Genomic DNA, 205,764 nt, shown 5'->3' with positions numbered 1-205,764 from the left:
CAAATAGCTTTCCCAAGTTAACAAAGCGAAAAATCCCAATACCTGAGCCGTGGGGTACCCCTATAATAATGGCGCCCAAACACTGGTTTCAGGACAAATTAAGCATAGAATGCTGCTGTCTGTTGCCAATATAGCTACCAAACACCTTCAACATATCAGGTATCAATTCAAGGTCACCCGCCTCACCAGACCCACTAGACTAGCACCCGAATTCCCAGACTGAAAACTGATAAAAAATGTGAAATTTATCATCAGTGAAGCAACTCTCTAACTGATTATGTAAGACTTTCTTTAAATCTTTCTAACTGAGATCCTATACAAGATACTATCTGGTCTGTGATTTCCTTTGTTAACGTCATTTTCAGTAAGAAAGGTACAACCTGTGCCATCTGAATTTTCTTTTTTCGTTGTAAGAACCGTGAGCACAATGAACAATCTCCCTGAGAAGAAGGTATCAGTGAAAATTATGAACAGTTTCGAACAAACTAGACATGAAACAGTGAGAAAACCTAGAAATATTGTACAACTATAGAACGACTATTCATCTGTGACTTGTAACTATGTAACATACATTGTGTAATTTTGGTGAGAATTTCCATCCTGCACCAGAAAGCAAATCTTATCACTGATTAGATGTTAGTCTTATCTAAATGTCCGCGGCTATTTCAAGACATATGGCAGTGATTGACTGAGGACATCAAGGTGCGAATACAATAAACCTTCAAACCAAGATGATATCTCCAACACATTTTTGTATGAGACTGTTTTACTAGCTAGCATAATGACAATCAGCAACTCCACGTAATAAACAGACGGGATAATTATTATGTAACTTTGGTAAAATACTAACCGCAATATACCGGTCGACTAGAGAAAATTTCTCTTTAGCTCGATAGGTTGAGCGTCAAATTAGCAGAGGTCTTGGGATCGAATCCTAGCGGTAGCAATGAAATAAATAATGACCACTTTTACAGAATGGTAGTATGCAACCTACAAGTGCGCGACGGGTTGTCTTTCCTGATCGCCACTGAAAGGCGCTACGTCATTGGTTCATTATGTTGTGCCAGACCAATAGCTAACAACGTTATAACACGTGTTGGTAGTTTTCGCTCGCAGGATGTTGCCTCATATGTGTCAAACGTGAAACTTTCAACATGTTTGGTGTATGTGTGAGCTTCGAATATGACATCACATAGTTAGTGCGATACAGAACGCAAAATGAAGCTTGTCAGCAGAGATATCGACAAAAATAATTCCGGGTAAATATCTATTCTCATGGTTTCTTGTGTACCGGGTTGGCTTATGAAACCCGTTAAGGTATTATTAGTGTTGTGTTTTCTTGGAAATTACGTTCTTCAAGTAATTTGTATAATTAAAGGTGGTCGATTAGACAAAGTTCATACATATATACGTTATTTTTCGTGACACAAAATTTTCTCTCGTGTATTTTTTTTTTTTTTTGTATTCTAGTTTACTTTCAGATAAAGTCTATATTATTTCCATTAGACGCAGATTTAGTCCGAAGGGTTCTGACTAAATATCCGCGATCTTATGTAGTTGTATGGTGGCCAGGGATAAATTGTGAGGTAATGGATCTTGTCCGGAATTGTGTGATGTGTGTAAGACAGAGAGCAAACCATACAATCAAGACAAACACTTTCCAGAGCGATTTCGGCAAAAAATTGACATGATCTATTGTAGGTAAAGAGTGCTGCCTACTGGTCATAGTCGAATACTTTTCAAAATATGTCCAAATTGCATGATTGAGTTGTAACTCATCTGAAGAAATAGTGAACCTTTTGTCAATTCATTATGCCATTGCAGTGTTTGTGAAATTTGCTGCAGAATGTTGGTACTAGTAGCCAATATTTTTCCTCATGGCAGTGGAGAAGCAGAGCATGCAGCGCAAGCTGTTAAAAGCCTTGTGAAGAAGGTAACAGACCCACATCAGACCCTTCTAGCATACTGTGCAATAGTGCTGAAAAATTGGTTCAGTCTGGTTGAACTGTTAATGGATTGAAAGATTAGAACATCTCTACCAAAGAATCTCAAGAACCTTTATCTACAATGGCCAGACATAGCCAAAGATTGCAAAAGGGAAAGTAAGGATTGGTTTGTACGGAAGGAAAACTAGGTTTTCATTTGTCAAGCAAGATCTTTACCCAAACTGACTCAAGCAAAAACAACGTAGTTTAGAGGTCCAGGTGGAGGATTCAGTGCTGGAGATGTCAGGAGGAACCAAAGTTATCTAACCTCAGCTCCCATGTTGTTACCAGAAATATCCCAGACAAGGATTGTTGAATGACTTTGATCAATTCTTGTGAGTTTGTTGCTTGTCAGAATGTCCAGTGTGATAGATCACAAGATACAGGTCTGGACAGTTCTCAGAGGACTACTACTCCAGACATCCGCTATTCAAACTAGTTCTACTCTAGAAAGAATAGTTACTTGATAGGTCTCTCTCGTGACCAGTTCAGCTGTTGAACTTTGCAATCATTTTTTGTGTTCATGTTAGATTTACAATACAAATACATAATAACAGTAGTTTTGGTCTGATGAACAGATCTTTACTTTTATAGAACTATGTCAGTTTCGTAACATTAAGGTAGTCAGCATGAGGTAGTATACATGTATTTTCCTGTAGAAGTTTAATTACTTGTAGAGGAAGGGAAATGTAGTGTTAACAATGTATGGTTTTATCAAATAGTCTGTATCATGTTATGTCTGCTAGTGTATTATGACTGCTTATTTGAGTTATTTCATAATACATGGCAGAAACTGGCTGCTTGCATTTTGTATTGGGATCACTAAGGTATTGGGGAATGGTTACTTGGGGAGAATAGGTTAACAAGGTGTTCCAGAAGGGTAAGTGTCATCTACTTCATTGATGACATCAAGCAAAAAATAATACATTCTAGTGCTGGAACAGGTATCTGGATATCCGGTTCCTGGTTCGGTTGGAGCCTTCTGATTATGCTAACCAGTTAGCATTTTAACTATCAGATAAATGTCGCCATAGTTTTGTCATATGGCAGGCCCCTTTATCAAAATCTGTGTCTAGTGCCATACTTCATGCATACCACTTCATTACAATAAGATTATCCGGAAATCATAGGTGCGTGACGGAATTCTTAAGTAGATATGTGTCTTCTTGATTTTTTTATTGCATGGTATGGAGCAGGTATATTACCTTTAGAATCATAATCTCAATAGTCAAGCACTATGATCTAAACAGACCAATTTACGTAAATGTCAAAGTTCAACATGAAATGTTGGTTATTAGGTTACAGTTTGATTTGTCCGAGATGGTTAACCGGTCAGTATTTTTGCTAACCGTTCCAGCACTGATGCATTCTGAAATGAAAACAGTGTTATTAAAATTTAAACCACTTGGCATACTAAGTATCTAAAACATCTACCTTGTGGAAGGAAACAGAATATTTCCCAATGAGATTATGGTCACGATCATAGAACTTTTCCATAGTCTTCACCCACCTATAATCCCTGTGGTTTATCTGTCAATCCTAAATATCAATTAAAAATTTCCATTTAAAACATCATATGTTGGAGAAGGGGAAATAATGCTGTCTAGAAATGGAAAATTCACACTAGGGAAATCTGAATCATAGCATACAGCTTGGTGGAAAACTATCCCTTTTGGTTTCGTTTCATGTGAAGATCAAGATACAGAGATTATAGAATAGTCATTTAAGAGTCATTGCTGTATTTCTGTTTATGCTTTCAGGAGTGTGACCCTGATTCCTGAGGAAAATGAGGACATGTGGCACACCTATAACCTGGTTACCATTGGTGACTCACTAAGGTCAACCACCATCAGGTATGATTGTCCTAAAACAAATGCAAGGGAGTTAACTCTTCTAGTGCTGTGCTTAGATATAAGATTCCATTGGGGAATGCAATTAAAGAAAGGTTTATGTTATAGTTAATAAAATAAAGGAATTATTTTTGAAATTTCATTAAAAACTGTCTTACTTACTGAATCTGATAATTTTCGTAGAGTTTTAGTAATATATATCTTGTAGAGCAGTTTTTTCCTTAGAAATAATAACATGCATATTATTAATTTTCCTGAAATTCTGCTTCTGTTTCTAGGAAAGTTCAGAATGAGTCAGCAACTGGAAGTGTGAGTGTAAACAAAGTGAGAACCACTCTCACCATCCATGTAGAAGCCATTGAATTTGATATACAAGGATGTATGCTGCGGGTCAGAGGTCGCAACATACAAGAAAACCAATATGTCAAGGTAACCAACGACATCATTTTGAAATATTAAAAGTTTAAAAAAAATGGTCAATGACGACAGCAAAAAAATTAAATAAAAACCAGATGGAAATCCAAAATAATTGTATGATGAGTAGTAAATATGTTGAAATGTAGTCTTTTCCTTTAGGGAATATTGATATTATTTCTTATACATGATATGTGATGACAAATACACCTTCCAGGCCCTTTGGAGCTTCTGTGGACGGGATTGTAACACTAAAAACCTAAGTAGAATAAGCATTTCTGTCATTAAACTTGTTAAATTGATCAGTACTTTCGGGGTAAATTGGATTCTTGAAATTAGGTATAAAGTATGTAAGGTTCATTGGTAATATTTGTCTAAATTTGGAGTCAACGATCAGAAGTTTCCTTTTCTAATTAGGCAGGGTTGGCAATTTTGCAATTAAGCCCTTAGCATATGGGAGAAGGCACAATTGCATGTATTCTCAAACTTGTACATCTCTAATAATTCACAAGAAAAAAATAAGCTGTTAACACATGTTAAGTGTATCTTGTTTCTGTTCTATGTTAAGTTTTAACAAGCTGAATTATATAAATAACATTAATATATTTGTAAGCAAAAAATGAAACAAGAAAAATTACAAGGATGTAATGGACAAACATTCAACGATATAACAGGCAAACCATGAATCGAAAGGGAAAGAAATTATGACTATCTCATTGTGAATGAGGAATTATTCATCTGTTTCATGTTCTTTAGATGGGTGCATATCACACACTTGACTTGGAGCTGAACAGGAAGTTTACCTTGGGGAAACAAGAATGGGACAGTATAGTACTGGAAAGGATTGGTAAGTATTCATGATCTGTTATATGCTGTCAGAAAGAAATAATTTACCTGTAAAATTCGGTCTTGCTACTAATCAGCACCAATATTCTCTAAGAGAACCTACCCTATCATTGCTATATATACTATAAAATAAATGATGTCAGCTGCATGGAACAACAAGGAAATATTTCACACAAAATTAACCATGGTAGAGGATGTCAGGACATAATTAACAGGTAACAGACATACCCTGGGAAAACAGAAATGATCTGTTTTTATAGTTTATCTCTCTGATCCTAATTGTTTTGCTTAACCATATTTTTTATGACAACATTAAAAAAATGCATTACAACATCATAAACCTTTTATATAACCCACAGAAATGTAAGTTGTATGTTCAAATTTAGAATAAGTTTTTGGCAAAATAATTCTTTCGTACGATATCTAGGTGCCTACCAAGTTTGTAATTGTTCAGATGTCCATTATAGGCTTGAGATATCAGAATTTAAACATTTTGAATATTGGTTAGTACTTTGGAATAGTTTACTTGACTTAAAAAGTGATTAGTTTGTTAATTTCTAAGTTTTCAAAATTAAGATTTCTTTCTGTTTACAGACCTCACTGACAAAAGGGAAAAACTACTGTGTAACAGATTGCTACAGAAGTAAAATTTTATTCTGAAGAATTTTCTTTTATTGAAAAACAAAAGGTTAAATTTCAATGGCTGTAGGTTATGAATTAGATTTTTTGTTTATTTTGTGATCGTTGAAGAGCTTTTCATTGTGAAGTGGTTCACGCATGATTTTGTTATTTATAGAGACAGCCTGTGATCCGACCACACATGATTTTGTTATTTATAGAGACAGCCTGTGATCCGACCACACATGATTTTGTTATTTATAGAGACAGCCTGTGATCCGACCACACATGATTTTGTTATTTATAGAGACAGCCTGTGATCCGACCACACATGATTTTGTTATTTATAGAGACAGCCTGTGATCTGACCACACATGATTTTGTTATTTATAGAGACAGCCTGTGATCCGACCACACATGATTTTGTTATTTATAGAGACAGCCTGTGATCCGACCACACATGATTTTGTTATTTATAGAGACAGCCTGTGATCCGTGATTTTGTTATTTACACACCACACATGATTTTGTTATTTATAGAGACAGCCTGTGATCCGACCACACATGATTTTGTTATTTATAGAGACAGCCTGTGATCCGACCACACATGATTTTGTTATTTATAGAGACAGCCTGTGATCCGACCACACATGATTTTGTTATTTATAGAGACAGCCTGTGATCCCTGTGACCACACATGATTTTGTTATTTATAGAGACAGTCTGTGATCCGACCACACATGATTTTGTTATTTATAGAGACAGCCTGTGATCCGACCACGCATGATTTTGTTATTTATAGAGACAGCCTGTGATCCGACCACACATGATTTTGTTATTTATAGAGACAGCCTGTGATCCGACCACACATGATTTTGTTATTTATAGAGACAGCCTGTGATCCGACCACACATGCCGATCTTGCCGCTGTTGTTATGCAGGAAGGGCTTGCTCACGTCTGTTTAATCACCTCTAATATGACCCTTGTCCGTGCCAAAATAGAGACTAGTATTCCTCGCAAACGCAAGGGCATGTGTTCACAGCACGATAAGGTATGAAGTTTTGTAATATTTACATGATAATTTCTTATATGGATGGATTATCTAACGACCTTTTCACCTTGGTAGATTATCTGTTCACCATGCTTTGTAAATAATTAGGTCATCTTATTTTCCTTAGAAGATATAATTCACCTACTTCTAAGATAATGTACCAATCTTAGCTCTTATCTGTGTACAATTGTTTTTGCTCTTGGTAATTGATAGTACATAATCAAGTCACCTCATTTCATTTTCCACAAAAACATCTTTGTTTTGGTATAAATCATCCATCTAAATGTCTCCACTAAATAATCCTTCCTTCTTCGTCTTCGGTAGATATCCCATCTTTTTACATTTCCAGTAGATGATCCATCTTTCTTTGTCTTCGGTAGATAATCCATCCACGAAGTAGGACTATGATAGCATGCAAACAGTTTAGTTTAATATGATATTCAAATGGAAGTAAATAAACAAATGAATTTCTTCCAAATAGCAAAACATGTCATAACAACTCCAAATGTACTTGTGTCGTTCATTCTAGCACACACGTACAATACCCTTACAATAAAACGAAATTAAAATTTTATTTTGATATCCTACAAGAAACGATGTATGAAGCCATAGATCAATAATACTTGTCATGAATAAATAAACGTATGAAAAATGCAGCACTAGAAAAGATTTAACTTTTTCAGAAAAATTGTACAGGCACTAGAGTTAACAAATCACGCTTATATACAGACTCTAGGCGTATCAATGAAAAATACTTTCAGCACTTCATTGTCCAAACACTAAATCTGACAAAGTGCCCAATCACAGTCCTTTAGGTAACAAGCTCAAATTTAGTTTCTTTTGGAATTATTGGGGATGAGATTTCGTCAAAAAGTTTGCACTGGTTTGATGGTTTCGTTGTTATTGTTCCTGAAGGTGCACTCAACCAAGCTAAATGTTTTCATGCTTTGTGTAAACGTGCTACTTTTTAACATACTGGTAAGTCACTGCTTCAGGATGGTTACACTAATTAAGAAGCCAAGCTTTAATTGGTGAAAAAAGTGGTGATTAATTGTCAGTGACAAAGTGTTGTGTGTACGATGGACTGATACGCCATAATTAGCCATGTGTTACACACAGGTGACTTTCTAATATGTGTATAAATTGACCTATTTCATCAGAAGACACGCTGATGTTTTGACAAAAATTAATTTCGAGACAACAAATGACTTTTCTCTTGCTTTAAAATTGAAGGGACTGAAAAATCACTTTGACTCAACTGAAATTTCGACTCGGTGAAATTTGAATCATCCGAACGAAAGTTATAGAAGGGAAAAAAATTGGGAGTTGAAAATTATTTTGACTCAAACTGAATTTCGATTTGAGACAAGTGTCAGCTTATTTTGAATTTTTAAAAATATGTAAGCTTTTATTTCCACAGGGTCTAACAAGATTCTATGATCAGATTCTACAAGCCATACTACGTCATGTCAATTTTGATAGTAAGTAATGTGTTTTGGCTCATCCAAGATGAATTACTACTGTATTCATGCAATGCTGTCATGTGGATCATTTGTTCATAGAAAGTTTTCCTACAGATTTATGATACATCTTTTTTAATTTCCTTTAAGATACCTTGACCAGCTTGCAAGGTCAAGGGTTAAATGATTCATGGTGTTGTGTCATTTAGATATATTCTTATTTTAAAATATTTTTTAATGTTGTAGTATACCACAAATCACTTTGTATTCCCTTCTGTGTTTCAGTTGTGAAATGTTTTCTAGTGGCAAGTCCTGGGTTCGTTAAGGTAAGAAATGATTGTTTAAGCCAGACATTTTTCACAGTATTGGTAAATGAGGTTAAAAAAAATTTAAAAACTTTCATAGGTTACTGTAAACAAGGAAATTTATATTGAATATGTAAAAGTCAATTGGCTCTGTAAATTTTACCCAGGTAGATGAATTTGTAACATATTACATACATATCAAAATATACATTAGATAAATATAAAGGTACTGAACCATCAAAAAATAAAAAAGTGAATAAATTGAAAGTTGTGTGTTTTTATCCTTCTTTTTCAAATTTTCTTTATCTTTGTTCTATTGCAGGACCAGTTTACAGAGTATTTGTTTACACAAGCTGTGAAAATGGATAACAAAGTGCTGCTAGACAACAAATCAAAGTTTGTACTCGTCCATGCATCTTCAGGGTTCAAACATTCTCTCAAAGGTATGTTTACATACAGATCTACATCCTATGTTGTTAGGTCCTCCTGGGGAGTTGTTTATGATTTTTCTTCTTTGCATCATAGAAAATTGGTTAGTTATGTGGTGTAGCGAAATTGTGAATTTTTCTGATAGCAGATGGTTATTTTTAATTTCAAAATGTCATCGACATTAATCAGAATAACCCCAGCTTTTGAATTAATATATTTTTTCCTTTGAGAGATAAAAAGTGTTTTAAATATTAAGTCTTCTTGCTTATGTTTCTATATGTAAAATGGAACAGTTGCTGAAATGGAGTCGGATTAAGTGAAATTCTTTTCTTAAGATGCTCTCATTTTTCAAAGTTAATTAAATTTTTCATGTGTTCCTACTTTGTGGTTGCATGTATAAAGCTGTTGTTGGAATTCGTTTTCATTTTACCTTACATACAGGCATAACCTGTACCAATACTATTACTTTTCATTCTTCAGAGGTTTTACAAGATCCGTCTGTGACTGCCAGATTAGCTGACACAAAGGCGTCCTTAGAGATCAAAGCTTTAGACGATTTTTACCAAATGCTTCAGAATGATTCAAACCGAGCTTTCTATGGGTAAGCAACCAAATCCCATCTCACTGCTGTGTACAAGAAATCTTCCATCTCAATTTAAAATTTTGATCATTTTGCTGTCTTGCTGATAAGATGAAATAAAAGATGGGCGTGTATTTGTTGTTAAAGCTGTTTAACACTAGGCAAAATTAAGTTTTATGCAAGGGCAAAAAATCAAAAGTTTATCTGTTCCTCGTTAAATCTTGAGATTTCATTAAGTTACGATGTCATGATTGAAACAATGGAAACTTAACATTCACAGCATCATGATATATGTTCAAAACATAAGGATATGGCACAAATTCCCAACCCAGGTTCTATATATATATGTATCATAATGACAAGGGCTGTAACTCTCGAAAAAGGAAAGACTTAAATATTTTTTTTCAATTAAGATTTTTGATATTCTAGGGGCTGCAGATCTTAGAACACATACATTACCTTGAAGATGAATGTTTTATCTTCTTAATGAGTGTTTGACAAATCCTTATCCTTATTCAAAACACAAAATTTGTAATCAGTGAGAATTACACTGATACAAATGATATAATCAGTACTGATTGTGAGAAATGAATTTCATTTGAAAAGTGTCCATGTTTAAAATTACTGCATGTTCATAATTCAGAGTAAAACAAGTGGAGAAAGCTGCAGAACACCAAGCTGTAGAAGTCTTGCTAATATCTGATGAGCTCTTCCGATCGCAAGACATCAAACAACGTAAACGATATGTGAAAATTGTGGACACAGTAAGAGAGACAGCTGGTGAAGTGAGAATGTTCTCTAGCTTGCATGTATCAGGAGAACAACTAGGTCAGTTATCAGGGATTGCAGCTATACTCAGATTTCCAATGGCCGAAGACGATGATGATTCAGAGGAGGATTGAGGATTATGTTTCGGAAAGATCTGTGCACTCAGTTTATATGCTGGCATTAAATAATTTTTAGCTGGCACGCTTTCATTATTGCAATTCTAGTGCATTTTTTATGTGTAGCAAATTATTTATTAAATCATTTCAATTCTTAAAAATTGTTTTCTTCACTACTAAAACATAAAACTTGAGTGTGCATCAATCCCTGCATTCACTACTTTTCATGAATACACTATCATTTCAAATCATTGACATTCATCACAAGAACCTACCAGCAAAATCTAAATCTAAAGGCTTTTCAGTCAATCAGAAGTTGAAGGTTTTATCAAACTGAACTCTTGTGACCTTGAAGATGGATCAAGATCACTTTTAATGCTAACTTTGATGGGCTTCATCAAAGGAACCTACCAGTCAACTACCAAGATTCTTAGCATTTTGATTACTTGGAAGGTCGTTTTTAAAGGTTCTACAAATTTTGTGAGGCATACCTTAAGAACCCACAGCCAAATATCATTGTCCTAGGCCCTGTGGTTAATTAGAAATAAGTCATTTTTTAGGTTTTGACAAGACAAATTTGACTCCTGTGACGTTAAATATTGGCCAATGTCATTTTTAGGTCATCTGACCATGATGACCTATAGCCATTGTGCTTCATCTGTCATTATGCGCTGTCTGCCGTGTATTGTGTATAAAATTTTCTTTTTTCTTTAACACCCTACTCCACTTTCATACCTTGGTGTTTTCAACTAAATTTGATCTGGTGCATCATTTGGTGATGGTAATCATTTGTGAAATTCAGAATTTTGATTGGACCCCTAAGGGTTGAGGGATGGGGCGCCAAAAAGGGGAGGTGCTGGAACTAGCTTTAAAACCTTTCTCCTCCTTTCAGGATGGATTTCAACAAGCTTTGGCCCGTTTCATCAGTGTGGGTGTGCAATTTTTTTTCCTATATTCAGAGATTGGGTCCAACCCCTAGGTACTGGGTAATCAGGCAATATTATGCTTCAAAACACTACTCCTTACTCCTGGGTAGATTTCATCCAAATTTGGTCTGAAACATTATTGTAGGTGGGTTATCATTTCTTAGATTTAGAAAGTTGATATGACCCTTAGGGACCTGGGTGCAGTGGGGCCTAAAATAGGGAAATTAGTTGATAATTTTGCTTCAAAATGTACTCTTCCTTATTAATTGAATGGATTAAAACTAAATGTCTGAAATATCATTGTGGTTAAGAAATCATTTCTTAAATTCAGAAATTTGATTTGTCTCCTAGGGACATGGGGACAGGCCTCAAATGGAGATGTTAGTCAATATTTTGCTTCAAAATGCTGCTCTTCCTTGATGCTTAAATGGATTTCATTCAAATTTTGTCTGAAACGTCAGTATCAATATAGGCCGGCAATTAATTCTTAAATTCATAAAGTTGATATGCCCCCTAGGGACTTAGGGGCGGGGCTACAATTGGGGAAGTTAATCAATATCGTGTTCCAAAATGCTACTCTTCCTTAATGCTTGAATGAATTTCAAGCAAATTTTGTCTGAAACATCTTTCAGGTTGAAGAATCATTTCTTATATTCAGAAAATTGATATGACACTTGAGGACAGGGCCCAAATGGGGAAGTTAATCAATATTTTGCTTTAAAATGCTACTCTTCCATAATGCTTTAATGGATTTAATTTAAATTTTGTCTGAAACAGCAGTAGAGGAGGGCGAATAATTCTTAAATTCAGGAAGTTGATTTGACCTCATGGGACATAAGAACAAGGTTCCTAAACGGGAAGCTATACAATACTTCTTAATGTTTGGGTAGATCTAAACCAAATTTGGTCTGAAACATCATTATTGAGTAGCAGTGATATCAAAAGTGCATGAAGTGAACCTGAGATGGTACTGAACAAATCTTTTTTTTTATTGCTTTGGTCCAAAATCCAACATAATTCATCTTGAACAAATAGTTAAGACTATTTCTCAAGTTTCATTCACACCATTGACATAAAAAATTTGGGGTTTGATTGGTTAAGGGAAAGAAAGAGATGATATGTTGTTATTTTCTAGCCTGATCAAAACTTCAACCACAGTAGCCATTTCGTAACATGATTGTACATAACTTACCATTTATGAATTTCTGATATTTTTAAGGAATGTTCAAAATTTGAATTCATCAAATTTGTCAAACCATCTGCAATCTGCAAATTCTGTGGTATGGCCATCCATTCATCGATTGTCAGATGACTGTTCAGGGCAATGGCCCTCTTGTTTGTCTCAAGCTTTGTCATGCTTCGCCTACTAACCAGCTATCCCGATTCTAGATCTTTTGGTTATTGAGAAAAGTTATTAAAATGGAAAAGTTGATGTAAGACAGATAATGGATGGATGCTGCACAACGGCTTAAGCTTACTTGACCTTTCTGACCAGGTTAACTAAAAACAACTTGACACATCAGATACATTAGGAAATGTATCAATTTATTTGTAATAATATAAAATTGTACATAATTTGACATATATGGTTTTTAAAGTGATTTCGAAATTGACCAATTTGACATAATATAAAAAGGAAAATTAAAATCAATAAATCTTTATATACAGCAGAGTTTATGTTGTTTATATATACAATATTACTGGAAACGTGTTGATCTTGAGCCCAATTGTTCATGCATCATTCTAACATTAATGATGAGAGGGTTTCACCACCACCGCCAACGTGCTAGATGAACACATTGACTAGAATAGGTGCTTATTTCAACACAAGAATGTTGAATTAAACAATCAACAGCTAAGCATAGTAAATTGTGTGTTTACATATAAAATATGGTACATACTTCTAAGACCAAATTGGTCACCCCTGTCTCAAAACCTGATGAACTTTGCCGTTCTACAATATATCAACTATGCCTGGCAAGATCAAGGTCACTCCAAGGCCAAATTTGAGTTGGGCATCCCAGTTTTAATCTCGTAAGTATATTATACCCCAATAGGTGGATACTGACCTAACACAAGAAGGGAGAGCACTCTGATCTACACTAGCAGTTTTATGATTTCCCTTAGTCAAGGTCAATAATTACATAGCTGGCTTACAAAGGAGAAAATTACAGAACTATATGCTGCCAGCAATGAATACAATAACGCTGGGGGTAAAATTCCTTCACCAGACCAGTTCAATTGAAGTTTGCTACATCATGGTATCTACATCATATGGCTTGACAAATTTCCCATGTTATGGAAATCCATTGCTGAAGCTTTTGGCAAAAATGAAAATAACAGCAGAAATAATGATAGTTTAGTTTAAATACATATCTGGGTATATATTGACCGAAGCTCTTAAGCTGTTTAAGTTGTACATTTTTGAAAGTTAACACTATCATCATGCACCAATTCACATAAATACTTCCATAATACTGTAAACCATATTTCGTTCCCAGTACTTGATAATCGCAAAAGTTAGGGTAACACTTTGGTATAAAAGAGCACCATGCACTTAACAGTTTATAAAGACTTTAACAAATCTCCTGTATTAAGCTAATATTTCACAGAAGTTTCTTTTCTACGCCATATTTATGGTTTGAAAAATAAAAGTCACATTCATATGTATAAGTTAAAACCCAAGGTTCCAGTGGTCTTTTAACAGAGGTGGTCTCTTGTCAAAGGTTGACCTACATTATACCATCGACTCTAACAACCTTGTGTAAATTGATACAATCATGTGCTATGTAACATTCTTCCAAAGGCATCGGACTATAAACATAAATAAGAGAACTTTGTTCTAGATAACAAGCTTTGTTTGTATAAATACACACTTTTACATATTAAATGGGCATAATTACATGTAGACCATACAATTATTCACTTCAGCAAAAATCAATAATTGTAGAATTGAATCAGCGGTATGTTGACTTCATGGTAAAATCAAGATCAGACTAAATGTGACAGGCGTTTGAACACAAGCAAAAGGGCAACTTTAATAAATGTATATTAAATCATGCCATACATGAAATTATTCTTATGCATTTTCATTAGGTGAATTTCTATATATATCATGTACTTGATTATTGTGGGGAAATGTAGGCATGCATTTTCCCCTCATCTTTTTCTTATCCTTCATTTACCTGCCTTGATTTTAAACAGCTTTGTTTAAGGATGGTGAGTAAGTGGTGGTTTTTCGGACAAAAGTTTACCTTAATTTGTGAGGTTCTCAAAGTCTACTGCAAACATACAGCTTAATCATTGATTCTCCTGATGGTTTGTCATTGTATCCCTGGGTACTCTTATTAAATGAATTCATTTATCTATGAATCAACAGTCAGGGTAAAAAAATGAGCTGAGTGTTTGGTATTTCAGGACTTCATCAACTCTAATAATCTGTGGCATGAAAAATACACGAAATTTGAGCCCCTCTATGGTAACATATCCTCTGCAACGAAACTGCTCTTCTGATGGAGACGGACATATGAACATATCTAGGTAAGGATTTTATCATACTTAGTACAAGCACTATATATAAATTTACTTTTTTAGGAACAATCCCTTAGCTGTTAATGAAAGGAATTACCCAACTACATGTAGCAGTATCTGTTCTACTATGTTAATCAAGGAGACATTTCTAAAAGCATTTAATAATCAGTGTTTCTCTTTACTCAACTGTGACATTTCCAGTCAGATCTGACACACTTGCACAGATTTAAAATGGTAGTTGAGCTAATACTGTATTCCCTAAAATCCTATACTTAAAATGTGTGTTGACTTGACACATGTCAAAGTTATGTACCACACATACGCAGCAGGTGTAAAGATTTATAAAAAAAGTTTTGAAATCTAGCAATGTCTCTTGACAATAGACTATTTAGAATACAATGATTACGGAAATCTGCTTTGTAAAAAAATGTTATGAATGGAATCAGTTTCATAATAAATATAAATAGTACAGATGCATCGAATGACCCAGAGAAGTTTTCATATGTCTTTCAGTACAAGTGAAAGGCTTTTGTATGAAAGAATTTTTTCCACGATTATGGACTAAGAAACTATATACGAGGAGCCTACATTCATTACTTTGATAGTCAATCAAAACCTACAAGCGTCTTTCACAATTGTCCAGGAGTCTTAATTACACTAATTGCAGATGTCAATTTCATTACAAAGATCACATGTACCTTCATTTTTGCAAATTTGATAACTGTAAAATTTAAGTGGTAATTTCACTTTTGTAGACAAACATGTGAACTATATCACATCAGTCACAAAATGATATTGTGTCATATTCCAGACCTCAATCATTCTAATGACATCAAACAGTTTACAATATTTCCACACATTCATGATAACTGTACAGGTATTTGTCAAGTGACGGATTTACACTTCAGTTTTACCATACAATTTGGTGATTATCGTTAATACACATAAGGAGAAATGTAATTGAAATAGATGAGAATTTAATACTTTTCCACAAAATATATACAGGTTCATTGTATTAAAACACGCACCGAGTACATTAACTGTTACAGCTATATAAATGTCTTATAAAATATGCATATTATGCTTCTTAGGCCTTTTGACAGGAGACTGAAATGATAAATATAGCAACAAAGCCCTGATACTATATAATGTCTTATGCGAACTGGACAATTCAATTTCTTAATGAATATATGGTTTAATGATGCAATGCTATACTACTGAAATTACAGTTTAAATGAACTAAATAGGCTTTTCCCCTGTCTTTGATTTCGGACAAGTATTGTAATACTTAGGCTATTTACAAAATTATAGCACTTTTTGAGAAAAATTAATCAGGATTATCAGCTTCACTTGTTGATACTAGCTGCTATATCTACCAACATTTGCCGTTTTCATCGGAGATAGCCAAATTCATCATGTGACCATTTGGAACCTTGTTTTAATCCATCGCTTTGTGATGATTTCTAAATTTGCATGCACAAAGACATGTTTACACTCTCCGAACGATATTGAAACGAATTAGTGTTGGGTTTCTCCTATTTCATTTCAATTTCTTAACATTTTTAATATAATAGTTATACAAACTTTTATATATTATAATGAACAGAAAGTGCACAACTTTTAACAGATAATCAAATGTAATGTTTTTCTTTATCAGTTATGAAATGACAGTCCAACCATTTATTCCCTTTAACACTGAACCCAAGACAAATAATCTAAAATGTCTCCTGTAGACACAAAACCTGACTGAAGGATGACTAGAACAAAGTTATAGCAGTATAAAAAAAGAACCTGTTAATAACAACAGAAAGAAAATATCAGCCGAATTATCAACATTTGTCAAATTCCACAAAATCATAACATGTAGGAATTTGTAGATAAAAATGATTTTACAACAGATACACGATAAATCATATCCAGACTTCACTGTATTGATTATTCAACAAGTCCATGTACAGTGATAACACCACCCATATATATTTCTCTTTTACATAAATCCCAACAACGATCTGCTACTTCATTGTTCTGTTTATTCACTGACCCACACCCACACTCTGAGTGACATGTTGGTACCTATTTCTCTTTTACATAAATCCCAACAACGATTTGCTACTTCACTGTTCTGTTTATTCACTGACCCACACCCACACTCTGAGTGACATGATGGTACCTATTTCTCTTTTACATAAATCCCAACAACGATTTGCTACTTCACTGTTCTGTTTATTCACTGACCCACACCCACACTCTGAGTGACATGTTGGTACCTATTTCTCTTTTACATAAATCCCAACAACGATTTGCTACTTCACTGTTCTGTTTATTCACTGACCCACACCCACACTCTGAGTGACATGATGGTACCTATTTCTCGTTTACATAAATCCCAACAATGATCTGCTATGTCATTGGTTTTTTTTCCCCCTGACCCACACCTACACTTTCAGTGACACGTTGGTTGGGTTTGGTGACATGGTTTCTGTCCACACGACTGCCTAATTCAATGCCAGACTGAGTCACAGATTATGTGTTCTGCCGCGGGCTTATTGCAGAATAAATACAATACATGACAACTGTTTTAAAATTTAAAAAAAAAAAAAAAAAAATCTGCAATGTAAAATTTAAGAAAGTACAAAATAGGCCAGACTATGAGACTAATTTGGTACAATATTACTCAACCCTTTCCATAGTCTCCATTTCAAATATTGTGTAGAAGTAAACCTGATGTGTAGGCTATTGTTTCTAACTCACTGATTTATTTATAATACTATAGAAGCAATGATAACATCTATGCTCCACTACTCAGGGCCCGTATTCATGAAACCGTTGTCATGCTCAAGCATGAATTTTGTGCTCAGGCCTTATGTCTTGTTTAAGTTGAAAATCAATATATAAGGCTGATTTTGCCGAAGTTTTATAAACAATTTTGAAAGGACTTCAAGTCAAAGCTATATTCAAGGTTTAAATTTAAAATTTGTATTATTTTATATTATTTAGGTAAATTATAAAAAGGTTTGCTTGAGCACAAAATCTATGATTGAGCATGAGAATGGTTTCATGAATACGGGCCCTGATGTTTGTTGACTCCAGACCAAAATACGTAAAAAATGTCAATACAATGACGGAATAATTAAAATTTCATTTGTTTATACTTATATATATACAATAATATCTTACAATGTATCTCATTATGATTGGGTCATAATAGAGCACTCCTGAATTAACAAGAATGAATTAAGCTTTATGCCTTAAATGCATATAGGTTGAAGAATAGTGTGGGGGATTCCAAAATAATAAGGTGGTCAAAATTAAACTTTGTTGCACTGATAGTGCTTGTAACAAAAACATCCCAAGAAGACATTGGAATCGAATTAATATGTCTGGTTTGTAAAATTATTTCATTGAAATAAATTTATTACTAAAACTATTTTCACATGAATATAAATATATCAGACTTAAAAAAATAATCTCTTAAAAAACACACATATACAAAATATTTTTGAAAAAAAAAAACAACTGTTAAACCACAAATGTTTCCTTTAACAACATACATAGTCTAGAATTGGATAGTATCAGAAATTTTTTTTTCTAAAATTATAAAAACAGAATTTCATTTCAACACCCTCTGTAGTGAACAACTTGTATTTTCTGAGATTTAGGACTTACTGTACCAGGTAATACAATAACTGGACAGCTGTTTCTTTTAACAAAAGTTTAAGAAAAAAGAAATGAAAATTTCACTTCAGAAGTATCTGTAACAAAGCACAATCACATCTAGTAAAATTATAATCCCGTAACATTACCCACTTTATACTGTAGTACCAAAAACAAGATAACACATCAATAATTCATCAAAAATATATCAAACTAGCCCATAACCATATAACAGCAAGGCAAGCAGCATAAAGCTAGTAGCAGTTTATCAATAAAAATCAGGTACTTTCATAATGGTTTCTGATCAATACAAATATTTCATATTGGTTTCTCATCAATACAAATATTTCATAATGGTTTCTGATCAATACAAATATTTCATATTGGTTTCTCATCAATACAAATATTTCATGTTGGTTTCTCATCAATACAAATATTTCATGTTGGTTTCTCATCAATTCATATTTTAACCACCAAAAAAAGGTTTTATTTACACCAATTCTGTGACACCATCCTGTCACAATTGGTTTTTTTTTTCTGGTTGACTGAAATAGATAGTGATTAAAATCTGTAAAAATTAATTAAGACTAGTGTCTGGGATAGGTATAAGTGCCTGGTATAGGTATGGCAAAGATATAGGCTGACTTTATATCAAAATGTAAAGATATATCAAATTACATTGGGGCTATTAAGGAATCTTAGATAAATATGTTTGTGACCAGATGTATGACAGGAAGACAGGAAGGTGAATATATGTGCCCAGAAAAACAACAAGCAAAGGTTTTAGAGGGAGGGGGGTTGTTACAATTATAAGACAACGACTGCTTCCAAGTGGCCAGTCTTCTGCCTATTTTTATAGCCCTTAGTAACAGATCAAAATCTGGTTTACAACAGCAAACTATTATTTGATATAACCCATTCTTTTAATGATCAAGTTATCAATAACATCAGACATTTTTTAATTGCTAGATTGATAATCAATTTTTACATACATGTATACATATTTTTTGTTGTGCTACTACTGAATCAATGTAAAAGTGAAAACTTAAGACTTAAACATCAAGAAATATCAATGACTAACAAATTTAACAAACAATAAAAAAGTCCCATAACACAACAAATCTCATTACACAACAACAAACAATTAGTACACAATTAGAAACCTTCATAACCTGGACATTTTGGTTTCCAAAAAAAAAAAAAAAAATGGCTGGATCATAATTTAAAAAAAACATGAATTGAAAGAGCATTATATATAATTTTAAATATTTGAGAATAAAACATCAATCATGATTGGTTGAAAGCATTTGTGATCCGTGGCATAGTGAATCGTGCTCTTATCTTTCATCAAAAGCGTTGGGACTGGATTGTTTTAGATGTAAGAAGGTACAGTATTAACCTGTTTCACCTTGTCCATGTAGGTGTTCTCCAAGGTCTGACTTCCTCCTTACTGGAACCCAAGTAAATAACTTTCTTTATTCCTCCTAAAATACTGTGGCCACAATAGCTAAGCTCAACGTGGAGTTCTGAGGTATGTTGTTCACACTCCCTGCATGTCAAAGTTTTCGTTTCTAAGTAAGCTGAAAAAGACCAGTCATAGTTATGTCCTTGGGCAAGACACTTTACCCTTATATGTTGTTCAGTGAGGCAGTCACCAGGTTCTACAAAGAGACCATCTAAAAATGACGCTGGCTATTCATGGTATGATGAAGCCAGCCAACAAACAAAATTTTAACCAACCAATCTGCCCACACTAGTGATGTTTAACATGTATTCTACTCTTGCAAATTATCAAACAGTTTGTAACTTAACAAAGTTAGTATATATAGCAGAGCGTTTATCAGCCTGATACCTACATTTACAAATATTTAAAAGGAAATTTCAATCAATTGAGAACAACTGAACAAAGTCAACATAATCTGTTCCCTGATACAGTGGCTGGACAGTGGGTCAATATTAAAGACCCGTGTATAACGGGTATAAAAAAATCTACCTAATTTTTATCACATGTAAAATTATAAACTCAGCGACATTTTAAACAAGCGTCTGCTGCATCAAGATAGGTTACAAATACCTTTTCAGGTATATTAAAATCTGATTAAAAAGTGAATTTAATCAAAATTTTGATAAAAGAGCATCATGACACAAATAATTTTTTTTTGAAATTATGATGGAAATAATTTTACCAACAATTCAGATTGTTCTTAATGCCTTAGAAATACTGATGATACATGAAATCAGGAAGATTATCCCAGCACGATTGTAAAAGTGATTAGTAATAGTGATTGTTTGTAGTAGTTATGATTTGTAATAGTGATGTTATGACTTGATCCCATAGTATCTGGTGTAATTCCTCCACATACAGATCTGTACAACCTCACCACACTGAGCAGCAGTGTCTCTTGTCCATTGGCAGTGGGGTTTGGATGAGGTTGAAGGTATGGAGAGGGGGAGTGTCTGCATGTATTCACTCAAAAGATATCAAGTGTCTGATTTAGCTTAACCCAATAAATCTGTATTTGGCATCAAACATTTCCCCCACGAGTGTCAGTCCTTACTGTTACAGATGGGTATCAAAATTTAGACAGCTGTTGGGGTCAAGTGAGTACGGCTTCAGGTGCCATCTTTGTAACCCTTGCTTCAACCTTCAACCAAAACAAAGACCTTTGTATATAATGTCTATAGGCTGTTACTTGTAACATAAAATTCAATCTAGATATAATTTTCTTTGAAATTCTGCTGTGTAAATGATACATCCAGGACAGGGCTACATGTTACTACAACCCTGCAGTGATGGGCCTTCATATGTTGTTCAGTGAGGCAGTCACCATGTTTTAGGAACTAAATATGAAGAGAGTATCTTCATCAGCTCTAAATTGCTTTTCCTTGCTTTGTCAAATCTCTCTATTTGGCTACAACACACATCTGTAAAGACCAACAGCAATTTCCTTTACCTTTCTATCATTAAATTCAATTTGGATAAAATTGTCGTCGAAATGATGCAGTTCCACTCTCGAAATAAGTCTTCTTTACACCATAGGAATAAAAAATATGGCATTTCTGTACAAACTGCAGCATAATTTTTTGTATATCTGTGATGTCTCTGATGCAACATAAAACTATCCAGCTTGGGTTAACTTAAAGGTAGCTCTTAATTCTTCTTCAAACAACAAATATTGGCCTAAGGATATGCCAGATTTTTTGTTTACAGCAATAAAATATCTAACAGACAGCCTATGATTTAGGTATATCATTTTCACTGTCTGTTGACAGGAGGTGAGGTTGTACAGGATCTGAAGGTATATATCACAACCATACAACTGGAATATTAAGGTGTTTTAACGTTAACTTCAGCACAACCCTCAGTGAAGTGGTTTCTCTTGTCCAAAATGAAGATGAGACGGTGACATCAACACAACCCTGTGGAGATGTGTAGGCTTCTACAGAATGTTTCCAGTAATAACCTAGCACCGATGTTTCTTGAACACAGAGAACATGTCACAGTCTTGTAGAGATAAGTCTTTTCAGGAGCTGAAGATGATTTTTCACTACATCTCTGCAATGATGTGTCTCGGAAATGACAGTAAAAAAATTATTTCATCACAACTCATCAGTAGAGTGTTTGGAAAGCAAAACATGAGAAATGTTTTCATTCATCCTAATTCTATAACATGAAAGATGTGTCGAGAAAGTAAGATAAAGAATACTTTCATCAAAATCCTGCTGTGTAAATGATGCATCCAGGATTGGGCAGTATGGTACCATAACCCTGCAGGGATGTGGTGTGTTTTAGGAACTGAATATGAAGAGAGTATCTTCATCAGTTCCATTGCTTTTCCTTGCTTTGTCAAATCTCTCCATTCGGCTACAACAAACATCTGTAAAGAACAAGAACAGTTTCCTCTACAGATTTACCATCTTCAATACTCCTGGTGTTATGATCACTTTTGCTCTCTGTACCCCTGGAACATGTCATGACAGAATGGAAGATTCTGTGTGTGACACCTTGTGAACAAGACACAAAGACTAATTGATCCTTTGATGTACATAAAACAAATCTTGAGGTCACACAACAGTATGTTGAACTGGCTTTTAAGTTGGATGTTGCTCTTTGTAATCTTTAAAAGTGTATCAGTGATTGGTCAGTTCCAATCCCTGGAACCAATCAAATTACTATTGTGTGTCTTCAATTTTGATATGACATGTTCCAGGCTTGAAGAAAGCAGAAGTGATTATAACCCCTGGAGTATCGGGGATGCAGATTTACAAGATAGTACCATCATTCTGTTAAGAAGGTCATGGTGACATCACTCTTTTACAACAAGTAAGTCAAAGTGACATCATTGTATCATAACAAAATAGGTCACAATGACTCCATTCTTTTATAACAAAGTTGGTCACAGGGACATCATTATTTAATAAGAAAGTAGGTCGCATGCCATCATTCTGTTATCAAAAGTAGTGACATCAGAAAGCTCATATCAATATGTATAGGCAAATCATTTGTTTGTCATTTATCTTGTTCTGTCCTGGATTATTGGACCACCATAAACTACTTATTGTTTAACTGTAGTCTCAACATTGAAAAACAAAAGAATAAAATAAAATATGAGATAATTTGTGTACTTATCTATCCTATTTTAGTAACTGAAAGACTTTCATTATGCCTAAGTAATAAAGTAATATACAGACAGACATAGCAACCACTTTTGTGTTACAAAAAAAGACTAAGGGGACAAATGGACTTCTTTTATCAACACATTTGGCCCTTGACATTGAAACATTAAACAGGATAATCATCCACCTAAGTATTATACTGGCTTAATATCTCAAATCTCAACTCATTGTAAAACAAAATCTATTTCCTTTTTTTATTTAAGAATCACCCCTGTGACCATTTAATCAGGTCAAGGTCATTCATATAAACAGAGCTGATAGCAATATACCCGGGAACATAGTCAACATACAACTTCATCCTCTGACTTTGTGCCAAGGTCATTAAAGTGAACAGATCTGACATCAAACTACTTGATATTATTTTATTTTGAAGCCTTCAAAATTTTTTATGTCTGCTAGTAATTTTTTGTATCAATCACTGACAATATGAAATTAATTATCTAGGTATATCATGCAGTACTTATATGCTTCTTTAAGTTTGTGGTATAACTATGGTTAAATGACATACTTCAGTTTTGTTCCTAATAAACATGACTTTAGCTCCTGTGAACATGAACTAAAAATAAATTTTATCAAGAATTTTGTGATTAAAACCAGAATTCATGTACAAGATGACAGAAAAGAGTGATTTGTTGTGAAAGCATGAAAGATATAAATATTCTGCCAAATGATACAGAATTTTTGGCTCTGACAATATTCTACACCCTCAGGTATCTCACAAACCATAAGATAACAGACTAGCAGGGTTTCCTAATACATAGTACCACTATTGATTATGGAGTCTAAATGTACGACAAAATTAGTATTGTACTCACCCTCATCATAGGAAGGATTTTTATAGAACACACGTTTTTTTCTTTTATCAAAACCGCACACAACCACAAAATGTCCTGCAATATATCAAGCTATTATTATTAACAAATTCACACAATTGTTTCCATTTGTTCAATATTTGCCAATATGATATGATTTTAAGATGAATCAGTATTGAATACAAAAAGGGAGATAACGACAGCCAGCATCATTTCATAAGAAGTCTTTATTTATTCTATTAAACAAGGGTTTTGTCTCTTCTTTTAACTCACTTGATGAACAAAATCATAATTACTTAATTTTACAGTTGTATTCAAAAGCTCTCCAAAAGGTACATGACAATTACTGATAACCTACTTCAACTCTCAAAACTCAAGAGAGCCTTATATTCCTTAAATATTTAGTCCCAAAATAAAGACAATACATGATGAAGAGGAATCAACATCTCAAATATTTAGGAATCCTTAAGCATTTTCTGACAAAATGTGCCAACAAATTTTTGAAAATCTAGGTCACAAGTTGTCAATAATTTGGTTCTGTCCTGCTTAAGAAAGTGAAAGGCATAACCAAGCAATTTTCATAGGGAGCTTGATAGAAAAAAATAATATAGGAGATTCTTACTCATAAAAAATTAAATAAAAAATTCTTTTACTCTCAAAGTCTGATGGCCACCATGAATTTAGATAAGTTTCAAAATGCAGCATATACAAATGTATTGACCATTAGGGATGTCCATTTGAATGAAATAGTAATGAAGTAACTGATTAATGACAAATCATGGCCTTCAAACCAAGGATGACTGATCAAATAATCTGGGTAACAAACAACAAGGATTCTTGACACAAAAACACAAAATTAGAGAAATATAAAATAATACATTTAATAATCCTCTTAGCAATTTTTGTGAATATTTTACATGATCAATTTCAATGACAACAAAAGTATCACTTAACCAAAGGGCATCACATACCTGGTACATTCATGACAACATCCTGATGTAGCAGTAAAGGTCATAATGACCTAATTAATGGGCCCTTGCACACTTTCTCTCTATGGAAGTGAAAGTCACAATTACTTAATTAATGGGCCCTTACGCACTTTCTCTCTGTGGAAGTGAAAGTCAGTGACCTAATTAATGGGCCATTGCACACTTTTTTCTATATGGAAGTGAAAGTCACAGTGACCTAACTTAAGGGCCACTGCACACTTTCCTTATGAGGAAGCCAAAGTTACTGAGACCTAATCACTGGGCCACAGTTTACTTCCCTGATGTAGATGTGAAGGTCACAGTGACCTAATTACCTGGTCACTGTACACTTCCCTGATATATATGTGAAGGTCACAATAACCTAATTACCTGGTCTCTTTTCAATTTCCTGATGTAGATGTGAAGGTCACAGTGACCTAATTACCTGGTCTCTGTACACTTCCCTGATGTAGATGTGAAGGTCACAGTGACCTAATTACCTGGTCACTGTACACTTCCCTGATGTAGATGTGAAGACCACTATCACCTTATCACACTACATTTTATTTTCTTCCCTTTTGTGACACAGCTCTACTTTCATTTAAATCTTTAACATGCCTAAAGCTTACCTTGGTAAGTACCACAGCACCGTTTGAAGCAGGAAAAACAATGTCGTGTCTAAAATTGAAAAGTGTAATTTAACTACCTGGCAAATGTTACATGAGATTTTCCGAAACAATAAAAACAAACTGTAAAATCATCATTTTTTCACTGTAACTGCAACTTTATGAAAAAAATTAAACCTTGAAGTTTCAGAAAGGTTTTACAGAAAAAATGTATAGATATATAAAATATGTACAATTTACACTAAAACTAACAAGTGCTATGCTGCCTGACTTTTGAAATATAAAAGTTTTCTCTACTGTCACATCAGAAATGTGTGTTTACCTTGTCACATCAGAAATGTGTGTTTACCTTGTCACATCAGAAATGTGTGTTTACCTTGTCACACCAGATACACTCGAGATAGGTCCAGTCCACAAGACATACAACAAGATTCTCCTTGGCAATGTGATTTACAATTTCGGACATAGGCACTGAACTGTAAACAAACATCACACATGATAAAGCATTAGTTTTATGATATATGTTAGTAACATTTAGCCTTACTGTATACATTAGTAAATATTAGTCTTGGTATTCATCAGAAATTTTTATTTATAACAGTATCATTTTCTCCTCAACATGTTTTATCAATTTTCTTTTGGTCCATCAATCAGTGATTGTAGGAGTCACGCTAAACTTTTATAAGTATCAGCAATCTAACAGTCAATCAACTTCTATACATATTAACAGTGTCACCAAGTTCTGACAGTCAATCAACAGACTTAATTCTGTACATATTAACAGTGTCACCAAGTTCTGACAGTCGATCAACAGGCTTACTTCTGTATATATTAACAGTGTCACCAAGTTCTGACAGTCGATCAACAGGCTTACTTCTGTACATATTAACAGTGTCACCAAGTTCTGACAGTCGATCAACAGACTTAATTCTGTACATATTAACAGTGTCACCAAGTTCTGACAGTCGATCAACAGGCTTACTTCTGTATATATTAACAGTGTCACCAAGTTCTAACAGTCGATCAACAGACTTAATTCTGTACATATTAACAGTGTCACCAAGTTCTGACAGTCGATCAACTTCTGTACATATTAACAGTGTTACCAAGTTCTGACAGTCGATCAACAGACTCACCTCTGTACATATCAACAGTGTTACCAAGTTCTGACAGTCGATCAACAGACTTACTTCTGTACATATTAACAGTGTCACCAAGTTCTGACAGTCGATCAACAGGCTTACTTCTGTATATATTAACAGTGTCACCAAGTTCTAACAGTCGATCAACAGACTTAATTCTGTACATATTAACAGTGTCACCAGGTTCTGACAGTCGATCAACTTCTGTACATATTAACAGTGTTACCAAGATCTGACAGTCGATCAACAGACTCACCTCTGTACATATTAACAGTGTTACCAAGTTCTGACAGTCGATCAACAGACTTACTTCTGTACATATTAACAGTGTCACCAAGTTCTGACAGTCAAACAATACTCACCTCTGTATATATTAACAGTGTCACCAAGTTCTAATCATCTAATATTAGGTCATAGCTCTTCATAATCAAATTATATCCCATCACTGATTTTCAATTTTTCAAATACTGATCAAAAGTAAAGAAATATCACGTGATTTGAGCATTTCTCAGAATTTTAGGAGGGCAATCATTTGCCAATATCACACTGATCCAACAAAATAATTTGAGTTGGCAACACTGTGTTAATATTTTCAAGAATTCATTTTCCAAGATCAATTAAATGAACATTTCTATCTATTTTTAAATCAAGTTATCAAATAAGGTGCCTGTGTCGACTGTCGTTCAATGATTTGGATATCTTTGTAACACTCACCATTTTTCCACTTCAATGTTCTTGGAGGCAGCTTCAGAAAACATCTTTGTGACTCTGTTCTCATCTTGATTGAAGTGATCCCTGTAAAATGGCTGAAAGGCACAGAAGTAATCAGTTCTCCATCAAGGTTTTGTTTGGTACTTGGCCAATATACTATTAAACATCTATTGAAATTTTGACCTCTGACCTCTACAATCTAGCTTAAAAAGAATCTATGTATCTATACATTGATAAATTCTTGAGCTACCAACAATAAAAAAGTTCCAGAAACACAAAAGAAAACATTTTCCCAACTGCAGCCCATTGGAGCAAAAGTCTTTGTATGTGTGAAAAAAACTCAGCTCTTCAGAAGATATTGAGAAAGTTTAAGTACCTTTTTGGCATACTCCTGGTCTACTCCAAGGGTCACTGTGGTCAGCTTGGTTCTGATATCATGCTTTTGTAAGAGGTACGCCAAATCAATTGTCCAGATACTGTGTGACAAGAACAAGAATATTACAATATCTGAATGACAATATTAGTGTATAAATGTAAATATACTGACCTTTCCCCACATTTCAGACTGACAGTACTATTATATCAGTATACTGACCCTTCACAACATTTCAGACTAACAGTACTATTATATCAGTATACTGACCCTTCACAACATTTCAGACTGTCAGTACTATTATATCAGTATACTGACCCTTCACAACATTTCAGACTGTCAGTACTATCATATCAGTATACTGACCCTTCACAACATTTCAGACTGTCAGTACTATCATATCAGTATACTGACCATTCACAACATTTCAGACTGTCAGTACTATCATATCAGTATACTGACCCTTCACAACATTTCAGACTGTCAGTACTATCATATCAGTATACTGACCATTCACAACATTTCAGACTGTCAGGACTGTCAGTACTATCATATCAGTATACTGACCCTTCACAACATTTCAGACTGTCAGTACTATTATATCAGTATACTGACCCTTCACAACATTTCAGACTGTCAGTACTATTATATCAGTATACTGACCCTTCACAACATTTCAGACTGTCAGTACTATCATATCAGTATACTGACCCTTCACAACATTTCAGACTGTCAGTACTATCATATCAGTATACTGACCATTCAGAACATTTCAGACTGTAAGGACTGTCAGTACTATCATATCAGTATACTGACCCTTCACAACATTTCAGACTGTCAGTACTATTATATCAGTATACTGACCATTCACAACATTTCAGACTGTCAGTACTATCATATCAGTATACTGACCCTTCACAACATTTCAGACTGTCAGTACTATCATATCAGTATACTGACCCTTCACAACATTTCAGACTGTCAGTACTATTATATCAGTATACTGACCATTCACAACATTTCAGACTGTCAGTACTATTATATCAGTATACTGACCATTCACAACATTTCAGACTAACAGTACTATCATATCAGTATACTGACCATTCACAACATTTCAGACTAACAGTACTATCATATCAGTATACTGACCCTTCACAACATTTCAGACTAACAGTACTATCATATCAGTATACTGACCCTTCACAACATTTCAGACTCGTGGTACTATTATATCAGTCTACATTCAGACCTTTTACCACCTTTCAGGCTCACAGTAGTACTATGTAAGTTTATATACTGACCTTTCCGCACATTTCAGACTGACAGTACTATATTGTATTATATCAGCCTACATTCTGACCATTCACAACATTTCAGACTAATAGTACTATTGCATCTGTCCACATTTTGATCTTTCCCCAGCTTTCAGACTCACAGTAGTACTATGTATGTCTATATACTGCCCTTTCCCCACATTTCAGACTGACAGTACTATATTGTATTATATCAGTCTACATTCTGACCTTTCTCAACTATTCAGACTGACAGTACTATTATATCAGTCTATATTTTGACCTTTGCCCAGCTTTCAGACTCACAGTAGTATTATATAAGTCTATATACTGACCTTTCCCCACATTTCAGCTCCTCAAAATCAGTAGTATATACATTGTGATCGTCCTTCTTAAAATATCTAAAACAGAATCATAATAATCACATTATTGATCGTTAAGCCTTTATGAAAATGAAGACCAATAATTAGTACAGTAATAAAAATTGTAATCTGTACTATGTGGCTGTGTCTAAAAATTATAAGAATTTCTATAAACATCAAAAGCTGAAAAAAATATAGCCCAAAAACCAATATCCTTTGATATTTTCAATGCTTTTTGAAAAATAACTTTACCTTAGTTTTCATGTCCATGTAACACACCTTCATCAGCAGGTATACATGTATATCATAGCAACCAGAAGTTAGTCAATCCAAATGAGAAGATATCATATAAGGACATGAACAATTAAAACAAATAAAACTGACCTGAGCACCATGCAGCAACAAGCTAATCCACAGTCCCAAGAATATGACTGTATATGTGTTGGCACTTTTAACTGAACCTGTCTTTGGCTGTCTACGTCTCTCTCCTTAGGCTTGCTCCCTACATCTGAAACAAAATATAAAATTGTTGTCAGGCGGCTCCAGGCTAAATTCATCATATATAACTGAATGAGGATCATAAACGTGGCAATGCTTCTTTTTGTATCCAGGGATCATGACCTTGGTAGCTATCCTTTAGGAATCAAAGTTCATGACATTGGCATCAATCTTTTTCGGGGCTTAAACTTCATGACATTGACGTTGATTTAATACTTTTGTACTTTGGTATGATAATGAGCATGGCATTTTGCTATAATGAATATTCCATCAGTGTTTTTGGACTCTACAGCTCATGATTAAGCATGACCCCAAAGGGATTTAGTATCATGAGATTGTCATCAAATCTAAAAATCCATGAATTTAGCATGAATCCTTTTACGTTTGGAAGTAATGACCATATCATCAATCAGTTGCCAGTCAAAAGTTCATGACCTTAGAATTAATCCTAAGTGACATTTGAAATTATGAGCTAAGCATTATTTGACATTTTGGAATAATAAGCATGGCAATTACAAAAAATACATTTTTGGGATTTCTGTGAAAATTGCACCATACAAAAATATCCTGATATATGGTATTGATATAATCCCAAGTTTATAATGACCAGGTTCTGCCAATCCTATATTAAGATGCTTGCATTTGCCTGGGTTGATTTACTTTATTAATTTTACAACGATTGCGAAACAACATATATTTTTACTCTTATACTTGGTGGCTGGATGGATGCACACAAGGAGAGTTTACTTTGGGAGGAAACCAGAGTACACATATGGACAGACAGGTGACCTTGTACCTTTACAAACCAATTCAGGAAATCAAATCCTGTACAAGTGGAAAGTCAGTGTAACCACTGCACAACACAACAAACACAGGTATATACTGGAACACTTTCTTTGGGTTGGTAATGTCTATAGAAAAGAAATTCTTATAGCACAAGTAGTAAAAGATTAGGGTGTGACATTTTGATGACTACATAGTCACCTTCATCAGACAAATGACCAGTGTAGAGCGTACTAACACTGACATAGGTAGTGTACGAGATGGTACAGAATTGACCACCTTTTTCGGCTGCACTATAATCCTATATGTGCATTAAGATTGAAAATAATTTTGTGACAATATGGTAAACAGATTATAGACCAAAAAAATACATCAGATGGTAACAATGTACTGTAGTCAATTCTGCCACACTTTGTTTAACACTTAGTCATTGATGTGTAAGAGTCTGTGGGCCCCCTTGTCCCTATCAAGTACTGGCCCACTGCTGTGTATCAAGATGGCTTTCTTAACCAACCCTCTGAAATGACTTTTCTGTATCAACTATTTTGGAATTTTCTAGGCAATGATATAATTTTGCTGTGTGGAATGATCTATAAATGCAGATTTATTGATCTGAGACTGTAAGTGGTTTTGCTTCAATCTAGTGAATTTTCTGCTTTTTGGGGATTTCCCATCTTTTCTAGGTTTGTTGAGTCAGACCCTGAATCTCCTGTCTGTTTCCCCAATATATGATGAGTCACAGTTCTTGCATCCATGACATTTTCAATCAAGTTTTTTATCTGGCCCCCGATGCTATACTCATAGAGTTGAGAGAAACAGGATTTTTTTTTCACCAACCATGTCATTTATCAATGGAATTCCTTACCAGAAAATATTTTATTGACCCCAGACATTAACTCATTCAAAGACAGACTGAACAAATCCTGGACAAATTCTTCTAAAAAAAATCAATGATTTTTGATCCAGCACTAATAAGTATTTAAACTCTCTACAGAGAGATGCTGAGGGAGTTAGTGAATACCCCTCTTATAATTGTTTATAGAGTTAACAGATCTGTACATAATACTGATAATGATCTAATGTGCATTACCTTCTAACATAAAATATACACCTTGAAGGTAAAAAGGATAATTATTGAAAAGAAAAAAATCACATAAATTTATGCGAAATGGTAAAAGAAATGACAATGATGTGTTGTTAAAACCCTGAATTTAGCTTTCATTGACTCGAAATTGTAATTCATTGATACAGTATCTGTCCTGAAATCATGTTGCAGGTCACATGAAATATTTTGTTAGAAATGAATTGTAATATTTACATTTTACTAGATTCAATATACAACTCTGACAAACATCATTTGATAACATTATGGCATAAACGACTGCATGTCATGCCTAGGTCTACCGTATCTGACATGTTAGCAAATTACGTAATTTCGAGCGAGAATTGGAAAATATTGACACGTCGTAGAAAACTCCATTCTGACAATCACAACTTGCTGTACTTATAAGCAGACAATGTAAATTTCAAGATAAAAGAAAACCGAATTCGTACTAATTCTGTTGAAGGGTTGGACTCAAGATAAAAAGAAAATATCACAAACCCACGTAATTAATGTGTCGACAAAAAGAAAGCCCGTGGTTTCAGCAGCTACTACCTGACTACAGTACCCAACACTCCGATTTTTTTTCATTGCAAGCTGAATTTTTTTATTACGCGATTGTCTTACCGCTTCTGTCCGCTTCCTCCATCGTTTAAAACTGTTTGCTGAGTTTGTGTTGATCTACGTACCACCATACCCCGAATAACAAACATGGGAACACTAAATTTATCGCCTAACTTCGCAGTGAAATGTAAGTGACACTCGAGTTTGTAAACAGGAACGAGCACAAGGGCGGTAACTCTAATGACATACTTCCATATGGTAGGTAGCACACCACTGACAGGCTTATACATTACGTTTTCAGTCAACAATTTACTATTATACTTTAAAGCCATTAACAATTGAAGCGTTTCGTGTGTTATTTTCTAGTACAATTTAATCCATTATTTATTGGATATAAATAATGGAAATGTTTTCAGAAACAAATATAATCTTTTATATTCTACCTGCAGTCTTCTTGATGTATAAAATGATAAAGTATCTTTGGTTAACAAAATTTTTCACTTTTAATTGTTCACCATCATCAAACGGTAGGCTATTCAAATCGTCCTATGTCTGTCTCTGTTCCATCCGAAAACAGTTCTTTTCATCACGATTTCTTGAGAAGTTAACTGGATGGATCTTTCTCAAATTTTATCTGAAGTTTCTACTTTTTATTTTTTAAACTAATCAGAAAACAAAATGGATTTTCACAATGAAAGCTTGTCATTCCTGGACTAAAGAAGGACTGGATCGTCTCTCTCAGATTTAATATGTAGCTTCCCCTTGGTTCCTAGTTGTGCCCTCTTTTAGATAGATCAGAAAAGCAAAATGGTTGACCTCCAGCTATCCTAGATTTTCACTTTGAAAGTTTGTTATCGCTGTTTTTTTAATAAGTACTGGACACAAATTTTACACAAAGGTTCTCCCCCGCCCTGTAGTTGTGCCCTTTTGATTTTTGGACCAACCAGAAAAACAAAATGGCAAACCGGCAGCCATCTTGGATTTTACAGTCAAATATTTTTGTTGCCACTCCCTAAGAGGAATTTTTAAAATTCACATAAATGAAGAAAGATAAGAAAAGAAGTGAAATGAGAAAATAAAGATCAAACAATGGTTAGTGCTACAATTCCTCCAAGATCTCTTATAATACATAAATATAGGCACATTTTTTCCCTCTGGTGGTGAAGTAATCGAGACTAAGACTTCTTTCACAGTTTATTGACACATGAATGCAATTGGGTGAAAATTCCTTGTGAAGAGTACTGTTTAAAGCCCTGCTAATCCATTTACTATCTTTGAATATCTTATTCTTTTGTTGAAATACATGTATGATGGTACTATCTGTGAATTACAGCTACCCCTATCAACAGACCTCCCTATCACTTGCTTCCAGTTTTTCCATGCCAGTGACAGGGTTTCGCTACGCTGGCAGGACAGCTCCTTATCATCTTCATACTGAGGATTCACCTTTGTCAGAGGATGTCTACTATATAAGAAGTATACAATTTCTTTTTCAACATGTAAAAACAAACAAGGACTTCAGATTTTCATTTTTTGTTAAATTTTATTTAACATCATCATTTCTCAATCAAATATTAAGAATACTCACTCAGACATACTACATCTATCATTTCACACAATCAGCATACATGAATCCCTATACATGACTACAATAACTGTATGTTCTGTAATCGATTTCCTCATACTCTAGGGTGAAATTGATCATTGATTTCTATTTTAAGAAGAGGAAGTAATATCACTGCACTAACTGTCAATCTTCATATCACAAACATTGCATTCAGAGAGGCATGTAATTTTGTTACATCCATCAAATATTCAGATGCTCCATAGTTCGTTTGTTGCCTTCATCTTCATAAACATCGATGAATTGCACAATATTTGTCAGTAGTTAATATTGATACTGAATCAAGATGATGACACTTTCAGTTAACAACACAATCACCTATAACATTGGCTGAGCAGTGTTTTCTAGTAAATGTTTAGAGTATATGTTAACATCATTCCCACTTTTTTGAAATATTTAATTGTTCGAGGTGACTTTCTATTGAATAGTGTGGTCGTTTCTCAAGCCATTTTTCGTCCCTTTCCTTTTTCATCTTTGTTACAAAGTCTTCCCTTAATCCTGCGTTCCTCAATAGCTTTGCAGATCCCCGTTCCTCTTTCTGAAATGTTGTAAATATATAAATATTAAATGCCTCAAATAATAATCAGTATTTTTTCAGTAGTTGTATCTTAAAACAGTCTCAATGGGAGCCAGCAGCTGGGTTGTACAATTTCAAATGCATTTTCTAAAATAAGAAAAGGCTCTACATATGTACTTGAGAACACAATCTTTTGAGAGAAAACCATTCAAATTTTTCTATAAAATTATTGAGAATTTAATAAATGGCACTATAAGATATAGTGGTATGCAATGTCCACGTTCATGACATCACAATTTACTCTATACAAGAGGTCCACAGGTCTTAATGGTAACCCCAGTTGAATTTTTGTTGCAAGGACAAATCGAACAAAACTGTCTTATCCAATATCTACAGATTAAAGCCTGTAGAGTATTGTTTGTAACAAGTGTAGATTTAAAGGATGTTGCAGAAACTTGAACAAATCAAACTCTTAGGGCACTGCACTGTTTTCAAAATACTGAACCTCCTTCAGGATGAAATTCCGACCTGTTTTATAATTCCAACTGAAAATGAATACTAAATCTCAAACATTTGACCTCTGTGACCTTGAAAGTGGGTCAAGATCATTTACTTTTACAAACTTGGTAGTCCTTTATCCTGGCATGCTACAGTCCCGTAATCAAATTTCTGGGCCTTCCCGGGATTGTGACGATGCCAAAAATGTAAATTACAATGCACAATGACGAACAAAAGGCATTTGCAATAGGTCACTCGAGACTTTGTCTCAGGTAACCTAAATATTTAGGTGATGCTGTCACAACTCAAATTTAGCCTTACTTTTGTCAGTACAATGAATCATAAAGCAGTATACATTTTGATTCCTATGTGTGTATTGAGATTTTCTTATATATATTTTAAGCTGAAAAAATTCTGGGTGTTTTATCTGAACAAGGTTAACCATGATGTGATGAACTATTGAAGATATTAGTGAAAATAAAACAAGTTTTCAATTTAACTGAAAAAACCATCAATTAGCCTTGTTTTGTTTACATGTATGTCTTACCTCTGATATGTAGGGCCTTTTGATTATTTCCATATTTCTAGCATTCTGTAGAATATTCTTCACAGCAGTTGCCTTGTGTGTGTTTTCAACTCTTTTTATCACTTTATTTTTCCTGTAATAGAACAAAATGATAATTATACTATTCATCAAACTGCTCTTCACCCTTCTTTACATGAAGAATAGAATGACCCAATCCCATTTAACCTTTCATACCCCACTCCTCTCTCATTGCATCTACCAAGGTACCCAATAATTGCAAGAAAAAAAGAGATGTTCTGCAGTTACACAGCTGATTTACCTAGTAGTCAGTTTAAATAAATATGCATGCTACTACATAAATACCATGTTTGTTGACCAAACACATCTGACTGCTGTAACATTGTTTGTTCTTAGAAAAGACGTTTTTTCCATGTCAATCAACTGAATAACACATTTGACTGCTGTTTTGGTTATTGACTTTTGAAGGGAAATGTTGATGCTTGAAAGTGAATTAAAATTATTCATTGTGTTATTGTCCTATTAAACCCTGTTAAGGAAACAGACTGCATGTTACACTTCTGTCCAGGATGTCTGAAACGGTGAACTACTTTAATGTTGATTATACAGGTGACTTGGATTTGATTCCTGACTGAGATGAAAAGGACTCCATTTTTAGATTAGGATTAGTGACTGGAATAGGAGTGTAATTTATTATGTATTCATACTGTATTGTAATGAGTCTGGTATAGTCCTGAACCAGAAATAAACTTATTGTACTTATCTTACGCTTATCTTAATTTGTGAAAAATAATTTATACAAACTTGACATTATACATTAAAATGTTTTAGTTCCTTTTTTATTCACAACTGAAAACACATATGTAAATTAATTCAAAAAATAACTTTGTAATTTTCCATTTGACAAATATAATTTTCATGATCAAACATTTCACTTTTTTCATTCATTAACAAAGTGGCTCTGGTCATGCAAATTAGTGCTAAATCTACCTAACTAACTAACCTGTTAACTACAGCCTTAAGATTTGAAGGCCATGGGGCACAGGAAGATAAAGATCAAGGAGTGTGGGCTTTGACAACCTCTCAGCTCAGTGAACATTAACAAAAACTAACACTACCCAGCCACTGGGCCTTATTTGCAGGCCATGCATTTGTATACCTCTAGCTAAAGGAATATTCTGGATTTTGGGGGTTTTGTCTTTAAAAATCCAAACTTGTCATTATGGAGAAAAGTCATAATTCTTCTAATCAAGTGAAGAGTTCACTTCCAAAACAATATCAAAAGCCTAGTTCAGTGGTCCAGACTGCCAAATCAGATTCAATTCATCCAAGTGCAAATAACTACATCTAGGAAAAGGACCAGTGAAAGAATACACAATGACTTCCAACAACATATGGATATATGTACATATAACTTGTGTTGGTGAAGAAATCTAGGTATAATTCGAAGAAGATTCAGACACATAGATAAAAATCCCTTTCTTAACTTATACAAGGCTTTAGTCCGGCCATATTTAGAATATATCTATAAAAAGGACATTGTTTTGGAAAATGTTTGAAGATGAGCAACGAAACTAGTCAAATATATTTACAAGAAGTCCTACAAAGAAATACTCCTAGAATCAGGACACTCTTCTCTTCAACATAGGAGATTTTGAAACAGATATGATAGAAGTGTGGTTCATAGAAGATAAATGCAACATACATCAATTGCCCAAAGAAACCAAACTAAGATCGAGGCACCATTAAAAAAATACGAAAGAACGAATGTAGACTAGATATTTAAATATTTAAATGTGCCAAACTGACTCGCTTTGTTAATCGTCCACTGAAAGCCGAAAGGCTGTGATTGTGGACGTAAAATCCTGTTGAATAAAATCGTTTTGTGCAGAAACGTCTTCAGTGCTCATGAAACGACTTATCGACTGATGCTATGACTATGTTGTCATTAAGCGTTCGTCATTATACTATGCAATCAAGACGAAGATTGAGACAATTATTTGAGAAATTCTGAAGATTCATTATTTTACCCTGAAAACGGCTGTCCACCCAAGCTTTTGTATCTCTTGAAATAACCTAGCACACACGTGAGTCGCATCTTGTCAGATTTGTGTCCTCGACCTTGGAGGTGTTCTTATACTCGGGAAACCCAGTGTGTCTGGATAGTTCATGTAAATAGATCGGACACAAATTGTGATGTATTTGCATAAGATAATACAAACAACTCAAAGACCAAAGTAAAATCTTTCTTTTATCTCATCGGATAGTAAAAGAATAAGTGTTAGGTCCGGTCTTAATTCTGAAGTGGACAACTTTGGCTGGATCATTCAAATCGTGTGGATTGCATTAAATGTAAGCATTCACACTCAGAAATCCTACTAGTTTCGAAGTACAATTTATATGTCTAAATAATGTATTACTACAGACGAAGAGAATGTTAAATGCAACGAAATTTTAAGATTAAGATATCTGTCTAGTTTCTCAATTCCAAATTAATTATGTTCCTTGCATAATATTCCGTTGTACGAAACTAAGTCATTGCCAAAAAACAAATATGGCGGCTCGCATGTGCTTGCGGTTAAATCTCATGCGAAAATCGAAGTTTATAACTGAGACATTTTTCCATAAAGGTAATTTATGCGCCGTTCCTTTCGATAATGAACTCCACCTTGATTCGTTGATATTTATGTTTCAAATTTGGTGAAAATGAAGGACAGCATGCACAGCAGACCGAGCAGCTTAACCTGTTGACAGTTGATTCTGACCTTAAAGATTTAAGAGTGCTATTTTAAAAAAACGCAATGTTATTGTTTTGGGCGTTTCACGATATTTTTTCTTTCCAGTTGATAGAAATATGCTCTGGTATTTAGCGTGCTTTTAACTCCATGTTTTATTGGATGTTGATTTAAGGGAGACAACTGACGGAACGGTGAACGAGGACTGAGGCTGGACTGCTTATATATTCAACACATGCATTTTTAAAAGAATGCTGTATCTGGCAGAATATCCTTAGTTTTTGTATTTTCTGCATATATCAGTACCATTGCATGTACAAATTTTTTTATGGAAATGTTATACAGTTAAAGGTTAAAATAGAAGATATTTCATTAGTGCTTTATGTTTAACCAGAACTTCTTATACTGATACACCTGATACAGATGCTCTCTTTTTACGAAGAAGCATTTGGATGACCAAAAGCCATAGTGTTTCTTCTCATTTTTTTTGTGCCCTAAGTCCACCATCTGTCATGTGGTGAGGCCTAAACTTTCCCTTAAAATGACATTTTTCAATAAATAGATAACCCCTGATATTTGATATAGGTTCTGCTGCATGATTGGATGAAGGGCTACCAATTTTATTCAAATGATTGACATTAAGCCACTTTCAATGTCATTGGGTACATGCAAAAGGCCTGGAGTACTGAAATTGGGCCTGTAGGATGTTGCGATGCAAAGCATTCAAATTTGTTAAAATGAATGACATTAACATGGTTGCAACATAAGTCCTGGAAAAACTACTTTCCAATAACTGAAAACCAAAGATGCTGATTTTGAACCTGTAGAATGCTGGAATCCAGGGCTACTGAATTGTTTCAAATGAATGACATTGACCCACTTTCAAGGTCGCAATGGTCAAATATTTTGATATTTTTATATATTTATATTCAAATTGCTGTATGTCCATTGTCCATCGTCCACTGGTAAGCAATTTTTGTTATTCGAGAGGATGGACCTTTCTTAAATTACATAGTTAGCTTCCCCTTTGTCCCTAGCTATGTCCGTTTAATTTTGGGACTGATCAGACAAACAATATGGCAGAAGGCAGCCATTTTGGATTTTTTTTAATGAAGTTTGCTTTTGCTATTTCTTGAAAAGTGCATGATGGATTTCTCTTAAATTTACTATGTAGGTTCCCCTTTTTCCCATGTTATGCCCATTTAACTTTTTTTGACTTATCAGAAGAGAAAATGGCCGACAGACGGTCATGTTGGATTTTGGACTTTGCAAGCTTTCAGGAATCAAACCACAGATGCCTTAATGAATGTGGAGTGCATTACCACTGGGTCACCTGACCATAGGTTCTTGTATTAGTAGCATGCTTGGATGAAGGGATACCAAGGTTGATCAAATAAATAACCTTTGTCCACTTTCATGGTCACAGGAGTCAGCTGTGTTAAATTCTACCAACAACTTCTTAATAACCAAAAAGTTCATGCTTTTGATATTGGTTTTGTAACATAATTGGATTAAGGGCTAGCAAGATTGTTCAAATGATTGACGGTTATCCACTTTTAAGGTCACAGAGGTCAAATGTGTTATGAAGTTGCAATTTCTTCTTTCAACAAGCAGTAGGTCCATGATCATGGTATTTGTGTTTGTGCATCTTTGATGAATAGGATTTCAAGTTGGCAGAAATTGACTTTATGATCTAACAAAATCTGTGTAAGTCGTAAGACAGGTGAGCAATTCAGGTTGATTGCATTTTAATCATTAAATATTTGTTTCATCTGCTACTACTCTGGTCTTTATAGTCAGATGACCACTAAGGTCCATAGACCTTGACCACTAAGTCACTTGGACCTCTTGTTAAAGATCCAACTGTGTAAACAGGCATTACTTGACACTATATGTTTATTGACTATGAATCTTATTCTGTTAATGGCAAACAGTTTTGAAAATTATGTCATGAACCACTGATTGTATTTTGCAGATACATGTACTAGAACATTGAAAAATTATAGATCAAGGCGTCCTGTCCTTAGGGAATTATTTCATAAACGACAAGCCCTTGGGCCAGATATAGAAAGACATCCATCTGCATATGGAATATGGTATGTGCATGTTTTTGTAAATTTTGATATACTGGCTATATACATCTTAAAGTACATCATGTGATAAATTTTATATAATAACCATTACAGACATTTATGAAGTTACAGGATAGAAATTTCTGTTATGTTTAATTTTTGCTTAATTCCTAGATTTATAACTGTATTGCTATAAATATGCCAAAAGAAAAATATTTATTTTCTTCATGTCATTTCATTTCTTATCTTGCAGGAACTACGATTCTGAGGTGTTTGCATTTGGTAAAAGATTAGGTGAAGACTTCAAAGATGAAATACTTAAAAGGGCTTTAGTACTAAGGTAAAGAATACAAGATGTACAATTATATGTTGTATGTGCAGACTATTCAAATGAAACACGACTACAATCCTATCTAATAAGTATGTCTAAGGAAAGAAAATGCAAGTTCTAGTATCATACCCCTTTCTAACACCTCTCCTCCATCCTCCAACAAAAGGCAAACATAACTAGTTATAGTTAATTGATAAATACAACATGACTGTTCAATAGATGTAAAGTACTTTATCTTCTCATATCTAATAAGTATGTCCACTATATTTAAAAAAGGAAAGAGAATGCAAGTATCATACCCCATTCTGACACCCCTCCCTCCTCCAACAAAAGGAAAACATAACCAGTTATAGATAATTAATATACAACATGACTGTTCAATAGATGTGAAGTACTTGTTTTAAAATTCAGATCATATCAAGAAGAGGAAGATAAAGCCAACCAAATCCTGTTAGAAGATGATGAAAGTATAACAGGATCTATAGAACACAATGAACAGCTGGCAGAACAAGGTCAGTATTTCAGTTCACTGTTGTAAGTAGTACTATGTACAGGTACATGTATCCTTGTTTCCTTTCCCACAGTTTTATCCCACCTTCATAAGAGGATGGTCTGTTCTAATTGACCTATGTGCATATTCCGTTCATAAACAATTCATGTTCAGGCCTCGAATTTAAGGCTTTTTACTGACTATTTGCAAGTAGAAATCCAAGAATTGCAAGTAGAAAAATAATGACTTGCTTTTTTGCCTGTCTATTCCTAACATTTCACAGAATTAAATTGTTTTGAGTTTTGATTTCTAAAGTGAAAATATTGGGACAAAGCAGTTCTTCTATAATGTTGATATATATTGGATGAAGCAAGGTAATACATTATAAATCACAAAACAAAACACATTATTTGAACATGGAGATTTGCGATAATAGCAAGTAAAAAGTCATTTTAGCAAGTACAAATTTAAGGCACTTGCTGTTTTCAGCAAGTGACAAAAAATGTTAAATTCGAGGCCTAATGTTGTTACCATGTCTTGAAGTATCCAAAGACTCTTTCACAAATTTTCAAGTGTAGGTGTTTCTTGTTCACTAATTGTACCTGTTTGATTTTGAGACTAATCATAGAAACAAAATGGCTGAGAGGCAACTATCTTGCATTTAACCATGAAAATCTATTATCGTCATTTCTTTAAAAAGTACCAAATGGATCTATCTCAAATTTCAGATAAATAAAGGTCAAATGATTCAGGATAGCAAGATTCCTCTGGATATTTTAGTCCTAGTCCGAAGGGTCAATTACCTTATGTCATGGCACAGCGTTCATTTTATTCCGTCTATCACCTATTTGAAAATTTACAACATTAATGAAAAGTCTATACGTAGAGGTATAAAAGACATGTAATAGGTTTCATTTTACAGTTAATATACACATATATCAAACAGATCAAAATAGAACCCCTTCCTCAACTCCCCCACTTTCCAACATCCTTCCACACACAGCTTTTCAAAAATTTTTAGTTTTAACACTGTAGTAGTAAATTTCACATGTGCCTATGCATCTGTGTTACGAGTATCATTACATGTATATGCAGGCCCTGACATAAGATATTTGCGTCAAGTCTCTGTGACAAATTTGATGTTTTGATGTTTCCCATAGGTGTGATAATATCCTACATCTAAAAGCAACAGACATGTAGGCTTGTGTACAGTCTTATATTTTTATCAGTACAGATCTAACATAAAGGGCCACAGTGGTCCAGTGGTCAAGGCATTTGGCCGTCCTCTGGTTCACAGGTTCCAGACCTATGTGGGGCAGTTTCTAAGTAATGGTTGCAGATCAGTGGTTTTTCAGCCAGAGCTTTTCTCCACCATCCAAACCTGGCACATCCTTAAATGACCCAGGCCCTAAATAGGATTTAAAGTAATGATAAACCAAACCATCTAACATATCAAATATACTGATAATTTTATTATGTTACCAGGGTTACAGTTGACATCCCGCTATGTGAAGGCTTATCTACGAGCGATGTACCCACAGATGTTTGAAGAGGGAATCAGGTGAGCATTTACATTACTGCCCACTTTTATTTTTTCACTTTTGATTGAGTTTTATCATCAGTTTATTATAGTTACTGGTTATTTTTCAACATTTATGAAATATTTAAGGTTTATTTATTTTTGAAGAAGGACTTCTTTACTTTTTCTTCTCACTGTATCCTACCGTTAAACTCAGGGATAAAAACACACATTACCTCTCACTATTGAAATAGTATTGATCGGTATTTTGACTGAACAACAATATGTAGGGTTGGTATATTGCTAGATATGTATGTAATTCAAATGTTTAGTGTATCATAACACAAGTGTTCTGATTTTCAGAGCTATCCATGACTACCTTGTGTCTGACGAAATGTTTTCCTATGTTGGGAGCCAGCTGGGCCTGAAAGACATCATTATGAAAACGGTAATAAAACTGCAATAAATGTGATATATTTGTTCTGAAATGAATTGAAAAAGTATATTCAGATATATTTAATTTGAGTTGTGACTCATTATTCCTGGACCAATCCGCATGTTTACCAGTAGATATAAATCATAAAAGACATTCAGTCTCCATGCTTGGCATATGGAGCAGTAGTAACACATACTTCCTATTTACCAAGACAGTCCAGTCAGAGTGTGAAAGGTGTAGGGTCATTAACCTGACTAGATGGGTGTACTGTGGGTACTCCAGTTTTCCTCCCTCATTAAGAGTACTTGTGTGCTTCCATTCTGGCCAAGAAGAGTATTTCATACAAAAAGATACATCATGTTGCTCATTTGTTGTGCCACAAGTGAAGTCTTGAGTTTTACTCATTAGCCTAATTCAGTCCAAAATATGGTCTAACTTTGTAAAAGCCACTCGAGGTCTGGATCACAGATAACATAAACAAAGACTCAAAGTACTGGGTCCATTGCCTGCCATCCTTTACTTATAAACTATAAATATATGCAGGTTCATTCATAGGTAGTGGATATTTATCAGTTTTTAAAGAAAAAAAGTACAAATGAAAGAACATAGAAACCTTGTGCAGTTTACAGTAACAAGCTTTTGCTATTATAATTAGAGGAAATTGAAATGACCCATATATTCTTTTCAAAGTTCCTGGAAATATGAAAAAGCTATATTACAGAGACAGAATAGTGCTGGAATATATTCAAAACTTCTACCAGCGTAATGAATGCATAAAGGTATGGCAAAGTTTCAGAGGCTGAAAAATAAATGATTGTTTGTTTTAGAGTAAAACAATGTGGAACCTTCTTGTGTTTCTTATGAAGATTCAATTGTTTCTACAATTTGTTGACTTTGTTTCAGGATTATCCACCTACAGATGAAGACTACTGTGTAACAATGAAGGCAGTTGTTGGAGCTCTAGCAGAGAGCCAGGTAAGGGCCAAGGGAGACAAATGGTGCATTACTTGGGCCAAGGGAGATTATAGTTATATTGGGAGGCAATAGTAGGTTACCAGTATATCAGTAGTGTAGGGTGCTAATGGTTAATTGGGATGGTAAAGGGAGACAAGACTACAGGTACACTGATAGGGCCAAGGGAAGCCGCTGGTATATTTGTAGGGCCAAGAGATGCTGCTGGTAAGTTGGTAGGGCCAAGGGAAGCTGCTGGTATATTGGTAGGGTCAAGGGAAGCTGCTGGTCTATTGATAGGGCTAAGGGAAGCTACTGGTATAGTTTTAGGGCTAAGGGATGCTACTGGTATATTGGTAGAGCCAAGGGAAGCTGCTGGTGTATTGGAATGGCCAAGGGAAGCCACTGGTGTATTTGAAGGGCCAGAGGAAGCTACTGGTTTACTGGGAGGGTCAAGGAAAGCTACTAGTTTATTGGAAGGACTAAGGGAAGCTACTGGTATATTGGTAGGGCTATGTGAGAACACTTGATACATTATCTAGAAAGATGATTAACAAAGAATTTCTTTTTGACTTGATAGCAAGGGCTTCATAGTATTGCATGTGTGAATTCAAAGTTGTTGAATACAGAACATGTGGATTGTTTCTTGCATTTAATGAGGCATCCAATTGACAAATGTTGACATATCAATGGATAGCTTTACCTTGAAAAAAATGCAAAATTATCACAATACGGTTATCTTAGGACTCAAGACCTAAAACAATTAAATGAAATTTGCATATCACAGAATTCATCATATTGTTCTAAGCAATGCTTGTGTAATATTATATATACTATATTCTTTAGTATAAAGATATGAGAAGCACAGGAAAAGGAAACATTTCTCACCATTAACTTTTGATTGCAGTTGGATTGTACTTTGAAACTTCAGAGATTTTTCACAAATGTTGTTTGTAAATATCCACAAAAACCATTATCACTGCTCAGTGTCTTTATTAAGGTATGAGGTGGAGATAAAACTTACTGTAAAAATTGAATATCTAATTAGTGTACATGGTAATGTTAACTGCTTAGTATCTTATGAAATATATACCTCTTACCAGGATGTTGCTCGAGCTGAAGCTTTCGTAAGAGACTTCATCATTGTCCAGCTAGTGGCAGAGGACATTAATGAGATCTGGGATGTTGTAAACCCTATGGGACTTCTCACTGACGTACTCAACAAGATGGGCATGTCACCTCCAGAACCAAGGTATGCAGTCACTCAGGTTTCTGTCTGCCTGTCTGCTTAACAATGCTTCTTTGTAAATACTTTCTGTCTGAAACATTATCACCTTCTTAAACATCTGGAGTGATGGTTCTCCCGCTACATTGTACCTTGGAATAAAGAATCTCATATGACATGGATATTTTATTTTACATGGTTTAGAATTAGCTGGTAGTATACAACACATCAGTATAGATTAGACTTAGGACTTCAGTACACTGAAAACCGTAACACAGGTATATTACTTCCTTTCAGTACATTTTTTTAGACAATCTGTTGGAAAATGAAATAAGTACTGTAGCCGCACAAAATTGTGTTCATTTTTCACAAAGGGGCATTAGACCCTTAAAAAATGGTTGAAATGCAAAATAATTTAAGGAGACACAACTCCATACTATGATTCTGGCACTTTGCATGAAATTTGAAAAAATCCTTGGAAAACTAAGGGAACACATAGGCAAACAGATTCATATTCAACTTTGTTGTGGGAAGTATAAGAAATATTTAATTGAATCACAATATTTGATTGTATTTGTTCATTTTGTTGCAGATTAATATGGAAGTCGGGTGCATCTACAGCTCTCTCTTTGTACCATGTAGGAGTTTATAGCGACAGGAAACTCATAGGACGAGGTAAACTTAGTGCCGACATGTAAACATGCCACTAGGCTCAGATGCAGGGCCTCTAGATTCTATCTACAAGATAATCAAAACAAATTCAGAACCTGCTAATACTCTACTCAAATATAGCCCTTCCAATCCTTGACAGTATACATTATATTCCTTGTACTGACATTACCAACCAAATATTCAACTGGATAATTTTCACATATATGTATATTGGAATCACCCTGTCTGGAATTTCTCAAACTTGGAATACAACATCCTTATTGGTTTCATTTCGTTGCCATGGTGACTGAATGAAGATCTCTTGTTGGGACAACCCCTCCAAAACTATTTTTGAGGAGTGATGGGGGGGTTTATTAGTCAGCCATCCTTGTGACAGTTCTGGTTTAATCAAGGTTTTGCTATCTTACCCATTTCTGCTGTATTTATTGTTTGATCAAATTGAAAGTAAGCATGCAGTATAACCTAACTCATTGTGTGTTGTAGCACCCGGAGAGACAGTGTCTATAGCAGAGGAGATGGCAGCACGAGATGCATTGAAAAGATTTATGAACACACAAGACAATAGATCACCATTAAAATTTCGTGAAGCAGTGGAAAAGCTAACAATAAACTATGAAAGAGAAAATGCCAGTATCAGTGAACTTTCCTCGGGATCTTGAAGTTATATATATGATTGAAATATAAGAAAATGACAGATTGCTGAAGCCAATACTGTACCTCAAGTAATGGGATATTATGATTGATTAAATATCAGTTTTATGTGATTTAACACAATTCAATACAAGGCCTGTTATTAATTTGTAAGGAATATATTGACAAGAGATTCAATTCTGATTTGGAAGACAATAAAAACGTCACACACATATTTATAGCCAAGAATGACTGGCACTACAAGTGGTCTTGTTTAGTGGTACACAGAGTAATGTCCCTTTGATGACAGAAACATGATGTACCAATTTGCATTTATCATTGCTTGAGGATTCCACTAAAAGACTGCTTAAATTATTGTTGAGATAGTTGAGTGATCATTAAAGATATTCTAAAAACATTGTTCTATTTCTCTTTCATTTCATATCCTTTTCACATTCGTATCACTTTAAAAAATTTCTTATACTGAATTCCAAATGGCTGCTGGTTGCCATATTGAATTCCATATCAGGCTCAAAATGGGTCCTGTGATCTACATATCTCTAGAGTTTGTGAAGATTTTTTCAATAGTTCTAGATCTTCAGAGAAAAAGGCTATTATAATTTGAATATTCAAAATGGCCACTATCTTTTCACATGAAGGTCTGATAATTTCCAAACATTACAAGCACAGTTCAAGATAAAAAAATTGATCACAGCAAACTTTCAGAAAACAATTCCTCAGTGGGTTTGAGAAATAGTTGCAACAGTAAGTGCCTTTTGAGTGATCTTCAAAAAGCAATTTAAAAACTCGGTTTTCATAAAGAAAACTTGTTTATAAAAAAGAAATTGGAAAACAAGAACACGTGTTCAACAAATGATTTATTTCATTTACTTTATTTCAATACATCAATTTATAAATAAGAAGCAGCTGGAAATGGATTTCTAAGTGGAAATGACAAAGAGCAGCTGTTTCCTCTTTCGACAGAATTATATAGTTGAAATTCTGAAAACTTTAGTTTGCTGCTGCCGTACACTATCCAATATTCATCTTAGTTTATATCAAAATGTAAATGGTATATTTTTAACAAACCTAACAGCAACCAGAAGTCTAAAAATATATTGGTATCCTGGAGTTACTATAATAGTGATCAGTTGTTTGATTGGTGTAGTATGTACTACACATCTGAATCAGGATTACTATTGATACTGCCTATATATTGGTATCCTGGAGTTACTATAACAGTGATCAGTTGTTTGATTTGTGTAGTATGTCCTACACATCTGAATCAGGATTACTATTGATACTGCCTATGTATTGGTATCCTGGAGTTACTATAATAGTGATCAGTTGTTTGATTTGTGTAGTATGTCCTACACATCTGAATCAGGATTACTATTGATACTGCCTATATATTTGTTCAACATTGCTCTGCCTTAACATTCTACTTCAGTCATCCCAGTCTATTTGAACTTATTTAATAAATCATATACTCTTTTATGATTCTTTGACATTTCCTGGTATGCATTTCAAAGGAAGAAACAAATTGAATTTTGATTGAGCTCATTTCGATTGAAAATGGAAAATAACTCATGTTAGATGTACACCTGTCAACATGTTGTTTCAATGTTTCCAGGTATATACATTTTATGTTGAAGAAAGTCCAGATTTTAACCGCACACAACAAATAATTGCAGTATCTTTTGAGGAAAGTTCACTTAGCCAAACAATGTTAATTCAAAAGCTGCTAGGGCTGAAACATGAATTCATATCTCAAAGACAAGTTAAGTACCTGGTCACAAATTACTGCAAAGACCGATCTTTTTATGACAGAAAATCTAATCAATATTGAAACATGTCTGTTGGTTTAAAAATTCAATGAAATATTCAAAATGTGATCAAAATTAAACTAGTTGTAGGTATATAGGCAATATCCTTTGGTATTATTAAGATGACAAATACTGCTTGATTTTGTTTATGTAATCCAATTTGTTTGTTAACATTTGAAATGAAACATTACACGCATAAATTGACTGACCTTTACATCCTAAAAACATTTTCATAAACAAACCATCTTGGTCTAACTGATTAAAGAAAATGGCCCTGACAGTGCTGTATATGACATTTCAATGTTGGTTTGGAGTAAACTTAAATTCACTCTTCAAAAAACAAAACGTTTATGATTAGAGAAACTTGCAGAAACATTGGACAACATTTTGATCTGTTGGACCCCGACACAGTGATGTTTGTATAAACCAAAGGTCACAGAAAAAACTGACCACATGTACACCACAAGCTTTTCTTCACAACCCACACCAAACTGCAAGCAGGACAATTTCACAAATGTATTATAATAATTGGAAGGCAAATAATTATACTGTAAAATAACATATTTTTGGGGGTTTTTATTTTCATTCATTATATTGAGGCACAAATTCAAATAGCAAAGAATTAGTAAACTGTTATGTCTCTGACATGAATTTCAAGTGTAATTTCATGGGGAGTTAGAAATATTTAAAATCACATGCAGATGAGTCCTTTCGAGAAAAACCCATGAACATTAACCGCAACAAAAATATACAACTTTACAGTATGAAATATTTGTTGTCCAATACAAGTTCATGGTAACAAAGTAATCATATAAAACCTTTTTAAAAAACAAATTCATGTAAATTATCATGTTGATATTAAATATGCAACATTACAGATAACTACGAAAGTGTACACTTATCATACACACAATGAAACCATCTTGTAACTACTTGTTTTGAAATTTAAACATGAATGTGCATTATCAAAAGAAAAGAAAGGGAATTGTATACCAAGAAACTAACTTGTACAGTATACTAAACTAAAATAAAAGATCACAGGTCAGCCTGACCCTAACTCCGTACATCACAGTATAATTATAATAAATTATTTCCTTCATGAGACTGTAAATCTCCATACTTCTTGGAGAATTGACCTTCAACTAAGGAACATATTGCACGTATAACAGTGTATGACCCTGACATATTTCAGAAAATTTTGATTTCTGGAATCTGAGATAATTTTCCAGAACTAGTGTATAAATGGAACGACAAACCCATAAGTACTGTGATTACTCTAGGACAATCACATATATGGACCAAATAAGGATCTTTTCTTATAATATTAAATGATGTGGCATTTTTCTGTATAAAAATTCACCCAGGAAATATGACCAGTGTTGTCATCCGATTAGATATGACACTGAAAAAATGTGAATAGTACATACAGTAAAACAATTTTTTGTTCAGTGCAAGGTTTATCTACTATCACAGGAGGTCAGAGAGACTAATTATTGTTGTCAAATATCTATTAAAGAGCATGTACAATTAATTCAAAACCACAAGTTCATGAATTATGATGATGATATCGTACAGAATTCATAGAACTTGGATTTTTATATGTTATTTTGACAGCTTAATCAGTGGTGTATAGCTGTTCAGTTTCATTCCTAAAACTAGGGTTATATGTGCACAACATACATGTCCTGTTATGTGACAGTATATGTGCTGCATTGCATCGACTGAAAGCAGAGAATGTCACCGTAACTAAACATTCTGTGATTTATTATTCTCAATGTTCTCCACTATCAGTATATCTGGCCTCTGTGATTATTATGGCTGTTTTCATTTCATTGTTTTTATTTTTGTATTTAGGGTGCTAGGTATAATTTAATTATACCCCAGATTATCTTTGATATCAGAACAATTTTACAGCACTTGTACAGATAGACACTTGAAATTTACAAAATCTAAATTTCAAAATTAATAAATAATTGATTCACAATATAAAAAAATGGTACTTTCAAAATTTGATATAAGTATCAAAACATCAAATGTAATGAACAAAATAAAATTATGATACATGTTTAAGTTAACAATTGTCACATGTGAACTTAGCAATACATGTAAAAAAGATCAAATCATAAATTTCCTAAAATTTCGATATTTCAAACAGATTATCTTCTTCATAATCCTTAATTAAACCTGATCATACTAACAAAATCTGATAATTAATTGCACAGATTTAGGAAAATAAAAAGGGGACACAAATAAAAAAAATGAAAGAAGATATAATAGAGTATTAAGTTAAGAATTTAAAGAAATTTGCATACTTATGACCAAATATTGTTTTGCATTATGAATATCAAATACCCCACCACTTTGTTTCCATATTAAGTTAGATAACAAGTAACTGAAATATCACAACAAAATCAGCTTGTTAGTGTAGAATGTGTTTGTAACATGTCTGCAGCTTGAGTATTATTATCAGCAGGTTTGTCTGGTCCCGAGTCAAAACCTTGATTGTCTGTATGACTATGTGTGGTCTCCATTGGTTCTGTGGTGCTTGAGTCAGAGTCAGAGCCCTCCTTTACAGTGTTGGTACACTCCAATGTGGAAACAGATGACACTGAGATTCGTTCAGGTAATAAAGGAGAGGGTAACTCAACACAGATTTCAGCGTCCATGTCCACTTTGGTTTTGGCTGGTCGTATAATAAGAGGGGTTCGTTCCAATACATTCTTTATCTCCTGTTTGAAACTCTCCTTGAACTCACGCATATCTTGCTGGAGTTGTAGTGTGTCAGCCATGACCTTCTCCTGTCGCTGTTTTAACTCTGCCAGAGTTTTCAAGTTCTCATACATTAAACGTAGTCCCTCACACATGTATTCATTGCCAACCTGTGGTGGTATAGCTTCTCCTGACATATAACGGTCAAACTGCTCCTGTGTCAAGGCAAGCTGTTCTGCACCCAGACTCTCAATAAACGCTACAGCACAACACTGGTAAAAGATATAAAGAAAATGCTACATTAACATGTATACAATACATTCAATGCTTCCAAAATTGCACTAAATTCATACAATGCCAAATATGGAAATCATATGAAAAATATGTGTTCTTGATCTCAAGTCCTACATGCATTACACAAATGTTTAAAAAACTTGATGCAGGAAACCAGTAGGTGTTATTCCAGATTATTTGACATCTGAAAATAGCAATTTCACCTTTGAAAGGCATGGACACATTCAAAATTTCAATTTCCATACTGTCTATATATTACTGATTACCTGCAACTGACCAAGATATGATATGAGACATTTTCAAATTCCCAGTTTACAATAAAAAAAGCACAATCCTAATCCAACAATTTTCTAATCTTTGAAATTATTCTCAGTAAACATTTCGGAAAAGATGAACATATCAATCTGGCTGCTTTCTGTGTAAAGATACAAGTGTTTTACTGCTGCATGCTGTTCACAATACATACCAAGTTAGTGAAGTAGTAGCCAGCCTCGCCACTCATAAGTCGGCTGGGGTTGGCAAATCTGGTTATGTACTGTATGTTAGAATGAAGAAGAGGAGGGTTTGCCTTCAAGACAACATAGATTAAAGCAGGTAGGAAGTCGTCTGCATTAGCCGGTCCTGATTTGGACTGTTTGATCACTTCAAATATACTCTTGCAGCAGTTCACCACACACATCAGCTTGTCTGGGGGAGACTTCTTAGCATTCATGTCTATGATCTCTGTAAAATGATTTGTAAACTTTGTAATAATTGTTTATTTTGTCAACTCTTGTCAATACTCACAATAAAACATCACAATAAAGACTGTTTTGGGGATGGGACAAAATTTGTCTTAATGGTGGGATGGTTGTCATTGTCAGGTGATCTTAATGCACAATTTTACTGTAGATCAGTTAATTAACATTAATATCAATGTAAACAATATAACCTTGTCAAAAACATCAATCATCCGTCTAAAAATACAAATACTTGATAAATCTTGTAGATATTACTAAAAAAAACAAGGATAGACAAAGAATCACTTTTTTGATACCATTATGGGTCGTTCGAAAGGTTTCTTCTATTGCTTTATGTACATGTATCCAGTGGAATTACACCCAATATTCCCCATAACCTGATCAGAAGCTAGCAAGTGTCGGTTCAAGAGGAAATAACCCAATGTTGCCCCTATTTGGCGATCTGTTCCAGCAGAAATACATCCAATAGCAAGTGTCGGTTCAAGAGGAAATAACCCAATGTTGCCCCTAATTGGCGATCTGTTCCAGCAGAAATACATCCAATATTTCTCCTAACCTATGATTGCTCATCATCTATACAGTGTCCATTTTAGGAGATAAACCAAATACAATGTATTCCCTGGTAATACCTGTGATTGCCTTGTCCACCAGCTGGCGGACAGTGGTGTCATGGTCATTGATCATGGTGTCTAGTTGTTGGGCAGTGATCCAATGCAGACTACGAATCCTATCCTGTATCTCTAGATCCTTCTGTTCATCCTGTGTGTCTGGTGTGGAGAACACACAGGCATATAGTCGCACCATTACATACCTCTCAGTAAAGTCCATAAGCTTCTCCATAGTCTCACTACTGTGGCCTGTTAAGGATAATTTCAAATTATGTTGCATTGAAATATTCTTGAATATTAGTTAAATGAAGATTATTTTCCCATTCTATCTTAGGTCAAAAAATAACAAAAGTATACAATGGTAAGTTTTCCAAATATTTGGTAAACATAGAAAATAAAGGTAAAACTGATTTTCTTTTCAATTTGAATTTCTAATTCCTACAATTTATATATTTTACTATGAAAAGAACAAAAGAATTCTTAACCATTTGCCTGGAATATCATGAATCAGTCAGACCAAAATCCATTTCTGGTTACGCTCAAAAATTATAAACAACATAACTGAAGGGCACATTTATCAATATTGATTCACATACCTATATGAAATGAAATGAAGTAAATTTATGTTAACAGTATTCTTATGGGATACAAAAGTTGCTATCAGATTTAGATCTTTCCCTCCACCCCAGCTAAAATGTAGTTCATGTGACTAATATAAGCATTTCATAAAATCCTTCTCAGTCTATTATCTTGAGTCTTCGTGATTACAACCAGTAAAGGTACTGACCTTTGTAGATAGGATTATTGTTGACACGGTCCCCTAGACTCTGATAGAAATCCTGTACAAATTCAGCCAGTTCATCCACTGGAGTGTCAGACATGTTCTGGACACGCTCTACAACAGCCTTCACATGCTTCGTCACATCTAGTGCAGCATTCTTTTGAATTCTCTTCAAAAAGTCTGCAAACTCTGTTCCTACTTGTTGGGACTCAAGACAAACTCTTTTTATCTCATGAGAGCCTGATTTGCTCTGTTGTGGAACTTTTTGGGATTCTGTTAGGGTTAAACATAAAATGAAGTCAATGGATGAAAATAAACAACTTAAATTTTGATGATAATTTTAATGTAAAGCATTTGATAAGGATGCAGGTACTTATCCCAAAGAATTTACCATTGAGACTATTGAAAACTTTAAATCATTCAAAAAAGTCTTCCTTAGAAAACAAAAGAAATTATAAACCATTAGAATGAAAATGTCCAGATTGGGCAACATAAATGTTTGGTATGTTGTCAACAATTATTGCAGTAAAATATGAAAATACTGCAGTAAATATATTTAATACCTTTTGATGGTGTCTTTCGAAATATTGATTTCACTGTATGTGACCTTTTGTTTGCATGTTGTGTTTTCTTCTCTTCAAATTTTGTAAAAGATGACGGTATAACATTAAACCCACCAAACTCTGATCTACAAAGATAAAAATTTACAATCAGTTTCAATCTTCATTTATATATAAACATTTCAATCACCTTCATAATGTATTTCTTTATAATTTAAATTAAATATATATTGATCTTGTTACAAAGCGGTTTTTTCATCATCTGCCTATATGCATTATGTTTAAATGATACATTTGTTCTTGATATTGGAAACATCATTTCTCCATTTTCAAAGATGACCTAGGGACTATGGTTACTGGAGAAATCAGAGGCAGCTATACGTATATATTGATTTAGTTCATGACTTTTTTCCCCAACATACTTATACACAAGTCACTAAATATAAGGAATTCTGACTATCGACCTGCACCAGATATCGAGAAGAAATTGAATCACTCACAGAGAGATAAACAGGAAACAATACTACTACTAATCTACAATAGAAATGGCAAAGATGTTCCAATATAAAAAGCCAAAATAATTCACACTCTATCTGCATTTGATGATCATTCCCACATACACAGTTATTCTTACCCTTTAGACTTTTCAGCTTTGGGTGGTTTCATCGTATCATGCTGGGCCTGTGCCTGCTTTGCTTTCTGGTAGACTTCCTTGTAGCATTTAGAACAGAACCCTTGCCATGCAGGGTTTCCATAGAAACCACAACCATTCTTACACAAAAGATCAGATTCATCAATATGAATCTTTTTATTATAGCTTGTTTTACGTGAGGAACTCATACTTTCTGACAAATGATTCTTAATTATAATTTTTTAGTGAAGTTTCACACAGCCATTGTTGGTGCATTCAGCAATGCTACGGAAACCTAGTGATCTGAAACAGAGATAAAAAAGGTTAAAAACTGAAAGCAAGTTTCTTATCTTTATATACACATAATTGTACAAATAAATGTGAAATTTCATTTTACTAAGCATACAGAAAATTGCATTTTACAATTCTCTGATGTACATGTATTTTTTCCAAGAAACTGTTAGTGTTGGTCTGTCGCTTTATGTGAAAGTCTCAAACAAAAATATAAATCAATTGGTTATCTTTACATCAAGACTAATCAAAATCTTAACGTAATCGAGGAACGTATAATGAATTAATTCGTTCCTACTGTAATCCTTTTGAAAGAAAGTGTTTGTCACCTGACGTCTGACTCAGCAACGGCTGAACAAGAAAGCAAGTTATCAACTTACCAAAAGACAATATTTAAATGGAATAATGCAAATATATTTGGCAGCTGTGTAGATAATACTTACACAGTTAGACTTGCAGAATTCGTGGCTGAACTAGTTATCGATCCTAAAGCAACAGTCGACAGATGTAGACAGCCAGTCTTAGTCTGCAGCATATTCTATTCGCGTCACATGAATCAACTCTAAGGGTCAAGGTCACGGTATCGATTTGACGGGAGTCAGCATTTACCTGATACGGTATTTTCGTATTAAACAATAAGAATATAAATTCATTTACTTCTTAATACTGTCTAAAGCAACGTAAATATGATATAAAAACAGCGATCAACAAAACACATTATATATATATATATATCTTCATATGTATATGTTAAAGTTATTTTCGTATTATAAGGGGGCGTGTCTTTGTTGACACCTGTCAACACGTGTTAACAATATGTTGCAACGTTAACACAACAACATTTCCAGTGCATTTCTTCAAGCGAAAAACTTTTTGAAAACAAGAGGACGTTTTCATTTTTTTCCGTGGTAGGTAACTTAAGTTATTTCCCTAATCATATGCATCGCACCAGAAATATTTGTACATAGAGCAAGATAGTTAGCAGATTATGTACAAAGTTACATAAACTTAATGCCACCTATTTTTACACTGTTCTTTTTAATGTACCTACGTAAATACAGAATTTCAAACTTTGGAAGTTTGTTTATCAATTAATACCTAAGAATTTCTTATACCTACATTGTATTCCACACTGGAATAAATACATGTAACATTTGTAGTCTGAAAATCAACCGAGCAATGACCTTTCGATATAATTTATGCAATTAGCATACATGTACATAGCTTTAAACACAATCATCCTGATGACGCATATGACTACTTCATAAATAGCACATATTTGCAATAGTCTCATATTATTTTTTTAGTTAATGACCAAGTTTTCCTTAAAAGTTAAATGAAAATAAATAATTAATTAATTGAATAAATAAATGTGATTGAAGTTCTCGTGGTTCTAACAAGTCGGATATCAATATCTACCAGGGTTGTCTTTCCTTAACAGTCACACTAGAAAGGTCTGAGATTGGTCAGAGATCATACGTGCTTTATGAATGGATTTGAGATACGTTTTAACAAGATAAGTATACCGAATACAACAAATAGCGCATACACTCTTTTTCCCCAACAGTATTTTAGCATATCAGGTTACGCAACTCTTTCATATTAACCCGAAGGAACGTGCTCCTTAAGGGGTTGGCTAGAATGCTAAATATTGGTTAAATCGTAAGATTGAAAAGGAAACCGGTGTCCAAGACCAACCATATCCACGTGGTCGGACAAGCGTCTACTTCTTCTACGTCCAATTGTGGAATCGAACCTTGAATGCTTGGTGAATGGCAAGCACAGTACATGTACACTGCGTCATTCGAACGCTTACAATCTGAGAAGGAACGTATTTATTGTTTAGCATCGAATCCTGTAATAAAAAAAACAGTCGCGATACTTTAATTTTCACCAAGGAAAGTAAAGACAATGTGTTAGTGAAAAATATGTCTGATTGGTTGACAGATCGTGCAGCACATGACAACCGAGGTTGTGTGGTATATCTGTCTGCTATATACATGTAACTGTCATCCTCAGCTCCATTGTCAAGTAGAATTTATCACCATGATACCTTTACACCTTCCACGGCAAACAATATTGAGAAATGTGTTCTCACCTACCAGAGATGCATGGTTCCTGCCCACACGCACCGTACAATGTACTACATTTATGAATTATACGCCAAATGGACGCATGCACTATTGTTCGCTGCTGTTTTTTCACCTTAGACAATCAATCAGTTGTTCATACTACAATGGGTATTATGTATTTAAAACATTTAGCAAGCATTGTCATTGCATGATACTAGTATGAGTCCTGTCGTGAAAAAATCCCGTTTAGAGATCACCTTTGCCGAAATCATATAAACTTACATACAACTGTACAGTTCGTTACAAAATCCATATGTTTTCTGTTTGAAGTTTACGACGGTATACAGTAAAGTCAGTGATGGTGTGTATAACTAGCGCTATCCAGGCCCCTCTCCAGTCTTTACTCCGTCCGGCCATGTGGATACCTGGGTGTAACAAATTACACTCCCATACGGAAATGTGAGTAATCTGTTATTATTCCTCCATAGAATCATATCGATCTCAGAAGACCTCATTGCTCTGTAAAAGATGGGAACTACATAATGTTAGAAAACAACCCAATAATAAATACATTCCGTCCCCAGATAACTCATCACCAAAGTTATTTATTTGTTCATTTGTTTATTTCATTTATTTAACAGGTTTAATGTCCACTATTACGGCCTTGCGGCGTTGCAGTGGACGATGGGCTAAAGTTGTTCAGTAGGCATACAACATTGGCCCAGCACCATTTTTGTCAATTCCCCCAACTTTTGTCCACTAGGAGGAAAATCATGCTGATGGCCCAATTTTGGTCCATTTGTGGCAGACGCCATGCTTACACTGCAGGCCCAACTTTAGACCATTAGTAGTAGATCATAGAGGCAGAAAATATTGTTGGCCCAATGTTGGTCCATCGTCTGAAAATACTGATGTCATTGCCGCTGGCACGCTGTTAGAAATACGCATGTAGTTGTTTTTATTTTGGAACATTTTCTTCAGGTTGGTAATGTCAATAGAATTTAAGTTCTTATATCACAACCAGTAGAGTGTGACATTTTGATGACTGCACAGTCTACATCATCACACTAACTTTGAAAATGGAGGAGGGGACATCTGGTATATATGTTTGGGTCTATAATCTCGGCCCACTGTTTTCGACCTTATATGGTGCAACAGAAAACTGTTTACCATCTCGTACACACTACAGACGTCAGTACGCTCCACATAGGTCATTTGTCTAATGAAGGTGACCGTGTAGCCACCGAAACGTTACACTCTTATCTTCTACCGGTTGTGTTATAAGATGAAGGTGTCCTTGTAGTCACCAAGAGGTCACACTCTAATCTTCTACATAAGATGAAGGTGTCCTTGTAGTCACCAAGACGTCACAATCTAATCTTCTACCGGTTGTGTTATAAGATGAAGGTGTCCTTGTAGTCACCAAGACGTCACACTCTAATCTTCTACCGGTTGTGTTATAAGATGAAGGTGTCCTTGTAGTCACCAAGACGTCACACTCTAATCTTCTACCGGTTGTGTTATAAGATGAAGGTGTCCTTGTAGTCACCAAGACGTCACACTCTAATCTTCTACCGGTTGTGTTATAAGATGAAGGTGTCCTTGTAGTCACCAAGACGTCACACTCTAATCTTCTACCGGTTGTGTTATAAGATGAAGGTGTCCTTGTAGTCACCAAGACGTCACACTCTAATCTTCTACCGGTTGTGTTATAAGATGAAGGTGTCCTTGTAGTCACCAAGACGTCACGCTCTAATCTTCTACATAAGATGAAGGTGTCCTTGTAGTCACCAAGACGTCACGCTCTAATCTTCTACATAAGATGAAGGTGTCCTTGTAGTCACCAAGACGTCACGCTCTAATCTTCTACCGGTTGTGTTATAAGATGAAGGTGTCCTTGTAGTCACCAAGACGTCACACTCTAATCTTCTACCGGTTGTGTTATAAGATGAAGGTGTCCTTGTAGTCACCAAGACGTCACAATCTAATCTTCTACCGGTTGTGTTATAAGATGAAGGTGTCCTTGTAGTCACCAAGACGTCACACTCTAATCTTCTACCGGTTGTGTTATAAGATGAAGGTGTCCTTGTAGTCACCAAGACGTCACACTCTAATCTTCTACCGGTTGTGTTATAAGATGAAGGTGTCCTTGTAGTCACCAAGACGTCACACTCTAATCTTCTACATAAGATGAAGGTGTCCTTGTAGTCACCAAGACGTCACACTCTAATCTTCTACCGGTTGTGTTATAAGATGAAGGTGTCCTTGTAGTCACCAAGACGTCTCACTCTAATCTTCTACATAAGATGAAGGTGTCCTTGTAGTCACCAAGACGTCACACTCTAATCTTCTACCGAATGTGTTATAAGATGAAGGTGTCCTTGTAGTCACCAAGACGTCACACTCTAATCTTCTACCGGTTGTGTTATAAGATGAAGGTGTCCTTGTAGTCACCAAGAGGTCACACTCTAATCTTCTACATAAGATGAAGGTGTCCTTGTAGTCACCAAGACGTCACACTCTAATCTTCTACCGGTTGTGTTATAAGATGAAGGTGTCCTTGTAGTCACCAAGACGTCACACTCTAATCTTCTACCGGTTGTGTTATAAGATGAAGGTGTCCTTGTAGTCACCAAGACGTCACACTCTAATCTTCTACCGGTTGTGTTATAAGATGAAGGTGTCCTTGTAGTCACCAAGACGTCACACTCTAATCTTCTACCGGTTGTGTTATAAGATGAAGGTGTCCTTGTAGTCACCAAGACGTCACACTCTAATCTTCTACCGGTTGTGTTATAAGATGAAGGTGTCCTTGTAGTCACCAAGACGTCACACTCTAATCTTCTACCGAATGTGTTATAAGATGAAGGTGTCCTTGTAGTCACCAAGACGTCACACTCTAATCTTCTACCGGTTGTGTTATAAGATGAAGGTGTCCTTGTAGTCACCAAGACGTCACACTCTAATCTTCTACCGGTTGTGTTATAAGATGAAGGTGTCCTTGTAGTCACCAAGACGTCACACTCTAATCTTCTACCGGTTGTGTTATAAGATGAAGGTGTCCTTGTAGTCACCAAGACGTCACGCTCTAATCTTCTACCGAATGTGTTATAAGATGAAGGTGTCCTTGTAGTCACCAAGACGTCACAATCTAATCTTCTACCGGTTGTGTTGTAAAATGAAGGTGTCCTTGTAGTCACCAAGACGTCACGCTCTAATCTTCTACCGGTTGTGTTATAAGATGAAGGTGTCCTTGTAGTCACCAAGACGTCACGCTCTAATCTTCTACCGAATGTGTTATAAGATGAAGGTGTCCTTGTATTCACCAAGACGTCACAATCTAATCTTCTACCGGTTGTGTTATAAAATGAAGGTGTCCTTGTAGTCACCAAGACGTCACACCCTAATCTTCTACCGGTTGTGTTATAAGATGAAGGTGTCCTTGTAGTCACCAAGACGTCACAATCTAATCTTCTACTGGTTGTGTTATAAGAACTTCTATTCTAGGTAGTTGTTTTTAAGAATTATAACTATGATGTTTTGTAACCCGTGCATATAAAGTTGATTTCTAGTCGTAAAGGAATATTCTTGTGTTGATTACGTGTACTCTAGATTTCATATGGACGAGAGTTTCACGTTTATTTAAATCTAAATCTAATCTAAAGTTATCAAAAATAAATTAAAGTTACAGAAGACACAGCTCTCCTTTATTTTGTGATTCAGTAGTGGTATTGTTTTTCAAAATCTTCAACAGTTTAAGTCTTCATTAGCATCTAAATTCAGGCCCCACGAGACTTACCGGTCTCATTCTTTCCCCTTCCTCCTTCTCTACAAACCAAGTTCGACAATGACTTCATTTATTCACGTTTCCTTAATATTGCGATAATCTGAATATTTGCATGATCCATAATTTTTAGGTCACTTTTTTCGTTTATACTTACTTCAACTATTTTTTGTTTTGAGTTGTTTGTGTTTTTTCTCTCAAACTTTTGGTCCCGAGCCTAACTATGAAGCTTACTACAGCAATACACGCATAATACACACCGAACTAAGGATGTGTCAATGTCTTCTAGCCACTGAGCCGATTGCCCTAAGTGTACTTGAAAAAGCGTACTGCTTAATGAAAAAAGGTCGATTGTCAACCGTAAAGAACTTGAAAGCACGGCCCCTGTTAAAACCCATTTACTCTATCAGACTGTGCGACTATAGGTTTCCAAAACTTAATGAAGAAAAATTTCCATACCGAACGAATATAATTTAATATATAAAACGCTAACTGAAGAAGATTTATTAAACGGCATCCTTAACAAGACTACCTTTGTTTTCGTACAGCTGGAGGTCGGACGCTGTTGGAGCAGATGCATTGCTTGAAGACATCATCAACACCGTGCCGGATCTGACGACAAAAAGCGACCGTACAAGGTCGACTTACGTGATCAACAAGGTCAGTTACCAGTACATGATCAACAGCTAAGAGCGGCGACACACTGGGCCAACAAGTTCTAGTAGACTGGATAAAAATGACACACTGAGCCAACACGCTTAAGTAGATTGGGTCAGGGTGACGTGCTTGGGCCAACACGCTTAAGAAGACTGGATTAGAGTGACGTGCTCAGGCCAACGCGTTTAAGTAGACTTGACATGAGTGACGTAATGGGCCAACAAATTATAGTAAGACTGGACATACTAGGCAGTAGACTGAACACTAACGACTAATAGGGTAATAACATTAACAAAGTCAACGGTCAGTACCTGAGATACAAATATAATTTACACGTTTACTTAATCAGGATGACACGTGGAGGTCAACATAAATAAACACAAGGACGGTAAATGACCAACAAAACCACGAGATGATTTTTAATATATGGATACGTACTGGATTCAGTTGACCCTCAGCTGTGGAGCAATTCAAACTATCAACCACAGTACTTATAGATGAAATGGTTTACTCCTTTGTATACTATATATCTCTTTGTTAGTACAACCCATTAGTTTGTATATATTAGAGTTCGACCTTTTAGCACAAAACTGATTGCTGGTAACATTAAACAAATAAATAAATATGTTATTCGTTTTAAAATTGTATATTTTTACCAGGTGGAGGAGGAGAGAGGTTTTGTCAGAATATTTGCTTTTACCTGGGCAAACTGGCTAGACGTGATGGAATTTACTCTGAAAGGCAATAAAGTACAGGTATGTATTATCCCGCATTATCTTTGATTTATTTATTTATTCTGACGCTTGATAACCTTGTTCCCTATATGACTGATGTTTTTTTTACTATAGACTGTAACGTCAGTCTGGGTCTCGCTCATTTATGCAGACAACCCGGTTCAGTTCGTAAGAAAACAGAACAGGATCAGTAGGTCCACCCTTTTTAAATAAAGGGACAACTCTAGCCCAACTGGCCAAACCGATAGACGAAAAAAGCTTTGTTGATGGTTTGATAACAAGGTTTTTCAGGAGTTTCATATTTTGCCCTTGTTTCATTGAATTTGAGTTTTGCTTATGATCCTGTTGGCATATTGGTGTTTTCTTTCTTGATTTTCCACGGTGTTACTATTGAGCTCGGTAAAATGATTCCACCCCTTCACAAAACAGCTTTTACATCATGATAAGCAAGGAATCAGTTTTGTTGGTACGATGACATTCTTTAATCGGTATCTGTTTTCCACTGGACATCCCATTTAATTGACTCACAAAAATGTATGATGCTGGTTGCTTAAGCTCCTTTAAATCTCTCCCATAATTGACATGTGAAAAAATACTCCACGCTTGATTTGTTGGGAAATTTTGCGACCAAACGCTTCCATCAATTGCCCAAAGATCAGATCGTTTGAATAAGCACGATAATTCTTCACAGGATTACTACAACCAGCTGTATGTAAAGTTGTCCATTCAGTCACGATGTATCTTTTCAGGATTACTGCAAACAGCTATCTGTAAAGTTGTCCATTCATACGCGATTTGTCTTTTCAGGATTACTGCAACCAACTGTATGTAAAGTAGTCCATTCAGTCACGATGTGTCTTTTCAGGATTACTACAAACAGCTGTATGTAAAGTAGTCCATTCAGTCACGATGTGTCTTTTCAGGATTACTACAAACAGCTGTATGTAAAGTAGTCCATTCAGTCACGATGTGTCTTTTCAGGATTACTACAAACAGCTGTATGTAAAGTTGTCCATTCTAAACACAGCGCATCTCGCAATCGTTTCGCGAAGATAACCGTAAACAATTCCTGCATAGTTTCATTTTGAAATCTAGATTGGTGTCTATGAGACGATATGTCCATCACTGGGTCCAGATTTGTTTACTTCAAGCCGAAAATGTTGGACAAAATATTAGCACCATATTTCTGCTCACCCTACATGGTGTTGCAGTTACTGTCCATTCGTTCGAAATACTCGTGACCTCACTTTAACGAATGTTCCTTTACTCACACAATGCTTGAGCTCAGGTTTTGACTTTTCTTTAGAAAGCATTATAAACGAAACACCCCTATCAAACAGCTTTTCCCTAATTAACTGAATAATAATAATAATGAACTTTAATATTGCGAAGCAAGTTTTTCAAACTTATATTAATCACTCTTGTTGGCTCGGATGGAAGCGCGAGAAAGGTCTTAATGTTGGAGGAAACCGGAAGGCTAGGTGAAAGGCGATTGCATTACCACTGCACCACCCGACCACCTAATTAACTGAATCAGGAGCATGATAATTTGTACATGTCTGGAGATGTCGTCCAGGCAGGGAATATATACAGGAAGTCAAGCTGTTAATGTCTTAATTTGAACCTGTCGAGAACGTTTGTCTACGTTTGGTATCCGTTTATGTCTTGTGAGATTTCCCTCTTTAATGACTGTCAGTAACTACAGCTTGTATTGGATCTTGGCATTTGGTGTTGTAAGCTTCTACATTTTTGTTTAACAATGAAATCATGGCCTCGTCTTTCCTTCTCAACGAATTCGATAATTGCAAAAATGACTATAGATTCAAATTGTGGTGTTCCCGGAAAAAGGTATTTCGTTGGTCGATGATGTCATTAATCGTTGATATAAGATAGAATTATTATTCTTTGGACTCCCGAACTTCTGAATTTAGAGTACCAAATTACAGTACGAAGTCAGAGTATTAAAAAAGTGAATGAAAATGAAACATTATAACTGTCACAAAATTGATGAGTTTACTGTAATTTTTTCCTCTTTTTGTTCTTTTTTTGTTATATTAAGTTTCTATTTCTTACAGAAATAAATCTATTTTTTGTCCTTTTTGTCAATCTTCATGTTGTCCTGAATCGAATATTTCTTAATCAGCCATTTTGATCGTTATAACGTTGGGCTGATGTGTAAGCTTTGGTGATTAATCAAATCTCTGATAAAACATATTTTGTTAAGTTAATCATCTCATTCAATTTACAGGCACGTTCCTTTTCCAGCGGATTTTTACCATTGTCTATTCCACTTGCTGTCATTTTGAATTGTGTAAGTAAGCAAGTTATATCTTTATAACCATTACAAATGGAAGTATAAAATCACAATGCAAAAAAATATATATATACTGATCTATTGTTATGACTTTTAACTTATAAGCATTGTCTTATACTTAATGTTACGTTATTTTTGTCAATATTCATTTTCATTTTTTGATGGCCAGTGGTTTAAAAGTGATACTTAAAACTACAAAATTTATTGGATGATCTTTGTTTATGCAAGTATCCGCTGCTATTCTTTGGAGTTGTATTTTTCCAGATCATTCATTAATGTTTTCAGTATATACACCATATGCATGATTCATGTGTAGGAAGAATTATCAGATTTATCTTAATTCGTACAAAGATATTATATTTTTCTTCCAGTTGAAACTAGAAAAAATTATAAATAGTGGAATTTATAATGAAAACTATTAAAATCAAACTGATCAAACTTATGAACATGAATTAGATGAAAATTTACAGTGATTCACAAGGTCACCTACATGAAAACCATTGGCATAACTTGGTACCATATCATATATGTGTAACACCCCTTTCCTGGTTTACATTATCCGCTAACACGATGGATAACTGATGAAAAATAAAAAGGCCAATGTCAGGTTTTCAGTTCAACTTTTACATATTGTAGGTACAAACCCATTAATGCGGCTTTAAGAAATGCATAAACCGTAACAGAGCTTCCTTATCGTATTATTTTTTATATCGACTACAAGCAAAACATTTTCACATAAAAGACAAACACTTCTTGATGACTTTAAGGAACGTAATGATGATAGACATATACCGATATGTCATGGTAGAGGCTTTTATACATTACCTGTCACTACCAGATCGTTAGAAGTGTGTCGGATATGTTACGCATACAGAGTATAACTGTCACTGTTACACATGTAGGCAGTGTTTTGATAAACTGTCTATATCCCTTTATATTTAAAGCTATATGATAAGTTAGACCAATCACAATTTACCATTTCATCATTTTATAATTCCTTCCATTTTCCATGTATCTTGCCATCAATAAATGTGTAATGGTTTATATTTGATAAGTTTGAATATGTGGCATATGTAAATGATTTCGAATGTAGATGTTGAGCTTTATTCAAATTTTGGACACATTAAATGCATTATGATAAAAATTTGATAACAATATCAACAGATCAAAGGTAAGCACGTGACAACAAAAACGTAAAAAAAGTACTATAGAGCTGTAATAAAAAGTCATGAATATTCATATTGATATTATAGGTCAGATGCACATACGATATGCAATTAATATATGCCGTGGCGCCAATGGAGTTTGATCGATGTTACATTTACGTAAGAAAAAAATTTAAATCGTGCTGCATTAAAATTACTGGAATTTTAATATTGTTATTCAGGTTTTGTTTTGGATACCGTTTTACGACAATAAGTTCAATAGGACCCGATTGGACACATTGCGGGAGGCTATGTCAGCGGACGTCATAGCACAGGATGTGTGAGAGAGACAGACGGCTTGTTATTAAAACAAAAAGACATATTGTAGGATAAAACAAGAAGATTCTACCTTCATATCTACTCTGTCTGGACGAATAAGACACTTAAACGTATGCAAAAGCGCCTCAATAATATTTCTTAAAGGGCGGGGGGAGTGGATATACCATATCTATCTATCTGTATACTGTATAAAATATTAGTAATCGGCAGATCATGACAGTCGTAATGGGTTGCTATTGAAATTATTAGTAGGCATATACTTTTTATCATTAGGAATAAATGAATTTACGTGAAAGAACCATCAATAAAAGAAAAAGCGACTTTTGTAGACGAGGAAGGATTGCAGCGATCTATACATTTGTCTTAAACTAAAAATAGAATATATGTTTGTAGGATATTTTGCTTAGCTGTCTAATTTTCCTATTTTGCTTGGAAATGGGTACATGTTATAACGAATATTATGCGTAAATGTCTCTCAATATCTTGCCGACATGGGAATGTAAATTTGTCTATATTCAAATATACTGTAGTAGTAATGTATTGTTTTCAATATGCCCCTAATGTTTTCACTTGGAAATGGAATGTATTCTAATACATAGAATATATTACATTGTATGAAATATAATATTGATACTAAGGAATATGTGTGCCTTATATTGTTAAGAAGTTATTTAATTGTTAATTCCGTACTTGATCACTTATTTGTGCATGAACGATCTCCCTCAAAATTCGATAATTAACATTAAGTTTTCTTTATCGATCTTTTCAATTCGTCTTGTAATTTGTATAATTTTCCGAATGTATATTTGATTGTTCACGTGTTTTTTAAGTATGTTGCGATTTCGTGAACTTTAGTGCACCTCTCAATTTATTTTTCAATATTTTTTTCTAGCCACCTCCTAAGTTGAACCACTTATCATCAAATACTAGTCATCTAAGGACGAACAAACTGAGTGCCGAAGTTTGATTAATCTTTTGAACATACTCGGTTTAATTCTGAATTTTCATTACAAGATTGTCTTATTCTAGATATTCATTGTAAGATTCTGTGTATCTGTGTAATTCTGAATTTTCATTTAAGACTCTGTCCAGCTATTAATTTACATTGGAGAATTCTGCATTTTTCATTATAAGGTGCTTTTACCGTACTTGGTACAATCCTTTTTTTTACTTCATTTGTAATTTCATATCACTGATAGTGTGAGGTAATTTTTCAAAAGACACATGCATAAAATTAGCCCATCTTGTTCAATTAATCTATTGGAAATATAACATCTTAAATAGACATTAATGTATGTTACGGTTAACACACCTCCAATAATGTCATTAGTCAAATACATTGTAATTGAGAAAACAATGAAAAGCCATGTATGAAATTCCCATTGTTGTACGGTCCAGAACATACATGTTTACATAGCGATGTCCTAAAACCATCAGATATATGTGAATTAAGAAATTTATTGGATTATGGGACGAGTTCAACTCCCCTTCTAGATTCTGACATTTCTGTCGATCACTTTGGATTTACCTCGGTCACCTTATAGGCAAAATTTAATTAAGATCCTTAGCTTTGCTAACGAGTCCTAGAAGAACGAAACAGCTGATGCAGTTAAATTGATTGATTGACTCTACTACATGTAGTTCTAAATTATATATATATATAAGGTGTTATTCACTTGTGTGCCTTTTGTACAATATAAAACGAACGAATTCAACCCACACGGTACACTTAACATTACTGAGCCAATCACATAACGTAATTTATTGATAACGTCAAAATCATTTTATTGTTCACGTTTCAAACAATATTTTAGACATGACCCGACGTATTATAGGATAAACCGGACCAGTTATGTGATAACAGAAGATATATATTTATATTTACTAAGTGTTAGATGATGGTGCCAAGAACTAATGATATTTTAATGTACATTTGTATTATTTTATTGTAATCTCGTTAAATGTGAATTGTCATCTATGCAATAACAATAAATTTCATGTTTCGTCACAAATCTATTATTATGTATTCATAATTTCTTTTAAGGGAGGTGGGGCGACAAACACTAAGAGTTTGTTCCTCAAACAGTGATATGTTTGATAGGATTATCGCCTGTTGAACAGTCACGGCAATTTCGGGGTTTCTTTTTTAGTAGCTGGTAGGTACCTTACTGAATAACATACGGGATGCCCATCACATACTTTCCAATCCGAAAAGGGTAAAATGGCTTGACCAAGGACACAAACACAGAACGCCGATGATAGGGAGCGTCGAACCACTCACCTCGAATCTTTACACATGTGAAGTTATTACGCCCCGTCCCAAGCAGTGGCATACGAGATATTACCATGTCTTTTAAATCGAATATCCATTTATAAAATCTATGTCGGTTTGTCTGTACATTTAATTATACACATTATTTTCGATTGCAATCATTTAAATCGAATGTTCGAAAAGTTTTCATGTGGAAGTTATTTAAAATTTTGTTCTTTTGATATATTCTATATTTATAGTCATCTTCATCACACAGTAAACCATTTTGAATATTTCCATACATAACAAATTTTGTAATATATCAAACATTGTGACAGATGCTCCTCACCCTCTACATTATCATGTTTTTATTTTCTCAAAATCATGGATACAAATTATATTTTACAAAATGCAATAAAATGAGATTATGAAATTATATGAAAATAAAACCATATTAGATTTAAATACACGTGTAAATATCTTACATTATTTTTCAGGCTGCAGGGCGTTATATTTCAAAATGTCAATTTACAGTAATTTCAAGACATTATGTGAATAAAAAGGTCACAAAAATCGGTCACATTTTTACTTATCGGTTTGAATAAACGTATGTAAGACTATAAAAAAAACATGGCGTGCATTTTAAAACCAGTCAGTATTGCAAATTACGACGATATTAAAGTTATGCGGTTAGCGCATTCCCCTTTATTTCATCATTCCCAGAGTCGCCCTGGATTTCGACTCTTTAGCCCCCTACTGACGAGTCCTCGAAAAATCCATGATTTGACTATGTTGTAGCAAAATCTAAATTTATATTGAAAAGTCATGTACATTTATGTTTCTTTTTAATTGCATCTTTTCAATATCCTTTGACGTTTTAAAGATTTGATTATTAGTGTTTTTTTCTTGCTGAAAACGAAAACCATGTTTGGCAAAAGGCAACCAGACTTGCAAGTGAACATAGCTGTCCTGATATCAACCAAATCTATGACCTCGTGATTATTCAACAACATTCCTAACAACACTAATAATCCTTTTCTCGCACTCCCTTAGTTATTTTCGTAATTACAGATTAGAAAACATGTGTTTTTACTACTTTACACGATGTTCACAATGTTTTATATGAGAGTGGATGTTCCACAGGAAGCAAATTGTCACATGAATAAATAATTAGAAGACGTTTTCACCTGAATATATTGGATTACGAGTCAACCATTTATGCAATAAAATACATATAATGCATACACTACAAAAATACGCACACAGGATTTATCATTCATGATATATGTAAACCAATATTCTACCTTCAGAATATTGTATAAGTCTGTAAGTTGACGAGAGGACTTTTATTTGTACATCAAATGTTCTTTTTTCACAATTTCTGAGATAAAACTGGGAAAGATATAACGAAAGGTAATTGATAAAGAAATTGTTAGTCCATTTTATGACTTCCGCGAAATATTCACTTCTATTGCATCGCATTTGTGTTAAAATTACAACAAAAGATCTATCTAAAAAGCATCCCTAACAGTAACCATCCCTTGTTCGAAATTTCGTAATCCTGTAGCTACAATCATTATACTTCTTTTAACAAACTAATTAATGAATTATTTTACATATATTATCTGTATTTACATTCTCTTCGGGATATGTCTGCAAGCAATATTCTTTTCTCGGCATAAAATTATTGTTTTCAGAAAAAAAACCCTATGTCATTTCCCAATCTCTGTTTAAGGGAACACATCGTGTCAGAACCATAGTACTAATATATCTCACAACATAACATTGTAGTTATATATGCCAACATGTTGACATCTTATGATTGACAATTGGCACCGCACCTTTGATTTAGAGAAATTGATATGGCTTTAATTTGTAATTATAATTAATCAGTAGATTGGTGACTAATTGTTAGTGTTTTTTTCTGTAAGAGGTGCTTTTCGTTTAAATGATGTTACTTATGATCTACACTTTGGATTTGTGTACATTTATTGTTGTTTTGTGTACTGAAATCATCATAAAATATGTTTACATAGCTGAAAAAAATAAAGCATTCTAATAATAGACAATTGCAATGCGTTGTAATATGCTTGAAGAATGATATTCCATGTTGCATGTTAAGGTACTTGTTTCTCCAGCTGGACTTATTAATCTTGTCGACATCTTTAATTGTCAAAGAGGACGAATTGTTGTAATAAGTAATCCTCTGGATGAACTGAGATAATCACCGACTGGCGTATCTTTACAAAAAGTTCTTCAGTCAAGATGGTATACGTTTACATATTCAACTTTTACTATTATAACTTCATTTGTCTGATGAAGTGACCGTGTAGTCACCGAAACGTCGCACTCTAATCTTCTACTGGTTGTGTATTAGAGCTTCTATTCTACTCATTTGTTTCCTTGGTCTGTTTCAAAGGTTCCTTGTTCGCCGAAAAGAAATATTGTCCCTAGTTTACTTACTCGACGAGAGAATTGCGGGAGAACACCAGCGTTTTGGCATGATAGGAAACTTCCCTTTTACATTTAGATGTCCTGAAACTGGTATCACATATCATCTTTTTTCATCCGAATCCTCGTCGTTGTTTGAAAATTCATAAGCATCTTGGATTTCTGGGTTTTGTTCCACCGTAGAAGTTGTTGTATCTATATGAAAATAAAAATAATAACTCTATATACAAATATATATAACATCAATTAATTTCATTGATGACCTTCATTTGTAAGATGAATGAGGTAGTTGTGTGAACATTCATTAACAAAATCCCGAAACTAAAATAAAAGCAAACAGAAAAATGCAGGACATTTGCGAAAAACTTTCTGACAACAACATCATGTAGTGTTTCGCATCACCGGTTTTGATATTTGACAAGTTGCACGGTAGTACCCAAAAGAAATTCGATAGGAAATGCAAACATAACATTTCAAACACTTAGGGTAACCAGTATCAGAAGCGAACACCGAAATATATGTGTGGACGAAGATATATTTACTTTGTAGTGTCAACATTTGATAACTATTTTGGTGTGTGAAACCAGATAATGAAATATTTGGATTCTTGATGCTGTCTATGAAAATGTGATGACAATATATGTAATTATTTGATTATTTTTAACGAAATATGTAATGCATGTCATATTTGTCTCAAAAAGGTCGGAAAATAGACAAAATTACAGTTAGGTATTGTTTAGTCCATAAACTTATCAAATCATGCCGATTAATTAGCACACAAGAACAATTGAAGAATAGCGAAACAAGATAAATACACGAAAAAGGAAAAGAAAGACATCTGAGAAACACACATACAAACCTGAAAACTAACAAATGAATATGTAGGCCAAGGTTATTAAATAATTTGAACAAAAATTGTTCACTGTCGAGTTCTAATGACGAAACAGCTGTTTAATGCAGTTTAATTCATTTATTGACTCCACTCTATCTAACCCTAAACTTCTATTTAATGGTGCTATTCACTTGTGTTTTTATTGTACTATTTTCTTTAAAACTATATGTAGATTAACTTTCACTAAGAATATTATAGATAAATTGTACTCTATCTTTTATAACTTATGTAACTATTTGATCAATTGTTTTGTATGTATTACCTGGAATAAAAGTTTTAACTTATATCTAAGATTTTTCCTCACAATACATTCTAATGTGTCCCTTCGCTATATAGTTTTAAATATATTTCTCTTTTTACTTCAAGTCTACCATTTCACAAATAACCATACATTTTTTCCAGATATAAGAAGTGAAAAAAGAAATGATTGAACTGATATATTAATGAAGTATTTTTACCAATAGTAAAGAGTTCAGTTTTTTTGTCATAATTTATTTTGGTTATTTTTGTAGATCTTCATTTTACTCGATGCCCAATTATTTTCACTGTACTTTTAACTGCCAATCCATTCTGCCCGGGTCTTCGAGCAGTTCTTTTATAAACCTAAGATATTTGCAAAGCATGTAAGATTATTTAAGATTTATTTTATTTTTTTAACATCCAAACAAATAGATGTGTGATCAGAAAAATATGATAGCACCACTTCTCTTTCTCCAATAATTATTCATTTGATGTTGTGATATTTTCTAAACATTATTGTCGAAATCTCTGCACAAAAGATGAACTTAACAAAAACAAGGTCCCCTTGACGACAACCGCGTTCATTTACTGCTGATTGTGTATTATTCTGAATATGTTTTATCCAGTGGATAAAGTATGAGACAAACTGTTTGTGATATATTCCCAGGATACAGATTGATGAAAGCGTTAGAAAATATCATCAAGGTATCTTTGGGCAAAAATACCGCAACATACCACCAACCTCCATAAATTATCCCATCGATAACAGAGTGAGACATGCACAACTTCCCTAACAAACATTCAACGCCTTTACGTTGTCCGCATAACAATAACGATAACAAGGAGATATATCAACTGAAACAGCAAAACTATATTTGGTATTTACAAGGACCAGTAAGTGCTATGTTATCAAGCAGCTGGTAACATTTGTTTGATTATGGTATTTGGATGTTTCAAAGATCAATAACAGGTATAATTACCGACAACTGGTATTATTGGTTTGATTTTGGTATTTGGACATTACAAGGACCAGTTACTGGTATAATTGTTTTGATTTTGGTATTTGGACATTACAGGGACCAGTAACTGATATCATTGGTTTTGATTTTGGTATTTGGACATTACAAGGACCAGTAACAGGTATCATTGGTTTTGATTTTGGTATTTGGACATTACAGGGACCAGTTACTGGTATTGTTAGCTTGATTTTGGTATTTGGACATTACAAGGACCAGTAACAGGTATTGTTAGCTTGAGTTAGGTATTTGGACATTGCAAGGACCAGTAACTGGTAATACTGGATTGATTTTGGTATTTGGACATAACAAGGACCAGTAACTGGTATAATTGTTTTGATTTTGGTATTTGGACATTATAAGGACCAGTAACTGATATCATTGGTTTTGATTTTGGTATTTGGACATAACAAGGACCAGTAACAGGTATCATTGGTTTGATTTTTGGTATTTGGACATTACAAGGACCAGTCACTGGTATTGTTAGCTTGATTTTGGTATTTGGACATTATAAGGACCAGTAACTGGTATTGTTTGCTTGAGTTAGGTATTTGGACATTGCAAGGACCAGTAACTGGTAATACTGGATTGATTTTGGTATTTGGACATTACAAGGACCAGTAACTGGTATAATTGGTTTGATTTTGGTATTTGGACATTACAAGGACCAGTCACAGGTATCATTGGTTTTGATTTTGGTATTCGGACATTACAGGGACCAGTTACTGGTAATACTGGTTTGATTTTGGTATTTGGACATTACAAGGACCAGTAACAGGTATTGTTAGCTTGAGTTAGGTATTTGGACATTGCAAGGACCAGTAACTGGTAATACTGGATTGATTTTGGTATTTGGACATAACAAGGACCAGTAACTGGTATAATTGTTTTGATTTTGGTATTTGGACATTACAAGGACCAGTAACAGGTATCATTGGTTTGATTTTGGTATTTGGACATTACAAGGACCAGTAACAGGTATCATTGGTTTGATTTTGGTATTTGGACATTACAAGGACCAGTAACTGGTATTGTTAGCTTGATTTTGGTATTTGGACATTACAAGGACCAGTAACAGGTATCATTGGTTTGATTTTGGTATTTGGACATTACAAGGACCAGTAACAGTAACAGGTATCATTGGTTTAATTTTGGTATTTGGACATTACAAGGACCAGTAACTGATATCATTGGTTTTGATTTTGGTATTTGGACATTACAAGGACCAGTAACTGGTATTGTTAGCTTGATTTTGGTATTTGGACATTACAAGGACCAGTAACAGGTATCATTGGTTTGATTTTGGTATTTGGACATTACAAGGACCAGTAACTGGTATAATTGGTTTGATTTTGGTATTTGGACATTGCAAGGACCAGTAACTGATATCATTGGTTTTGATTTTGGTATTTGGACATTACAAGGACCAGTAACAGTAACAGGTATCATTGGTTTGATTTTGGTAATTGGACATTACAAGGACCAGTAACTGGTATTGTTAGCTTGATTTTGGTATTTGGACATTACAAGGACTAGTAACACACGTTTCCCAACAACTCGTATCAATGGTTTGATTTTGGTATTTGGACAATACAAAGACCAGTAACACGTATTTTTATCGACAGTTTGATTTCGGTATTTGGACATTACTGAAACCAGTAACACGTATTTTTATCGACAACTGGTATCATTGATTTGATTTGTTTCTGTTTTTTTTTTGTGTTTGAAAGTCGATATAAGCGATATATCACCATCGCTAAATAATCCTATATATGTCAGTTGAGAAGTTATTTTCACGCTTTAATACATGTACTTTTAAATTTTCTGGCATAATTTGTTTTCCTACGGGCGAGTTGTTCATTTTGACGTATCACTTAAATCATGGTTGTGTGATGTTAATGATGAGTCTTATCGAAAGCTGCGATGATCGATGGAAATGGATGTGGTAAATCTGTACTTAGCGTTATTGGAAAAACACTAATTCATCAGAAAATCTATGTCAATATCAACCTCGGGTCTTTTCCTTCAAAAGGTACATAAAGCTTTCCGTTTTACTTCAATTTTTTTAACTGGTGATGGTATACAATTTTTAACAATTTTCAGATAAATGTTATTTCCGTCATTAGAATTAGATTCAAAAGTTTGTGGTATTATTATCTATTGTGCTAACTTATTTAAACGGAAGTTCACTGATGTATGTGTTGGCGTAAATTTATTGCCGTGAAATAATATGAAGGAGCATCTTAACATATTGAAATTTGACATTGTTTTGACCTTGATATTAAACAAAATGATATATTCCTGTTGAGATATGAATAAAAATAAATCATCACGTATCTAACACTTATAGGTCGAGTTGATGTTGTTTGTGCGCTCTATGCATTCATGAAAATAAAATTCAAAGTTATCTGAAACCTTCTCTTCTATACACATTAATGAAAGGCATGAGCACTTTTAACAAATATCGTGTCGATACATTAAGAGAATCTTGCATGATTTTCCCCCCATCAATTTGTCAGTAAAAACTAACAGCTAACGCTTTAACGATATTGTACTTTTTGTTTTTCTTTTTGGGTTTTGGAGTATGTGTGGTTTTGTCAGCAAAAAAGAGTTATATTATTCTATTATTTATGGAGATCATCAAACAAACGACCCCCTCCCCCATAAATATCATTTTCAAGGTATTTATTCTCTGAAACTTTCTTTTGTCCTCGAAAATGACAAAATAAAAAAAATTTAAAAATTGGTATAAATTTAAATAGAAGTATTATTGTCAGCATTTTACCTTGTACTCCCTGGTCACTGTAAACGTTCCATCCGGGTGGCATTTGGAAGTTGGTTTGAGAGCGTTGAGCATAGATCTGAGCTTGCGACTCGCCTTGGTAGGCCTGCTGTGTATTCTGGTCTTGGAGTGATGGGTAATTCGAATTAGACTCGACATAGCCGTTGTTGTTGTTGTTACTGAACGTGTTATCTGACCGGTATTGGCCAGTCTCGCGGGCTGGATCTGAAGGCCAGGCCGCGGTGTCCTGGTTCTCATTCCATTGCTGAGGATATTCATGTTCCTGTTGCCCATATTGTTCATTAGGGTACCTCTGTGACGTGTACTGACTTAATTCCTGAGTGTAATCGTAAGGAGAGTAGGGATCTATTTCCTGTCCCGTATTCTGATAGTTTCCGTTTTGTTCCTGATGTTGTGTGTTTTGATTGTTTCCAGGTCCATTCCATAGGATTTGTTTTGCCTGTTGTCCACCTTGTTGATCTTCCCGTTGCTGTTGAGTGAGAGGACCATTATTGTAGTGATTCCATGCATGATGGCTTGGCGTCGACTTACTTGTTGGTTCCCATACTGTTGGTGTGATTGTAGTTGTCGAATCGACCGTCCATGTGTTATGTGTAGATATGCCTTGGTTTTGACCTTGAACATTATCCGGAGATATTTCGTGTCCACTGTTCATTTGATTATAATTATGTCTATGATCACCATGGTTTCCAAAAGGCCCCTCTTGATTCACGTGATAATCCGGTGTATTCGTGATATGTTTCACAGGTTTCCTAGGTGATTGGGGTACTTGCTTAACATTGAAATTGTTTTGCTCTATAAATTGCCTTTCCGGGTGAATGGGTATTTGATGTTGATTACGTTGGAAATTATCAAAATGGGATTCTGAATTACCATGTAATCCACCGTGACTATATGGGTCGTAACCATGCCAACTATGACTTTGAACTTGGTGGCCTTCGGTAGAGAACACTTTATCATTGACGTTTTGAGGAGTATAACTGCTCCTGCTGATTTGTGAACCTGTATGTTTGTTAAGAGAATTTGTAGCCAGGAAATCCAGTTTCACATCCGGTTCAATACCGTTCTTGGGGCGTAATGGTGTTTTTGATTTCTTTCGACTCGACTCTTCTTTCATTCGTTGTTCAATTGTGTAGGGATCCAGGAAATCAACTGTTCTTTGTTTGATTGTGAACTTTCCACTACTTGGTGAATCTTGATGATTCATTGGTATATCATGATGTTGAACTAATCGTCTTGCTGGTTCCATATACACTCCAAAATCTTTGCTGCTTTCTATGTTTCTATGTGTTTGATAATCTGAATTGGATTTCCTTTCACCAGGATGTCCTGAATTTGTATGACGTTTTACTTTCGATGTTAATTTGCTATTTGAAATTGAATTTGAAGGTGGCATAGTTGTTACTGGTTGATCCTTGACGTTAGTCATTGGTGTTACTTCACTTTGTTCCAAATGTGGATAAACAGCCGGATCTTTATTTATGCTAGTATGAGTTGTCGTTTCATATTTAGGTTCTGCTTTCACTTCTTTTGCTTGTTTACCAATAAGGTTAATTGAATAAGGATCAATTTCCGATGTATTACCTTTATCAGTCATTACTGAATTTAATCCTGTTGTCGTTTTTAAAGGGGAATGAGTGGAAGTAGCACCTGCCTGATTCCATAAATCATGCAATATTTGTTGAATATTTTTGCTATCAAATCGAAAATGTTTATTTTCCAATATTTCTAGTTTTCGTTTTCCCCCATGCTGTGCACTTTTATGATGTTTTCTCCTTTTACTATGTTGTTTCGATAATTTCCGTTCAGATTTTACATATTTTGATTGTTTTTCTTCTGTTTTGTTATTGTCTAATTTCTTTCCCATTTGAAGAAAACTCACACCGGGCATAAATGTTGAAGACTTTGCCACAATTTGAAGTTTACTTAATCCGCCGCTTGGATTAGACTTTGAGCTTGATCCAGTAGGTGAATATTTCTCCAGACCAAGGATAAGACGCCAAAAATTTTTGTCAGTAAAAGATGGAATTGTTGACGACTCTTGTTCTTTTCTGATATTTTTAAACAGAGAAGACTCCGAAAATACTTTGGTTTTCGTTTTCCCATCGACAGTATTTAATCCAGAATTTCCTGCGTCATGTCTATGCCGTGGTACCATACTAGTACAGATGACGGCTGCAAAAAAGAAATACTGGAATATATTCTTGTTGCAGATTTTTTTCTTATTTAAGTTAACAGTTAGTGTCTGTTTCGACTTTTTTTGCTTTTGTTTTGTATTTTTTTGTTTGGCGAAGTCTCTGGGTCAGTATAATGCATAAATCGTGATGTTTTCCATACATCGCAAGTAAAATGAAATTTATATAATATTTGGAGCATTCGTGAAACCAGCATTTTATTGCATTGATATAAAATCTAAGTTGACGATATTTCCATAAGATACATCTAACTATGGTGAAGTTACCTTGCAAAAGTAAAATTACGTAATACGAATTTATGACATCACAGTTTAAGCTACTCTAGGTAATATTACAACGTTTATTACAATGTTTACAACGCAGTTTATGCAATGTCTGTTATTGAACTATTGTATAATTGTGTTATTATCATACACACGTTAGTTCTGTGATCAACAATTTCTGCAGTTCCGAAGGCACTGAAAAAATTCCCGTTATAACACTCTTGTTTCTGCTGAACTTTCTACTTTAAATTAATTTCAAATAAGAAACTACAGATAAATGCATCGTAAATATCATACTGATCTGTTGTCAAAACACATTATTTCCAATCAGTAATATTTTTGCCATTTTTAAAAGAAATTAATATCAAGGGCTAGTAAAAATTTTTGTAATAGTATACCTGTGGTTAAATAAATTGAAGTATTCGTCCAATTTATTTACTATGACGTACCTTGTTGAAGCAAGAGCAGAGACGCAAGATAAGGTGTCATAGTGTCCGTGCAAATCCTGCTACAAATACATTATATGTGCTTCGTTTGAATACTCCCAAGAGGGAATACAGAGCGTATGTAAGGAGTGTCGTTTTTATGTAAGCTATTTATAGAGTTGCTGATGTATGGGCGCCGCAACTGGAGCAGATCAATACGTCATTTTGTGAAAGCACAGGTAATGTTCCGGTAATTAAACTGAGTGTTATTAGGACTTACCGCCCTGCTTATCAATAAGGTGAAGGCATATTTATTTGTTGTTTTGTTTTTGTTTGCTTGTTAACATGCTGTCACTAAATTAAGATAAAAACAATCATATTGCCATAGATGTATCATTTTAATAAAAGAACGACTTTGTTGAGAATTGAGTACTTGTCCCAAACAAGCACTGATTTATTATCACAATTTTCAAATACAAAGAACTCCTGTAAGTGAAATCCCATATTTTACACATATTTTTATAATATAACAAATATCATTGTGATTGGCTTACCATACAATCGATATGAAACAGTGTGATACTCATGTATAATGCATAGATGTAATACATCGTTAACATATATAATTAAATTGTGGTACTTAAGTACAGATATGACACCAAATAGCTTGACTATCATCTGTCAATATACACGACGTAGTAATAGTAATCAGTTAATTATGCAAATTATTCAATCCCAAAGAACGCTTTTATAACTACATCTTGAAACTTTTGAAAAAAATTATAAGGGAGCCTGGCCCTAATCCCCAATGCTTTCCCCCAAAAATATCATCTCTGAATAAACACATTATATTCACAAATCGTCTCTTAATGTGATATGCGAGATCTTTTAATGGCGAAATTAAATGAGTTGTGAGAGAAAAAAATATCAACCAGATAATCTGTGGAGGAATTTTTACTGTATTGATTATTGCAACTTCGATATTATTACAGATAATAGAAATAACATTCATAGTCAACATTATAATACAATCATGTGCAGCATCTCCTTTCAGTGTTTGTGAGAAGCTATCTAGACTTGTTTATTTGGTTACTCTCCCAAGTCCTGGTAGAGAATAGAAGGGTTGGTATTTATTAACTGACGCCGTTATTGAAATTTCAAAGATAAATGAAAATATAATATATCCAATGATATATCATGGATCCTAAAGTATGATTTTATTTGCATCATGGACCTCAAGCGCCAAATACAACTTTTATATAGTAAAGTAAAAAGAAGATATAGCATTTTTTTTAAAAAAGGCAAATGTCATATTTGTAAAGGTTTTTTTTTTCTCGAGAGAATTATAAACGCAGTAAATGAAGAATAAATTAATAAATACTGTTGATAAATTCATAGTCTTATTCGTTATTTTCCCCAAAAGATACCAAATTGCTGCCTTGAGAATGAATAAAACTACGAAAATCAAAACAGTCGAAAAATCAACGTTTACATTACAACAAATAATTTTCTTTAAACCATTTATTTACTAAAGAACAGATGTTATGTGTGTAACACCTTACTAAGGTAAGATGCTATTTGGGATATCGATCAATAAACACTCATTGCATTCACTTCTCCAAACAGTACTCACTAGAAAATTGAGGTTTCGAACATGAGTATAATTGACATTTGTATTGTGAAGAAAAAGACTTTTATTGCCCCAGGTGTTTTTCTTATGCTGTTTTTGTTATCAGAATTTTCCAAAGTCATTAATAGTAATCTTAGCTATATATAAACATCAAAAGTTGTGTATTAACTGACATCATACAATCATAATAAAACATTCAGAAACGCCATAATCTTATCACCATCAAGAATGAAATGACTTACGTTTTGATTTATAAAATATGGCCTATAAGATGTATATATTTTGTATTTTAGTAATACAAGTTTTTTTTTTATTACAGATCGTACGTATTCCATCAAATCAATTATCATCAATCTATGTTAATATCCATAATTTTATCTACCAAAATTGTCATTGCCGAAACTTACTTACAAAATAAGAGTTGACTCGATAAAGATTCATTTAATTCAACATTAACTATCTCTGTTCATGGAAAACAATTTTAACGTTAACATTGCTTGATTTAAAAACATTGTTTTGTCTTTGTATACATGTAATATCATCCCATCAAACTTGGTTTTAGATCATCTGATGATCTTTGCAATTATATTTAAAGATGGAACAAACACTGAAAACACACTTATTAATAGCACCATTTAATATAAGACACGAAATGAAGTAAACTGCATCACACAGCTGCTTCGCCCTTCTAAGACAAGGATAACAGTGTTAACCATCTTAGGTTAACTGTGGAATGTGAGTTTAGTTAAAAAACACTTTCATGAATCACTTTCAGTATTTTGAAAGCCTCATTATGTAATGTTTGTGGTTGTTACCAGCTGTCAGACAAGATTTTTGATTGATGCGCGATGAACATTTTACAAAAGAATTCATTTAAAAGAATGGTGTCCTTTGGTCATTATCACAAGAAGGTGTGAGTGTTTCCATCGATCAAATGTTAATTTCCGTGTTAATCACAGTCTGAAATACCAGGTCCCTGAATTTAATCTTGGTGTTCAAACCTCTTGTGTGATTGGCGGGTATTTAATAGCTTCCTCAGTTCACAAGTTAAAATATTGATATGGGCTCATTAATGAGAGTTAAGAATCAACGTCTAAGTGTGTTTTATGATTCCTCAATGTATATAACAATAATAGTTGGAGTAGAAAAAATAAATAATGATAAGGATTGTAGAAAATTTCAAAGGAATAGCATTGTTAAAGAAAAATTAAGGATTAGATACAGCAGAGCCAAAAATGAATTAGATTACAGGATACAGCTGTTTCATCATTCTAGTACTCGTAAGTGATGGTAGTTGGTATAACAGTGACAGGTTCCTCTTTGATACATAATTTGTCTGTTTTCTGCATAGACTATATTAAATAATGCAACCTCGAACTCACGTCTAAAGCAGGACCACAAATAACAAAATATCACAAAATGCATCGTATCATATCAAGTATTTATTAATATTTATCTCACGGACTAGTCATTGGGTATACATATGAAAGTATAATTGTTTAAAGTATAATCAGTTTTCACACACGAAGTGTTAATTCTTCAAGTAGTTTTAATCGATTCTACATCTCAAATTGAATTAATCAAATGAGTCCTGCAAAAAGCATCTCGACGATGAAAAAGGTTAAGAAAAGAGAAATGTGAACGTTTGAGTACTTTTCTTATCGTTATGATTTATCAAGGAGAAATTTTAGATAGAAGACTATTAACGGTATCTGAAAAGCTTGCGGTTTTATTTTTTTTCTTTCTTAAAACAGTGTCTAAACCTAATATGATAAAGAAAAAATACAAGAATTTTGTTCTCATTAAAGACGGGTTGAAAGTTTTTGTAAAATTAAGGTAATGTCGAAATATTCTCTACCCAAAAGGTTTGCACTGATGACAACACCATGGAAACGTAGATTGAATCATTAAATTGACCTAGATGTGACGTCACCACTGGAGCAGCAAAATTTAATCTTCTTTTAGTTGTATAACGTGTGTTTATAATGCAAAGTATAATTGTATATGTATATCATGACACTGATAACAACAGTTATTTGATTAAATCTGATAAAACTTTTCACGTATCATGGAGGTTTTTGGTTTCAGCTAGATGGTAATCTAAGTAACCTTTGTGGCTAGTAATTGTTATTCATTGTGTAGAAACAAACTTTCGTTTTAATTCATGAATATTATTCCGAATATATGAAATATTGATTATTCAAATTTATTTGAATAATTCACTTCTTTTTTCATAATGGAGCAAAATCTTTGTTGCAATAAGATTGTAATGAACTTTAGATAAAAAAACCTGTTTCAACATTTATATTTTTTGACGGTACAATAAGGAAAAGTCTGTGAAATACACACAACACTTATTGTTTATTGTTTTAATATATAAGCTCTTTCGATGGCAGACATAGAATTGGACGTGAACATTTATCAGCTAGTTATTTAATAAATCAAAATATTAACAAAAAGGTTTTGTGTGTATGCATTTGGCCTTAGCGAATATTTTATTAGTTATTATAACCTAAATGATTATATACGTGCTGAATTGAAAACAACATAATCAAGTCCAAGGTAATATTCGTGCTACGAATACAATTATTTCAACGGGTTATCTCCCTTTGATTTATCTACGTTTAGTACATTATCATTGGTTATGTAGTTCCTTATAAGGATCAAACAAATGTAAAGTCTAATAAATTAAGAATGGTTTTGTTATTAATCGTAATTATCCTACAATAGTAGAATCATATTGATGTTAAATTTCTGCTCACGTCGAGCAGTTCTTTATCAAGCTACTTAACTGACAATTATATGTAGTATAACTTGTTCATTGTCGAATACAAAAATATCGTAAACAGAAAGCCGTTTTAATTTGTCAAACCCAGTAAACCTAAGACATACTAGTACGAAAACATATTGTGGCGTAAGCTGTTTATCATTATTTACTATCAAATACCTTTTTGTGTGTTTTATTCGCTCCGTGAACATTCAGGGTTTATTATTGTTTTTTTTTAAATCCCTTTGCAGTAGCTCTTAACGCTTTGCCTATCTAATAATAGTTTCTGACATATATAGATTTTAGATTAAGGAAACACTTAGTTTCCAATGTGTGTTTTGTACAGAACTAAACATCACTTAAAGTAATTTTTTTTAAAGAATCACATTTTCAGTCATCGTAACCGGGCTAAGATCAGTCTATCGTTTCTGTCTATCGAGAGACAATTCTGTCCCTCCTTTCTGTAATCCAGAGGGCTTGATTCTTGCGAACGATTCATAAGCAGAGTGATCTACAACATCTGCTTGTTGCATGGTTCGCTTGACCCAAGTCCGATCGTCCAGTGACAAACTGGTCTTGCTTGTCCAGCGATACGGGTTACTACCATACATGGATGGTCTCTTGTTTTCCCTGGAGTGGGTGGTAGGTCCATATTTGTCCTTTGGCAGATCTAAACCAGGTTCTGAAACAACTCGCTTAAAATTATGATCTAAATCAGATTTAGCTTTTGAATGATCACGCCGAATAACTGAAAGTTTACGTTGCCTGGAATCATTCGCTTCCATAAATATTTTTCGCTCCGTTTTCTCCCTTTTCTCCTCCAGATTCTGTTTTGTGATCATTGGAGTGAACACACGTGCAACCTGCTGGTCCCTGAGTTTTCGTAATCTCTTTTCCCTTTTTCGAGCGTGGTCCAGAATAGGTAAAGACCTTTTGTCGTTCGATATGGTTTGCTGACTATTCTGACTCACCAAGGTCTTGAAGGTTCTCTTTGAGGAGTTGTCTCCTGTGGAAACTGAACCATTCTCGTCATCTCTAGATGACATCGATGTTTTATGCGATGAGCTCTGTTGTATAGAAAGTGTGTCTAGATATTCCAGTCTCTTTTTGATCAATTTTGTCGCTTTTTCAGTTTTATCCTGTGGCGGTGGCGCTGTTGTCGGTGCAACGATTCGTCCATGAATCCGTTCACGCACTTCCGGTGGTGATAACGTCGACCATGATCGCTTCAGTTTGGCATATGGCCGTTCGGAATGACGGCCGAAGAAACCCCCGCCGTAATGTACCACATTTTTGGTCATTTTGAGATAACCAAGCTTTGACAAAGATGCACTCAGATCAGGCAGTTTGTCTATAGATCTTACAATAGCCTTTTTCACGTCTTCACTATAAATTGTACTATGTGAAGAAGATGTTGATTGTTCAGTGCCCTTCATCTGGTTGAATATGTTACTGCCTATCCTCAGAGCAGTTGAATACGTTACACTAGGATCTTTCCCGCGTACATCAGTTAGCTCATTTGAACCCAATAAAACGCGTGATTCTAAACGCTGTTTCTTCTTCAGTTTCTTAAACTGTAACGCTTTTATATTCCTACACTTGTCAGTTTCACCAATTTTGTCTATTTCTTGATCATTTTCAGCACCGTTAGGAGATTTCCTGCCGTCTTGATCCTTTACGAATTCCTTACCACTCGTTTCACCTTTGACTCGCACCAAAGCACCACGGTTTTTATGCTGAAAGTCCCAGAGGGTCTCACGCCTTTTAAGACCCTCATCCCGTGGGTTATCGATGATATACCTCCTCAGCTTACCAATATGTTTCTTGGAATTATCCAGGTGTCCGACACTTCCTACATTGAAGGCCTTGTCTATTTTTGGTAAAAGCGGTCCATTCACTGTCGCCATTTTCTGTGGTTTAATACCGTTGCTGCACCATTTACATATTACTGATTAGGGATATCACAACCGCGTAATTTAGCCATCCATTTGAGGAAATCTGAAAGAACAAAAAAAAGGCTCTTTTAACTAATAAACTGAATAAATGTATCGATCGTATTGATTGTCTATGTACTACTTCAATCGGAGGACTAAATTTTGCAGTCAATAGAAGTGGAAAACATGAATCAAATTGAGCTTCATGCTTATTTATATGTCGTATCAAGACATCAGCAGGAATGATGGATACATATGACACAGTATCCAAGGTAACATTTTTTTTAATAAGCATATGGCAATGGCAATAACAATAAAAACAGATCGTGCAAAATTCCGTAGAAACCTTGCATAATGAATAATTATGGCTGAATGTGATATATATTCCTTTCTGAATGATGTATCAGCTACTCTGTATTATTTTAGATTTAGAACAATTTTTTTCTAAGACATTTAAAGCGATTTGATTGGTTCGATATGCTGTTATCAGTTTTAAATAATGCTACAAATTGAAAGCTCTATAAAATTTTAAACATGTATTTTAAGTTACACGGTTAATGTCACGAAACGACAAGTCTGAAACTATGGAAAGGACTTCTGTAATCAATGATCCACTATACCTTAAACATGCCTTAAATCATTGACAAATACTATTTATTGAAATCAGGAAATCAGGATATCATGAAGACTACAGAACAAAATGTAAATCACTCCTATAAAAAAAACTCTGAATGCAAAATTGAACAGTATAACATTTTAATCTTTTTCCATTAAGGGAAACTATTTTGATATTATACCGGCCATGAATTAATCATTAATGTATCACAGTGTTTTTGATAACAGTATACATTTCGTCAAAAAAAAAAAAAAAAATACACACACACAAACAAAAAAAAAAAAAAGAAACCAGACTTCCGAACATATGTTTTATGTGACCACTGCATCTCTGAATATTTTATAATATATATAAAGATATTCTATAAATAATTATTAATCTCGAGACTTTCGTGGTCCTTTTATAGCATTCATTATTTAAAGTGGTTTGAATGCTTTGTGTAGTTGTGTAATTTTGCAGGTCTTACACATCGAAGTTGTCCCGGTTGGGGCGAGTTCATGGGGATTCATAAACGAATTTGAAGTTTTTACCCTGAGATAATTTTTAATAAAATTGCACAAAATGAATATTATTAACGAATATTAAACTAATGTAAGAATTTATAGTCCGGTTAATACACATCCCTTTTGTCTCGTTAATTTTCGTTAAACTGCTTAAAATTGAATCATCGGAAAAAAGCAACTTTTACAATAATCAATATAGGCATGGATACACAATCTCTATAGACACTTTCCCTGTAATGATAAGTGTTGCTTCAAGATGCTAGGATAGCTCTTATTAAAAACTTCAAAACGGCAAAAAAGGAATACCTCAACCTTCACATAAGTAAGAATCTATAACGGAGCCGTCTAGTCAGTGAAATGAAAAATGATCATACATCACAATGATGTTTAATTCTTGAGAATAAGGCCATATATCGATCATCATAGTGTGAACATATGACACCTGTATTGTCGTGTGTATATATTTGACGCTTTTGGCCCTAATTTTCTTCAAACAACTGTCAATCACCCAGCGTGATACAAGCGATACAAGTCTCGACAAACAAACAGTTATAACAGTCAACGAAATTGCCTAGTATAGACCCCCTCTGAATCATGTAGGGAGCTTCATAGAAGACGCGCGTATTTTTCAATTTTCTTTATTTATCCAAAGGAGACGACGCTTAACTTCAGATCGAATTCCTAACCCTTTATTAAGAAACTTAGCTAACATTCAATAAAAAGATCTCAATTCCAAATAGGAGAAATATACTGATAAACGAAAACGAGATATAAAAACACACGTTATTTTGCTAGCTTTGATTGGTTGTTATATTTATTCAAGACAGGTTGGTCTGTTTCTTTTTATATATATATATATTTTGGAACAATAAAACTAAATACGTGATAGATTGTAATGTTTTTTTAATTTGCTATGAACATTCCGATTAAATTTACTTTCAGATGACATTAACCTTCACAAGAATGATTTTCCTGGCTTAGACAAATGTTTGTTGCACGCATTTTTATAAAGTATTGTTAGCTTTGTAATGTGTCAAGTATATGGATAATATATGCTTGAGACTGCTAGATTAACGAGTAGTAAAACATTGCAACAATAATATTATAATAAAATTATAATAACCCGAAATTAACACGTTGAAAACAAATTGATCATATAATGATTGATTTGATAGAATTACTATCTCCATGTATAGGTCAGAATAATCAATGTGTGACAGAGCATTTCACTCTATCGATTAACTGCTTATTCTAAATCCAATCTCTAAAAAAAATAATCTTAAATATTTTATAGAGATTACAGAAATAATGAAAGTATCTTACAACCCCTTTCTGTTTGCTGGAATTTCAAGATAATTATGGCTTCAGTTGAATACTATGCCGAAGAAGGATGACAAAAAGGCGTGTTCAATTTGCTTTCAGATAGATTTTAACCTCTGTCCCTTTCGGTGCACTAATCCTGAAAGAAATAGCAGCAATACTGTTTTCCCAACCCGTGATATCAACAGCTTGCAATTGCTTCGATGGTTTGTTCCCGATATCCCGAATCTTGTTAGCACGATATCGACGAGAGTTTCGAGAGATGCGGGTTGATGAAGTTTATGAAGAAGTTTCAATGTCATCATAATCATGTTATCGGGAAATGTTATATCTTTTAGTTGTCAATTTGGACATGACGTGATTGATATTCGTTAGTGTGCCGGATTTCTCCATTTGGGAACGTGACATTTCATACTTGGAACATTGAAAAAAATTCTTCTTCATAGACGACAACTGCTCGGGAAATCCTGATCAGTTCAAGTAAGTAATGCCACGTTCACAAATGAGAACAAAGTACAAAGACGGAACCAACGGGAAAACTAACGAGCGTCAGACACATCCAGCTTCATATCGCACAAAGAAATATTTATTGATATCACCTTCCTATAATTTTTATCCTTGTGAAAAAATGCAAAAATAAAATAAATATATATAAAAAAAAAAATTATCCTTGTCAATCTTTAGAAACGCTGTGTTGTGAGTTTGTCTGTTCGTCGTCGATATCTTGCACGAAAATCGCAATACTGAGAACAGACTCTTGAAAATCGAATCAACTGCGACATGTAAACACCACTGAGAATGCAGGAATGTTACCATCCATAAATGGAAAATTCACAATAGGGAAATTGAAATCATCACGCTTATACAGCTTTATGAAAAGTTGTCACTATTGGTTTCATTATAGCAAAATATTAAGTTAGGCGGCTGATGTTGTAGAGTATGTGGTGTCATTGATTTCCAATTCTGGTGGGTATATACGATGGGCGTGATTAAGGAATATCTTGTTGGTTAAAGACGAGACGTCATCAACTACATATCTGAAAGTGAAATTGAACTTATCTAGGTCTTTGTAACCTTGATAAGTGATAAATTCAGCCTGGTATGAAAACAAAAAACAAGTCAGCGAACAGAGGGGCACACTAAGTTCCCATAGGTATGCCAATAGTCTGTAGTAAAACTTACCACTAAACTCGACGAAGATGCTTTAAACCAAACACTCGATCATTTTTATGCATTAGTCATTTTGGAAAAGAAGCTGTCATAATAAATGCATTATTTCAATTTAGAAAGGGGTATAGTGATATACAGAGTTGAAAAATACAAGTGTTCTTATTTAAAAACGGCCTTAGGAGACACATAGTGTTAAACAAGATCTTAAATGAGCATCACAATGTGTGAAATTCAAAACAAATAAAATAAGATGGAGTGGCATGTTATATGCCATGTATATCTCAAGCGGATTATGAACATGACATATAGCATATTACATGACAAAAGCGAACTGTTGAAGTTTAAGTAAAATGAACGAAAATCTGACAGTCGGCATATGACAAAAACAAACCAGGTTGAATACAAATATAAGTGGTAGCAAATGATATGATATGATGAAAACAAATATGACAGGTAACAGATAAAGTTGATTATAGATGGAACAAGTATCATATGACTATTCACCAACAGTGTTAGATAAAGACAGGTAGCATTTGAAAAACGATCAAAGTTGAATAAAAGTGGAAGAGTTGTCATATGAGGAAATACAGTTTGAATAAAAATAGAACAGGTAGCAAACGATATGATATATACGAACAAGGCTGAAACCTTTACAGGTAGAATAAGACAAAATTGATCAAGATGGAATAAAAATATGAAACGTAGCATATGATTAAAAACCCAACAAGATTGAATAAAACTCTGTGAATATAAGCAGGAATGAAAAATATACCAGGTAACATATCATATACACAAGATTGAATAAGCATGACAGAGAGGATATAATAAAAAAACGAACAAGGTGGAATAAAATATAACAGGTTACATATCATGTGGCTTAAACGAAAAATGTTGAACAAAACGCTAAAAACAGTAGCATATGACATGACAAAATGATCATGAATGAGGGCAGTACATTACAAAATATAAATTTCAACACATATATATACCATTACAAGACAGGATCAAATTACACTTACCATCCCATGCCGTGCCATTGTGTGATATGATAATATACATAACATATGTACTAATACATCCATGGGAAATAACCTACCTGTTTTATTATCCCATAAAAAATAGTCGTCCTTATAACCTTTACCCCGGCCCAGACCATTAGGGCAGTGTTAGGAATTCAATAATCCACGTGTGCTCCTAATATAGAGTTTAGCACTGTAAAATGTTGATTAATTCCCCGGACAGGTAACAAACTCTGGACACAACGGGTTATTACAGGTGAGTTCTCTGAGTGCAAGTATGTTCTGTCTGGTGATCAAACATATATTCTCGTCAAAACGATATCTGGATGTGTGCTTGTATTGGCATTTAGCGGTGTAAAGGGTTGCCTTCTATCAATGAGCAGGTGTAGTATATCATTTTTGCCTAACACATGGCCAAAAACGTCCCGAGTTAGTGACAAAACATAAGTCTTCCTTTGATAAAACTCTATAAAGTATCACGGTATTAAAATCTTTGGCAGGTAAGCATGATTGAAACTTTTGATCCGTGTTGACTAATATATGTCAACATGGGTACATCTAAGCGGGTTCATCACACACATACAATATGTAATACAGAATATTAAACGATGACCTGTCAGCAAATCACATATGCACGTCACTGACACAAATGGTCTGTTCAGGGGCTGCCAATATTGTGTATGAGAACACCTAATACTAGCCAACAATGTACAGAGGTACCATCGGCAAAATGATATAGGGTATCTCCAATAGCCATCGTTTGCATTAGGTACGAATATTCGTATAATACCAGAGGGTGTTATTATTATCTTAGAATTACCAGATGGTTTTGCAAAAATACCCATAATGTAAAGACAGTACCATTTTTTTCAAAATTAAAATTTTAAAAGTTATGACAACTACCTTGTATAAAAAGAGGAAACAACTTTCATAAAATTAACACAAGGAGATATCCTCAAAAACCCAAAGTTACCATAAGTTATACAAATAGCAATCATTTACAGTGGGTTTCTAATATTATGCATAAGCTGAAACAATCGCCTGAAGATGGCCGTTAGGACTGAAAACGTTAGCGGAATATATTTGTCGTGTCGCTTGTATTCCTTTCATATATATATATAATGTACAGAGGTCCTTAACATCCTTGATATAAAAATGTGAAACTCACATGTCTCATTAGTAGCGGTATAAGTAATGCATTTCTCGAAATAAAGTACACATTACTTAAAGAATGTAAACACGATCAGCTTCGCAAAACTTCTAAAAAATACCGCTACATCCATACATCTAACCGACCACAACCTCTCACACAGTAGATATGAAAAGATGAATGGTTTAAAATCAATACCCCCTTCCGTGATGTAAAGAACTAAACATCGATACCCTATGGTATACATGGGCAGCAATAGGCAGTGGTTTACAGACGGTACCATCAAGATTTATCAACTACAAAGAATACCGATATTCCAAAAGGAGCAAATACTTCAATTTACACAGGCTTCAACCGTAGTTTGGAATGTATAGAGATAACCAGCATTATCACACAATGGGCTCAGAATATCATTTTTTTCATAATGTAATGATTACACCAATTCCACATAATGAACTGAGAAAATCATTGTCCCAGAATGTGCGGAGAGTTCCTATTTGCTTATGTAATTCATATAATTGAGTTTTGCTTGGTTTTAAAATTAAAGTACTGCAATTTACTTGCCGAAAGTATCTCGGGTTCAACGATAAATTTGACATATCTAGAGCATTTATTCACAGCGCTAGTAACAGGTAAAGAATTTCGAAAAACAAATGATATTGATTTTCAAACAAAGCGAAAATGTTGCATGAAACCCATTGACAGTGACAATCGCAGTAAAACAATGGTATTAATAGTAGATTACTATCTTACAATTATCGCCTTTATTTGTGATATAAATGAAGTTATACACGTACCGAACACGTGGTCGTGCTGTATTGGTGCCAAAGATGTCCTAGTTCCAATCAACCATGCTAGCCCTATCAAATTACCCTGCCCCGTGAATTGTTTCGTCAAGCAGGTGTGGACGGATTGTATTTACCTTTGTAACGAATTTACATTATGTTTTAATGAATTTAAATGTACTGATAGCCAATTACAACTGAGAATATATATGTGCCCTTTTTCAGCTTTATATCCCTCGCAGTCGTTCGGAATCTATACACTCTGTCCTTATTAATAAGTATACTATTGAAGCATTATAAAAATTTGAAACAATCCATCAATTATTTCAACATTGGATATAGACATCACGATATAAATTACATCGCCAATCGGATTCGATACGCCATTTCCATACCACTTGCGGCATCAGTAATGATGTCTTATGTAGACACAAAAGAGGACATTTCATTACTGGATGAATGCTTGTCACCTAAGCCTGTATAGAACGTGAAGGTATTGGGTCGCCTGTTTAACTACATGGGAATTTTACAATGTATTCCGAATCCTGCCAGATTAGGAGCCTCGCGCACTTACATCCGGGCCAACAAGGGTGATTTATATACATTTCGACAATTTACTTCACAATTGTCGTAAAATACATAAAGTTTATTTAAGTGGAGTCTCCTGGTTTTACAAGAGTTTAATCATCACGGTATTAGTTAAAGTGATTGTTGTACCGACTTAATTTAGGACACAATAGTTACCAGTTAATCAGCCCCCTCAATGTACTTATAATCGTAATTAATCTCCCAGCATTAAAGGATAGGGACACTGGCACATTATCTAAAACATTGTAAACAAACCCATCAGACAATAATATGTAGATAGTATGGGTCGTTAGATTTCTATAGAATGTACAATGGACATTTAAATGAAAAAAAATGATAATAATAATCATTATATACATATTTAATTGTTCAAAAGTTTTACAGGAGTATAACTGTTCCTGTTTACATTGTTAAAGTTCTTTTGTATTCTAATAAGTAGAATAAACAAAATATGTGTTGTTTACACAAAACAACCACCATTGCTTATGTAAAGTACGAAGTATGATATTCAGATGATTTTATTGTTCATCAAAATATGACTTAAATGTTTATTACATATACTAATTGGAATGTTTGTTTATATGACATAGCCAGCAACAAGCAATATTAAATTCAAAGGCATACTTTAGTGTAAAGAATTGATTTGAAGAGTATGTGCTCATTATAACAGATTGTTTGTGCAGTCATTATACACATAACTCTGAAAAATGAAAAAAAAAAAAAATAAACGAACAAAATAACAACGAAGATTTTTTTAAAATAAAGCAATAGGACTTTCTTATTGTATTATATTGTCTAATATGTCATTTGATACTATGTAATTTCTAGAAGAAAATTTCGGATTATATCAGGTCTAATGGCATGTTTATATCACTTTTTATCGATCAGTTAATTGCAAAATAGATATAGGAGACTTTTTAAAAAAAATCTGGTAGAATGGTAAAATGCAATACATCTATTTTACATCCTTGTCGTAGCAATTGTTTACTCTCAACATGTTGTTTAGGAGAAATATCCCCATTGGCATGTTTATGAGACGTCTCCTGGAGGAGGAGAGGAGGAAGAGGAGGAGGAGGAGGAGCTGAGTGCTGCTGGGAAGGGATGGTTATGGGAAAGAGATATTGAGTTCTATTGCTCGGGTATCAATGACTTGCAACTAGAAGGCACAAGTGTGTGGAATTAGAAGGGGACTATGTTAGAAAATAAAGCAGTTTAACTCCAAATATCTTATTCCCTTTGTGTGAGTCTCAAAATAATATAACTGTGTGATTATATCAATTGTATTATTTAATAATTTTATAATTAATAGTATATTAAAATCTATTGAAAGATCTGCCTGCCAGTTCTGTAAATAGAAACTTCTGTAGTTGATACAATAACAGTAGTAACGATTAATGGACAAGGGTTTCCTTCGATGACGATATCTCGTTTTTATAAAATCTTTTTTAATTTTATAATTTTATAAAAGTACAACATTGAAATATACTCTTAGCTAAAACAACTTACAGAAAACGTACTTTATAACATAGTTAAAAGTATATCAAAAGTGCTGAATTATATTTTAAGCTGTAATTTGAAATCCCGTATTCATTAACACAGTATAGTTAATGTATTTGTTGTACAGTACACATAGTAGAGATAAAAGGCTTTTTCATATATATACATATCATTAAACAGTGCAAACGTTGTCAGAGAAATACATTACATTTAATGTTTATTCTAAATAACCAAAACAAATAGTCGCATGTATCATAGTCATCAACATATAAGCAGTATTTGTATTTCATAACAAGTAACGGCTCAAAACACCATGCGTCTACCTCATTGACTATATTGAACAAACAAGACTGTCTGCATCATTGCTGACATCAAATAATCCGATACTTTGACCTGATAAATTCAACCATGATACATTTTAAATAGAAACATGAAATATGTTTATATTTAATTATATAGGACTTTATCGAATTGAGAAATGAAAAAATGATGGAAAAAATGGGATGGGGACAGAAAAGACACGAGAGATTGAAACAAACGGTGATGACTTTGGTTCAGAATGACGGCGACAAAGTAGCATCACAGTTGAAACTATGTACTTTTATATTTTTTGTGCAATGTTGATCGAGTCGAGATTTTGAATAAATATTAACTATAAACACCGTTATTATACCGTTCCTTGAGCAATATAACAATAGAACATTAATTGTTTTCAGTACATGAGTTACCATTTAAACTGTCTATATGATAGCATATATTCTTAATCAAGATAAAAATTATCATCTTTTCAGAATACGCACACAGGATACTTGTGTCATTTAATAATATGGTGTGGTATCTGATTATTTTCTTTCAATTATTTAATAAAACTTTGAAATGTATCATCGTCTATATCACATGAACGTGCGTACATGCATTTACAAGGGTTTTTATTTTGTCGATATTGATGCGAATCTTAGTCAATTTTGTTCAGTAAAATGGAACTTAATCTCATGGTATCTTACGTAGAGTGCACGGACGTTAGCTACCTGTCTCGTACTAGCTGTCCCGTTCACTAACAACAATGAAGCTATCTTGTTAGACAAACAAGACCGAAGAACAGCTATTGTTCTCCCTTGTGTATATCATATACTCAGTGCATAAAGTATTGACAGCTTAACTGTATTATTTGCATGCAGTGAGAACTACAAACTCTTTATTTCATTCCGAGCTTATGAATATCATCAATATAAAAGAATATTACAGTACAATGCACATTAAAACTATTCTTGTTCGTAATTCAACTAAAAAATATACTCAAGACATTCCTGGACAAAAACAGATCCAGACTATTGTAGTGTTAGTGTACTGATAATTGTAGACAATATCAAGCTGACAAAGCTTTAATCGCATCACAATAATAATAATTCCTTTGGTAAAAAATATATTAATACCTGATGATTATTATAACAAGCAGTATTGTTTATACTTTGCATTTTAAAGTATGTTTGAGATAATTTAACGAAAGAAGACCAAAGCCAGCAAATCATGTTTGTCATAAACTTTACTCAAAATACAGCTGTATTTATTTTAGTGGGAAATATTTCGCTCTCTGATTTTTAAAAAAAATATAGTCGGTCATACATACCTACACATATCACTTAAAACACCTATTCAATGCCTAACTCTAATGCTCGTGGATTTTCTAAAAAAAAATACAGTAAGTTAGTAATGAAAATGCACACACTAAATACAATATGCAAAAGATATATATGTGGAATTAGCATGAAAACTTACGTGTACTTTGCTTATCTGTGAAGGCTCTTTAGAAATATGATGTATAGTCATATCCAAATAGTTTTCTATGCATATATATTCGTTTGAATAAGTATACACATGTACGGTGATATTTCAATGACAGAGGCTCTCACAAGAATCTCCGAGCTTGTCAATACACCATGTGTGTGTAACAGTTACAGTAAACTAATATTTAAACTTTCATTTTAAAAGACTCTACCCAGATGCCTACAAGATAAACCTTGACATTTCAATGAGTAAATTAGTAAAGCTTTCAATACAGGTATATAACTATATGTAAATACATTTATGTCTGTCGCTCTCTCGATTGTTAAGAACACCTGATTTCCTCAATAAAATTTCTGTTTGCAACGAAATTTCCATTACGGGGTGTCGTTTCTAGCTTAAAGCACTTACGAAGCATATTGCACAATGGGTTCGCTAAGCCTCTTTGATAGAAAGGAGACGAGGGATTGGATAATTATGTATTATTGCGCTGTAAGGGGTACATGTCGTTTTCAACGATATATACGACCTCAATGACCTCGCGCAATGTTAAAAGTATATTTAAGAATACCTATCACATGGGGGGACGCGAAAGCAATGCAATTTGTTTTTACAAGTTCAACGACTTACAGCCACTCCTGTCTCGAAAGCCATCTCCATATCCTCTTTATAAAGACCACCTGTCTATAAAGGCCACTTTTCTTTGCTCAATTGAGTGGGGTTTACAGACTTATGATATGATGTTTTCAAATTTTTTCTCCTCCTTCCAAAGAAACTACATATATCTACTATGCACATATAGTAAGCATATTCCATCATGTAGTGATCTCTATATATCAAACGTGCAACGACGTTATGCTGACGTCATCAATAAATGACATATTAACAGTCATCGTCGTTTTTAAGGAGGACTTAACGTCTTACAGGTAATCATGATTATAAATATCAACACAACAAGTTACATTACTTAAAGTTCAGGAGTAGACTTTGAGATAGTTTATATCAAAGTACTCAACATGGCGTCACATTTTTGTCAATTAAGAGTTTAAATGCCGGTTAAAAGATAAGCTCTGTTCAAAGGTATCAAACACATTCAAATAGCATAAAGCTATGCTTATATCTCATAACGAGTCAGTTTTAAAAAGGAATAAAAAAGAAAGGTCACATTTCATATTTATGAACACTAATAAGGAGAGAGTGGAGGCCATTTAAAAGAGATTTACTTTGGCTAGGGCTGTAATATTTTCTTATCTTAATGTACTGGTTGTCCTGTAAGTCGAGACCATGTTGTGAAAGCCATGATAGATATGTCACGGTTTGATAAAGCGACATTATCAAAAGTCATATTACATGTGTTTAATTGAAGGTCTAAATAGACCAGCAGTCCGTCGCATTATGATTTCTCTATTCCTTAGCACTACATTTATTTGATAACTGTGTTACAGACATGCGTGTCTTTATTGTACACAATACTTATGCAGAGTATGAATACTAAAAGATTTAAATTTTATCTATAGTAAATCATTTTTCTAGAAGAACTAAATGTAAATTAATGACGAAAAAATGGATTTTCAAAGTTCGGTGAAGTTATACAACTAGACTTAACTGAATATTAATATGTCTTCATTGAAAAGATCCGAAGCAAGTATCTTGATACAGTCCTAGAAATGAAGGTACATATGTATTAGTGTTAAAAAATACAATAAAAAAATACTTACCAACTTTTGGTTCGACTGACGGCTTTAAGAGTAGTTACTGATTGTGGGAGCAGTAAATGTTAAACAAAGCATGGGCTCACACCTGCATAAACACATATCGATACGTCTACATTTAAATTAACTTCGGGGTTCCTGTATACAAAATAGACCTCTTCTGTTTAATAGTATACGGCAGAGGGCCTTAACAAAGGGAATGTATCCGGCAGAACAAATATCGCATCATGTCTATACACATCTACGTAAATATAATATGTTAATATAAATTCAATACATTTGGAAACCATTCAAGTTTTCTGAAATTGAATATTTTATCTTTTTAAGGACAATATTGGAGTATTCCTGTTGGCGGAAACACTAATGGTTAGTGTAGCGCTGAAACAAGTTTTGATAAAGGTTTTATAGTGACCTTTTACTATGAAAACAGAAAAAAAAACATCAAGTTAGAAGCATTACACAAGTAACGCAAAACAATTTATCAATAAAACAGAAGGGTAAAATGGGAACAGAAATAAGCATAACATATATGATAATGATATCCATTTAACACGTTGTTGGTAAGAATGTGTCATTCGTAAAATCTAGGAAATATTTCGTCGCCTACAGTCAGTAATGAAAAACATGTCGGTTTGATGAAAGATTTCACAAATGATACACAGTAACGCTATAACTGTTTCGTTCTTTGAATACTTTTTGCATGAGTAAAGTTAAATATGCCTAGAGAGACATTCAAATGTAGTTGAGATGTGTACTAATTGCTTACTTAATTATTTGATGACTTTTGTGAAAAAATATCTTTTTAGTACAATCTTTCCCTTAAAAAAACATTTACGCGTAATGAAAAAAACATGTTTTAACGTCAAAAATGGCAATGCTTCAGTACTACACACAACTATACAGTGCACTGTAGCATTTCTGTATAAACACAAAATTTAAACTAATAATCCAGATAAAACTATAGAAGACATGAGAGCTAAGGTTTGCAGGAGATCATAGTCATTTAGTGGCATACAATAGGATAATTCTTGTCAAAATAGTGTTAGCACAAACCAATATACATTTAGAAGGTGAATATGGCTTGAATGACAATAAAATTACATATAGACAAAGCAGTAACGTATTGCATGCAATCATATTTTAGTATGTTATTCGCTTAAGTAACTGAAATCGCAAGATTCTTTATTACTGAATATTTCATGGAGCAATACCAATACTACAGAAAAAAATACATTGTTTTATATACGGTGTTATTTACCCAAGCATCGTCAATACTTTTATGAAATACATGACTGACATTGTTTAATATTGAAGGAAAATTCAAATTTGGGATTTAAAATTGTAAATTTTATTTAATCTTTTTAGTGCACTTTTCCCTTTTTATCTTGACATTCATTTTGACCAGTTTGGATTTTCTTCGTCTTCGAGGCTTCATTATTTTCGACCCCTAGCATCACCAACGAGTCCTCGAAGGACTAAACAGCTGCATGACGCGGTTTAAGTCATTATTTAAGTATAATAAGCTATAACTAATTCTAAATTTGCATTTAAACGTGGTATTTACATAAGATTTATCGTTCAATTCTTCTAATGAATATCTGATGGGTTGGTGTATCGATATTCTGTGGAACTTAGAAACCATTTGTCAACTTTAAAATTTATTTTATACTGTTCCTTAAAACTGCTGTTATGTATTTTCGATTTTGTTTTCGTAATAAACTGTAACATGACATTACCTGTATTCGAAATGTCCCCATTTGCTCGTTATCTTAATCAACAACACATCCGATCACTGATTATCATAAAAGGCGTCTGCATTAACACGATGTTCATTTAAATCCAGTTAGCGGTATTGTAACAAGAGTTTCGCAATCTCTATAGACGGCCGGCAGAGTGGTAGAAATACGTTACCGTAACACACAGTTTTGATACATTACACCCGAATAAATATATACAAACAGTTGGTAAACATTTGATACAGAATCACCAGTTCATTATCGAGTAATTTATTTGGAATTTAACAACAAACAAACAATAAACACAAATAATCTCCAATGTAGTGTGACCCCGTTGTCTGGATCGGCCGTGTCAGAATGAATTCCTGATCAACAGAGATAGTCACTATTTTTTAACAGGACATATCGGTACGGTTATCAGTATTGCTAGGGGCGTCAAAATAGAAAAAAATAATCACTTAAGAATAATAAATTATCTCAAAATATGATTATCAGATTAGTAGTTGTTATTAAATTAATCAAATTTGGGTTGATTGACTCTCTTGAAAATATACTTTTGTTTACATGAGAAACTGAAAAACATGAACGAAGTATTCAAAATACAATTAATACACTGGCGTTTAAAAGCTATGTTTTGTATATTTAATCCACGGATTTTTAATTATTTACATAAGTAAATGACTTAATTCCAATAAGAGTATGTTTAGTGACATATGATCGTGTCAACAGAATAGGAATGTCCGTAATTCAAATATCTTCTTGTCATTTCTGAAAACCAAATCACAAAGACAAACGGATATGTGAAGCAGGTGTTTCAATGTGTGGGCTTTATCTAAACACTTATACAACCTATCGTTAGAATTTCGGTGATACAAAATTTCACACCGTCCTTGAAACATTTGAATTTTCTTAATTTGAATAACTTACCAAATACCGAAATTAACCGTAGTAACATTGTTATGGAAAGGGTGATTAAAGTTTGCAATAACTTAAGCCCAATCAATGTGTAATATTTTGCAGTAAAATACGTTGAAACTGAAAGTAGCAATAATAGTTTCATTAGTCATTCCACGTTATGTTGTGGAATATGGAGTGGCTAGTAGACTAAACGTACTTAGTAGCACTAACAGCTTAATCAGAGATTGATTTAGTACTTTAGTAAGAGAATATTGTGATATCTCTAATCTTATCAATAACCTGGGATTTGACGACGCTCTCATTCTTCCAACAATAAGTCAGACGCAGGATAACATACAGAAAGTACACCTTAACTCTAATGTTTTACCAAACACTGTAAAGATAACTGCATTTCATCCAGTTATTTATTTCAGTTTTCTGTTTATGTTTTCGACCGTTTTTATATTTTTTACAACTATTTCACAAAATCACACTTTAAACTCACAATATTTGAAAATGTTGAAAAACAACTATTATACTAAAAAGGTAAAACACGGTGACATAGATTATCACATTTTAATAACGGAGTGACACTATAACACATGTACTTTAAGCGTGTTTTACATATTTTTATTCCGAAAAACTTCGCCTGAAACCATCTTTATAGTCTTATCTGTCATGATATCCTATTAATGACTAATACTCCAATTAAACTCCAGTTACGCTCATTACTTCATCAACCTTATCGTAAGTACATTCAGACTGAGGTGTGTACATGGTACACTTATCGGAATGTCGCCTGTTTGATAACATTATTACTTATCATATAATCCGTCTGTTATCCAGGCAGTTCTCATGTGTTATATTTTGATGTTTGTTGCCAAGTCTACATACTCTGTAATATACCAAAGCTCGCAAAATTAAAAACTTATAAGACTCTTGTCATAAAATCTTATATGAAATCAAACTCATTTCAGATCCTACATTATCGCATGATTGCCTTGTTATTCAGTGAATAATACGATATATATATCAGTTATTTTGACGTCAGGTTTAGGTAACCATATGACGTCATACACTCGAAGATTGCATGGTGACGTAGCGATGGAGACCATAGAATTATGACAGAAAACGCTTGACAGGGAAATGTCCGCTTCCTACAGTGTTGCCGGAATACTCGATCATTTGATAAAAAGGGTCTTAGATCTGTCTCTATATTTGTTTTGTTTGCTGTTTTTTTTTTAATTTATGAAACTCGCCAAAGACTTGCTAATATTTAAAATGATTAGTTTATTACTATTGACTTGCACTGACACTACAAATCTGCTATAGAGTAGTTGTTGGTTATCACCTTATAACTGCAAAAGGGACCGCGTCAATGGAAAATGAGATAATAATAAGAAGTACATGATAACATAAGAAATAGGAAGATACAAATATATAGATATTGAACTGCATTCAATTGGTTGTCATTCATGGCCTTATAAATGCCAAACTGGACAGCGACAGATTTATCATGAAATGAGTAGCGCGCTACACGGAATTTACTTTTGACTATCAAAGAGGAAACAGCGAAGCCTCTTGTTGGTTAATATCTACATATGGAATTATAACAAACAAGCATGGCCTGAAGGCACGACGATACTAAGTGACATTTTCTGAAAGCTGAGTAGATGTATTTAAATCTTTCAAAGTTAACAACTTACATCTGTTTGAAAACGCATTTTAGTAAAGAAAACAAACATAGAAAGAATATTTGTCAATTCAGATATATAGAGAGTGAGTCTCAAGTTTAGACATTAAATGTTTTCGGATTAAAAGATATTTACCTTTCGGAACTCTCCAATAGGCGTATGAAATATTCCATGTGAAGACATTTTCGCTGGTAGTCTTGAAGTATGGTCTTTTCAAAAATACAAAGTGACTGAAGTCGAACCGAGATTATTTAAGACTATTTGACAGCAGTATTTGTAACTCTGTCAAATTGCCTGTTAAAACGACATCCAAACGGAATATTTTAGTCAAGTCTTACGTGTGGACACGGTATAATCGGATTCCTTAAAATTCGTATAAAGTATCCTCCATTCGATCTCACCTATCCTCTTGATAAGTCCCTGAAGGTCAACCTTCTCATAGCCACTAATCCCCACACAATAGTTTCTGACCGGTATCTTTAATATATCATACAATGTTTCCAATTGGTGATTACAAGTCGAGCGTCTATGCACATCAATTCCCCTCGTGTACAATGACGGGACTCGTGGACTTAATCAGATCCAAGATGTTTACACTATGAGAAATGCCCGATTGAAGAACGCCCTGCTTTGAATGGGATTTTACGTCTGAGTACATGATAGCATTAAATGTTTTACAGCTGTAAACATCTTACATATATGTTATATAAATGTAAATAGCTTAAACCCATCCGTAAATTAAGTTCCAATGCAAAATGATTCCCATGTATGTGAATTTTTATATACTACAGTGTCCTGTACATCGCTTGCTATCTTTTGAATGTGAAATGGTGTGCAACATTGAATATTCGAATGCTGACACTGAAAACTTTGCTTTGGGTCAATATTTGGTCCCGAGAATGAAAACAAATGGCTGTCATTTGAAGTGACGTTAAACGCATGACTGAAGGAAAACGGAGCAACAAAGTAATCTATTTTCAACCAATAGGTTTTTTGGTGGTAATTTGTAGGACTATTTAATGTCGGCACATGACAGCAAATAATGAACGTTTATTCACAATGAAAAAATTCACATTTCATTGTAAGGTAACAATATCCCCCAGTAATAAAGTACCGCAGACTTGGGTCGATAACACGTCTCACTGACAGTCACTTCACTCAACTGTGATCAATTGTAGCATTTAATACAAAGGTCAGCAGTATACAATGACCTAGTCCGTTTTATGAATGCTTCTGTGGTTCTTATACAAAACAACATAAGAAATTCGCTTGAGCTAGATAACAAATCGGTCCCAAATTTAAGTACAACTTACGAATTCGATGGGCGCCATTGTCACATAGGACAGTATTTGACGAATTGTGTTTCGTCAGAACTCAAACAGAAAGCTTCCCTTTCTTCAATCCTCTACTCAAGGTATCTTTAGACCATCATCTCTCCTGTGTTCGCTACCGACTTCCAAGCCAGTGTTGCCATAGTTATAATATGGCTCAATTCTCAAGTAGCTTATAGCTGGGTTAAACGTTTTTTAACCAGTGGTAAAGGAAAAAAGTATTTCTTGTCACTGAAACAAATGTGGATTTCAAAAGCAAATCGAAAATAGCAATGCCAGTTTGACCTGACTCAACAAATCTATATCTGAGAAATGATAAGACATGTTCCCAGTTTTGTTTAAGTCATTTTTGAAAATATTTGCTAACCACGTGTTATCTCTGACAAACCTTTCAGCAGCTGGGGCCTGGACAACACTAATTTATAGCTACCTACGACTTTCCATGCAGTTGATTGTAGACTGCCTGGTCCTTGTTCTGAAATTTCGTGAACTGAGGTCTTCTAGTTCACATTAGTCCCACCGTTCTTCAAACTCTGACCCAGTTACAGGTACTGACAACAAATAACTCTCTTGGTATCCCAGATTTTGTCTTGTGTTCCGTTTATTGGACATGAAAAAGTATTGATCACCAGCCCGAACGCGTGTTCGTTTAAGCAGACCAGCCGCTTCGTCGGCACTTAAATCAAAACATTTCAGGCATAAATTGGGACGGATCTGCAAATATTAATCCAGGTCTGGAAAGTTTAACTTTGCATCTTGTCTGAAAGCAAAATAAGATCGGTAGGTCAGTCCTTATTTTATAAACAACAACTGTGAACCAACCGATCAGTGCTGTTTTCTACAGTAAGATCCGCCAAACGCGCGCTGCCATACGGACAAGGAGTGATAACAAAGGTTGAGATAGTTTGTTCCACAACTATTGAAAAAGAAATTAAATATTGATATTTTATTACTTTCAGGAAAAGGTAGACGATATATTCTGATTTCGCGGTATGACAATGGGCATTTGTCATTTAATACTACTTTGGATGTCTATGATGAAACCATTTTTGTTCAGCTCCATAATCGCTCGAGCGATGGTAACCTCATCTGGCGCAAATATCGATTCTGTTCAAGCAGCAACGTCCGATTTTGAAGGTTGCAATAATTTGACGAAATTTGGGTAAAGTAACCTTAAACCGAAGTCTTTTTCGATGAGCACAAGGTCGAATATAATCCCTTCTTCCTTCAACTGTTCATCTAATGTAATAATCCTTTCGGTGATAATTGAATGATGATTTCAGGAAAACTTTGACTATCAACCTCTCCACTCAAATGATTATTTTCCAAAACTGCAGCTTTTAGCTCAAAGACCATGCTTGTTGCATTCATATTCACTTTGCCGATAAAGGCAAATTTTTACTTCCGGTAAGAGGAAATTGTACAGACTCAAACTGCCCAAGTGAATGTTCGATGTTCGTAAGTATGCTTTGTTCTTTCATTGCTCTGGTTCTCAACTTCGAGAACGTGGCATTACTTCGATTAACCTTGATTTCAGTCTAACTGTTCTAACCTTCCCCAACCTATAGCAACTCAAATATACACATATATATAGCAGAATATGCGGACCCTTCAGTTTTATTATCCCTGTACTGTTTCAATGGTCTTTCTTTCCATTTTTCACATTTTGCCTTCGATCATAAGTTTGAATAACTTATTGCAATGGCAGTATTGTTTTGGTTCTTCTGTCTCCTTTACTGTTCTCTTTTATTTCTGTGGTCTTGATATCTCTGATATTCATTCTTTTTGTGCAAAATGTGAACGTCAGTTGTTGAAAACATCCTTTACATTCCTGTTCTTGTTGTCGTTACAGCATTTCCATCTCTCTCTCTATCTCTCTTTCTTTGTGTTATGTCCCTCAGTATCCAGGCTGGCAAGTTCCTTTATCTATAAACTTGTTTTTATCCCTGGGTCAAGAACTTTACCATTTGAACTTTTCATTTAATCTTAAGGAGCAGTTTGGGAGAATACAGCGTTTAATGTAAATCAGACAGAGTACCTGGTATCTGTTATCTTTAACATTGATTTACCTAAAAGAGTAAACCCTTGATTTGTATAAATTTGGATCGCCTTTCCTCCGCCCTTAAAATTAGGTGAATTTCCACACAATACCAACCTAAGTTACCATCTCTTTCCCTACACTGAAAAAGCAAACATTTGGAAATATCATTCACATTTCTTATAATGGTTCCAAAAATCAAGAACAAATTTCTTCCAATACCACATCCACACTCCCATGGGTATTAAAAGAACTAAATATTAGAACGGAAATTCTGAATTAAACAAATGCAAAAACCTAGGAGGGGCCAAAAATACAGCACTTTTGACTATCGGCAATAAATATTAAAATCCAACAGAAAAAATGTTCACTTTAGTGTGCACTAGTGCACTGATAGCAGTACGATTATAATTCCATAAAAACAGGGGGCATGTCATGATCTATCTATGCAACACCCTTAATTTACCTCTTATTGATGACATATTTAGGTCACAAATCCCTTTACTTTTGTTGGCCAACCCCTTACCTGTGCCGTAAAGTTTTGATTGTAAAGATTCATCTTAACTTCCTCCATTAAGCCAATGGATGACACTATCTTTCTTTGGAACATTTTTTTTCAGGTTGGTAATGTCAGTAGAATAGAAGTTCTTATAACCAGTAGAAGATTTGTGTGTGACGTTTCAATGACAACACAGTCACCTTCATCAGACAAATGTCCAATGTGAAACTTTCTAGGCTGCATTATCTCATATCACTATTTTCGACCTTAGTATACATGGGATTATTGTGCAGTGAAAAAGCTGGTTGATTCCATATATCTTGTGATAAGCCCATGTCTGGTAATAATGGGCACAACTAAGGACAAAGCGGAATCTACATATGATATTTAAGAAAGATCCATCCGGTACTTCTCAAGAATTAGCCATAACAAACTTTCAAAGTCAAAATCCAAGATGGCTGCCTTTTGGTCATGTTGTTTTTCTGATCATTCCCCACCCAAAATTGCTAGGGCACAAGATACCCAGGGGAAGCTACATATGAAATTTGAGTGAAATCCATCTCTTACCTTACAAGAAATAGCAATACCAAACTTCATTGAAAAAATACAAGATGGCTGTCTGTCAGCCATTTTGTTTTTCTTATCAGTCCCAAAATAAACACAGGCACAACTAGGGATCAAGGGGAAGCTACATATGCAATTTGAGAAAGATCCATCCAGCACTTCTCAAGAAATAGTGATAACAAAAATTGTTAACAGATCATGGATGCAGAGCGATTTGAATAGCCCATCAACTGATGATGATGGTGGGCTAATCAAATTTACAAATATTTCATTTTGGGGTAGGGTTTCCTTGTAGTAGTTACTGGCTGTCTCATTGAACAAAATAAGGGAGGTCACTCTCATGCTACCTTCCTGGTACACAGTATCCTCCCACCAATTAATTAATTGGGCTAAAGTCCTAGGATACCATCATAAACAGCAAACAATGGTTTGTGATCTTGGCTTCCGGAGACATACAAGTGTTTAAAATCAAACACATTTCTGGACTTCATCCAATACTTTCAGAACGACTGACATTGTAAAGAAAGACAAAAATGAATGCGATGTAAAATTGTATGCAATATTTAATTGGGGTAATAATAATTTTTCAATGTAAAAGATCCTATTTCTTAAAATCTAACGTCATTGAAGAACTGAATACCAAAATAACACCTTTCTCATATTGCATGGCATGACATTACATATCACTGTTGATGTGACCCCATCAAGCAAAATCTCAATATTAAAACAAATTCACATAAATCCATCTTTTAAACTGGTGTTTCAGTAATTACCATGTAAATATGCATTACTCCGTGGAGACAATTTAGCAAAGTCACATGAATCTATTTCAGAGAAGTAATGCCAACAAATATGCTGGTATTTCTGCAAATTCACAAATATATCTCACTGCAGTAAGTCCAACAATTTGACATATTCCAGTAAAATCTGTCACTGGTATTCATGTGCATTTTTCTCATTGTAGATACTTGTCTTTTAGCACTTTCTCAAGAATCAATATGCATATTGTTTTTTCATCAAGTTCTTGAGAGTCCATCTCTCCATCTTAGGTATTTCAGTAAATTCATAAGAATCTAGAACTCCTTTTAGAAATTTCAGCAAGTCACCTCTCCAAGTAGTTAATATGTCAAGTACATGTCTTTATTTAGCTACTGTGACAATATTCCCATGTCATTGGATATCATGATTTTTTTTGAAAATCCAGGAAGATGAATTTCATCAGATGCTGTATATTTCTCCATTTCCTATGAAACCGTCAATAAGTTAGCAACAACCAGGCTCAGATTCTGAAAATAAAAATTGAGATTTACAAAATATTTAGCATCAATGTAAAATTGCTTCTCCTGTTCCTTGAAAATAACATCTCTTGCCAATTGTACTCTCCTTTTATTAAAAATTATATCATCTGTACATATCAGATATAATTAAACATTTTTGATACAATACCAATGAATTACTGTGATAACTTATGGCATAAGACAGGTGTTATGTTTCAATAATAAAATGTCTAATGATTATTGTACTGAACCTGTGATAAGCAAAGTCTAAGAGTGTCAACATTTGTTTGTTATTCTACTGAAAAGCTATGAATATTAGCGGCACGATTATCAGACATGGGCTTTTTACAGGATATATACCGTAGTTTGTGTCCTAATAATGGTAAACAGAATATTCTTCTTTTGGTTTAATTGCCTACCACTTATATCAAATTCATAAGAATAAGAGAATAAATAAAAGACTACACCCTCATCCACCCACCCACTCCTCAAAAAGGAAAAAAATAAAGAGAATAATAGAGTACAAGATAAGAAAGAGGTTATTTGTGTGGTGCTATAATAAGAAGAAACTTGGATTGGCTGAAGAACCTTATAATTAAAAGCTCGATGAGAATCTTTTCCAGTCTTATCAAAGGAAGATGCACAAGAGTTTCTTGTTGTTTCATTGTCTATAATTAGTGATTTTTAAACATCGCCTTGAAATTTGACTTGATTATAAAACTTAATGCATGGAACAACAATATAGGAGTTTCACAGATTTTTCCAAGCATTTGCCTAATATATTCCAAACAAGATTTTTATCAGGAGATTTTTAAAACAGTAATGCTGACCTGCATTAGTAATGCATCACCCTGAAACCCATATCAGTTTGAAATTTCAAGAGAGAACTGTATATTACTTCATTAAAATATTCTATCCAATAAACCGCAGACAAGGTAAGTGTTGAAAGATAGAGGAACCATAAAACTAAAGGATAGAATTATGCCAATATATATATGATGTATATCCAAAACACTGGACTTACTTTTTCACAATTTGGACCACATCTTCGTCACACAGAACATGATCCTTGCCAACTTTCTGAGGCTGGTGCTTCACTGATGAACCCCATACCAATGCACTGAAATACAGATAATTTTACAGAGAATAAGTAAACTAAATACATTTTCCTTCAATCATGGAGTTGAACCATGCAACTGTCATTTTATACAGTATGGATCAATTACAGCTGTGAAACAATATCAACAAACTTAATATGGATACTTGGAAAGTAATCACTCTGTCAAATTGTTGGATATCTAAAAATAAAGGAATATATTTCCATTGTAGTTCTGTTATGTAGTTGTGATACACTATGGAATACACTTGCATAGGCTCTCACAGGAGTTTTCATTGCATACAACATTTATTAAACAATTATACTGTTCACTTCATATCCTTTTTATAACAAGATCCAAATTGTAAACAATTATTCAAACAAGATCTTCTTTCCATGTCGCTCTTAGATGTCTGGGATTCATGTCTACTCTCTCCATTGTAATTATGATAAAGCCACAATAATATATCTATTTTATTTTATTTATTTAGCGAACCTGACAACAGCTAATAAAGCCTTTAGGCCTTTCTGCAGATATAGATCACACTAGTATTACACTTAGAATTATCACATGGGAGATTTGACTGAACTCAATAGCATTTAAGAAGGAAAATTGTTTATCAGATATGTACAAGTGGACTTTAGATAGTAATATGTAACGACTCATAAAATGTGGCTACATGAAAATTTTGAAAGTTTACAAACTTTTTCTGCTAAAAGTATAGCTCAAAATATCTTCAAGCAGTTGCCACAATACCAACAAATTTCAGAACATTCCATGCAATAATATATCATTTAGCAACTAACGAAAGATGACAGAGTTATGTCCCTTCTTTCATGCACAGAACGAACAGGTAGGGTATGTAACTTACTATTTGAATTCTTTAAGTAAATTTCTGTGGAGTTTGTTGGCAAAATCTTCGATAGAACTCTTTCCCTCTTTCAAAACAACAGGTGCTGTGTAATCAGGCAGCTGTCCTTTAGGTTTGGTGTATCTGTGGAGAAATAGAGTTAAATGTCTGCTGAAGCGTCAAAGACAGGTTTTTCTTCAGTTGAATAAGTTCTCGACTTTTCTTAAGTATCATCTGTGTGAGACAGATAGGTATCAGCTAAGGAAAAGGCTCTGAAAGCCTGTAACACACATCTAAACTGTTATTATATGTAAGTTCAGAATGTTAGTTTCTGACTATATATATCAGACACTCTTTCATGTTAAATTGTTAAATTTCTAACATAGATAGATCTTGGAATGGCAGTGACATGTATTAAATTCTCAGTTCACTGTCAAATTTAAGCATGGAACGCAGATTACTGAAGCACAAACGGTATTTACATTGGAAATTCTGTACATGGCAGATCAGGGATATATATTACATGTATACCATGAAAATAAATATTCATGTATAATATTTTATCATAAATGTGGTACTTTAGTGACTGCTTCTGTTTGTTTAATCAAACAAGTTAAATTGAAAAATAACACTTACATTCTGACGAGACCAAGATAATTCCACATTTTCTCCAGAAGGTCATCAAAGTTCCACTTGTGATGGGCTGATATGGGCACACAGTGAGGTATTTTGTAAATAATTTCTAACTCCTGTCATTAGAAACAGAAATACAGAAAATTACCATAAAATCAAACAAATGCTGAATTCACATATCATTGATATGAATGGCATTACTGTAGACAAGGATATATTTTATCCATATTATTATAGCATTGTACCATTATACACGGATTCGTCTTCTGTTGATTTTGTCCTGTATGGATTAAATAAACGTGTTATATAAGCATAACAGGACACTTAAATGTTTGTTGGTAATTCTGTTTCTCAGGATCAAGTCAAATTTCTAAATAAATGCAGTGATTAATCTTCCCATATAATGACTCCGACTGAATCTAGTTGAAACCCTCTCAGAATTTATGGAAGAGTAGTGTTTTCAAGCATAATATGGTCAAATTACAGATTCGGGCCTCATTTCCCAGGATTCAAATCAACTCTCTGAATTAAAGAAATGATTGTCCACCCCTAATGATGCTTCAAACCAAATTTCGTTGAAGCATCATGGAGGAGAAGCATTTTCAAGGAAAAGTTTACAGACGGCACATGGTAACAGACCAAACACAATTGCTAAAGGTCATCTTGACCGTTGAGGTCACATGACCTGTGTACACCAGAATCCATTAAGTAATCACCTCGATGGAGATCTGATCTATTTTGTTGAGTAGGTATATACAGGGGATGTAGACCCGATTTCCTTCTATAACATCAATGAGCTCCTCCGACGTGGAATCTACTCTGAGGACAATGTCTGCATTGTGAATTTTGTATTCGTTCAAAATTGTCTTTACTAAATCAAGGTCCAACTCAGATTGTGTCACCTGTAAAATACAAAACAATCAACTTTGCAAGAGTATCTTGTTTATGCATTGAAATTAAAGCCAGAACACTTATAATATATTTTGTGTAATATTTTTTAATAAGTTTGTCTGTGAAATCAACACAACCATGTCACATCTTTAGGCCTATGAATTGTGAAACATAACAATTTCTGGTATCATTGCATGATAAATTTTGAAATCACCACTGATGTACAACAATTCCATATGCCCAACATTCAAGGCAAGTATATCCTATATCAGATGCCTGACTTTCATATACTTTCCAAAATGGGTAACCTTTCCCATGACCCCTGACAGCTATCCAGCTACTCCTACTCCAAACAGGCTGCTCTGATTCACACTCTTAAACAACAGGTAATATCTGATATTTATCAAGCATATTATGTAACTACTGTAGCACCAATGAAATTATTTTTTTGTCAGTTTAAGGGAAATAACTCTTTCTTACAGTCAATGAAATTTTGCAATTATTTTTTAACATATAATTTTTTCAAGCACAGTGTACATGTAATTATTCTCAGCACAAATAGTATCACATACCAATGTTTGCAAGTTGATGCCTCCCTTCTCTTTTTTCTTGAATCCAATTTGTGGTGGGGACTTGTTGAGTCGGATACCAAATCCTTCCAATTCCTTTTCTATAAGATTTTTATGCTGAAGAGGCTTAAGTACATCCAGTACTATAAAGATTAACCCAGCAGTCCTGGCAACTGAAAAATTAAATAAACAAATATTATAAAAAATTAATCAAGTGTACAGAAAATTTTTATTTTCAGTAAAAATTAAAAGCAATAACATTTATTGACATTTAGAAGGAAACAAACGTCATTGAACTTGCCTGCTATGACTTGTTTTCCTCGACCTTTTCCATCTTTCGCTCCTTCAATAATTCCAGGCAAATCCAGCAACTAAAAATCAATACATCAAAAATCAATTAAAGAAAGTCTTTAACTGAGTCAAATACAGTACACTTAATTCAGAAATTCATCAGGGTGTGAAAAATGCATTTCCTCAATAAAGTTTCCATAATTAATAATGTGCTACATATTGATGTGGTTTCCAATATCCTAAATACAGAGTAATTGTTTTTCACTGACAATCTCTAATTTCTGCAATTTTTGCCAGCACATGGTATTGTGAATATTGAACTGGAAATTTTTTGTTGAAAAAAAGTTACTCTGTCATTTTAGTTCCTACTCTTCAAAGGTGAAAATATGGCTAAAATTAAGATATTTTGGTTTCAATACCTAATGTTTAAAGTTGCATGTGGCAAAACAAATCCTCGTAATGATGTAGCAACATCTGGGCATAAAATGATGTTGGTAAAGTAGATGTGAATCAACTGCTACATGTGTTACAAAACTAGATTACTAGCAAGAACTATACATGTCTTAATCGAAATTTCTCAAGAAAAATCTGACTTTTTTAATATTAATTAAATACGTGAGAGCAACATAGGCAGTCATACCATCTCAATGTTGCAGTGGCTGTTTAAATTAAACCTTAAACTGAAAATGTGTACTTTTTACCATGAGTCACTTTATCAGTAGTATACAATAATGACTTGAAATCTCCTTCTTAAATTCAATTAATGTAAAAGAGTCAGAAGATATACTTGCCTGTATTTTTGCCCCTTTGTACCTGATGACCCCAGGTACTGTTGTAAGTGTGGTGAACTCATAGGCGGCTACTTCAGAATATACTCCAGCCAGGTTGCTTAGTAGGGTAGATTTACCAACGGATGGAAACCCTGTAATCATTACAGATAAAAGTCATCATCACATAAATAGATACGGACACAGATAGTAACCCTGAAATACAGTAAAGGCCACAGATTATTGCCAACTGATAGAGACTGTGTAACATTCCTTTATTAGAAAAACAGGCAGGTTGTCTTTACTACATTAAAGGTTATTGAGAGGTAAAATCTTTTTTTTTAGGTCCTATGATATCTAACATATCCCTGGTTCTCCCATTATGCTTTATAAACTTGCCATCTCTCATAACAAGTTGTCATTGTATGTATCCTACAGTAGAACAGGGGTCAACACAATACCTCGCACTCAACGTCAGGGGTCAACCCATTACCTCTTACTCAAAACAAGGGTCAAAACATTATCTTTGACTCCAGACTCAGGTCAATCAATATCTCTGACTCAAAGTCAGGAGTGAACATATAGCCTCTGACTCAAGAGAGGCAGATTTAATAAATGACAATGAAACAATATTTAAATGTTGGTAATTCCACAGAACAGCAATAGATATGCACAGGTACTTAGTATACACATACTTAAGTGGTATGTAATCTTGTTGTCTCACCCTAGTATGAAATCAGTCACTATCATTTTCAGTGACTTTACTGGTACTCTTTGTTCACAAATTCAGATATCCATATATTAATCAAATGTGAGTAACCTTATGAGTATAGCAAAAATACATAATATTGGTAAATTTTATAAGTATATGTAATCAAGTGCCCAGGAAATTACGGAAATGTTTTTGAAAGCCTAGAAATTTGAGGCTCTCAGATTATATCAATATACAGTAACATTTGTCCAAATGTTTGATGCTTAGCCATCACTTTACCTACAAATCCTATCCTGGCATCTCCAGTCTTGGCAACATCAAAGCCCTCCCCTGCTCCCCCACCACCACCTTTAGGTTCGATCAACTCTCGTCGTAGCTTTGCTAATCGAGCTTTTAGTAAACCTAAATGCCCCATGGTGGCTTTGTTTCTCTGGGTCCGATTCATCTGTAATAGAAAGAAATTACGAAACTGTCGTACCACAAAGTCAGCAGTGACATCCTATATAGGAAAACATTCCAATAGACCATCACTTCAAATTATTATGTCAGTTCATGCAAAATTGTTTTCCCGTTATCTAAAAATATTTCAGGCTGATTGGGGAAAGAATCCTGACATTCCTACAGAAGAAGGATTTTATAGACATTTTTCTCGTATAAGGTCCTGCCCCATGGGTGGAGGCCCACCATTAATACAAAACTTATTGCACTGTACCCAAGGATGATTCAGACTGATTTGGACAGAATACTAACATTTCTACAGAAGAAGGGGCCCTTCTTACCCCTCACCTCCACAGCAATTTTGACAAAATCAAATAATTCCTAAATGATAAGTAGAATTTAATTTGCTCTACTTCAATTTTTGGGACCCAAATCTACGGCCCAAATGGTCTCCAAGACCAAGCTTTTATTCAAAATCAATTCCCTTTACCCAAGGATGTTTCAGACCAAATTTGGGCCAAATGCATTCAATCCTACAGGAGTAAGATTTCAAAATTTCACGTTTTGGTTCCCTGGGAACTGAGGCCCACCATTTAATTTAGATTTTATTGTCCTTCCACAAAGATGTTTCTGACATAATTGGATCAAAACCTGCCAAGTCTTTTATGACTGGTAGTGATTTTAAGAAAAAAAAGTGACAGATGGCATAAGCAAAATAAGGGAGTAGTATAAAAGGAGCAGATTGGTATGGTTTAGCATAAGCTATTGCTTAAGAAAAGATCACTTAATCACTAGAAATATGTGACACAGAAGTCGGCGATATATTATATGGTCTCTGATAACATGGACACCCCCCCCCCCCCTCGACCACCCGCAAAGAATATATCAATGAACATGGAAGGATGAAGGGGATATTAGTATTTTTCAATCCAAAATCATCGTCAGCGCATGTACACGTCATCTTTCTGAAGTTTAAAACTTCTAACTTGGATGACAACAACACAGTTCAGTGGAGACTTTATTACACAGGCCCAATATTCTGGACAATTTCATGAAAAGAATTGTACCAAATAATTTGTCATCGATGTGTCAAATTTCTCTGTTTGTGTTACTGATTAAATACAGAGAGAGAAAACTGTTAAAATTACCTCGGCCTCAATCTCTGCGATCTTTTCCAATATACCCATCTTGTCTCTATTATTTCACCAAAAACGTGCAAGCAGTCGAGGAGTTGGCTCCTTAAGTGACCCGGAAGCACTTCTGTGTAAGGAAACCGGAAATCAATATTTCATTGGTAATTTTCGCAATTCTTTAAATTATTTCAATTTTTTCGTCATAAAAACACCCGAATAAATTGTAAGTAGATATAGTGTAGATTCTTGCTGGGGAGAAGAGGAAAAGACATGTCTTGAAAACAGCGATATTTATGCAAATTTAGCAGCGACAAAGGTCAGACATGTGATGCGCATGCCAATATCCTGGCATTTTCAGCATTTTCCGATGTTGTGCTGCAGCCGTTCAAATTATACGTATTCACTGTTGTCTAGAAATATTTTCATAATGACCTTTCGCATACTGTACAGAATTATTGTTGTGTCGTGAGCATAGCTTTGTAAATACTGTATCATATAGCTTATATTGACTAGAGCTTTCGAGGACCAATAACGTTGTTTTTCGTATCGACTTGTAGTAGGTGAAGGTAAAGGTGAGTCTGTCGTCGTCCATGTTTTCATGTTTTGCTTCATTAGCATTGTCATTCTCCAAAATTTCATCTGCATTGCCCGTTTACTTGCACCTATTTTAAAGTAAACGTTAACATAATCCATATTTGGTTTTGATTAGTGTTAGGAAGTGACAATTGCATGTACATTTCATTATGCATTTATATCGCTAAGCATATCATTATCAAAGTTTGTATTTTTTGTACTGCAGCGAAATTTTACAAAAGGATGGCATATCGGTGTCAAAATTAGACATGAACGTCATAGGGAGTAATGACTTGAATGTCTATATCAGTATGAGCATGAATATTATATTCGGTGGTTGACTACAGTATTTGGTATATGATATTTGCAAATGAACATCTTTTATTTACATTTTAAATAGGTCATTGTGACATTTTCAGTCTAAGGATGATAATGAAGTTGAAAATGTGTGATAGTGATGTACATTACAAATTAACAGAGGAAGCCCGGCCTTTATATAGTCCCCCATTTTTTCCTTCATTAGATTTGAAATATTACATGATTATAATTTTCCTCGCATATTGGACATGCATCATATTATCAAGTCAACTCTTCATTCTTGTCTAGTTGTTGTGGACTTGTACTAACTGCCTGTCAGTTTCATGCGTTGTTCAGTGCTAAACTTTATAAACAGAGTTTCCTTTAACTGCTCCTTTGCCAAATGTGAGAAAATTGATGAACACAAGTTGTCTGGTGAAACCATGGAGCCAGAGGAGACTAGGATCTTTGTGTAGTAATACTTCCTGATGATGTTGTCTATCTTGTTTGGGAGCATTTCACAACTAAAAGAGATAAATTTATTTATTACTACAGTTATCAATTGGTAGTAGGTTAATCACTGCATTTGTCAGCACTAGATTACTGATTGTTATCAGTTTTAACATGAAGGACTGGTTTGTGCAAACATGTTAAAGTTTTTGAAGGCTCATGCATTTTCCCTATTTACAGTGTTACCATTGAGGAAATAAACTTGGTAGGACAGGGTCATCCCAATGACATGTAAGTTTGAACCAGTGGGTTCTTTATTCAACTTGTGAGTCCTTGAAAAAATCAGCGACCCCCCCCCCCCCACCCTCCCACACACACACAATGTATTTGTTCATTGCCACCCTATTTGAAAGTCACTAAAATTTAAATTGGGAATGGGAGACATATCATATACTTCTTAAATTTCAGGTCTTAGCAGAAACACACTTGTACAATGTAGGCCTAATTTTGACCAATTAGAACAGCAATGTCATGATGAATTATGTAACCATGTGTTGTTTACAAAGTGTCTGTGACTACAGATGAGGTTGTGCAAGCTCCTATCTACAAGGGGATATAATTGAAATTTAGATAAGATTATGCTGACAAGATCAGTCTATTGCTAATTGACTAATGGAGAAGGAAAACCCAAAAGAAATGCTGTTGATTCCTGTTCCCTTATTTGTTATTGTTTATTTATTTCAAGATAGCCTGAGTTTCCTCTGACTTCAATTCCAGACCAAGACATTTGGGGCCAAAAAATCATGTCATTGTTAATGTTCCACCAAACATGTTCACATTCACCAACAGAAAAGAGAATGCATCAATACTTGTTGAATACTGATAGATATAGAGCCAATTCTTACACAATCTCATAATAAGAGACAGGGCTCTTGATCTGCCAGATTTAGGGCCGAATATTCCCTATGCAAACTGGTATCTTTTTTTCCCAGTTTAAACCCCAAGTTTTCTCAATTCTAAGTAAAACGCTGCTATTTTCCCAATTCTAAATGCCCCAGGCCCCAGTCTCAAAATGGGGTGTGAGAGCCCTGAGAGAGTACTCTGCTGGTTATCAGTTCTCTGTCAAATTAGGTTAATATACATTGATATACATGTAGCAGCTTGAATATACACATGCTATCACATGTTCCAAACATTTCCTAAATTAAGAACTAGTATTTCGATGTAACTATTTGTGAAAAATTTTATCATTGAAAAAGATGACAGATTCAATTTCATTTTCAGAATCGATTCGATACATTATTATATTTGATACCCAGTTGCACTAGATCATTTATCCTTTGAAGTAAAACCAGTTTAATGATAATGATAAATAGTAAAATTGGTACAACATTAAAACTGACCTCAACAGAAAGATAAGCTGATGCTGGTACCGATGCTTTTATGGACTTGATAGCTACAGGAATGTGGAATCCATTTACACTTTAGGAAGGCTTTATATATTTTCCTCAGAGACAGTAGTCTTTGTTATTAGATGTTTTAGGTAGAAAATTAGTGAAGATTGAAATATTTGCTCGATGTAGCTTTGTCAGTTTATGCATGATCTAATTGTGAGTTATTCTAATTTGCCTATTGCAGAAAACTACACTTTTACAGAGATATATTATTATGATGGATCCCGACAGCTCCAGCGATAGTAACAGGGATACACCTAAGGAGCTGGGTGAGGTCATCACTCGCCCAGACACCCCGGGTCCAATGCCTACCTACCATTACCCACGGGTAAGTACTCATCCTCTAGTAAAATAACTCAGATCTTATCTGTTATTATGTTATAAAAGGCACATGATCTTGGCTGTAGTATCTAGGTGATGGACACAAAAATTATACATATGTCATCCTTTAGTATATTCAGGGATATTCCTGCTGTCTTTTTGTAGCAGATAATGGGCTCCCTTTCCCATTTAGAAACTTTTTATATATATGGTTATTAAAATTGGTGGTTTGTTTCATAATGACCCCAATTTAAATAATTTCTTCCAAAATGAGATATGAAGGTTCTGTCTGAAAAATTGATGAAAAAGTCCTGCTGTTTAATGAAGTACAATTATCAAAGGTAGAAGGACCCAAACGTAGCTCTTACAATGCCTCTATAACCAGCATACTTTCATGTACATTTAATTCTTAATCTCTTAAAATTTCTATTCAAATGAACAAACTTGTGTTCTTTTATTATATTATTTTTGCTGCAAAAGTTAAGACCAGCTTGGTCTTATGACATACATTATTTTAAAATCATAATTACATTAAAATGTTTTTTTAAAATACTAGTATATTTTGAGGCCTTAGACTTTGAAGACTTCGTCTTCTATGAATACCTCGAAGATTTGGTAGTCATAATAATGGATATTGGAATTAGAGATATAGGTATTTCAAAAAGAAAATGATTTATCAGGATACATGGGGGAAAAAATATGTGCAAGTTCAATTAAAGTCTAGTGATTGAATTAGAGAAAGCACAAAAATGTCGCTGATAATCTTTGATAAATTATGTCCGCCAATAAATAGACATGATATAATAAGTTATTAAGAAACAATTCATTATCATATTCATGAAGTGTTTTGTCTTTTTTGAAAAGATTGTGAAATTCTTTTGTTTGCAGGACACACTTTTCGAACTCCAGTTTTGTCCTTTAGCCAAGAAGAGACCTGCTTGTCTGTCAGAAGAATTCAACACGTATGTACTTCAAAAAGTTATGAAAGAATTGGGAAGAAAATTAAAGTAGTCATATTTAGGCAGTTTTAAATATATTGATAGATATTGTACTTTACTGTGTTGACGATTGATATCTTCAAATTTCTTTCAACATCATTCTTGTCTTGGTCATCTTTTACAGCATCGATGGATTGTGGGACCCTGACAGGTGGTCGAGATCATTTGACACATCACGAAACAACTCTCCACTCACTGTGGGTGATCGTGATAAGAAACGCATGGAGATACAAATTGAGAGAGATTACTTGATGAGAAGAAGACCATCCGGTTGGTATTGAATTTGCATGATCAATGATTAGAAACTTTATTTTACTGATCGGCAGGAAAGGATTTAGGGCTTTGCTTTTGTTGACTGTCAATGGTTAAGAATGTATGAAATACATATTTATAGTGTTATTTGTGTTATGATTGTACTAAAAACATATAATGTTTAAAGTGTTCACATTTATAGTATTGCCACATTCATTTGCATAAAAGAGTTATTACATGAACTCTTCGTTTTAGTAAGAAAAAAACTTTACCCTCTGTTTTGCATTGTATCTTGTGTTATGGCTCAATATGGAAAATTATGAACTAATCATTGTATATTTTGTTACAAAATCATTCTCTATTGGATTGACAGGTGTTGTGAATGTTTTGTTAGCAGATCCTAAAGAACGACTGAAAGAGGAAAAAGATGGGATAGTTTTGAGTCCACAACGAAGAAGCTTTGGTACTGGTTGTCATGTAACACAGCCAACATTGACTCGTCAGATTAGTTGTCCCTCTGACTTCAAGGATGGAAGCGACCGTGATAGGTAAGAATATTTCAGTTGTATTCACAATATCAGGTATTTCAAGTTCTTTCTTAAAGAAAGCTCTAATGGTGTTGTTGCAATTAAATACTTTAAAGGAAAGATTTGTTGGTTTAACTCTGACCATGAATTAAGGAGAGTGATTTTTGATGAATGTGGATTTTCCATTATTTGCAGGTAAAAAATCCATTTTTTAAAAGTGATTTTTTATGGTCAATTGCTTGCAAACAAAAATGATCAATTGCAAAGTTATAATTCATATGTATTTATGATTTTGCAACAAATTTTGAAAATTTATGCAGAGGACCCAGGAGAATTGGAAGTGGACGAATCCAGCTTGATCGTGACCGGGGTGAGGTAACACGTGAACGAGGTGGAGGGGAGCGAGATTTTCGTGCTATCAGAGATAGATTTGACCGTGATGACAGAGACAGAGACCGGCGCTATGATCGTGAATGGGAGAGAGAAGGTCGTGACAGTCGGGAAAGTCGTGATCCACGTGACCGTGGGTTCAGAGGAGGGTTTGACGACAGAGAGAGTCGGGTAAGATGTCAGTTTACCATTTCCAAAACTTCTATGACACGGGTTAATACTGCTTGGCTAGAGAGAACTTCTGTTTAGTTGGATGGGTTTGATCCTTGTCTAGTAAATGAAGACCAGGGTTCAATCATGGAATGATTGGAATAAATAATGACATCCGGCCTATGAAGGGACCCAGAAATAATACTAGCATTGCACCACAAGCATCTCAGTAGCCCAAGGATGGGTTTTTTCCTGGAAGGGAGTGTGTGACCCTAAAAGTACTAACCCATACATACCGTCCAACTATACAGAACTTCTCTTCAGCTTTAAGCAGTTGAGTGCATGTCTAGTAAACCAGATGGGGGCAAAGATTGAACTTTGGCTTTATGTTAGAGGAATTGATTCGGGAGTAGATGGAGATCAAAAACTCAGTATCTACACTCCTATATAGGAAGGTTGCTTTATACCGTGTTTCTATTGTAGCTCTCATTTCTCAGTTGACTAATCAGCCTATCCACAACATTCCAATGGTGGTGTTTTGCCACATTTTCTTGCTGATAACAAATAAATAATTCAAGAGAGTGGCATTGTTCTGAAGTGAATATTAATATCTTTTGCAGAGAGACTTTGGAAATCGACATTTCACATCAAGAGACGGTAAGCATGAAAATATTTTTCTCAATAGCACAGTTTCTCAAAAATGACTTGAATGTTAAGCAGTCTGCATCAGACACCTTACATATTTATTTGTAAGTAGGAAAGGTGTAGTTTTTTTAAGCGTGTGCAAAGAATAAATGGTTAGAAAAGGAATCTGATATAAACAATGATAATCTTTTAAATGAGATTTCTTAGTGTTGAATACACTGTTGATATTTGTGACATTTGACAGTGCGACGGAAAGACTTTCATCAGGAAGATGAACCTGAATGGTTCACAGAGGGTCCCATTAGTCAACAGGATACAATTGAGCTAAGGGGCTTTGAGCGGGAAAAGGAAAAGGAGACTCCACGCCAGATAAAGGAGGTTGAAGAGGAAGATGCAGATGAGAGTGCCCAGGAGGAACACAAGACTGGTGGTGAGTTGTAATTGATAATGGTCAGTGGAACAGCTAGGAATATATCTTTTCCTGTGTAACGTTTTATTTTAGGATTAAAAAAAAGATGATTTGAAATAATTGAAGATTTTAATCGCATCATATTTCAAGGAAAGTCATTCTACCCTTTAAGGAAAAATAATGTGATAAACAGATGAAATTAAAATGAAAACTTCAATGGATTTATGGTTGATTTCATTGTTTTACTCAGTGGCTGACGTGGCAGACAGAAACGGGAGCCTCGAAACAAATGAACCCAGTTCTCCTGAGGAATCAAACCACTCTGACAGCATGCGAACCACCAGTCCTCATAACAATATCTTTGACTTCAATGAGTTCTTCAAGATTGATAACCTGCCTGGATTGAATGTATGTTCTAATTTTTGATTGAATCTATGGTGAAAAAAAAATTCTTTTGGAATCAAATACTTTCACAATTTGCTGCTTTTCTGAATAAAGTTAAAATTGAGAACAAAATAGCAAAAATATGATACTGACTTTAATCTAAAACCTCAACACCATTGAAGTGATTTTGTTAATTTATGTGGTTGAGAACTGAAACACTGTTCCCTGTACTCTGGGTCTGTTCTCTATGCTCTGGCTGACAGCTGTAAGTCTCTATTCTATTGCAGCAAGAGGGTCCAGTTGCCAGTGCTGACATTCCTGTAGTACAGAGCCGGTTCAGTCAGTGGTTTGGAGCTAAACCTGGTGGCAGCCTGAACAGCAGCAGGCACAACAGTCGACACAACAGTCACCATAACAGCCGGCACAACAGTAGACGCTCCTCACTCAATGATGATTTCGGTTACATTGTTAATGGTAAGGCCTTATTGAGTAGCTCACATGAAAATAAGCGACATTATCAGATGTTGGATTGCAAAGAATATATAGGGGAAAAGTTTGTTTCAAGAAAACATGAAATTAACTGGAAAGTGACCAACAGACGTGACATTAAGTGGGTTCCATTGTAATAAGTCAGACCTTATGATCTTGTTCTGCTTCCTGGCAAGCTTTGACAAAGTCTTTTGAGGCAAGTATGAATATTTTCAGATCTTTCTGGATTTATTTCTGAAATTGATACATTAAAAATATCCACCAACCAGGTTGTTTGCATTAACAAACATACCCCATGTAAAATGTGTAATTGAGAGATCTAAAATTCGATATTAACACAGATGAGAACGATCACCGATTTAGACTTATTGGTGAACCTCTACAGAAAGTAGACACAATATCTATAGCTCCACTATTTCCTTACAGTTCAAAGACATCAGTATTGGTGTACGATTTTTTTATAGATCTCCTTGGCGGTACACGAAGCCCCAATGTTGCTTCCCCTCCACCGGACCAGCCAATGTTTGATCAGTCAGTGTTTTCGCCAGCCAACAGCACTTTCGCAGATAAACCTCAACATCATAGCATTGACTTTACTGGACTGCAAAACAAGGAAGCCATTGCTCCTATGCTCAGTGCTATATTCCAGAATAACCACGAAAAACATCAGTTAGGAAGCAGTAAGTTGGTTAAATTACAATCTTGTAGATAATCTGAATGACAAATTTGATTAAGGAAGTTGATTTACCAAATTTCATGCAAAATTACAAAGCATCTAGAATAACTGTTTAGTTTAAAATTTTTGGTTGAACAAAGCTCCAATGTGTTAAATAAGTTTTTTAAGTGTGGCGATCAATAAAAAACTGCTCCAATACCTGTTTCCATACCTATGACTTATGACAGGTGTGAATTATAGATACCAAGGAAAATAAAAGTTTGGTTGGTTGATTAAAGAATTTGTAGGAAAAATCTTTCTAGTGAAAAAAAGCCATTGTCGTGTATTTATTATGATTAGATTAATTTTAGTCTAGCATAATAGTTATTAGAATGCTTCTATCATAAAACCAGTTTCCTGTGTGACTCTTGACTCTTTTGATATAATCACAATCTAAGATTTATTGAAAATATCACACAGAACTTTTTATTTCTAAGTGATAGAAATGAAAAATAGTGCAGTGATTGATTTATTTCTGTTCTGCAGCTAGCAGTAACTTTAGCACCCAAGATGCAGAGATTCAGCTGAAGGCATTGCTGTTTGGGAAAAAGGACTCCACTCCCAGTAGTGGTACAGCTAGTCCTGGCATGGGCTCTCCTCTCAGTGAGTATTCTTATTTCCTTGTGACATTAATCTGGCCAAGCCATACATTTCTATAGAAAAAACACTCCCGACTTTATAAATTCATAAATGATTCCTCTAAAACTGTTTCCTGTATTCGCAACTTTGTTTATTTAGTAAATTGAGTAAAAGATATGACTCAAAATATTTAAAGAGAAAATGAATAAGGACAGTTAAGTCCAGTTACTGCCTAATGCAATACCAGTTCTTATCTTGTACTAAGAAGCAGGGATTTCCATACTTTTGTTAGTAGTAGGCTGTGTAGTGAAAGTAGGAGGACGGCCTGCCGTGTACGTGTAGTCGTGTACGGTACATTATTACGGAACTGGATTGGTGTAGGCGGCCAAATGATCAAAGTAGCCGGTCAAATTGGCCGGCGACCGGCTCTTCTGGAAAACCCTAAAGAAGGACATGAATATTCTGACAATAAGTTGAATATTATGATGAATGCCAATATGAGATGCAGTTTGTCATTGTGATAGGAGCGTTAATGAATTTTAATGCTTATGAAGCTCGAGTCAATAATCATTTCGTTAAATGGACAATGCAAGTTGGAACAAATGTGGTGTAAATTTAGACACACCTTTAATTCTTCTGAAACCTGTGGTGTCATTTATCATGTGCCTTGATAGTTTCATAGTAAACAGTTTTCGTGACATCACAAAAGTGCTATTGACAACATGTTCGGTCAATATCGCACAGCCATTTTCCAGCTAGATTTTACACAAAACCAATTTGTCAGTTTAAATGTGAAGAATCACACAAACAATGGTCTTTATTAGCAGTGATATCAGTATAGCTCTGATGTTTTCTTGTGATATCTTCAGAAACATTCATCATTGATTTTTTGGAGAATCAGCCTTTCTCATTATGATTTGAACAAGGCAATTATAGTGGTTATTATTAAAATCATTAGTTGGTTTTTCATAATTTGTTGATTGTGTTTGTTCTTTTTATAGGCAATATCTCCTCCTCTTCCACACACGTCTACCTACCTTTTTCCTTTAACTTGTAACTCATGAACTGTGAATGTTTTACACTGAAATGAGTAATATTCTCTAATCATGTTTACAGATGTCCCAGGAAGAGCAAAGACTGTAGCAGAACTAGAGGCTGATATGAACCAGCGGTCCAGTCGGTTGCCAGCACGCTGCTTCACGCCACCGCAGCAACCTGTTCCGCCCCCAGATATGCCGCAGAATTTCCAGCGACAGCCACCAACACAGCCACAGCAGCAGCAGGTGCCAGCACATTTCCAGCCACCACCACCAGAACTTTCGCATACACCACAATATCAGTCACCTCCAGGGCATCAACAGATGACTCCACATAACCTCCCTGTGCAGCAGCAAATGCATCCGCAGGAAATGTCACCACAGGAGATTCAACAACAGTTACATCAACACCTACAGCAACAACAGCAGATGCAGCCACAGCCATTGACACCTCAGCAGATGCAGGCCCACCTGGCACAGCAGCAACATCCATCCATGCCTCAGGTGTCCATCCACCAGAGTGCCCACTCCACACCACGTGGAAGTCAAGATGAGGGTGATCTAACAGCATTCAACAAGTTGCTTAGTCTGATGAAAGCAGGAGCTGCTGCAGCTGTGGAATCTCCTCCAAAGATTGTATGTATCTTTGTCCACATTTCTCACTTAGAATGCATTCATGCAATATTATGTCATTTCTATTGGAATTTGGTGTCTTACTGGGATTAAAGTCTGTTCTATGTTTCATTTGATCAGATTTGAAGTACTACTATTAATTAAATGTTGCAGGTTGGGAGACCAGGACAAGCTGTATCTCCACCCCCACATATGGCACAGCCACCAGCTCCAATGTCACATCCACCCATGCCTCCATTAACCAACTCCCAGGCTGCTGCTGCTGCAGCTCAGAATGAGTTTTTCCAGGTGAGAATGTTAATATTGTCCAAAACAGTAGTATTTGGAGGTATAATGCTGTTGTATTGTCTTGATTTTTCATGCACGTTGTGAAATGGGCAGAGTATAAATGTTGCCTAGACCATCAGTCTGCCATTTCACCATAATTTATTCCCTGCTCATTTAATCTGGTCAAGTTTTCATTTGGCGCTGGTCAACTTAATTTTTCAGTTGGGGAAAAATCATTTTGTAGGCAGATCATTTCAAAGTGACAACTACATGTTTTTTAAGTGGCACATAATGTGATGTAAAGGCCTCCCCATTTCAGGCATTACAGAGGAATAAGGAGCAACAGCTACAGATCCGACATCAGACTATGAACCAAATGAGGATACAACAAAAGCCCATTCCTTCCCAGCAGCTTCAGACTCCTCCTGCTCAGATGTCACAGCCCCAGGGTAACCAGAACAACAGTGGTCAGCCAGTCAATGATCCCATCATCAATTTCATCAAGCAGAACCCTACTATCATCACCAAACCTGCCTCACCTACTCCTCCTCCCCAGGGCACTCCCCAACCGCCACAGACTGTATCCTCTATGATGGGGATGATGCAGACCACCTCCACTCCACGGGCCCCCTCCCCTTCAGCTGGGCTAATGGGGCAGAACCTGCTGTCACAGCCTCCCTCATCACCACGCATCGCTTCACCTATCAGTAAGTAGACACATGGTCATGGACTGCACCATGCAAACACTACAGCATGCTTTGACCACACTGAATACCAAGTACAAGATCCATACTTGTTGTCTGAAAGTATCTCACGTAAAAATTTGTTCAAATTATGGCATAGTTTCTGAACAAAATTTGTCATCAAAAGCACCCATATGTCTGCTGGTGTGAAAAGATGAATGTCAAGAGTATGTATATGGAAACCGTTTGAAGTATATCATAGGATGCTAGTTATGATAACCAGGCATAATAGGCAAGCGGTAATATCATGTACAATACTATTTCCATTGCTATGTTCAACCTAATATACTGGTCCCATCTTATTTTATCAAAATTCAGCTTCTCGTGTATGATATAATGGTTTATAGGGGAAAATAGTGTTATTTTTGACACAGTAAAATGTCTCTGATGATGTGGATGTAAGGTATTGGGTGGTTACACTGGCATAGTTATCTTACTCACGTTCTTACCCTAGAATTGATACACAGTATTACATATAACTGATTGCATGGTGGTTCATATGATTAGAATACAAGGAAACAAGGGCTGTTTTCCTGAATCGATAACTAGTGTAGATACAACTGAGAAGAGATTGCATAGTCATCTTCAGAAAGCATTTTCATTTGTTGTGATGTAAAAAAAAGCATGTTAGCCTGGCATTATTGAGATATATGTGATATTCAAAGTGTAGTAAAGAGCATGATACAGTGTTCTATTCCATTTGCTTGGTACCTTTTTACATTTGATTTCTGAAATAGTTTTCTGAATTTTTAAACAAATAAATTTATACAATTAAACATCTTGTCAGTTTTAGGAACAAAAGTAACTTTTTCAAATTTTCTATCATTCTGGTATTTAAGTTGTGTCAAAGACAAAAAATATCAAACATCAAAAGGTTTATTTGAGTAAGGTTATCAGAGTAAGGAAAGCAGCCCTGTGATATTAGCTGTAGAGCAGCTGCAGAAGTAGACTTCACCAATGATGTATTGAGTAATATGAAGTATATGATAGTGAAGAACTGACATTACAGGAAACTTTGAGTTAGAACATTTATACAAAAGCTTGAATTTTGTGAATGTGGCCAATAGCTTAGATGATGCTAGAGTTTTGGATTTTTTAATGCCCTATATCATTTACCAACTTTTGAATTCTAAATGATTTGGTTTTAGCTTTTGTATATTTCTTTCTACCTTTGCTTCTTAACACCAGTTCATTCACTAGTCTGTTTTCAACATAAAAAAATATTTCAAATTGATCTGAGGTGGAAAGTTAATGCTGGTGTTAACCTATGTGAATTGTCAGTAAACGATAGATGTAATCTGCATTATAGCATAGTAAGTTTTGTAGTAATTTGTTGTGTTTTGTTTGGTATGGTGTCTGTACTGATTTCCCCTCATTATTTCAGCATCATGTGAGTATATTTTCTATCAGTTTAAAAAAAAAATGCATGTTACGTGAAAACTCCATTTCCATAGTTAAAATTTTTATTAACAGTGTTGTTGAGAAACAGTGTTTAAGAAATAAATCTTTCTTCACATGGTGCTGACTCAGGACATTTTTGTCCAGTGAAGTTAGCACCAGATCAGGGATATATCACAGGAAATACTGGAAAGTGGATTTTCATGTGATTTGCACACTTTTTTTTGCTGAAGGCTTAATTCTGTATCAGTACAGCAATCACCTGTGTTCTAGATTAGCTCTTTAACAGAAACTCCACACAAGACTAAAAGTTAGAATATGTTTATACATTTTCTTCTCAAAAAAAAACAAGATATTCGTATGTCTTCATTGCATCCTTTTCATTGCATTGGGCAAAATCTTTTTAAATGCTTTGTAGTTGGAATATGTTAGACACAGGGAAGCAAACCTAAATGAAGAAGCTAACTTTTCCATGTGTTTGAAGCACTAATTGATAGCTTCATTTACTCTTCATTAAAATTGATCGGTATCTGATTGGTCACTGTTACCATCGGAGTGGAAAGCATATTCAAAATTTAAGGGTTCTGCTTTTACAATTCATTGCCCCTGTTAAACATGTTAAAAACAAAATAGAAGGTAAGTCTTTGTTCCCGACAAAAAAATCTGACCAATCTCCAGGCTGATATCAAAGACAATTATTGTGCTGCTTCAGTAAACATGTTAATAAAGAGATCTTTTGTATGCATGATTATGCATCAGCTCAAAGACTTGTCAGCTTGCAACCTAAGATCATTTGATTCTGAAGTGCAACCAAGATAGGTTTATTCACAGTACTTTTGAATTTTGATGATGGGAAATAGGAGTTGAAGAAATTATATGTAATGTTGCTTTTTGAATGTGGGACAATTCTCTTTTAACTGGCATAGGAGTGCACTTGTTCTAAAGTTGATACAGAACACATTCTGCTTAATTACATTGTCCTACTAACTGCATGGCTGAAATGAGATTTGTTTGATAAATCATATAGTTTGTAATGCTATAACTGGGGCAGATCTCTGTATATAATCCCCACTTTTATTGGGGCATTTGTATATCCTTATACTCCTAGCTGTCCTCAATGTATATTGTCTAGATCAAATTTACTTTGTCAATTTAAGCTCATTTTATATAGGGTACAGAAATTTAAGAACATGTACAGTTTTGTTAGACTGGTTTTTGACAAGTTAAAATTTGTTTTCAAAAGATATTTCTCTGAAATAAAAGGAAGTAGAGCAATCATGAAAAATAGGTATTAATGACATCTTTAGAAATGAAATATAAATCAGTGTTGCCGATGACGGTAAGCCTAGCTAGCTGAAGCATGTAAACCAATAGTAAAACCACAGAATCCGGATATTGATAATCCATCTTCATTTCTTTGTCATCTGTATTTACCTACCTTGATGGGGCTGTATTGAATATTGTTGATTATCCATCTGTGATTCCTTTATGATACAATATACAACTGCAGAAACCCCTCCCCTTTCCCCCCAACCTCGCAATTTGGTCTGAAGCATGGTTAGGTGAAGGAAAATCACTTTTTATAAATGGTGGGTCTTTTTTAAATCTATCTCAATTTTCAGAAATTGCAGGATATTGTCCAAAATTGGTCCGAGGCATGCTTGGTTGAAAGGAAATCAGTTTAATATAAACAATGGGTCTCTGCCTCTCTGGGGCCAGATAGGCAGGGCCCAGTAGGGAAAATCTATCAATTTCATTAAAATCTGTCTAATTCTTCAGGAATTGCTTGATACTGTCCAAATTTGGTCTGAAGCATGCTAGGGTGAAGGGAAATCAGTTTTGTATGTAGCATGGGTTTTGGCCACTTGTGGACTGGTGAGTGGGGCCCAACAGGGAAAATCTTCATCCTGGGGTCTGGTCCCACCCCGTGACGGATATCTTTAGAGCCATTGAGATTACCATTTCATAACTTCATTGCATTGCTTTACATCAAGAGATTAACAACTGATCTCTATCCCCACCCTAGGGAATTTTGAAGTTGTATCTGTGGGGTGAGGCTCATCTGGGGAAATATTTTCCTTTGAAGAAATATTAAGTTTTGAATTATTGACTTAAATGTCCAGGTGAGGGATACAGGCCCTCTGGGCCTCTTGTTTATTTTCTAAAGCAGTATTATTTTTTTGCTATTGATGGTTACAGGTTTCTCTTGATAGGCTTGCAACTGGTTTGGGTCAAATCTCTGTCCTTTTCCCATACCCACCTTTGCTGAAATATATACATATTTCATTGAAAATGGTCGGCCTAAAATTCCACAGTAGAAAGCAGATGTCATGTTTTGTCAACATCATTGTATTAAATGACTAAGATTATTTCAGATCAGAAAATATGACTGGGCTTTAAATGAAGAGAATTATTGAAGTTGTCTTTATATGTTTGTTTGGTGTTTCAGTGTTTGGCCAACAGCCTCCCATGCATCTCAGTGCACCGTCTCCCATCAACCCATCACAAATGGGCCAGTCGTCATCCATCACTGTTCCTGCAGGCACAACTCTCACAGTGAGTATATATGAATCCTACCTTGTTTGTAAGTAAAGGGTGGTTTAGTGGCCTAGTCAAACAAAGGCGATCACCTTTCGACCATGATGAGAGGTATAATTTCCAGATTGGATGTGAAATTGTATGGAGTCGCCTGTCTTACCATGCTTTCTTTGAGCACTCTGGTTTCTTCAAATATAAAGGCCTGTGTGAAATACAATATTAGTGTGAAGTGACAAAGTTCATACCACTTCAAAAACTAAATCTTGTTTAAAATGTAAACCATTTATTGAGTTTATAAAGCATAGATTATGATGGACAAGGCTCATGTTATGATCAATTACATACTGAATAGTGTAATTTGTGTTTAGTCAACAGCTACAATCCGACCACCTGTTGTGCCACGTGTGCCAAGTCCACAAGAGCTTATAGCACACACTCAGGCCATCATGCAGACTGCGCTTCTAAAGAAACAGCTTGAAGATCAGCGAGAGCGCTTTATTAGAAAGCAACAAGACAGGTTAGTTGAAGACTATAATTTAAATATTGTCCTTCTGTATAAAATAATTGAGTGCTACATACTATAATTGTCTCCGCTCATCCAGCCATTATCTAATTTTTGAAGAATTTGACCTTTTCCATTTCAAATTTGAAATTGTGTCTTTCACCAAAGTTTCAAGTCTTAACATGATTAATCTTGGTTAGGTTGATTTTTTCTCTTTGAAAGAAAACCATCATCTTTAATAATTTGATTTCTAATATATAAGTAAACTTGGAAAGTGACTGAGAAAAGTATTAGTGGGCAACATTTGCCATGTGAAAAAATCCCAAAATTAGTTTGACAGGGAATATCATGGTATTGTTTATTTGACAGCCCATCCTCTATACTCCAGGAATTATGTCACTCTCTTCACCTCTTCACATTTCAAGGCACAAGGGAAATAATTTGATAGGTTTACAGTGCTTTTCTGGAGAAAATAGGCCGACCAATCACAGACTGATATGCTCCTTTGAAGATTTCATAGGAGTGACACTTAATTTCAAAGCCATGGCCAGTACATGTACAACATACCTTTATGTGACCTCAGGATTCATTTGATGTACATCAAGGGATAAAACTTATCTTCTCGTCTTGTCCACTCCACATTGTGGCACATTAAACCTTCAAATTTGTCCTGAAATGTTCCATGGGTGCAGAGAGTGATAGTGAATGTAATCCCTAGAGTAATGAGGATGCAGATGGTGTGTACATATTTTAAGCAGATATGTTTATTTGATGGCTAAACTATTGATAGATTTCAGATTTTCAAATTCCCTTTACTCAGTAGTCTGTCATCAAATTCTTCATCTTTGTTTATACAATAGTCAAGTGTCTACCAGAGATTGGCCAAAGTTATGGCTACAATATGTTTGTTTTTTAAAAGTAGTTTTGATATTGTAGTGAGTCAAGGTCTCCCATCACTTGTGGCAGACAATTAGTTAAGCACTTACGGAATTTTTGACCAGTAGCATAGGAAGAGTTAATCGAATTGACAGATATGATAATATTGAGTACTTCCAAGTAATGTGACAAAATGTATTGGATTATTTACCATTGTATGTGTTGTATTAAGTGCTGGGTAGGATAAGGGGATGTATTTCTGTGATGTCCTTCATTGAGATGTTTTGACATGAGTGCCAGTATTAAAAATATTTGAATGTGAACATGATGGAAAAATGTGTTGAGGCGCTAGCGCATTGTGTAGTGTGTCTTACAGGGCCAAATCCCCCAACCCGATGGTATCTGTAAAGCCTGCAGGTCCTAATGTTACCCAGACCCCTACCATGTCCTTGGCTACATCACCAGCCTGTCAGACTCCCAAGGTTTGTACCTATAAAACTGTTAAGTTACATATTTTAAGCAGATATGTTTATGTGATGGCTAAACTATTGATAGATTTCAGATTTTCAAATTCCTTTTACTCAGTAGTCTGTCATCAAATTCTTCATCTTTGTTTATACAATAGTCAAGTATCAATATCTTGTTATGGTCATCACCTTTGCTAGCTAGAAAAATTAAAGAAAACCATTGACCAATTGTTGTCATCACTGTCAAACTCACTTCTAGGAGGATTTTTATGAAAATAGTCAATTATTTAAATCAGTCATAACAAATTCTTTCTTTAAAATGATATATTTTCAAAACAAATTGATTATGTTGTGCAGCCATCAGTTAGTGCAGCTTTCACACCAACGTCAGTTATGAAGAAAATGCATTCAGATAAAGCATCTGAAAAAGAGAAACAACGACAAGATAATGGTGAAGGTGAAAATGGTAAGTAGCTTTTTAAATTGTCATATGGGAGATGAACCTGTACTCCATAGAGTGATTGGAGAGTGAAAAACTTTGTGAGAGTATAAGATAGACCTTTTCCTGCCTACATTAGTTATGTCACCTTCACAATGCAATTCAATTTGTTTCTGAATTCTGAAAAAGCAATCTATATCTGTTTGTCAATTCTAGTTAAATATGATATTTCTGGTTGTTTCTACCAGCTTCAGATAATGGAGGTCCAGTGAAGCAGCTTATTCAGCAGGACACCAGCCATACTGCTGTAGATAATTTAGAATTGATTCAGAAAATGAACATAGAACAGCAAGCCAAAGAGAACTTGCCAGCTACTATAATGACAAGTATGACAACACACTGTCAGCCCTCATCGATGCCTACATCACAGTTCAGCAACCATGACATGAACATCCCTGGTATCAACTCAATTGCAGCCTCATTGGCTGGCCATCATGATGTATGTACCTCTCACTTTGAAGTTGTATAAATTAAGACTTGCTTTTTAACATCAACCATTTTGAGATATTTCGGTTTTCTCTTTTTCTTTCATACTGCAAAATTTGATAAGATTTAATTTATTATCTTAAATATTAATACATTTTCTTAAATGGTTTATAGTCAGGAAGGTTAGCTGAACAGCCAAGACATCATGTTGTTAGATTCATCATTGTGTAAAATGTCACTGTAAATTTTGCTTTTAGTCTGTAAGCTTGGCTGAACAACTGAGCCAGCTATCGACACCCACATCAGTCCAACCAAAGCAGCAGGCACGTGCCTTGATTGGCAATGGCGGGTTCCAGGGCACTCCTGGTCAGCCTGTATCTGGCCCTGTGGCGACCCCAGGTCGACCAATCGTTAAAGGTAGGCACTTTGCATGGCCTTGCACTGCAGCACCTCACTACTTACCATCAGGAATATAGATTTTTATAAAGATAACTTTAGTGTTGAAAATGTTGGGTTTAAAAATGGGATTTATACAAAAGCTACATGTTTTCCTAGAAAATAATAAATTCATTTTTACAGAATTTGTCATATTTCCAATTACTGACAATACTCGGAGAGTTATATAGCGACATTGCTTTCACAGAGCTATGACATCAAGCTTTAGATATGTAATGTTCAATTTCTGTTCTTATACCTTAAGTATGTAGCATTAAACTGAAAAACTATCAGAATTAGCAATAATTAAGTCTGTATTTTGTCATTGTGTTATAGGTGATATAGGGGCTCATTTGATGAAAGTGTTGTTCTAGTAGACCTTTTCTTTCCAAGTTTCCACACTTCTGTTGCTAATATTGTTGAGACAGCTTTTTCGTGTGGAGCTGGTCCATATTAGGGGACTTGCACAGCTTGTTTTCTTTTTCCCAGGCATCACCATCACCAGTTCTAGTGCTGTCAGCAGTGTAATGACTCCTCCTATGGGGAGGCCCATGATTGGGGTTCCTCAGATGTCCACTCCCCAGCTTCAGAGCAAAACTGTTGAGGGCACACCCATATCACTGCAGACCCCCTCACAACCCCATCTGCACCGAGCCATCACAGGAGCAGCCAACCCCACATCTGTCCCACAAGTACAGACCCCTGTAGTCCCCCAACAGAAACAGTTCAGTGTGTCTCCCAGTCCCCTCACCAGACCCATTCCCCCTATGGGGGCACAATATGGCATTCCAATCACGGGTCGGATACCGGTACAACAAGCCATGTCACCCAACCCTCTCCTCATGCAGCAGATGATACAGAGCGGTATCTCGCCCACAGCCGCAGCAAGAGGTACACAGACACCTGTATTGTTTTAGATAAAAACGGTAGACGTGATTCCTGTAACTGTGTACAGTTGACCACTGTCACATGTACAATAGAATCTCATCAGTGCAAATACAGGAAATCTGTAAAACTTTTTTTCAAACCTTGAATTTAGTGCCTCTCTGATTTTGCTTTTCATGGAATTAGTGTTAAAAATAACAAATTTAGGTAGCATCCTATCCTGTGATTCCTGTTTACTGCACTTACCACCTTTTACATTCCCTATCTAGTGCTTTTGCATCATGAAATTTTATTTCAAGTATTCAATTTAATAACCATAGGAAAAATTATGCAAAGAATTTTCATTTCTGTTCTTTGTGAATTCTGTAATTGAGTGTAGCTGTAAAACTTTTTCAGTGAATGCGTTGAATCAGCTGAACCAGATAAATCACATGAACCACTTAGCCATGCAGCAACAGCAGCCAAGAATCATGGATCCACGTCTTCAGGGGATGAGGGGGGTTTACCCAACGGTCCCAAACCTCACTCCTCGTAGCTCTGTCATTCCCACTAGTCTTGGTGTGCCTGTTCGCACACCTATGGGGGTCAACGTGGCGATTGGAAGGACAGTGTCTCCACACCCTCCTACACAAAAACGTGAGTTTTATGACTAGACTACACATCTCTCGATTACTTTTCATTAGACATTGATGTAGTTTTGAAGCTTGTGAAAATTTTAGTGTCAGTTCCTGAGACCTTTTATTGCATGTTGAACTGTAATTTGTTGCGGGTTTTTTTTCATGTCGTGGGATTGCTTCTACCCTTCAACATTGTTATTGTAAGAAGATTGTTTTCCTATTGACTCCAGTTTCATGAAATTCCAGAATTGATTTCTCTAATTGTAGAAAAGAATTTTTTCGTTTGGCACTTGTTTATCAGATCAGCTCATCAGATTTTCAGAATCTGACAACATAGTATTAGGGGTTTAGTGGGTTTAAAAGTGGCTCCATCCATATCTGCTGGGTATGAGTTGTTTTCTTTTATTCTTTTAAAAGAAATTGTTGAAAAAGTGTCAGTTTAATGCTTTCACTTGTAAGGTGTAAAAGTATTGCTTGTTACACCTCATAGATTTACTCCGACTGCCAACTTTGGTCTGATATTACATTGATGTAACTTGATGCTAAGTAATGAAGTCCTATTTGACCTACCAATCTTAACAATGTCTTGTTTTTCTGCAGTTATTAATGGGCCTGTGTCACCAGGAATTCCCATCCACACCTCTATCCCCACCAGTTTACTCAATGGAAACAACAACATCACCAAACAAGATCCAAACCTTGCCAAATGGTTTGGTACAGATGTCCTCAAACAACAGATGACGTCACTACCCCCATTACCTGGCTCCGGTCAGAGGATGATGACCTTGGAGGAGATTGAACGCTGTCAGCAGCAAGCAGTCATTAACTAGAGACCTGTGAATACTGATATTCAGATGATTTTGAAACATCCAGGAAATCATTAACATTCTCTGCTGTAAATTCTCCTGTCAAACCTGATACGTTTTAGTGTCGTTTACATGTGGTTTGTAATAGTGATTTTGTGTGGCATTTTTATTTTGTTTTTGTTATATTAATACCACACTTCCAATTACTACACAGGATTATCAGTTTTTTGCCTCCAGGGCAGGAATATTCTTCAAAAATTTTCTTGATCTCGTTTCTCCATATACTTAAGTGCTGGTTTAGTCCTGGTATTACCTAAAAAATGAAGTTTTTGTTCTACCTCTATTGTGGGTTTCAACTGGATTTATTTTCAATGTTTATGAAAAGCCTATATTAGGTACAATCATAAAAGAAGATAACATCTGATTAGTTGATTTCCAGTATTGAAGCATATGAGATCTAAAATACCTTTTGATTTGTACATGAAATAGATTTTTTTTACTAATATTTAACAAAATAAACTTTGAACTCTTTTGATTTTTTTTTAATGTAAAATATAATTGAATTTGTGTATTCCTAACTATTTCTATATTCACACTGCTATTCCAATAGAAAAAGCTTGCATGCATATATTATCATGATCCTTGTGAAAGTATTTGGCTTTGTAAAAAGGCTGTTTAGCAATTGTACTCTTGTTTTTCATGTACACATCCCATGTGTGATGCCATTATGAATTCATTTAGTGATATAGCGATATCCAAATGTGCCAAGATTTTGACTGCTATATATGGAAGGGTAGGCAGTCGTACAGATTGTGTTTGTATATATATGTGTGGAGGTCGGTTTAATGCTTGATATAGACTGAAGTAGATTCCTAGAAAACTCCAACTAAAATATCAGTTGTTATTAACATGTAGGTAGGTTTGAATGTTCATACTTCTGGCTATTGGTGCAAAGCGTTTTTTTTTTTACAAATTGCCAAGAAAATATTTCATATCATTGCTTAATAGGCAACAAAGCAGGTTTAAAATATATCTATAGAGACAGTAAAGCATTGATTTTGATATGCTTTTCAGTTTGATTTCAGTATTATTTTTTTTCGTGTGCCACCAAGGCTTTGATGTGATTTGTTGTAGCAGAGATTTTAAATAGCAGTTAATGATTATCAGACTTGAAAAATTGTAAAGAGAACAAAATTCGTTTCTGACTTTTATGCTGGTTTACACATCAAAATGTTTTAAGGCTAATCAACTAATCATGGTTGAAAATTATAATTACAGAAACAATGACTGATAAATAAGGCCAGTTTTTGTATGTAAAGTTGACTTATTTGTAGTTATTGAAGGAAAAATAAAAAAGTGGTTTCAGCTTAAGTCTATATCTGAAAGTACTGAAATGAAACGAATGATACAAACGTTTTCATTACATATGGCTATTTCAACAAAGAGCTGGTGTTGTTGTTACATAGCTAGTTAGAAATGTACATAAGCTTTTCACAACTTGTAGTGTTGTTTGTATGATTTTCATAATGACTGACAAGTGAATACGTATTTAAATTTGAACGTTGATAGACAACAAAGGAACCCGACAACATATTAATCCACTGTTATTTTTGTTCTATTTTGTTTTCCTTTTGAATGTGAATTCTTATATTTGTGTGTGTGTAAATATGTGAAATTCTTACTTGTATCAAAACACTATATGAAAAAATGTTGCTCAGTGTGTTTTTTTTTTCTTTTTTTTTTTTTATAAAACATTTTTGCCTCTTTTCTATATTTTATTTATTTTTCCTTTCATGACTGTAAATAAGTTAAAATTAGACACACCTTCTTTGTAGCCATGTTGTACCTTCTCTTTGAACTTACACTGGAGATAAAAAGTCACCTTAAAATGTTGTGAAACTAATTACACTTTTGTCAAAATATATGGGTATCTTCGTTTATTCATATTTTTAGCACACTTGAAAAGAGTTCACTTAAACATGCATAAATTTTGAAATTTTATGTAAATAAACCCGCAAATGTACCCCTAAATCGTGAACAGCATATCTGTAAGTGTTGCTATTACATATAAAATGTAATGCTATTATTCTCTTAACTAGTCAGTTGGTTCAATATTTGTTCACTTGTATCCTAGACACCATCGTACCCCTGTAAATTGTCAACCTATCATAGTTTATTTTGCTTCTAATCTTGTACATGCTTGATGTCAGTGTTTAGTCCTAATTGTTAGCAGCATAACAAATAATAAATATAATTATGAGAAATATATCATTTACTTGATAAAGGATAATGCGGTTTTGTTTATTCGAATTTGATGATTTTTCTCGTTATTTTTAAATATTTTTTTTGTACAGTAATATGCACAATTCTGGGTCCAACCTAGATCTATTGATATCACATTTCTGGCACTTCATCACTCCTCCATTGTCTTATTGTTGTATTCAAATGGTGCAATGAAAACTTTGATATGTCCACATAATATAGTTTTATTTTTCTTAGATTTGAAAATATAGTTGGCCCACATATACAGCAATAATGATTTATGCACTTGAAGTGTGGATGTGTACTTCCCACATTCAGATGGAGCTACATACATGGAAATTCTTGAGAGTATTGTGTGAAATCTTGGTGAAACACTTCTATACTGCAGAATGGTAACAAAAATTGTAACAGAGCGAAAAAGGGGTGGGTTGGGGATAGATTTCACTCTTCAAATTTTTTCTACAGGAGATGTACCAACCTCTGAAAGTACTGCTAAACATATTTTGTATAGTTAATAATTTTCAGGAAGATAAATATGTTAGAGAGTTTTACTTTTGTGTGGTTAGTACATGCCCACACTTTGTTTAGTCATCATATTGCTGTCGTGTGGCTTTTTCACCGCCTGACTCGCCTCACTGTGTAAATTATTTTTTGACACAGCTTCACACATTGGTAGTGGTGGTTACACCAAGCCACATCAATCATGTTTGTGTTGGGGAAATGAAGTTGAATTGTTTAATGTAATAACTTATGCATTCATTGTACGTGTTATTCTGATATATTAGGGTTAGATGTAAATATAACGTAATTATGTGTTTATTGTCATTGAATATTTGAAATTTTTCATCTCGTGTCCTTTCTTAACAAAGGAAATTTTGTTGTTATTAAAGTGTCACTTCATAATCAAGTCACCACCCCTCCCCTTCACAGATATACCCCAACCTTCCAGACCTGAAATTGTTATCCGAAGGGATTGTTCCCTGTACTATTTGTGTGTACATTAAGATAATCATAGTTTATGTGGTTATAAAAGTGAGGCTTGATGTGCAGTAATCATATTTTTTGTCTCGTTTTGATTGGTAAATATATTTGATGGTTATTTTTGTAAAAAAGTTGTAACTTGAATAAGAAATGTTTGACAGAATACTGATTTATATATACGTGTACAGGTGGTGTGATAATTTACTGCACTTTCTATTAACAATAGTGCAGATCTACATAGAAAATTTTGTGTTCTTTGTATCTTTGTTTATGTGATTGTTGTTATCATTTTCGATGTTTTAATACTCCGACTGGGCTGATGATCATATGGCTGTCATATGGCCTAACACTTAACAACCATATTTCTAAGTTCTCATTGGCTAGACAAATAAAGTTTAGTTACAATTTGAATATTATACCAGGTTTTTTTTTGGAGAGTGGTATTTGTTAAAATTCAGATAAGATAAGTCCGTGGTGTATGGCTGCCTTGAACAGGTTGGTAGAATTAGTTGATTAGCCTAGATCAGTATGCAAGTTTCTTATTCTGCTCTGTTCTGGTAACTGTGTGTAGTATTGAAGTCTTGATTTATATAAGGGTATGTGATGGATTATTACTGTCACTCTTCGATCCTTTGCCCAGTTGGAGGTTTGTTCAATTCTGTGAAGTGCCGATGACAGATGTGGAACAAGTTTGATGTTATTTGAGGGTGGCATGGTAGAATGGCTGATATCAAAGATATCAGAATGTCTGTCGGGGGTTAACTTTCTACATTCAGTGCTGCAGAAGAATTTTCTTCTCTTAATTGGATTTTGAAAGAGCTGTAGGGCTTGCGAGGGCGAGTGTTAAATTTTTGTTTTGTTTTGTCCGAGTTTTGGTGCATCAGTACAAGTTGTTGATTGTTCGAGGGTATATGTTGTGCGACTGCTGGAAGAATGCTGACATGTGAATGCTGGAGAAGTGTACATAATATGGATCTAAATGTGTGAGTAATACTGGTGATACAGATTTTATAGTGGTATAAGAGATTAGTTGTTTGACATTACGTGTTGTGAAGACAGTCAAGTCTATATATACATATATAAAAAGTATATCTTTTACCTTATAAATATCTTGGCTACACTGATTGATTGAATATTCTTTGGTTATTTTGTAAAACTTGATGTGAAACCTTCTTACATTTGATGCATATTTTTTTTTTTTTTTTTTTGACTTTAAAAGTTGTTAGACTTTCCAGATTATTTTTTTTAACCTATCCGCCTCTCCCTCCCAACCCCTCTTCAAAAAATCTTGTAAATAATGTATTTCTCTTTTTTTAACCCCAGACTGCAGGATGCGTTTCAAAAAGCAGCTGAACCTTTGCTCCCGACATATCTTTGTGTTCAACTGATCCATTTTGTGATCAGTGACAGAAGTCTTGTCTTAGGCTCCTGGTATATAAGGTTCAGTTTAAATGCAATAATGCGAATACCATGTGAATTTGAACTAAAATTTGAAAAAAAAAAAGAGAGAAAAATTTGTGACAGTTTTATACGTATTAGGGCAGTGTTCTCTAGGAGAAAAAGATTAGAAAGAAGTTTCTTGCTATAGGGGCACAATAGTGTTGTGTCAGTAAGGAATGTTGGTAAAGCTGAAGAGGTATTGATTTGCATCGATTCATTCATCTAGTAATTGGACTTACATTTTAATTGGAATTCTGTAAAAATGTCAATTTTATTCGAATATTGAAAAAATTTGCATCCTGAAATCTAGTGATGAATTAGAATAAATTCTCAACTGGTCTTGGATGGAGGGGACCAATATCTTATGTGAAAAAGGGTGAAAAAAATTATTTTAAATTGATGTTTTCAGGATGTTTATATTAAAAATTAATATATCTGAAGTAGCTATTGCAAGGAATTTATTTTCCTTAAAAAAAGTGTAAACAGTATTCCAAATCTTTTGAAATTCGTTGTTAAACATGCAAGTATGTATTATTATGATGTGTTTGAATGGCAGCCGCCTGTGAGAGATGGGCAGTGTAGGGCGTGTGTCAATCATGTGCTGGTGCAGTAGTGCTAGCAGCTGAGGAGAACAGCTGTGGGATTATAGAGATTATTATTACACATTATTTTGAGTTTCACTGTTGTAAGGAGTAAGAATTGATGGCAAAACAAAGTCTTTATCCTTTTAGACTTTCCTACAGTGCAACATACCGTAATATCAATGGTTTCCTTATCAAAGCTAGAGTTGATTTATGTCAAACTTGTCACTCAGTGCTTTATAAGAAGTCTAAAAAATAAATTGTAAAAAAAAAGAAAATTTGTGTTTGTTTTTCTGTGACTTAGATAGACAAGTGACTATGATCATATTCCACATTGGTCTAATTCTAACTTTTAAGCTACCAGGTACCCATCATTAAGTGTAGACTGATCAAATTGTCTATGGTCCATCTTCAATAAGTAATTTTATCATTAACACTAGTTTTCCAGGTGAAATGTGTGGTCAAAATTGAATTCAGTGTGCAGAAGTGAAGGCCCTCAGCCACCTTTATCTGATAATCCATTTGATACTCCTGGAGATTGACAATGGTAACCACCATCTTTGTGCATATGTACGAGACCTACTGATGTAATGATCTCTACAGAGTGTGATAATATTCTTAACCATTTATACATGATATTTTCCTGCAGTATGCAAAGTGTAGCAATATAAAATTTGTGGCTCAAAGTCCAGTAAAAACATTTGTTGGTCAGTCTATTGAACACAGTAGAGTTGTCAGAGATCAAGTCTAACACTACCTATTGTTAAAGTAAGTAGGGATGAGCTTATTGTGTAAATATGGAATACTTTTTAGGTCATCTGACCCAAAGGATCAAGATGACCTATAGCCATTGTGCTTCGTCCGTCGTCGTCCGCCGTGCGTAAACTTTTCATTCAAACAACTTCTTCTCAAATACTAGAAGGTCTAGGGGGCTAATACTTGGCACAGAGGATACTGGCATGGAGCTCTACCAAGTTTGTTCAAAGAAATGACCTTGACCCACTTTAAAGGTCACAGGGGTCAAATATGTTAAAATCTTTAAACAACTTCTTCTCATTAACAAAAAGGCTCAGAGTGTAGATATTGGGCCTGTAAAATGCTGGGATGAAGTGCTACTAAGTTTGTTCAAGTGAATGACCTTGACCCACGTTCAAGGTCACAGGGACAAATATGTTAAAATCTTTAAACGACTTCTCCTCAATAACCAAAAGGCTCAGATTGCTGATATTGTGCCTGTGGCATGCTGGGATGAAGGGCTATCAAGTTTGTTCAATGAATGACCTTGAACAACTTTCAAGGTCACAGGGGTCAAATATGTTAAAATCTTTAAATAACTTCTTCTCAAATACTAGAAGGCCTAAGGGGCTAATACTTGGCCCATAGCATGCTGGCATGGAGCCCTACAAAGTTTGTTCAAATGAATGACCTTGGCCCATTTTCAAGGTCACATGGTCAAATATGTTAAAATATACAAAGGACTTCATCTCAATAAGCAAAAGTCTATGAGTGCTGATATTGGGTCTGTAGCATGCTGGGAGGAAAGGCTACCAAGTTTATTCAAATGAATGACCTCGACCCACTTTCAAGGTCACAGGGGTCAAATATGTTAAAATATACAAATGACTTCTTCTCAACAAGCAAAAGTCCATGAGTGCTGATATTGGGCCTGTAAGATGCTTGGAGGAGAGGCTACCAAGTTTGTTCAAATGAATGACCTCAACCCACTTTCTAGGTTTGGCTTGCTTTTTGTCAGATGACCGTTAAGGCCCATGGGCCTCTTGTTTTTGTAGATGTTTATTCACAAATTTAAAATAATTGAACTAGAGGGATGGTCAGATGGTGGGAAACCTTTAATTAAATCACCTCAAGTGAAGAGAACAGAATAAGGATATGATAACCCAGTAACTATTTATTAATTTTTTGGCCCTGTGTGCTAAAACATTTTAAACAGACTTTTTCACTTTAAAGTCAAAGATGTGTAAATCCCATAATTATTCTGGATATTTTGTCCCAGTTTGTTGAAACATTCTAAACATTAGACATCACTTGTCAATCTAGGAGTCTTGAAGAATCTGTTTTGATGGGTATTATCTGGAATCTCTGTAGGATCTTTATCTGTTGAAGCATTTTTTCATATCTTTAGTTTCTTAACAATTTGTTTGGTAGGGTTAATCATCTATGTGTGATCAACAATTATTCAATATTCATCACATTTCAAAGTTGTCGTCAATTAGATGATGATGACATGGGTGTTTTTATCAGATTGTGTCATTTCTTAACTTGTTTCATCACATAGTGATTCTGATACTGAACAGAAAAAGATGGACAGTATTATATATAGTAACAATTTATTGTAAATGTGCTGTGTAGCCAAACATTACAGGTAACAGAAGTTAACATTCAATACTACCAATTCACAATAATCAAAACTGAATAACACAGTAACAAAAACTCCACATACTAGCTTGTGTTTAAAGCACCTCTATTATCTTCACTCACAGTGTTCAAGAAATTTTCATAATTCTGAACATCAGCTTTGTTTCATTTACAACAAACCTGGCTGAGGAAAAATAACTGCAAGTCCTTTTCAAGTTCTATTAATATCAGTTGGTAATTAAACCAGGCATGGACTTATTGCTGGAAAAACAAGGTAACAATGTAAATTATGGGCTGATATTCCCTTAAGTTTTGATTGAGCTTGATATAAGGTGTAGGGTAATGGCGCAAAGGTATATGTAGTTCTTATTTAGTAGCCCTGGTAAAAATACGAGCCACAATATACCGCTGGACTACAGAGAACTTCTCTTTCGCTCAATCTGTTGAGTGACTGAGGTTCAGGTTTTGAATCCTAGCGGAGGCATTGAAATAAATAATGATTTCTCTCACATTGGCACCCACATAGGGACTTGGTAATAATACTTAGCCATGCCCCACAAGTATCGCTTTAACCCCTGGAAACTCGAGGATGTGTTCTTTTCTGTAGGAGTGCTCTCTCTGGTACAGGATTATCACGAAGTCTTCTGAAAATTGGTACAACTACTTTTGGTCTTTTGTTGCTGATCCCTTAATCCAAGTTCTTGAAGATTTGGTTGAGAGAGCAGGTAGAAACTTAACAGAAATGAAAAGATAGAAAAATCCTTGAAAGGGAAAAAACTCTGTTTGGTACTGATCATGTGTACGAGGTTTGGAACTAATGAAAGGGGCATATATTTCATTAAATAATATTTATCAAAAACAAATAAAATGCGATGAATTTGACAATATTGGTCGAGAACCAACGTGGTCCTATACTAGGGAGAGCCCAGAGTAATTACTGTATATAGCACTGTTATTTCTTCCTGTAGAGCTCATACACAAACAAAGGCTGTCACCATGTCAACAGTTATATGAATAGTCAATGGCTACCAGTCCTGCATATAATTTTCAAAATAATCCCTCTATTACACATGTATTGCAATTCAGGATTATGATGACATATTTTTGGAAACCTGTAAGGTCTTAACATAGCCAAAAATTGACAACACTGCCCAAAAAAGCCAGAATTGACTTAACTGAAAAATAAGTATTAGGATATTTGGTGATATTCATAGAAATTTTACCAGTAGTTTGAAACAATTTGGAAATATCCAGTGAACGGACAGACAGATAAGCAGATTTTTAGTATTTCAGTGGACCCCTCCTACCTTCGTTGCTGGGGTACAATATAAAATACACAATGCCTTAACAGATACCACTGGCAACATGTAAAGTTTTCATTAGGAAACCACTTTTGAACAAGTGTAGCATATTACAACAAGCACATTCCAAACACTACAAAAAGTACAAATTAATTCGGAATATGTAGTTTGATGATGATTATAAGGCTGATATTAGTTCAACAATGGTTGATACAATTTGGCAAATTTGTGAAGAATTTTCCGCTACGACATATTAAGATTTTGAAACACTTTAAGAAATTTATTTCAGAAACATTCTATGTGGTGTAATTGAAACAAGAGGCCAATAGGGCTGTATTGCTCAACTGGATCTTAAAGCCTAGCAATGGTATATTTGGGTAGGGTTTGGTATTTCAAATATTTCCAAATTACAGCTGTGATGAAACCTTTTTGGTAGGGCAAAAACCTATGGGTAAATTCTTGTATCATGACTGTCCTTTCCTTCTGTTGCCCGGTAAGAGTTTACATGGTTATCTGGTTGGGATCTCAACTGTTTCAAAAATATGACCAAGGAATTAAGTCCCCTGAGGTGTGGGTCCACACCCCACAGCCAATTCTTACATAATGAATATGTTTATCTCCTGATTCCCATCATAGCTATATATAGTTTAGGGGTGGGGATCTCAACTGTTTCAAAGATATGACCCATTTCCCCTTTTGAGCCCTTCCCCTCCTGTCCAAGGAGACCTAGATTCACCATTTATACAAAAAGTAATTCCTCTTCACCCAAACACACTAGACTCAATTTGGGTAAAATTCAATCATTCCTACAAGAGGAGTAGGATTGCAAATAATTTGCCTGATCTCCCCTAATAGACCCCTCCCGTCCTGCCCCAGGGGGTTGAGACCCGCCATTTATACAAAATTGATTCCCTTTCACCTAAACATGTTTCAGACTGAATTTGGTCAAAATCCCCTCAATCATTCACAACTAGCAGCATTTTGTAGAAAAATTGATGGACAGATGATGGACACTAGATGATGGATGCCACGCCATGGCAAAAACTCCCTGCTCCTTTGTACCAGATGAGCTTATAAATTCATTGAACACACTTAATTCTCACATATGCTATCTTGTAACAATAAAGAGAGTCAGAGAATGATAAGGAAAAGTGAACCAATTTCATCATAGGTTATCAATTATACAAACCATTGGACAGCAGGTTATTTATCTTCTACAGTTTCAGATTTTTTTTATAACACAGTCCTTGAAAACGAAAATCATTAACACTGGTTGTTCGGAACATGTGGAAATTCAGTTCAAAATCAAGAGCTTCTTGTATTTGGTACATTGTATACACTGTTCGGAATGGTATGGTATTGAATGTAAACAAGACAAGTCATTCTGACTTGGTATTCTAGGCCACCAGAACAGGCCATTCTGAGTTGTTAGTTTATAGTTTATTTAAGGTCAAAAGGAAAGGCCATTCTGATTTTGACCCAAGGTCAATAGAGTAGATAATTCTGATTTAGCACACCCAGGGTCAATATGACTGGTTACTATTTTGACTTAGTGTACCAAAAGTCAAAGGGATAAGTTATTCTGACTAATTGTTTACAAAGGTAAGACTTTTTGATGAGGAAAATGCAAGTACAAACCTTTTGTGTTTTCAAACAAATATCTTTTCCGTTATATTTTCAAACAATATGCTAGAACCAATACACAAAAATACAAATAAATGCATTACTTATAAATTCAGACAAGTACGGTACAAAATCATGAATTGACAGTAATTATAGATCACAATATACTATTACAACCAATCCTGGCTGTGGAAGCTCATAAGAAGCCCCCTCCAGCTTACTTCTCCTGCCTTCTGGTTTATTATTGCTGAATTACCTGTGAACATTTTGTCTATTATATAAAGTCCATTTATTTCAATACACCACTGTGTCTATAGCTTGTTGTATACCAAACCAAATTATCACTTGTGTAAAAGAAACATTTCAACATAATATCGCGTCTGTTGACACGTAACTGGACACAGACGACCAGATCTTTTTTCCATGTAAGAATAGAAAAGAAAATTAAAAGATACTTTTTAAAAATTTCAAACACAAACATTTAAATCAGTGGTAATCAAACATATGATATGTATTGATAGATTTTACATGAACTCTACAACACCAGTACATCATTCATTAGAATTACTGCAACATTTTCCCAACATAGAATTACCAGATTTACAACCGTAGTCATTGGATGTTTTGTCAAAGCTCTACAATGTCAAGGGTGACAGGGTATTTAAAAGGTCATCAATGCGAAAGACCTTATAATCAATCTATTATACAATAACCACACCAAAAATGTTCTAGGTAATGTCTGAATATTATTTTGACTACATCAGATCCAAATACTGATTTTGAATTTTTAAAACATCAGGTGGTACTAGAATTTTTCACCATTCAAGCAGGTCATGACATTGGTAATATCCGGCTGACCTGATGAAATTAGATGAGTTGGCGAAACTGAATCATCCCTCAATTTTTGCAAGCATGTCTTGCATGCAATATGCAATGTGCCATTGTTGATATTTACAAATTGGCAACATCTGTAAGTGCTGTGAATACTACATGTATCCTGTCACATCCAAGGTCACATGTATTCTGTTGTTATGAAAAGTTGAACAACAATTTTTCATACATGTCCAGCACTTAATGTACTAGTATACAGATTGAATATAACTCGTATGAGTGTCGTGCATATCATGAAAATAAGATAACATGAAAATTAGATCAAAAGTTTTATAAATAATATAAAAATGAAACCTTTACACATGTGATCATACCTTTGTGTCATTTTTAAGTTCACTTGTTGCATACACAATCAACTCTCCTTGACATAAATTTCGTTCACAAATGTATCCCATTGCATGCACAAAGTACATATGCTTCCCTTTATGTTTGTGTGAGTGATTTTTTACAACCAAGAGCGACCTCTTTTGCAACCATGATTTATCCCCAATGACACTGATTAACTTTTATCCTTCCCTGTACAAATGTGACTTTTCTGTTGCATTGGGTGATCTCCCTTTGTTGTCACCAAGTCCTCTTCCTTTGTAATGATAAATTACTTTCCTTGATAGTCCTATGTGCCCTGGTAATTGATACGAGAGAAACCATAATTGATTCCATAACATATCACAGTTTGGACCGGTCATGTAAGATGAATGTACTTTGTGATATCACTAGCTTAAAAGACCACTACTGTGGCTTAAAAGAGAGGTCTCCTTAAATAATTACAGCATTTATACAGAGGCAAACTGAGACTCTGATGTAAGCCGGTGACGTAAACAATTCATGGCCACTACCTCAAAGATCACCACTGCTCTTGAAATTATAGGCGTGCCTTTCTCGCAGTGTACAAAATAGTGATTCATTCTCTCCGTAGCTTCAAGAGTCAAGTTTATCTCATGTTGTGCTACTGCTATATATTGTAAAGCACTGCATACCAGGATGTACAACAGGGTGATGTTGCATCTGTCGTTATTTATAATAAAAAGATACTATTGTACAATAGTACATCACTTCTCTGTGAGTGACAGCTTGAGAATCATTTCCAGTTCCTCCTCTTCCTGTCGTCGACGGTTATCATCTTCTTGTTGCTGTCGCTGCGAGAGCTCTAGGGCCATACGCATCTGTGTTTCGTCGTCACGCAGAATAGGAGGCGCTGCATGCTGCTGAGGCTGTGTCTGAAGAGGAGGGGCTCCGTCGACTGGTGAAGGACCACCAGATAAGGCTATACTTTCTGCTATGGCCCTGGAAAAACATATTACATAATACTGTTTTATACTTTGATTTAATGGAGAAAATCTGTTTGTATTAACATGAATCACCTGAAAGAAAATTTAATGTTGTATGTGTACAATTTTGTAGGCATAGAAACAGTAAACATGAGCTCTGAAGAGCTATTTTTACTTGGGAATATCAACAATTCCTTTCTAGATGCAATGGAAAAAGAAATGTTGGTAGTATTCCTTTGAACGATGATTATATTAAAGAACCAAGCAAAGCAGTTGTAAAAAAATCATTCATATTTAATCTACTTTAAGTTAAAAAAATACCACTGTTATACTTTCTTCAGCAGTCTAATCTGAGGGTGAATTGAGCAACTCTACTAGTTTGGTTTACTGGTGATTTATATCCAAATAACAGCCAAAGTCATTTAAGGATGTGCCAGGATTGAGTGTTGGAGGAAAGCCGGAGTAACCAGAGAAAATCCACTGACCTGCGACCAGTACCTGATGACTGTCACTTTTAGGCCATGAATTTGTGACACAGAGGTGGAGGGCTAGTGATATAGGCAGTCAGACGCCTTAACCACTCGGTCACCCTGACCCGTACTAGGGACACTTAATAATCAAAAGCAACATAGCACACAGCCTCGTTTTTTTATGATACATCCGTATGAGATGCTGATGTTTGTTTTAAGCTGAATAAAATTATTTAATCTAAAAAAATTTAACATGTGTATGCTTAATATGGAAATGAACCACTGGAAAAATTAAACATGGTGTGCCTGTTCTATCTGGAGGAGCCTCATAAGAACCAAACTGACTTCACTCAAAACTTCTCTGTTGAGTTTTAATGACTTCAATATTTTATTTTTGGGGAAGTAATGATCATGATTGATACCATTTACACTCACCTCTGAAGGAGCTGGTCTGCCTCCTCAGGACCCACAGTCCCTGGGGGTGGCGGGCGTATATTGTTGAGAGCCTCCCAAAACGTTAACTGCTGTAAAAGTTAAATTAACATAACAATTATCAAAATAGTTTCATATATCTAGACCTACTAGTAGGTATAATGATAAACAATAGGCCCAAGGGACCTGTATTGCTCACCTGACTAAAAACAGCTATTTAGTCATTAAATGAAGAATTTCAAATATGACAAATAATTTCTGAAATAATTTCCCTAGTGGGTCCTGTCCTTGTGGTCAAACAGAAGTCAGATTCACTATTAATAGAAATTGCTTTAGATCAAAGTTGGACAATATCCTTGTATGGAAGAATGATTTTTAATAACTTACATTTCCCCCAATGGGATCCCATCCCTAAGAAATTACTTTCCCCCCAATTTGGTCCCATTGGATCCCATCCCTTCCCATCCCACCTATCCTATGGGGGTCGTGATCTATCGTTTATACAGATCTGATTCCCATTCACCCAAGAATATTTCAGACCAAATTTGAGGAAAATCCAATCATTCCTACTGGAGGGGAAGGATTTTAAACAAAGTGCTCTATTTCCCCCATTTTGATCGACCTACTGTTTATACAAGATTGATTCCTCTTCACTGCAGGGTGCTTCAGACTAAATTTGGGCAATATATATTCATTGCTACAGGAGAATGATTTTCTACAATTTCTCCTATTAGCCCTGGTCTTCAGGCCCCTGGTGACCGAAAACCAATATTTAAGAAAAGGGTCCTTTTCCCCAAAGGATGCTAATGACTAAAGTTGATCAAAATCTGTTTAGTCATTCATGAGACATAAGGTCATATGCTAAAAGTTCGAACAATAAAGCTGAATCTGGAGATATCTGTGTCTGTGGAATTACACTAAAACATGGCACAGCATCATGTACAATTTTCATTTCTGATCATATAATGGGTAAATTTCCATATCTAAATTTTTTTTCTCATATAACATCATAAAACATCAGGCACTTAATCACTAAATGGAGTATGCAGTAACAGCATGCAAATTAAACACCCCTGATTTAGAGTTGATGTCCATTTATGTAATAACACGGCATGATCTGGCGAAAATTCATTTTTTTCAACTGTCATTAATATTCAAGATCAGCATAGTCTTCAATATTATGTTTACCAAGGACTTTACATCTTAAATGTTATATTTACTTAATAACATATGATTATGTATTACAGGAAAGTTCAGGAAAATACATTACAGAGACAAATAATTCATTCTTGTATAAAGACAATCAGCACCAAAGTAAAATAAAACCTGAAGAGGTTCATAGGTCCTGTATCACTCACCTATGTATAGTTTTTTCTATGGATTAAACTATTGAAAAATGATATTGAAACCATTGATTTGAGAACTCTATGGTAGAGATGTGATATAATCCTTTATAGTTAATAGGTTTTACATCTGTTAATACAGATTCTCAGCAGATGCAAGAATAATATAGAGGCTCAATACATTATCAACTATGTATGTGTACAGTATATATTTTAAACTGCACCACCAGTCTGAACATTTCCTAAAATCACCTCTTTCATATATAATCTCCTAGGAGTTGGTTCCAATGTTTCATAGTAAAATTATTACAATTTAAAGAAAATAAGCATGCTTCAGTATAAGCTGTTTTGGTTGGGTGTGCTCAAAATAAAAGACAACAAAAGAAGAAAAATAACTGGATATACATGTACATACAACACAAGCAAATCACATACAATACATCAGTCATACAGCTAATGGCAAATATAGAATTAAACACAGTGCACAGGCATTTCATCCTCAGAATCTTTCTTCTTACTTGTATGCATGAAAGACATTTTAAATAATAAGTAACACAAAATACTGACATTAACAATACATGTATATTACCGGTTTCGACACCTACAAAACAATTTATAGACCTTAAGGTATGGTATAATTTGTAAATTTTAACTCACACAATTATAAAAATAACCCGAACGCTTACCTACAGAAATATACCATATATCACCTTAGGTATTAGAGTAACTAAGATGAAAACTTAAGCAATAACAACATTGAACATGTAAATTATTAATATAATTTTGGATTAATCTTAATTAATGAGAAAATGACATTTCTAAATTTTGTTTTCATTGAGAGAGATTTTCGTACAATTTACAGGACACCTTTACATTCTGAAAATTTTATATTGTGGCATTTGTCCTTTGTAACTGTATAACTACACCTCAAAGCATTTAATAAATTATATTTATCTAACAAAGGAAATAAAGCTTAACACAAAAAGCACCATACCATCCAAAGTAAATGCAACTAAAACAAGAGATTCCAGAGTGATCATGGCCTCCACTGTTGATTAATCAGATTAGTGTTTAATCAGTAGAATCTTTTCTCTTACTTTATATCGTTCTCAAAAATCAAAAATGCACTATCAAGGACCAAAGGGAACTACACATGAAACTTGAGAATTTTTCCATCTTTATCTTAGTTATAGCAGTAACAAACTATAATACTTGAAATCCAAGATGGCTGCATGGTGGCCATTTTAATTTTTAAATCCACCCAAAATTTGATTTTGCATGATTGGGAATCAGCCAGAGTAAACAAATAAATTTGAGAAAAATCTAACCAGCACTGTATAAGAAATGGCTATAACAAAAATCAATTTTCAAAATCAAAATTGATCACCTGTTGGTCACGCATTTTGCTTTCCAAGGTAAATTTCATGTGCAAAATTTGGGACCAAGAGGATCAATCTAGTACTTTACTACTTCTCAGGAAAGAAATAGAGATCAGGACAGACAGACAGATGGACAGACTTTGGAAGGAGGGCAATTTCACCAGCCCAACATCTGATGATTGTGGATTTAAATAAAAAACAAATTGAGTAGGAGCTCACATAGATATACTGTATGTATATAAGTGAAGGAATGATAAGATGACTGCTGAAGCAACCAAGTAAAACACAATAGTAACTCAAGACATTGCCAAGATACCATGAAAAAACTGGACATCCAAACTTTATAAAAAAGAATTGGATTTTGAGAAAAACAAAACTACCGAAATGAAAATAGAGATGTAAGCCACATACAAAGCAAGTCAAACACAAAACTACACACACACACTCATTACTGCAATCTAATGTAACAACCATACTCTATCAAGTTTCAAAAGTGACATGATTCCCATACCAAGAGATCCCAGAGGGATCTTGGTGCCCACCATTGTTCACTCTATGAAAATTGGATCTTTTCCCTTCTTTTCTCTGTTTTTGCTCTTGATGATAAAAAATTGAATATTCCTTTGCAGAAATAACGATGGTAATCTTTACCTGCCAAATCCCAAATGGTTGCCTGTCAGCCATTTTGTTTCTTCAGGCAGAAGTAGAGACATACATATGAAATTTGAGAGAGATCCATTAAGTACTTTTTAAGAAATAGAGATAACAATCATTATGAGGCAAAATCCAAGATTGCTCCCTGTCAACCTTTTTTTTATCACTGATCAATCTGATCATGAAATTTGAGAAAGATCTATACAGAGCTTCTCAAGAAATAGCGATAGCAAATTTTTTTACAGAAGGAAGAAAGACAGACCACAGACTTCTGATGAAGGTGAGCTAAAAATACTTCATCAAACATTAGAAAAAGAAACTTTTTATCTAATAGAAGCGCGGAATGAATAAATTGCAATATGAATTGCAATTTTCTTGAAATTACCTTAGGAGATGAACAGTTATGAAACAAACTTCAGTCCGTTCACAGATCATACAAAATAATCTGATTCACTACAATGTTTTAATTTCATTGTCACAATGAAGATGAGCAGTAATGGAACAAACTTCAGTCAGTACAAAGATCATTCAAAATAATCTGATTCACTACAATGCTTTAATTTCATTGTCACAATGAAGATGAGCAGTAATGGAACAAACTTCAGTCAGTACAAAGATCATTCAAAATAATCTGATTCACTACAATGTTTTAATTTCATTGTCACAATGAAGATGAGCAGTAATGGAACAAACTTCAGTCAGTACAAAGGTCATTCAAAATAATCTGATTCACTACAATGTTTTAATTTCATTGTCACAATGAAGATGAGCAGTAATGGAACAAACTTCAGTCTGTACAAAGATCATTCAAAATAATCTGATTCATTACAAAGCTTGAATTTCATAGTCACAATGAAGATGAGCACTAATGGAACAAACTTCAGCCGTACACAGATCATACAAAATAATCTGATTCACTACAATGCTTTAATTTCATTGTCACAATGAAGATGAGCAGTAATGGAACAAACTTCAGCCGTACACAGATCATACAAACAATCTTATTCACTACAATGCTTTAATTTCCTTGTCACAATGTTAGCAGTAGACAAGATAGCTTCCGAAAATAATAATAACACTGAAACAGTTAAAGGAATCAACAAACAAGAAGATTGAGGAAATCACTAGACAGTCAATCTAAGATAAAATTCTAAAAGACACAGGGAAGGCCAACAAACTACAGACTACAAAGTCGAGCTATGATGAAGTTCTATAGACACAGGGAATGCCAACAAACTACAGAGTACAAAGTCGAGCTATGATGAAGTTCTATAGACACAGGGAATGCCAACAAACTACAGAGTACAAAGTCGAGCTAAGATGAAGTTCTACAGACACAGGGAAGGCCAACAAACTACAGAGTCAATCTAAGATAAAGTTCTAAAAGTCACAGGGAAGGCCAACAAGCTACAGAGTACAAAGTCAAGCTATGATGAAGTTCTATAGACACAGGGAACGCCAACAAACTACAAAGTCAAGCTATGATGAAGTTCTATAGACACAGGGAAGGCCAAAAAATCAGCTATCAATGAACAGAAAACTGGCATTCCAATGTTTTGAACAAAAAACCATATTCAACGAAAATAATGCACACAAGCATTCTTCATTCATTATCAGTGGTTTTCTTATCCCTACTAGGATTTCCATTTCAATTTTTTCCCTGCTTTGTTTTTATATTCTCACTATAATGATACACCAAGAAATTCCTAAATTATTACATTTATGTTTTAAAAATCTAGCCTCTCAAAGTACATAAATTAAAACATTATCCGCAGATAATAGAATACTGTGAAATTTTTGTGTTGTATACGATAAGGTTAAAACATTAATGGTAAGAATTGAGTTTTTACCCTGAACATAGATTCCTCTTACCTGGTATAAAGTGTTAGTGACATACTATAACGTTCTATACTGCGACCTACCTGGTCATTTTCTGTATTTCCAGTCTGCATTAAACTCTGTTGTATGGCAAATTGTAAGAGTTCATCATCCTCATCCTGTAAACGGCCATGATGACCACCAGTATCTCCTGAATAATATATTTATACAAACGGTTCATTTATTGAACTGTTAAACCATGAAAGAAATAACAAAATTGAAGAAAATGAAAGAGCATCAACATTTGGAGAAGAAAAAAAATAACTTTCATACAAAAGTTATTTACACTGTCTGTGATTTCTTATTGATTGAACAACCTTGTCTTGGCCGAAAGTGATGTCCCAATAGTAAGATATAAAACTCAATATCAGGGTGATTTTTGCCCTCCCAATAGTATGATATTATACTCCGTCACCCAATATCTGGGTTATATCTAAAAACCACTGTCTGGGTGGTATATTTATTGTCAACCCCATTTTCTCCATCCAGGTTGACATTATCCACTGTTCCTCAAACTCCTTCAGTGACAACCATTAAAACCCCCTCTGGTTTGGTATATCCTCTGGTTGGTATACCCTCTGGTTGGTATATTCTCTGGTTGGTATACCCTCTGGTTGGTATATTCTCTGGCTGGTATACCCTCTGGTTGGTATATTCTCTGGTTGGTATACCCTCTGGTTGGTATATTCTCTGGTTGGTATACCCTCTGGTTGGTATATTCCAATATCTTTCAGTACTCACTAAGTACTATCAATATATGGTAAAAAAATAGTGACAATTGCTCTGATATACTTGCCTAGCCTCATGTAACCACTGGGAGGATCAAAACACGATTCATCTACAGTACATTTACACTTGACATCATCCCCATTCCTGAGAGGTGTGACCCCTTCAATTGGCTGATCCATTCCGGAGATGTTTCCAAACGTAATCCTAGCATTGAGCACATGAAACAGGGGAATCTCTGTCATGAAGATAAGATAACGTTAGGACAGTCGTTAAAATAAGACAATAACACCATCTATCAATTAGATAATAAATCCTTTCCATCAGTTATAGAGATACAATATTAAGACTATCTATCATTAAAATATGGTATCAACACCATCCCTCAGTGAAATAAGATATTAAGACCAATTGTTATTAATATATGATATCAATATCATCTGTCATTAACGTTAGATAGTAACATCATTTGTCCTAAACATAAGATAGTAACACCATTTGTCATAAACATTAGATGGTAACATCATTTGTCATAAACATAAGATAGTAACACCATTTGTCATAAACATTAGATGGTAACATCATTTGTCATAAACATTAGATGGTAACACCATTTGTCCTAAACATAAGATAGTAACACCATTTGTCATAAACATTAGATAGTAACACCATTTGTCATAAACATAAGATAGTAACACCATTTGTCATAAACATAAGATAGTAACACCATTTGTCATAAACATAAGATATTACCATCATTTGTCATAAACATAAGTTAGTAACACTATTTATCACTAACATGAGATACAAACATCATCTGTTATGAGCATGAGATGTCATTGAAATAAGATATACACACTTACAACCTGTAATTAAAATACATATTAACACAGTACAGTATCTAAAACAATAAATTATATCAGTACTATCTGTTATAAAAAATAAAATATTAACACAGTTAATTATTAGATCAAGATTTCCTCTGTCATTAACAATAAAAAAAAAAATAATCATTATTGAAACTCATATATGGTCCCCAAAAACAACTTTATTGGACACAAAGTTTTAACAAAGGACAACAACCCTGTAATTAAGGGGTTACATGCTGTGAATTTGGTACACTGCATATTGTCATAGTAGGATCAATGTATTGATGTATTTCATTATCTAAGTTTAAATGCAGTAACTCTGTAACTGAGGGGTAGAGGGTCCTGAATTTGGTACACATCTCCATAGTATGACCAATGTATACACCAAGTTTCATGATACTAGCTTGACTGTGGGCCAAATTATGCTCTGGACATGAAAGGTTAGACAGAAAGACAGAGAGACAAACAAGGTGGTGACTATATGCTGCCCTGAAAATTTACAGGGACCATAGGAAAAAGAAAAAAAGACTCTTCAAATGAGAACTTTCATCTCACATTTGTTATTCTGTAATTTGTTAATTGGAAAAAAGACATTAGAAATTTTAAATATACATGGTAATAATTTCCTTAATTTATGAAAGCAATTCTATTATATATCTATAAATACTCTCAGGTCCTTACAAACATTACATAACTTTATCGATATAAACAGAAACTGTAATAGATATTAGTGCTATTTTTCCTACACGACATCACAACTTTAATGTAATTTCAAATTCTGATTACTTTTCTGGGGTAATAGACGTTGTTTTATCTCTATGCTATAAAAATTACTATTTGATTAATTGTTAGTGTTTTTTTCATCAAGTCTGATTTTAAGGCACATAAACCTACCTATTTTGATAGGAAATCCTGCTGGTAGTTGTAACGTTATAAAGTCTCTGAGTTTTCTAAAGTGTGCGTTACTAGAAGACATAAGATCTATTATCGGCACGACCTGTTCCTGGAGGGACAATGGATAGTTCTCACACAGCCACAAAGTAGCCTTAAACTTCTGAGTCTTTGTTGTCTGATCGATCGGGCGACCAATATCTCGTTCACTTAAGTCTACAAACGAGTTAAAGTATTCCTCTGGTGTGATAGCACTCGGGTTATACAACACTGATGACACGTCCTGTAACGAAAAAAAACAAAAACAAGACTGAACAAAATAAAACAAACGAAATTTCTGTTACAATTAAACAGACTGTAAACAGGGTGTTTTATTCACATATATCTAACTACTGCTATTTTCATCATAAGGTAGCATGATGAATCGTTAACTGGTAAATTTCAGACAAGTACAAATTATTCTCCCCCTAAAAAAATTATGATGTATTATAGATCAGAGCAGCTGAAGTCTAACCATACCTGACCAAACTGATATATGATGAATTACCCGACTACAGTGTAGTCATTGTATTAGACATGTTAGTTTACAACTGGTATCAAAACACTTATAAACACTTATCCTATTGAACAGCTCACTGTTGCCCTGTGGTCATCTGTACAAACATGTTGCTATTACAATATATCAATGTTACTAAATAGGATGGCTATACTGACCAGAAAAGAAACTTGAGAATTTAGGGATTAATGCTTTTGAACTGGTGAACAGACTTGCAGAATGAAAAGAAAATACTGCTTAGTATTGTTTCAAGTGTTTAATACTGTACCACTGAGTTTTAATTATTCCCCAATCAGTGTTAAGGTCAAGGGTTGACATCACCTCTTAGTTAAACATTAATGACCCAAGATGCATAGAATATTGAGAAAAATGACAAATGAGTGAGGGACATGGAATCTTGAAAACTATCCATGTGTTTACGTAATACGGCACAGATCTGCTCTGACAAGCCATATCTAGGAAGACGATAAGCATTAAGAACTTACTCCATTTGACGCTCCTTGCTTCTTGTTCTGTTCCTCAGCCACCCCTAGAAACGACTCTAGTGGTGTCTTGTTATTTTTCTTGGATTTCTGTTTGTCCTGTTCTGACAGGTGTTCAACTCGTGTCTTTGTTACCAACTCTACATTAGAAGCTCCAAACACCTAGAGTTAATAGAATAGGACTACTGTCAGAGGTCAATCTTTAAAAATTATTTTGTATTGCATGTTACTAGAAACAATTAATGAATGGATGAAGAAATCACATAATTTGCAGATGGTGGTCTGACAAATGTAATAAATTCCCCTGATGATATTTCAGGCCACATTTATTTTAAATCCATTCAAGCATTAAGGAAAAGTAGGATTTTGAACCAAAGTATTGTCTAACTACCGTATGGGAGCCCCATCCCCAGGTCCACCCATGCCTAAAGCAGGAGAAGTGTTTTAAAGGAAAAGTTTATGGACCTCGAACGACGGATGGCGCACAACGACGGACGATGTATGATAACAATAGGTCGTCTTGACCCAAAGGATGAGAAGACCTGACAATCTTAAGAATTTAAATTATTTTTTTTAATCAATATCTTAGATAAAAGTGGTACCATTAATAGGAAGGACAGGTACAGGTGTAATAGAGCAGCAAGAAATAATTTTTCGAGCAATATCTTTAAAGGTTTACCACCTTCACTGTCTTGTAGATTAAAAATGATAAGAAAAAGAAAAACTGACCATTATCTTATGTAACTGACTTTACACATACCAAGGTCATTAATATCAATTCTACTTAAGGTTTTTAATACTATAATTCACCTTAGATTCGTAGCCGTTGACGGTCTCACTCCGATCACTGCGCCAGCCAAGGATACCAGATTTGTTTCTATAATTTATCACATCAATTAATAACAGCATATTGCATCATAGTTACAGAAAACATAATATACCATCTCTCTTCACTGTCAAGTGATAGACACAGAGATTTTCATATCGAAATATCAACATTTCTAATTTAGTGAAGGGTTTGTAAAATAACATGTAAACTATGTCTTAGTCTTAATATATATTTTCTTACAACAAAAAGTACACATCATTCTACAGATATATTCTAAGTATCTGTGTTTAATGGTGACTAACTCTGCATTTAGTGACCATGAAATTCCAAATTCTGTTACACACGAATGTTTTAGTGCTGGTTAAATAAATACGAAATGATTATTTAATACTATTTCAAATCAAATTTTCATAATCATTAGATGATGATCCAGAGATCACGATAATGTTTAGATGTTACCTCTCAAAGGAGATTTTGTCCGTATCTACGTAGGTGGTGACCAGAGGATTGGTGAGGCGTGCTGCCACAGAGTCATCGGAGGGATTCATTACTGATATATCAAAGTTAGGGGGAAGGATTTGCATCATTTCAGAGAATATCTCTTTTCTGTCATGGTCAACCTCCATCACAGTTGCACTGTTAGCTAAAACAAAGAAAACATACGTCTATATAAAACCTTCTCTTTATTTGACCTTGTTTGTATGTCACTTACATTACAGTAAGCTTGATATCAGAAACGTCCTGTCATGCCACTTTCATTTATGATTTGTCAATAATTTAACATAACATTTCAGGTATTTCAATCATGCAAACCAACTGAATCTTCAATACTTTAAACAAATAACATTGCAGTTGTAACTCATGATGCACCTGAAAATATTGATAAAGTTCACAGAAGTCTTTATCATAGGTCCATCTTTGTTTCAAAGACATTCATCCAGTAAAACTATTCTCATTAAAGTGATCTTACTTTCAAACACTGCTATCAGAAAGGAGATAAATTGTACAAGGGGAGATAACTACATTACCTGTGCCTTTAAATATGTAGCTCCTACTGCCTCTTTCCCAGGACATGTTGTCAAACCCTAACAGAGTTGTGTCTATCCTCACATTGGAACCTGTAATATATATCAATGTAAGATGTCTCTAATAGTTCTTAGTTTACTATTGCCTTACATCCTATTAACAGTCAGGGTCATTTAAGGACCTGTAAGGTTTGGATGAGCGAGGAAAACTGAGTTTCCAGGAAAGAACCACTGAGCTGCAGCCACTACATGGCAACAGCCCCCATGTCGGCCTTGAACCTGTGACCCAGAAATGGAAGGCAAATGATAAAAACGGTCAGACGCTTTAATAACGTGGCTACTGGGCCCCCTTTTTATTGAGCTCAGCCACAGCATACATGTCATGTCTATCACCATTCCTTCTAGTTTATATGTTTTTATAATTAATTTCACATATTTATGATATCATATTTCATGCAGAAAAGAAGAAAAACAAATTTGAAATTAAGACATTGAGTAACATCTGAAAACCTAATATGACTAAGACTACAATATTTTGTCGGTTTACACAGGGTTTACTGATGCTGCTAAGCAACAAATGAATAATATGTATATACATTTTTTAAAAAATTATACACTGAAATTTCTGTGAGTCCTGACCACATATCAAAGTTGGTTAAGACAAAGATGCATAACAGACTTGGATTGGCTTAAGACAAGTCATGTTGTAACATAATATAAAATCCATGTGAAACACTACAATCATGAAAACCTGTGGTTACTTGATCAATATCTCCTGCAATAGTAATGGAGCAAGACAATACAACAAATTACAGTTCCCCGCCAAATGTGAAATTATATGCCAAGAGTTCACTTAAAATTAACCCACTGCCAAATGAAGAAGTTCTAGTAACTAGTTGTGTAGGAGATAGAGAGTTCAGACAAATCTTGTCTTTGATGTAGGTAATTAAATAGAGGCCTACTTTTGATACATGATACATTGCCTCACCAAGGTGAATCCATACCCCTAGTAAGAAGTTGCGACAGGTATTGTAGGAGATAGAGCCTGCACAAGATAGTAGAAGGACAGCCAGACACAATGCAAAACTACAGCAAATCCATAGTTCCCCCCCACCTCCGACTTCCATGCTACAATAATTGAGTACACTAACCATAAAGTGTTGGACAGTGAATGTCAGCTACAAATGACTAATTACAGTGCTACAACTCACCGCTTTTCCACACTCGGTATGTATCACTGGGGCACATTCGAGACACTAAAGGCACTGGAGACAAAAATCAGTCATATCAACGAGACGATAAAACTACAGTATACTAAAATCAACGAATTAAATTAACGCAATACAAATCAGGGTCATATTAAGCTTAGGTAGGTTAATTATATTCTGATAACTGTTAATTTAAGATGCTACAAAAAACCTGTTTTGATATTGAAGAATAAGTTAAATTTTCAAAATTTTTTATCCTGAATGTTTTGTAATTATGGCCACTTTAATGATATAACCTTAAAGTTTGGTAATCTGGAAAAAATTATCCTTAGTTTTGATTTCTCATTTGGAATGTGAAAATGATGCAAACATAAATATTCAATTCATTTAAATTCAATGTACCACCTGATAATAACATTCTTCAAAAGGAGCCACCGTTTTAATATATAGGACTTCCATCAACAAACATTGTAAGCATATCAATTATATCTACTGATCTATTAGGATCTACCTAAAATATAGACTACAGTACAATGACTATCGGGTATGTTTTACGTATCTGACTGTTAATGACAGTACATAGATTGAAGTCTACTTACCCCAGCTGGTAAATTCCCACTTCATCTCTACATAGAAATCAGAGGACTGCAAACAGAGCAAGATTAAGTAGAATATTTACCTTTCAATTAATTGTTATTTCTTCACATCAGGTGGCTTATGAAGCCAACTGACTTTTAGTAAAATTCCAGTTAGGATAATTTCTGACTTTATTTGAATACCATTTTTTTTATGTGAAAGGTGAAAATGAGATGTGCACTGGATAAGGTTAGGGCTAAGAAAGTTCCACTTTCCAAAACTTGGTCTGAAATTGAAACTAATCTTTGACTACTTGGTTCCTTAAGTGATCCTTTGTCATATTTTATTCAAAAACTTTTGCTACCATGAAGGAAAATGAGGGTGATCTTAATTGTGAGGTTGGGTTGACATCAACCTGATAGCACATGAGACATTACCTCCTTCAGTTTCTGTAAAAGTTCAGGCACACCAACAGTTCTTTTGCTGTACCTTTGGTAGTCCCTGTGTTTCAGTACCAGCTGAACTAGTTCTGGGTCTCCAGTGCTCACTGCTTCATGTAGCACTGTAAATAAATATCTTGTTGTAGTGTAAACCCTAATGATATCACATTTATGTTTCTACAGTGGTCATACTTGATATTTAATTGTACATGATAATAGAATTTACACTGTTGACACACTCTACACTCCACTGATACAAACTGCATACCACTGACACACTCTATATACTGTTTAACACTCTTCATATACTGTAAACATACTCTACATTACATTAACACACTCTGCATACTGTTGACACACTCTACATTCCATTGACACACTCTGCATACTGTTGACATACTCTAAATTCAGTTGACACATTCAATATTCTGCTGAAACACTCTTCATATGCACAGTTGACACAACCTGTTGACACAATCTACATATTTTTAACATACTTTATTGTCAGACACTCTTTACATATCAAAGACAAACACTACCTCTGACACATTCTACTGATGATACACTTCACATACTGTTTGACATACTCTATGCACCAATGACACACTCTACACATACTCTAGATATATCACTTCCACACTCTACATATACTACTGACATATTCTACTACAATTTAATTGAGCAACAATCCTTAATTCTAACTATTATTTATTCGATGTCTTTTTCTTCTGTTCTTCCTATAAACCAAACATCATTCTTATCTATAAAAATAAGGTTAAATACATAGTGAGATTATTTCTGAATTTAACCCAATATGTCTGAAGTCTTATCGCAGGAAATAATTCCTATCCCCGAAATCTCATCGTAAGAGACAGGAATTATAGAAATAGGGTCTATCATCTATATATACAGTACAATATCTTCTGGCTATATATATATATATCTGTTTTTATCAGGAAATTATCGGGACTACAGAAATAAAATAATCCACATTTTTCTACTATGTACCTGACCAGTTGCCTTTGTTCTCTATCATTGTGGAGGCTCCATACCGTACCAACACCCTCGTGCTCTCTATGTGTCCTAGAGTGACAGCAAGATGTAGAGGCGTTCTTCCACGTGGATCTAGCTTCTCCAACTCATGCTGAAATACAGATTAAAAAATTTGAAAAATAAATAACCTTTGATCAGTTTGTGAAAATAATAATAACAATAAAAATGTTGAGTGGGGGAGGGGGGGGGGGAAGCCCAAAAAACAAATCAAACACACAAATGAGTCAACTAATCTTAATTACCTGCAATGTGCTTTATAATAAATACAGAAAATGCACTTGTCACCTTGAATGTGTGAATTCAACTAATTATAAATCTCTGTCCCTTGACAGAACCTAATATATCTCAACGAAATATATCAACAGTAGCCAAAATAAACATACATACCAGTACAGAAACAACTCAGATATATTTTCATGATCCTGTCATTTTCTGAAGATATTTCATAAATAATATTCATTTAAAAATATCACTTAATTATAGAATCTAATATATCTGTCAGGACTAATTTCAAATGAATACAAATTAGTTGACCACTAGAACTTGAAGGTTATGTTATGAGAAATTAGGAAACATTCGCCCAAACATATGACAAATCTGCATACTGAATGAAGATCATAGAATGAAAGGCAGCAACTTGTTCACTGAATTTCACAAAGCAAAAAAAATAACTTGGTTGAAACAAAACGTTTATCATATTGAGGTTTAATGCAGATCAATTAAAGACAAACATTTATACTGATATTCTAGATTTTTGTCAGAAAACATTGAGCATCATATTGAAGTTTTCCTGGTTTTATTGTAGATAGCATTGGACATTTTAAAGAAGTTTCCATGTGTGTGCAGATAAATAAGGGGCATTATATAGAGGCCTTAACTGTAAATAAACACAGGGCATTATATAGAGGCCTTAACTGTAAATAAACACAGGGCATTATATAGAGGCCTTAACTGTAAATAAACACAGGGCATTGTATAAAGGTTAAGGAGGAGATAAACACAAGGCATTATATAGAGGTTAAGGAGGAGATAAACACAGGGCATTATATAGAGGTTAAGTAGATAAACACAGGGCATTATATAGGGGCCTTAACTGTAAATAAACACAGGGCATTGTATAAAGGTTAAGGAGGAGATACACACAGGGCATTATATAAAGGTTAAGGAGGAGATAAACACAAGGCATTATATAGAGGTTAAGGAGGAGATACACACAGGGCATTATATAAAGGTTAAGGAGGAGATACACACAGGGCATTATATAAAGGTTAAGGAGGAGATAAACACAAGGCATTATATAGAGGTTAAGGAGGAGATAAACACAGGGCATTATATAGAGGTTAAGGAGTAGATAAACACAGGGCATTATATAAAGGTTAAGGAGGAGATACACACAGGGCATTATATAGAGGTTAAGGAGGAGATACACACAGGGCATTATATAGAGGTTAAGGAGGAGATACACACAGGGCATTATATAAAGGTTAAGGAGGAGATACACACAGGGCATTATATAGAGGTTAAGGAGGAGATAAACACATGGCATGATATAGAGGCCTTAACTGTAAATAAACACAGGGCATTATATAGAGGTTAAGGAGGAGATACACACAGGGCATTGTATAGAGGTTAAGGAGCAGATTAACACAGGGCATGATATAGAGATTAAGTAGATAAACACAGGGCATTATATAAAGGTTAAGGAGGAGATAAACACAGGGCATTATATAGAGGCCTTAACTGTAGATAAACACAGGGCATTATATAGAGGTTAAGGAGGAGATAAACACAGGGCATTATATAGAGGTTAAGGAGGAGATAAACACAGGGCATTATATAGAGGTTAAGTAGAAGATAAACATGCAACATTATATAGAGTTAAAGTACAAATAAACACAGGGCATTGTATATAATTTAAGGTGTTGATAAACATGGGATATTATATAATGGTTTAGGTTTTGATAAACAAGGGACATTATACAGAAATTTAGGTGTTGATAAACATGGGATATTATATAATGGTTTAGGTGTTGATAAACAAGGGATATTATATAGAAGCTTAGGTGTAGATAAACAAGGGACATTATATAACGGTTTAGGTGTTGATAAACAAGGGATATTATATAGAAGCTTAGGTGTAGATAAACAAGGGACATTATATAACGGTTTAGGTGTTGATAAACAAGGGATATTATATAGAAGCTTAGGTGTAGATAAACAAGGGATATTATATAACGGTTTAGGTGTTGATAAACAAGGGATATTATATAGAAGCTTAGGTGTAGATAAACAAGGGACATTATATAACGGTTTAGGTGTTGATAAACAAGGGATATTTTATAATGATTTAGGTGAGGACATGCTTTATCTCATGTTGATTTCTATATAGCTTGTTATCTATCAACTTATTCATTACAGAGGAAAGTGAATTATGTGATAAATTCAATGCAAATAACAGTTCTTGATTGGAAATATTTCTAATTGCTATTGTTGGTCTAATGCTAACAATTTTATATCTGTATAGCATGTTATTCTGAACAAATACAATATTTAAAATCTATCTGTAATGTGGAAGGGAAGCCATGTCAATTACATTAGTAAACATTGTTTTATAATCAATATGATAGCATCTATCCTAAATCCCTCCCTGTCTAAGCCTATTACCTTACAAGCCATGATGGACATGTATTCTCTAAGCTAGGGCAGATCATGACATATCGGAAGTCAACGTTTCTGGGGCACATTTATCTGATGTAGCACAGGAGCATGTGGCAAATTTCCTGCACTGATACAACACAAACAATACAGTAAAGTTTTGTACGATGACCACAAAATTTGTCACAAAATAAATAATGAGTACAGAAGAATAAGTTCTTTGCAGTGTTAAACAAATATACATTATTTGATAAACAACCAGACCTTTCATTATATCTATAGAATTACACATACATATATATATATGAATATATATAACATAAAGTACAACTATATTTAAATAAAGAAAAACTCACATAGCTTTTCTGGTACATAATCTAGATATATATATATATATATGTTCTGGGAATAAGTTAAAAGTGAAAGAAAACTTTTTCACAATTATTATGTCTGTAAAATTCATTATTTACTTCAAAGCTTCTGTTAGGATTTAAACTCAGAACCTCTCGTTTAATTGTCTAATGATCGACTGATCAAACTAAAGAGAAGTTCTCTCTAGCCAAACAGTATATTACAGCTAGTATTTTACCAGGTTAACATACTTCCCCTCCGGGATGTAACCTGTCCTAAATTTTCTAGTGAATACCTTGATGCTTGTGAAAGTAATGCGAAGTATCATTCTGGAAGCCTTATGTTGGTACCAATGTAACAGAAGTCAGTACTTATTTCAATGCCTGCACTAGGATATGAACCTCGGACCTATGACTTACGAATCTGATCGTCAACTGATCTAGCTAAAGAGGAGTTCTTTCTAGTCAAAGTATATTGCAGCTAGTATTTTACCAGGATAACATGTTTCTGAAATTTTTTTTTTTTTTGCCAATCACTAAATGAACTTTTGGAATGGTTGTTTGTACACGTATAATCTACTTTACCATAGACAGAAATCAGTAGGAATAGTGTTCTGCAAAAATGCCTGTTAGGGTTACAAACTCATCCATGGTACAGTCATAAGAAATTTGTGTACAGTTTGATTCCAAAAGATATCAGCTTTAAACGATTCAGGTTGAGGCAAGCCTGGATGGACATAGGTAGCAATATGTGTCCCCTATAAGATGGCAGGTGCTGTAACACTGGAATGACCATGAAAATAAATCTCATTGGACACAAACTGTCAATACCAAGATGACTTTAAGATAAAGAAAGATGCCCGATTCAGCTATATTAAGTCACGTCATCTAATCACTTCCATGGTTCTGACCACGTATTAGCCATGGATGTTCAATAGCTCTATGTCACAGAACTACCATTTTTTTTCTGACAACAGTTAAGTTACATGATGATGAGTAACGAGAGATGCAGATGGTTCACACAAAATTTCAGCAGTATATATATATATATATATCTAAGAGTAAACTGGATATTTCTTGAGTTTTAGCCACACAAACTTTGTAAGGAAAGTCTCTATCACTATAGCTAGCCCTCCACCTCTGGGTTAAGGGTTCGAGGCCAACATGGGGCAGTTGTTAGATACTGACTACAGGTCAATTGTTTTTCTCCAGTAACTCAGAATTTCCTCCACCAACCAAACCTCGCAGGTCATTAAAATGACCCTGACTGTTATAGGACGTAAAGCAACCATAAACAAATACAGGTTGGCTTATTACTAGGTATGGGATCAAGAAATGCCAAGCACTAACACAGACGTTAGTTCATTCCAGTTATATTTAAGATCATGGTAAATGGTTAGTGCAAAGAGTTGCAACTTTCTCTTTAAGACCCAGTGTTCTGAACTTCTACATATACTTGGTATGTTTTACAGCTAGAAACAAGGATCAGTCATAAGGTTTAAGAGTTACGGTATGACAAAGGATGTGACTGATGAAGCTGCAAATATAATTCTAGGGAATTAGTTAGGTGTGGTGGCTTAAGTTATGTCAACAAGGCTGAAAGCATCATCATTACTACTAAGTAATCAATGTGTAGAGTACCTACACTAAACAGGATACACTCTGTAATAGTGATGATCAATAAAAAGCTCTTATTTATGTTTACATTGTAATTTAACTCCTTAGTATTCACTGACAATCATTGTCAATGTAAACCAACATCTGACCCGTTCATTGATAATATTGTTGTCATCAACTGATATTTCCATTTCTGGTGTGTATTCTCTATTTGGCTTTACCTACAAAATTGTATTTTGGTAATGTTATCTATACAATTAAAATAATGCAAATCTTAGATTTCATAATTACACAACTGTGTTATTTTGTTGAGACTTGATATAGCGATGGTCATTTCAATCTATTACGATTCAACCATATGGTTAGGAAATCCGAGTAAACTGACAAAAGATTGAAATGGCAGTTATGTATTGACACAAAATGAGTTGATTCAAAGTCATAACCTCTTAACTTCAACCCAAATTGAGAATCTGACTAGAGTTCTTGTAATAAGCAAGCAATGTGTTTCCATATATATATTCACAGTCCTGTCATAATTCTTAGAAGCTTAACTTCTATGTCATTTACATATACTACAATTAAACTACTTAATTAGAGCTTTTCACTGTAAATCCCTTCATTGAACATATATTGTGTACGTTGACATCACATGGAAAAACAACTAACCCATAGGAAACATCATCCCCACACATCAAGCTTGTCTCGAATCCACGTTCCCAGGAAATGCACACAAAATAAATGTCAATACATTAACAACCATGGCTAAGAAGTTTAAGACTTCCATACAATGATTTTAGATTGTATTTGGAAGCAAAGTTTTACATGGTTGGTTACTATCAATTGTAACAGAAAATGGAAATCTAACTAAGTTAAGGTTAAAATCAAGGACCTTTCCTGAGTTTGCGTTTCCATTAAACTAATAAAGTCATTTGTAAAAATTATAATTTAATATTTACTATATATATTACTATCAAGAGAATTAACTAATCAGTCAGTAAATGTATCTCCAGAATTTTAAATAGCATACATATAAGCACAACTGAAAGCAATCCACATTTTGGCTGCAAACTTATGAAATTTGGTCAATAAATTGATCCCTAGTGTATTGAAGTATGCATGGGATTATTTTCAATAGAGATGACTAGATATGAATTATTTTTTCATCAATCTCCTAATTCTTGCTATATAAAGCTTACTAATTAGGCCCAAAGTCTGTTCCCTGGGGTTCATCCTGAACGATTATTGAAGGTAATTGAACATTGTAATTTACTATATTCGAAGTGAATGTGCAACTTTGTATACCACAACAAATTCAGTACAAATGCAGTAATATAAGGAACGAAGAGCAATGCATTATTGTTATGATGTCACTTCTTTGACATTTATGACTTAAGCAAGTTATGGCAATACTCATGTGTACTGCGTACAAGTGGCAATATACAACAAAACACAACCAGGATCTTCATTAGCGCATGTATCAATGTGAAATAAAAATCTGATTCGAAATCGATAATTTTGGAAGGTAACTTACGACATCACGAGCGAGTTCTCTATCCAAGTCTTGATACTTGTTGTCCCATACAAGCCAATGAAGGGGGAATTCTTCTTGTAATCCCTTAGACGTCATTTTCTCTAATGGTTGAAAACCTACAACATTTTGACACTAGGGAACGAGATGTGCGTCTGACTCATTTGTTGATTGGGAGCCTCTTCCGTGTTGTAATCTGATAGTCGTAAAACAAAATATTTAACGTGAGTGATAATTCAGTGGATGTTAAGAAGACCTTGTTATGATTATTTTGCACTAATTCAAATAGGAAAATTGTATGAAATTTTAAAATAGGCGGAACAAATGTTTTACGACATTACAGAAAATGCGAAACTAAAACTAGGTCAGGTACTTGTGGAAATATAATTTGTTTTAATTTCCATTTATTTGGAATATTTAGAAGCATTTCGATTTGAATGGTCTAAAACAAAATTATTCGTTCTATGTTTTGCCAGATATATGACATTTTTGTGAAGATACGAAAGTAAATATCAACTCTGAAAGGCTGAAAAAAACTACTTTGGCAGAGCGGAAGAGGGAGAGACGAAAATAATATTTATTTTGCCGTTTTCCTGAGGACTATTGTATCCACACAATAGTTTTCATGTCCAGAGGGAAAGTTCGGTCGGTGACAGAGGTGTGCGCAGATTGTAGCGCCTCTGGTGAGTACAGATTTTCAGTTTCTGATCTATCTTTTCCCACTGCTTGTCCAGTTTCAGTACCAACTTTGGTTCGCATCACCCGCATTATTCCTGACACCGATGGAGACTTCTATGGATGAAGATGAAATTTTCTTGATGTACAGTAATTAATACTAAGACAAGAACTAGTCAATGACCATTGTTCTATTTTATATGTTCAAAGTTATACATTGACCATTGATATGCTGTCCAGTTGTACATTTTATTCCAGTATTAGGTTTCACAGACAAAGGTTCAATTTATATTAAGATGGATATACAGCAATCAGCGGACGATACACAAAAAACAGTACGCTTATAACTTATTTCAGTTTATGCAGTTTCCATAATTTCATTTTTCTTAATTTTCTTGAAAAGAAAGTACAGAATTGTCATTTAGTGAAAGTTGTATTTTTAACTAAATGGAAGTTCAATATTATTAAGGTAAAGTGTCTTGCCCAAGGACATAACCACAAAAATTCTAGAGAAACACAAACTGCCCCAGGGAGGGGATAGAATCCTACACCTGGGATCTTCACCAGCTACTTTGAAGCTGGTCAGGCTAATTTTAGGTATCCTATTAATAATCAGGATGCTCAGATTTTGTATGTTGCATATGATATACATATAAAACACAATAAGTGTCTATTTTCTTTACTCTTCATCTTTCAAGTTCAAAACTGTTCCATCAAAATAATGACAGAAACAAACAGTAAGTTTCTTAATATACCAATTGAGTTTGATCTGGATTAGTGTGTAGTGGGCATGTTGATCAGTACCATTTACACATACAACCGAGTGTATAAGTTTCTTCATGAAAATACAGAAGGATATGTGGTATGTGATAGTTATTTTTATTTTTTTAAAGACCGATATTCTGTCTTTGGCTGGGTATTGATTGTTATTTCATTGGTTTGAAAAAGAAAATGACATCATTTTCTCATGACGTTACTCTCACAACTAAATGGTGGAACTATCAATATCTGCTCACAAGGGTAGGCAACTCTGCATTTCAAAATGACTGAATTAAAGTACAATTTCGCTAGAATATTACCATTTAGGTTGATCCTGTCAAGGAAAGATTATGTTCTTTTATGATCCAGATAAAGGGACACAAAATATCTTTGTACGATCTCAATCAAATAGTACAATCACCACACAAATTAAATTTTGAACTATTTGTTAAACATATTAATATTTCTGAAATCTGCATTTTCAAAAATTAAATTTTAACAATTTTGTTAAATAGTGGTAAAAGCTGTATATGTTCTTCAAGGTTTCAACATTGAGGTAAGCTAAATCTGGCTTTTTCTTTGATGTTGAGAACATCCAGATATGGCTTTCTAGATTTCAGCGTTTTTCCAGAGGAGATTCCTATACCCCACCTAAGCGAGGGACATGGGAACATTTTCAGTGTTGTGTTGTTGTAAACAGAGGTCCAGTGGTGATATGAAAATTACAAAACATCATATGAGCCAAATGTTTTGTAGTTATATACATATATTTGATTCCTATTACCCATTTTATTCTCACCTCCACCCACTTTTCAATTTCCCTCCCCTTTCTTCCTAAAATAAAAAAAAAAAAGAACTCAAGACATGGCAAATTCCTCAAAAAGTCATTTGTTGCTTCATTCTGAATTACCATGTAACATTTTTCTGTCTGCATGTACTTGGTTATTTTTCTCCTGTGTATTCAACAATTTAAACAATGACACATGTTGTAGAAATTGTATATACAGCTGACATTTCAAACTGGTGCATAATGGATACCAAAAGGTGAAAAGCACAAACATTTAACCATGTTTTCTGCAAGGCAACAAAAAAGGAGTCAGTTGTCAGGGAGAATCAATATCATATCACCATATTCTTTTTCTTTATAACTAAGAATGCTTTGTGTTAAATTCTGTTGATGTCGGAAGGCTAAGAGTGAGGTTGAAGACACAGTCGCTTCAAATAGAAATTGATTTAAAATTCTGTAATTCGGTTTTGAAACTTTTTACATTGCTTCTTTATTTAGGGTACTTACTTCCTTTGGATTGTTTTTCAGAAAAAATGGAAATCAGTGACATCATACCATAGATGATAAATTTGATCAGTGTGTTTTTTGGCCACAAGAACTGACACAATATTTTTTCAAGAAGAAAGGAACTATCTTACTTGGTTGTTATTTGTCTTTTACGCTTTGCTGCATATACAGAGCTCACCAAGCCATCCAAGTAAACTCATTGTATTACACTGTTGTCATTAGGGAGTCTGTTTTATATATAGACCACAGGTACAATTATGCATGTACAACACTAATATTTATCATGATAAATACTATACCTCCCTTGACACTGCCTAACTTTTGGCCTTTAGTTGAATGTTCACCCGTATCAGGAAGGCTTTGGGCTCAATTACCTAACTGAGTCTGTGTATAAAAATGGTAGTCACCACTCCATTCATAATACTGAGTGATTGCATTGGCCAGTTATCAATATAGTGTGACTAGATAAATTGTTCTGTCAGAAGCTTTTGGCAGTGTGGTAGCACTATGATGTTGACTTCAAATTTTGTTCCACACAACAATACAAGTATATTACAGCCTTGCACAAATACATGCTCCCAACACATGCACTCACCTTGGGTACATTTGGGCACTGAGATGACCATAATGGTTGATAAGTTGTTCAACAATATAAAACCAAATCAAGATGTATATTTATAAAAAAATCGGGATTTTGTTCAAACTACATGTACAGCCATGGCAATACCTCACATGAGCTTGTTTTCTTTGTTGAAAATCAGCACCTTTTTGTTCTGTGACATACCTCTTGTGACTTCATGTCATATGGGATTTTGAACAAACAATATTATGGAAACATCTCAAATATGTTTATATTTCAAGGTCACAATTGCTATTCATAGAAATTGGTCAAACATTGAATGTGATTTGCATTGAAGTGGAACAGTCATATCTAACAGTCATTTGTAGTTTTTTAAAAAAAAAAAACTTATTGCGAAAGGGCAAAAGAGTTTATGCTATAACACAGCATCCATTGTGGGCCCTGCCATCCATCCTGTGTCAACTTTTCCTTTAAAACTTCTTCTCAATATCCAAGTCCAAGGATGCTAATACTGGACTTGTAGTAACCTGGGATTAAGACCTATCAAGATAAATGACCTTGACCCACATTAAAGATCACTAGCAAGGTATGGTAATATTAAATGACTTCTTCCTAAAACCACAAAGCTTTGGCTATAATTTTAGGTTTGTAGCATGCTGGGGTAAGAAAATATCATGTGGAATTCAAATGAATGACTTTGACTGACTTTCAAAGTCACAGGGGTCAAATGTGTTGAAAAGTTTGTTCTTACAATAGACCTTGACTCTCTGGGAAGGTCACAGAAGTCATATGTGTTAAAAACTGAAATTGTTTTCATATCAACAAGCAATATGTCCTGGTTCATGGTAGTTATGTAATACAAATGTATTACCATGCGGGGGTGATAGGCTTTCAAGTTTGCAGAAATTGATCAAATGAATCTAGAAAGTCTTCTGTGTAAGCTGCAAGGCAGACAAGAGATTCAGACACATTGGGCCTCTTGTGTTCATGTGTGCAACAAAAAATTATTTTTTTTACTTGGATAATGCACATAATGTATGTTCACACTATGCAAGATTATATTTTAAAATTGTTTATTGGTGTTTACTACTCATCTAAAAAAAAAATGAGCTGATAATGAAAGTCCATAAAAGTACAGCTTATAATATCTTGCACAGAACCTTAAAAAATTTACAGGAAAAAAAATGTTGAACTAATTCTTGGTCCATTTGCAATTTAATGTTTCATGTGAACATCTTTTTTTCTCAGCTACTGCAAGCTCAAGTCTATAAATAGATGTTTTTGATCATGGTTGATGAACACTTGAAGAACTAGGGATTACTAAACTATACAACTGGCTATAAATTAGCTAACATCCAATAGAAACTCACATCTGTTTCCCTTTACCCAGGCAGTGCCTGCATGGTAATTAGGCAACCCTGTAGACTTGCATTAATTGTAGTGTGTTAAACTAGACAAGTTAAACTGCTGGTTAGATGCTGAAAGGTACTTGATAACCCAAGTTTGACAAACGATGAAATCTTATCTGATAAGAATTACTGTAGATATAGATGTTAGATTTGTATAATTTAAGATTTATGAAGCATCATTGAAAAAAAACACATGGGAAGACATTATGCAAGTGAAAAAGTGTCGATCATAGTAGTTCTTAACAGGATCTTAAGAACCACAGATAAAATTTCTTACAATGAAATAATAACACAGATATGGCTCTACTTTCAAAAAGGATTTGAAAATGTTTTATTTTTATATGTTAATTTTTGTATTAGTTGCTTTAATGATTTTCAAACAACAAAAAATCATTAGTTATCATATGTTTGTATCTACAACAACATGTAAATGAAGCATAAAACATTTATAATTTTTTCGTTAGAATCCCAAATTATAGGTCATCACGACTTGCACCTTATTAAAATGAAAAACAAGTAATTAATCCAATAGCAGTATCTCCTGATGTTTATATAGCAGGGGTCCAGATGTACAGATGGACAAAAATTTTCTGATGGGATTTAGAATTTCAGCTGAATGGTATTGGATCTGATTAAACACACCTTCCTGTTCCCACTTCCCTTTTTCAACTGTATAGTGCTGGAATGGTTCCTATTTTAAGTTGGGGTCTGTATAAATCCTGCTCCATGTGTTTTTCTGTCAGTGTTGATAGATTTGATGTACTTATATACCCAATGTTAACGATTGCACTGCTGCTTACAAGAAACCACCTGATGAGAATGTCAATATAAGTAGGATTCTTGAACTTGTCTGAAAAAATCTCTCTCCTTCCATCTCTGTAGTTCATTGGTAATGCAGAACACAGCAGTGGGTAATCCTGCCAAGAAGTCAAATAATATTCTCAAGTGTTTTTGCAGTTGTGGCTATTTCTGTGAAGGAACTAAAAGTATAGTGATATATTTCAGAATGTGTATACATACTATATATATATATCAATTTTGATATCCAGGTAAACCTATTTGTAAAGGTCACTCAATGAAATAGCGGTCTTTATAGACAGGTGGCATTTTTGTAGAGGTTCAATTACCGTGCATTTGCGTGTATAGTTTGAATGAAAGAATACTGTTGCTGCAAAGCAATGGCTTTTGTCTGTTACATTGTACATGTGGCCTTTAACTGGCTTAAGGCAGGGTTGGCTGTAATATATATATGTCACAATATAAAAACGTCCTTTTCATATAAGTACAAAGTCTCAAATCAAAATCCATTATTATTGTTGTGTAATATTGATGGTATCCATTCTCTCTTTTATTTGTCAGGAGATCTCCTCCCACAGTTTTCAAATGATCTTTTTTTAACTAAGTAAGCATAATCGTCATGACGTGAAAATGTGTTTTCCTAAATGGTTGTTAATCTTGTCCAGAAATCTCCTTTTCTTTGTTTTCAACTTATATCTTTCAAACTTGGTAGGTTTTATGGCTATAAAATGCAATTGTTTTCCCACACAGCAGTTAGATTCAATAATTTTTGAAGTACAATGTAGTTATTGCCTTTTGAGGTTTTGAGCATTTTAATGTTGTATTTAATCTTTTCTAAAACTCAATATCTGAAACTCAATTAGAGATTTTATAACAATTATGTATTATTATGTTTTCCTTTAAAGCATTGTGATTTTACAATTCTATGAAGAGTCATCTCCCAAGGATAACGTAGAATTATTTTATAATGTTGAGATACCTCCTTCGGTTTTAAATCAATTTCTTTGAAAATTGTTTTTCCTCTGGATGTTTTGATTCATTATAACCATTTTCCATATTCATATTCTTTCAATTCAATAAATCATAAATATTTCTTTGACATGAAATGGGAGTATGTTGTTCCGTTCTGCAATACTCTTGTTACCTTTATTCTGTAACGTAATGAATAGAATTTGCTATTGTTACGTTAGAACACTGTGCAATACAACAAAAGTCCATTATATGAAGTTACTGTTATAAATCACCATTCAATACTTGACCAGACCATGGCCATTACGAACAATTGTCACTTCATGTTATTGGTTGATGATCCTCCAATTAACAAGTAACAATCAATGATTTGCATGCTTACCTACATCAGTCAATGCCAAATGCTGAATTATTGATGCCAATTATCAGGGGTATTGTGGGATGTATTTATGCAACTGAAGTAATGGAGTTTTTCAAAAAATTTACCACAGTGTGTTTTCCATGTAATTTTTAAAAAAAAAAATCAGTAATCAATTTGCCAAAACATAAATATTTATCCTAGCCCTCTGTGCTTATGTCAAAGAGGAGGTGTGTACACCTACAGACATCGAGGCCTCCAAAAATTTACCCTAGATTTTTTTTCAGATTTGTGTTGAGATAGCGACACAGATGCTAGGGGAACAAGATACTGGGTTTTTTTTTAACAGCTGGTGAGCTAAATTTAAAGTTTATGCCTATAAAATGACATATGACATATCACTGGATGATATTGTAAATCAGACTCAATGATCAGATTTGACAAGCTTCTGTTGTAAAATTCTTGGAAAGGACATGGCACGTAATAGAAGAATGTATAAAGGTTGATATCACCAGATAACATATATGACCAAAATGAGTCCTTTCGTGAAAGAATTGCCTGAAAATAGGGGAAAGGGACTCATTTTGGAGCAAATTTCCCCCTTCCTTTCCTCTTTTTTTTCTTGAAAGATCTTAACTTATCAGTCTTGCAAACCATTTTTGTATGGAGGTTGAGCAAATTGTATTGTACATGTAATTTAAGCTAGGAACTGAACAGTGACTTTTGTGCCATCACTGTCATAAGTTAGATTCTAGAGGCCATGACAGGGAATACAGAATGTGTTTAAACTTCTCATATTGTCATCCTTATGTATAGCACAACCAGCACTTTATTGATTTGTTAATACATAAAAACTTGAGAAAGATGGAAAGGTTGAAAGTCATGTCTCAATAATGGTTAGATGTTTCAGTATCTCTTAGTCTGGTGATTAATGTTTATGTATGTTTTATATATATATATATATATGAGAAGTTAAAATACATCAATGTGTTGCCAGTGGTCAGGGAAACTTGTTCCATAATTTTATACATATACCGTTAGTATTCAATTTCAGAGTACTTTTATCTCTGACTTTTTTGGGAAGGGCTTGTTAAATAATCTTGGAGTAGGTCAAGGGGCTATGGGCCTCTCAAAACTGAATCTGAACCTTCCATTTTTTTTTTCTTTTAAAGGCACATAGATGTTTATAGGATGGGAAACCTTATTTTTACATCGACTAAATATTACAGAAAGTTATGGGTACTTAATCATGGCAATTAAGAATTACATACATCTTACAGTATATATTAATTGTAATGTAAAAGAAGTGCTAATCTTTGATAATTATACTCCTTGCTATAATATGGTTGGCAATATAGCATTTCTCATGTCTGTTGTGTTATGTCCAGTTGTGTCTCAATTCACTGTAAGCAAATAGCAACTTCCTACTTTGACAGAATTTGGTAAAAATTTATACAAAGGTCAATCACACAAATACTTTGGACATCATTTTGCGTATTTTGGATGTTGTTGTGTTCAGGGGTTCAAGGTCAAGGCCAAGGTCAGTAATGCTTTATATTAAAAAAGTAATGATTGGTTCCGAGGCCATTGTTTTTGGTCAAGGTCAAGGCCAAGGCCATCCTTTGCTATATAGGAAATCATCAACTGATTCAACATTAAAACTCACTTACTCACTTGGCAGTGGCGGCAAATATGTCTTACAGACATATTCTAATTTCTCTTTATGTTTGAGATGTTGCATGACAAATTTATGAAATTTGATGCTGATGAGCGGAAACTGCAGCTACAGTGTATACTGTTTCACTTCCATAAACTCTGTACATTATATTTTTAATTATAAGATTTTCTTTTAATGAAATCAGATAAGAAGGAAATTTGAGATGTTGTTTCCTAAAACAAGAGTATGTTTTTCTTACAGAATAATATAACAACTTCCGGAGACTTTAAATAGGACCTAGGGTATTATAGAATCTGTATTTTTTTACCTGTATTTAAAATCAAGGTGACCATCAATTAGACCAACTTTATGAAAGAATCAAAAAGAATTGGTGAGAAATTAAATCAAATACTTTTCAAATGCGAGAAAAAGTGCAATAAACAGTAATTAGACCAATATTTGATAATATAGATATTTTTTAAATGCGTTTAAAATTTGTGGTGAACCACAGCTTTGGCATCTGGTTATAAAATATCACAGGAGGAAGTTGATATGCACACACTTCATGAGTTATCAGGGTGTTAGGGGAGGAATTAATTTCATCATCTTGATAAGAGGGGCAATGGTTGTTGTATATTTGTGTCAGTGGTGAGACCTGTATGTTGCACTAGTACAATATATCCCATGCCTGATGTAGTATCAACAAGACCTGTATATCTTGGCAAGTGATTGGTTGTCACTGGTACATCAACAGTTATATATAATATCTTGCTTATTAGTGATGTTTTACAGGTGTCACTTGCCTCCACCTGCTTCAACAACACTCAGAGAGTTACACCCAACAATAATTGCTTCTCTAATTTTTCTGTAATTGACTCTCTTGTAAACCAGTCGCATGTTTACACTTACAAATACAATAATTGCACTCTGAATCTAAGTGTGCCGTAAGAAATACATTATAAGTGTACTGCAACCTTAATTCAGTTCACACATCAATAAATATATTAATAATTAATAAGTCTGCTACGATTTGGGTTTATTTACATCCCATTCACAGCCAGGAAGACTGGTGGAAGAAAGCCAGAGTATCCGGAGAACACACACTCTCCCTGCCCCTTTCCCGTCACACACCCCCCCCACCCCCCCACCCCCACCCCCCTGATCACCCCCCCACCCCTCACCCCATCACACACACACCCTATCAGGCTGCCATGTTAACACTCAAAATACAATAATTGCACTGAATCTAAGAAAACACAAAGTGTCTAGTAATAAATACACAAAAACTTTTATCGTTAAATATATTATTGATTTGTAGTAATCCTATTGAGTTAAATATGGAAATGGAAGTAGTATTGATGTACTGAAATTTATTAAGAGTTATTAATTAACTTAACATGGTACCATTCACAAATCTTAAAACAATATCAGAAGAGTTTATACATGTTTTTAACTGTGTATACGTACCTGAAAATTTATCTTCTGGCTTACCTATGATGTAATCCCAGGTAACTGCAATACTAGTTTTGAACATCCTCCATAATTTGAAATGTAGAATTAGGGGTTTTCTTCGTACCCTCTGTTAGGAAATACAATATGATTGAGATTTTCATTAGTGTCTGAATTGTGTTTGTTGACGTAAGATTGCATGGTGAATATGGAAATGAGGAATTTTAATTGAGATAGAATTACGTTATAATTGTTGCATAATATATTATTTTACATAATTGATCACGATACAGGAAATTTGGAGCTAAGTTAAAAAACGAAAAGTTAATATTCAGAAAAAATAAAGTTTCCCTTTGCGAACAGGCATGATAATATATAGCCAGATGCACAAAGTACATTTTATTGTCAAGTAAATCACTGAACTGGAGGAGGGGGGTGTATTGTGAATGAAATTAACAGGCAATCTAAGTAAAACCAGTATGATTAAAGAAGAATAGAAGTTTTGTTTGACGAAACGTTGGTTATAACTTTGCGTTTTACCGTGATTCAACCCTTCTGAATACAGTGTTATATATAGTACCAATGCTTTTTGGTTATCTAAAAAACTAAATGGAAGGAGATGGTATCAGAGTCTGAGTACTCACAAAGAGAAACATTCTCAGCACCATTCCTAGAGGGGCGTCGCCTTTAAGTAGGAAGGGCAACATAGGAAAAAAAAGATGTATATGCTCTTAATCAGAATTTCTTTTTATTAATGTTTCATGTTAAAAAATTTGGTTATTGGTTAAAACTGGAGTTATCAACAGCAGGAATGATAGTAGTAGTACCATGTATACATATCTACTGTACAGATGTTTTGTTGATTATATATTTATGAAATTTAATCCATATTGATACTTAGAATATATTATATATTCATGAAATTTAATCCATATTGATACTTAGAATATATTATATATTCATGAAATTTAATCCATATTGATACTTAGAATATATTATATATTTATGAAATTTGAAGCTTTGTTGAGATATATTATATAGGAGAAAAATAATTATATCATATTATAGACAATTATGCATGTATGAGAAATTATTTACTTGGCTACAGTCCACAGGCTGTGTAAACAGACTTTCCTTTATGTGTTTTATTTTTGTGATTTTTTGTAAAAAAAAAAAAATTAGTAAATACCAAATGTCAACGTAACAATAAAACTTGGGCAAAATATAAACAAAAGAAGGATTTATGGGATGATTCTTGAAAAGTGTATTGAGAATAAAACAAGGTGTTCTGGAAGAGTGAGCATCTTCTACTTCATTGAGGAAACTCACCATGTAACACCTTGGTAAATCCAAGTAAAAAATGTCATGTTCTCAAATGGGAACAAAGTATACAACAATGGAACCAACTGGCAAACTAACGAGCTTCAAACACGTCAAGAAATGGAAAATTCATAAAAGGGAAATTGAAATCGTCACATTTATCATACAGCTTTTTGGAAAGCTGTCCATGTTGGTTTCCTTGTAGAAAAAGTTCAAGATAAGTGGCTGATGTAAAAGAGTCCATCATGTCTTTGATTTCCAGTTCTGGTGGGTAAATACAATGGACATGGGCAAAAAATTCTTTGTTAATTAAAGACAAGACGTCATCAATATATTTGACTGTTACTCACTACATGAACATATGACAATTACCCACTCCATAAATACATGACATTTAACAATTCCACAAATATATGACATTTACACACTCCACAAATATATGACATTTACACATTCCACAAACATATGACATTACCCTCTCCACTAACATATGACAATTACCCTCTCCACTAACATATGACAATTACCCTCTCCACAAACATATGACATTTACACACTCCACAAACATATGACATTACCCTCTCCACAAAAATATGACATTTACACACTCCACAAACATATGACAATTACCCTGTCCACAAACATATGACAATTACCCTGTCCACATATGACAATTACCCTGTCCACTAACATATGACAATTACCCTGTCCACAAACATATGACAATTACCCTCTCCACAAACATATAATAATTATTCTGTCCACAAACATATGACAATTACCCTCTCCACAAACATATGATAATTACCCTGTCCACAAACATATGACAATTACCCTGTCCACAAACATATGACAATTACCCTCTCCACTAACATATGACAATTACCATCTCCACAAACATATGATAATTACCCTGTCCACAAACATATGACAATTACCCTCTCCACTAACATATGACAATTACCCTCTCCACAAACATATGATAATTACCCTGTCCACTAACATATGACAATTACCCTGTCCACTAACATATGACAATTACCCTGTCCACTAACATATGACAATTACCCTGTCCACTAACATATGACAATTACCCTGTCCACAAACATATGACAATTACCCTGTCCACAAACATATGACAATTACCCTGTCCACTAACATATGACAATTACCCTGTCCACTAACATATGACAATTACCCTGTCCACAAACATATGACAATTACCCTGTCCACTAACATATGACAATTACCCTGTCCACAAACATATGACAATTACCCTCTCCACTAACATATGATAATTATTCTGTCCTCAAGCATATGACAATTACCCTCTCCACTTACATATGACAATTACCCTGTCCACAAACATATGACAATTACCCTGTCCACCAACATATGACAATTACCCTCTCCACAAACATATGACAATTATCCTCTCCACTAACATATGACAATTACCCTGTCCACAAACATATGGCAATTACCCTCTCCACAAACATGAAAGTTTTGGTGTACATTCACACACACATAGCATACATGTATATACATATTTTGTCCAATATTTGAAGAATAGGGCTTAATGAGCCAGTGATATAAATATGTAACTTTTTAGGGCAAATAGAGGTAAATTGGGCTATATGACTTTGAAGATGAGGTAATGTAATTGTGTAAGTAATCTTGTCTTGTATCTAGTGAGACCAGGATCTCCATTGTGCTGCTTTAAATGTTGTTGATGTAATATATATATATATATCTCTCCAGTGTCAGGCTCCAGTTCAAGTACTGTTGAACCTTGAGACTGACTGTGGGAAGTTAAGTGTAAGAGTTATTTTAATGTCCATGTATTATCAAGGACATCAGTGTAATAACCACCCATTACATAATTTACACATGTGTAATATGACCTAGTGGAGTTGTGATTGGCTGAAGGCTCCATTTGTTTCCATTTTGACATTATAACTGCATGTGATCATATTTATGTGTTAATTCACCACAGAAGGAGATATAGAATAAAGACTGTTGACATTTTAGTTTTTGTATCAGTTCAAGATTTTCTAAGACTTGGTTCATAAATCCTTTTACAGATGGGAACTTATGTAAGATCTTCTATTTGAGGAGTAATTTCATTTTTTAAACATTTGTTAGTTTGGAACAACATCATGTTTCATGTTGTCTAAAAGTCAGAATTCATACTTCAGTCATATTAGGAAGGGATGCAAGTTCAATTTTGTGTTTGAACGAATCCAAATTATAGGTTGATGTATTTGTGATTAACATTGATTACCAGGTGAGGGATGCAGGCCCATTTTACCTCTGGTTTGAAATATAATTTTTTTTTGTTGTATTTTGGTTAAATGGATGTTATTTTATTGGTTTGCTGTGATTAAGTTTTCTTACTCCTGATATTATAGGTGATACAACAGTGTTGTTCTTCTATAACAGCACTACAAGTGGAAGGCCCATAAAAATATCTTTATATGATAAAAGTCTCCATATTTACATAGACACATATATGAAAGAAGCTGCTTGGTATATTGGTGATGTTATTAAACAAAAAGATGCAAAAATATAGTTTCTGGAAAGGTGAAGATCTCTGATGAGATATCGCTGATCTGTGAGGGTGATGTCTGTTTCATTAAGTTCAGTTTAAGACATTTGTTTCACTGAAGAAGATGCTAGCCTATCTATATCCTCACAAATTATTCACAGTAGCTAAAAGTTAGATGAGCAACAGGTGATTGTTATCAATAAATACATATGATAGATGATTAAAGAGTTCCGCCATATGCTTCCAAAATTTTGTTATTCTGTCCATGACACACTTTTTAATCAGCACTTTAAAACTTATTAAAATTGTTTAGAAGGTCAACAGTCGTAAAACTTTATACCTCTTTACGAATGAGTATGAAAATTTTTTTAAATGTAACTGATTGTTACATGTATTTTGCTGAACGTTCTCACCTTACATTTCACCTTAATTTTCAAGAAAGACAAAAATGGAGTCTAGCCAATCAATTTTATTACAAGGATTGTGGAACGATAGCATCTGTTATTTTGTCTAACAAACTGCATTAACACTTCACAGATTTAAGATATTAGAGCTGTTACAATTCCACAGTGTTCTCATGGTTGTATTGTAACGAGAAAACATATACACAAAATGTTTTCTCATCTTTGGAAATAAAATGTTTTCCTCAAAAAAAAAGTTAGGAAATGTAACATGCTTTATATGTTTTTCTGCTGGAGATTCACATCTGTTGCACGCCCAGGTTTTAAATCTGATAACGGCTGGAGACTGGTAGATACCCAAGCCCTCTGTAGTTAGATTTAATGTTCACAAGTGAGTATATAGGTGATGTGAATCATTTCATCAATGTTTTCACTGCTATATATAGTAATAGCCTCGTAGATTTAAAAAATAATACATTATATACATTAATATTATAGATACCCTGTCCAGCAACAGATGAAAAGTTTACATATATTGCTTATATTATGTGACTCCAGTTTGCTGTTGATTATGAGTATGAACACAGACATTTGGTACAATGCTACAACAAGATCTGGCTGTTGTAGGGTCTAGATAAATATGTGATGTTCAGACTTCTATCCATGTCTTGGCGTCGAAGCTTTCTGCTTTGTATTGTAGGTTTGAGGGTTAATTCCGATGTTTATTGTTTGATAATAGAGAATTGACCCACAGAATCCATTGCACCAACAAGGACCCATGTTTCTCTTCAATACATGTACCGGTATAGGATAAAATCTTAAATAAGTTTTTAATTTACATGAGACTTTATGAAATAAGTCTTAGATAATTTCAGTTCTACAAGCCAAGGCTTTTTATCACATAATTCAGAAAAGTTAATTTTGTGAAGTCAAAATACGGAGAGCAATGTACAAGGAAGCAGCCATTTTTTGTGCCATTTTCAGTTTATTACGTAATATGATCATTGTTGTATTATGACATTGGAAGTAATTTCTAACTAGCTAGTGCAGGCAATGGCAAATGTTACATGGTCAAAAATAGTGACATATGCAATAAATATGCCATGTGCAAATTTACTGGATAACGTCCAGATATATGATAAATATGTGTAACTGTTTCTTTATGTCTTTATCAACATTATATACCTTGCATTTCTCAGGAAGCTGAGAAATAGACCAGTCTGTGCTGATGTGGCTGGGTCCTCCTACAAGACACTTTACCTTAATTGCTTTGGATATCATGTGATGGACCTCCTGTATGTTGTTCATTGTGGTAGCCACCAGCTTTTACAAGGAGATCCAGTCTAAAAAAGACCTGGCTTTGAACATATGCTAAGATGAGAAGGGTTTTGGGTAATGTTCTTAAATGACAATAGACGCTATAAAGGATTATACAAAAGACACATATGTGATAAGTTATTCTTAGCACAAATTTAGAATTAGATACAGTATAGCCAGATATGTAATGAATCAATATGGTACTGTGGTTTGCTTGGTGTCAGTATTATACAACCATGTAGAGTGTCATGGAAGTTTCACTGTGATGGCATTGTAGGAGAGCTCTCAAGTCACCCTTTTAGTATCTGCAGGGTCTAAGGATCGTAAAAGAACTCAAACTTTGTGTTGTGTAGCCATAAATAATACACCAAACACACAAAAATAATTATTGTATACATGGTATTGTGTAAATATGGCAAGATATTTTTTATCGAGTGTCCCTCAGACTGCCATTTGATTCATTCAGCTTTATCGATTTCATTTTATTACAAGTAATCATTTTTACGATTATTCCCGAATTCAAGAGGTCACATAAGTGTAATAAATGATTTCCGTGTTCTTACTCAACCATCAAACAGGCTAAGATTTATAACAGGGCTGACATTGATTTCTATACCTTTTAATGCCTTGCTTCATTTCTTTTAATCTTTATTTTGCCGTGATTTAGGCCTGCTACATTCCAATTTGTGTCAAATAAGGAAAAAAAAGATAAACAAGATTGCAATCTATTTCACAGTTTTGTCTCCTACTCAGTACTATAACATAGAGGTTTTCGGGGGAAAAAAACTCATGTTGGGCAGTTGCATTTTTTGTCACCTCATTTATGATTGCCTGCCCAAGTTTAATTTCAGCTTTTGAGTGGAAGGGGTGTAACTCTTGAAGACTTGTAAGGAAACCTCTCGTGGGAGATGAATGACACCTGCCGTTTTCCGAATTAGTGCCAGAAATATTTGAAGCGCTGTGATAACATATTAAACTTATGACCTTCACCTTCTCCATCTGTCAGGAGGAAATGTGTATTTCTATCACTGATAATACACTAGATGCCTTATTTATATAAGTATCACTATCAATAGTACAGAAAGGGTGCAAAATGTCGTTCCTAGATTAAACTGGTATAGTAGTAAAGAGATACTCTGTATGGGCACATATAGAGATATCATATCAACTGGACTACATCTTTGTACCTCAAACTTACAACTTATTATTTCAAGAATGATTTAAATTCTCTTCAAAAAATCAGAAATGAAAATTATTCTTACTCTGATCTGGTATCTGAAAATTATAATGCAAGGAGTAAAAATAAATTGAGGAAAAAATGTTATGTGATTTTAGGTTTATGAAAACAAACTATTGGGCAAAAAAAAGAGTGGTACATGTAGGTAAGATGATGTCCATTTCCATGCTTACTAGGTGGTTCATCTCAGGGTATGTTTTGTAATCAGATACTGATGGAACACACAGCAGCACCAATCTTTAACGAGATGGTGTAGGGGTTATATACCATAGCCAAACATAAAGCGTTATGATTATATAGGCAGATGATGTTGGGGGTGGGGGAGGGAGAGGGGTCAGCTGGTGAGAAGGGAGGATGGGGAGAGAGGGTGGGTTATATACCAACATGCTTAACAAGCTGTGTCATTAAATAGGTGGATGATGTAGTGGAAGGAGTGCTGATCAGGACAGTTAAGACTTGGGAATGGCTTTATCTACTACAGGAAGCAGTTACATTGGACATGGGTTACTCCTGTAGTGGTTTACTAGACAATAGATTGGAGTACAGCTATACTTGTCGACAATGCCTTGGCATAGGGATGTAACTATAAGGGGTTAAATTTCATTCTTAATTTATTGGAAGGAATATATAAAGAGAACAGGTTACAGGCATATTATCAATGAAGAAAGGATAAATTATCAGTTAAAACATGTTGAATGATAACTGTCAATCAACAGAATACAATTACTTACACTGTACATTATATAGGTAGATGTGTGTAAGAACAACAAAGATGGGAGATACCATTCATTATTGTTTTTACATGTATAATGGACGGGTAGTTGTAACATATTTACATATTCTATGAAATAAAAGGGGTAGTTTCATTGCCAGTAGTGAAAATCGTTACAATAAAGGAGGTGATATTTACAGTATTTTCTATCAATCGGGGTAGTTCATATATCCAAGATAGGAATTTCATTTCAGTAATAATTACCATAACTTTAGTATGCAAATATGGTACCTACACCCATCTTTGTATCCCAAAAATATCAAAAGTATAAAAAAAAAAAAAAAAAAGGGAAATTCACAGACTTTTAATATTGATTTAAAGTATAATTTTGGTCAGATGATATTAAATATATATCATTATTCACTATTCCTTTTGACATGGACCATGTTAAAAAAAAATACAAAGAAATAAAATTTGTTACTTAGAATATTACTGAGTATGCCAACATGTCACTTAACGTTGGTTGATGAGGTGACATATTTAAGCCTGATATGATCCTTCAAGCTGACATGTTCTGGCTGTCTGGTATAACTGTATAACATGTTGCTTGTTTACATGTGGAGAAAAAAGACTTAGATTGATTCTTCTATCATGATAAAGAGTATATATTTAAAGATGATATAAGTAATTATCCTGATGTGGTTGATTTGAGGACATTTAGATACAATGTTCCCCATTACACCAGAGTGAGGTCACAAACTTCCCTCCCAAATTTTTTAAATTTGGGAGGGAAGTTTATCCTTAGTTTTCAAGGGCTTTCCTTTATGTGTGTATTGTTTAAGGTTAACCAGCTGTAGCACCAGTTTGAAATAAAACACTGGATACTTACAATCATATGTGTACACGATTCCATATATGGTCATTTCTTTATAAATGTAATGATCAAATGCTCTCCCAACTAATCTTTGTAGGAATACAGTTACTTTTCTAACCCATCCAACAGAAATATCCGCACTTCTCCTGGAGATTCCCTTAAGTCTAACCCTCAGTTAGCCTGAAGCTAGAGAAAGATCCTGTTAATGATATATTTATTGTTATAGAAATTGTCTAGTAACAAAAGTTTCCTGTTGGAAAATGTTTCTTGGCCTGATTCTTTTTCCCTGAAACATGTTGCTGCTGTTGTTACAATATTGTTTAACATAGAATGTTTGTTGTATGTTTGTTGTATCTGGGTTATCTGTCAAACCGAGAATATGATCACAAAATATACTTGATATACTTTATCACTATTTTATTTACAGGTCTTAGCAGATGTTTATACCAGCAAATGATTCAAAACAGCATATAACCTCAAAGAAAAGTCCCTGAAAAAATTTGATGTCATTCAGTATTAAAATTACTTACATCCTGGTATCTATAGTCAAATGTAGAATGTCCTGTCACTGCAAATTAAAACCTTAATTGATAACGCTTTATAAATTCAGTGCATTAAGATATTTCATCTTTGTTTTTTCAGATCCGACATGGGCCTCTATCAATCGTGGAATATTTATTTGTGATGAATGCTGCAGTGTTCACAGGTCCCTGGGGCGTCACATCTCACAAGTCAAGTCTATCACCAAGGGCCAATGGAGTACCACTCTACTGGCTGTAAGTATAACATTGATATGACTTTCATACGACCTCTGATGTCTCTCACCAAGGGCCAATGGACATTGATTTGACCTTCGTATGACCTCTCAATTTTTTTACCAAGCAACGTTGGAGCCCCGCTCTCCTGGCAGTTATGTATACCTGTATATGTCTCTTTAAGACACTATTCTCATGACAGTTTCATGACATCGATATGACCTTTGTGTGACCTCTCCAGTCTCTCACTAGGAGCCATAGAGTACCACTCTCCTGACTGTAAATATGACATCGATATGACCTTTGTGTGACCTCTCCAGTCTCTCAATAAGAGCCATAGAGTACCACTCTTCTGACTGTAAATATGACATCGATATGACCTTTGTGTGACCTCTCCAGTCTCTCACTAAGAGCCATAGAGTACCGCTCTCCTGACTATAAATATGACATCGATATGACCTTTGTGTGACCTCTCCAGTCTCTCACTAAGAGCCATAGAGTACCGCTCTCCTGACTGTAAATATGAGTGTGACCTCTCCAGTCTCTCACTAAGAGCCATAGTACCGCTCTCCTGACTGTAAATATGACATTGATATGACCTTTGTGTGACCTCTCCAGCTCTCCTGACTGTAAATATGACATCGATATGACCTTTGTGTGACCTCTCCAGTCTCTCAATAAGAGCCATAGAGTACCGCTCTCCTGACTGTAAATATGACATCGCTATGACCTTTGTGTGACCTCTCCAGTCTCTCACTAGGAGCCATAGAGTACCGCTCTCCTGACTGTAAATATGACATCGATATGACCTTTGTGTGACCTCTCCAGTCTCTCACTAAGAGCCATAGAGTACCGCTCTCCTGACTGTAAATATGACATTGATATGACCTTTGTGTGACCTCTCCATTCTCTCACTAAGAGCCATAGAGTACCGCTCTCCTGACTGTAAATATGACATAGATATGACCTTTGTGTGACCTCTCCAGTCTCTCACTAGGAGCCATAGAGTACCACTCTCCTGACTGTAAATATGACATTGATATGACCTTTGTGTGACCTCTCCAGTCTCTCACTAGGAGCCATAGAGTACCACTCTCCTGACTGTAAATATGACATTGATATGACCTTTGTGTGACCTCTCCAGTCTCTCACTAAGAGCCATAGAGTACCGCTCTCCTGACTGTAAATATGACATTGATATGACCTTTGTGTGACCTCTCCAGTCTCTCACTAGGAGCCATAGAGTACCGCTCTCCTGACTGTAAATATGACATCGATATGACCTTTGTGTGACCTCTCCAGTCGCTCACTAAGAGCCATAGAGTACCACTCTCCTGACTGTAAATATGACATTGATATGACTTATTATTTAGCCTCATCAGTCTCTCACTAAAGGCCAATGGAACACAACTGATCTCCGTGCTGTAATTATGATATGTCTGGAGAATTGTAATTAAAATATAAACTACAGCAAAATATCAACAAAGAAAGATTTACAGAGAGACTCTGGAAAAAGTACAAGGAGAATAAGATCAGGTATTCTGGAAGAGGCTTATGCTACATTGACAATATAATCGTTTTTCAGACTAAAATGTGAGAGAATGAGACAAGTCAGGTTTGCTTTGTGAAGTCATGACTCGCTTAAACTGTGTAACAGATTTCAGAAATGTTTGATTGTGCATCTTTAAAAATGGTAAAAATGGTGATTCTTGCTGTGAAAATAGTTCTCTTGAATTTGGCCTTTCATAGTTGAATATGTAATTTCACTCACAAAACCAAATGTTTACTATGAGATAATCCTTGGCCAAAACTTCTTCGTCGTGAGTTTGTATTTAATACAGGAAGAGAAATTAAGAAAAATAAATCTACTTTTAAGAAATGGCTGGTGATCCTGGTGTAAAAAAGGAAGACCATTTTGCTGTTTCCTGTCCTGGTATTACATGTATTTGGTGGCTTTCTTTGGTGTAAGCATTAAAGATTGCTATATAAACAAAATGTAGGTCAGTGTGTGTATGTTGTGTAAACTTAGAAATGAAGTTCTTTTCAACAGATGGTCCAGCACCTGGCCAGCCATGGAGCCAACAGTATTTGGGAACATTCGTTACTTGATCCATCACAGAGTAAACACGGAAAGAAAAAACCCACACCACGCGATCAAGTACAGTAAGTCAACTGATCCATTTTTAAAACGGAACTGTTTTATATTTACATGACGATTCATATTGCTTCTGCAAATCATTTACCATCAACACTTCTCAGAATGTGATCAAGAGGCCTTTTTTGAAAAATACCTGTACCTGTATATATATTAAACCTGTAGTTTTAAATGAGTTTTATTGGTGATCTTGGTGAACAATTACCATAAAGTCATTTACTTTTGTCTGGTATGTCGAAATTTTGTAATAGAAGGTGTTAAGCCCATTAAATAAATAACTAAAAATATAATTTCATGAGGCTCAAATTTTTGCTTTTCTGAACATTTACAGTTCTTTTGGCTCTTAATTTTGTGGTTAAATATTTTTTTGGCAAAATCCACTGGTGCTTTTTCATGTGAACCTTTAACTGTTAATTATTTCATGGAAATATAAATTTGCTGATTTAGGTTATCCATGAGTTAATTGAAAATACCCCATCTCCCTCCCCTCTGAGGAAAAATTAACGATTTTACAGTTTTACTTGAGATATTTCAAATGCCATATGAGACTTAGCAAATGTTCTTGGATGTTTTTTCAGACATAGATTTTTTTCCATTTTTCTCACTGCAAATACTTTTGTTTGATTTCAGTCCAATTAAAGCTGAATTCATCCGATCAAAATATCAATTTGTACAGTTCATCAACAAACAGAAAGATGGGGAGGTCAACTCTATCGACGATCTTAGCAAGGTGAGTATGTCTATCTGAGTATGATGTACAGGTGTGACCTGTGGAAAGGTCTCCTGAGATAGAGCTGGGCTACTATTTATGAACAAACAGAAACTTTGATGACTTACTGCTCTGGGTGACCTTGAAAATATATCCAATTCTCAAAATTGATAAAAAGTTGATATAAGAGCTGTTATTAAGTTGCACTGAGGTATGACAAATAATGAGCTCCCACCCCCATATCCTTTTTACAGAAGCATTTGCAAAAATGTCGTTTAAATATTTAAGAATTTAACTTAATTTTCTTTCACATGCAATGCATTTTGGCAAATTTGAGGATTAAAACAAGGTAATGAAAATAAAATGTTGCAAATTAAGATAGGGGTGATACACAGCAATTATCAGCATGGCTGATTATGTTTCATTAAAATTTATTACTGAAAATTTGTGAGACACAAATTGTGAAGTTCATAATTGTGGAGACAAGTCGGTTTACTTTTTAGTCTATGGTGAGTTTGAGGAAATGTGCTAAGGGGCCCCTCTGGACAATCAATATTATCACATAACATGCCTAAATACATGGCCTATAAAATGTCATCATAAGGATACTTTTATTATTTACAGCAACTTCACTCATGTGTACGAACAAACAACCTGGAGACCTGCCTCAGACTTCTGTCAAAAGGTGCCGATCCTAACTACTTCCATCCCGTAAGTGTTTCATTGTAATGGTATTAGGTGAAAAGATATCGAAAAAAGGACTTCAGACGTGTTGAAGAATCTTACTTAAGGGTGTGATGGGAACAACTGGAACTGATGAATGTTTCCTTTCAATTTCTAACAATGATGAATGACTTAGGTGTACATATTCTGAAAACACAATTACAAGATTCTGTTTATTTTTATTTCCCTTCTTTCATGGCCACCGGTGGCTTGTTCATTTATGTAGACATACTGGCAAGTTGGCACATTAAAATAACATTTCAGGGATAAACTGGAACAGATTTTTCCAATATTGATATCAAACTCAAAAAGATTTATGTCAAAGCTTGTCAGAAAGCTAAAACAGATTGGTAGGTCCGCCCTTACTTTATTACCAAACAACTGGTCACATGGATTTAAAAGAAGGCACAATTGAAGCACATCAAGGTGAATGATGTGTCTCCATTTACAGTGACATGGTTACTGTCACTTGATCTGTATCAAAACAATTGTTTGGTTTCCTTCTATAGAAATATTTCAGGTCTTTGATAATTCTAAATAAAATATGAGAGAAGAATTTCAAATTAGATAAATATAAGACTGAAATCCGCTTTGATGTCTGCTAATTAATAATTTTTTTTTTGTGTTAGATATAATGAACATATTTCTCAGTAATCAGTGTGTTTTGCATGTCAGAGAAATGTACCCTCCTTTTTTACATATAAAGCTTGTCTGTTTTGTAGGAGAAGGGAAATTGTCCTCTACACGTGGCTGCTCAGAGTGGGCAGCCTCTCCAAGGAGAACTACTAGTCATATATGGGGCAGACCCAGGTGCATATGATGCCAACGGAAAAACACCTATAGACCACGCAAGGTACGTTTATCAGCTAATAATCTTAATGTATTCCAGGCAGTTAATTCTGGGATTTTTCCCCAATGTTGGTTGTGAAGAATTGATAACTTGCTTTATCTGTAGTAATTTTGTATATTAATCTTTGTTAAAGAGTTAAGAAAAATGGCATTAACAGAAAGTATTCTACAAATAAAAGCATGATGTAAAGACTGGAATGTTGTTGTTGACTTAGCAAACAAGTTAAAATAGGGTTGTCTTGGTTGTTGATAACTTGGCCAACAAGTTAAAAGAGGGTTGTCTTGGTTGTTGATAACTTGGCCAACAGGTTAAAAGAGGGTTGTCTTGGTTGTTGATAACTTGGCCAACAAGTTAAAAGAGGGTTGTCTTGGTTGTTGATAACTTGGCCGACAAGTTAAAAGAGGGTTGTCTTGGTTGTTGATAACTTGGCCGACAAGTTAAAAGAGGGTTGTCTTGGTTGTTGATAACTTGGCCAACAAGTTAAAAGAGGGTTGTCTTGGTTGTTGATAGCTTGGCCAACAAGTTAAAAGAGGGTTGTCTTGGTTGTTGATAACTTGGCCAACAAGTTAAAAGAGGGTTGTCTTGGTTGTTGATAACTTGGCCAACAAGTTAAAAGAAGGTTGTCTTGGTTGTTGATAACTTGGCTGACAAGTTAAAAGAGGGTTGTCTTGGTTGTTGATAACTTGGCCGACAAGTTAAAAGAGGGTTGTCTTGGTTGTTGATAACTTGGCCGACAAGTTAAAAGAGGGTTGTCTTGGTTGTTGATAACTTGGCCGACAAGTTAAAAGAGGGTTGTCTTGGTTGTTGATAACTTGGCCAACAAGTTAAAAGAGGGTTGTCTTGGTTGTTGATAACTTGGCCAACAAGTTAAAAGAGGGTTGTCTTGGTTGTTGATAACTTGTGATATTTCTACAGAACGGAGTGACATAAAGACTTAGCTTAGTCAAGAGATCAACAGAAAGTTTTTTTGTTGTTGAGATTTTGTTGTTTTTCTTCAGAACGGAGGGACATAAAGACTTAGTTTAGTCAAGAGATCAATAGAGAAAGTTGTTTTGTTGTTGAGATTTTGTTGTTTTTCTACAGAACGGAGGGACATAAAGACTTAGCTGATAGGTTAATAGAATGCCAGTATGAACTCACAGATCGCCTCGCATATTACCTCTGTAAACGCAAACCAGGTAAGCTGTCTGTATCAGTAAGTATGCCATGATACTGCCATTGATTTAGGTTTATTTTGTAATACATACAAATTACCTGAAAAGCAATAACAGATAACCAGGTGTGTTGTACAGAAAAACGTTGATAGGTTTGAGGATCCCTGTACCAGACATCAGAAAATAAAACTTTGTTATTAAACCCATATGAAAGACAATCAAAATGAAAATTTTCAATTAAGAAAAAAAAACCCTAAATGTATGCTAATCATACATATGGTAGTTTTCTTTGAAGTGTAATGAAAGATAAATCTACTTAAATGATCACAGAAAATGAAAAAAAATTGTTTTCTGAAAATACAATTTTTTTTAAAACTGTTAAATCTATGGAAACATTCTCTGATGTATTACTTGCATTGATGCTATGTTGTTTGGCTGTTTTGTAGACCATAGAAATGGCTGTCATTTCATCATCCCAGAAATGGCCGATAAGTAAGTTATCAAATTCTCTCTTCTGAAGTGTCTGAAAGACCAATCCAAAAAAAAATATGCACCTTCTTGTATCATTATTCACAGTGTTACACTTTAGTACAATCTGTTCATGTATATTATCTCTTCTGTTGATATCCAATATTGAAAAATCTCAATAAAAAAAAAACTTTTGAAATTTTTTTTTCCAAAAAAAAATGGAATCTCAATATATGCGAAAACATTAATCCTTGTGTGATGTGAAGTATTATTGTTTGTTTCTGTGCCCCAAACAAGCAGTCTATAAATTCCTTCAGTGTAAATTTAAAAAAAAAAAAAAAAAAAAAAAAACAAAAACAAAACACTACATTGGAATTCTAGATTGTCTTATCTGAGTTTTACTTATCCTTAAGATCACCACATTGAATGAATTCAGGCAAAATTGGATGTTGTATTTTGTTGGATATTTTTGATGAAACATGTCAAGTAATTACTTTTTGAATTATTTAAAATTGTGAGAATATTTGTGTTGAATTACTTAGCTTTGTTTTGTATGTCATATACTAAATCCATTGTTTAATTTTCTGTTTACAGTACTTTAGATATGTCAGAATTAGCCAAACAAGCAAAGAAAAAATTACAAGCAGTAAGTATTTAACTTTTTGTTGGTAGAAAGCAACTTATTGGAATGATTACACACAAGAATAGAAATATAAGCATGAGAATCTCTTCTTGTTAATATACAAATGTAAAGCCATTGTATGACAAAAGATTTTGTTCGGTTAAAGTGTTGAACTGATGATGGCTGATGTGCTTACTGTGTATGTGTAAAAAAAAATTTCAATCGTAATGTGATGATTTTAAAAATGTTGAAATATTAGCTGAAAGGCTTGATCACCAAAATGTATGATTTCTAGTTGAATTTTGTTCAAACTTCAGAAGACATTAAACTAGTAGTTTTGTTTGAACATACAATAAGTATTAGACCCACTGATGATACAGCTTTGACTTATGTTAAACTATGTGAAGCATATTTCAGCAATATTTGGTCAAAAGCAGACAATGATGCTGACTCCTATACAGGGAACACTTCGAAGTATTTGGATTCCCCATGATTTTTCTTGTTTTAATGAATAGAGGACAGCATAAGTGATGTGACATGAGACTTCAGTTTGAAATCTTTCTTTCCAGTTACCCAATCATTTATTTGAAGAATTAGCAATGGATGTATATGATGAAGTAGATCGCCGAGAAAATGATGAACGTAAGTTTACAAATCGTTTTAGTTCAGTTTCTCTCTAAAGCATATTTTTAACCAAATATTCAATTAATCATTTTGATATTCTTGAAATATTTTTCAGGGATCTAAAATTAAATCATATGCACAACATTTACATAATGTGGATTTACACTTCTCTTTTAAACATTGTAATCACATACAGTTCTAGCACACATGATTTCCATGCTTGTTGAACAATTTTTGGACAAAGTTTTTTATGAATTAAGTTTCATTAATAAACACACTGTATCCTGTGTTGTTTTATTGTCAGATTGGACCGCTGCCCATGAAAATGCGTCCATAGTCAGTGACAGACAGGGCGTACCATTTCTTCCCCTAAATCCAGACTTCTCTGCCACAAGAAACCAGGTAAAATAAATTCTATCGTTTCTCTAATTTTGTTAAGTATTGCGAAAAAAAATTTTAAAAAATGAGTTAATAAATAAACTTATATTGATCTCCTTATTATTGAAATGATTAGATTAAGTAATAAATTTTGATTTTATTGAAAATATTTTTAAATTACTGTATGAAACATGAGCAATCTACCTACACATATCAGAAGTATATTTTGGTAATTACTATTATCTTGAATGTAGAGTTTCAATCACAACACAACTCGACATCCTCAGTTAACGGTGCTGTATTTACCTTTAGTTATAGTTAAATGTAAATATAGCACTGTTTGCTTAGGATGTCAGGTTTTGTGTTCATATGTCCCTCATGTGCATTTCCCCTACATACTTAGAAATATCCACATCTGGACAACAAATCTGATACAACAAAAGGAAAATGGAAGTGTGAGGCTTCTCTTTAATAAAAGTAAATGGATATTGACTGAGTGAGCTTGGACCTGTGAAATCTTGTATGACCACCAAACCTATATGTATGGACCTGTGAAATCTTGTATGACCACCAAACCTATATGTATGGACCTGTGAAATCTTGTATGACCACCAAACCTGTATGTATGGACCTGTAAAATCTTGTATGACCACCAAACCTGTATGTATGGACCTGTGAAATCTTGTATGACCACAAACCTGTATGTATGGACCTGTGAAATCTTGAATGACCGCCAAACCTATATGTATGGACCTGTGAAATCTTGTATGACCGCCAAACCTATATGTATGGACCTGTGAAATCTTGTATGACCACCAAACCTGTATGTATGGACCTGTGAAATCTTGTATTACCATCAAACCTATATGTATGGACCTGTGAAATCTTGTATGACCACAAACCCTATATGTATGGACCTGTGAAATGGACCATGTTTGAAATGAAAGTGTGAGGCTTCTCTTTAATAAAAGTAAATGGATATTGACTGACCTTGTGAAATCTTGTAACCAAACCTATATGTATGGACCTGTGAAATCTTGTATGACCACCAAACCTATATGTATGGACTTGTGAAATCTTGTATGACCACCAAACCTATATGTTTGGACCTGTGAAATCTTGTATGACCACCAAACCTATATGTATGGACTTGTGAAATCTTGTATGACCACCAAACCTATATGTATGGACCTGTGAAATCTTGTATGACCACCAAACCTATATGTATGGACTTGTGAAATCTTGTATGACCACCAAACCTATATGTATGGACCTGTGAAATCTTGTATGACCACCAAACCTATATGTATGTACCTGTGAAATATTGTATAATATCGAAACCTAAATGTTTTGACCTATTATTTGTCACACCTCAGATCGGGATATCCCACCTAATACCTATCCTAGATTTTTCTATCTCACCTGATCTGTCTAGTACCCTTACATGTGATTTTTGTGGATTTTTTTCCTTGTTTTTGTTTGTTTTCATCACATGTTAAATTTACTGACATGAATGAGAACTTTCCAGCTTTAAGTTAAATTTTTAACCCACTGTTTATTTATACATCTGATGGTGAAATGTTAAAAGCCATATAGATCTTTATATTTAATATTTCTTTATTATGGTCTGAGAACTTCTTCATATGCTGTCAACAGGGTCGTCAGAAACTTGCCAGATTCAACGGACGAGAATTTGCTACATTAGTGATAGATATTTTAAATGATGCCAAACGACGACAGACTGGAGTCATGTCCCCTGTACAAACACCTAAAGGTAAGCAAAGTTACAATAACTTCTTCCCTATCCTTTAGGATGACGCCAACCACATAGATTTCATATTCCTATCAGTAACATCAGTGATGGTATTGTGAAACGATAAACATGAATAGAACACAGTCATCATTAAAACTGTTTTTATTTTTCGTATTTTATTTTTTGAAAAATGATCACAGAAATTAAACAGTAGGGTAGATCATTCTGTTTTCATCCTTGGTTACTACCAACTAGTTTCATGTCCCATTTCACATTCCTGGATACACATCTTTCCATATGGTGTCAAAACCCCAAGTCAGTCATTCTCTTGATGAACATTTCAATTTTCCCTAAGCCCATCCTTCTGTCTATTGTCAAAGCCCAAGTTAAGCCAATATTTTCTGGGTTGATATTGTTATCATAGCTAATCTTGATTGTATAGTTACATGTCTGGATTATCACTTGTTTCATTTTTGACATTAAATTTTAGAAATGTTAATTCTGTGTACTTTGGTATAGAATTTCAGATTAAAAAGTACATCAAATACATTTAATATGAGTTAAAATTCTGAATTGATCAATTTGTATAGCTTGGGAAAATTTAGTCCAAGAGAGTGAAACAAATATACAATTTCTCAACAGGCCAATCGGAATGAAGTCATTTTACAAGGCTTCATGTTATAGTGTAAACATAATTGTAAAGGACATATGATCCATTAGATATTTGGTAAGAAGGGAGACAACTCTGTTAGTATTGTACCAATAAAGTGATATATGCTTGTTATAAAACTCATAATACACAATGCAACTCATTAAATTTTATTGCTTTATTATTAGATAATTTAAGATATTACAAAAAAAAATCCAGATGATTTCTCTGGTAATAATCTGCATGTCTAAAACAAATATAATAATAGTTTGAAAGAATGGCAAGAATAGGGTAAACATCATTTGTATATATATATATATAGAAATAGCACCAATATCACAGTCATGTCAGAACAATGTGTATCTGACATAAAGCAATGTGTTAAAACCTAGGAAAAGAGATTTATGCGCTCCAGACATGAACCATAACTGTGTTTATGATGGCACAAACAGAGAGTATATAAACTGGGGAATCAAAAAAAAAAAAAAAAATCATTTTGATATCTATTTAATCCAGATGAAAGCATATGTAATTATGGTTATCACTCTTAGCTAGCTTTGTATGTTGTTCAGTGAAGTAGTCACCAGCTAGTTGTGTATGTTGTTCAGTGAAGTAGTCACCAGCTAGCTCTGTATGTTGTTCAGTGAGGTTGCCACAAGCTAGTTCTGTGAGTTGTTCAGTGAGGTAGCCACCAGCTAGTTTTGTATGTTGTTCAGTAAGGTAGCCACCAGCTAGTTCTGTATGTTGTTCAGTGAGGTAGCCACAAGCTAGCTCTGTATGTTGTTCAGTAAGGTAGCCACCAGCTAGTTCTGTATGTTGTTCAGTAAGGTAGCCACCAGCTAGTTCTGTATGTTGTTCAGTGAGGTTGCCACAAGCTAGTTCTGTGTGATGTTCAGTGAGGTAGCCACCAGCTAGTTGTGTATGTTGTTCAGTGAGGTTGCCACCAGCTAGTTCTGTATGATGTTCAGTGAGGTAGCCACCAGCTAGTTCTATATGCTGTTCAGTAAGGTAGCCATCAACTAGTTCTGTATGTTGTTCAGTGAGGTAGCCACCAGCTAGTTCTATATGTTGTTCATTGAGGTAGCCACCAGCTAGCTCTGTATGTTGTTCATCGAGGTAGCCACCAGCTAGTTGTGTATGTTGTTCATTGAGGTAGCCACCAGCTAGCTCTGTATGTTGTTCATCGAGGTAGCCACCAGTTAGTTGTGTATGTTGTTCAGTGAGGTAACCACCAGCTAGTTCTATATGTTGTTCATTGAGGTAGCCACCAGCTAGTTCTATATGTTGTTCAGTAAGGTAGCCACCAGCTAGTTCTGTATGTTGTTCAGTAAGGTAGCCACCAGCTAGCTCTGTATGTTGTTCATCGAGGTAGCCACCAGTTAGTTGTGTATGTTGTTCAGTGAGGTAACCACCAGCTAGTTCTATATGTTGTTCAGTGAGGTATACACCAGCTAGTTCTATATGTTGTTCAGTAAGGTAGCCACCAGCTAGTTCTGTATGTTGTTCAGTGAGGTAGCCACCAGCTAGTTCTGTATGTTGTTCAGTGAGGTAGCCACCAGCTAGTTCTGTATGTTGTTCAGTAAGGTAGCCACCAGCTAGTTCTGTATGTTGTTCAGTAAGGTAGCCACCAGCTAGTTCTGTATGTTGTTCAGTGAGGTAGCCACCAGCTAGATATGTGTGTTGTTCAGTGAGGTAGCCACCAGCTAGATATGTGTGTTGTTCAGTGAGGTAGCCACCAGCTAGTTCTGTATGTTGTTCAGTGAGGTAGCCACCAGTTAGTTCTATATGTTGTTCAGTGAGGTAGCCACCAGCTAGTTCTATATGTTGTTCAGTGAGGTAGCCACCAGCTAGTTCTGTATGTTGTTCATTGAAGTAGCCACCAGCTAGTTGTGTATGTTGTTCAGTGAGGTAGCCACCAGCTAGTTCTGTATGTTGTTCAGTGAGGTAGCCACCAGCTAGTTGTGTATGTTGTTCAGTGAGGAAGCCACAAGCTAGTTCTGTATGTTGTTCACTAAAGTAGCCACCAGCTTGTTGTGTGTGTTGTTCAGTGAGATAGCCACCAGCTAGCTCTGTATGTTGTTTATTGATTAGCCACCAGCTAGTTGTGTAGGTTGTTCACTGAGGTTGCCACCAGCTAGCTCTGTATGATGTTCGGTGAGGTAGCTACTGGCTAGTTTCTAGAAGACTCCTTCCTAAGGTTACCTTAGCTCTTCATTGGATGATAAATCCAACTTACAAATATACAGACTGCAATGCTGTTAAAACATAGTTTCTTGTAGATGGCTGGAAAACCTCCAAAACGCTCATATTAAATATGTATTTTCTTTTCACATACAAACCTGATATGGTTCTAGTTTCAATTCTGTCCTCAGGATGCTCAAAGGTAGGAAAACCCCTAAAAATTACCTACTCAAACGGCAGTAATCCGTGTGTTTTTATTAATCTCCTGTATGACTGTTACTGCAGAAACTTATCAAAGGATAGGCACCATGTCCTAAGTCTCAGTAAATACAGACAGTCATTGAGTGTATTATGATGATATGGGGGAATAAAAAAGGAAAGTTAAAGATTTGCAGCATGATCTTCTCATATTATTTATTTGTTGGTGGCTATTTATAATGCTTATAGTATAGTGTTGAGTGCAGCTCCTAAACATAAGCCAGAATGTAATGTTGAAGAGATTTCTGACTTGATAACTGCTACAAGGTTTTTATCTAAATAGGAAATCAACACATGTTCAGAAAATAAACGTGTAAGGAAGGAAATGAAATAATTCAAATATTTCTATCCTTGTTTCCCTTAATTATGTGACATTGGAAGTATGATATATTATTTTTCAAACAGTCATGTCACAGCCTTTATAATATATACTGTCAAACCTGAGAGAGAAAATAAATGGAATTGTACAGATATAGTTACAGTTATCCCCAGGAGTGGTGTTATGTATTGGTGGGGATGGGGGAGTCAGGTACCCCCAGGAGTGGTGTAATGTATTGGTGGGGATAGGGAAGTCAGTACCCCCAGGAGTGGTGTAATGTATTGGTGGGGATGGGGGAGTCAGGTACCCCCAGGAGTGGTGTAATGTATTGGTGGGGATGGAGGAGTCAAGTACCCCCAGGAGTGGTGTAATGTATTGGTGGGGATGGAGGAGTCAGGTACCCCCAGGAGTGGTGTAATGTATTGTTGGGGATGGGGGAGTCCAGTACCCCCAGGAGTGGTGTAATGTATTGGTGGGGATGGGGGAGTCCAGTACTCCCAGGAGTGGTGTAATGTATTGGTGGGGATGGGGGAGTCCAGTACTCCCAGGAGTGGTGTAATGTATTGATGGGGATGGAGGAGTCAGGTACCCCCAGGAGTGGTGTAATGTATTGGTGGGGATGGAGGAGTCAGGTACTCCCAGGAGTGGTGTAATGTATTGGTGGGGATGGGGGAGTCCAGTACCCCCAGGAGTGGTGTAATGTATTGGTGGGGATGGGGGAGTCAGGTATCCCCAGGAGTGGTGTAATGTAATGGTGGGGATGGGGGAGTCAGGTACCCCCAGGAATGGTGTAATGTATTGGTGGGGATGGGGAAATCAGTACCCCCAAGAGTGGTGTTATGTAGTATCGGGGTTGGAGAGTCTGATAATCCTGCAGTTATGTAATGTATTGGTTGAAATGGGGTGTCATGTAGTTTTGGTTGATTGGGAATAATAAAAATTAATGAAGAATCAAATCTAACATACAGGATATGTTCGCTGCATGTGATAAAGAATGTTTTTTTAAAGTAAATTGAGGTTTTTTAATGTAAAACCAATTTTCATGAGGTAATACTTACCATAACTTTAGTATGCAAATATGGTACCTACACCCATCTTTGTATCCCAAAAACAAAAGATTCAAAAATCCCGCCCTCCCTACGACCATGAGCCTTCACGTCATGAACATAGAGTTATTTCCCTTCCTCTTAGCCTTTATGTAGCACCCGTAGAGGGGCAGTCAGGCAGATAGGAAGAGGGGAGGAAAGGGTGGGACTCCATAAAGTTATGGTAAGTATTACCTCATGAAAATTGGTTTTACATTAAAAAACCTCAATTTCATTTCAGTAATAATTACCATAACTTTAGTATGCGAATTCGTCTTACCGTAGTGGTGACTAGCAGCCAGGCAGCCCATCTAGCACACTAAACTTAGTAGGGAGGGGGGACAGAGTGCATAGAATAAGAAGGGGCAACCTCCCCGTGACCGAGCAGGTAAACCACGTGCCGCCGAACGGAAAAGACGAGCCCCGGGGCTAACGGGGGGGCACAGCCACAGACTGCGCAACCACCAGAGGTCCCAAAGAATACAAACCTTCTGAGTGGGAAGCCAGGGATCTCAGATAAAAATCTGTAAATGTATCCCTGCCCCGCCAGAAGGCAGCAGACATGACCTCCTGAAAGGAGGACCCATTAAGAAGGGCCCAGGATGCAGCGAGGGCCCTTACCTCATGAGCCCGCACTCTCACCCTCGCCCGAGCCTGGTCATCAGAATGCTCATAAGCATACTTAATGACCTGGCATACCCACCTAGACACCGACTGGGAGGAGATGTCTCGCTGTCCCTGTTTGATAGGCAAAAATAGACGGGATCTGGAGCCCCGCCCCCCCCTGGTTTTATCGAGATAAAACCTAAGAGCCCTACAGGGACAAAGCAATCTATCCCTCTCCTCCGAGCTAGTCAAAGCCGGAATCTTGATGGGATCGGGCGAGAACCCCGGGACTTGATTCTTCGCAAGGAAGGAAGGATCAGTTAAAAGAGTAACGGCAGCGTAGCCTCTGGACCAACGAAGGCAGGAAGGAAGTGACGACAGGGCGTGCACTTCACTCCTCCTACGTCCAGAGGCCAGAGCCAAAAGGAAGACTGTCTTAAAAGTTAGAAACTTTAAAGAGGCAGACTCCATAGGCTCGTAAGGTGACCTCGTCAGGGAATCTAGCACCAAGGCTAAATTCCACTGCGGGGCCAGCTGCCGAACTCTGGGTCTATCCAAAGCGAAGCCTCTGATTAGGGCAGAAAGAGATGAGGAAGAACCTATCTCCTTCCTGCCGTAAAAAGCCAAGACACTGGCAATTGCTGTCCTATAGCCAGCAATAGTGCCAGGTGCCAGATTGCGGTCCCTAAACAGAGAGAGTAGGAAATCCGCAATCAGCTGAACAGAGGCTTCGAATGGATCAACCTCCCTGCCGACACACCAATCACAGAAGATCTTCCATCTGGACTGGTAGACGGCAGAAGAGGAAGCCCTGATAGATCGCGCGATGCGATCTGACACCTCTCGAGAAAAGCCTGCCTTGGCGAGGCTTCCAGAGATAGCCTCCACGCGTGAAGGTGGAGGATCTCTGGTCGAGAGTGTGTCGTCCTGGACCGAGGCTGACGCAGGAGATTCGGTCTGGTGGGGAGAGCCAGTGGCTCCTCCACCAGAAACGACAAGAGCTCCGGAAACCAAGGCTGCCTCGGCCACAGGGGGGCTATCAGAAGTAAGGAGCAGTGATGCTCCCTGAACTTCTGAAGCACCCTGCCCACCAGGTTGAAGGGAGGGAATGCATAAGCATGCATCCCGTCCCAGTCCAGAGAAAGGGCGTCCACAGCCCAAGCCTTCGGATCTGGGACCGGAGAGACGAAGGTTGGCAGCTGATTGTTCAGAGAAGTGGCAAACAGATCTATCAAAGGTCTGTCCCACACCTGACAAATTCCCCGGAAGACCGAGGGACACAGCTGCCATTCCGTCAACACCGGTTGGCGGCGCCTGGAGAGGGTATCCGCCAACACATTCAACCTGCCCGGAAGATGTTTGACCGTAATGGACAATTGCATCTCCTGACAGAGAAGAAGGATGCGGATGGAGAGGGCACACAGGATGTGAGACCTGGTGCCCCCTTGTCTCTCCAGATACGCGACAACTGTAGAGTTGTCGGTAGCCACACAAATCGCCTTGGACTGCAGGAATCCCCGAAAGGATTGCAGTGCCAAAAGAACTGCCCTCATCTCGAGCACGTTGATGTGCTCCGAGAGCTGATCCCCAGACCACTCCCCCGAGCGACAATGGCCGTCGAGGTAAGCTCCCCATCCTGTCATGGAAGCATCCGTGAACAGGGTCATAGAGGGGACAGGCTTGGTCAGAGGAACCCCGCGGAGAACATTCTCCCGAATGGTCCACCAGCGAGCGAACTCCCTGACCGACTGAGTGAGAGTTATCCAGGCCTCCCACTTCCTGGATGACGGAACCCAGTTGGACAGGAGGAACATCTGGAGAGGTCTGATGTGAAGTCTCCCTAGGGGGACCACATCTGCCAGGGCGTTGAGATACCCCAGAAAACTGAGGAACCAACGTACCTGGACCTGCGACCGTTCGATGAAGGACAGAGCTAGAGCCCTGGCCTTCTCGAACTTCTCCACCGGTGGTAGGGCTATGCCCAGAACCGTATCGAAACGATTCCCCAGGAAGACAAAGTCCTGAGATGGGGAAACCTCTGACTTCTCTCTGGAAGGAATGAAGCCGACTTTGAGTAAGACTTTCAGGACCAGCCTGGTATCCTTCACTAACGATTCCCTCACCCTGTGAAGCATGAGGGAGTCGTCGAAATAGATGTGGACGTCTATTCCGCGAGAGTGAAGGAATCCCACGACTACCTGCAGCAGCTTGGTGAACACCAAGGGAGCTGTCGTCAGCCCGAAGGGCATGGCCCGGAATTGGAAGACCTTGCCGTTGCACGTGAAACGGAGGAACTTCCGTGCCGACTTCTTGATGGGGATATGGAAATAGGCGTCCTTCAGATCTACTGAAGTTGCCCACATCCCTTCCCTCACGGAGGCCATGATGCCCCGTGGGGTCTCCATCTTGAAGTGAGGAGAATCTACGTGCCTGTTGAAGGCACTGAGATCTATGATCGGGCGCCACTCTCCGGACTTCTTCCGAACGAGAAACATTCGGGAGTAGAAGCCGGGAGTGATTTCCGACATAGGAATCTCCTCTACCGCGCCCTTGGCAAGCAAGGTCCTTACTTCCTCCTGGATCGCCCGAGCCTTCTCCAAATCCCCCGGAGGAGGAAAGAAGATCGGCTGGGCGGTAAGAGGCGGATCCTGAAGAAGGGGAATACCTAGACCCTCCTTGACCACCGACAACGTCCACACGTCCTCCGTAATTTCCTGCCACTGGGATAGGAAAGCGGAGAGACGCCCGCCCACAGGAAGCTCTGGCTGGGGCAGATCGAGTCCCTGCCAAAACAGAGAATCGTCCGCCCATCCGGAGCCTGAGCCTGCGGGAGAAGGACAAGAGACCTGAACGGGAGGACCGCCGTCCACCCCGCCAGACCCCTGTTCTGTCTCGGTCAAGGAGAAGAAAGAGTCAGGAACCCTTCTTCTTGCCCCCAGGAGGTTTCTTACCTTTCTTACCTTTCCCCTTATTGCCCTTGAAGTGTGGCTGCGATTTGGGTTGGGCAGACGCCTGCCCAGCCGAAAACTTAGCCCTCTTCTTGGGAGGCGCTGACCCCTGCGAGGTGCTG

The 205,764-nt window shown here is 34.9% G+C and overlaps 11 protein-coding genes across 20 annotated transcripts; 5 read left to right on the top strand and 6 right to left on the bottom strand.

Moving 5' to 3' along the window:
- The first annotated feature begins 1,105 nt into the window (after positions 1-1,105).
- Positions 1,106-10,584, top strand: LOC132547541 (protein pelota homolog). Its single transcript, XM_060211304.1, has 10 exons — positions 1,106-1,259; positions 3,746-3,838; positions 4,114-4,264; positions 5,006-5,096; positions 6,602-6,765; positions 8,186-8,246; positions 8,511-8,551; positions 8,853-8,973; positions 9,440-9,560; positions 10,183-10,584. Exons 1-10 carry the CDS (start codon positions 1,219-1,221, stop codon positions 10,439-10,441), a joined length of 1,143 nt encoding a protein of 380 aa, XP_060067287.1. The 5' UTR covers positions 1,106-1,218; the 3' UTR covers positions 10,442-10,584.
- An 11,739-nt stretch (positions 10,585-22,323) lies between these two features.
- Positions 22,324-32,562, bottom strand: LOC132547555 (protein GUCD1-like). The gene is made up of 9 exons (XM_060211328.1): positions 32,511-32,562; positions 29,885-30,008; positions 29,474-29,539; positions 27,847-27,946; positions 27,474-27,565; positions 25,994-26,093; positions 25,621-25,669; positions 24,027-24,101; positions 22,324-22,412 (listed from the first exon to the last, which is right to left on the bottom strand). The coding sequence occupies exons 1-9, from the start codon at positions 32,530-32,532 to the stop codon at positions 22,324-22,326; spliced, it is 717 nt and encodes a 238-aa protein (XP_060067311.1). The 5' UTR covers positions 32,533-32,562.
- Positions 32,563-33,970: 1,408 nt separating this feature from the next.
- On the bottom strand, positions 33,971-37,738 carry LOC132547549 (uncharacterized). The gene is made up of 3 exons (XM_060211320.1): positions 37,661-37,738; positions 35,634-35,745; positions 33,971-34,609 (listed from the first exon to the last, which is right to left on the bottom strand). Exons 1-3 carry the CDS (start codon positions 37,726-37,728, stop codon positions 34,445-34,447), a joined length of 345 nt encoding a protein of 114 aa, XP_060067303.1. The 5' UTR covers positions 37,729-37,738; the 3' UTR covers positions 33,971-34,444.
- A 446-nt stretch (positions 37,739-38,184) lies between these two features.
- Positions 38,185-47,109, top strand: LOC132547548 (large ribosomal subunit protein mL44-like). Its single transcript, XM_060211319.1, has 10 exons — positions 38,185-38,260; positions 40,341-40,461; positions 40,691-40,777; positions 41,180-41,280; positions 42,744-42,819; positions 43,141-43,225; positions 44,117-44,188; positions 45,268-45,416; positions 45,982-46,064; positions 46,545-47,109. Exons 1-10 carry the CDS (start codon positions 38,185-38,187, stop codon positions 46,718-46,720), a joined length of 1,026 nt encoding a protein of 341 aa, XP_060067302.1. The 3' UTR covers positions 46,721-47,109.
- Positions 47,110-50,662: 3,553 nt separating this feature from the next.
- Positions 50,663-55,657, bottom strand: LOC132547547 (rab5 GDP/GTP exchange factor-like). The gene is made up of 7 exons (XM_060211317.1): positions 55,575-55,657; positions 54,844-55,143; positions 54,213-54,337; positions 53,656-53,922; positions 52,890-53,117; positions 51,987-52,243; positions 50,663-51,498 (listed from the first exon to the last, which is right to left on the bottom strand). Exons 2-7 carry the CDS (start codon positions 55,047-55,049, stop codon positions 50,929-50,931), a joined length of 1,653 nt encoding a protein of 550 aa, XP_060067300.1. The 5' UTR covers positions 55,050-55,143; positions 55,575-55,657; the 3' UTR covers positions 50,663-50,928.
- A 315-nt stretch (positions 55,658-55,972) lies between these two features.
- On the top strand, positions 55,973-66,280 carry LOC132547554 (uncharacterized). Of its 2 annotated transcripts, none has more exons than XM_060211325.1 (6): positions 55,973-56,039; positions 57,534-57,662; positions 61,536-61,647; positions 62,304-62,399; positions 64,627-64,689; positions 66,080-66,280. In XM_060211325.1, the coding sequence occupies exons 2-6, from the start codon at positions 57,562-57,564 to the stop codon at positions 66,179-66,181; spliced, it is 474 nt and encodes a 157-aa protein (XP_060067308.1). In that variant the 5' UTR covers positions 55,973-56,039; positions 57,534-57,561; the 3' UTR covers positions 66,182-66,280. The 2 variants fall into 2 exon arrangements, with proteins under 2 accessions (XP_060067308.1, XP_060067310.1); XM_060211327.1 differs by having other exon boundaries at positions 64,627-64,693; positions 66,080-66,202.
- Positions 66,281-83,528: 17,248 nt separating this feature from the next.
- Positions 83,529-85,016, bottom strand: LOC132547553 (uncharacterized). Its single transcript, XM_060211324.1, has one exon. The coding sequence runs from the start codon at positions 85,014-85,016 to the stop codon at positions 83,529-83,531; it is 1,488 nt and encodes a 495-aa protein (XP_060067307.1).
- Positions 85,017-106,489: 21,473 nt separating this feature from the next.
- On the bottom strand, positions 106,490-114,707 carry LOC132547534 (developmentally-regulated GTP-binding protein 1-like). 2 transcript variants are annotated; one of them, XM_060211296.1, is made up of 10 exons: positions 114,618-114,707; positions 113,311-113,476; positions 112,344-112,474; positions 111,563-111,632; positions 111,265-111,434; positions 110,518-110,703; positions 109,805-109,917; positions 109,190-109,312; positions 108,246-108,341; positions 106,490-107,230 (listed from the first exon to the last, which is right to left on the bottom strand). In XM_060211296.1, exons 1-10 carry the CDS (start codon positions 114,654-114,656, stop codon positions 107,224-107,226), a joined length of 1,101 nt encoding a protein of 366 aa, XP_060067279.1. In that variant the 5' UTR covers positions 114,657-114,707; the 3' UTR covers positions 106,490-107,223. The 2 variants fall into 2 exon arrangements, with proteins under 2 accessions (XP_060067279.1, XP_060067280.1); XM_060211297.1 differs by lacking the exon at positions 106,490-107,230 and having other exon boundaries at positions 108,242-108,341.
- Positions 114,708-114,996: 289 nt separating this feature from the next.
- Positions 114,997-140,906, top strand: LOC132547544 (eukaryotic translation initiation factor 4E transporter-like). 8 transcript variants are annotated; one of them, XM_060211309.1, is made up of 25 exons: positions 114,997-115,174; positions 116,163-116,213; positions 117,561-117,704; positions 118,586-118,659; positions 118,820-118,965; positions 119,342-119,495; positions 119,795-120,035; positions 120,635-120,671; positions 120,904-121,089; positions 121,319-121,476; positions 121,740-121,926; positions 122,406-122,621; positions 123,143-123,259; positions 124,352-124,908; positions 125,059-125,193; positions 125,477-125,879; positions 129,763-129,869; positions 130,220-130,368; positions 131,594-131,711; positions 132,054-132,162; positions 132,384-132,634; positions 132,879-133,038; positions 133,546-133,947; positions 134,338-134,577; positions 135,159-140,906. In XM_060211309.1, exons 3-25 carry the CDS (start codon positions 117,591-117,593, stop codon positions 135,386-135,388), a joined length of 4,491 nt encoding a protein of 1,496 aa, XP_060067292.1. In that variant the 5' UTR covers positions 114,997-115,174; positions 116,163-116,213; positions 117,561-117,590; the 3' UTR covers positions 135,389-140,906. The 8 variants fall into 8 exon arrangements, with proteins under 8 accessions (XP_060067292.1, XP_060067293.1, XP_060067294.1 ...); XM_060211310.1 differs by lacking the exon at positions 116,163-116,213 and having other exon boundaries at positions 117,579-117,704; XM_060211311.1 differs by lacking the exon at positions 116,163-116,213 and having other exon boundaries at positions 119,345-119,495.
- A 2,053-nt stretch (positions 140,907-142,959) lies between these two features.
- On the bottom strand, positions 142,960-169,189 carry LOC132547533 (ankyrin repeat domain-containing protein 13D-like). Its single transcript, XM_060211295.1, has 14 exons — positions 169,052-169,189; positions 162,854-162,989; positions 161,843-161,967; positions 161,429-161,474; positions 160,833-160,886; positions 159,625-159,714; positions 159,056-159,239; positions 158,578-158,644; positions 157,771-157,929; positions 156,733-157,012; positions 155,040-155,207; positions 154,288-154,394; positions 148,993-149,081; positions 142,960-148,103 (listed from the first exon to the last, which is right to left on the bottom strand). Exons 1-14 carry the CDS (start codon positions 169,145-169,147, stop codon positions 147,869-147,871), a joined length of 1,836 nt encoding a protein of 611 aa, XP_060067278.1. The 5' UTR covers positions 169,148-169,189; the 3' UTR covers positions 142,960-147,868.
- A 463-nt stretch (positions 169,190-169,652) lies between these two features.
- On the top strand, positions 169,653-197,655 carry LOC132547556 (ARF GTPase-activating protein GIT1-like). The gene is made up of 12 exons (XM_060211329.1): positions 169,653-169,731; positions 188,048-188,181; positions 190,211-190,323; positions 190,946-191,045; positions 191,649-191,735; positions 192,470-192,600; positions 193,681-193,775; positions 194,198-194,243; positions 194,814-194,865; positions 195,411-195,483; positions 195,770-195,867; positions 197,500-197,655. The coding sequence occupies exons 1-12, from the start codon at positions 169,674-169,676 to the stop codon at positions 197,653-197,655; spliced, it is 1,143 nt and encodes a 380-aa protein (XP_060067312.1). The 5' UTR covers positions 169,653-169,673.
- The last annotated feature ends 8,109 nt before the right edge of the window (positions 197,656-205,764 follow it).

The sequence above is a fragment of the Ylistrum balloti genome, unplaced genomic scaffold (assembly GCF_031769215.1).
Source record: "Ylistrum balloti isolate Yb309-2 unplaced genomic scaffold, AGI_CSIRO_Ybal_v1 Utg369960, whole genome shotgun sequence".
Taxonomy (NCBI): domain Eukaryota; kingdom Metazoa; phylum Mollusca; class Bivalvia; order Pectinida; family Pectinidae; genus Ylistrum; species Ylistrum balloti.
The sequence above is the reverse complement of the archived record's forward strand: the minus strand, read 5'-3'. Positions and strand labels throughout refer to the sequence as shown.

Coding starts and splice junctions, on each gene's coding strand:
- LOC132547541 (XM_060211304.1), top strand. CDS start 1,219: ATGAAGCTTGTCAGCAGAGATATCGACAAAAATAATTCCGG. Junction 4,265..5,005: donor AAGAAAACCAATATGTCAAG/GTAACCAACGAC, acceptor CATGTTCTTTAG/ATGGGTGCATATCACACACT. Junction 8,974..9,439: donor GTTCAAACATTCTCTCAAAG/GTATGTTTACAT, acceptor TTCATTCTTCAG/AGGTTTTACAAGATCCGTCT.
- LOC132547555 (XM_060211328.1), bottom strand. CDS start 32,532: ATGGAGGAAGCGGACAGAAGCG. Junction 26,094..27,473: donor AACATTGAAGTGGAAAAATG/GTGAGTGTTACA, acceptor GTTTGTTTACAG/TTCAGTGCCTATGTCCGAAA. Junction 24,102..25,620: donor GTGCTGTGGTACTTACCAAG/GTAAGCTTTAGG, acceptor GATATATTGCAG/GACATTTTGTGGTTGTGTGC.
- LOC132547549 (XM_060211320.1), bottom strand. CDS start 37,728: ATGCGACTCACGTGTGTGCTAGGTTATTTCAAGAGATACAAAAGCTTG. Junction 35,746..37,660: donor GGTGGACAGCCGTTTTCAGG/GTAAAATAATGA, acceptor GTTCTATTACAG/GAAAAATAAAGTGATAAAAA. Junction 34,610..35,633: donor AAAGGCCCTACATATCAGAG/GTAAGACATACA, acceptor ACAACATTTCAG/AAAGAGGAACGGGGATCTGC.
- LOC132547548 (XM_060211319.1), top strand. CDS start 38,185: ATGGCGGCTCGCATGTGCTTGCGGTTAAATCTCATGCGAAAATCGAAG. Junction 40,778..41,179: donor AAAAGGGCTTTAGTACTAAG/GTAAAGAATACA, acceptor TTTAAAATTCAG/ATCATATCAAGAAGAGGAAG. Junction 43,226..44,116: donor AAGACATCATTATGAAAACG/GTAATAAAACTG, acceptor ACTTTGTTTCAG/GATTATCCACCTACAGATGA.
- LOC132547547 (XM_060211317.1), bottom strand. CDS start 55,049: ATGAGTTCCTCACGTAAAACAAGCTATAATAAAAAGATTCATATTGAT. Junction 54,338..54,843: donor AAAGCTGAAAAGTCTAAAGG/GTAAGAATAACT, acceptor TTATCTTTGTAG/ATCAGAGTTTGGTGGGTTTA. Junction 52,244..52,889: donor GGTGGACAAGGCAATCACAG/GTATTACCAGGG, acceptor ATCATTTTACAG/AGATCATAGACATGAATGCT.
- LOC132547554 (XM_060211325.1), top strand. CDS start 57,562: ATGGTGTGTATAACTAGCGCTATCCAGGCCCCTCTCCAGTCTTTACTC. Junction 57,663..61,535: donor TTACACTCCCATACGGAAAT/GTGAGTAATCTG, acceptor GTTTTCGTACAG/CTGGAGGTCGGACGCTGTTG. Junction 61,648..62,303: donor CGACTTACGTGATCAACAAG/GTCAGTTACCAG, acceptor TATTTTTACCAG/GTGGAGGAGGAGAGAGGTTT.
- LOC132547553 (XM_060211324.1), bottom strand. CDS start 85,016: ATGGCGACAGTGAATGGACCGCTTTTACCAAAAATAGACAAGGCCTTC.
- LOC132547534 (XM_060211296.1), bottom strand. CDS start 114,656: ATGGGTATATTGGAAAAGATCGCAGAGATTGAGGCCGAG. Junction 110,704..111,264: donor GCATCAACTTGCAAACATTG/GTATGTGATACT, acceptor TGTATTTTACAG/GTGACACAATCTGAGTTGGA. Junction 109,918..110,517: donor TAGATCAGATCTCCATCGAG/GTGATTACTTAA, acceptor TTCTAATGACAG/GAGTTAGAAATTATTTACAA.
- LOC132547544 (XM_060211310.1), top strand. CDS start 117,591: ATGATGGATCCCGACAGCTCCAGCGATAGTAACAGGGATACACCTAAG. Junction 118,966..119,341: donor GATGAGAAGAAGACCATCCG/GTTGGTATTGAA, acceptor ATGTTTTGTTAG/CAGATCCTAAAGAACGACTG. Junction 132,635..132,878: donor CATTGGCTGGCCATCATGAT/GTATGTACCTCT, acceptor TTTTGCTTTTAG/TCTGTAAGCTTGGCTGAACA.
- LOC132547533 (XM_060211295.1), bottom strand. CDS start 169,147: ATGACGTCTAAGGGATTACAAGAAGAATTCCCCCTTCATTGGCTTGTA. Junction 162,990..169,051: donor GAGAACTCGCTCGTGATGTC/GTAAGTTACCTT, acceptor TCTGTATTTCAG/CATGAGTTGGAGAAGCTAGA. Junction 155,208..156,732: donor AGGATTTCCTATCAAAATAG/GTAGGTTTATGT, acceptor TCTTCATGACAG/AGATTCCCCTGTTTCATGTG.
- LOC132547556 (XM_060211329.1), top strand. CDS start 169,674: ATGTCCAGAGGGAAAGTTCGGTCGGTGACAGAGGTGTGCGCAGATTGT. Junction 191,046..191,648: donor CTATCGACGATCTTAGCAAG/GTGAGTATGTCT, acceptor TATTATTTACAG/CAACTTCACTCATGTGTACG. Junction 193,776..194,197: donor CCTCTGTAAACGCAAACCAG/GTAAGCTGTCTG, acceptor GCTGTTTTGTAG/ACCATAGAAATGGCTGTCAT.